Source organism: Notolabrus celidotus, chromosome 11, assembly GCF_009762535.1.
Source record: "Notolabrus celidotus isolate fNotCel1 chromosome 11, fNotCel1.pri, whole genome shotgun sequence".
Taxonomy (NCBI): Eukaryota; Metazoa; Chordata; class Actinopteri; order Labriformes; family Labridae; genus Notolabrus; species Notolabrus celidotus.
In genome coordinates this window covers 11277053-11565410 of record NC_048282.1, presented here as the reverse complement: position 1 = coordinate 11565410, position 288358 = coordinate 11277053, and the positions used below count along the sequence as shown (strand labels likewise).

The window sequence follows — 288358 nt, the reverse complement described above, 5'->3', positions numbered from 1 at the left end:
TGTCTTCCTCTCTAGTCCTTTCTCTCTCCTCCCTCTCTCTCTCTCTCTCTCTCTCTCTCTCTCTCTCTCTCTCTCTCTCACTCACTCACTCACTCACTCACTCACTCACTCACTCACTCACTCACTCAATCACTCACTCACTCACTCACTCCACTCACTCACTCACCTCACTCACTCCACTCACTCACTCATCACTCACTCACTATCTCTCCCTCTAAATATCCAAGGAACTGTGTGCAGGAGAAGAAAACGATGTGTCAGCTTGTCTCTCATTGTTTCTGCCATTCTCTCTCACAGGGGGAGCAGATACCAGCCTGTAAAACACGCAGCCGTGAGGTTGTGTGATTCGTCCCGCTGACTCAGATTATGCCTCAGAGTGAACTTTATGAAAATAATAGTTTCTGTTTATCCGTCAGATCAGTCTGAGCTGACTCACTGCCTGTAGGATTTATTTTAGTCAACCTTTGTGTTGATTTTTCTCTTATGGGGTTGTTTGTTTATAGCTGCGCGTGATGGGTCTGAATGGCGATGTGATGGGACCATCAGGAGTAGCTACAGGCTGCTGGGGGCCGTTATCCCTCCTCCAGCTGCTCATCACGTTGTGTCTGCAGCTCAACAACTTCTAAGACAGAGGCAAGAGCCAGCCAGGAGTGGAAGCTCTACAGGAACCTCGGTACAGAACCAGGATCAGACGGAGGAACTCCAAATGAGATCACTCATCTGCGTCTTCTGTATTTTCTTAAAGGGAAGTTGTACCTGTGCCCTTTTGTACTTGTTTCTGATTCTAAGAGGTTGACAGGGACAAAAACATTACTGTTACTACTGTGAAATATTGTAAGTCTTTTAGTTACATGACTATGTTCTGATAAAACCAACCTCTGCAAGAGCTACTGTAGGTTTCGTAATAAAGCTTTGCAGTCTGAAGGCTGCAGGATGAAGAGGCTAATTAAAACTGACTCTTTGAACGTCTGCTTCAGTCCTCAGAAGACTCAGAGCCCGGGCTCCAGAGCTGCTCGCTGTATCCTCTGTCTGGAGGAGAGGAGACACTCCACCTCCACCCCCTGTGGACACCTCTTCTGCTGGGAGTGCATCACAGAGTGGTGCAACACCAAGGTGAGGCTCGTGTTTCTGCTGCCACAGACTATCATTAATTCAATCTCAATCTCAGGATCATCTGAGGTTTTAGTTTTGGTGTTCTTCAGGTGCATCCTCTTGATATTCCTCCAAACTTGTTTTCTTAAAAGCAGAGGAATACTCTTAGATATTTCATCTTGTTGTGAGTTATTAAGAATTAAAAAGCTCTTTGTGTCAGATGATTTTAGTCACACAGTTATTTCTTAATAGTGTTTTAATGGAGGAGGTGACGGTGCATTTTAGACAAACATTGCCAGTGAAACAAAAAATACAACCGTCATGAAATCAGATGATAGATTTTCAGATTTCATACAGACGTGTGAATGTGTTGAAAGGAAAATACCTATTTATTGTCCTATCAGTGAAGCTGTGATCCATCAGGACCTCCAGACTTCTCACTGGAAACAGTTTGGGAACCCCTGCTCTGATGTGACCTCATCATACGTGTTTGTGTTTGCTCCTCACAGGCAGAGTGTCCTCTGTGCCGGGAGAAGTTCCTGCCTCACAGACTGGTTTACCTCAGGAACTACAGATAGACCTACAGTCTGAGACCACACACACACGCTGATGTTGATTGTGATGTTCCTGCCACTCAGGAAGACGTGGAGACGTAAACATTGTTCTCCATCAGTCGTCTTCCTCTTCTTCTTCTTCTTATCTTGTCACGGTTAATTAACTTGCCGCTGATGAGGAGGAGAAGTTGTTGATTCAGGAGTTTGATTGTATCAGTCAGATCATGTAAATATTGTTTCATTTAATTAAACACATCCAAATAAAACATGTGAATCCTTCAAACATTTCTCTGTGGGGTGTTTCAGAAACGTGACAGATTTTAGAAAGAGTGTTGTTTATTTAAAGCATTCACATGACTGTTCGCTCATGAGATCAAGGTGTTTAAAAAAAGAGAGAGCGGTTTCATCGCTCTGCTGAACCACGAAGAAGGAGCTGCTGAACAGTTTATCACTTGTTCTTAAACCACCTCAGCTTCAAACTAACTGGAGATCTTTGTAAACCTCCTTAAAATCCACCTTCACAGCAGAATGTGCAAAGATCGAGACAGTCATGCACCAAGCATCCTGCGGAAAGCTGGTGTTGGTTTAAACTTTGCTGTCTGACAAAATGTAAAAACAGTGCCTCCTTCTTCTCTTTATTTTGTCTATACACCGACCTCTCAGTTCCTGAATCAAAAGCTCTTTCTCTTAAACGTCCTCAGGCCTCTCAGTAAACACAGAGCGGGAGTTGGCACCTCGCTCACATTTCTATCCGATGTTTGCTGCTGCTCTCTCTGGTGATGAACGACAATGTCAAGATTAAAGTCTGAGTCTATAATTAAAGGCTTTTAAACTTCCTAAAACACAGCGGCTCTATAAAAGGCTGCTGTTTGGACATCTCTGTCTCTGTCTGTAAATAACCTCAGACACTCCCAGTGTTTGTTATCAGGAATGTGAAGAATTATAATAGCGTACATGTTTTCACCTCTTCCTGTTCAGTGAAGTTCTATCTGGATGTAAAGTTCCAGTGAGATTACCTCAGAGATAATCTGCCCTCACATTTAGCCCGAGGATCAGATCTAGAAATCTGTTTTCACCTCCATCACTGAGGCCGCATGTCGAGCCTGAGAGAATACTTAAGCTTCAATTATACGCATTAAGCCTTTATTTCAGAAACAGCTGCAGACTTCTGACTTAGGGCTGATATAACATTAAACCTGAAAGTCGGCAGAGCCTCGATCACGTGCTTTCACAAAGTTCAGATTGTGACTTCAAGGACGTGATCTGTGTTTGGCTTCTTAAGGATGTGTTTAACCTTGAATACACCTTCACCTTACTTTAACCTTCTTTTAATGTGCTTGATTCCTCCTCAGGGTGGTTAGTGGACAAAAGCTGCACAACGAAAATGTTCTCTTCATTTAGATTTTAAAAAGTCTACATCAAGATCCAGATGAATCGTGCGTTGATGTTTGTCTGTCACAGCGTTGGTTTTCATTATCCAAATACTTCATATATTAAGATTTAGATTTAATACTTTATCAAAATATCAAAGAGAAACTATTAACACTCAGGTCAGAAGTTGTTTGCAGATTTTAGTGTTTACTCAAACAAGCAAAATCAGCAGACAAAACTCAGAATCAACTCTGAGTCCTTCATGAGAAACACTAAAAACTGAACCACAAAACAGACTAAATACTTTGTGAATGTAAATATTAGCCTTGTTTTTATTATTTTAAAGTGTAGTAACACACCCTGCAGTCTGCTGAAGCTGTGAGGGTGCTCTTTAAGAAACTTTAGATCCAAGAATCACAAAACGTAACAACTCTCTGGAGCTTCCTCTCCGCCAGAGTTTATAGATTCAGTCCCTACACACTCCGGTGACCGACTCTCTCTCTCTCTCTCTCTCCTCTCTCTCTCTCTCTCTCCTCTCTCTCTCTCTCTCTCTCTCTCTCTCTCTCTCTCTCTCTCTCTCTCTCTCTCTCTCTCTCTCTCTCTCTCTCTCTCACACACACACACACACACACACACACACACACACACACACACACACACACACACTGCTGTCTCTTTGTATTATCAGGTTTTTTTCCCTCGTGGAGGAATCGTCTGACAGTGAAGCAGATGCTGCTGGCCGAGCACCGATCCCTCCTCCATCTCGTCTGTTAGAAACTCTGATGATGGATGTCCTCTCCTTCTCTCCTTCTCTCCTTCTCTCTCTTCTCTCCTTCTCTCCTTCTCTCCTTCTCTCCTTCTCTCCTTCTCTCCTTCTCTCCTTCTCTCCTTCTCTCCTTCTCTCCTCTCTCCTTCTCTCCTTCTCTCCTTCTCTCCTTCTCTCCTTCTGTCCTTCTCTCCTCCTCTCCTTCTCTCCTTCTCTCTTCTCTCTCATCAGGAACAGGGAGGCAGCATGTTATGAAAAATGTTCAGTTACACTCTTAATTCACATTAATCAAAAATTTGAAGAGACCCTTTCTTGTTTCTACCACTATTTCAGTGGAAGTATTTCTAGAGGAGAGGTATGGATGTTTATATCTGAAGAAAGAGCTACACCTAGTGGACAGAGAGAGAATGCAGCCTTCAAAACCACACCAAATATCACTGAGTGAGCTTTGTAATGCTGCAAACACATCAGTCATGGTTAGCTTTTATTCATCAGTGAATAAAGATATACATTTTCATTTGACTGATATAAAACTAATATCAGGTGTGAATGAAAGCTGCAGTGTGCAATAGTGAATATAAAGTTGATGAAAGTTGTAAATAATCGAACCAAGCAATAAAACCTGTGGAATTTACAGTTTATGTAACATAAGAGAATGAAAAAATAACTTGAACTTGGTTGCACCAAAATCAATCAGCTTCACCTTGCGGGGCAGTGGTCTGGTTTGATGTCAGTGTGCAGGACATGCCGACCCCTCAAAGCATCCAACAGTTGCAGGATGTAAAAAAAAAAAAAGGACAAAGTCTGGGTTCAGTTTTTCATTGGCTGACACCAGAGAACATCAGCTGTATCTCTAAAAACTCAAACAAACTGCGCTGTCTGACGGCTGTTAACACCAACAGCATGCTCAAACACTCAGTGTAAACAGGTATTTGAGGTCTGTTTTTCATCAGACACCAGAAATAGATCTGGACGCTCTGCAGAAAAGCTGACACCTGAGAGCGTGACATCATGTTAAACAATCCATTAAGAGTTACTTCATTAAGTTGGTCATGAAAAACAACATATATAAATAGTATACCCTGTCAGTGATGGCGTATGTGTACTTTACAGCTCATACAGAGGTAACAGTATTCATTTCAGACCATTTCAAAGCCAGCTAAAAATTCATTGCAGGGCCTTTAAGATGTGTTGCTGCAGGACTCGGTCAGGACCATAGCCTGTATGATAAATGGACGGTAGTATCCGTGGTGTCACCCGATGTTTCTGAATCCCTGTTTTGAAGCCGATTGTATTATATATTATATATATATATATATAGTAATATTGAGCCCTATTGGAAGCTAGTGTGAGATAAAGAGGCGGGCTTTGAGCCTCCTTGCTAACAGCTACAATGTTCCGGCCTGAGAATTAAAGGTAACATATCACGCTTTTTTCATCAATATATATTGGTCTAAGAGGTCCCCAAAACATGTCTTAAAGCTTATGCTCAAAAAACACTTTGAAATCAGATTTTGGCATGCCTGAAAAAGCCTCTTCTTCGCCCTCCTCAGAACACTCTATTTTCTCTCTGACCACGCCCCCTAAGGAAGTGATGTGGCCTCGGCTCTCCAGCACGTTGATCTAATGTTTACATGTTGGCTGAATATACACGGCTGCTCACAGACCCGCGTTACTCAACCCTCTGAATCTGATCCAGAAATCTGATCCTGATGGAGAGGCCGCCTGCAGCAAGACCTTTCTGAACGATTGGTCACAGATTTAGTGTTTCTTGTTGTTTTATTTGTTAGTATGTCAACGTGTGTCTTGGTACACAGCTACGAACATGAAGCTATGTAGCTATGCTAACTAGCGCTAGCACTTTCCATGGATAAATAAAAATCATCCACTAGATCTTCAAATCTGCAGACGTGGGGAATAAACCGACCTTTGTGTTATTAAGACAGCCTACAACTAGCATGCCTCCCTCCTAAGCTCCTTGTTGCACACGTGTGCAGGTAATGAAAAACAGAGGAGGGATTGAGTTGTATTTTATACTCGTCTATGGGCTGAACAAGCTCCGAGCTCTGACTCCGTGACAGACCGGATATTTGTTGTGACATAACAAAAACACGGAAGACTGAAACGGCTCGTTTCACACACATTTACCGAAAGGTGGAGAAATCAGAACAGGGGCATAATGGATGTTTTTTTTCATTCTCGGGTGGTTTGTAGACATGCCAGGGAAACATATTCAGGTAGAGAACCATTAAAAAGTCGATTTTGCATGATATGTCACCTTTAAAGCCAATGCTCAGTTCTCGATGGAACACACAGTAATGGGGATTCATTTTTTCATTACGCAGGCAATGTCAAAGATATTAAGATTACTTGTTTCCTATTATGAGAGGCCAGCTGACTTGATTGACAGGCGGGAACACTGTAGCTGTTGGTGAGGAGGTTCAAAGGCCCGCCTCTTTACCTCACACTAGCTCGACAGAAGTTAGGTTGTGTTCAGCATTTCCAATATGGCCTCCACGCTGACTATCGGCTTCAAAACAGCGCTTCAGAAACAGCAGGTGACATCACGGATACAATGTCCATTATTTATACAGTCTGTGGGCAAAACTTTTTTGTTTAATACCTTCAAAAACAACAAGTTATGAAAAGATTCACCCCCCGTACAGTGTGTGCCGATAGAGAAATTAGATATTCAGACTAAAAGTGTTTTTTGAATCAGGCTGTAAACATGTTTATTTCTGCTGTAAAGGTCGTCTTTTTTGGATGGGTGTGTATGTGGTTTCCAGTGCTTCTGCAGCCAGCCTCAAGTGGACGCTCGATGAACTGCTGTTTTAAGCACTTCTGCATGGGCTTCATGCGGGGGTGTCGCTTGGTCAGGACACTGGTGAAAGAGATATGTTATTCTTCAATGAGGAACTTCCTGGTTAAACTAATTTAATAAAATAACAAATAGAAAAAATAGGTATCTGTTTGATTTCCTGTAGATGTGATATTTACCCAACCAAATAATCCAGACAAGCAGATATCAAAGAAGCAGCTTTATTTCATGTTTAAAAAGCCATAAAATCAGAGCAGGGTGTTTAACATGACAGAAAACTATTTACTTCTCTCTAAGACATCAACAACAAAATAAAAGGAGACCTGTATTTATTTTAGCCTCTCTAATACCAGGCCTAAATAATTAGCAATGTGTTCTTAATACCCTTTAAGCTATTTCTTTATATTTGTTGTTAGTTTTATCCTTCATTACTGTATGTGGGTTTTTTTGATTCACATAGCTTTGCATAAAGTTAATAAATATCTGATTCATCTGTGACTAAAATATTCACAGTGTTACATTAATCAGTTGGTACAGTTATTTTTGAGACAGAGCTGTAGCTCACTCAATCAAATTTTCTTTCACTAGTTTCAGATTTTCATCCCTAAAGAGATAAAAGATAAAACTCCTCGTGTCATTCAATCACAGGGTTTCAATTTAAAGCTGAAATCACTTTTAATCAACGTGTGCTTAAGAAAGATCCACTTCTGTTTCATCCGGTATGAGTGAGAACTGAAGAGAAGTTTGATGGTTTTTAGTTCTCTTTTTCTCAAACTGATTGAAGTAACAGATAAATGTGTTGTAAGCAGGTCTGAACATTGCAATACATGGAAACATTATTAAATCAGCTTCAGTCGGAAAAAAAAAAAGGAACAGCTGATCATTTGAAGGGTTTTGATTTGGTGTTAAATGTCTCTGAGATGGATTCGTTTGTGTCTCAATTCAGGTTTTGAGTGTACCTGAGGTGTATCACCATGCTCTACTCGCAGATGTAGATGAGCAGGTGATTCCCCACAGACACATAAATCAGTGTGGTGGTCCAGAAAACAAACAGATACAGAGTCCTGTCACAGTATGGAGCAAAAGCCACAGCCTCCACAGCACCTGTTTGTGGTGCATTCAGGTACTCTCTGTACGTCTGAGTGCTGTTGCTGCTGCCGAGAGCCAAAGTTGTATCAGATTCATCAACGGTCTGGTTGGTGTTGGGGATCATCATGGTCTGGTTGAAAGCTCGGAGGCTCTGGTTCTGGGTCTGGTCTGATGAGAAGTTAGACTTGTTTATCAGGGGTCGTTGGAGTAAAGATGCTGCTGTTGGAGCTGGTGTTCTTGGTGTATCAGGGGTCATAGTAGTAAAGTGGCTGTTGTTGGGAGCTGCCTTGGATCAATGGTGTTCTTGGTGTAGTCAGGAGCAGTGGAGTAAGTGGCTGCTTTTTGAGCTGTCTGGGGTTGATGACTCTCTTGATGTAGTTGGGTGGATACACGGAATAAACCAGGTAAGTCCCTGTGGAGGGAAAGAGATTAATATTTGTGTAAGACTACTTATGAACAATATATTACATTTCTACAAAGTCTGTTCTGATTAAATGCAACTAATACTACACAATGTTCATTTAAATACACTTAAAATTCAAATACTAGACACTGCACCTTTAAATACTACATACTGTAACTTTAAATACTACACACTGTACCTTTGAATACAACACACCGTACCTTTATATACTACACACTGTACCTTCAAATACTAAACAAAGCATCTTTAAAAACTACACACTGTACCTTTGCATAATACACAATACCTTTAAATACTACACACTGTACCTTTAGATATTACCCACTGTATCTTAAATACTACACACTGTAACTTTAAAGACTGTACACTGCACCTGTAGATACTACCACTGTACCTTAAAATACTACACACTGTACCTTTAAATACTACCATTTCATATTTAAATACTATACACTGAACTTTTGAATACTGCACACTGCACCTTTAAATATACATATTGCATATTATACCAGAGGATGAAACTGACTCTAGACTTCAGAGAGGACTGTGGTCTTACCGTAGATGAACCATATGAAAATAACAGAACCAGGCTGAGGGATGCACACACTCCAGATCATGCTCTCGGCAACAGCAGGACAGAGCTTTAGAACGGCAATCATTCCCATCATGAGCAGGACCGATACCCCTATAACTATTATGTACACCGGGAGAAGTGGAGCTACTGGACAGGTCGTGCAGGTACGCCACACCTGTTCACACAGAGCACAGAAGACAGAATGAGAAATAGTGTTTTACACTGAGTGGCACCTGGCGTGTTCCTGGACATGCAGGGGAATGGGACTTATTGAGGAGCACTTACCTAACGCGATTTCAGCAATCGGGAAAGCCATGACGACAAGAGAGATGCATCCTGAGGGAGCATGCCAGACAAAGTTCAGATTATATTTGCATTATTTAGCGGCTGTAAATAATAATAATCATGGACTTACCTATGATTAACACAGTTATAGCTGCAGAGCCACACAAACAACTTGTAGCGTAAGTCGTCTGACATTCTGTCTGAGGTAACAGGCTGAACAAGAAATAGGGAGGGATGCTCTAAACAGAAAATCACACACTGTCATTTAATCTGTGTATGGTTAAATAAAGAGCTGTCTGATCTCACTGCCTGTCGTCTTCTGGATCTGTGGAAGTATTCTGAGTGTCAGGTTGGGTTGTTGACCAAGTTTATGTGTCAACCATTCCGAGTGTCGGTAAAAAAACACCTCAGAAGGAAATGTGTAAGATAAGACTTTCCCCTGTTGAGTCACTATTCCAATATATCTGCAATACCTCTATCACAAACAACGGATACGTCCATGATGTGTTATTAAAACCTGCCTTGATTCTTTTCATTAACCAACAGAACATCTGACATATCTGATCATAATAAGATTATACTTTCAGCCAATTGCTCCACTAGATGCTGAGACCTCTTTATTTTTATCTTATCTTTTTAAAAGAGGTTTTTTGTCTGCTTTAAAGATTCATTTGACTTCATCAGAGATTTTTTTTAAGTTACAGCCCTCTCCTTTGGACAGGTGATGAATCCAGTGTCTTTTTGATACAGAGTAGAGGCTTCATATGTCCTCCATACACATTTGTACGATGGCTCTGAAGAGCAAACACAATAACATTACAGTATACACAATGACCTTACAGAAAACACAACACCCTTACAGACAACGGAAAGGGTAGGGTCACACTTCTTGTTTTCCAATTTGACACCCCCGAACATGACAGCTTGGCGTCATTCCCTGTTTCTATAAACTACTACTCAGCCGAGTCCCTTCACAAATTTTATATTTGAGTGGAAGGGATAGAAGAGGAGATTGGAAATAATAAAGGAATCTGTCGACAGAAGATACACATGTTATGTAGCCTAAACTCCCAGAGGTGTAGCCATCATATTAGGACATCCTCAGGTCTCAGAGTTAGGTGTCAGACCTCAGATGAAATAGCATCAGTCTTTTTACTTCAGACAGCAACATTTTTCCCTTTTTTTTATATACTGATATACAGTGGTGGCCAAATGATTAGAATTGGCATAATACGTGGTTTTCAGTTGTTGGTTGACTAGGCATTAAAATACCACTAAAACTGAATTGAATATCTACAAAGTCATTATCATGCTCTGTTAACCACAGAATAGAGCCATCATAAGGATAGTTTAGGCCATTTTCCTTCATGCTCTGTGTGATTCTTTTGAATGTAGGAGGCCTATCCTGCTCATTTAGTGATTGATAACCTCAGGGTTTTGTCACTGAGGCCCACACCACTCAATTGGTACAAATCAAAGCCCCTTATAAGTATCTTGACACATGTTGCTTTATGAACCTGGCTAAGGTGAAGAAGAAGCAACATATAATGTTGTTTGTTTCCTGTAATGTTGACATGTTGTTGTGAATACAGTATATGTTTCATTTAATGTTGTGTTTTCTTAAAATGTGTTTTGCCCTTCAGGGCCATCATACATTTGTCCTGTATCTTCCTCATGAATCAGCCACTCTGTGTTCATTAATTCATTAATTAAATCCTAATACATATCTACTTAAGTGCAGCTTTTTGATTGGCTGCTGTTATATGATGTAATACAGGCTATTTCCCCAGAGTTAAATGAGGAAGGGTGAAAGCTGTGCCAAAACTGTTGTGTTATAGGGCTACATACATGAGTGTGTGCGTTGTATGTGTGCGTCAGTGTGTTCAGTTAGGAATTGAGTAAAAACATGATTGTCTGGTAACAAACTGAAGCAGGCACCTTTGTTTTTTAAAGTTAAGGACCATTATCGGAAATTTCTGCAAAGTTCAGCCCTCATTTTTGGGGGGGTTAGGTTAATAAATTTTAAATATATTTGCAATATATTCTTATATATTTTTGATATTGACATATTTTGTATAATTTTTTGTATCAATCACATTAACTAAATTAAATGACTAATTCAATCAATTATTAATTGAATAATTATTTAGTATTTCTATTTAATAGTTTATCTATTTTGAATGTTTGAATTTTTATAATATATGTGTATATGTTTTTATATTTTGCTTTAATGTTTGATTTGACTGTTCTTTGTTTTGAGACCCCTCTGGTTATCATTCACATCATCTGTTGTGTATTGTCCTGTATGATAAGTAATGACATAGGCATATAAAGAGTAGACGCAGCATGGCTGCTGGGGCGCAAGAAATACGGCTGCCATCTTGGTCTGGTCATTCTACTCATGATCCTACCTGGAACCTAAACAGAAGCAGCAGATACTACAAGATGCCAGAGCACTGTGCGGCAAAATACCTATCATACATCACATATATCAATATCAGAATATTCTATCACTGTTAAGTCCACTATGAATATGGAAATATGCCAACCCATGTGTCGTGTATGGTACCTAGATGTATGACGGTTTGCAGAGAAAAAAATCCTGCATGAAAATCAGTTTAGTGTTCAACGAGTTATAATTGATTAAATGCGCTGACACTGAATTCCGCCTGCAAACAGATTACACTGAGTGGAGCAGGTGACCGGACCAAGATAGCGGCCCCACGGCTCGTCAGCGCCAATAGGTAGTAGCGGTCGATGCGGCGCTTACTCTTTATTATGGGTGCATCTGGTGCATCTCAAAGCTCTAAACTGCAGTCTCCTCTCCTCGCTCCTCGGTCGGTCGAACCGGAAGTACTTACAGTCGCGCCATTTTAACTTGCGTCCCAAAGCTCTAAACGCTGCTAGAGGAGAGAGGAGCGAGGAGCGAGGAGACTGATCCGAGGAGGGATAATCGAGGAAACACGAGAGCAGACTTTGCGGAAGTCTTTTCCTGGGTGCGTCTCAAAGCTCTAAACGTCCATCCTCGCGTCTCTTCCTCGCATCTCTTCCTCGCGTCTTAGTCCCGCCCACCAGAGATGCGAGGAAATGAAACCAGAGGAGAGAGGAGATTTGTATTTAGAGAAATGAGACGTCCTCTCCTCCGGAGCGTCACGTGAAGCGACGTCGGTTTGTGATGACGGCTTTAACAGCTGTTTGTGTCTGCACACATGTTCACTGTGATAACTCTGATCAATATAAACAGTAACAGAGCTCTGTCTCTGTGTTTACATGTTTAACACACACTTGCACATGAAGAGAATCAGCTCTCTGTTTATTGATAGAATATATATCAATGATCAGTTATTCCTCCTGTTATTTTCCCCATTTCTTCTCGTTTTCTTCATGAAGGGAAGTCTGACAGTAAAGTTTGTCTGTTAGTAAAAACACTTGTTATATTTCCAGTCAGGTTAATAAAGTTTCATACGAGGCTGATCATTAATGAGCACAGGGTTTGAAAAGAGTTGCATGGTTTCTATTTTCCCTTAAAGTAATAAATAATTTAAGAATGAGGCATTTTACCGGTGAATCGATCCGTGATGCTTTAGGACAGAATAAACAGAGAGCTGATTCTCATCATGTGCAAGTGTGTGTTAAACATGTAAACACAGAGACAGAGCTCTGTTACTGTTTATATTTATCAGAGTTATACAGTGAATATGTGTGCAGACACAAACAGCTGTTAAAGCCGTCATCACAAACCGACGTCGCTTCACGTGACGCTCCGGAGGAGAGGACGTCTCATTTCTCTAAATACAAATCTCCTCTCTCCTCTGGTTTCATTTCCTCGCATCTCTGGTGGGCGGGACTAAGACGCGAGGAAGAGACGCGAGGATGGACGTTTAGAGCTTTGAGATGCACCCCCAGTCTATGATTATTGAGAGGTCGTAAAGGAAGCTGATGCTGTTATGTTGTCATGTTACAGAGGACTTGTCCACGCTGCCATCTGCTGGTTTGTGAGAGACACTGCAGGAACTCTTCAAAACTATGGACATATTAAGAGTGCAGCTTGAAAATATATAAATAGGAAAAATACTTCACTTCTGCTTTACCACCATTCACTACTCCTGTTTAACCTTGGCCCCAGGATCCTTAGCTATTCTGCAAAAGATTAAAGAGAAAAAAAACAACAGAACAACAAGACACAATACAATACACATTGATCACTGGGCCCAATTGTGTCAAGATGGGACATCCTGGAATGTAGAGGCTTCTCATAACCTGTATCTAAAAAACTAGAGAAAAAAAGACACAAACAAACAGTATACAGAAAAGATACTTTAAAATTGTGAAAATATAAAAAAAGCAAAAATATTAACTTCTACTTTACCACCATTTCCTTACTCCTGTTCAACCTTGGCCCCAGGATCCTGTAATGTAACTGCTCTGAAGAAGATCAAAGAGAAAAAAACAACAACGCAAAACAACAAGACAAAATACAATACACATTGATCCCTGGGCCAAATTGTGTCAAAATGGGAACTCCTGGAATGCAGAGGCTTCTCATAAACTGTATCTAAAAAACTAGAGAAAGAAGACACAAACAAACAGCATATACAGGAAAGATACATTAAAATCATTAAGCAAAAAAAAATAGCAAAAATACTTCACTTCTATTTGACCACCATTCCTTACTCCTGGCCCCAGGATCCTGTAATGTAACTGCTCAGCAAAAAGATCAAGGAGCAGAAAAACAACACAATAACAAGACACAATACATCAATACAATAGAAATTGATCACTGGGCCCAATACATGGGCTCTTAAAAGCAAGCTGCTGCAAATCACAAACCTTCCACGAGAGGGCGCCTCATGCACCTCAAAGTGGAGAAGGTTGCAGAAGCAGAAATCCTAGTGCTTTTTAAAAGTTCCTAGTATTGCACTGTCTGTCTGTCTGTCTGTCTGTCTGTGTGTCTGTGTATGTGTCTGTGTCTCTCTCTGTGTGTGTGTGTGTGTGTGTGTGTGTGTGTGTGTGTGGTGTGTGTGTGTGTGTGTGTGTGTGTGTGTGTGTGTGTGTGTGTCGGTGTGAGTGTGTGTTGTCGGTGTGTGTGTTTGTGTGTGTGCGCTATTTATTCAAGTCTGTGTTTATTCATAATTACTGGCCTCCTTGTTGCGGAGGGTTACAGGCTGCCACTGTCAGTATTGATCAACCTTGGCCTTTCAGAGCTCTACCTGCAAGACAACATTATGCTTTGAAGTACCTTGTATGAAAGGTGTGTTAGGACTGAATGTGTGTGAAAAAGAGTTGTGTAAGTGAGAAGAAATGATTCTATGTTTTCTCTCAATAGATGCAGAGATTCAGAGGACACAGATGGGTTCTTCCCTTACAACCTTGTCCTCTACAATGTGTATTTTCAACGTTTCAAAATGGCTATAACCCTGCTGTTAAGGTAAGCCCTGTCTATGTCATATATACATTTGTTATATTTAGATTATTTTTGGGGGTGTTTCTATTTACTTCATCGATGAGAAGACATGCACCAAATCATGTGGGGACCAGGAATTAATTCTGCGAGCAGTGCATAGAGGACTCTTGCGTCTGTACAAGCTCTACCTTCTGAGCTAAACCAGTGCCCTCTCATCAAGTTCATTAATTCAATGAAAATTACAACATACAATTTTTATGCAATCGTAACATTATCCTGCACAGTGTTAGGTAGAAAGATAGCTGCATGCTATATTAACGATATGATACGCTTTATTGTCCCCTGAGGAAAAATTTGACTCGTAATAAAATGTTGCATAGCTACCTCCACCTTTGTAATACAGTAGTTAGATTTTAAAACTGGACATTAAATGATTACATTTTCCTCCTTTATCTGAAATAATATGCTGTTTTTTTTTCCATTCCACTGCATCAATATCGTAACCTAGCCACAAAAATAAATCCTGTAAAGAAACTTGTCAATGAGGCTGGCAGGGTTATTAGGTACTACTGCAAAGTATCTTTCTGCCACTGGTAGAGATCTGTTTAAAATATCTGACTTATCGTTTTCATGTATCAATTTGCTGATCTTTTTTGGTTATTGTTACTCCTCACAGGTGTCTACAGCAGCTGGCCATTGTTGCAGCTTCAACAAGTACTAGTAATCATCCCAATTGCACTCAGAAGATTTGTGCTGTCCCTCAACTAGAGGTTGCTGTGAAAACTGTAAAAGCTTTGTCCAGATAATGTGCCTTACATTGAGCTTTAATATTAATCTCCCTGTTATGACAACTTTAGCAGCAAAGATTGCCTCAAAATATCCTCACTAGTGAGCATTTCAGTCTCCTTTATTAATATCAATGTGAAGAACACATGACTGTACTGTGCTGGTTTGAGTTTGTCTTCTGTAACCGGAACTTTTTTTTCGTTTCATAAATGATTGTGGATGTTAAAGCTACTGTAAGAATTTTTTCAGCCCAATATGAAACAAAGTGAATTATTACTCGCGGCGCCTTTTTAAGACAAAGAAGGAAATATGATTATCAGCATGAGGGTTAATCAATCTTTATATCAGAATTTCTAATGTTTTAAACTATGTAATGGGGTAGGTGTCAGATAAAGTGATTAAAAGCAAAAACAGCTCTTTATTTTTTACATTTCCCCATGGTTAGGATTCACATAAGCAATACATTTGATTGATAAACTAAAGCAGAGTGAGAATAATAAATGAACACGACAAAATCTTAAAGAGCAAGGAGATACCACTTTGACAACAGGAGTAAAAAATAGGGAAAACGAGGAAGACTCCAGATCAACTTTCAGTGATTTTATAGATGTAGGACACTGTGTGTGTCTTATAATGTGTTTTTATGAGGCAAACCACTGGTTGCAAATAATCCAGGCTGAGTTACCCGGTCCATCCTGACCTCTGTCCTGCAGGATCTCTGAAACATTCAAGTAATCTTCTTTTTCTGCTTCGTGTGCACAATCCTAAGTTTCGATAGACAGGGACGTTTACTTCAGCAAAAGTCCACACTGATCCCATGACTGATTCGCTTCCCACTTCCTCCCCACACACAAACAAGCTGAGCAGCGGGTCACATGACGGCTGCTCGACCCAAACAGAACCCGCAGAGTGAACGCAGTCACCGGGACACTCTCGCTCTCTCTGCTGCTGCACGGTCGAACCAGGGAGCTGACGGTAAACACCGTTTCTCTCTATCATCTGTCTGCTTCTGTTTGAGTTCTGCTGTTAAAACTGCAGGTAACAGAGACACATTTAAGCTACTGCTCTCTTTAACTGAGACTAAACCTGCACCGACCGCACGAGGGCTTTATATTACAGTTTAACGACGCAATGATCAGGATATCTGACATGCACTGACAAGTAAGGTTGAAAACATGTAAGCTCGGCTCTGGATTATTTGATTTTACGATGCACCAAGATAGTAGCTAACTGATAATCCGGTTTATGTGTGCAGCCTTCAACATTGAAAGGTTTCACGGTGCTCTTCATCAATCAAACAAACAGCTCAAAATAACTTGTACTACTGGATGGCAGATTAAGCCTTCATCGCTCCTGTATGCATTTGGATTGGTTATGAAACCAACCGATGCCTCTTTATGAGTTGCTAAAGCATAAGAATGTATACATATGTATATTAAAATGCCTCCGAAACTGCTGCAAAGGACAGTGTCAAACAGTGTGGTTTCTACAGTACACTACTTACATGAATAGGTCACAATCTGCACACACCATTTAAGTCCACTTAACACCATGTATAAGTGTCAACTTAAACATGTTTAAAGCTTGGTACTGGAAATGTAGTTGCTCTGATTTGCCTATTTGAAATATTAAGGTTACAAGTTTTGCATATTAGGCAAGTGCAACAAGCAATTCACTGTGCTTCATATGAGACACCAAAACATTCATGTGGAAAGAGCAGTCACACTGAAGCAAAACTTTTGAAAAGTCGTTAAAACAAGCCATAAATATCAGAGAACACAAACATACTAGAAGGTTGATGAAATAAAACAGGTATTACAATGATCTATCATTACATATAGTAAAAGGCAGCTGTGAATCGGGAGTTTGTTCAGATAATTCAGATAAATGGAGCATGAAAACTAATAGCTGCATAGCTCAGACTCTGAGTCATCCAGTCAACTGTAGATACATGCATGAAGTTTTCCAGTTCCTGCTGAGAGATGCATCCTGTCACCCTTCATGTATGCTTCAGGTGAAGTAGGCCGACTTTGTAACTGTCTTAATGTAGTTTTAAAAACTCAGGTTCTGAGTCCATGACTACTTCCAGACTTCTGGCCTGGTCAGTGGTTTTCATCTGTGCCAACTGAAGCTGACTATATATATATTATATGGCTCATCTGATTGACAAGCGGGCCCACTGTAACCATTAGCCCAGAGGCTAAAGTCTGCCCCAGCCCCACCTCTTTGTGTCCAGGTGAGGTTTGAGTTGGAAAACGTCACTGAGACGACATCCTTGTTTATAAAGTCAATGGCACAGATAGGATGGACACAAAGCTACATCTGGCCATAGCGATACATGTCACAATGATAGATTGTTTAAAAAAAAATGGATGTAGCATCCTTGACATCATTCATCTGTTCCTGAAGTGCTGTTTTGAAGCCGATCATCAGTGGATGCTATTTTGGAAATGCTAAACACAACCTAACTTTCGTCCGAGCTAGTGTGATGTAAAGAGGCGGGCCATTAGCCTTTTCATAGCTACAGTGTTCCCGCCTGTCAATCAAGTCAGCTGCACCCTTATTTAGGCAAAACACTTAAGTTTAATATCTTAAAAAAGTAACGAGTTATAAAAAATCCCCCGTACAGTGTTCTGATAGAGAAATTAGCTATTCAAATTCAAAGGTTTTTTTGAACCAGGCTGTGTTTATTCCTGCTGTAAAGATTGTCTTTTTTCAAATAAGTGTGTATGTGGTTTCTGGGGGTTTCTGCAGCCAGCTTCTAGTGGATGCTTGAGGAACTGCAGTTTTTAACTTCCCCAAGGGCTTGATATTTAAGACTGGAGGTTGCCTCTTGGTCACAATGTAGGGGTAATAGTTTCATACATATATTTCAAAGCTGTAAGAAGGTAATGAAATGAAGACACTTCTATTCAATTAGTTTGTTAACATCCCTTTAACGTCAGCACTACTTTAAATTTCTGCTTTTTTAAAGAGATCAAATCTCTGCATGCAAACTAAATTTCAAGTCGATACAGTTTGCCGTAAGGTGACAACGCCACAAAACTAGCATGGTATTTCCTCACACTTCTAGAATTTACATGCAGACTTGATTCAAAGTTACAGTTCATGTCCTGTGATGTGTTTTTCTGAGAGAATGTGCATCAAAACTTTTAATATTTGCAATTAATTATCATGTTTTCCATCAGAGGAAAAATGTCTGTGGAGAAGTTGCAGGAATGGAGACAGCGGATGCAACAGAGCTCACAGTGTGGTCGACTTCTGGCTGAAATACTCTCATGACACCGTCCATGGTACTTACGTCGCAAAATTAAATCAGTTGCATGTAAACTGTGAACACAGAGTTGAGTTTGTGTCCTCGGTGATGAACCTGTGTTTCTGCATTCTTTCTCAGAGGCTTCTTCACGTGCCTCGGGAAGGACGGGAAGGTATACGATGACCTGAAGTACGTCTGGCTGCAGGGGAGACAGGTCCGCCTCTACAGTGACACAGCTGCACTGTGTAAAATGTGCTCTTTAGGTGTCAAGTGAATACTGTGTCTTGTTTCTCTCACAGGTGTGGATGTATTGTCGCCCTCTACAGAACCTGGAACGTTCCGCAGGCCTGAAATTCTGGAAGCAGCAAAAGCGGGGTGAGTGTGAGCGAGAGACAGGAGGATGTTTTACTGAATGAGCTGCAGACTCATAACTGAACTCCTGCTGCATGAGAGAAAACAGAGAGCTCAGTGTCAGGGGGAGAATCTATGCTGGAAAGGAAGAAGAGTGTGCTCTGTTTAGACCACAGGCTGCATCATTCATTAAGAGCAAAACCAATGTGCTGACTAATCTTAAACCTGCGACCGCTTAGAGTACAGATAAACTCCAGCAGTGAAACTAGAGATGGAACATTTACAATAATAATCCATAGAAGCTATATACATCATAACATGGGAAGTACACATAATAAAGAGACATCAAAACATACGTAACACATGAATATACAACATCGACTCTAAAGAAGTTGGGCCGATGTTTAAAATGCTGATCTAAAACTAATTTTGATGGATTGCAAATAATTTAAACCTTATATTTAATTAGGCTAACATTTCACACAGCGTCCAGACTTTTTGACATTGGGTTTGTAACTGCATGACTTTTCATGGATGCACTCCTGGTTGGCAGGAGTCTGAACTCTGCAGGAAGAGAGCACTGATCGCTTACAGGATGATCTTTGTCCTCTGAGTGGTGCCTGCTTGGTAACATGACCGAGATCGTACCAAGTCAAACAGTCTCTCTTCAAAGTTTGCCTGCTTTTATTAACAGCACAGAGTCTGTCAAATGTACAGATGATCATAACATTGAAAAATGAACTCAAAGAAGAATAAAGGAAGCAAGTGACCTCTCAGCGTCAAACTCCTCAGCTTTCTCAATAAGAACGTTCTCTAATCGGCCTTTCTGCAGACAACTTCAGTGTTAGCATCAAAACATCGTAGACCCTCCAGCACAGACACATGCACATTTTACACAAATTAAATAAATGCATTTTATTTTATAGAATAATCTGCTGCTTGTTTTAAAACATCAGCTCAATAAAGACTTCAGTTTAGACTTAGATCATACTGCTCCACACGGTCTTGTATCCGGATGCGATGAGAGCAGGGCTTCTTCTTTTGTCTAATGTCTTAAACATCATATTTTTACAACATGTACCCCACATAGTCTTCAGAATTCACCCCTGAAAATGTCTGCAAATGAACATTAATGTAGTTATATTCTGCAAATCAGGCACAAAAGCAGTTCTTCAAATTATTTAAAATATCTTGACTTGTTTGGTATATTTTCCCTTGAAAGTCTGTTGCCTGGAGTTTGGGCTTTGCGGATAATATGCAAGTGAAGTGTACAGAGGTTACGTTCCACCCTTTGCCACATGTCACTCTCATCTCTCTCCTCCCAGGTTCCTGCCTCTATCGACTGTCCTCTCGTTAAATGCATAAAAAAAACGAAAAAAATAAAAAGTCTGGATGCTTACGTGTCTTCTAGCTGAGGCTTCATGTTTGTCCGTGCATTAGTGCAACAGATGGTGCAGTGCCATCTTTGTTTGTAGACTGAAGTGAATAATGACAGAGAGGAGAGTGTTTGCTCTGCTTCCTGCTCATCACCACAGAGTGAACAACAAATCGGGGCACCCGCTCAGGGGTGAATAAAAACAGGCATGCTTTTAGCTTAACCTGTGATTAATTTGAATATTTGTGGAAGGTTTCTGAGAATAAGGATGACAAAAGTCGAACCACCCCACAGAGAAGCATAGGTACTTTTTAATAAGGTCAAAACATGAACTTAAAGCTCCGGTGAGGAGTTTTTGCGTGGTCATGAAATGGACTGAAATAAACAGTGATGCCTCTTTATGACCTAGAAACGCAAACAAGGTGTTAGAAAAAGTATTGATCTTTTCTGTTTTGTTATTTTAAAGCCTGAAATCGCTGTGAGAGGATAGATGTCAGGTGAAGTGTTTGACAGCAAGTCAAGTAAACCCTTTTTCTGCAGTAAATATTCCTAATGAGGGAAATAGTTGGACTGTTAGTTGAAAGCAGGAGGAGATAACATAATTTACACATGTACGGGACGAAATAAGCAAGATCACTTAGTCCACATGGGGGCGCCAAAGTCAACACAAACAGAAAGTTCCTCACAGGAGCTTTAACTCAAGTTTAGGGTGCAACATCTTTGATTTTCAGCACACTTGACATGGCTATTTGTCAAATTAACCCTGCATACACAAAGAAAAAAAAAATATAGTAATGTATTAGCTCTGCCAATATTTAAGAAAATCTTCGATATGTTGCATAAAAAGTACTAAACTGTAGATTGGATTTCAGTCTTGTGACCCAGATTTTGGTCCCAGTTGTGTTTTTTTTCTGACTCTTTTCTATCATGTCAGCACAAAGCTGTAAAAAGTGCATACATGTTCCCAACCTGTCTGAATAAGAGTCATTCTAATAAGCAACTTGTGTTTTTTATTTATGTTTTGAAGGGGTTTTATCCTCACAGCGTACATAAATGTTTATAACCATAAGCTAACGTGGTTGTGTTTATGTATTTCAGGAGGATCCTTCCTCAGAAAGTTTGCTCGTGTGTCCGGCAGCAGCAGCAGCAGCGGTCAGTGGAAATGTGCCTTCTGTTTAACCAGAGATGGTAAAGCGGTGAAAGTTCAGAGAACGATATTCAGTGAGTGTTTCTACATCCTGGCCATGGACGAGCTGAGCAGAGTCACTGGTGACAAGGACATGCAGGTACAAACACACCTTTAAATCCATTTTTTATCTGGACTTAACTCTGGTTTTTTACTCTGCTAGTTAGGAAGCCTTTTGATGACAGCTCTGGGGTGATAAGAAAGTTCCCACAACTTGAAACTTGAAAAACGTCCTTAACGATCATTAAACTCCAGTTGTGTAAGCTAAAACAGCTATTACATTGGATTCATGCTGATGGTGCATGAACAGAAATCAATGTTGAAATAGAGTTCCCTGTTTTTGGAAACATGGATTTTTGATTTAGTGTGACACATCACAGAAGATTTGATCCACAAATAACAGGAACATGTTAACTGTTGAACTACGATGAATTCATCTTAAGATTACAATTACCTGCTTTTGCTCTCCATACAACCAAAGCCTGCTAATATGTGATTGGTCAACACTACTCAGACTACTAAGGCATCACAAATAGGCTGTATCATACTGGGAGTTTGGTTTGGTTTGGTTTTTGGTAGTAAACAAGTCTGAACACACTGTCTCACACGTTTGACACACACAAACAGACACACACACACACACACACACACACACACACACAGACTCCGACAGACATCTCTCCTCCCGTTGTGTTATCCAGCGCGAGGCCGAACAGATGATGGAGCAGCTGATCTTCTGGGTTCGGGAGGACTCGTCAGGTCTGGGCCGGCCGCAGCTCCCTGGAGACGTTCCCACCAACAGCATGGCGGTTCCCATGATGCTGTTGTGTCTGGTGCAGCAGCTGACTGAAGGCCAGGTGGAGGAGGTGGTGCAGAAGTACAGAGAGCTGGGAAGCTGGTGTGTGGAACAGATTCTACAACACGTCCAGGTGTGTACACGAGAGACACGACTCATGCTTTGTCTCAAACATGACCTGTCAGAGCTCCACAGGATGCCTGAAAGCTTGTGTCCTGTCTCAGCTGCGGTAGGGTTGGCTTCACAGCAGACAGGGTGTAGACACAGCAGAGAGAAGCAGCAGATCTTAAGACATAAGCCCTTTTTACACATGCACTGCACTCCTAAAAATGTCCTGAAAATGTTCAGGTGAGCTGCATGTGGGAATGCAAACAGCTGGATTTATTACTCAGACTTTTTCCTGCAGGTAAGTCAGGAAAACTCACTCGCGAGTTGACAATACATAATGTGATGGTGTGATCTTTGTGCATGTAATGAAGCTACTCCCTCCTGCAGTGTGTTCTTTCTCTCTCGTAAACTGATACTGTGAATACGTCTGATCAAGCAAAGCTTTGATTTGGAAGCAAAAGCTCTCGTCATAGTGTCAACCCCAGCCTTAGAGCCATGTAGGATTTATTGGAAACACTGCATCCTTTTTACATCAGGAGCTTCCCTGAAACTTTCTAGACACTGTCAGGAATGCATGTGAGAAAGGGTCTAAGATTGCTATTTGCGGGGTTACCTTTGAGAACTACTGCAGCTGGAAAGCTAACTGCTAACAGTGTGAAAAATCATGGATACTTTACCAAAGATGGCACCTGGATGGAACAAGAAGTAAGGCTCACCTGGCATGAACAGCAAACATCCGTATTACTTTACCTTAGTGTTGTTGCAGCTGTCCTCATCTGTTGATTGCTGATATTAGAGGCTTTTAATATTCAGGTGGAGCCAAGGTTTTTTTTCAAATAGCTGTTAATTTTACAAAGAGCTGCACCTCTTTTGTACTTTCTGTAAGATAGTTTTACAGAAGAGTCTTTTGTGTTGAGCCCAGGGGATGAATCAATCACTTCATCTTTATTTATATAACACCAAATCAAGACTCTTTCCAAACAGAGCAGGTCTAGACCGTAGTCTATGTTATATTATTAACAAATACCCAACATCAAGACAGGATAAGATCCAGTCCCATCTTACAGACATGACTCAATCTGATCTCATCTTAATCCCCCATGAGCAGAGCACTTTGCAGCATTTAGCAAGTTACAGTGGCAAGGACAAACTTCCTTTAACAGGCAGAAACCTCCAGCAGGACCAGACTCATGTTAGGCCGTCTACGGCAGAGATCCAGTGGAACCTACGAGACAAGGGAGCTCAGGGACTCCATAAAGGTCTATGGTTAGTAACTTTAATGGGACAGGAAGATTTAAAGTAAGTGACAGGCAGACAGAAGAGAGAGAGGGAAAGACAGGATCCCCGTGTGTCAGTTCTCCCAGCAGTCTAAGCTTATAGCAGCATAACTAAGTGCTGGTCCAAGCCTGAGCCAGCTCTAACTATAAGCTTTATCAAAAGAAAAAAAGAAAAGTTTGAAGCCTACTCTTAAAAGTAGAGATGGTGTCTGCCTCCTGGACCCTGACTGGTAGATAATTCCAAATAAATTTGGTGGAACATTTATGATGAAGGAACATGTATCCACAGCTCAGTTACACATGCATGAGCCAGATTAAAGCACAGGTAGGTCTACCTGCTCGGCAGCCTTAAGCATTCAGCAGTGTCATTGTGCTAGCTGTAGGGTCCTCAGACATGAGCCAAGCGTCATTCTTGTTTTGCGTCTTTAATGCTGCATGTAAAAAACATTTCAAGCCCTTTTCAAGATAGGCAGATATGTTGAAATTCCTTAAGGAAAATAACACGATTCTGGCCATCAGTTTTATTGATGCAACAACACTTTATGCACCAGTTATTTCTGAACTTTAAATAGGTTGCAAGAAAGCAGCAAAGATAATCAAACACAACTCTTACTCATGTTTTTGTTTGGATGGAACATGTGTTGTAAACAAGTTGTCCTTCCTTGAGATCAGATGACAGACGTTACAGATTCACTCCAACTCCATAAGAAACATTTCCATTCAGTGATTTAAGAAGATTAAAATCACAGTTTCTGTTTCTCTTTCTGTAACTCCACTCAGAGAGACGGCACGGCTATTTTAGAGAACGTATCAGTGGAGGGAAAAGAGCTGCCAGGCTGCCAGGGCCGGCAGCAGAACCCAGGTAAACACACACACACACACACACACACACACACACACACACACACACACACACACACACACACACACACACACACACACACACACACACACAGTGAGAGCATGGTGAATCTTGTACTCTTTCTTTTTTAGTTTTTTTTGCTTACCTCAGCATTCTCCATATTTCCTCTGGTGCTGACTCAGGACACGCTCTGGAGGCAGGCTGGTTCCTGCTGCAGTTCAGTGCAGAGCGAGGGGACATGAAGCTCCAGCAGACCGCCATTAACAAGTTTGTGGAGCTTCCTTATCAGGCCGGCTGGGATAAAGAGCACGGAGGCCTCTTCTACTTCCTCGACGTGGATGGTCACTGCCCCACACAGGTGAGACAGAGTACAAAATGATGCTTAGCTTAGCTTGTGATGATATATTGTTTATGAATGTTGTCTCATGTGTTTGGATGCTTGTGTGTTTGTGATCAGCTGGAGTGGAGCATGAAGCTGTGGTGGCCTCACTGTGAAGCTCTCATTGCCTTCCTGATGGCCTACAGTCAAACCAAGAGACCAGAGCTGCTCCAGAGATTCTCTCAAGTTTATGAATACACATTTAGCCATGTGAGTTTTCTTTTCTTTTGTAGGGATAGTTCGTTTTTGTTGAAGTACGGATATATGAGGTAAGAAAGTTCAACCTGGTGGAAACGGTTCTGCTCATTTTTTAGAGCATGTGCAGTGGCTTCAGTCCTTGTTGCATGGTGGATTCTCATTCCCAGCATGATTTGGTGCATCCCCTCTCTCTCCCCACACTTCCTGTCTGTCTTTAACTGTGGTATCTGAGAAAGGGAGAAATATCTATAAATAAAAGAGCTCTGACCCGAACATTACTGGAAGTGTACGTAATAATAAGAAAACTGTGAGTGCTTCAATGTTGCACGATTTTCAGATGCAACACATCCATGCTCCTCCGCCTGCAGCGCACTAAAAAAGTGCAGAAAATAAATACATTTTTAAAAATGGCAGATACCTACCTCTGTGTTCTTTAGTGCACTGTAAAGCTGGTTAACTCTGCATGTGTCTGACTCTCTGCAGTTTCCTGATGCTGAAGGAGGCGAGTGGTTCGGCTATTTGACACAAGAGGGGAAGGTAGCTCTGGATATGAAAGGAGGGCCGTTCAAAGGTATGAACGTTTATTATCAAAGTGAAATCTTTCAAAATCAGCCTGTTTTGAAGCTTTTCAGTTGACGTGATGACTCTTATCAGGATTAGGACTGAATATATCAATTAGTCTTGGTCCTTAGCTGATGAGGAGGGTTAGCTTCAGCATTTGTAGTCTTTAGCTGCTCCTCCTTTCGTTCTCCTTGAATTCTCACTGAATTTGAGTTTTCCTGTGTTTGTAAAACATGTGAACCTCTTCTTCTCCTCAGGGCTCTTCCACGTTCCTCGCTGCCTGTACATGTGTGAGCGTCTCTTGGATGATCTGCTGGTTAAGCCCTGAGAACATCACGGATGTTATAAAACAGGGATTAAAACTGCTCCAGGTTACAGAGTCAGGTCAGAAAGCAGAATTGCACTAATGACCAAACATACAGGAGCCCTCAGTGGACAGGCATCCCTTCAATTTCCTGTGATTAACAAGTAATTTCCGGTTATTTTTCTCAAGGGCTCCACTTATTTTCTGATTATCTGGGAATAACGAAGCTTACTTTTTTGTGCTAAAGAAATAAAGAGAAAAAACAACGGGTTGGTCATGACAAGCGTTTACTGACTGTAAGGCAAAATTTTCAGAGCTCCCCCTGCTGACTGGCTGCAGTGTATATATAAAGCCAACCTCTACCATTTTAACATATGAGACATTAGTCAAATTATGAAATTGTTTGTCAAAGATCGTTTCTGTCATTGTAGGGAGATAGTTTCTTATCATGCTGATTTATGTCACAGTGTTCATGTTTCTGACTAGTTTACTTTGAATTAGTTATTTGATGCTATATAAAGGGGGTATAAAGTAGAAAGAGGGCAGAGGCGAATTAACTTCAATCCAACTTTTCTTCAGAATTTTTACTTTTCTCCTGGAATGCTGAGATCAAAGGCAGAATTCTAGAACTCTGCCTTGATCTCATATGCAGAATTCTAGAACTCTGCCTTCATCTCACATGCAGAATTCTAGAACTCTGCCTTGATCTCACATGCAGAATTCTAGAACTCTGCATTTGATCTCAGGCAGAATTCTAGAACTCTGGCTTTGATCTCACATGCAGAATTCTAGAACTCTGCCTTCAATCTCACATGCAGAATTCTAGAACTCTGGCTTTGATCTCACAGGCAGAATTCTTAGAACAAGGGTAACCAATGAGGCTCCTGCAACAGTGCTGTGTGCACCAGATTATCAGAGTAGAGGAGGAACGGTGAGAGGGAACGTAACAAACACTAACACAAGAGTCATTGAACATTCCAGAACCCTGAGTGTCTGCTTCACACAAGAATCTGTAACGCTGTGGACTGGACCCACCTGAGGACTGGACCCACTTGAGATAACTCTGATCTGTCTGTCCAATTAATATACAGTCAATGGTTGAGCCTATTTTTAAGTTTATTTTGTGATTTAAAACTTGTGAGTTATTTTCTGATGTGCAAGTGTATCAAAAACTACTCATGCAAGAATCCAACCAGTTATCACGGGACACTGGAGTAAATAAATGTATGGATGGATGTCCGCTGAGAGCCTCTGTAGAAGAGTTATTGATTCCTTCATAAAAACACGTCGTCAGCATGAGGCTGGTTGAAAGAAACATTACAACATTGATACATAATTAGTTTTTTTTTTATCTTGTGGTCATCAGCGGCTGTTTGTATTCAACATAATGTAAGAATATCTAATGTCTGTTTTTCTAACTGTGCTATATCACATATTATCTGTAATTTCTTTTTCTTTGCACTTGTCTATCCAATCTGTTTGTTGATATCCTCCCTGTAAGCTGCTTTGTAGCCAAAACTGTACCGTTGACAAGAGAGAGCAGCATAAAATACCCATATAAGGGTCCTTTATCATGTGCATAAGGGGTGATCGCTATGATGAGTTAAATCAAACCAATATTTTTATATAAAAACGTGCCTTTTGCACAAACACAGTGAGCCTTTTAGAAAGAGTGTATCTCTATGTCTCATTCATTCCATTTTATACCGTTTATTTAGCAGCTCTGCTAGATGTCTGTTTTATTCACAAACTCTCCAGGAGTGACTGTCACGTGCTGATGAACTAAAAGGGAAAAATAATGCTGCAGTGTTTTAGTGTTAGTGACATGCTTGGCCAGTACCTTTTCTACTTGTAAACATACTTTACAGCTGATTTTATGTGATTTATGCAAATATCATGAAATATGTCAGGTAATTGAAGAGCTTTTGTGAAGCATTGTTTCTGTGATGAGTGATGTTCGGATTAAACTCTTTCTATACAGCTTCTGTTTTGTTTTTTGGGGGGGTTTTTTTGTTTATTAGAAATAACGTCAATGCATCTCCATTGCTGGTAAAGCAAATAACTAAGCCCCAACTAGCCACACAGATTAAGATAAATGGTGATTGAATTCATTGAATTGATCTTGAACATATTTATATTTATAAAGGAGATATTCTTAAGTCTTTAGGGCTGGGGCGTCAAACTCATTTCAGTTCAGGGGCCACATACAGCCCAAGTTGATCAGAAGTGAGCTGGAGTAAAATCATAACCATAACCTATAAATAATGAAAACTCTAAATGTTTCCCTTTATTTTGTAGCAAAGTACATTATGAAAATGCTAACATTTAATGTACTGTCTTTCTACAAAAACAGCTGTTGTATTTTTCGCCATGATGAGTTTCATAGTGGGGCCAAATATTACATTCTGTAAGCCCTGAAACCTGCTGTGAACACACCAAACACACAGGTTTCCTAATCACCTGACACGGAGCGTAATGTTTACTGCAAAAGAACAGATAGATTATAATAATGAAGTAGGTAAAGTTGACTATTATAGACCCCCCTGCTCCAGCATGAACAGTTTGCTAGCTGGACAGTTGCATGAAGGGGTGTAGTGCTAGTGCTAGTAGTGACGGAGCGCACCTGTAACGCATGCACATGTATAGTAAGCATGCACACGATATGTGGCCCCTTTCGAAGATTGTGGATCCATCGTTCCTGCTGTGACAAGTTTACATATACCTCAACTTTAGTGCTAATTGGACCATCTTATAGTGCTCTAAAAAGTCTTTATGAATCTCAACCGGATTATGCAAACTGCAAGTAATCTATTTTCGCTGTTCAGGTGAGCTAGTCAGCACTATGATTTTATGCGACTCCCAGAGGACAAATTTGAAATAGTTACTTTTATTGAAAAATTGCAGTTAATGTCTTCTCTGTAATTTTTTCACTTTGCAAAGTCGTTCTGCAGGCCGGATTGGAACCTCTTGCGGGCCGGTTTTGGCCCGCGGACCGCATGTTTCACACCCCTGCTTTATTGTAAGCGTTCCGCAGCCACTAGGTGTCGCTGTTTGAAGTTGAGTTTGAAGCCTCGCAGCTTGAATCCATATCAGCACTAAAATAAATAAAAACGTCACATTTTTAAATCGACCTACCTGCCCATCACTACACCCATCACTAAACTTTTTCGTTCTCATCTGTAAATTGAGTGTTTTTCGGGACAAAAGAACAACAAACAAAAACTCTCCGAAGCGGATCCGGAACTGGTGTTTTGACGGCAGCCATCAAAATGGTAAGGAGCGTTCAAGAGCTGCCAGGGTTCAAACAGGGTTCAACATCGACACTAATGTTTCAAAGTGAGCAGAGAAATAGAAACTGACAGAGACGATTAGTAACCATAGTATGTTAGTAAAACGTTATTTAGCTTGGGAGAGAGTTTTTGGTAGGCTACGTGGTTAACAAAAACAATACTGCAACAAAGCTGTTTTATTATGGTGTGTTTAAAACTGTATTTAGAACATGTAAAAAGAAATGTACAGAGGAACAAGTAGGCAAAAAAACTATTTACTAACAATGGCATAATGTAAAAATAATTTGGAAATATGTATTTAGTCCCCAAGAAGGAGTGTGAAGAAGTACAAGCTCATTAAATATCCCTCTAGTGGATATCAGATTATTGTCTTTACACTGAAAAGCATACAGTCAGCTTCCTTATCTTTGTTAAACCTCAACATGAAACTGTTTCTAGTCTAAATATCTAGTATTTATTACAAATTATATTTGTCTTACAGAAGATATAACTTTTTAGAAATCTAAATAAAATATTAATTCTAATTAATGTAAAGTAAAACCTTCTAATTTTATTCATCTTACAGACTATACACCTGTACATATAACATTTAACATAACTTTCAAATATATATGTAATATTTAACATTTATCTTAATGAACCTTAATCTGAATTGTTGGTGTTATCATTTATACGTATGTGTCACTTATGTCTAAGTACCCAAATTAACCATATATGATTACACTTTATTCTTTTTTTATGCATGTATACTTATTATGGCTTCCAGTATCTATTAGATTATTTTATTGGTTTTTAAATCTCTTAATGATCTTGGCCCTTCTTATTTATCAGATTTGCTTTTATCGTATGAGCCAGTGAGAGCCATCAGGTCTTTAGTGGACTTTTAATTGTACCAAAAATAAGAACAAAGACTCACGGTAAGGAAGCCTTTTATCATCACGGCCCACGCCCGTGGAACACCCGACCTGAAGATCTGAGGGCTGCACAGAGTATCAACATTTTTAAGAGCAAACTCAAGACCTACCTTTTTAGTCTTGCTTCAAACTGAATTTCATTCTTATAACAGTTTTATTTATTTATTATCTAGTTCATTTTAGTCACTTTTATTCTATATTTATGTACCTATTTATTTTATCTATTTTAAGTATAGCATCTTATTTTCTTTTAATGGTTTAATATTTTAGTGTTTTATTATCTTAGAAATGTATTTTGTTTTGGTGATTTTAATTTCCTGTGTTTTAACATCTTATTTTATCTCCAGTGTTTCCTCATTAAGATATCATGAGAGCGTTTACTCAGTTCGTTCAGCAACTTCTTTTTTATTCTATTATTATTGTTTTTATTACTATTGTTGCATATATTGTGTTCTTAACCTTAGGATTGTGGGGTGGGATCTTTTTCTTAATTTATTCTATATTAAGTTGTTTTTATGTACAGCACTTTGTGTTACTATGTCATTGTATGAAAAGCGCTTTATAAATAAAGTCTGATTTATTTATTATGCTTTATTATTTACACAAAATTGAAGACAATTTGAGAAAAATGCACAGTATAAGTTAAATAAACACCTGGTTGTTGTGAGACACTTGATAATGAAAATCGTGTCTTTAGAACTTCTATAAGGGTTCAGTTTTTTTGTTTTTCTTCATAGTTCATCTGATTTTTTTTGTAATTGTCACTGTTTTCTTTTTTCATATTTTATTTCAATCTTACCCATTGATCTGAATATTTTCTGGTTTATTTTTCTTAATTCTCAAATAAAATCATATTTGTTTGGTTCATATTCATTATATATTATATAGGCATATCCTGAAGGGATCTCTTGTAGTTCTTGTAAACTGTTGATGTTTTGTTGTGTTGAACGCAGCTTGAATCATAGACCGGAAGTTCGTGATAACTGAGGCGGAAGCTGGGAGTTCAACCGCGAGAAGAAAATCTAGGAATAGTTGAATCGAAGAGCGGATAAAAAACATTATTTAACCCGACAGAGGACGAAATGATGCAGCTTACAGATTCACCGAAGGACACTTTTCAGACGGAAATAACGATGGTATTTTTGTCGTTATCAGAAACTCTTCATGATCCTCTCTGTTGTGTTCACGGTCAGCATGTGTTGACATGTTAAGGTCCTTTTTTTATTGACGCTGCTCTTTTCATCTGGAGGAAAACTTTAAAGTTTAAGGCGTTTCCATGAAGGATGTATCCAGCAACAAAAAACATGGACACCATTTCCAGGTAATACCGTAATGACTGTATTACATGTATCACACTGTATTACAATGCGCAATGTAACGTTATATACCTTGTAATAAGCAAATAAGAAACCTGTACCCTGATAGACAGAGTAGGTGTAGGTTTGTTTTTGTGTTCAAACCTAACTAATGATTTAATACGTTTATAGAGGACCTACTGCCAGGGCCGGTGTGTTTCTGGAGACTTCAATGGGCACAAACGCCCCCCACCCCTCCCCTGTTGTAACATAATTTATTGCCTTTATTCCACTTAATTTCTGTTATTTAGTATAAGCTTTGAATATCATTAATATTTAGGAACAATTTTGGATTATCTGGTTATACATGTAGGAACCAACCAGGTAATACAGCAGGTCTCAGGTAAGGAATAAATTGCAGGCTTCTCTCACCCATTAGCACAGAAAGGGTCAGCAGTACTCACCCTCTAGCTAATTTAATATAAGCTAACGTAGGTGTTATTACCAAGCAGCAACCTCCGGTCTCAAAATATGAAGCCCATGCACAAGTGTGAAAAAACTACAATTCATCGAGCGACCGCAGAAACACCAGAAACCACATACACACTAGTTAAAAAAAGAGGATCTTTACAGCAGAAATAAACGTGTTTACAGACTGATTCAAAAAACAGCTTGGGTCTGAATAGTTATTTTCTCTATTGGCACACACTGTATAGGGTTTACTTCACTTATAATTTATTTATTCTGAAGTTATAAAGATTAGAGACTGCATAAACTGACTTGATGGACTTGACATCAGTGATGTCACTCGATAAGGCGGATTTAAACTTCTGCCTCTCTCCTACGCAGCAGGGGCTGACGCGGACATGAGCTCCACATACTTGTGTGTTGATGTGTCTGTGTCGCGCAGCAATTCTCCGCCGAAACGCTTGAGGGCAGTGTGGTCTCTCTAATAGCCGGTCGCCTGATTCCGGCCCTGCTACAATTTCTGTTTACTTTTCCACAGCGATTCAGAGCGTGTTATGTTAATCTACAGCTGATACATGTTGCTGTTTAGCTTACAGACATGATTACATGAAGAAGAATAGAGAGGAGGAGATGAAATACACGGCCGATGTGCGGCCAATGAGCGGGGATCCCGGAAGTGCTGTAAATGCAGGAAACACAATGCCGCCGAGTCGAACAATCACAGGGCTTGCGGTCCGTGTCGATGCTACTTGTAGTTACATTTTGGAGGAGGTGCACGTCAGCTATGTGCGTAGGCCTCTGCGTAGGTACGGGAGCTACGCAGACCCCCAGCGTAGGGTACGCCGTCGATTTGACGCAGAAGTATAAATAAGCCTTTAGTTTTTGAAACAGCTTTGAAGCCTTTCGTCGGTGTCGCCATATTGGAAATGCTGACTCATGCTAATTTAGTTGGCCTAGCTAGTTGCTAAAAGGCAGAGCTGAGGCGGGCCTTAAAGGCTGGTTTACACTTCTCAGTCAACCCTACACAGCAGTGGTTGACGCGGACGTGAGCTCTACAAACTTGTGCGTTGATGTGTCCGTGTTGAGAGGAATACTCCCCTGAAACGCTTGAGGGCAGTGTGGTTTCTTTGTTAGTCGTGCCGCCTGTTTCTGCCCCGCTACGTTTTCTGTTTACTTTTTCACAACGATTAAGAACGTATTGTGTTCATTAAGAGCTGATACATGTTGCTGTTTGTCATACAGACATGATTACAGGGAAGAATGGAGAGGACACGTTGGAGGAGATGAAATACACAGCCCATGTGCATGGTTCCCGGAAGTGCGGTAAATGCCGAGCTGACCAGTCACAGGGCTTGTGGTCCGCAGCGATTCGACGCGTAGTTACATTTTGGAGTTACATTATGTCTGACTGTCAGTTGAGTCGGCCATGCTGCTAATTATGCAAAACTCTTACGTTTAATATCTTCAAAATAAAAGTTGCTGCTCCTTTTTCAGTTTACTAGATTTTTCGGTTGTAGCTTCCAGTCTTTGTGTCTTTAACCTCTCGTGTCTTTTCAGCGCTGTTGTTGTTTTATCATGGTTTTCTCTCCATAAACAAACAGCTGACAGCTTTTTTTGCACTGATGTGTGTCTGTGTGTTTTTCCCCAGTGGGACTGGGATCACATACCAAGCCACACCTGCTGTCGGAGCCAATGGACAGATCATCATGCAGCTGATTCCTGTTCGAACTGTGAAAGAAAACGGTGACCTGGCTCTGATGATGGAGTCCGAATGTAACCCGACGCTAAAGAGGACGGCGACCGTGAGTTTTACCCCAAAACCGGTTGAGGTGGTCACCCCGGATCCTTGTGTCACACAGTTTGTCAGGACGCAGGTTTCACTCGGGAGTGTCTTACCTAATAAAGCAAATTTTAATCTTCATAACTCAAAAGACAAACCTTCACCTCAGAAACAGTCTCTGCTTGAAGAAGTGACTCTGATTGAAACACCTGCAGAGCTCTGTGACATGTCAGAAATGGACAAATCTTCACCCACCCTGACAGATCACAGCGTTGAGATCTCTCCTAATAAACAACTCCAGAGAGTCCCAGCCTCTGAGCTCCCTCCAACCATCAGGAAACATGTTCTCACTTCATCAGACGATCTGGTCTACGTTTCAACCACCCAGCCTGTGGATGATGATGTTATTCCAGTAGAATCTTCTGTTCAATCTTCACTGAAACAGCTCCCCAATAAAACTCCTTTACTTCCATCTGTTAGACCCAAACCAAGTCTGAAGTTCATCCCACACGCTCCACAAAGACCTAACAGCCCCATCAGGTGGATGATAGAGGAAGAGGAGGTCCTGGCGCCTCCTGTCCTGCCGTCTTCTGGTGTCGCTGACAAGATTCTCCAGAATTTGGCTGAGAGGGAAAGAGCTCATTGGTCACAAGATATCTTAAATAATACCGTGTCTGGAGACAGAGAGGAGGACGCCTTGGTCCTCTGCAACGGGGAAGTGTTCCAAAAGTGTAGTCCAACACTTCAAACCGGAACAAGTGACTCATCCACAAGGAGCTATGTATTCACCAAAACTACTTTACCCCCTCAAAAAACGCCTGCAGGGTTGTCTCAAAGTAGGAGGATCTACAGGTTCATCCTTCCACAAAGGTCAAATGACGTGATCGATCTTTGTGACGATGGCCATGCTCTGAGGAAGTATCGGCAAGCAACATCAGCAGTCACCGTCCCTGAGGAGGACAATGTGGTATTCATGTCCTACACTCCACCCGACTCAGGGTCTGGAGCAGCAGAGGACCTGATTCAAGAAGGGGTGAACATGAACCGTGTGAACTCGAGGGACACCCGAGAGGAGAAGTGCACGGGGATGGATTTAATAACAGGCAGCGTAGACGATGCCAGCACCTCTGACAGCAGCAGCATGTGCTCTGCTGTCGACATCAACACCTGGATCATTGAGGTGAGACACGTCTGTCCCTGTGAGACAGATTATATATGACTCTGCACATCCACTGACTTCTCTGTGCTCTGGTTCTTGAACATCAGCATTTGGATATTATTTAAAACCTGTTCTCACGCTCAGATTAAGAATGAGCTCACAGCATTAGGGCTCGTCTTCTTTACAGCGTTCATATTTTAATATATGATCTTTTCTGTTTGCAGAACTTTTATCATCCTGCACCAGTTTCTTTGCTGAAACCAGCATCCCAACATATCTCCGACCACCTCCTCCGACGGATGTTTGGGATCACAGCTGATGTTAAAATTATCCTGCAGAGGATTGATGAAGCTTCAACTGGGGCTCCTCCTGTAGTGCTTCATCACAGTAAGTCCACACTCACAGAGGTTCACTATCAGAAACCAACGAGCAAACCGCATGAAGAAGAAGAACCCAGTCGCCAAGAGAGTGAGGGCTGCTGTGAACTGTCTGTAGCCTCTGTGACTCCTTACAGACTCCTCAGACCTCCCACATGTTCACACTTTGAAACAGAAACTAAACCTCTCCCTTATTCTGAGACTAAGAATCCTTCAGATCAAAGTGACGCTGAAGAGGACATGTTGATGGGCTACATGGAGCCAATAGATGAGGATTTGTTCAGCATGGATGAGAGGCACAGCCCGCACAAACATGGTCTCAGAAAGAGGATCAGACGAACAAGGAAGCGCACCACTTGTCCATGTTGTGTCTCTGGCCCTCAACTTTTGGCTACGAAGCCGAGTTTAAAAACAAACTTACCAGAGAAGCTGGCGCCGCCGAAAAAAAAAGTTGATGCAAATAAAACCGCAAGAAAACGTGGGAGGCCGCCTGGAAAGATCAGCTCTTTGACAGCGAAGGGGAAAAAATCAGAGTCTGCAGAGAAGGGCGGAGCGTGGTCCACCTCTGTGGACGAGATCAGACGACTCAGAGAGCTCCTAAAAGAAAAGGAGAAAGCGTTAAAGCGTCTGAAGAAAAACTCCAGCTGAGATGAAATGTCACTAACATGAACATTTGAACACTAACATTTTAAAGCAAGCGTTTACTAGTGTAGTAGATTTATTTTAAGTATGACATTAGCTCTATCAATGTTTCAATGTGAAGAACTTGTTTCATGGCAACCTCTGACGACATTCGTCTTACCTCATTGCTGCTTTTTTTTCTGTTTGGTTTAATTTCTGACTGAAGCATCTCTTTATTATTCATAAACACCTGTGAATATTTTCTGTGGAAAATGTAAACAAAGCCCCTCAGGGTTGTGGTCTGTGAATCTTGAATGGCTCGGACGCGTTTTAGGGCTTTCATAATAACTACACAGAACAAATCAGTCCTCCTGATGATGGTTTCTTTTGTTTTTGTGTTTCATAAATAAGCACCAGCTTTACAAACAACAGTATTAATTGTCTTTATAAAGCACATTAGAGCAACTGATCCCAGCAGTCATGTCTGATTACATGATGTCATAAATCTGCATCTCAACTCAAAGACAACTGGGATTTTCATACTTAGGTCCTGGCATAACAAAAAAATCCCTCTCTCTGTCGCCCCCTGCTGGAACACATTTAACCTGCAGCACAGAATCCAGGAGTTTGGTTTCATAGCAATTTTAACTTACTCAACTACCCTGGTGCAGCTCTATGAAACACTGATCTGTTATTTAAAGACATAGAGGCCTTATAGTTCGAGGATAAGGGGCATGACATGCAACATGTGCATCATGTATGTGCACTTTAACATTTTTAGAAGACACGAGTGATAGAACATAAGACATGTACAGTATAACACTTAAATGACAGAGATATATACAGTATAAAACTGAAAATGAATTGTACATTTCATGTTCTCCTGAATCCAAAAGCAACTTCATAGGAATATTTTTACAGCTTTTACTCTGCAGGTGCAGTTACTGTAAAAAGTGACCTAATGTTGGTGTTGAGTCAGGTCCCCTGGAATTTACCCAATGTCATTATCACTAAAATATTGCCTTGTAAATATATAAAAATGTCCTTTTCTCAAAAATGTACCATTTGTTCTGTTTTTCTTCTTATGTAATGTTGAACATCAACCCCAAATATTTTAGTATATGTACACGGATTGTTATTTTTCAGGTGCACTGAAGTCATAAGAATATTCATTGTTAGTGAGTTAATGTTTTTAATATTTCAAGCCGAGTATATTTTCTGCAAAATGTTCCAGGAAACCTCTTTCACTTTATTAACAATACACAATTTATTATTTTACCAACGGCAGACATTATGCAAGTTATTATCTTCATAATGTAAAGCCCAAAATCGTCCTTTTAGCAGACTTACAGTTTGTAAACAACTTTTACTACATTTATTGTTAGCATCTCTGCCTGGTAAAAACTACTTTTCCTGCAAAAATACCAACTTTGAATGGTTAAAGCAGTAAAACATTACAATCTGAGCTTCTAAGAACCTCCAGAAAATCTCTCAGCAAGCATTAAACAACTCCTTACTTGTACGCATCTGTTTATAATAATAATAATAAAAAGTTTACCTTGCCAGAACAGAGGCCACAAAGTGCTTTACAGCAACATAAAAGTAGTTGAAATATATTATACATCTTAAATTTAGAGGATAAATCTTTATAGTTTAGTTAGTGGTTAAGCCATCATGATACCGCAATAAACCCTAGGTAAAAAATGTAATAAGAAATAATCTTAATGAAATACTATTCCCAGGTAGACAGAACAGGAATTATATTTTACACAAATTTGATGAAAAATCAACAAAAAAATTAAGAACGATGTATCTCATATTATACCACCAAAGCAAAAGATACACACTTTAAAATTATGAACAAAATGTATCCTTCTAAAGAATTACTCTGTGCACGCTCAAGTCGACGAACCATGTTTTCTTCTCATGCCAAACTGTAAAAACCCTCTGGACTGATACCCATGAATGGTTAAAAGTTCAAATTAAATCCATTCCAATTTCCTAAAATCATTGAAAATAATGAAAGGACCAAGAGCACTAAAGATATATGTTTACCTAAAATAGTTCCTCACTGAATTGTAAAATGATTCCCTCTCCTTACTCAACTTTTTTTTTATTTTATTATGTATTTTCTATAATTTTCTCATTTACCGGAACCCTGTAACCACTGTTGCAAAATTACAACATCAGTTTAAGATATTCTTTAAAAAAAAATCAACAAAGTTTTTTTTTTTAAAGACCGCATTTACATGGTCAATGGGTCCTATTGTTTCACCCTGCATTGCCATTGGGTGGTCAATGTGTTCATAGGTCCGGCAAGTGGGCCATGAACTCACACAACCTGCAGACTTTTCTTCAGACTCATCTCTTTATTTTATTGGACTGGATTTTCCATGATTCAAGTGAGTAAAATGTCTCAAATTTTTTTTTTTGATGATGATTACAATGTCTATAACATGATTATATTAAGTTATTGTGGAATTCATTCATCAAATGTGATTTTAAGCATGTTATGTCAATGTTGTAATTCTACAACCCTGGGTCAACGTGGTAGTCAAAATAGCAGTTGCACCTGACACATTCCATGGGGACACTGCACTTCTCACATGTTCACATATGGACAGATATGCTTTAAAAATAAAATTTATATGATGATTACTATTAATACAATCTATTAATGTGATTTCTGTTAAAATGTTGAGTTTAGACAATAATTGATTAAATTATTTTTGGTTGCCATATATGAAATTTTAGATGTGGCAGTATTTGAAACTGCATCCGTGTCTCATCAGTTACAAATAATTAACAGATTTTAAAAATGACATAATTTAACTGATCCTGGGCTTTGTTTTTTAGCCCAAATAGCTTCTTGTTGCATTACAGTAGGCAGAAACAGGTTCTGAATGTTTTGGGGGTTCCTTGTTGCATTGTTCAGGGAGAGGTGAGAATGTTCTGAGAATGTGGGGATGCAAAGTTTTTCCCTTTAAATATGATAAGTAGAGAGCCTAATAGGCCATCCACACACTTTTGTGTAAATTTGGTGGAATGTGAAAGTCAGATTAGGCTAGATGCCATCACAAATGGACACAGTGGTTTTGAGATGGATTCAGACACTGATACCAGTGCAAGAGGCAGATGAACATGCAAAGGGGACAAAGAAAATCTACAGCCCACTGACTGCCCAGCTGATGATTAAATGAACATTCAGCCCCAAACTACCAAACACAAATGCCCCGCGACCAGTATTATTGGCTGAAAAAGGATTTCATTAGTCCCAATACTGATTTCTCTGGTCCAGACATCACCAATAATGTAATTTCTCTCAATAAACCACTAGAGTATTTCAAGAAGTTTGTGTCCGATTATATAGAATAGATATACCAACACCCTACGCAGCAAGTGTGATGTTCGTCTTTGCTTTCAGAGGAAAAGAACTGTTTCTGGGACTTACGCTGCAAATGAACGAAGCTGAACACTGGGACACTCGGACTTTGAATGCTCAGAAGGGATTTAGTAAATTTTGTAAATACAGTATTATCTTGTTCTTTTTTTTAATTATTAAATGACTTCATAAAAAAATATGATTGTTTTATGATTATTATCCATGACATAAGCTGTTATGAAGCAACATTAGCACTCAACACTGCAAAGGAAACCTAAGTGGTTTAGTATATTTGTCCAAACAAGGTGAGTTTAAATACAGAAATTCTGCTCCCAACTAGGCCCAACGTTGCAATATTACAACATGTCCCTAAAAACTTACTAAAACATCAAAATTTTAAAAACCCTTTAATTTCTGTATCAGAATCCCCCTTCAAAAACATATGAGCGGTGAAACATTTTTTTTCTCATGTATTTCTATATCTGGGTCTTACAGGGTTAAATTACCAACTGAAGCTGTATTGTTTCTGTGTCCTTAATGATTGTTTGTGCATGATGCTCCTTCTGAATGTAACCATTGTTTGTTATTTACATCTCAAATAAAGATGAAAAAAAACCAAATAATAATAATCCTTTTTTTTTTATGTGTAGGCTACTCGTATTTTCGACATTGCTCAGGCAAGGCTTTTATTCTGAAGAGGACAGCCCGGAAGTCCGCTATAGGAAGTGAAACTGTAAGTAAGAAGTAAACACAAGCCGGGTGAGTGTGAGGAATAGACCGTAGGTGTGAGGTGTGTTAAGAGCTGAAGAGGAGTGTTTCCTTGAGGTATGAGCAATACAAAAACAAGCAAAAATAACTATCTCGGTTTTGATGTTGTAGTAGGTAGGTAGCATGTGGCTGATTTCTAGAGCTTTCAGGTCGAAAATCTGAGTCTTCATGTTTTAACCTATTTTATACAGTATATGGTTTTAACACGTTTCAGGGAATGGTTAAGTCTCTACCTGTACTATTTATTCAGTCTATGGTCTCTACACGTCAGGAGACTTTTTAAACGTTTTCTTTACAGGACCTGTGGATTAAGCTTTTTGTCGTGTTTCATAAATATGATACACTTCCTGGTAGTGCATTGTTAATCACGAGTTTAAATAAAGTTAACCAAAAAAAAAGGGTTGAAAAACTGGGCTAAAGGGAAATGTTAGTTACCGAGGCGACATCACGCTCTACTTAAATTTGTGTTTGATTAAAAGTTAAAAATATCGATCACAAAGAGTAAAACTTAATTTAGTGTTTGTTTTTTAAACACAAACTGTTGTCTACGGAGCATAGACTGTAAAAAACGGAGGAGCTAGCTCAACCTGCTCTGCGTTATTTTTTTTCCATTAACTTTATTGACCTCACCTTATGTACAATGACAAAACCAAGGATTACTTGACTTTAATGGGGTTTTTTTTGCAATTTACAATAATATTACCACATAGTATATAGAACATTTTACAAATATGAATGAGACAAAAAATAAAAAGTTTCATACTAAGATTAATTAAATAGCGAGTGGCCAAAGGGTTAGACTAATTAATAATCATATATTTGTGTAAATATTGATTTTTCCATCACATTTAAGTGTTTTCAAGCATGTGGGGTTCCAATGTTTCATTTTACATATTGTGTAGTATCATGAGTTAATTCTTAGTGCAGTCAACGATGGGTTGGATCAATCAATCAATCAATCAAGCTTTATTTACATAGCAACTTTCATACTATCAAATGCATTTCAAAGTGTTTTACAGCATACAGCGATTGAAAACAAGAAAGAAGCAGGAATAAAATAAAAGCAAGACATATTATAAAAGAAAAAATGATTTTAAAATAGAGGCTAATACACACCAACAGTAAAATATGTGTAATTAAAATCATTTATAGCATCATTAACATTAAGAATATAAATGGGTTTTTTTTTAAAAAGGGTAAGGATAAGAGTTGAAGATAAAATAAAGGCTAGAAATCACAATACAATTGAGTAGAGAAATATAAATCAGCTAGTTAAAATTTATAAAATAATAAAAACACATTGAAATCAATATAAACATTAAAGTAATAACATTGTTAAGCCCTACATAGAAGCCAGGCTGAATAAATAGGTTTTTAGTGTACGTCTAAACAAGTCTCAATATCTCCAGCAGCTCCTCGCAGCTCCTCTGGCAGGCTCTTCTATAGTTTGGGAGCGTAGTAGCTGAAAGGAGCCGGAGGATCAGAGAGGCCTCCCTGGTTTATACGCTAAAAGCATCTCTGAGATGTAGTCTGGTGCGAGGCCATGCAGTGACTTCAAATCTAGTAAAATAATTTAAAAATCAATACGAAAAGAAACAGGCAGCCAGTGTTAAGACTTAAAAAAATAAGGCTTAATGTGTGCTCTCCTTCTGGTCCTCATTACAGCTGATGTTTATGTATAAAATGTTTAGCTGCAATGATGATATAATTAACAAGGAACTTCATGTTTGTTTTGCTAGGAGAATTCAGCTTCTGAAAATAGTGTGGGAAAAGAAAAATTAATTCAGTTTGAAAAAATACAGAAGTATGTTGTGTTCATTAGAGAATACAATCTGCTCTGTTTTCTGAAATAACAAGTTCATTTATGTGTCCATGTGAAAAAAAGTTAATCTAATGTGCTCCTGAGAAAACAGTGATGAGAACAATCGTTATTCTCTTGAGTACAGAAGGAACCATCAGAGGTCAGTACCTGTTCTGACCATGAGGTGATGGCACAGGACGAATAACAACAAACCAGCTCTGCAGTTTCATCACTGATTCGATTAAAGCTCTCCATAGAAGTTTTGTTCTGACTATGAATTCTAAAGGTAGTACGTTTGTAATGGTGGAGAAAATAATCCTCATAACAGAAATCTGTGTGAAAAACTGCAATACAAAAGATTGTCTTAACTTACAAAGTAATTGTAGCAACAGCTGTTAAATTTAGCAGACTAAAAATAAGACATATTGAGACTCAAATGTTAGTTCAGAATATCAAACTCCTGCTGAGAGAAAACACTGAAAAAGACAGCAGACAGCAGGTTCTTCAGCTCGCTCTATAAGTACATACTGAAATCGGATGTGTAGCCTGTCTTCTCACTGATAAACTCTGACTCGGTTCACAGGAATATAAACACAACATGGATTTCCTTGGCAGACATGAAATCTACATCCCAGTGGATGCTGAAGTTAAAAGCATCTCTCTTCGGAGTTTACCAAAATCAGTCCTGACACGAATGGGCCTCCCTCTGTCTGACTCTGACGCCTCCAAGAAGCTCACAGACTCTCCTAATGGGATATGGATCAGCCCTGCAGTCCTTCGAGCTAAAGGCCAGAAGCCGGCCTCCAGCACAGGAAGCACATTGTTAGAAAATACGTCCTCAACGATAGCCAGAGAGTTTCGGGAATCACCAGGACCTTTCAAAATGTCTTTTGTCTCCTCCAACCGAGCGGCTCACAAGGTGTTGTACGACACCTTAAATCGAGGAGAACGTCTCTGCAGACACTTCCTCTACCTCCCCCTTACCCCTGGGCTCAGTGCCGCAGAACTACCAAGTAGCTGTCGTCATCTACCAGGGACGCATTTACCTGTCAATCAGGAAACCTAGGCGAAGCCAGCAGCAAAGAGAGGCATTTGATGCACCGCCAGCCTCCAAGTCTGCCACTCCTTCAGCATCAGGCACATCAGCAAAGAGCCTGAAGAAGGTAACATGGCATTTCAGCTCTGAAGTCACTCCCACAGGTGTTATAAAACTTGAAGTAGGTGTTTGATTTATATATTTCTAAATTTGTGTTCCTCTCGCAGCGCGCAGCCCCCCAGGCTCCACCCAAACCTGCGGGCAAACAACCTAAGAGGAAGAGACTGCGCATCCCTTTGCCCCCAGGATCCTTGAAACTGAGCCTCACCAAGAAAAACTCCACCCCGAATCAGGTCAGTATAATAACAATAAGACATTAAATAATATGGGATTGTTCCTGATGTAGAGATAACAATGGTGGAGATGAAGTGAGTTAATTGACTAAACAAAGTTGTTTACATCTACTACCTGGATGTAAACAAGTACAAGCACTTACAAACTTAAGGCTTTGATAGGTTAAATGAACTTTAGATGAAGAAACTGTTTTTTTCTTTCAGAAGCCGCTAATCGGCAACAGGCCGGAGAGGACTCCAACCCAAAGTAAAGAAACACAAAGTGAAAAGAAGAAGGATGTAACGCACAACAGAAGGGAAGGATCTTCCTCTCAGGCTGCACCTTTTGTCCCCACATCAGCTGACGGAGCTCACAAAGTGGACGACCAGAGTCAAAGTCATGTTACTGCTGAACAGACTGCAGAGGAGGCAGCAGGCTGGGTGCAGGAGGAGACAAACACAAGCAGTGAGAGACAGAGCACAGGAGAAGGAGAGGCTGCAGCTACCAGTAACATTCACACCAATGTACAGACAGACAGCAGAGACCATGGCAGCGCCGGTCAGAGCTGGACCAGGAGAGAGTCTCAGAGTGGGTCCTCCTCCCTACAGCAGGAGTGTGACTTTAAGGAGCTGGAACAGGAGGAGAAGATTGCTCAGATCAAAGCCAAACTCCGAACGCAGGAAGCAGCTCTGAAAAACATGCCCAACTGACCCCAGAGACTTTACAGTCTGACAGTTTTTGCTCCAGGTCCTCTCCTTTTTGTCTTCCTTCAGAACAGCATTTTGTTGTTTCCATGAGAATGCATTTTATTCTATTTCTTGTCTCTTCTATCAACCCCAACCCAAACAGCTGATCTGTGCACTGCTTGTGCAGGAGTAAAGGCAGGTAAGACTTGATACGGAGGGATGGAGCTGTCTGGTTTCAGGTTGAAAGGTGAAAAAATGACAAAACCAAAGCGTGCAGTCACACTTCTTTGGTACAGGACTATTCTTTTATCTCTTAAAGTTTGTGTTTTTTGTGACTGTCTGCAGCAGCTTCCTTGCTTGTCTTCGTCTCTGACTGTTACCTCGATGAGCGAATCATTGAACCACACATAGGAAAGAAAACTCAAACTGTTCCTTTAGTTTAGGAAGAACTAGAAAGATGCAAATAATTGGACAAGGAACTATTTTTAAATGAAATCCTTTATTTGTACCGACTGCCTGATGTGGTGACCTGGTTCCAAAAAAAAGTACGCCCCCAAACTGACTGTTGCTTTAAAACCAACAGGAGACTGTTTATGTCTGAACTAATTTGGCTTGCGCGACATATCCAGGCTGAAGTTCTTAATATTCATGTAGCATCTCCTCTCTGTGTCGCTGCAGAAAAATAAAATCCAGTCTGTTGTCGTCTTTGTAGACGCTCCCTGGACTCTCGAGTCACGGCAGTCTGTGCTGAGCAGCATGTGTAAGTTTTAAAGTGCAGAGGACGGCTCACACTGATGATATCTAACTAAAGTTGAAAGTTACGATGAGTTACTGATACCAGAAGGCTGGACCCGGTATCTGTGAGCTGCAACAGGAATTCACCTGAATCAAAAACGTTCAACATGAAACATTTTCCTCCAGGTCCCTTCAGCTGCTCTGCTCATTTGCCCAAGTGCCATGTCATTTATTATTTACATATGCAATATGAACTCTTTAGGCCACGTGTTTGATGGCTTATGATTTGAAAAGTGACTCAATTTGATACGTTTCTCTTTCTGCAAATATGTCTGGAATAAAGAAACAAGAGCGTCACTTTTACTTTGATGTGGTTTGTTTGAAAAGTCTACTTTTTGAGGAGGGGAGGGATAAAAGGTGGATAGCTAAGAGACAAACTGCTGCAGTAACTCTACATTTGAAAGAGTTTTTTTGCATGTTGGGATCAAATTAGAGAAATAAATTCACTATCTCACATCCTGTTAATGAACTAACTGACATGAATGAAATCATTGCAGTGCTATCAGAAGAGAAGAAGAGTAACCTGCTGCCTGCACGAAAATGTGAAGTTTCGGGCATCTTGTTAAAAGTTACACTTTAGAACAGATATCATAATTAACTGAACACATCAGCACCACACCATCAGAAGAAACAGGATTCTAAAACAGTCGGTTCTGAAGAGGAGCAGGCGAATGGGCCCCCTTCAGCTGTTGAGTGTTACTGGCTGTTCTACTTAAATCACCCCCTACGTCATATCAGATTAACCACAGCCTGTAATTAAGACCCCTCCCTCGTGAGATACTAGCTTTGTGTAAGTTTACAAGTTCAACGTGTAGTTTATTCTTGTACATTATCACTTTTTTCTCTAAGGACTTTGTTTCCTTAAAAAGTATGATTGTTTTCTTAATCAAATCTTTTTCATCCCTAATCCTCCATCGTTCAAGACAGACCCACAATTTCACCAAAATATGAGTTAAAGCTCCTGTGAGGATCTTTGTGTGGATTCTGTGATTCCGCCCCCCTGTGGACAAAGTGTAACCTCCTTTCTCTTTGCAGATTTTGTCCTGTACATGTAGAAGTAGGACTGGGCAATAATTCGATAACAATAATTATGGTGATGTAACTTTTCTCAATTTAAATATAAGGAATGTTTGCTTAAAACTTGATACCCCAACCACTGGAAAGTGAGTGGGCACTAAAGTGCCTTAAATGCTCGTTGCCACCCCTCATTAGACAGAAGAAGACAACATTGAACAGCCAATCATGTCGCAGGGTGAGAGATAGGCGAGCTTTAAGACATTTGGAGCAGAATGAAAACACAGCTTAAACAAGCGATACGACACTGAAGATAATGTAAAACCTACCAGCTCAAAGCAGAGTCGTTAGTCTGACACTGCTGACTCTGCCGTAACTATTAACTTAATACACTTCATTAAAGGTGACATATCATGCAAAATTGACTTTTTAATGGTTCTTTACCTGAAATATGTTTCCCTGACATGTCTACAAACCCCCCGAGAATGAAAAAAATCCATTCTGCCCCTGTTTTGATTTCTACACCTTTCTGTAAATGTGTGTGAAACGAGCCGTTTCAGACTTCCGTGTTTTTGTTACGTAACAACAATATCCGGTCTGTCACGGAGTCAGAGCTCGGTGCTTGTTCAGCCCATAGACTGTATAAAATAATACTGAATCCCTCCTCCGTTTTTCATTACCTGCACAAATGTGTGCTAACAAGGAGCTTAGGAGGGAGGCATGCTAGTTGTAGGCTGTCTTAATAAACACAAAGGTCGGTTTTACTCCCCACGTCTGCAGATTTGAAGATCAAGTGGATGATTTTTATTTATCATGGATAAGTGCTAGCGCTAATTGGCATAGCCACATAGCTACATGTTCATAGCTGTAGCAGTAGCTGTAGCTGTGTACCAAGACACACGTCGACATACTGACAAATAAAACAACAAGAAACACTAAATCTGTGACCAATCCTTCATAAAAGGTCCTGCTGCCTTTCTGTCAGAGGTCGGTTTTACTCCCCACGTCTGCAGATTTGAAGATCTAGTGGATGATTTTTATTTATCATGGATAAGTGCTAGCGCTAGTTAGCATAGCCACATAGCTACATGTTCGTAGCTGTGTACCAAGACACACGTCTACATACTGATAAATAAAACAACAAGAAACACTAAATCTATGACCAATAGTTCAGAAAGGTCCTGCTACAGGCGCCTCTCCATCAGGATCAGATTCAGAGGGTTGAAGTAACGCGATCTCTGAGCAGCCGTGTATATTCAGCCAACATGTAAACATTAGATCACTGACCACTTCCGGAGGGGGCGTGGTCAGAGGGAAAACAGAGTGTTCTGATGAGGAATGAATAAGAGGACTTTTCAGGCATGCCAAAATCTGATTTCAAAGTGGTTTTTTGAGCATAAACTTTAAAGACATGTTTTGGGGACCTCTTAGACCAATATATATTGATGAAAAAAGTGTGATATGTCCCCTTTAAATTAACTTTCAGGATGTGGGTAAATAAATTTGATTATGTAAATGATCTCAACCTGAGAAAAATAAGAATCTACAAACTGAAACTTCACAAAAATCTCATCTTACACAAAAGACCTGCTTCTGTTAGCAGCGTCAGAAACGATGGATTCAAGAAGCTTATTAGAAAACTGAATCCAGATTCAAGCTAACAAACAGTCTTCAACTTTTACTCAGGAGCAAAAATCTGCCTTTAGATTTAAATGAAATAATTATTTGATTTATATCTTGATCATTATCGATATCGACTTATATGATATTATCGTGATAACATCATTTTGAATATCGCCCAGCTCTATGTAGAAGCATTTTTTCTGACAAAAAGTCTCATTGTGCGTTTTTTTAACAGCCAAAAGTATCACTCACATTTTCATATCGCTGTTTTCGTATGTCTGATTCTCTTCATCAGACACTTACCCCACCAGCTGTGGTTTCAGGCATTAAGGCGTTCTTTATAGATGTAATCAATTTTGATGCTTATAGTCTTGTGTGCTTTTTAGGGTCATAGGGAGGCATCATTATTCATTTCAGGCTTTTTTCCTAACCAGTCAAAACTCCTCACAGGAGCTTTCACTTGATTTGAGTCAAAGGAGGGACATTTAAAAATAGAGAGAAAAGATGAGAACTAAGACGGTTTAGTTTACATAATGAAACGTGAATATGATTTGTAAAAATACAAACTGAAATAAAGTAAATAAAATGTGTGGAGACAAAGTCAGCCAGGGCAGGAAGACTCGCCCAGGTCGATTTAATTGACAGCTCTAAAGAATATCACAACCAACGGGGAAAAGAGTAGCTGAGATGTGAATATGAGAGATGGATCAAATTCAAAATGCAAACACATTTGTATTTTGTCATTGTATTTAAAGAAATATGTAAAGAAATAAAAATAAACAAAAGATGGAAAGGTTTGGTTTTATCTTGTATAATCAATCATCATCTGATTTCACTTCAAATTATCTGTTTCTACATAAACGAAGGTTGGTGTACAGATACCACAGTGTTAAAGAAGTCATGCAGTCCAAATCTGGAGACTCTTTTCATAAACGGTAAACCCTTTTATTCACCGCGGGAGTTCTCCTCCTTCATTCTGGTCGGCATCTACATCCCACCTCAGGCCTGCGTAACAGAGGCGTTACAGCACCTGGCTGACCAGATTACAGAAGTGGAGAAAGACATCCTGACTCTCTGCTCATCATTCTCTGGGATTTTAACAGAGCAAATTTAACCCACGAACGTCCTAAATATAGACAACATATTAAGTGTCCCACCAGGGAGTCTAACACTTTGGACCACTGCTACACAGTAATAAAGGACTCATATCGCACTGTCCCCCGTGCAGCTTTAGGACTATCTGATCACTGTCTGATTCATCCCATCCCAACCTACAGGCAGAAGTTAAAAACGGTTAAGCCTGTAGTTAGGACTGTGAAGAAGTGGACGGAGGAGTCAAAACAGGATTTACAAGCCTGCTTTGATTGCACTGATTGGATTGTTTTTGAAGCTGCATCAGAAAACCTCAATGAACTCACTGACAATGTGACTTCATACATCAGCTTCTGTGAGGACCAGGACCTTCTGCACATACAACAACAACAAGCCCTGGAGAGGCCTGCGTGAAATTACAAGCTACAGGAGACCCTCCCCGCACCCTGAAGGTAACAAAAGACTGGCTGACGACCTGAACAGCTTCTACTGCAGGTTTTCACACCCCACACCCGAACACTTTGATTATTTAACTACTATTTTATGAATTTAAAACTACCTCTGCAACTCACCACTGCACTTTATCATATTATTTTAGCCTGTACATATTAGTCATGCCTATTTGTTGTTCTTTGTATTTATAGCTGATGTTATTGTTATTATTTCTATTTTTTTTTTATTTATTTGTAGGTCTTATTCTTATGCCTTGTACAAAGAGAGCACAGTTTACCTAAGTCAAATTCCTTGTGTGTTCAAGCATACCTGGCCAATAAAGCTGACTCTGATTCTGATTCTGATTCCGATTCCAGCTCAGGATGTCTGAGAAGAGGAGGGAGGACACCTCCAGCTGTGGTCCTCCTGCTCCTCCTACTACTCCTCCTCCTCCTCCATCCTGCCCTGACAGAATAAAACCCTGCAGGTCTCCTCGAGAGCGTCCACTCAGACAGGATGCACTCCTCATCAGCCCGACCTCAGACTCTGAAGGTAAGAAAACGACTAACTCTGTTTGTTTCACCAAGCTGGACGGACTAAAAGTTTCTGATTCGACTAAAATCGTCTTCCAAAGACAGATCTGATTTCTGACTGTTCATGCTCAGAGAATTCATGTCCGTCATTTGGTTCTGATAAAAGAGAAAGAAATGTACTGATAGTTGTAACATCTCGAAGCACTTCTCGTCAGCTGAACACTCAAAGATGTGACCTTTTGTTTATTGATATTTACCTGGGTTTAAAATGAACATGTCTTTAGCGGATATTCATAAAATGCACTTCAGCTTTGTCACGTTATGACTTCAAGTTTTGACCCGTTTTCAAATAATCTCAGCCGGAGGGTTTAAGAAACCTCTGTGACCTCTGAGAGGAACGCTTCACTTTCACTTCGAGTTTAGATTTGAACCCTTTAACAGTCAAAATAAACAGTTTAAGGATGTGATGTTTACTTTGGGAAACCCAGAGCTGAAGGACTTTTTGCCAGGTGTGACTAAAGTTCAGATCCACCTGTGGTCTCTGTTGCTCCTGTTAGTTCTTTATTTATGCAAAACAGATTAGAATGAAACAGAAACTAACTTTATTTACAGTAATTCACAGTCAGAGTAAAAATAAAGCTTTAAAAAAACATTTACATAGTCTGCTCTGAAATATACGAGCAGGTTCAGGTTCTTCTTTCGTTCTGATGGAGGAGTGGAGTTTTTTCCTGACATAAGAATGACGTCTCTCCGTCATCAATGAATAAAATGTATTTTCATCAACAAAATATCTGTTTTCAATCCATCCAGAGCTGAACTGAAACAGTTTATGGTTTATTCATATACATGAAAGAATACAACCTGAGTTTCACGAAGGTACAACAACCGTTGCTTTTAAAGTTGGTCATAAAATCCTGCTGGACCCACTGATAAAAACTGCAGCACAGTTTCAAGTGCCAGAAATTTATACACTGAACACCTACTCCAAGATTTAAAAACAGTAGATCTACTGCAGGGACTCTCTGCAAGCCACTAACTGCAATTCATGCTGTCCTCTGATCACAAAAAGACTCTAAAGTCCCCTGAATGTTACACAGCATGGGACTGACATGTCTGCTCACACAATAAAATCACTTAAACTTAAACCACAACAAAGTTAGTGAGGGTTAAAAACTGATGAAAGAGTCAATCAATCTTTATTTGTATAGCACCAAATAACAACAAACGTTATCTCAAGACACTTTTACAAAGATAGCAGGTCTAGACCGTACTCTATGTTGAATTATTAACAGAGACCCAACACCAAGACAGGGTAAGACTCAGTCTTATCCCACCTTAATTCACCATGAGCATTGCACCTCATAGTATTCAGCAAGTTACAAGGAAAAATTTCCTTTTAACAGGCAGAAACCTCAAGTGGAACCAGACTCATGTTAGACAGCCATCTGCCTCGACTGAATGAGTAAAACGTGTGTATCTATTCACAGTTTTTCCTCCTCTCCTCAGGTGTGGTGTGTTCGGGTGTGTGTGTTCTACTCTACCATGTGTCTGTCCGGCTGGCCGCTCTCCTCAGAGGCCGCCAGACTCCGCTGTGGATCTGACCTCCTCAGTGACCTCATGTTTGTGTGCGGAGATCGAGGAATCTATCTCGGTACGTTTTTTACTCTCGTTATTTTGCATAAATAAAAGAGATGGTGTGGCTTTAAAGCTCCTGTGAGGACGTTTTAAAGGTTATTAATCAGACTGAAATGAGCCATTAGCTATAAAACTGATAACTTCTATACAGTTATATTTCATGCCTTCAGCTGCTGAAGGGTGCGTGTCTGATTGAGTGAGTGACAGCATGCTGCAGAAATATTTCCATGACACAGATTCTCAGTTTGTAAAACATAAGTCTTAAAAGAAAGCAGGATGAGATCATTAAAGACACCAGGTGTACGTTTATCCACAGGGGGCGCAGAAATCAACCCCAACCAAAAGTTACTCACTGGAGCTTTAATGTGGCAGTTATGGAAACCTAAAAATGAAAAGCGAGTAAATACAAGTTAACTTTTTTAATTTGAACACAGAGACTGTGCTCTAAAAAACATTAAGATGTGATTTAATAGTAAAGCTTGCACAAGCTGCAGACAGGGACTGTTCTTCTATTCAAGATTTAAGATTTAGGATGCGTTTTATTTGTCTTTTTTTTATTTATCAGCATGCAAGAGAAAGACAGATAGCTGTTCTCCCAGCTTATGGCAATGTAGGGGATTTTGAAACATGCAAATTGAAAAATATCTAAGAAAGCATCACTTAAAAAAAATAAAACTAGTAAAATCACTCTGAATGACTCTTACCAGTACTCTCTGAACCTGCAAACCACTGTGTGGTTCTTATGCAGACTCTAGCTGTGTCTCATTTCAGGGGCTGCAGCATTTAGAGGCGAGTATACAATGTAAGCATCCTTCATGACCAAACATATCCCATAATTATTTGCTCACCAATGCAACCAAAAGGAGTAGTACACTGTTAAAAGAAAGAATTTGGCTTTCAGGTCATTAGCAAGCTGCCACAAATGTTTCTAAAAGAAAAAGCATTGAAACTTTAAATTATCTTCTAAATTTGGTTGATGGTTGTATAGTTACGTGATGCTACCTTGTGCTACTAAATAGCCCACATTAGCCAGCTACCATCCAGTGCTATGCGACAGTGACGGCAGGAGTACGGCTAGGAACAGTGTTGATGTAACAAGATCAGACCGTCTCAAATCAGTTCGGCCTGACCGGTCTACGCAGGCTATGAAGGCTGCAGCCCCTGGATTGGAACATAGCTCATATTGTGTACATCTACAGAAATCAAAACACAGCATGCATATAACTCAGCTGTGAAGCTGGCAGTAAAACAGTCAATACTCAGTCCAGAAAGGGAAATACAATAACACACGATTTCTGAAAAATTGTATTGCAGTGGACATGAAACGTTGAGTAAGACTGTAAAATTACTACAAAATAAAAGCCCTCTTCGTAGAGAGCTTTCTGTCTGACAGTGAGGTCCAAAGTTTCGGTGCACAATCTTGTTTTGACAGAAATGCAGATTGTTAATATTCTCTCTCTCATGTAGATGTTATTAAATATTACACTAAGTTGATAGGACCGCATGCTATCAAGGTTATTCTACCCTGAGTGTTTAAAGCTTACACTAGCAGAGGTCCATAACACAGATACAGTCATGGTCAACGTGTCCACATATAAACACAGCAGCCACTGTGAGAGTTATCAGCCCTGCAACAACACACACACCCTGATCAGCCACAACAATCTGAGCTGCAGGTCCGAGCAGCGACTCTTAATGTGCGCAGACTTTACTGCAGCTGTGGTTCAGCAGTGAGGTGTGCTTCATGTGTAAAAAAGCGATACTGCATGAGAAGAACTGAATATCTTACTCTTTATCTACTTCCTTCAAAAACTTACCCACAAGCCCTTTTTCTCAGTCACCTTTCCCCCGCTCTGACCAAGGCCACCTCCTCCGTCTGCTATCAGAGCGATGGCAACCCTCTGAAATGGCAGTACTCTCACAGGACACTGTGCCTCAGTGTATGATAGCTTTATTGTTAAAGAGTTGTTATCTGAACGCAGCACAGATTCACGGTAACAAGAAGAGAGAGCAGAGAGGGAGAAGCAGAAATCCCTTAGAAGATGCTGTGAGTTTAAAACTGCACATGATGCTGATCTGAGTTTCAAGTTTTCTAAGAGGACACACTTTATAATCAATCAATCTTTATTTATAAAGCACACATCAGAACAAATGTTTCCTGAAGACTCTTTACAAACAGATCAGGTCTAGACCGTACTAGATGTTCTATTATTAACAAAGACCCAACACCAAGACAGAATAAGATCCAGTCCCATCTTACAGACAGGACTCAGTCTGATCTCATCTTAATCCACCATGAGCAGAACACTTTGAAACATTTAGCAAGTTACAGTGGCAAGGACAAACTTCCTTTAACAGGCAGAAACCTCCAGCAGGACCAGACTCATGTTAGACAGACATCTGCTGAGACCGTATTGGAGAGAGGGATAGAGGGAGATGAAGAGAGAGAGAGATGATAGTGGTGAGACGGATAGTAGTAGTTGTAGCAGCTGGCATGTCCAAAGCTGCAGGCCGTCTACGACAGAGATCCAGAGGTACCTACGAGACAAGGGAGCTCAGGGACTCCAGAAAGGGTCTATGGGTAGTAACTTTAATGGAACAGGAATAGTTAAAGTAAGAGACAGGCAGAGAAAGGAGAGAGAGGGAGACAGAATCCCAGTGTGTCAGTTCCCTGGTCCAAGTCTGAGCCAGCTCTAACTACTGAACTACTGTATAAGCTTTAGCAAATAGGAAAGTTTGAAGCCTACTCTAAGAGTAGAGAGGGTGTCTTCCTCCCTAACTCTGACTGGTAATTATTCCAAAGGAGAGGTGCCTGATAACTGAAGGCTTCACCTCCCATACTAGCCTTTATACTAACCTCTCTCTCTCTCCTCTCTTGGTTCTCTCTCCTTCTCTCCTCTCTCTCTCTCTCTCTCTCTCTCTCTCTCTCTGCAGGTAAAGGTACGTGGTCTGGTTATGGTGCTCGGCCCAGAGGAAAGGGGATAGTGGACAAGTGCTGTCGACCATCCGGCTGTGAACTTCAGCATCTTGAGTTGTATTGTGCCAAACCAAAAAACCAACCTCAAACCACAGCGTACCCGTCCACGACCACAGCTTCTCAAACGACCACACAGCCGGAGACGGTGAGACACTAACTGTTTGAGCAACGCAGAACATCACTCCTTGTAGTTTGACTTTAACATGCAGAAAGAAAGGAGTGATGAGATGATGTCTTAAACCCTCTAAAGTTGGAGCCTGCAGGTGGAGAATTTGAGTGAAGCACTTGTGCATGGCAGCACCTGCAACTGCAGAGCAGAGGCAATGACTGGAAATCTTGCAGCTTAAATAAACCGCAGAAGATCAAATTGAGAGATGCATATCCTTCAGTGAGTGCTGGATCAAAAGCAATAATGCATATTGTACAAAATTAAGATCTGCACACCTGGAAGCTCCTGATGAAGGGTTTATTTTGCACATAGTGACGTTTTGTCTTCCTCAGACTTGTAAAAATATTTGTGAGGTGCCTTCCTCAATGCAAACATGCAGATGACAAAAACAGCCGAAATCCATGAGTTAAATGTCAGCTAAAGAAATAAATACCTTAAAATATATCGCACACAAAATATACAAAGAAAAAAAGACAAACACAACATGCACAAGAAAAACGTGCAAATCATAGCTTTACATAGAAAATATTGAACATCAATATGCTTATAAACACCAGAGTACAAAGATACTGTATGTGTGCATCTTTATCAGGATTCCCTGTCCTCTATCCAATCCTAGATCTTTTATTTCTGCTAAATTAAGACCACTTATCATTAAATGAGTAAAGCTTAACTTCAGAGTGAAGAAACTTCTGTCAAACTACTTCTGTCTGATGTTAATTCAGACTTAAATTCAAACAAAAATCTCTTGCAATGGTTTTAATTTATACATCTGTGGACTTCAAACCTTAAACATTTTCTTACACGCAATATTATGAGTCAAAGTGGGAGAATTGTTGCTTCAAACCTGAAGCAAAACCATAATAAAGTTGATATGCATGATATATCCTTGTTGATCGTTGCAGCCCTCATACTGGGCCAAGGTTAATTGCAGCAGCCAAACTTCCTGTCCTTGAATCCTCCTCTCATTCTCTCTTTGTCTTGCAGGCACAGCAGCTGTTTCAGACCGTATTTCAGAAGAGGCTCCTTCAGCACCTGGGGGCTCCCAACAGTCCGAAAAGAGAGGCATACAGAAAGAAGACAAAGACTTCACTTCGAGGGAAGGGCAAATTGTCTTCATCACGCAGGAGGATGAACACCACGAGCACGCCTCCTGCAGCCTCCAGGAGTACGCTGCAAACAGTGATGAGCTCTGGATCGTGACTTTAATCTCCATGGAAAAACTGAATATTTATCTCAGCTGGACCGAATGAGTCTAAAGACTGATGCTTACTGCTGAAATATAGAGAGCAGATCTGAAGACAACAAAGGGCAGCCAAATGACATCACAAGTTGACCGGCTGCGATATCTGAAGTCCTCAGCTCCATGACTGAGCATCTCCTCTGGATTAGCTGCTGTTGTGCTCAGCTTTCATGCGGCTCTCTGGTACACAGTGTGTGTAGTACAGCTGCTCTCAAAAGGTGTTTATGACAGGCTTTTGAAAGTTAAACTACAGCACCCACATCCCTGTCAGGTCAAGTCGTAACCCAAAGGACCATATTTGTTATTTTTTCCTCAGTGTGTGTTTGCATAAAAGGTTTCCTTATGTCTGGAGCAGCACCTGGTCACGCTGCTTCATGCCTTTGTGTCTGTTTTGTTACTTTTATTTTGTAGAAAATATCGACCAAATCACTGTGATGTTGTCAGATAGACTTCTAGAGAAGACACTACATGATAACCATACATTTTGAAGATGTGCAGTAAAACACAAGGGTCTGACTTGTCTATATTTCTGCTGTGATTATCATATGGTCTGTGTTGCTTTGATAAGCTCAATCTACCAAGTAGCATCTTCTTAATCCAGGCAAATGAAATCAAACACATGTTCAGCCCTAAAGCTTCACCATAATCATCTCAACAAGCTTACCTCAGCTGCTATCGTACGTTAGAGCAACAGGCACTCATTAAAACATGAGTGTAACTACTTTGTCTACACTGGGTTAGTGTAACCCGGTGACTTCTGATGATTTGTAATAATTCCTGAGGACGTCTGTGTTTTTAATCGAGTAAAGTAAAAATTCAAGGACAGATCACCTTCCATATTTCAGGCTGTTGATAATGTTGGTCCAGTCTGAATCCGCAGATCAGTCATTTTGAGAGGCAGTTTTTTTTCTTAAGAATGTCTCTGCAGCTTTTTCTGACCCTTTACCGACCAACCATGATGAAAGCTGCAAAGGTTTGACATCATTGTGGTTGCAAACTCAGCTGAATTATTTTACTTCACAGTATGGAGATCCCGTTTGCATAAAGACTAAACTAAAATCAAAGATCCAGATAAAGGGAGATTAGGTGACATGCTCTGCAGCATCCAGTAACTAACGCAAGGTGCACCATGTTCCCTTTTTGTTAAAAGTCTGAAAAGAGTGCAGCACTTTATTATCGCTCTGTAACCTCTAAATCAACCACACAAATACTTTCTAAAGTCAATAGCTGTGACTTTTTTTGCTTCTGCACAGTTTTTGGGGGCATTGTTTTCTTTTGATGAACTTCCAGCAGGCTGCACGCTGTAGAGTCTGATGCTGCCCCCAGAGGCAAGGTGGATGTTGTGCAGTGCAAACGCGCTACACTGAACACTGACATTAAGGGGTAATTCACAGATTATCAGAGGTCCCAAGGTAAAACTAATCTCAAGTGAATCATATTGAAGGCTTATGTAGGGTCTTCTTCCTCCCTAACTTTTATGGTAGGTAAGCACTGTTGTTTTTTCTTTTAACCCAAAGCTTCAACTATCAGAACTTTTTCATAGCTTGTGAGGTTTCGATGCTGATATTTTGAAGTAATTTAACATGCAATTTGTTTACACATAAAAAAATAGCTCCTTCTTTCATTCTATTTTTAGTTCTGTTTTTGGTCTCCACCAGATCCATAAAAGTACCTGGCTCTTTAGCTGCTATTTTTTTTTCAACTAGCTACTTACTGCTGCTGCTGCTTGGTGACAAGCAGGTCATTTGTATTTTACATGTTGTGTTTTGTTCCTGCTGTGGAAATGAGATTGAAAACTGGCTGATGGCAGAGATTCTACATCTGCATCCTGACGAGTCTTTTTAACAAACAATAACTGTTTATGGTTTACTCACATGCATGGTCTGTAAAGTTTGGAGTATCTCATTCTGCATCTGTTGTCGTACTTTTGATACTTTTTTTGAGCACTTTTCAGTTTCATAACATCCTGTATCTGCACAGTGTGTTTGTGAGAAGAATGTACCTGAAGAAGTTTGTGCACTTTTTGTACTTATAGAAAGAGTCTGATTGTTGTTATGTAAGTTTTATCTGACGTATATTATTTCTAATTTTGTGTATGACATTTTTTATATTGAATACTTTAGATGCATTCACTATTTATTTCACTCTGAAAATAAATGACTATAATGAGTAATGAAACTGAATCATTCTTTGTGATTTGCATTATTTTTTATTTTGAAGAGCAGCTTCAGTGTCATCTTTAACAGATGACTCATTTTACTTTGACATAACTTCAGATATCCTCCTTTCTTGGAATTTTGAAGGCCGGCTGAGATCTCTGCGTTGAGCCTGATAATACTAAAGACTCCTCTCAGCTCATAATGCTTAATAAGCTTTATATATGATGACGTGCTTTCAAATGTAACCAGAGTTCAGCGGACCTTTTGAAGTTGTCTGATGTGAGTTTAAGCTCGACTCTCAGCTGGAATGTAGCAGTGCTGCCAACTGGCCTGCCTACAGCTGTGTATGAGCAGAGCAGATTTGGGACAGGATATTGGTTGATATGAGAAGACAGTTTGGACTTTAGGGCAGCAGTGGCACAGCTGATTCACAATAAAAATCTACAGATGCTTTCAGAAACCTTCACAATTCTCTATCTGCATAAATCTAATTGTGATATTACTGACTACACTTTCTAGAAGTAGGTGTGGTGGGTGTCACAGTGAGCATTCTGTGTGATCATGCATAATGTAAAACACAATGAAATACAAAAATAAATCCTGAGGAAATATAAACATGTTTACCCCCTGCCCTTACCCAAACATTTGAGATTTATGATACAATACAACCTGATACGGAACGATACGAAGTGATACGATACAATACTATATGATACAATTCGATACGATAAAATATGATACGATACTGTAGAATGCAAACAATACAATGCTTTCGGATAGAACGCAAAACGATACGATAGAATTCTAACGATACAATGTGTTACGAAGGAATATAATACCATCAATACGTTACAATCTGATACGTTACGATACGATGCGATACACTACATTACAATACAATACGTTAGGATACGTTATGATATGATACGTGACAATGTGATACATTGCGATATGATACTTTGCGATACATTAGGATAAAATATGATATGATACACGTTACGAAACAATATGATAAGTTACAATTTGGTACAATACGCCATGACGCGATATGATACAATACAATATGTTACATTAAGTTACAATATAATACGATACAATACGATGCGATATGATTCATTACGGTACAATACAATATAATATATTACGATACCTTCAGACACAATTCAATGCGATGCAGCATGATAAGATACATTAGGATATGATAATATTACATTGTATTATATAATTATCTTTGTTATATTATATTATATTATATTATATTATTTTATATAATATAATATAATATAATATAATATAATATAATATTAAATTATATGTTATATTTTTATTATTTACTACAAATTAGGGTCATATTATATGTCCATATTTATTATATTGCTTAATCTGTTACCAATCACAATCGTCTCTGGAGCGTTCCGCCGCGCCGCTCTGCCAGAGATACGCGGGGAGTCTATTTTCGCCGCTCCCCGCGCCCAGCACGCGTCAATCCACACAGAAATGATCGAACTATCCCGGAAGTCAGGCACGAGGATCGTATGCAACATCCGCTCACTTTCAAAATAAACACCATGTGCAAACACAAGATCGTAAATTTCACCACTTCTTCAACATTACGTCATAACCTGTGGCATCGGGCCAGACGTCAGTCTCAAAAGATATCCGACACCATGGACGAGGAAAAGTTTATACTGTGTTGTTCTCGCGCGTTTTGGAGTTCTCGAGGGATCTTGAGTTTCCTGCTCCGGAGTGCGCGCCGCTCCAAACACGCATCCTATGGACCAGGGCGAAAGCCCCGGGACGGAGCAGAGCCGTGTCGCAGCCGTAACGCGGCGCACACGCATCCTGTGGATTCCCCGAGTAAGGGTTATGATTAGGATTGGGGTAAGGATTAGGGTTAGGGTTAGGGTTGGGGGTTAGGGTTAGGGTTGTGGTTAGGGTTAGGATTATGATTAGGGTTAGGGTTATGATTAGGATTGGGGTAAGGATTAGGGTTAGGGTTAGGGTTGTGGGTTAGGGTTAGGAAAGGGGTTGTGATTAGGGTTAGGATTAGGGTTATGATAAGGGTTAGGATTAGGGTTAGGGTTAGGGTTAGGATTAGGATTATGGTTTGGATTAGGGTTAAGGTTAGGATTAGGGTTAAGGTTAGGGTTAGGGTTATGATTAGGGTTAGGGTTATGATTAGGATTAGGGTTAAGGTCAGGGTTAGGGTTAAGGTTAGGGTTAGGATTATGATTAGGGTTAGGGTTATGATTAGGATTGAGGTAAGGATTAGGGTTAGGGTTAGGGTTGGGGGTTAGGGTTAGGGTTGTGGTTAGGGTTAGGAAAGGGGTTGTGATTAGGGTTAGGATTAGGATTATGGTTTGGATTAGGGTTAGGGTTAGGATTCGGATTATGGTTTGGATTAGGATTAAGGTTAGGGTAGGATTACGGTTAGGGTTAGGATTAGGGTTATAATTAGGGTTAGGATTAGGGTTAAGGTTAATGTTATGATTAGGGTTAGGATTAGGATTATGGTTAGGGTTGTGATTAGGGTTATGGTTAGGGAAAGGGTTGTGATTAGGGTTAGGATTAGGGTTATGATCAGGGTTAGGGTTAGGATTAGGGTTAGGGTTAGGATTAGGGTTAAGGTCAGGGTTAGGGTTAAGGTTAGGGTTAGGATTATGATTAGGGTTAGGGTTAAGATTAGGATTGGGGTAAGGATTAGGGTTAGGGTTGGGGGTTAGGGTTGTGGTTAGGGTTAGGGTTAGGGTTAGGGTTAGGAAAGGGGTTGTGATTAGGGTTAGGATTAGGGTTATGATAAGGGTTAGGATTAGGGTTAGGGTTAGGGTTAGGATTAGGATTATGGTTTGGATTAGGGTTAAGGTTAGGATTAGGGTTAAGGTTAGGGTTAGGTTTATGATTAGGGTTAGGGTTATGATTAGGATTGGGGTAAGGATTAGGGTTAGGGCTATGATTAGGGTTAGGATTAGGGTTTGGGTTAGGATTAGGGTTAGGGTCAGGGTTAGGGTTAAGGTTAGGGTTATGATTAGGGTTAGGGTTATGATTAGGGTAAGGGTTATGATTAGGATTGGGGTAAGGATTAGGGTTAGGGTTGGGGGTTAGGGTTAGGGTTAGGAAAGGGGTTGTGATTAGGGTTAGGATTAGGGTTATGATAAGGGTTAGGATTAGGGTTAGGGTTAGGGTGAGGATTAGGATTATGGTTTAGATTAGGGTTAAGGTTAGGATTAGGGTTAAGGTTAGGGTTATGATTAGGATTGGGGTAAGGATTAGGGTTAGGGTTATGATTAGGGTTAGGATTAGGGTTTGGGTTAGGATTAGGGTTAGGGTTAGGTTTTGGGTTGGGATTAGGGTTATGATTAGGGTTAGGGTTAGGATTAGGGTTAGTGAAGCAAACTCAAGCAAACCGGACCAGAACCAAACTCAAGCAAACCGAACCAGAACCGAACTCAAGCAAACAGAACCAGAACCAAACAAAAGCAGAACCAGAACCGAACCAGAACCAATCCAGAACCAATCCAGAACCAATCCAGAACCAATCCAGAACCGAACCAGAACCGAACCAGAACTCAACCAGAACCAAACTCAAGCAAACAGAACCAGAACCAAACTCAAGCAAAAAGAACCAGAACCAACTCAAGCAAAGAGAACCAGAACCAAACTCAAGCAAACAGAACCAGAACCAAACAGAAGCAGAAGCAGAACCGAACCAGAACCGAAATCAAGCAAACATAACCAGAATCAAACTCAAGCAAACAGAACCAGAACCAGAACTAAACTCAAGCAAACAGAACCAGAACCAGAACCAAACTCGAGAACCAGAACCGAACCAGAACCAAACCAGAATCGAACTCAAGCAAACAGAACCAGAACCAGAACGAACCTCAACCGAACCAGAACCGAACCAGAACTAAACCAGAACCAAAACTGAACTCAAGCAAACAGAACCGGGACCAAACTCAAGCAAACAGAACCAGAACCAACTCAAGCAAACAGAACCAGAACATGAACCAAACTTGAGCAAACAGAACTAGAACAAACTCAAGCAAACAGAAGCAGAACCAACTCAAGTAAACAGAACAAGAACCAGAACTAAACTCAAGCAAACAGAACCAGAACCAAACTCAAGCAAACAGAACCAGAACCAAACTCAAGCAAACAGAACCAGAACCAAACAAAAGCAGAACCAGAACCGAACCAGAACCGAAATCAAGCAAACAGAACCAGAACCAGAAAAAACTCAACCGAACCAGAACCGAACCAGAAACGAACTAGAACAGAAACTGAACTCAAGGTAACAAAACCAGAAAAGGAACTAAACTCAAGCAAACAGAACCAGAACCAACTCAAGCAAACAGAACCAGAACCAGAACCAAACTCCAGAACCGAACCAGAACCAAACCAGAACCGAACCCAAGGAAACAGAACCAGAACCAGAACGAACCCCAACCAAACAAGAACTGAACCAGAACCAAAACTGAACTCAAGCAAACAGAACCAGAACCAACTCAAGCAAACAGAGCCAGAACCAGAACCAAACTCAAGCAAACAGAACCAGAACCAACTCAAGCAAACAGAGCCAGAACCAGAACCAAACTCAAGCAAACAGAAGTAGAACCAACTCAAGCAAACAGAAATAGAAAGAACTCAAGCAAACAGAACCAGAACCAGAACCAAACTCAAGCAAACAGAACCAGAACCAACTCAGGCAAACAGAACCAGAACCAGTACCAACTCAAGCAAACAGAAATAGAACGAACTCAAGCAAACAGAACCAGAACCAACCTCGAGCAAACAGAACCAGAGGCAACTTAAGAAAACAGAACCAGAACCAAACTCAAGTGAAGAGAACCAGAACCAAACTCAAGCAAACAGAACCAGAATCAAACTCAAGCAAACAGAACCAGAATCAAACTCAAGCAAACAGAACCAGAACCAAACTGGAGCAAATATCATTAATGTCATCAGGTTGGCATTAAGAAAAATCAGATGTCTCAGCTGAATGGGCTGATCCGATTTCTCCTCTCAGTGAGAATTTGCCCGATCTTCAAGAAGAACCCTAACCCTCTCAGAAGGAACAGATGAAGCCATGATACACAGCCTCCCCTCCATCGCTTATATCCTCACATGTGATCGGCCGCATGATTCCTGATTCCTTTGCAGGCTGTTTAGTTTTTTACTTAGCTAATTATATATTTTTTGAGAGAAGAGAAAGCTGAGATGTTGCCCATCATTGTTACTTGGTTGCACTAATAAAGTGAAGTGCTGTACATCTGTGGTTGCATTATTCTATTATCAATTTGCCATAATTTTTAAGTATGTTAGAGATTGATAGCCATAGACTACACGTCTTTCAATGTAGACTTCCACTGAGAGGAACATATTAGACTATTTAGGAACTAAATTAGGAACTAAATTTAGACTGTCACACCAGCTTGATCATCAGTGAAAATGTCCTGGAAAAGAGTGGGAACCCTGAATCAAATGAGGAATCACCAGATAAGTCTGAATTTCAAATTATAATCTTAGGAAGGGGCTCACATGACTACATTTTCTGATGCTTTATTTAACGGCTGTCTCTGATTAAAGAAAAGTTGCTGTTTGGTGAAATAAGTGCATTATTTGAAAAGAGAAGGGCATTCCTCTTTTTTAAAGATGATTAAAAAAACAAAATAGTTGAATAAAATGAAGAAATGCAACATAGAAAGCAGGAGTTATTTTGCTGACAGCGATCAAACATCTCGGTATGATCTGGTTCAAACCGGACTTTCTTTTCCAAAGCTCTCTTCTCAGGCAGGAAGGTGTTCCTGGCCTTTTGACTCCACAACATAGTAACAGCTGTTTACAGAGGGCTCGATAACGGGAGGAGGGAGCGCTGTTCCTAGTGGCTGCTGCCGTCACAGTCTGATAGTGTTTTCACTCCCATCCACCCCTGTGCAGAACTGCTCTATGCCCCCCCCCCCTCCCCCCTCCCATCTGATTCTCAGGGCCGTGAGCGAGCTGTTGTTGTCAGCCTGAAAGGTTAAACGTAACACTGGAAACATTTTGAGCACAATACACCTTTGACAGCATTGACAAAGTGAGATGAAGAAATACAGTAACTTTCCTCTGCAGCGTCACAAACTGTCTCTTCCATGATGTGCCTTCTGCAGCCCTTTCCCCTCTGTTCTCTGTTTCTAATCTGAGCAGCAGCTTTTATATAAAATGTATAAACACACCTTTCATGCAGAGTTCAAGGTTTGAAGTTTTTGTTTCACTCACAAAGACGTAGCTGCATATACGTCTGTTGCTGCACACAGGCAAAGATTGAACAGCAATGAAATCTGTTATTACAATGCTGCTAAGCTACAAAGCCTCACCTGGGATTTTGGTGTGATAATTCTCTGGACTGAATGTCACAAAAACTCAGCTGTTGGAATTATTTCAAGACTGAAGGTTGCATAATAAGGGACCTGGCCTATTTGAGTGGGAGGTGGGAGCTGCTAGCTGTCTGCTAGGTATCTGAACTTTAACCTCTGTGTTTGTGGTGTTGGAGCCTTTTGGAGATGAATCGTCTGTCTATTTGTCTGTCTGTCTGTCTGTCTGTCTGTCTGTCTGTCTGTCTGTCTGTCTGTCTGTCTGTCTGCTTTATTTGCCTACTCTTGCATATCTGAACCAGCTGACTAACAGTTAAACTACATGTATTGAACACCTTCAGAAGCATTTTTTGCTGAGCTTGCACTAAATGCTCTCCTGCTTTTGTTTTGATCTGAAAAGACTCTCCACAAGTGGACCCTCCTGGGCCTCTCGAGGCTTACTGAGGCTGTGTCGTATCTCTCTGTCAAGGCTGCTGGAGGCTCCTTTTTTCCTGTTGCATTATCAGCAGGTGTACCTGCAGCGCAACAGCTGTTTGCACCATAACAAGCCGCCTTGTTTACTGCTTTGCTGTCTTTGGTGTCCAAGCTCAAAAAAAAGCAAACAGACTTCCTGCTTGACTTTTTCATGACTTTTACTTATTTTAATGTTTCCCTTTCTATGTTAAACCTTTAATATTCCATGTTTTATCATTTCAGTTTTAAGAAAATGTTAAAATAGTTCTCAGAGTAGAAAATTACATAAGAACAAATGTAAAAATCAGCTGATGTGTCCGTTATGCTTGGAGATAAGTTTGACAAAAAAGTCAGTCTGATCTAATGTCACACTTTGTTCCTCATGCTGAGACTACAGTGTTCTCAGTGTGTCGTGTCTGTAGTGTTGGAGTCCTTATCTGCTGTGTTCATGTTTGAGTGGGAAAAACTGGCCTCCATGTAACCACCGGACACCTGCTCAGCTCTGTTTCCTCCCAGTGAAGCTGCAGCAGAGGAATCACAGGCTGGTGTGGGTGTGCAGGCGAGTGTTAAACACTCAGTGCATGCTCACACACACACATACAGCACAGTGTATGTGACAGGTTCTATAGTTCAGGGTGTGTGTCTGTGCAAAGGATAGATATTTTTAAGCATGTCCCTAATATCAATGCTGTCATAGTGCTGCATAAGTTCAGCGCTGTAGAGCTGAGCCTCCTCGCTCACAGACTTCCTCCATCCTAAACTTCCTGAAGTGTGCTCAGAACGAAACCTATTTTTGTTGCTTTATGATTACATATAAAAGTTTACTCAAGGTTAGTCCTTGATTTGTTAGTTTGTCGAAAATGCTTAGCTTTAATATGGGAAACTTTTCAGGGGGGAGAACATTTCTGAGGAAGACAAGTATGATTTAAATGAACATTCTAGGTATATTTTGGAAGAGGTTTCATACAAAGAGAATGTTTCTTTTTCAACAGGCAATGTTATATAGCCTAACCCAGCTCCTGTTTTACACGATTGTAGCACACATGCAGAACTTACACGCCATGTGTGTTCATAATCTCTAATTGAAAATATCCAGAATTATTGCTATTTTTTCAATTTTTCGAATTTCTTTTGGCTTTCATTTTGAAAGGACACATCAGAAGGACTTGTGATCATAGACATGTACATGTAGATGCTGCATTGACTAATGGGGTTGTACGTCAACATCCCCGCCATGTTGCATGTGGCAATCTGTAAAGACGTGCACACGCATGTATATAGAAACATGCCCCCCGACTGTTGTCATACGACCTTACCGGTGTAAATTTGACTTGTTACCAATAGCAGAGTTTTTGTAGAAGTCTCCACAGCGTTAACGTCACCTTTTAAAAACTCATTCACGGCTATGCTAAAACAGTGCAAAATGCTCAGACCCTGTTATACGTACTATAACTTATCCTTCTAAAAGTCATGCCTACATTTGATTTTATTTCACATACAGCAGCTGTCTGTTAAAAAAGATCAGTATAAATAAAGTCATCTCAGATTTAGAATTACTTTGATGTGTTTAACATTAATTATAACACTCCTTTCATCCTGTATTTGAAAGAGTAAATCCCGTCACTTCTTCAAAATGTCTCAAGCACTTCATCCTCCCATGATGTAAAACATAATATATGGACAACTGACCTTAATACAATGCAATTAAAATAACATTAAGTGTCCATGGGGCATTCAAGGCAGCACAGAGCAGTGGTATGAAAAAGCGGAAACGAAAAGCACAAATAAAATATGAACAGGAAGTCTGAATATATCAAATTAAAATGATGAAATGTTTGGAGCAGGCTATGGATACAGGTGATCAAACCAAGGGTCAACAGAGCTGTATGGAGGAAGACTATAACTGGGTGTGTCAGGTGATCAAAATGAGTGAAGTGATCATAATGCAACAGTCAGACTTGTATGTTGGGCATGCTTTTTTATACAATAAAAAATGTCTATAATTTGTAATGGAGTATATCTATTATTTCACTGCTAAAAAAACAGACTCACTGCCAGTTGCAGCCAATTATAATTTGATTAACAAACAAATTAACATTCTTTTCTCTAAATAATCATCATTTTTAGTACTTAAATTTATTTTAATCATTTAATATAAAAATGGTTAATCAAATGAGATAAATGCAACTGAACAGGGATTTTTTCAATAAACCCACAGTTTCAACATCTACTTGTATTACTTTACACGGCGGACCCACCACATTCAATATGACGGACGCGCTGACATATTGCAGCAGCTTTCAAAACCGCCTACTTTATTCACAGTAAGCATTGATTTGTCTGTAGTATGTGAACAAGAGCAAAATCTGCAGTATGCCAAAACTTCATGGATGTTGGACTGATTCAGGAAAATTTCTCAGTATGTATCACACCAGTCTACCTCGCTTACTGTGTCCAACAATGCACAGTGCTAACGTTCCGCTAATTATTTTTTCCTATATGATGAGGGCTCTCAGATTTTAGGTGCTGTGAGAATTATTAAACTCTGCATGAACCACTTCTTAACTTTTTTAAATATAAGTGGATGCTAAAGAAGCAGTTTCACTATCAGCTTGGCCGTTGTATACTTCCACTTTCCGAAACCGGAAATTCAGCGACGCCTGACCAAGCAGAACAGATCCAACAGGACAGTCATACTACATACTTCCCTTGAAACGCAGTACGTACTGCATACTGCATACTAGATTTGTAGGTAGCATGCAGCAGACGGTTTTGAAAACAGCCACAGTCAATGCAGCATCTACTATGGGCGGGGCAGTCTGTTTCTCTCCGCCAAAACAAACTGGCCACTCGGTCCTTTCCGGCGTTTAGTACATTCCTTTCCTGTAGATTCTACTGATTGTAATTTTGTCTTTGGACTGGTAAAAATGTCCCGTTGCTTGTAAGATTGTCTCACCACCATAGACTGTATAATTAAGCTCACTGTTTGTAAAAGTGTTTCTGTTTTTGTAATTTTTTTTGTAAATGTGTGTTGACCTTAGTAAAAGTGTTTTGCTAATGTCAATTTGTTTCAGAAAATGTAAAAAATGTTTTAAAAAATGTAAATGTGTCTCCAACTTTGTAGAAGTGTTTCATCCTTTGTAAATTTGCATTGCATTTCCCCGCCACCGTACATGTCTGGCTGCAGCAGAGAGATACCAGACTAAAGGAGTTCAGTCAGTTAGACTATATTTGATAATGAAACAGTAGATTGTGATAAGAGTCTGAGTACACTGTTAAGATTAGTAAACATGTAAACACACAGATGATAGCTGCAGGAGAGAGTGTATCGTCTCTCCTAACGTTCTGTCACTCAGTCTGTTTGACCTCTCTTTTATCTGCTGCTTCCATAACTTCTGACAGATATCTCTTTACAGTAACGAGGGGATCAAATCTTCACGCTCCTGCAGGAGTAACTTTTCGTAAATCGTTAAGATTCTTGTCCTGAGTATTTATGTTGCTTTTGTAAGGCTTGTCCAGAATTTATCATCACTATTCAATCTCCCATGTGAGCTATATAAATTCTCATCCATCATTATTTTCATCTTTTATCCCATGGTTTGTTTGGTTCTATCTTATCTCTTTTTGTTTGTTTGTCCGTCTTCATCAGTATTTTGTTGCTGTTATTTCTGCTGTTGATGTAACCCTTGTACTCAGACTTCAATCCATCAGACATTATTTATAAATACAATGATTTTATAAGAAATTAATAAGATAATAAAAAACCAAAAAGAGAAACCAGTAAAATAAACTAAGATGCTACACTTAAAGTAAATATAGCAAAGCAAAACAGAATCAAATATAAAAATGCTGAGAGCTAATCTGTAAATACATAAAATGATATGATCAACTTAATAACTAAATAAAAAATTTAATAATCCACAATACATTAATAATAAATACAAATGAAATTTTTTTTAACTGAATTAATAATATATGTCTCTATAATAATTTAAAACAAGACAGTATATGACTAAAATTTACTAAGATTTGAACTAGATAAAAAATAAGTAAAGTACAATAGAAATAAGACTAAGTTAAAAGCAAGACTAAAAAGGTAGGTCTTGAGTTTGCTTTTAAAAATGTTTATATTCTGTGCAGCCCTCAGATCTTCAGGTATAGGCTGCTCCACAGGCGTGGGCCGTGATGATAAAAAGCTGCCTCACAGTGAGTCTCCATTCTAACTTTTGGTACAATTAAAAGCCTACTACCCAAAGACCTGACGTCTTTTACAGGCTCATATGATAAATCTGATAAATAAGAAGGAAGAAGACCATTAAGAGATTTAAAAACCATTAAAAATAATCCTCTGGTGGTAGCACTGGACCTTTGAGCCCCCTGACCAGGTAAACCTACCAACATCTCATTCACCTGCAACAGAACAACAGGAGAAGGGGGAGACACACATAAGACAAAATGATAAAGATGCATCTCATAAAGTATCAGACTCAGTCTGCAGAGATGTGCAGCAGTAGAATCTGATGTTTTGAAGTGATATCTGTCTGTAATGTACTCTATGTTGTGATTTTGGACTGGGTGGAACTCTAACATGTGGGACAAGGACTCTGTGATTATTTCTTTGACACGTCCAGACTGTGTGTCTCTGAGTGACATCACATTAAAACAGCACAGGACGATTGACTTTCAGCCTGAAAGATATAACACAACATCACTACACTGCTGAATGTTTTCCTAAATAAAGTAAAAATACAAAATAAGCTGATGTTTTACATGATGACACTATATCTTGTCATTGTTCAGAGTTGTGACACAAATCCCAGCTGTTATCTTTTTCCTCAGATCAGCGCTGTTAAAGAAATGCGTAAAAATAAACAAACAGATAAGTAAATATTGATCCATGCGAGGTGGGTCATGCTGCATGTGCACCAATCATGTCGCATCTTTAATCAAAAGACTTCTGCAGAGGATATACCAGCATGCCCGACACCCTCCTCTCTCCTCTTCTCCTCCAGATGCATTTGATAAATTGGAAGATCCTGCATCATAGTGGAGGAGAGGAGAGGACCTGAGTTTGTGCAAATTAATGAACTGAGACGCAGCCCTTGTCTAACATTACCTTCGTTCGAAATATTCAGTTGAATGTGAATTAGAACAAATAAGCAGGATAATGTTTGAGCTGTATAAATAAATCATTTTGCCAACTTGTTTGTGTCTTTAGTTGGTAGTTGAATAATAAAAAACAAGACCCCATTGCAAAATTGTCTGGATTCTAATCTGCATTATCACCCATTCCCCATGCATTATCTCTTACCTATAGGCCCCTTAACTGTTTGTAAATAGTTTCGGCTGCACACGCATCCTGGCAGAAGTACTGCAGAGTACAACAGTTTGCTAAGCTACACAAGGGAGTTAACCATCAAAACCACAATTGTTACCTAAACAAAGTCACTTTGACGAACATTAAACGACTTTCAGTGCCGTGTGAAATCAGCAAGTGGATGGATATTTAGTTGACGGACGTCTTTAGTAGAGTAACTAGGATGTACAACAGAAAGAGATTAAACACACAAGTCAGTCCACCCCTAAGATTGCATTGTCTGTCTGTACATGTACGGACCGTCAAATATCAAGACATAAACTTGTGTCTAGAAATAAGAAATCCTCCCACACCAAAGACGAGCAAACAAGACCGCTAAGTCTGATCATAACAAACGAGCCCAGACAGCAAAATGCAGTGGTACACATCATAGTAATAATGATCCTTTGTTTTTAAATTGCTTCATCAGAATTCTTTGTCTGATAATGTACTGTAGTATTAATGTTAACATGAAATCTGTTTCTACTCGTAATTAAAATGTTTTAAAATGTATTATTTACCTCTCCAAATTGAGTCTTAATTGTCTTATTTGGCCATAACCTCGGCACAAAAAACAACTTTTTCACAGTGTTATCTGGGTTCAGATGTTCTGCAGTTAATATTATTTGATTACAGTCAAACCTGATGAACTAAGGTCAGATAAAGAAGAGATTAAATAGCTTGCAGCTAAAGACGCCGCTGGTGTTCCAGTGTAAAGTGTGACCCTGTTACACGGTGGCTTTCAGCGGAATGCTTTTTGTTTTTCATGAAACACATATCTGATGAGTTTATATTTATATTACATCACAAAATTAACTAGGATGAATTCGCGAGGACTCTTTTAATGTTTCAACAGCTGTTGTAATCAGTATTTAAAGCTTGCTAACTCGTCTGAATTAATGGAGCTAAACGCTGCTTCCACTGCCAAAATGCGCACGCACCTCTTCGATGACGTAGGTGTAAAGCGGTCTATACACCCTTAAATTACTTATGCACACTTTATTTTTGTTTATTAGAGGACACTTATATTTTCATCTGAGCTGTGAACCATGTAATTACACATCATAGATTTTATTCATGTCACGGAGGTAGAAGAGCTGACAGCTGTCAGTGTCTGTTACTTCCACAAAAAGTGACCCACATTTGGTAAACTTTGATCGATGTGATATTTATTTCATTAACATTAAAGTTGGATTGTTTTTAACTTTGGTAGTCTAATTGCCACACAGCCTCAGCTGGAGCTTTTTTCTATCCTTGTTGCAGGTCATCCTCTTGTCGTCGTGTTTTCTGTCTGTATCTTCACTGTCATTCATTCCATGTTTTTTCAAATAAAGACAAAAAGGAAAAAACTGTAACTTCAGAGTAGAACACTTTCAACCTCCTTTAATACAAATTCAGGTTTACTCCAATGAGACTGTTTGAGTTTTGTTATTGTTTCTTTCTTTGCTCCCATAGATTCACCTTTCAGCTCAGCCTCATTATTAAGAGGCTGAATAATACTTCACTGCAGAAACTCTTCATGCTTTTAAATTATAACCCTCCAGACAGCCGCAGTAACAGTTTAATCATGTTAAACTTATCATGTCAGAGCTCTGTCTGTTTCCTTGAGCCAGAAAAATAGAGAATATCAAACAGGAAGTTGATAACAGGCTTGTTGTTACGTAACACACTGTGGTCAAAGATTATTTGACTGATGTGACCTACTCCAGTTTGTAATCAGGAGCTCCGAGATGAGTCTGTATCTCTGAACTGATGGAGGAATGACAGATGTATTGTTTAGTAAATGTAGATTAAGATATAAAAAGAGTCCACAGTTAAGTCAAGTTTAAGTCAACTTTTAAAAATATCACATTTTCTTTGTAGTGAATCTTTTTGTTAAACAGATGATGGGAACATCAATGTGGATCATTGTTTGCTCTGTGTGTAATGATAGAAAAAGTTGCAGCAGCTCAGGATGCCATTTGGCACCCCCTGTGGACAGAAGCGGTAACACAGATCTGTTTAACATGAGAATTTGCAGAGGCAGCATCACAGATTTTGGGCCCCATGAAAAGGTATCACGCTGGACTCCACCACTTCACAACCATGGTCTAATATTTTGAATGTATGGGCTCCTAAAATCATCCTTACTCTTCTCCCTCCTATAGCACCTTTGTACATTTGTTTTTGGAAGAAAGATGTGCATTATTATAATCATATTTTTAGCTTAACATCTCTTCTCTTCTCTTGTCTGCTCTAAGACAAACATTAACTACTACACTTAATGTGAGTGAACAATGAGGCCAAATAATACCTAACTCAACAGGTCATAAACAACAGAGATGACACTGTATCTCCAGTCAGAATCATGGGATGGCTGTACCACAATGATCCACAAGGGGGCTCCAGTGTTCACCACTGAAGCACAAAGCCTCGCTCTGATGTTGGAGTATTTCTTAGTCTTGAACCTGTTCATCAGATTGTAAGGTTGCATTGATTTAACTCAAAATATTTTCAGGCTGAAGTTGTTGGATTTATTCCGGGTTTTTTTTGTTACCTAAAAAATCCACAGACACAGATCTATAGTGTTTAATTTTTTATGACGTAAATAATAATTTATGTTTCAAATATCTTTATTGAGTTTTCATCAGATAAATATATAAAAATAAACAATATAAAATAAAAAACATCAGGGTTGAGCAGTAATATTCCACATTGCCACAAATGGTACAGTAATGTGCAGGACAAGGACAAGTAAGACAAAGAAGTCTCTGTGGCTGTGACAGTAATACCTGATATAGTGAAATAGCCCTTCCCACCCTCCCACCCCCCCCCCCCCCCCCCCCCATGAAATAATAATTTGAATATGGAATTTTTGAGAGTATTTGAAAAATCTATATTTTACCAAATGTTCATATTCTCAGAAAATAAATATATGTTCCTTTATTTGATCTGTTTAATCTGTGCACAGACCAAGCTGCAAGCAGAGGTGTTGCAAAATGAAAGACAATACGGAATTGCAAAAAGTGCAGATCCCCAAACGTCCACTAGAGGCTTTCTCCAAAGCCCACAGAATTCACATTGAGTCTGTTGTTAAAATGTCAAACTTCACAGCAGAAGTAAATATGTTTACAGTCAGGTTTAAATGCATCCTTAAAGATAATATAGACGCTAGGAGTTATCCAAGTTTTATACTGTGATCTATCTAGCATGACAATTGTTAGGTTTAAGAAGTAAATAGATATCTACAGAGCATAAACAAATAATAGGAAGTAAAAAATATTTTAAAAGAATAACAAAGGCTAAATTTAAAAACATAACACCAACAAAATAAGACACATCAACATTCAAAGCATCTACAGCCAGATGTATCTGGGTCCAAACATTTGGATTGAAAACTCTGGGCTCTTCAGAGGTATGTGGTCTTTTGATGGTGGTTAGAAAGCAGACAGTCTTTTCTCCACCTTTGGAAACAAACAGCATTCCTCCTCTCCAGAGGAAATCTCTCTCAAAGATTCCCTGCAGGCCTGCAGCACCGGCCCTCTCAAACCCATTTCCTTGTCTCTCTCCAGATCCAACAGTGCTCCAGCACCTTAATGCACACACCTGTGTGGCTTGTCTGTTATTCCTCAGTATAAAAGATCTTTTTAACAACACTTCTTGGTACTGTGATGCACCTCCGGCTCTGTGGTTCTCTGATGCCCTCCAGCGACACGGCTGAGCCAGCAGAGGAGGAGCAACAGACTGCAGCTGTGTCAGCACTCGAGCCAGGACAGTGTTTACATATTTTAGATGTTACCCAATAACATTAAGACCTCCTGCTGAATAAAGTGTCAGGCTCCACTCATCGGGTCAGAGCCTGCAGAGACCTGGACTCTGTCTGAGACGTTAGCAGCAGATCCTGTAAGTCCTGAAGTTTTGAGGTGAAGCCTCCATGGATCAGACTTGGTGGTCCAGCTCATCCAACAGATGCAGGACTGTACTGAGATCTGGGGAATAGAGAGACCAAATCAACACCTTGAACTCCCGGCATGTTTCGCCAGACCTCCTTCTTCGATCAATCTGTGGTCCAGGTCTGATGCTTATGTGTCCATCAGAGGAGCTTTCAGTGGAGGACCGGTCTCCAGCTCCACTGCCCCATACTGGGGATGGGACATGATTTTTTAATGCTTGAATATATATTCATTCACTTATTGAAAATCGAAGAGTTAATGTGAATATTATCTCATTTTAAAAGTTCAATTTTTTATCGTTTTCTCCCAGACATTGGCTATAGAGCGTCTTAAAGCTGTTTGCTAACCGCATCAAGTAATAGAAGAAGAAGAATACTAACTGCACACAACAAATTGCGATGCTCAACCGGGAACACCCCACAGGAGCTGCAGAGACACTCTGACCCCGTCATTCAACCATTGGTTCTTGTCAAAGTCACTCTCATCCTCACTCACATTTTCCTGCTTCAAGAAAAACATGTTCACCTGCTGCCTGACAGATCCACACACTGACACGTGACTCTGTAAAAAGACATCAGTGATATTCACCTCACCTGTCAGAGGTTTTAATGTTGTGATGATCAGACTCAAAAACTCTCCATTGTTGCAAAACAGGCGCCCATTTGCAGAAGTTCCCATGTGCTGCCAACAGATAAGTTGAATCTTGCACAAGAGATGAACAAATTAAACCCCAGACTTTATCTCTGCACTCATCCTTGTTTCAGACTTAAACATACATTAGTCATTCGTCATTTGTCATTCGTCATTTCTAAAGTCTCTAAAAAATAGTATGGGAGGTCGAGCTTACAGTTATCAGGCACCTCTCCTTTGGAATCATCTACCAGTCAGGGTCAGGGAGGCAGACACCCTCTCTACTTTTCAGAGTAGGCCTCAAACTTTCCTTTTTGATAAAGTGTATAGTTAGAGCTGGCTCAGGCTTGGACAAGCTCTTAGTTAGGCTGCTATAGGCTTCGACTGCTAAAGACTCAGACTGCTATAGGCTCAGACTGCTATAGGCTCAGACTGTCAGGGGAACTGACACACTGGGATCCTGTCCCTCGTTCTCCTCTGCCTGTCACTTACTTTCTGGAGTCCCTTAGCTCCCTTGTCTCATAGGTTCTCGTAGGTTCCTCTGGATCTCTGCCGTAGATGGCCTGCTGCTGTGGACGTGCCAGACTCCAGCTGCTACAACTACTACTATCTGTCTCATCACTATCATCTCTCTCTCTCCATCTCCCTCTATCCCTCTCTCCAACTCAGGTCTCAGCAGATGTGTATCTAACATGAGTCTGGTTCTGCTCGAGGTATGCTGCTATAGGTTTAGACTATCGGGGGAACTGACACACTAGGAGACAGCAAACATATTTGGCCACTCCTATATTGCTCTTTTAGAAACTTTGAAAATATCCCTTTGAAAGTTACTTTTACAACAGATTAAAAAAAGTGTGATTAATTGTGATTTAAAAAATGAATTGCTTGACAGCCCTCCTTAAAACACATCTGCTGAAGACAAGAGGAAGAAAAACAATTACCTTTTGTTCACTGACAGAGAAACAATAACATAATGCAGATAAACATCATCTATTGTGGCAGAGTTAAAGAGCTTTCTCACGTTACTTCTTCTATGGTTTAATGTTTGTTTGCATGTTCAGTCTGCGTCACTTGTTTTCCATTCTGTCTTTGAAAAGAGAGAAAATGTTTTAACTTAGATTGACAGTGCACTCTCCCCGCACACAACACCTTAACTCTGAGCTTTTTTTTCTCACAGAAGAAGCTCCTGATACATGCAGCCAGAGCTTCCTAGTGGCCAACAGGGAGCGACTTCACCAATTGATCACAACACAGGTAACTTTGTTGTTTTCTTATATGAATTTTAACCTGGTCTGAAACAAGCGGAAACCTCTGGTCTTAAAATATGAAGCCCATGTGGAAGTGTTGAAAACTGCAGTTCATTGAGTGTCCACTTGAGGCTGGCTTCGGAAGCACCGAAAACCACATCTATACCAATTCAAAAGCTGATCTTCACAGCAGAAATAAACATGTTTACAGCCTGGTTAAAAAAAAAGGGTTCAGGTATGAAGAGGTAATTTCTCTATCGACACACTGTACGGGGGGTGAATCTTTTTATAACGCGGCAGCTCAGAAGATATTAAGATTACGAGTTTTGCCCAAATAAGGGCATGGCTATGGCATTAGATTTATGTCAAAACGAGGGAGCTCGTAAAACATATACATGAGCAGGTAATAATATTTCACACGCGCAGATATGAACTCCCCGCGAGGAAATTCAACAACCGAGAGGTATTTAGGCAGCTGCGAGCACGCATAAAAGCACAGGGACAGAGGTGGGGAATGACACTTGCTTGTGAACAACAATTCGCTCGAGCACGAATCAGCTCTGCGCGGAAAGTTTCTGTCCGCAAGAGCACAGCGAGGCATATGCTCTGCTCTTTGAGGCACTGCTCTGCTCTCAAAGCTGAATTCTGCTTGCGCGAGTCAAACTCGTCAAACTACTTTTGAAATATTGGAGGCGGAGACCAAGTGACACACTGACCCTCTGATGATTGGTCAGCTTTCAACTTGACCACACACACATGACCTCTGAACCTGAACCGTGATTGGCAGCTGTCACACAAGCCAGCCAGGTAGCATCTTTGCTGGGAGTACGGCCCACAGAACTCATGTTGTAAGCACATTAGTCGGCTAAAAACTTAAAATATATTGTTTCGATCAAAATTTTGTATTAATGGCTGTTAAGGTTGAAGTGAGATATTACATTTTAAACTAAGATCAGATATTATTTAGCTCCAAGTAGCTTTTAACTACTTACTTATAAGTAGAGTTACCTTCAGGGTGAGACAAGACCCCTCGTCTTACCCTGTCGGGATTCTTTTTCCCATAACAACCTGCCAACAATACATGATCCCTTACATAGTATATGGTGATATGAAAAATGTGATGTCCATCATGTCTGTATATCACAGGATGTTTAAGAGACAACACTTATTGTATTTGTCTAGCTCTGGGGCTTCCTTTCATCTCCTCCAGATCGCCTCAAAACAGGGAGGCAAATCTTGAAGTCAGACCCCTTTTTATTTTATTTTTTTTAGCTTTCTAATCTGAGTTTTTGGCATCAATGGTCCTTACAAAGGGTTAGAGAGTTTTAGCGTACTTGGAGCTACATTATATCTGTGCGTGTGAAATATTATTAAATGCTCGTTTATATGGTTTTTACAAACTCTGCGGTTTTGACACAAATCTAACGCCATACATGGCTGACTCGATTGACAGGAGGGAACCCTGTAGCTGTTAGAGAAAAGGCTAAAGCCCACCTCTTTACCTCACACTAGCTCAACTGAAGTTAAGTTGAGTTCAGTATTTCCAATATGGCACCTGCCGACGATCGGCTTTAAAAGAGGGCTTCAAAATCAGATGTGACGTCATGGAGACTATGTCCATTTATTATACAGGATATGGTTTAAACAGCTGCTGTGATCAGCCTGTAAAAGCCTTTGAGACGCCATGTGTCATATCAACTGATTAACAAACAAACCAGATATGGATTTTGACCTTCAAGAGCTTATGAATGAAGTCAACATTAGACAGAAGTTAAGACATGAATCTGGTTTGACGGCTAACGTACCGTTGGATGGATGTGTCTGATTCAGAGCAGCATTTGGATTTACTTGTTCCTAAAGCTGATGAACAGGTTTCACTTTGCAACAGACACACACACATGCACAACTCACACTTACACACAACCTTGTGCCATCTGCGTCACTGTACTTTGGTTGAGCAGTGAAAGAGGAAATCCCAGCCTGAGACTGAAGTCCGTCAACCGCACACTTCAACAAGTGCACTTCCTTGTACATGTGCACTTGCTGCTACACTGTTTCTATAAACAGAGCAAAGAGACGAGCTGCACACAGAGGAGGAAGAAGAAACATCCAGCCAGTGTTTATTTAGAAGTTGTAATTAGGAAAACATTAGTGTTTGTTTATGATAACTTATAACTTTCACCTGCACAGACAAGAAACATGGACAGGACTCCTCAACAGGCTCAGGTGAGTGTTTCCTTCTTTAACCTGATCTTTGTGTTGTTTAAAGCAGCTTCATCTGTTTCATACGAAAGCTGTGATTAACCTGCTGCTTTCTTCTCACTCTACATACGATCCTTTCAATTCAGTATCTCTAATATGTCATGAATAAAGACTCAGATTAAAAGAAATCTTTATAATAAAATTAAAGAAGCATTTGAGAGAGTGGCACTTCCTATGAATGTCACATGGCCCCTGAGGAAAAGAGAACTTTGATCTTAACTTCACTTTTACTTCCTGTAGTAGAAGTTACATATTCACACCACTTTCACTGACTTCATGAGGAGGAGTGTCACCTCTTGACTCGAGAGTAAAGTTGTGAAAGTATTGTTTACTGAATCTATTAGTATTGAAGCTCTCTGCACACCTGACAGCCAATAGAGTCTAACAGATAACAGATCAAACCTGCTGCAGCTAGATTTCAACATGTCTCTCTTTACCTCCACTCAAAAGAAAGGTTAATCACTAATGAAGTTTGGAAAAGACACAGTGTGATAAAACTCTTCATACTACCATCATCATCACACTTTCACCTGTATCTATACACAAACACTAGCAGCATGCATTACCTTATTCCATCAGGGTGGTTCTGTTACCACAGCTGTGCTCTCAAAGCAGGTACAGGCTGACATGATGGTCATCCTCACCTGCTTCATTTACTGTAACTGTAACAATGACATTCAATACATTGATCATAATAATAATAATAATAATAATAATAATAATAATAATAATAATAATAATAATAATAATAATAATAATAAACTTTAGTTATATAGCACTTTCCAAAGCAGGGTTACCAAGTGCTTTACAAATAAGAAATATACTAAAAGGCAATAAAAGAAAAATGTGGGGAAGACGAGGAATAAAAGTTTTAAAAAACTGCAGCAAAATGATCCACAAAGTGACAGAAAACTAAAGAAAGATGAAAAGGTTATGACCACCAAAGAAAATAGAAATAAAGTAATGTTGGAAGAATAAAAACAAAAGATTTATTTTTAAAAGAGATCAGAAATGCAAAATATTAAATATAAAAATATTAAGTATAAAAATATAACAAATATAGTAACAAATACATATTTATAAATATAAAAAATATAAATATATACAAATATCCATCCAACCATCCATTATCTTGACCGCTTATCCCGTTTAGGGGTCACGGGGGGCTGGAGCCTATCCTAGCTGGCTTCGGGCGGAAGGCAGGGTACACCCTGGACAGGTCGCCAACCCATCACAGGGCTAACACAGAGAGACAGACAACCATTCATGCACACACTCACACCTATGGGCAATTTAGAGTGATCAATCAACCTGAGCATGTTTTGGGATTGTGGGAGGAAGCCGGAGTACCCGGAGAGAACCCACGCATGCACGGGGAGAACATGAAAACTCCTATATATATACAAATATAAAACATAAAATTATAGAAATATAAAATCCTGCCAGTGGTACTGTCTGAAAAAGATCTGATCGAGCTTGGATGAAGGACAGAGCTAAGTGGTGTACTCAGAGGGGGGTCAGGGGGGCAATCGCGCTTTTGGATGTCTTTTAGGAAGAATAAACATTATATATATGCCCACTGGACGCCCTTTCCTTTTTTTAACACTTAAATTTGATTTCATTTTTTTCCCTTTTACACAACAAAAGAAAGAAAGAACAAACAAACATTACCATCATTGCCATTCTTTGTAATATTCACAGTTCTAGATAACTTCCTCAGTCATAGGATTTGTACAGCACGTTTGTAAACTTTAAGTTTTGCCTCATTATCATAGAATACAATAAGATGGAGGTCAACAATGTTTTCAGCAGTAAGGAGGAGAAGGGCAGCCACCATTCACACCTTCTATTCCGAAAAATATAGTTTCAATTTTTCTCACCTTGTAATGTACAAATCTTCTCTTTTTAATCTTAGCAGGGAAGTCATTTTTTCCATCTCGTTAATTTCTCTGATCTCGAGCCAATTCTGTACTATCTGTGGATCTGCCTGTAACCATTGCTTTTTTAGCAGTGATAATAAATATTTTCAAGAGATATTTAGTGTATCCTGTTACATCATCTGGCAGGTCACCCAAATAAAGAGAAACAAAAGTTAATCCCAGAATCTGCTTCATGATACCACTTTTTTTTTTTACCAAAACTGCAGTAATTTTGGACAGTTCCAAAAAATATGGTGGTGATCCACCCCTCTGAATGCTGTAATAGAACATATATGAAAAATATCCTTATAGGTGCACCTGTAGTGGATAAAATGTAAACAATGTCCCTCTAGATGCCTTTCAAGTGAAATAAATGTAATCACGTGCCGCCTCACATGCAAGTTGATGCAATAGGTGTATTTTCATGACCATACATAGTCAGATTATACCAATAAAACTGATCTTACTGGAGTTTCATTTACAATACAGGCTTGTGAATTCTTTGTTTTCCATGTATACACTCATTCTGACTGTATTCTGTAGGCAGACATTCTGCACATGTTCATTTCTTGTCTCTCGTGACTTGAGATCGTGCCTAAGAACTCTTTGAAGCAATAAGGCAGTGCGAAACTGGTCAGAGAATCCACATCGCCCCCTAATGGTAACAATGTGTCACTTTCACTCTGCTTCGTTAAAAATAAGAAGATGACGAAAGCGACTCATCCATACAAGAGAAGCTCAACCTCCTTTTCCTGCATTGTGTCGTGCTGCTTTGACGTCACACTACTAAAGCTAGATTGGCGCCTTGGAGCATGGAAACCCCCGATAAGGATAGACACAGAGTTTATAATTGGACAGACTGAGACTAATTGAACAGCAAAAAGGGGTCAGGTAAATCCAACTAGTGTGATTAAGTGCCCAAAAAAATATTGAAATGTCAAAGTTAAGTCAGGAAAGTCAAGAGGGCATCATATCAACATAACCAAACTATAAGCCCAAAATAAAAAAGACACCATCAAGGTACAGATTAGAATTCAAAAGGTGCAAATTTACAGCAGACCGTCTGTGTTTAGTTTCACCTTTGCTTGAGAGTACAGGGGTGAAGAGGCCGACAAAAAAGAAGAAACAGACAGCAGCAACAGGGTATATCTCAGACGTGAATGAAGGTCATTGAATGAGTTGCTGTGGTTATGTGGTACGCAACCACTTGGCTACAAAGACGCTTCATCGCTGCCATCGTTCTGAGTTCACTTCACTAACATGAGGAGCATGAAGAGATGTCTGTCCCGTAACTTGGGCGTAGTCACTGGAAATAAATTAAACAACCTTTTATCACTGAGGGTGAGGAGATAAGATGAAGAAACTCTGTAATTGTGTTGTAAAAGTGTGTGTTCATGATGGACTCGGTGTGTGTTGTGTGTTTTGGAAAGGCGTGGTCACTCCGGCCGCCTGCAGCCATCTGTTGTTTGAAGTGAATGATCACCAGAGGAGGACGGGTGAGGGCAAGTAGAGGAACAAAAAGCTTGTAGCCTGAGGCCTCAGGGAACATTTGCATGGTTTTGCATGCATTAATATGTCACAGTGGCTGCTCAGTGAAATCTTGTACCTGGGAGGTCTAAAGTTGGCTCATTTCCACCACTACACAACTCTCCAACTTTATATTAACCCCAGAATTATTTTAGCATACAATCAGGTCCATTAATCCAGTACTTTCCAAACTGTAAGAACGGAATAATTTATGATTATTATTAATCCACATGACTGCTTCACATTCACATTTTCACATTTCTACAAACTGCACCTTTAAGTGTAAACAACGGTTACATTCCTGTTTTAATTCCAAGTGAAGGCACTGATAAAATAAAATGTGCAAAGAAAACTGCCAGCCTGTTAACCAATCTCTAAAAGCTATTTTATTATACGCCCCACCTCTGAAAAGGCAAATAGCCACGCATAGTTTAGGATTTTAGCCCCCCCTTGAAATTGGCCACCCCTGGACACACACAGCTCTTCAACACAGCTGGTGTCATCTGCAGGGATTGAGACCATGATGCTATTTCAGTTAGCATAAGAGCTAGCAGACTGTTACTAAGGCATTTTTTAATGAGTGCATACATATTTCTGGGAGGCTAATTACTGCCATGCTAACACTTTGTGCTTACAGCAAGAGAGTGTGCATCCATGACGTCACGTCCAGTTCAGACAGATGTCCTCTAAGAGTCCCCTCCAACCAGGTCTTCTATCTCTTGTCTGCTGTCTAAACCTGCTGCTTGATGCTGGATCCTGTTAGCTTGAGCCAGTGTTCACTGAACTCTGCTTTGGCATTCCAGAGTCAGGACTAAAATGTTCCAATGATATTTAACTTTTTCAAATTTGATTTGAACATTAAGACCTGACAAGCTTAGATTCAGTTGTTTGACCACCAAGTAGATCAACCACACCTCCATCACTCTCGGTTTTATTCTACCTTTAGAACTGGGTGCAAACTCTTCAGGTATTGGTATAATCTGAAGTTGAAGTACAGAGTAAATCTCCTCTCTGTGTTTTGAATTACTTAGAATAGACACTGGAGGGAGGGGTAATAGCATGCCTGGCTCTGTCTACAGCTCTCTTTACAAACACCTCTTAAGCATATGTGTCACATCTGTTGATTACTTACAGAAGCAAATGTTTAACCAACAGTTTGTGGTTTCAGCTCAGCGCAGGAACTTCTTCATGACAACAGTCAGCTGTAAAGGCTGAGAGCGGCTTCCGTTGAAACAAAACCTGAACTCACAGAGCGAAGTCGACAATAAGTTTGCTGGTTTCTGTGGTTTAAGTTTACAAATTCCTCTAAGTTTAAAGTACTGTAATCAAACTAAAGGACAGGGGTTGTTTAGTCAGACGTCATTCAAGAAGGTCTGCACAATAAATCACTATTTTCATGTGTCTCAGTTTGAGCATCCATGATGAACCACCTACGATCATTTGATGTTAACAATCAGTGCTTTGTACCTCGGCAGGTGTTCAGTTTACCTGTTAGATGCAGGCCTTGGTGTAAAGCTCGTACTACTACATGCAAAATGTTTATGAACAGGATTTAATGTGAATGCTGCTGTTTGAGGACTAAAAAGTTAAACCGTGTGCATATTTACGTCATTCAGACATTCATTGGGACATCGGAGCACATATCATGACACCAGTAACTAGAGCTGGGTGATATTAAAAAGTATGTTTCAGCTGTGTTTATATTCCACTCAAAAGGTGTTTAAGCCCTGCCTACCTCTAATGTTTGGTGGCAACTAGCGTTTAAGGCTCATTAGCGCCCCCTCCCCTTCCATTGATTGGGGGGACGTAATTACAGGTTTATTAATATCTAATTTGTATTGAACTTTTTTTATATTTATATTGGGGGGAAAATTATATCAATAATTACCGTTATCATATTATCGCCTAGCCCTAATCATGACACCAGTAACGTTAAACCGGTATGTCTGCTCAGCTTCTGTAAACTAACTAACGGTCACAAAGTTTAGTGGTTGTTACATTACAGTTCATAATCTGACATAGCTACAAATGAATAAACGACCACACCACTCTGCATCCTGATAAAGAAAGAAGAAAGATACTTTATTAATCCCCAGGGGGGAAATTCATTTTTTTCACTTGTGCTATTTTTGGACATTCTACACATACAGTTTTTTTGGTATATACATACAATGCACACACATGCAGTGAACATCCTTAGGGAGATAAAAGTAATCTGAGCAAATTAAAGTTGGATTAAGAAGACCTGTATTCATTCATTTGCTTCAACTACAAATTAGACACATTTTTACTGTAGAGGGTGACGGCGCTCATGGGAAATGTCTTCATATCCCAGAAAAAAAACAGACTTCATCCAGAGGTCGCACCATAATCAAGACAACATAAAAGTTTACTTTACCTTTAATATCTTATTATCAATGCACCTCATACCTCGTATTGATCGCTGTAATCACACATTGAACAAGTCTCTTGTTGTGCAGGCCCAAGCAGAGGTTGTGGTTTTGCTTCGTCCTGCACTCCGATGGTTTGATAACCATTCTGTGGTTTCTTATCTCTCTATAACTTCATAAATAAATTTGATATCATGTAGGTGCTGTTATTTACTTGTTTATGCTTCCTCTGGCCGCTCATGTTCACTTTTAATTGATTCAAAACAAACAAGAAACATAAAACTCATCACTTCCTGCTGTGAGGAGGAATAACGGGAGATTTCCCAGGAAATTAAAGAAAAATAAGTTGAGGAACTGAAGGAATATTTTCCGTTTCACAAGAAAACAGAAATGTCTCTCCACTTGCTCTGACATATATGACTTAATGTTTCGCTCCACTCACCCTGACTCGATGCATTCCTATGTGCCTCTGGTGGTTTATATAGCTGGGGAGTTTTCCCAAAGGGAATCCTTGTGTCCTCTCATTTGGTCGGCTATAAATAGCAATTGTGTCTTCCCATGCAGAACCAGTAATGTTCATATACTGGACCTTCAGTATGAGCTCCCAGATGAGCGTTCACACAGGGGTCAGTAGCACAACTATACCCATTCAATCTGCAGCAGAGGAATAGTGTCTGTGAACCGGTGTTAGCTTGTGTTAGTTACTCCAGTTTTAAAGGTCACACTGAAGGAAATAAACAGAGACCAGCACATTCGGGACAATGAGCAATGAGAGCGATTGAATTCCTCACTCTTGACAATGACTCATTCCAACATTGAAGAGGCCAATGGGTTATGTGGGTTAGGTCTTAGTCATGATCCTTGTCTTACATAATCCAGATATTTCATCAAGGCTTCTGAAAGATTTTAAAGAGAGAGTGCAGTACAAAAAAAGTTAATGAATGAATGGAGGGAGACGAAGGGCGATCACGCTGCAAAGGTCCAAACAATGTCCTTTAGGAGAAATGGGCTGCAAAGTCAAAAACTTCTACTAAAGTTGCATGCAACAATGGCAACATGCTGCAGAGACCAGAAACAATGTCTAATCAATCACACTCAGAAAACACTGTAAAATAAAAACGCAAATCCAGCTTATGTTTGCACACACTCTTGAGTTTTTTAAGTTTCTTTATTTAAAGCATCTTCATCCTAATCTGAACTGTTTACACAGATGCAGCAGGATTGTCCTTTCTCAGCCACCCTACCAACTTTATTCAACCCCTTCCAGTGGTTTGGGGGTGTAATTAAATGTTTATTTATATCGAATATTTGTTATATTTATATTGAGACAAATTACATCACGATAATTATTGCCCTAGCTGATCTCAGCCAGGACTCTCTGCACGGCCAATCGCTGTTGAAATACTGACAGAATAACTGACGGCTAAGATCAGCACTCCTTTTAAGAGTGAGGCAGAGTTTGACTAATCTTTTTTTTCAAGCTCATTATGTAAATATGTAATTGTCTTCTTTAAAAGTATCTGTATTCTCTTTCACCCCAGAATTCAGAGCAGCACCTGTCTCCAACCTCCAGGAGGAGTTTCAGCTTTTCATCTTTAAGAATCAAAAGTAAGACAGAAAGTTACTCAACACAAGTGATTTAAACTTAATCTAAGAAAACACCTGCAGTTACCTTTTAATTCACCAACAACTCTTTTATTCCATTTTGTGCAGAAAGAAGCAACAGCACTGAGGAGAAGGGATTCACACCGCGGAGAGGGCTGAAGTCTTTTTCATCCGTACGAGAGGGGTCAAGAAAAGGTGAAAGAAACACTCCTGTATAAACGTGTTATACAGATGTTGAAACATCTTAAATCTACCATGACGGTGAAAATAATCATTCTCTTACATCATGAGAAACCTGTTTCTCCTTTATGAGGAAGAGAAACTGCTCACAGCTTGTAATTGCATGCTTTGTTGACTTCTGGTTCATTTTTATTTTCAGCCCAAGATGAAGACAGGGCCTCACTGCCTTTCCCTTCTCAGGACCAGTTGAAGAAGACAGGTATGTGTGTCTTTTAATGAAGCATAAAACATTAAAGTCATGTTTGCATTGTCTGATCTTAATCAGCCGTTTCATGCATGCTCCTCAATCATTCGCTCATTCATCAGCTGCTTGGAGACACGTTGACAGGTGACAGCCAAGCATATTTATACAGGTATAGTGATGCCATAATGACCTGCAATTTCTCAGTATTAAATAAGGTGTGTTCAAACAGTAAGGGAACAGTTTGGCGAGTGCGTGGCAGAAAATAAAATTTACTTTGTGTCGTGCATAAAGACACCTTTACTCTGCAGGAAGACTCATTTCAGTGCTGTTAGCATCCTGAAAAGTTACACAGCGCCTTAAACTGCCTTAAATAGTAAAACATACTCCCTTATTGAGCAATCAGCCCCTTTCTTTTTGGCATAAAAACAGTGTTTATTAAAGGGGAACATCACTCACTTTACATGTTGAGTACGATTACTTAGTCATGAGCAGAAATACTTGGCCTGAGAAATCAGTTGCATAATATCTTATGTGTCCCTTGAGGACCTTAGGTTACAAAGCAAGTGGTACATATATGATTCTCAGCACAACGGGAAGTGCTAGATGCAGTCCCCCTCATTCCCCAATGTTTGGAAACAAGCAGCCAAAAGAGTTTCTTGAACGCCACTAAAGATTAAACTGAATATGTCCTTCAGGGTGTATTTCTATTGGAGAAAAACACAAGTGTCTAAACCTTTTCCAGTGGGGTACATTTGTTAAAGTGCCTTTCAAAGAGAGAAAATGGGATTCACGATCCTTCATTGAGGCCTTCTAAAGAAAAAAGTGATAAACAAGGGCCATCCTGAATGCCTTTCTAGTAGAGAAGGCATTCAGTGTGACCTCTCACAAGAGGAAATACACATAAGAGGGTTTTCTCAGAGCAGGAACTTGACAGTGGAATGGTCTTACTAAAGCTTTCCAGACTGCTATTCAAGTGGTGAAAACATGCCCTCCTGTAAAGCTTTCTGGTAGAGATATAGTCCTCCAGGGTGCATGTCCAGGAGAGAAAATTTGATAAAGTGTCCTTTTGTCATGGCAACACAACCCCAGGGATTCACATCATGTCTAGGGCTACTGAGGCTTGGATGCCCATGCATACGTTTGGCTGCCGGCTAGAGGGAAATGGTGAAACATGGGCTTACTCATAAGGCAGCTCTCCTCCGGCTTCGACCCAGTTCGCTTCGACCAGCCTTGACTTTGGTCCGTCAACGTCACTCCATGACTCTGTGACCCTGACACCAGTTTGTTTATAAGTACGCGGACAAAACTCACCTGTTCAGAGTCTTTCATCTTTATCTTCATCTTCTCCTTCTTCTTCTTCGAATTGTATTCAGGCAGGCTGTACACTGGATAGTTTAATACTGCCCTCCACAGGCTAGGTTTTATTACCTATATTATAATTTGGCATACAGACCAGTTGATTTTATAAAACGTATAATCGCTCTTCAAATTGAAAGTCTCTAATCAACTCTTCACTTCCTAATTTATACCGGTGTTGACCCATAGACTGTAAATAAAAATGGACAGCGTTGCTCCGCCTCTTCCCGTTGTACGGTTCTGAAGCCAAAAAATCCCGCTCCTGGGCGCAGCCATTGTGCAGCCAGAGCCTGTGAAGCCACTGTAACGAGCTCCACCCTACAGCATAACGTCATAAGACACTGTGTGTCCTTTGAAGTTTTCCTCTACGGCGGCTGTGAATCAAAGGAAACCAGGAAGTAAAACCCCGTTTTTTAAACTCTAATAACTAACGAATAAGAAACTTTTCAGGAAAAAGAGACCTATACTGCAGCCAGCCACTAGGGGGCAGACACACTGCTGAAAGCTTCACCAACAGCCGAGGGAACTTATCCCTTGTGTTGACCAGGTAAGCCCACCCCCTAGCCTGACAGTCATGGTGATCAGCCAATAGGGAGAAAGTGACACTTTAGGGTCCCCTTCGAGAAGGAAAAGCAAGACAGTTAGCCTACCAGTGGAAAAAAAAGCTCTTAGGATGTTTTTTTTTCAGAGAAGAAATGATACAAGCCATCCTTTCAGTGGAAAAGCCTTTTAAAAAAGTTTACAGACGGCTATTCCAGTGGGGAAAACATGCCTTCCGGTTAAGCAGCAACCTCTGGTCTTAAAATATGAAGCCCATGCTGAAGTGTTAAACTGCAGTTCATTGAGCGTCTACTTGAGGCTGGCTGCAGAAACACCGGAAACCACATCCACACCCATTAAAAAAAGATGATCTTTACAGCAATAATACACGTGTTTACAGCCTGGTTAAAAAAACAAGTTTTTATACAGTCTATGCTTCCGGTAAGGCCTTCCAGTAAAGATTTAGAGCATGTCCAGTGGAGAAAACGCAATAATGTGCCCTCTAGAGTCTTTTCTCTTGTTGAGAGAATATGATAAAGTGCCCCTTTGGATGCCTTTCGAGGACAGCCTTTCAAGTGGAATCATTTTTTGAACTAGGGCCCTTCAAGAAGAGAAAACACGATCATATGCTTGAAAGTGTTGCCCTACAGTGGAGAAAATCCACATATAAGGGTTTTTTCAGGGCGAGCCTTCTTTCTAGTGGAAAAGCCTTATGAAAGGCTTTCCAAACTGCTATTCCAGTGGAGAAAATATGCCCTGTCTGGCCTTTCAGTAAAGATATATTCACTTCAGGTTGCACGTCCAGTGGAGAAACTTTCCTTTATGTAAAGTAACCTCCATTGTGCCCTTATACGAGAAGAAAACATTATAACCAGTGGAGAAAACACGATCAAGTGCCCCTCAGAGTGCTGTTGAGACATGCAGTTGAGAGTGGCATTTGGTGAAAACATTACAGGCTTTCCTCTGGTGCACCTTCCAGTGGAGAAAATGTAAAGATTGGCCCCACAGGGTGCACTTCTCATGGAAAAGGTGTGCTTAAGTGGTGCAGGACACTCTTCTAGCTGTACTCTTCCAGTGGAGAAAATATAATCACTTGCCTCCAGGGTTCCTTTAGAGTAATATTCAAAGTAATTGAGGTAGAGAAAACACAATTAAGGGCCTTCACAGAGAAAATATGGTGAAAAACCCTTTTGGATGTCTTTCAAGAGGAGAACACCCTCCCTTACCTGCTAGTGCCTGTCTCAGCACATGCTGCAGGGGCCTTCATACATTTTTGCCCTTGACCCTCAGACAGCCTGGGAGCACTACTGCTAGTGCCTCTTATACAGTATTCCAGAGCTTGTTGTTTCCTATCAGTCCTAGAAAGCTTAAAGTCAATTGGAAAGTGTCCTAGCTGACGTGAGCAGGGGTTTGAAGACTATGTGACAGTAGTGAACTTCATTTTGTAGACCCGAGAGCTCTGGTGGGTGAAAAGTGTTTGTCTGTTTATGAGCAGAAAGTACTCGTAAACAACGTTTTTCAGGAATTGCAACCTGTGTCAACATTCTTTTCAAGGTGGAAAAAGTAATTAGACTGAGTCTGACTCAGCTCTCTGATGTGAACAGGTTCCTGAGAATGTTAAAGGCTCCTCCAGCCTGCACTCATTGCAGAAATCTGAGTCATAGCCTGCAGGCTGTTGTTTGAAAGTTGACGCTGGGCGGGAGTAAAGATCTACTTTATGTTTCGTTTTGTTGACGTTGACCTTTTACACTCCTGTCTTTAGTTAAACTCAGGAGTGGAAAAAATACACAGATCTTTTGCTAAAATAAAAGCAACGTGATGCTGCAACTACTTATTGGTTTTTTTATCACCTAGTATATTCTTGATGTATCCATTTTTATTTTAGTCTGTAAAATATCTGAATGTTTATAGAACTTTCTAGAGGCAGAAGAAAGGGGGAGATATCTTCAATTGCTTCTCTGGTCAAACAAAAAGTTAAAAAACCAAACTTTACATGAACCAAATAAAAAGCAGCAAATCTTATATTCAACGAGCTTTGACCCGGTAATGTTTGAAATTTTAGCTCCAAAAATAACCAAATCAAACCCTAATTATTAAATAATTTAGCTTAGTTAATGGATTTATGGTCATAGCTCTACATGCATGTGTTAAATGTCAGAGCTGAGATGTGTAGCTTTATTTCCAGTCTTAAATATATATTTTTTTTATCACTCTACAGACAAGCTTTTGATAATTCATGGGAGAGAAATATATCTCAACAGATACACAGTTATTCACAGTGGTGTACTCGGAATGTGATAGTGTACGAAAGAAAACACGCTGAAGTGCCCTCTTGGATTCCACTGTAGTGGATAACACATTAAAAATGGCCTTCTATCGTGTTCTTTCAGCAGAAAATGCATAAAAAAGTGCCCTCTGGCTGCCCCACCTATGAAAAAAACGTGAAAAAGTGCCCTCAACATGCCCACAAATTGTATAACACACAAAAAAGTGCTCTCTGGATGCCCCTCAAATGTATAACTGCCCACATAGTTCATTATGTTATGTAAATTATGTACTATAATCAATAATATAGCAATAAATAAATAGTTTTGTTTTCCATTTACATAATTCAATTTTAACATAAATGGTCTCATAAATATTCACCAGAATGCAAGGAATTCAGTGTTAGATGCTCAAAATTTCGTGGGGGAAGACTCTCAGACCCCCTTCCTGTAATGCTGCCTTAATACATTTAAATTCAGAGGTTAAATTAATTAGAAATAGCCTTTAGCCTAGAGTAGCCGAAAATACGTTAAGTTAAGTAAACGTGCCTTAAACATCATACCTCAGAATAATATGCTGCTTAAACGTATTTACTTTCCGCCACTTGTTGAACTTATTTTAACTATTTTAGTGAGTCTTCAGTTCATTTTTTCTCTGCTGCGTTCATTGGGAGCAGGAAAAACACCGCGGACCGTTTTTTAGTACGTGCCTTGAACGCACCACAGGAGAGTACCGCTTTGGCACGCTCCAAAAAACAGACCAGATTGAGCATGTGAAGCACGAGGACCTGTGGAGGTGAAAGTAGGATGCAATGTGTTTACGGGAATGGAGTGGATGAGGTGCGGATCTAAGGACTCTTTATACCACCGTGTTTGTGGATTTTAGCAGAGATGAGTGAAGCGGTAACGAGAAGGAGAAAGGGACACCGACTGGCGGACTTGAAGAACCGATGGAGTGAGTACTGGACCGCTGACACAGCCGAATATCTTCACTGTTATTTATCTGTGTTTAAACATCGGATTACACACCTGATGATCGGTGTGTGATGACCTGATGCGACTGAACAGATTTGAAACTTTAAAACTTACCTTTCTGTCCGGCGGTCTATTTTTATCGACCGTAGCACACCTGTCGGAACGTCTGATGTTCCCTCGAGCAGGTTGTGTGTTTCATATCCGGGTATCCAGCTGTCAACCAGCTCACGTTCGGAAAAACACGAATTAAACTTCACTTCGCTGCTCCTGTGAGCTCCCAGACCTCCTCTGTGTTACTGTTGGTGCATTCAGTAGATTCAGCTCAGGAGAGTGCAGCAAGGTGAAATATAAACACGCCGAATTGGTTTATGGACTCCTGGGATTTGTTGCCAAGTCGGCACATCAGACTAGCAGGGGCGGTGACGTCACATTCACAATTAACGTCGTGAACTTTGGCGGAATTTAAATGGAATTGATTGAACTTTACTGAAACAAAACAGTTGTTTAAAAAGTTCCTCCTGACTTTTTCTCCACTGCACTCTCTATACAAGTAAATATCCGTCCTATCTTGATCTGTGAACTGCAGGCTGTATTTCATAAATTTAAATAAGGATTTTGAATTATTTTAAAGAATCTGGAGTTTGGTTTCTCGCTATTTTTGCTGTTAAATGCATCCCGAATTTAATTTAAGGCTGTAGTTATTTGCTGAGTAGCATCAAGGGGCAACTTCGGGTGTCAAAATATGAAGCCCATGCGGAAGTGTTATAAACTGTAGTTCATTGAGAATCCGCTTGAGGCTGGCTGCAGAAACACTGGAAACCACAAACACACCCATTCAAAAAAGACGATATTTGTAGCATTAATAATCATGTTTGCAGCCTGGTTCAAAAAATGTCTGGGCTCTCTGTAGCTAATTTCTCTATCGGCACACACTGTATGGGGGGGTGAATTATTTTCTAACGCGGAGAATTCGAAAACAGAAGATATTAAGATTACGAGTTTTTGCCCAAATGAGGACATGACTGATTTGACTCCTGGACGGGAACACATAGCTGTTGGCTAGGAGGCTCAAATTCCACCTCTTTACGTCACACTATGCCTGGTTGAGTTGCGCATTTCCAATATGGCCGACGATTGGCTACAAAACAGCGCTCAGGAACAGATGGGTGACGTCACTGATACTACATCCATTATTTCTACAGTCTATGAGTAGCATTGATATGTCTGTACAACAAACATGGAGGACAGGAACATTAAATTCACTTAAACTATGTGACGTTTAGTGGAGGTGAACATCCCAAACAGCATTTTAAACTGTGCCCCTATTCCCCTTTGTGCCTGAGTGCACTCACTGTACAATTACCTGTGTAGCCTGCCTGTCTCCATTCTTAGTCTATTAACTCTGAGCTATGTATTTGACTTCATTCTAGATTTTCCCTGACTTTGAATCATCCTAAACTGAATATTTTGCTAGTTTTTGAAGCCCTAAACATGCCAAATTAGCATAGACTCTGGTGTTTTGTTTAGAAGCATTGCAAGGTTGCTGTATATGACAACTTAGGTGGCAACAAAAAAAGGATGAATTACATAATGAACTTTGGTGGATAAAAAAGTTAGCCTGAACAATGTGGCTGCAGTGTAGTGCTTACACAAGTTTATTCGTCTTCAGATCTCAGTCCATTAACTCTGAGCTATTTGATGTATTGAGTTGTAGAATTTGGATGACCTTGCAGCCTCTAATGTCAATATCTCTGCAGTCACAGACATGCTGAATACAAATGTGGATCCATGCAAATGATTTTTCTAGGTGTTGAAAGGTCGCTACCTCAATTTACTTACATTTGCAAATGATATAAGGAACTTTGGCTGTTACTGGAGTTTAAATTGGTGCCTTACCTTGCAGAAAATACTTCAACAATCTGATTTTGCTGGCAGATTGCTCGCATTTAATCTGAAAAGCCTGATTTTAAATCTTAATCCCTGAAATCTGAGGTATGGATTGGATTAAGAGGATGTTTTTTAAGGCCCCTGGATGTTAGCATGATCCTGTTCTTGCAGTCTTATACATGGCAGATTCAATTGAGGGCTCCAGTTATATGTTCCGGAAGCCTTCTGAGGTCAATAACAAGAAATTCATGAAGACCTGAATGAAGTTTGGTTGGTATTGGATTTCAAAAATTGATGTTGTAATGCCTCACCCTTAATAATGGAATGCTTTAACAATGTGTTCCAAGTCTTTTGGCTGCAGTGCACTCAATGTACCTATCACGTTGAGGCTCCTACAGGTGAATATCTGACAGCTGCTGCAGTCACACACACATGCTGTTTTAAATGATGGACTCCTGTAGTTAGTTGTGAGGTCAGTACCCTAAATGAAAAGAGAGTCAGAAATGTCGTGTTTGTGTTGTGCTCTGCTTGAAATACAGGTTTTGTTAGAAATACTAGTCAACCTTTCATATCGGAACACACAACAAACCCCAGGTGAGACTCCACGGGGCATATTTGTCCAAGAATGTGTCTGTTTACACTAATGAAGTGTATAGTTTAGGCGCTAAAACTGCTGTAGTTTTTGTTTTATTGGACAAATAGATAAAAAGAGGTCCTTTTAATCTGTAGATTGCAGGTTTTCTAAGTAATCCTGAAGTTTTAGTTAGGCCTCAGCGACTGCTCCATTCCTTTCTTATAGATTCGACAGCATGTTGTTCTAACATGTTCTGCAGCCTCTGGGCACGAGGAGGCTGTTAAACAGGACTGTTATTTACACCATGAGCATAGCTGAACTGCAAAAGCACGACTCCACTGCAGCATACAGGCTTCAGAGAGGAGAAACAAATGGCACTAAAAGCTGAGATGTTGTAAATTATTGTGAGTGTTTCTGCAGCGACTTTAGTTTAAAAGTTGTGCAACTGCAAAGCACATGGTGGAGAGACTCTGCTGCTGCTTCTGACAGTGCAAACACCTCATCCTGGCAACAGAGTGTGTGTTGTGAGCTTCATTTAAGGTTGTTGTTAGGAACCAGGCAGCAGAGCCAGAATGAAACCTGAACAATGTCCAGCGGGACTCCTTCTTTGTCTGCTGCAGACTGCTGGATACACACAGCTGAACTCACTGTGTTTCCTCAGATACTTTAGAAAGGATAAATAATGTAACATGACAGCAAACTAATCATTGCGTTAACCAACAAGTATGAAGGTTGTAGTATCTTCTTTTGTCTCAGAATGATTCACATTAGAGTAGAGATCTAGTCTCTGTGTGGCTGCTGTCTCTTTACGAACACAGGAGAAACCTTAGACACGTTACATCCTGCTTACTGAATCATGTTCACCTCGTTTCTTGGCTAATGTGTGTCTTCCTTTTATTGCAAACTGGTTTGACCACACTCTCTTTTGTACATATAATTATTTAACAATAGTTGCTGTTTTGCATGGTTGCAGAAATGAAGGTTAAGTTCCTTTTATTTACAAAGTTGTATTGTTTCTGTTTGCTTTGTCGGGTTACCTCACCTTGGACAAAGCAAACCCTAATTCCAAAAGAATTTGGACTCCTAAAACGTGAATAATACAGATTTCTCTGGACCCGAGCCCCTTTAAGTTGAACTGAGGGGGAGTGGAAAACTGTCCTGTGATATGACGAGTCAAAATCTGACACTCTTTTTGGAAACCAAGGAAACACAGAGAGGGACCACCCAGATTGTTATCAGCTCACAGTTTAAAGCCAGCATCCCTGATGGTATGGGGATCATAACCCGGGACTTCCACCAGATCTGTGTCCGGCCTGTCTCCAATCCGCTGTGGTATGGCTCCGTGCTCTCTCATTGGTCAACACTCAACAGTTGCATTTTCGGAACGCAGCACGGAGCGGCTCCAGTGGAAGTTAACACATTGACTAGAATAGTAACCTACCAGATCCGGTGCCTTGACGGATCAGAGACAGACTGGACATGGATCCGGTGGAGTTTGGCCGTAAGTGTCCATGGCATGGGAAGCTTACAAATCTGTGAAGGCTTCATTAATGCTGAACAATATGCAAGTTTAGGAGCAACATATGCTGCCATCCAGACTTTTTCATGAAGACCTTACATATTTCAGCAAGACAATGCCAAACCACATTCTGCACGCCTTACAACAGCATGGTTCTGTAGTGGAAGAGTCCAGGTGCTAAACTGGCCTGCCTGCAGTCCTGACTTGTCACCCATTAAAAACATTTGGAGCGTCATGAAACAAAAAAATATTTCACTTTAAAGTCCAGAAACTGGTCTCCTGGGTTCACCAACGTTTACAGAGTGTTGTTCAAAGAAGAGCTGATGAACACAACGGGAAACATGCTCCTGCACCAGCTGATTTGAAACATGTAAATAAGCAGATATCAGGTATGAAACAACATTTTATCAACATTTGACACACCAGCCAAACTTCTTTGTTTTTCAGATTTCTAACAGCAGGACTGAAAGGAAAAGTTCTGCATTGTAGGAATTTGACTTGTTGGCATGTTTGAAGGGAATTTGATAAGAAGACAGAGAACAGTCTCTTCCTGTCGTCGTAAGGTTCTCAGCCAAGAAATAGGTCAGCACATGTCATGACCCCCTTTAAAACCGCAGTGTGTTGCTTCGCATGCTGGTTGTTTTGTTGTTTTCGCCCACAGGTGGATTTTGTTTCCTCCTGTCTCTCGTCTTTATATCAAGCTAAGCTAAGCGAACGCCTGTTTTGACACAAGAGGGATGTCAATCTTTTTATATACATGTCCTGGCAAGACAGAGAACTTCCAAAAAAGGATGCACAAAGTCCAACTACTTTGGATTATCCACAGATTAAAACATCTGAGAGGGCCCAGTTATTCAAAGGTAATTCCATTGGCTTAAAGCTTGGTTGTGTTGTTTTGTTAATCAAAAGAAATACTGTAATAATAATACTCTTTATTTACAAAGCACCTTTCAAAACAGGTTTACAGTGCTTTACAAATGAGAAAGAAACTAAAAGACAATAAAAGAGAAATGTGATGTAGACAAAGAAAAGGAAATAAAACAATGTTTTAAAAAAGAATAAACGCTCAGGTGACATCTCCTGTAAAAGCACATTGATAAAAATGGGTTTTTAAACAGCATAAAGAAGTTAAGGGACTATGAATAAGATAAAATCTGGAAATCTCATTTCAATCTTTATCCCGATTAAACCTCCAGTTAGTGTTTTAAAATTTTGAGCAGGATTGTGATACTTTAATCAAAACGCTCAGGATTACGGGAACTAAATATAATAAAACTTAGGTCAGAAAGCGGGGAAAGAAAAACAACAAAAATATTTCTACAATAATTATGTTACATTTTTAGTCAGTAAAGTAGACGTCAGGGTTGTGAGAAAAGTGATCCATCAGTTCGCTTCGATTTCAAACGGAAAACCTGTAACTAAAGCTTCACAGTGGATTGTTTAGCTGATGTGGATTTTGGCGCCCCCTGTGGACAAAGTTTGTACCACACGCCACAGTCCCATTTGCAGCATTGGTAATCTGGATTCAGGATTCTCCTAAAGTCTGTATCTGGATCAGGTTGGTCCAGTCCAGTTTATCTATGAAGAGCTGGATTAACCTAATCTTGGATTAAAAATGTGGCTTTCCGAAATCAGGATCTTTCTTATCCAGATTCAACCCTTAAAACAACACCAAAAGAGACTGTTCCTTTGGTTGAAACAGGCTTGGGAAAGTCAAACTGACTTTTCAACACTAATATGACTGCTGATTTTACAAAATGAGCCCTGAAGTAGAGACCTGTAGATGTTTCTAAGTCGCTATAATTATCTTCATTCCAACAGTTGAAATTCAGTTTAACCTTTGAGTATTCTTCTTGCCAAGATTCACTGAGATTACTCAGACCCCTTTACTGAGAATCAAATGTGTTAGGGCTTTTGTCTGAGCAGCTGTGACTCACCTTCACTTCATATCACACTAAAGTTCCCCAAGTTCCCAGCCAACCCTGGATTCTCTCTCACTTTCAGTTTTGTTTTAGAGAATCATCCACCACCAAACTTTCCCTTTAAGTAGTTAGAGGCAAAAGTCTGAGGTGAATTATTGGTGGCCCCTGTAATGTTTAGCTTTCAGTCTTAAAGAAGAGGTTGACAGATTTTCCTGTTGAATGCTGTTTTTTCCCACTTTACCTGAATGCAGCACCAGTGTAAAATCCTCCCCTCAGAGTCTGATGTAAAGGGATGATTCAGCAGACCTCCAGGATTATCAGGGAAGATCGGAGTTGCAAAACATTTTGTTGTTGTTGCAAAACATTCAGACATCAGTGTTTGTGTCTTTACAAAGATGAGAATGCACTTTTTAAATGTATTTTTTCTGTGTTTGAATTAGTAGTTGAAAGGTCTATGTCCCCTGATTGAAGTTGTTCACTGTCAGCTAAAAGTCTTTAGTTGACTCTTGCACGAGGAGCAAACTCTTTGGAAAGCCTTTGCATGCTGTTCTTCTAACGGCTAACTCAGGATGCATCTTTGGCGCAGAGCCACAAGTCGAGCATAGCTGTGTTTCCAGTTTGTCCATAAGGGGTTAAATCTATGACGAGAGTGGTTCTGGGTGAAATTCCTTAGAAATACAAATCGACTTTGAAACAGTCCTTTCAGTCCAGTGTTGCATCTGTTGCACTGCACATCCATTCATTCATGACGCACATTTGAAGAAAACTCACAAATCCAACTTCACTTGCTCGCCTTTTGATTCCTCTGAGGTAAAAAAAATGGATTAATGAAAACAGTAAATTAAATGAATGTTGTCTAAAATAACTTCAAGCAGGGACTCCCAAGCTTTCCAGCCCATGACCCCAAAAATAAGTAAATGGTAAATGGACTTGTACTTATATAGCGCTTTTCTAGGCTTTCTGACAACTCGCATTCACACTACTCGCCACATTCATCCATTCACACCACATTCACTCACTAATGGTCAAGGTTGCTATATAGTAAGGGACCACCTAAAGCCAGTTGACCCCCACTGTGTCTCAAGGTGGTCAAACATTGCTCAGGCAGCAGGCTTATCCAAAAACAGACGGAGACACGCACAAAAGAACTATAAAAAAACAAAGGATAAAATATTAAAACGATCAAAAATCAGATACATAAAATATATTAAAATAATACAATAATTGCAATAACATGCAATTATAAAATGGTTCCAGTGATACTGCCAGAATAAAAATCTCTTGATTAATTAGTACAACACAAAAAAGATAAAAGATAAAAACAATTTAAAAAATCCTACATCTAAAATATATACAAATGAAAAAAAAAAATTATAAAACACAAAAAAACAAAAGTTAAAAGATTGAACCATGAAAACATCATTTATTTAAAATATAATAATATATATAAAAAATAAGAAAAAAGAAAAGAAAACTAAAGATTATAAAATGATTCCAGTGATACTGCCTGAAAAGTAATACAAATATTTTGATTAATTAGTATAACACAAAAAAAAACGAAAATAAACAATTTAACAATCCAAAAATCTGATATAATATATATATATAAAAAGATATTAAAATAAAATAAAATAAAAAGATTCTTCCACAGATACTGCTGGACAAAGAACAAAATCTCTTTAAAAATAAGCTCAAAACAAAAGAGCAAAAGGTAAAAACAATAAAAAAAAACATATATATATAAATATATTTTAAAAAGAGATACAATTATAAAATTCCTCCAGTGATACCCCCTGAAAAACAATAATACACTCTTGATTACTTAATACAGCACAAAAAACACAAAGCTTTTAGTAAAGAGACAAAAATAGACATCCTTGTATATCTTACAATAATGGATGAAATACGCAGTTTTAATAATTTACTTATTTGGAAGTCATTTTGCGACCCCTCTATCAGTGTCACGCAACCCCCAAAGGGCTCCCAGCCCCCACTTTAGGAACCACTGACGTAAAGTGAAGAAAGGGTTAATGTCTCTCAGAGAAGGAAGAAGTGTTGGCACCGTTTAACCACCAAATGTTTCTGTGTGTCTTCCAGGTGAGCAGCCCAAAGGTCACCTCATCTCTGATGTCACTGGAAAACACAGTAAGTAACGCAGCCTGAGTGATGGTCGCTGGTTTCACCTTGAAACACTAAAATGCTGACTGTAGCTATCAAGACGGAAAGCTCTTGTTTTTTAAGGATATGAAAACCTCAATTTTGAAATCTTTTTTTTTTGCTTTGGAGTAAGTCTTTTGTTATCAATTTCTGTTTCAGGTTCCTCTCGGTTTGTTCCTCTGTGAAGCTTTTAATTTTGTATTTTCTTCTTCAGCATGGAGAGATGTTGTTCAAATAAATGAAACCTCATAAAAATATTTTAAAAAATTCACACAGTCACATATTTCTGAGTGTACAGGTGCCATCAGAGGTCAAATCATCCCAGATACTCCTCAGTTCTTCAGTGTCAAGGAGAATTTGTTGTTTTTTATGATTGTTTCAGTGTTGATCAGGTGCTTGTTTTTGCAGACCCCCCCTCAGGTGAAGATGAAGATGAAGAACCGGGGGCGCTCAAGAGGTTAGGCGCCATGTGGTCGTCGTTCCGCAGAGGAAAAAGAGATAGTGAGTGTTGCATCATGAAACCACATCAAAAACAAAAACGATTCACTGTGTCTGTAACGACAGCCCTTCCTCTTTCTGTTTCCCTGTTCCTGTCCGACCAGAAAGTCCCACACAGAAAACAATCAGTGGGAAAGATAACGCCTGTTGTTTGGAGTCGTTGTGATTATGGGTTACGTAGCTACTGATGTCATCTGATTATAATGATTGGAGGCTTAAAACAGCTTCTGTGCACAGGTACTGAACAGTCCTTACGCACAGTGTGGGCCAACATGGCTTCTGGTGGCCATGCCACAAGTAGCACTGGATGAATGACTGTTTGTGACATCTCAAGCTAGTTAAAGTGTAGGGCACGTTTACATGGGGCACAGCTGAAGGAGGACAGAGAGATACTCGAGACATAGGCACTGAATGAAGTGGAGCGACCGTGTGAATGAAATGAAAGAGAAGTGAAATCGGCCTCCAGATATGTCTGTGGTACATTTTTGGGGCATTTCATACCCTGGAGTAGTGCTTGTTCATCAGTTTGTGGAGAGTCTCAGTTTCACTTTGAACAATAACTTCCACCGAGGCTTCACTCTGGCTTCCTTCAGCGGTATGAACCTGAAACAGAAACTGATGTTCTTGTGATTTTCTTGTATTTAACGGGTCTTAAAATTGCTGAAATAACAATATCATGATGCAAAATAGTCAAAAGTCAAAAAGAGGTGGGATCTATCATTCCTGGTGCATTCAAGAAAGTCAGGAAATCTTAATACTGATTGGCTAAGCAATGCTCCATCAAGACAACTTGTTGCTTTAAATAATATGATCGATATAGATTGTTAGCTGCTCTTGACCTATGTGAGCTGGTTCAGGCAGGCAACTCGAGCTGCACTACTTTCACATTCACCATGCATCATGAGCACCTGACAAAATATCCTCCCGATCAGGCGGTCTATTTAAGCTGCAGGATTTCCGGCCTCTGCTGTCCTGCACCAGTGCTGCGCTCAAGCTTTCAGCCCCGACACCTCCCAGCATCAACCTGCAGGCTTCGACTCTAGAGTGTTTTAAAATATGATGTCATCATTCATTGATTTCTGCATGTAATGTAAATCTGTGAGGAGTCAGCCAGTATCTAACCATTTGTATCCATCTGCCGCCGATGGGAGCTGGGATGTCATTATGTTGGATGGAGTTCCTCCTGCTTTTGCTCTCCATATAGTCTGTTTGTCCTGCAGCCAGTTTTTGCCAGTTACACTAGTGGTTGTCCAGCAAATAAAGATAAAATCGGCTGAAATGTTCAGAGGAAAAATGGTCAATTAAAGAAAATGATCATTTTGGTCCAAATATAAGACGTTTTAGTTTTTTTCCCCTTGATATACTTCTAAAAAAGAGAGATCGTCTACACTTTTACATTCCAGTATATGTTCCCAATAGTGCATTGAACTGCCGGATTTTCACTTTTACCTAAACACCACACATCACATTTAATGATCAACATAGTGGCACAGAGAAACCAGTGACCTGAATGCTGTCAGGCTGTCAAGTTTGCTCAAATAATGCTGCAAGAAAACACCTCGCACTTCGCTCTACCGTAAACTCTGCCACCAATGGTGTGTCCCTCCTGCTTTTGCTCTCCATACAGACTGTTTTCCCTGTGGACACCAAAGCCTGCTGACACTACGACTACTTGAACTACAAATGTTCCCAAACAGAAACAAGATCACCTCTCGAACCAAAGTCCAGTCCCAGATTCTGTTTTTTTATACGGAATCTGTAAATAGAGATCGGACTTTAAGTCAACAAACACCTGCAGTGGAAATTTTCCCAGAATGATGACCCAAAAATATCTTCCTGAACTTTATTTAATCAACTGAACAACTCTGTGCAGTGCTAACTGTTCTTGTTTGACATCCACAGACATCTTCTGTAAAACACAAAGACGCATTGTAAATGTGTTCCCAGCTCACACACGCACGCACACACACACACACACACACACACACACACACACACACACACACACACACACACACACACACACACACACACACACACACACCGCTGTCAGCATGTAAAATCTAAAGAACTGTGTTTAACATCTTTGAGTAAAAACAGTCATTCCAGCGAGCATTTAACCGTCGTGTTTTTACTCAGACTGTCACTCAGCTGCCAGAAAGATTCAACTCAGAGAAACCGGTTCTTCAGGTTCAGCTTATAATCTCTGCATACCTTCACTCTTTGTGAAGCAAGCTCAACCTAATGATTATCAAGCTGAACATGTGCCAACTTTAAATATTTATTCATGACTGTGAGGAAGAAGATGCACCAGGAAACTTAAACACACAGAGACCGGAGGCAGCCAAGCTGAGGACTGAGAGCTCCTCTCTGCCGCTCTTTTATCTGAGACAAAGAGGAGGAATTCAGCAGAGACACATGAGCAGGCCGGTATTCAGGGAAGGAGATGGGCTGGAGAATGGACTCTGGACGGAGAAGGAGAGCCAATAGGACAGACTGTAGAAGGAGGTCACGACTGAAGGCAAACATTTGTCAGAGACGCTGCCAAAAAATAACTAAGTAAAGAGACAAAAAGAGACGACAAATTGCCACATTTTTAGTCCTAAACATCAGAAATATGGGCCTTTTTCACATCTTTATAGAGAAGCCTGAACTTTCTGGATGAGAATGCATTGATTTCATGCTTTTATATTTAATATTCCAACCAAATCCCTGCCCTTGTAATTATAGCACCTGCAGATACACTCAAACTTAAAGGCTGCTGTGCAAGTTCAGTTAAAAGATTGAAAAAACATCTTTTCCTTCAAGACACCTTTAAAAAGTTCTGTTTGTTTCCTGTTAGGGATGGGCGTTTCAAGCCAAAATACTATTCCATAATCACTGGTATCTTTTCGGCGATTATTCGTAATCGAGCGGGAGGAGGTGCTACGAAGAGTGAGCACTATCAGCGTCTGTCTCAATCTCTATGTCGGCGTTTCTGTGACGCAGCAGCGTGGCATGTATGTTTACATTTTACAGCCGAGCTCAGTCTCTGCAGTGTTCTCCATTTCTGAGGCTGTTTTCAAAACCGCCTGCTACATACTACCTACAAATGCAGAATGCAGTATGTACTGCATACTGTGTTTGAAGGTAGTATGTAGAATAACTGCTCTGTTGGATCTGTTCTGCAGTATGCTGGGTCAGGCGTTGTGGAAGTAAACAACGGCCAAGCTGATAGCAAAACACCTTCTTTAGCATCACTTGTGATTTAAAAAGCTAAGAAGTGGATAATACGGATTTTCAAAATTTTCACAGCACCTTAAAACTGAGAGCCCCCGTCAAAAAAAAGAAAAAGCGTAACGTTAGCGCTGTGCATTGTGGGAAACAATATGCAAGGGAGACTGGTCCGATGCATGCAGAGAAATTTCCCCCAATCAGTACGACATAGTTTTGGCATACTGCAGATTTTGCTCTTGTTCACATACTACATTCTACATAATGAATTTTGGCCAAATCAGTACGTACTGCTAGTATAGTAGTTGTTTTCGAATACAGCCTTAATCTCACACCACTACACATGTATTTCCAGAGACTGTTGATCATGTTTTCTTTTGCTTTTAAATGCAGTTAGCATTCTTCTTCTTCTTCTGGTATTTAATGCGGTCAGCAAACAGCTTTCAGACGCTCTATAGCCACCGTCTGGCGGGAATACTGTATTACAACCAGGCACTGATGAAAATAGTACTTTCATCCATCCATCCATTATCTTGACCGCTTATCCTGTTTGGGGTCACGGGGGGCTGGAGCCAATCCCAGCTGACTTTGGGCGGAAGGCATGGGTACACCCTGGACAGGTTGCCAACCCATCACAGGGCAAACACTGAAAGACAGACAACCATTCACGAATACACTCGCACCTACGGGCAATTTAGTGTAAAATTCAAAAATCATGTCCCATCCATGTTTAAAGCCTTGTCTCTGTCAGACACCTGTAAACGTCTCCATGTCATGCAGAGTGCTAACCCTGTTCTTGTTCCCGTGCAGAGGTCAAAGACTCTGAGCCTGCTGAGCCTCCAGGCCCCGCAGTGGAGGACAATGCCTCACGACAGCACAAGTACGCCAGCGGTCAGTACTTCTTCGAGTACCTGGTGGTTGTCAGCCTCAAGAAGACCAAGGGTGGCAGCAACTACGAACCTCAGATCACCTACCAGTTTCCAAAGGTCAGTCTAAGCAGGAAGACAAAGTAACGCTGCATTCTCTGACGGGTACAGAGGTGAGCACAGTTAAGTGTAAATCCGTTGACTTCAATGGGTTGGCACTTGGTAGAGTATCAAACACACGGCACTCCTGATATGTAATGCTGTGCTGCATCACACGCTGAGCTGTTAGCATAGCTTTCGCCCGCTTTCCTGTCCACCACAATGACCTCCTCAACTCTTCGGTTGTTGTTCACGCTGACTGCCTCTCGTGATGCGTGGTGTCATTGTTTTGCAAGGAGGTACTTAGTGGAAGGCATCGATAAGAGAACCAACAAGCGTAAAGGAAAATGATGTCCACAACTGGAAGTAGCTGGAACCAGTTCTCCATTCTTTTCCTTTCGAGTTTTCATCACAGTGAAATTGTCACCTGCAGCGATTTCACTCTCTATCAAATTTCTATGGCAGAGAAGAAGCATACTGGTACTCAGTGAGCTTTACCTGTCTAAAATAAGTGTATGTTTGTTTCCTTTCAGAAAGACGGGATGGCGAGATATCAGAAGGAGGAAGAGGAGAAGACGCTGAAGGCAATCACGCTCTTTTGTTTCCCCGAGGGCATCAACTGGGCTCCTCTGACAGAATACCACAGGTACGCCTGCTCCTGTTACATATCTTTAATCACCTTCAGTCCTGTGTCTCAGTATTATGTTCACTGTTTTCTTCTGCTTTGTGTTTCCAGTGAGACGTTCTCTTTTGTTCTGACTGAGATCGACGGCAGCAGGAGAAACGGATACTGCAGGAGGTTACTGGTCAGTGTGCAGACTGAACGTGTCTTAATATGTCGTCAGTGAGGAGGTAGTTTTCTAAAGTCTTCTTCTCTCCTCTTATCATCTCTTACGTGCAGCCTGGAGGGAAAGGAGCTCGACCTCCCGAGGCTTACTGCATCATCAGCTCGCTCGCTTGTTTCGGCCTCTTCTCTAAGGTGAGTCTCTCCGCTTCTTCATTTTACTAAAGCTAGCTTTGCTTCTTTTCAAAAAGGAATTGTTTACGGTTTACGGCTCCAACAAATGCAGTCATTCAGTCATCAGTCATTCAGTGCTTACCTGGTTGAGCATGTTTCCACATATAGAGTCATACCTGTGATTTACGCCTGTCAGCCTCTTTACTGGACCGACGAGACTCACCAAATAAAGAGTGCATTTATAGACGTATGTGTGCATGAGAAAGCTCCGAGGTAGCATAAGGAGAACAATAAGTGTCACAGCGCCCCGCCTCTTATTGTTTGGTGACTAGGGGACACACCTGTATCAGGTGCCTCTGAGTGTTTAGTGATGTGTCACTGACTCTGAACACAGCCTGAAGGTCAGAGAGAGGAAGACGTGGCAGTGAATGAGTTATTATCTGGATTAAACATGTGACAAAACACAGTGAAGGTTCACACATGCAGGAAAGATTATTTTCATGTGCTGGATCAGAAGTCAAACTGAAGACAGGATTTTTTTTAAAAGAGCTGCAAATTGTGCCGAAGGTGGACACATCTTTAACTGAACGAGCAATTTTTCACACTCAGATCTTCTTCAGGCATCGTCAAGCTGTTTGCAGAACGTGAAGATCTTTCTTTTGATTCCTGCCCTGAATTAGACCCGTCCAACTGAGGACAGAGCTCACTTTCTCTGGAGTTATTAAACATATCAGAGGTTTTACATTCTGCATTTCTTCTGGCTGTATCCCACTCAATTTACTTTTTGTATATATATTATTTTTTCTCCTAACTATTAATGTAACATCCTAGCGTCAACTTCTGGTCTTAAAATATGAAGCTCATGCAGAGGTCTATGGTACTGTCCCGTCTTTTATTGTGTGTGTGTAGTCTTTGTTTGTTTTCTGTTTGCAATCTTTTTGTTTTTTAAGTAACTAATCTCTGTTAGACCCAGGAATCTTTTGGAAGGAGGGGCGGCCTTCCTTTTTGTAGGTTGTTGGCAACTGAGGACTATCTGCCTTTGTTATTTTTTGTGTATATTGTGTATGTGTGTGTATAAGTTAAGAAAACAAAAAAAGTTAGAAATAAAATATATATATAAAATAGAAATAAAAAGACATCACCTAACATAACTTCAGGGGCTCCATCGTGTTTACGGCACTACGTTAAACGCAAAAAAATAACCACTTCTGCACAAAACTTCAGGAAGGATTTTATTATGGTGCATTTTTTAAAGAACATTTAGCATATTTTTAATAAGCTTTGTCCTGTTTCTTTATAAAGTTTGATGATTCCTACAGAATGAGTGTTGTAATGATTTCGTATCCTGACTGTGTTCTCCTTTGTGCTCTCCTGTGTGTTCTCCTGCCCCTGCATTTCCTCCTGCGTGCATGTGTTTGCAGATATTCGACGAGGTGGAGAAGCGGCGGCAGATCTCCACGGCCATGGTCTACCCATTCATGCAGAAGCTGAGGGAGGCTCCATTCCCAGCTCCAGGGAACACAGTGGAGATTAAGAGCTTCATTCCTGAGTCGGGCACTGAGGTCAGAGCAGGCTTTTATTTTCACATCCTGAACCTCTGTGATAGCATCGTTCTTACAACGTCATTCACTAAAATCTCAGAATGTAACTTCATCACTGAAAGATGACTGGTACAAATAAACAAACAGATGTTCTCCATGAGCTAAGATTTAAAAGTCCTCTAAAGTTTTCCTTTCTAATCTGTAAAGAGGATCTAAGTATGTCAAAGATTCAGCCTGTCTGAAACAATGAGCTCAGGAGGAATCATCAGTCAGCTGGACTCCAGCCAGGCCACATCAAGGAAGCATGAGCAGGTTTAGTGACATGGGAGGAAAACATTAAGTAGATATACTGGAAGTCTTTACTGTGGACAGGAAAACTTATTATCACAAGTGAAAAGTCCCCACTCAGAAGAGCTGATAATTATTTATTCAGAGGAAGTCTTATCACTGAAAACTAAGATATAAAGCTGAGTCAGAACCTGCTGCTTCACCGTGTTCATTTATACTAAAGATCAGATTCACAAGCTGTGATTTCACTGTGTCAGGCTGATTTGAAGGGATCTGTGCATGAAGTCTGTTAATGTAATCAGGGGTTCCACCAATCAGGAGGTAGCTGTCAGAGACTCAGCCTCAGCTGCTTGTCACTTTTTAGATATAAAGTATATAAAGATATAAAACAAAGAGGGCTGGAGATGAAGAGATCATTCAACAGCACATATCCTGATCAGCCATAACATTATGACCACCTGCAACTAGAGACCACTGCTGAGACCTGGGCCCCTCTAGACCTCTGAAGGTGTGCTGTGGTATCTGAGACATTAGTAGTCCTGAAGTTGTGAAGTGAAGCCTCCATGGATCACACTTGGTGGTCCAGCTCATCTGTGGACCTGTGGTCCAGGTCTGATGCTCATATGTGGATTGTAGGAGCTTTCAGTGGTGGACAGGGGTCAGCATGGACACCCTGACTGGTCTTATTAATAATAATAATAATAATAATAATAATAATAATAATAATAATAATAATAATAATAATAATATTTATGCAGTCCAGGGCTTAGAATAAATTACTCCAAATTAAAAGCCAGATTGAATAGATAAGTCTTAAGTTTACTTTAAAAACCCAGAGAGACCATGTAGTTTAAATGTCCTGAGGCAGAGTTTTCCCAGTTTTGATGCATAAACACAGAAAGCCCTCTCTATGGAACTCACCACAGGGGCTGCAGAGACGCTCTGACCCAGTCATCTATAGCCATCACAGTTTAGTTCTTGTCGGAGTCACTCTCATCCTCACACTGGCACATTTTTCCTGCTAAAACATCCACTTTTAAGAACATCATGTCGATGCTGATCGGTGCCACATTTGATCTACACATGGAAGAAATCTGCTCAGGATTTTGAAAGTTTTCATTAAAGCACTTTCACATTTATTGAAGGAGTAGAGGATTGAGATAGGAGCATGCTCAGATTAGCAGTTAAACTTAAGAAAGGAGCCCAAAAACTGCAGCAGACTTCTTCATTTGTGACTTTACAGAAAACAAGTGCATATTGCTTTTAGAGAAGTCGCCCTGTGGAAGATCCAGGCCCTGACACAGTGAGATCCTGCAGGTGGGTGTGTTTGTGTGGGGTTGTGTCTGAGCATGTCCTGCATTACTTCACCTTTACCTGAGAGCAGAAACACGACACTTCTCCCATCAGGCTGCCCGCTGTGTTTCAACAGCTCACAGTTACTCAACTCTTCACGCTTACAGTGAACAAAAGTACAAAAGTTAAGTTCTCTGGAGACTGCAGCAAAGTCAGAGTTTGAAATGAGGTCACAAATCATGTAAAGAGAAATAAATAAACCATAAAGCTCTGAAACTTTCCTTTATCTCCTCCCTCCTTCAGTAAACACCACTCAGATGCTCTTGTTGTTGGAGCTGTGGGATGATTGATGATGCTGGATTTGTTGTTGACGCGTTTGTTCATCTCTCCATCAGATCATCAGTCTAACTCGGCCGTTGGACTCCTGGCTCGAGCACGTGAACTTTGGCACGCTGTTCAGCTGCCTGACAGATGAGGAGGTGCTGCTGGTGTTCGCCGCCGCCGTCCTGGAGAGACGGATCGTCTTTATCGCGGATGAACTTGGGTATGACGGCTCACATGTGCACTCTTTTCAATTAATTGACAGCAGTGAAAACAAACCAGTTCTTCAGTTCTGTTCAACTCCGCTGGAAGAAAAATAAACTCAAACTTGATAATTGTGTGTCAGCTCCACCTGATGGAGGCAGGGGAACCTCACTGGAAGGAGACGGAAGATTTAAGGAACTAAAACTTCCTTAAAAGCTTCCTTAAAGCCAAGTCTCCTTTGTTTTCTTCCTTAAATCAAATCAGATGTTTATTAAAAAGTCTGATAAATCAGTTGAATTGTTATTTTCTTATTGCTGTTACAAATCAAAGCAGAAATCCTGACGTGTAAGGAGCTAGACTGAAAAATGTTTAGGGGATGATGTATGTACGCATTGATACATCTAATTAAAGTGGACTGTCTCTGTCCATCTCTCTCTTCATCTCCCTCTATCCCTCTCTCCAACTCGGTCTCAGCAGATGTCTGTCTAACAACTAAACTTGATCGTCTCTGATGTGAGCTTTGTTTGTGTCCCCGCAGCACGTTATCTCAGATCATCCACGCTGTGGCAGCGCTGCTGTACCCATTCACCTGGCAGCACACGCTCATCTCCATCGTACCTGAGATCCTGATTGACGTGGTGATGGCGCCCACGCCCTACCTGCTTGGAGTCCAGAAACGGCTGCTGGACCAGGTCACTGATCAGGAGGACGTGAGTCATCATGAAACACAACAACATGTCTTTGAAAGCACTTTTCTTTATGAGTACCATTCATGGTTTATCTTTTCTCTTTGAACAGCTGCTGGTGGTCGACCTGTCTGAGGAGAAGGAGACGACCTTCATCAAGTCTGTAAGTGTTCAGTCCACACATTGTTTATGGAAGAGTCCCACTTGAACAAATGTAACCTTTGTGTTGATTTGTTCTTCTTTAGGTTGGTGATGAGAGCTCGATCCTGCCTCCGAAGCTGCAAGCTGAGATTCTGGAGGCGCTCAGTCTCAGACAAAAAGCATCAAGTGAGTGACCCGACTGAAACACAGGCACTATGGAAGCATATCCAACACGAAGAGAAATACAGTTTTATCTTCACTGTTGTTTGGTCTCAAACCTTCAGCTGTGTTTTTAAATGAGTACAGAGTCAAGTTAAATCAGCTGGAGCCAAACTGCTGTGGAAAGATGTCACCAAATTAAGAGAGAGAGACACTGAGCCTGAGTGCATCCTTGGGACTTCTTATTGAGGGTTAAAACAGCATCCTACTTTTAAAGAAGTCATCTCAGTCCATGCAAACACACGTGTTAATGCACATTGAATGATCATTTGTGTCATTTGTGCAAAAAGGTACACACTCTCTCTGATTCAGGGAAGCTTCACTGCTGCAAGTCAAGGCTGGTGTCTCGTTTTAATCCAGATTGAAGGTGATATTAAAGGAGTGTGATTAATAAAAATAAAAATTGAAGCTTTTCCTTTGGAGTATTCCTTCATTTTTTGGGCTGACTGACCAAAGGTTTGTGTAGTCGGCTAGTGGTGACTTATTTAACTTATTGAGTGATATATTTCAGAGTACTTGCAAAATAACCCAAGTTGCAGGGCTGTGAGGAAAATATTTTATCAGCAACAATTTTATGCTACATTAAAGAGAGAAATTAAAGCTCCAGTGAGGAGTTTTTGGTGGTTTCATGATCTATAAAAGAAGATCAACTTCTTTTTTTAACTGGAGGTAGACATTTTGTTTATCAGGTGACAGTTCCGTGCTTCCAGCCTCTTGCTTACAGGTTTTACTTTAGTGTCTCCAGCAATTGTTGCATCGTGCACAGGCAACCTGAGTAGAAAGAGCAGAAATGATGAGCAAGAATTGCAGGCAACATCTGCAGAAGTTTTTCAATGCAAAACAAAGAGCTTGCTCCCAGATCTTGGGATAAATATAAAGCTTTGCCCTAGTTACGGACTGACAGGCACTGGGTTTTTGGTCCAGGTTTAAGGGGGGTCTGGTTAGTTGACACTGGTGCTATCACAAAAAGAGTTAACACATCATCTGCGACCTGATTCTCTGAAAGGTGATTTGATGTTTCTGTCCTCCCTCTCAGCGGTGGAGGAACTGAACCGGGTGGTGTCAGAAGCCTTCCTGCATTTCTTCGTGAGAACAGTCGGCCACTACGCCTCGTACGTGAAATACAGTCACAAAGGGCAGCCGGGCGTGTTTCAGAAGCGGAGTTTCTACAAGGCCATCGAGTCCAAGACCACCCGACACTTTGTGAAGAAGTTCATCCAGACGCAGATGTTCGATCTGTTCATCCAGGATGTGGAGCAGCAGCAGCCTGGACCGCAGCAAGGTGAGCACTGTGAAAACATTAACTAAACACACTGATCCGAGTCAGAGGTGTGACTCTCGTGTTCTCTGTCCTGCAGGAATATTTCATACAAAGATCCTTGAGTACCAGGAGAAGAAGAAGAAGGAGAAGATGAGGAAACACTAGCTGCGAGCGTGGGAGCCTGAGTGTGTGTAAATAGAGGAGTACATAGGAGAAGATGTGAATGTTGCACTGTGTGTTTTTATGTTGGTTTTAAATAATTAATGTGTGAATTACTGTACGGCTATGTCGCTGCTACTCTGTGAAACACTGGCAGAACGAGAGACTTCAGCTCCACGTGTCGGCCACGGTCTGTCGCTGACGAGCAGGAAATCATTTCAAATAAAGACTAGTTTTTTAAAGTCAACGTGCCTGCAGTCTCTGGTTTTTATTTTCCTGGTTTCCTTCCTTTCCCCAAAATCTGGTAGAGCATTGAAGGTCTCTAATGTTTGTATTACTTCCATGCATCCATTATCTTGACTTTAGGGGTCACGGGGGGGCTGGAGCCTATCCCAGCTGGCTTCAGGCGGAAGGCAGGGTACACTCTGGGCAGGTGGCCAACCCATCACAGGGCTAACACAGAGAGACAGACAACCATTCTCGCACACACTCACACCTACAGGAAATTTAGAGTGATCAATCAACCTGGTGAGCATGTTTTTTTCCGGAGTACCCGGAGAGAACCCACGCAAAGAACATGCAAAGTCCACATAGAAAGGCACCTGCCCGGCCGGGGATTCGAACCAGGAACCTTGTAGCTGTGAGGCACCAGTGCTACCCACTGCACCACCGTGCAGCTGTTTGTATTAATTACCAAACTATAAAGAATAAGAGAATCTGTTCACCTGCAGCGTCAAAATGAACTTAGGCAACTTCAAATTCTTCAGGTCCCAACACTCGACAGATGCCACTGAGTTGCACATTTACTCTGTATTCACCACACCTGTCATGCATATCCACTAAAATCCCATGCAGTTTTAACATTTTGAGACTCATGCACAACTATTCTTAAATGTACAAAATTACGCAAATCTTGTTTCTCTCCCACTGACAGGGATCTGTTCGGTCAGATAACATAAAGCAGAGAAGAGCTTAGAGACAACTGAGATGTTGATGTAGTCTTGGGTGAAGTTTTTTCTGCGTACCTCTGAAATGTGACCTTTCATGCTCTTATTCTTCTATGGATTCGCAGATGCTGGATTTCATTTCTATAGTTCATTTCTTTGAGAATCTTTTCACGTCTGGTTTAAAGTTCATGTTAGGGAAAGCAAGTTTATTCATAAAGCACCATTCATTCACAGCAATTCAAAGTGCTTTACAGAGGCAATAATAAAATAATGACAATAATAATATAAAATGAAATATTTTATGGAAATACTGAAATATAAAACATCTGAAAATATAAGATAAAAAATAAATGAAAGACAGAAAAAATAGGCAAGATAAACAAAACAACTGAAAATATCTGAATACATATGGTGATTACCAATCTATAATTTACTCTCTGCGCTTACTATTTAAGCAAAACAGATGTGGCATCATGCACATCCAAATCCTAAAATCCTTGGTGCAACAAACATATAAAGGTGAGATACGGTTTGCACATCAGAAGCTGCTACATTGCAAACTCATCAAAAACATCTCCTTAATTAACTTTTCAGACCATTTCCCTTCATCAGACATGAACCAGTTAGGAGACACACCTACATATACTCAACTACCTGATCACCTGATAGTTAAAGTGAAGGATATAAAATACATGATACAACCCAAGTTAATGCAGCCAGAGTGGGCTCGATGGTAATGCAATAACTATATATACATTTAAAGACCACCTCCCAGCAGTCATGAGACTAAAGGAGGTTTTTATGACTGATTAATTTGGGTCCATGACATGCTGGATTCAATGTGAGGCTGAGCATTATTATTTAAAGTATTCACAACCTATCTACCTCTGAGACTTGTGATCATTTAATACTGAGAGTCCTTCTTAATGGGTGTGAAAATGATGGTAATGCTCACTTGACACTGTCCAGAGAAATATTATATATTTAAGTCCAACTACAAACTGCTGTTTTATGTGTTATAAGTTAAGAATGAACTTATAACTCACCGACCTCCTGCAAGGCGACACACCTGCAAGGTCTTTGAGGTCTACAGGACAGCAGCTTCTTGTGGTCCCTAAGACCAGGCTGAAAACCAAGGGTGGCCGTGCCTTCTCGGCAGTTGTCCCTAAACTGTGGAACGAGCTACCCACCCATGTTAGATTGTCCTCAACATTAACAACCTTTACAGTATATCCTGTCTTAGAACATATTTTTACTCTTTGGCTTTTAACCCAGCATGAGAGTTGTGTGGTCTCTGTCTCTGTCTGTTCTTTTATTGGATTTGTATTTGCTCCTACAGTGTTTTTATTCTAGTTATTTTTAATTATCAAAGTGTTTTATTTGTTTTATCATGATTCTTTTATTTTATTCTATTTTATTTTCTGACAGTGTTTTCTGTTCTGTGTTTTAACTTATTTTACATCACTGTGCAGCACTTTGCTAAACTTGATTGTTTTTTTAAATGTGCTATGTAAATAAAGTGGATTGGATTGGAAGAATTGTCAATAAATAGATAATAACTGTCTTACTCCTATCTGGAACATAGATATTTGCATAACCATGATAACAACAGTAACACTCCTTCACATCTGTTGCTACAAATGATATGAGCGGGTTTGTAGTGTGTACAGTATTTATGTATGTGTCAGGAGGTCCCAAACACTTATGTCTGTCCACTGCAGCAGTCACACAACAAATAATATTCCTCCTCTAGACATACATTTTTAATATTGCAACATTAAATAACGAAGGTTCATCCCAAATTCACTGGATTTAATTGCAATCTCTGAGGTATCTGGGGGAAAAAGGAGCCAACAAAAATAAATAAAGAAACAAACCCAGTGTGTGCCATAGACTGGTGTATAAACGGTGAATCATAGACTGGTGTATACACGGTGTGAGCCATAGACTGCTGTATAAACGGTGTGAACCATTGACTGGTGTAAACATGGTGTGAACCATAGACTGGTGTATACATGGTGTGAGCCATGGTGTGAGCCATAGACTGGTGTATACACAGTGTGAGCCATATACTGGTGTATACAAAGTGTGACTCATAGACTGGTGTATAAACGCTGTGAGCCATAGACGGGTACACGGTGTGAGCCATAGACTGGAGTATACAAAGTGTGACTCATAGACTGGTGTATAAACGCTGTGAGCCATAGACGGGTACACGGTGTGAGCCATATACTGGTGTATACAAAGTGTGACTCATAGACTGGTGTATAAACGCTGTGAGCCATAGACGGGTACACGGTGTGAGCCATATACTGGTGTATACAAAGTGTGACTCATAGACTGGTGTATAAACGCTGTGAGCCATAGACGGGTACACGGTGTGAGCCATAGACTGGAGTATACAAAGTGTGACTCATAGACTGGTGTATAAACGCTGTGAGCCATAGACGGGTACACGGTGTGAGCCATAGACTGGTGTATACGCGGTGGGAGCCACAGACTGTTATACGCAGTGTGAGCCATAGACTGGTGTATAAATGGTGTGAGCCATAGACTGGTGTATAAATGGTGTGAGCCATAGACTGGTGTATAAATGGTGTGAGCCATAGACTGGTGTATAAATGGTGTGAGCCATGGATTGGTGTATAAAAGTGTGAGCCATAGACTGGTGTAGAAACAGTGTGAGCCATAGACTGGTGTAGAAACGGTTTGGCCCATGGACTGGTGTATAAACGGTGTTACCCATAGACTTGTGTATAAACGGTGTGACCCATAGACTAGTGTATAAACGGTGTGAACCATAGACTGGTGTATAAACGGTGTGACCCATAGACTGGTGTATAAACGGTGTGACCCATAGACTGGTGTAGAAATGGTGTGACCCATAGACTAGTGTATAAACGGTGTGATCCATAGACTAGTGTATAAACGGTGTGACCCATAGACTAGTGTATAAACGGTGTGACCCATAAACTGGTGTATAAACGGCGTGACCCATAGACTGGTTTATACACAGTGTGAGCCATAGACTGGTGTATAAACAGTGTGAGACATAGACTGTAATACACAGTGTGAGCCATAGACTGGTGTATAAACAGTGTGAGCCATAGACTGTAATACACAGTGTGAGCCTAGACTGGTATATAAACAGTGTGAGCCACAGACTGGTGTATAAACGGTGTGAGCCATAGACTGTAATACACACTGTGAGCCATAGACTGGTATATAAACAGTGTGAGCCATAGACTGTAATACACGGTGTGGCCGCTGGGTGTCGTGTTGAGTTAAGATTTATGGTGACGCAACATTCTGCAAAGCAGAGGAAGAGACAGAAGACACCGCACCTTCGACCAAGGTAAGCGAACAAAGACCAACTCTTTCAAAATACGGGATCAAAGCTGAAGAATAAAGCACATTGGGTGTTTTCGTAGTTAGTTTTCCTCTCAGGGAGACTTTGAAGCTTCTCTGTCTGATATTTTTTGAATTTAAGACAAACGGCTGAAGCTGGTTTAGCATTTAAGGGGCTAACGGCTACCAGCTAACTTTCCCTTAGCTGTTCGCTTCGGTTAACTTCGGGCTGTTAAGCTCGGGAAAATGGAGAGGGGACATTTCCGGTTATCACCTTCAAAATAAAACGGAAAACGGAAAGCTGTTGTTTTTCTATTTACTTAACGCGTCTTGGTTTTATTTTGAAGGACAAACCGGATGTTGTGTATGCACAGTGTTTCGGACCTGATGCACCTCGGAACTTTAATTGCTAACTAGCCAGCTAACTAATGTTAGCAGGTAAAAGCATTTCTTGATTAGATTTCAGGTCAATCACAGAACAACGACTTAAAAATCTTCACTACAGTTGAGTTTAAGTTGGTTTAAGTACGCTGAGCGTTGAGTTAAATCACTTCATGGACTCTTTCTGGCTGAATTGCCACCGAAACTACCAACTTTGGTGTCTACGTGTTGTTGACACTGTCTGGGACAGCTGGACAGAAATAGCTCGACTGTCGCGCTAACGCTTTATTAAATATCTACCATCAGCTTTTATTGTTTAACAAGAAGGAAGTCACGATAAACACTTCTCTAACTTAACTATATATGTGTTAAAGTACATTTATGTCAGAGACAAGTTACACGTAGATGAGTGCTATAAATACAGAATGTGATATCCTCTGCGTCTGGTCCTTGTGCTACGTTTTCACCAACATCCCACAGTCACAGATGAGTTTAGTTTACTATATGTTTTTATGGCCCATAAAGTCTGTCGTTGTGGGAAAAGTTCAAAGGAATACTTGTTTAGACGAAAGTTTTATTTGTGTCAAGATTATGTCTTGTTATTGCTCTTAAATCTGCCTTCAAATAAGACCTGCACTATACTTTTTTTAAAGTAGGGTTGTCAAAATGAATGATTGTCCATAGTTAACATTCATATATATTGATGGTACATTTCCTACCTCTACTACATGCACATTAAAAGGGTTATTTTAGTTTTTCATGCTCTGATAAACATGGTAGTGTACAAATATGCTTGCTTTATGCAAATGTACATCTCAGGGATGAAAACTGTGAGTATTCTCCATCATTGATCTTTGGAAATGTTAACCAAATTTTTGTTGTTGTTTTTTTTTATTATCATAAATCATATATTCTCTTCAGTAACATGGTGACAGATCATATAGAGGCATATAAATTGTTTAAATACTGAGTATCAACATGCAGAGCAGGCTCATAAATATAATATACACACACATTTAGTCTAATAAAGCGATGTCAAACTACTAAATGTTAAATTTCTGAAACAGGAGAACTGAACAGAAAAATATTTGAGACTCTGCGTCTAGTTTCCTAACTACTCGAAAAATAAGCGTGTCTACATTGTAACAAATGTGAATATTTGCAAAAGAATATTTTTGTAAACTGTAGTATTAAAGTGGTTCTTTCTGTGTTTGTGATTTTTGGGTGTTTGGGTAAATAAACTAGCCTTGTTTCATGCAGCTAATTTTCCTTACCTTGCTTTTTCATGCACAAGTATCATAGGCTTTAAAGCCTGATTTATACTTCTGCCTCAAATTGGTCTGCATAGCTCCCGTTCCTACGCTAAGGCCTACGCACATAGCTTATTTGCACCTCCTCCAAAATGTAACAATGCATTGAATCGACGCCGACCGCAAGGCCTTTGATTGGTCCGTTTGGGGGCATTGTATGTCCCGCTTTTACAGCACTTCCGGGATCCGTGCACATGGACAGTGTATTTCATCTCCTCTGACATGTCCTCTCTATTCTTCCCCATAATCATTGATGCTCAGATTTTCTGTGGAAAAGTAAACAGAAAATGTAGTGGGGTCGGAAACAGACGACAAAACAAAAACTGTCCTGAAAAGTTCCTTTACCTCAAGGTTACTGTATGATCATTAAGTATACTAGAATCGTGACTTGGCAAACTGAAGCCTAGCAAGCAACAGACGGTTGTGCATATTGACATGAATGTAGCATCACTTAGTAATGCTAACAATGTAGAGTCCAACTTTAAACATGTAAAGGTTAACTAAACATCCTCTGTTTGTTTAAGCAGCTCAACACAAAACGACAGACCTCATGCGTCACATCAGACACACTGTAGACCAGTAACATGGGCCAGTTAAATTCACCATCACTCAAAGATGATTCCCTGGATGATAATCTCTCGCAGTGTCACTGTTTCTAACCTCACATGAGGGAAATAAAGACACGCTGGATAGATAGGAGGAGGAGGGAGGCTTGGCATCAGCTGTGAGCTTCGCTTCAAGTGTTATTTGAGACTTGTGGTACCCCGATGGTAACTCAGATCATATCAACATTAAATGTAAATAGCTTTGGTTTTGATCTGATAGGTTTCTATTCTAGTCAATGTGTTAACTTCCACTGGATCGACAGGAAAACCTCCACGGGGAAGTCCTGTGTTAGCCATTCAAAACACCTGGTCATGTATCTGTATCTGCTTAAGGAGGTTGGTTTCAGCTTGCCGTTGACAATGTGGCTGCTGCACCGCTTCTTGATTTCCCACAAGGCAAGGTCATAATCACGTGTGTTTAAAAAATGTGTGGCATTACAGGGGAGTGCTTTGACTGAGAACAGGACAGAGTTGTGATGAACAGGATCAGTATTTTTTCATCATGACTCTTATTTTTGCACACAGGATAACCAAACTTAGTGATGTGACATTTATTCAGCCCCAAACGTGTTTCCTTTAAACTGGAGGTTTCTGCTCTCCAGTACTCCACCGTACTTCTGTCATGTCTCATATGTCACCTTTAAAGACTAGAGCTTCTACATTTTGGCCCTTTATTCTGTGCAGCTTTGCTCAAACCCCCGTCTTACCCACACACGGACTCCTCCGTCAGTGCTTGCACAAACCAGATTTCTTCACCACTTCTTCATAACCGCCTGTCACAATGTTATCAAATAGTTCTGTTCAGAAGGGAGCTTTCCTTCCTCTTTCTCAACACCAACAGCCGTCTCATTTCATACTTCCAATTTTAAACACAGCTCAGTGTTGTAATCTGACCGAGGCGTTACACTAAGTGTCTTTCATACTCTTCTCCTTCCTTCAGCTCTCCATCATGAGTCTCCCTCCTCAGAGAAGCAGCATTTGTTTCTGAGTGGTGTGCCGGCAGCACAATGACTGGATGTGTGTTTCTAGCAGCCTGGAGTGACAGGCGATGTTTTAGACTCTGAAGAAGCTGTCCACTCACTTTATTATCTTTCTGTTTTTTCAGGCAAAGCATGGCAATGACGGGCCAAAGCTCCTGCTCCTCCATGAGTAACCACACCAAGGAGCGGGTCACCATGGCCAAAGTGACCCTGGAGAACTTCTACAGCAACCTCATCGCCCAGCATGAGGAGAGAGAAATGAGGTGAAACCCCGAGCTTTCAGATCTGCACAGTCATTGTTGTTCAGTGGCTGCACACTGTCATTTTGACTTTAACACAGTTTCAATCACAGCAGGACTCAACAAAGGTTGTGCTTCTGCTCAAAACTCACTACATCTGCTTAGAAAGAAAATTTATAAACATTACAGTTTATTTCCATCCATGTTCCATCAGCATAAATGTTCAGTAAAAACACCTTTTTGTGACAAAAATAAGAGCAAAATCTTTACATCAAATGTTGGTTTACTGGTTTTGCTGAGAATTTTGATGAGTTACATCCCTCAAACTTAAACCCCTTCAAACTTGTAACCCAAAACTTCTGATACAAGTATGTTTTTCTGGAATAAAGATCAATCAATCAATCAATCAATCTGTATCTCTATAGCGGCGAATAACAACAAATATTATCTGAAGACTCTTTACAAACAGAGCAGGTCTACACTGTACTCTGTTCTATTATTAACAAAGACCCAACATCAAGACAGGACAATATCCAGTCCCATCTTACAGACAGGACTCAGTCTGATCTCATCTTAATCCACCACGAGCAGAGCACTTTGCAGCATTTAGCAAGTTACAGTGGCAAGGACAAACTTCCTTTAACAGGCAGAAACCTCCAGCAGGACCAGACTCATGTTAGACAGACATCTGCTGAGACCGTGTTGGAGAGAGGGAGAGAGACAGTCCACTTAAATTAGATTTGACAATGCGTACAAGTATCGTCCCCTTAACATTTGTTGTCTAGCTCCTTACACGTCAGGATGTCTGCTTTGATTTATAACAGCAATAAGAAAATAATAATTTATCAGACTTTTTAATAAACATCTGATTTGATTTAAGGAAGAAAACAAACAATACTCGTCTTAAAGAAAGCCTCATTGGTTCTAAGTCCATAGATCTTCCTTTCCTGGAGCAAGACTAGACTCATGTTAGACAGACATCTGCTGAGACTGAAAGATGTCATGAGGAGGGATTTTTCCCAAAGGTTATAAACTCCTGATTGTTGAATACACTGATCACAGGATTTGCAAGATGATGTTCAAAATCTCCCCTGGTTGTGCATTCAATTGGATTCAGGCAGAAGATTCACGGCAGCTTTTATATCGCTCTTAGAGACAAGAGAAGGATGCTATCAAATACTTTTTGCGATCCTGTGTCTCCAGTTCCCTGTGACCGGAGCAGGGAGCTTTCTGCAGTTTGGCAGCATGACTCTGATCCTCTCGATGTTAGAACCTCTGACACCGTCTCAGCAGTCAGCAGCACATTTACATGATCCGGGTCAACTCCTCTTTCTCCCCACGTGATGAGTGACATCTGACTCCTGCTGCTCTGTGCTTTGACTCTGCTTCAAGGAGCACACACTATCTGCTGTCCAACTATCTAACAATTGATAACAGACTTTAAAAAGAGAAACACAACAGTGGGTGACGGTGGGCGAGTAATTTAATCGGTGTTAACACGGGTGTCATCAACTCCTGTGACGAGCCGTGTGAGGGTAGAAGTGTTTGATTTCATCCTCTGATTGAGACGATGCTGTGTGGTGTCGTGCTGTCAGTAACATTGTAAATAATTGAATGGAAACATGTGGATGAGGGTGAAGCTGACCCTGGGTTTGACATCTTATACGTTGACCTTTTTGTTTACATCTTGAGGACACCTACCAAAACAAACGTTTGGGTTTCGTCGGCATCATTTAGCATGAAAACCTCTTTTCTTTATATTATTATTTTTGTCTTCTTGCAAACATTTAAATGATTGTTGTATCTGGTACTGCTACATTTTCCTACATATTTTTACAGGCAAACACTGATTGCTGATATTTTACATGCATTGACTAACATCACACTCTCTACTCACACCACACTCTTCCTGTCCGTTATCGTCACATGATCATTTACCTCTTTGTTATTTGATGCTGAGTAGTTATGATGTTGGATTTGTGCATTGACTTGCATAGTTGATAACTGATTCCCCATTTCAGACAGCTTTGAAGGTCGATACTTGTGTCTGTATCTAGGGCTGGGCAATAATTCAATAACAATAATTACCGTGATATAACTTTTCTCAATAAAAATAAAGCAAATGTTTGATAAAGATTATATTTAAACCTGTAATTACACCCCCCCCCCCAGCCACTGGAAAGTTAGGGGGCGCTAATGTGCCTTAAACGCTAGTTGCCACCCAACATTAGACAGAAGGAGAAGCCGACATCTTCTATTTTAATATCGCCCAGCTCTATCTGCATCGATGGTGTTCACATGTTAAATTGATGCTAACCCCGACATGTTGTCTCCAGGCAGCAGAAGCTTGAGAAGGTGATGGATCAGGAGGGCCTGGCCGATGAAGAGGTGAGTGACAGCATACGTTGTTTCAGTATGAGTTGTTTCAGTATGGCGCCATCTTGGATCTATTTTCATGTTACATGTTGAGTGGAAGTCAGTCCTATAAAAGTGCACGAATATGATTGATGTTCAGTAACACGTTTGTGCGTCCCATACAGTGATGTTTTTAACAGTGCGATCTGTGTTCTGCAGAAACGTATCCGCCGTTCTCAGCATGCAAGGAAAGAGACAGAGTTCCTGCGTCTGAAACGCACTCGCCTGGGTCTGGAGGACTTTGAATCCCTCAAGGTGATCGGGCGAGGAGCTTTTGGAGAGGTAAGAACCTAAGGCTGTGAAAGAGCATGTTACACTTATGACAGATGGCAGATGTCTTAATTCACCCTGAATCAATCAATCGAACAATCTGTATCTTTATAGCGCTGAATAACAACAAATGTTATCTGAAGACTCTTTACAAACAGAGCAGGTCTACGCCGTACTCTATGTTCTATTATTAAAAAAGACCCAACATCAAGACAGGATAAGATCCAGTCCCATCTTACAGACAGGACTCAGTCTGATCTCATCTTAATCCACCATGAGCAGAGCACTTTGCAGCATTTAGCAAGTTACAGTGACAAGGACAAATTTCCTTTTAACAGACAGAAACCTTGAGCAGGACCAGACTCATGTTAGACACTGATATGCTGAGACCATGTTGGAGAGAGGGATGATAGTGGTGAGACGGATAGTAGTAGTCATAGTAGCTGGAGTCGCGATCTCTGCCGTAGACAGCCTGCAGCTGTGGAAGTGCCAGAGGAAACTACGAGACAAGGGAGCTGAGGGACTCTAGAAAGGTCTTAATGAAAGGTTTAATGGGACAGGCAGAGTTAAAGTAAGAGACAGAGAAGAGAGAGTTAAGTGGTACTCTATTCTCTACTTTTTTTAGTGTTATGAACTTCTTCTGTCTGCTCACCTTGCTTCAGTTCTCTTTAACACAGACCTAACTTTTTGTTTCTTAGGGTTTGGGTTTCTCTCTCTCTCTCCCTCTCCCTCTCCCTCTCCCTCTCTCTGTGTCCTCTTTACATCTTTGTGTCTGCTCTGTCGACTTTTTTCATTGTAGTTATGTTGCATGAAATGTCGTCTTGAATTAATACAATTTAAGCCCAGTAGTCAAGCGAAGAGCTGAATGGTTTAGTGTTCCTGTAGTTATTCTGCAGACATAATGATCAGAGGTTTTCCTCAGACAAGCAGCCTCACAGGGAGAGAGGGGACGCATCACAATTTTAATCGGTGACTAATCACTAAGTCTCTGTCTGCTGCTCAAAACATCCTCAGGCTGAAGTCCACCAAGTATCAGCTGAACAACCCATGCACTTTTCCCCCTAACAGATTTCATATTAATATTCATCAGGATAGCTTCCATGAGGTTTACTTCTCCTACTGATCGAGGCGTCTTTGTTTTGTCTGCTCAGGTTCGTCTGGTGCAGAAGAAAGACACGGGTCATGTCTACGCCATGAAGATCCTCCGCAAAGCCGACATGCTGGAGAAGGAACAGGTGAGGCAGCAAAACACACACACTCACACTCAAAGTGTCTCTGTTGTTTCAAGTGTCAGACTTCTAAACCTGTGTGAATCTGTTTTTCTGTCTCAGGTTGGACATATCCGTGCTGAGCGGGACATCCTGGTGGAGGCAGACAGTCTGTGGGTGGTCAAAATGTTCTACAGCTTCCAGGACAAGATGAACCTCTACCTCATCATGGAGTTTCTGCCCGGAGGTAAGACCTTGTGCACCTGAAACATGACACCCTGCAGATAGATGACGTTTGACGTTCTGGCTCAGAACGGATCTTCATGGAAAAATCCCCGAGTCCCTTAACAAGGTCTAACCTCTGCTGCGTTGTGCTGCAGGAGACATGATGACCCTGCTGATGAAGAAGGACACTCTGACAGAAGAAGCCACTCAGTTCTACATTGCAGAGACGGTGCTGGCCATCGACTCCATCCACCAGCTGGGCTTCATCCACAGAGACATCAAACCTGACAACCTGCTGTTGGACTCCAGGGTCAGTCACAGCCAACATATAGCTATTTTTGCACCTGATTTTAAATGAAGGACATGATTTAATGTAAATAAGATCCCCTTTGTCTGCATTTGTGACATATATTTGTCTAAGGTCTTAATGTTGTCCATAATGTGTCCTGAACATGACCATGGACAGCAGACTTCACTAGTTCTAACACTGATCATTGTGTCTGCAGGGTCACGTAAAGCTGTCAGATTTTGGTCTGTGCACAGGCCTGAAGAGGGCTCACCGGACCGAGTTCTACAAGAACTTGAACCACAGCCTGCCCAGTGACCTCAGCAAGCAAAGTAAGGCAACCACGCTCATTGATTTCAGCCAATCACATCTGGTCATTTTTTACAACTAGGGGTGGGCAATATGGCCTCAAAATTATATCAAGATATTTTGCATTAAAGCATTAACATCTTTGTCCTCCTGTCACTGTGGCTGGGGATTCCTAAACCTACCGGCTACTCGTGATTTTTACAGATAACCAATAACATTGTGTGATGGCGTGTATATTTTAATAAACAAGGCTTAGAATATTTAAGTAATGTGTTGAATTTTAAAGATAAATATTTCAACTTAACAAAATTCTGATGTGCTCTTTGCTCCTTTAAAACAGAGAAAAATATTTTATTTATTTTGGTTTTAATATTTATTATTATTTTATAATTAGTGCCTTTTTATTGCAGCATGTTCTCCAAGGCTGATTTATCTGATAGTAAACCTTTACTGAGAGGAGAGAAAATCATTGTATAGTTGTAAAAAGTTGAGTATGTACAAGGAGAGTCATCAAACACACAGATGGAAACCTTTATTTCATTTTGTGATCGCATCATGAATGAATATTCACATGTAGCTCGCACATCGCCTTTATTTTGAAAGTTTTAGGAGTCGTGTCAAGTTTCTGCTGCTAAAAACATCACATTACCTGCTGGGGATGTTTCAAAATGAATGCAATCCAGGAACACGATAAGTGAGGTCTTTTATTGTGAAGAATAGTCAGAAATAGCGTGTTCACCATCCCGAAGCTACATTCAGCTGTTATCTATAACTCCATGAGGAGTTTATGGTAGCTCCTTCCACTATGAGTCACAGCCACAGCTTGATTCTGCTTCTTTTAACCATCAACGGCTTAAGACAAGCGAGTCTTTAGTCAAAACACACCTTCAATCAGGTAGAAATGTTATAATGGGGATATTAGACCCTGCTGAGTTGTTCAGCACATAGCAGATGTTACAGCCCCGGACAGACCCAAAGAGCGTCAGTACACCCACTTAATGCTGCTGTTATTAGCTGACTTCAAACTTGAAGAGGAGAGAAAGGAAGTTTACCTGATGACTGAGTCACTATGCTGTTTCACAAACATCGGCTTTGACACAAGGAGGAGTGGGCGATGATCTTTGATCCATGAGCGTGCATGTTCGTCATACTTCATCTAGTTATTAAATAAATTATACCACAATATGACACTTTTATATCACATGAAAATGTATACCGTTATTACTGTAGACTGTATGATATGGCACAGCCCTATTTACAACACACTTTATTTTCACATGTATGAGCATACGTAATCCCTAAAACAAGTTCAGGTTTCTAAGTGATGCCTGTGTCAATGTCAGCTCTTGAATGCATCAGCCACAGTGACTTATAAACCAAGCCGTCCTCATCTCCACAGCCTTTCAGAACATGAACTCCAAGAGGAAAGCAGAGACCTGGAAGAGGAACAGGAGGCAGCTGGTAGGACTGAACAGAACATTTCTGCATGAATCACAAACATGTTCCTCTCAGACTTAACCCTGAAAGAAGAGCATCACTAGTTTATGTCTAACCTCAGATTATCAAATCTGTCTCCTCTTCTTCTCCGTCAGGCGTTCTCCACAGTGGGAACCCCGGACTACATCGCACCAGAGGTCTTCATGCAAAACGGATACAACAAGCTCTGTGATTGGTGGAGCCTGGGTGTCATCATGTATGAGATGCTGATAGGTAACAGAGCAGACTCTGCCTTCTTTACCTTCAGACAGTTTAAACTAAGCTGCAGTCTGAATGATGATCACTGTTTGTTTGCAGGTTACCCTCCGTTCTGCTCGGAGACGCCTCAAGAGACGTACAGGAAGGTGATGAACTGGAGAGAGACGCTCACCTTCCCTCCAGAAGTGCCTATTTCAGAGAAGGCCAAAGACCTCATCCTCAGGTACGAGCACACTCTTGAGCATGTCAAAGCCAGCTTATGACCTCTAACTCCTAGAAATGTATTTAGTGTTTAGAAGAGTGGGACGTTAAGTCGCTCTTGTCTTTTGCAGGTTCTGCTGTGAGGAGGAGCACAGGGTCGGTGCTACAAGTGTGGAGGAGATAAAGTCCAATCAGTTTTTTGAGGGAGTGGACTACGACCATATCAGGTGAGCTGGTTTTAGAGACGTTTGTTCTCTCAGCAATCAAGTAAAGAAACCAGATGACAGGAGCTGCTGATGACGGATTAAAACACCTAAATGTGAAAGCAACAAGTGGTTCAAGGTATCTCTCAGTGCAGAGATACGTGCACCTGTGCACCTGTCCAAAAAAACGTCCTGCTCTCTGCAGCTTGAGAAGGTGGACCCTCAAGTGGCCAATTAATACTTTAAACGCTAGAATGTGCTTTGAACTCAGTCGAATAGCTGATTATACCAATAAGAGAAATACATATGACCTGCGGGTGGTTCTCAGGAGTCAGACTCACACACACACAGGCGATCTGTTAAGTGTTTGAATGTGAGGTTCCTCTCTGCAGACTCTTTCCTTTAACCTCTCTCTGACGTGTTTTGCAGAGAGAGACCTGCTGCCATCCCCATCGAGATCAAAAGCATCGACGACACCTCAAACTTTGATGAATTCCCCGACTCAGACATCCTCACACCAACAGGTACGCCGCATGTTTCTGTTGAACTTGTTTATATTGACCTCCTCTATTGTGATGACTTAACGCCTTTTTCTTCTTCTCCTTCTCTTTTAGTTGCACCGGTTTCCAACCAGACCGAGGCCGACCTGAAGAACAAGGACTGGGTCTTCATCAACTACACCTACAAACGCTTCGAGGGCCTGACTGCTCGGGGAGCGATTCCGTCCTACATGAAGGTGGCGAAGAGATGAAAACTGTCAGACAGGATTTTTAAAGCAACAGCACCATGACACCTGAACGAGTCGTCCAAACCCCGCCAGGAGAACTCTGCTCTCTGACACCTGAGTGTTACCTCAGGGTTAATAATAACGGGGCTCACTTTCATCTGCTGCTTTCCACCGTATGAACTGTTGCCTTCTTTCTGCAGTCTTCACTTCTCTGATGCTTCCGAGGGTACCTTTCTTCTTCCTGCTCACGTGTGAGGACTGATCTGGGATTAAAGGATTCAGTGGAACGTCTTCATTCCTGATACCAGCATCATTTACATTCCCTCTCTGCAAACCAGCACCAGTCTGTCGGATCTAAGGGCTCCTCTCTGTTCTCACTCCAGTTCTCGGTGACTTGTCGACTCAAACATTTTGAAGTCACCACTTAAAGGTTATCAGGTGCTCTTCAGGGATTCTGTCCAAATCTTCCTTGTGGTTTCTGACGGCTCACCTTAAGGCTGCTGGCTCCTTCAGACGGCCGAACCAAAGACTGTGAGCTGCACCGTGTTTCTGCTTCCTCTCTCTGTCACGTTGCTTCTTAAGACTTTTTTAGATTGATATTTGCAAGATCTGCTTGTTGAATTGAGTATATGAGAATGATGCATTTTATCGAGTCATGTTACATTTTGGCAGTGACCCCCCCCCCCCCCCCCCCCCCCCCCCCGTTCTGTTTGGATACCTTTAGCACCTTAAAAAACGTCTGATGCAACTTCAACACGATCAGGCCTGCAGCTCCTTAACGGTGTGCTTGTGATGGGTGTTTTTATTGAAATGGAAAAGTACAAGTGTGGCTGTATTAATCTGACACTAGAGTAAAGACATGAGCTCAAAACTGAAGTCAATATTTCCCCACAAATGTCTGCAGATTTATTTTGAATACAGATGCACCGATCTGATATTTGATAGACCTGGATTTATTATTAGTAAAAAGTCAGACTGATCCTCCACGTATCTGTTCTTTTCACGTGCCAAGTGTCGGCTGTATCTCACTGCTGCACAGCAAAACAATATCTTATCCTACATGCAAGACCTCAGTAAGCAAAGTAAGGCAACGTTGTTCATTGATTTCAGCCAATCACATCTGGTCATGTTTTACAAATAGGGGTGGGCGATATGGCCTCAAAGGTTTTCTGAGCAGGCTGCACATGTGAACCCAAACAGACTACGTTTTGTCAAAATTTCTAATCCTTCGGGAAATTTCCACCAGAAAATAGTGTGAGCTAATGTGAGAGTGCAGCGGGTGGATGTGGAGCAATGACGTTTATAACATGCGACACGTCAAAACCAGGTAGGGCGACACGTAACAGGATGAATAACAGGTTCACAGAAGATTTCTGTCCGTCTGTTGCTACGTAGCTTTGCTATGAATGTAAAAACTGTCATCTTAGCGTAAGTCTCTGTTGCTTCATCGCCCTGATTTACTTCCATCACTATCACCCTCCGCATCTGACGGGGGAAATTTCCAGCAGTGAGTGACACACACATAAACCAGCAACTCTGCAAAATTTTAAACGCAGAACTCCTGAAAATGTAAATATTTGCATGTTTGGAAAATTCAGAATATTTAGAGTTTATTTAAATCACGTGTTGCTGAACACAGTGTTGGGACTGTAGTTTCACAGATCTCTTTTTAACATCCCTTGGAAGGAATGACTCTAAATCCCAGACCAATAGAGAAAATGTCGCTTAAAGCCTGCTGAATGTCAGTTTGACAGAATATGATGTTTGTAAATGTTGAACAATATTAAGATTACCGCATCTCTAAATTTGATGTCCATGTTTCAGATGTCATCAGCGTAGACAAGTCTGAATCCTCAAGCAGCTCAAACTGGTGTTTCTTATGGAGTTACCTGCTGAAGCGAGACGTCCCACTCCATCTGTGTGATCATTAACAGAGGGTAAATATCCTGCAGCGTAGATTTAATGCAACCTGAACCTCAAGAGCCTTTTTGATTTGTTCATCCATCATTGTCGGCCTGATTCAGTCCCACCACACAGATTAGATCTCCAGCACACAGTTTTTCTATTTTTGTAAAAACAATTACTCCGAAAAAAGTTGCATGAGGTAATTTTAAAAAGTGTCATCTCACTGATTTAGAAATGTCTTTTTTCATCTCAGCTCAAAAATTCTTTACAATGTTGACCATATTTCTAATTTACTCAACCTTCCTAAATTTTTATTGGAATAAAGGAGAATCTCGTCGAGGACAGGATGCAGAAGAAAAGCTTGTGTAGAAAATATTCCTAATTTAAAAGAAGGGATTCTCCTCGGTCACACAGACGTGTCGCAGTGAAGTCGTTTCAAAGCTGGGCAGCGTTGTGGGGAATAATACTGGTTTCATAACTCTCTGTTCATACTCTGCTCTGTCCTCAGGCCTTTTGTTCAGATCTGCTGCAGGTTTTTGTTTTCTCACCTCCTCTGCTTCCACTTTTCTACTCACTAAACCTTCCACCAGCTTGTTTCCTTAGCTCCGAGGAGGTTTCCTTTGTGTATATATATTTGAATATACAACAGCGTGGTGGTCAGGAGGTTTGATATCAGGAGGAGCTCATCACATTACTCACATCACCCTGAATGTTTTTAAGACACTCAGCATCTTAAAGAATAACTCACGTTTCATAAGTCGTGTTCGTCCACTGAGGAGTTTGTTTTGTTTAGAAGCACAGGGCTAACCAAACGTTTTCCAGTGAACACAATATCCAAATGCTGTCATTGAGAAATGAATGTAAATTAAGTTTAAAGGAGTCATGGAGAGGGTTTTCTTTTTTTGCCACAATAATTCCAAAATGCTGATTGTGTGAATGTAGCCAGGTTTAATGGTTTTCCCGGCACATGAGCTGGGATGTGTGGAAGCCCATTTTACCCAGAAAGAAGTCCGAAAGGGACGAGAAGAGCAATCAAATACTGAGCTTTGATAAAATAACTTCATTTAATATTGAAAATGCATTTCATGATTCAGATAATTAATAATTTGCCTTTATAAGAGATTTAAGAGGTCACAATTTAACTACCTGATTTTGATTCAATTTACAAAGACTTACTTCGACCCTGGTTGATAAGTTTGAACTTAGAATTTATTTTGTTATTTTTTTTGTTCTGAATTGTTTGGTCTATAAAACATCCATAAACAGCAAAAATATTGAGCAAGGTTTCCAAATCCTGAGGTGGCGTCCTTAGATTTTAAGTTTAGTCCAGAATCTCAAAGAAATAAAAGAAAATACCAGTGCAGATTTTTTTTTTTTTCTTAAAATGAACAAACTAAAATCTACAGAGCCCCTGAAGTCTCAAATGGTATCATTGTTAGATTTTTAACTTTATAGAATCATCTCGTGGAAACAACTTGTCTTGTGCAATTTTTTATCTTTTGTGCTTAAGAAAATTATCTTGTGCACATACGTTTTTATCTTTTGGGAACAATTTATTATTGTGTGTGCAAAAAAGATGAAATGATTCACTTTTGGAGTGTGCCTCCGTACAAATGGCACACTGGTTTCCAAATAGTTGGTGTTTAATTTAACCCTGTCTGACCTGAACGCAGGAGATTATTGTGCTTACAGTGATAATTAAATTAATTGAAATCAAACCCAAATTAGTTTCTGAAGCAAATTAAAATACAAGAGAATTTGACCTCAAAACAAAACAAAATCAACACAATAAGAACGACCAAACTTCTACCAGAAGTCTGATATAAAAAGTATTCAACCAGCTAACGCTTCTGTCGTCACCATGTTTAACATGCTATGACGTCTTCATGTTTCATTTGGTGTGGGATAAATTAGGTAAAACGCTAACTGACGCCAGTAAAAAGTAAAAATACTTCAAGTGATAATTTCATGCCAAGCAAATGTCTCGATAATGCACTGTCCAACCATTTCCAAAGGTTAAAACATTATCAAAATAGATTATTGATTTAATAGTTATAAATTGTGAGGTATCTGCAGCTTCCCCACACAGAAGTTGTCGGATCGTTCAAATCTTAAGTAAGACCATAATTTAAGGTTAAGATGATTTGATGCATGCTCAGATTTTCAAACTTCGATCTTTTCTCTTCATGTTTCTAAAACATTTCTCACATTTCATCTGTTTCCATTATTTTTGTCCGGAATGGGCTTCCATACATACCAGCTCAGTCTGAAGGTTTTCTTCTGGTCTGTAATATAAAGCTTGGTATATTCAGGTAGTGTGTAGATGGCGCTCAGCACATTGTAACACATTGTAGTGAAGCACGCTGTGGAGCTTATTTCCATGGGATGGGAGGGGGGGGGCTCACTATTTTAAACATACTGTGTGACAGAGGGAAGTTTCTGCTCCGCATGTTTTTACCAAACTGCAGAAGAGTCGCTTAAAGCAATAGAGCACACGGAACGACTTGTTTTATTGATGATGCCACTTTGTGTGTGTGTGTGAGTGTGTGTGAGGTGTCAGACTGCAGGTGAAGATGTGAGCGTGCTCAGTAGAGACATGAAATGATATGTATGTTGTTTTCTACGCGTGAGGCTCAGATGTGTGTCCGCTCGGCTCGTGTGTGAGTCGACGTGTGGGGGTCGGTGTTTGGGAAGGTGGGTGTACATTATTTAAACCACTGTTCTCTGTGTAGCGTGTGGCTGATGTTTGTTTTCTGCTATTTGACAATGAATTACTCTGCACTTAACCGTGTCCTGTCCTTCTTTTACAACATCTGAGTGTTAGCCACAAGTCTTCAAGGAAGTAGGTTTAGTGTCCATTTAGAGAAGCTCACAGCTGTGACTTCAGAGGGCAACCACAAGGTGAGGCGTCACCAAGCGTCAACCTCCCATCTAAAAAATAGTCAAATGCGGAAGTGCTAAAAACTGCAGTTTGAGGATCTGCTTGAGGCTGGCTCCAGAAGTACCGGAAACCACATACACACCAATTCAAAAAAGCCGATCTTTACAGCAGAAATAAACATGTTTACAGCCTGGTACAAAAGATGAGTGTAGTCTGGATAGCTCATTTCTCTATCGGCACACACTGTACGTAATCTGAATATCTAATTTGAAAGATATTCAGATTACGAGTCTTCCAATGAGAGGCACAGCTGACTTGATTGACAGGCGGGAACACTGTAGCCATTGGCTAGGAGGCTCAAAGCCCGCCTCTTTTTTGTCACAAACGCTCGACAGCAGCAATATGGCTGCCACCGCCAATTGGCCTCAAAACAATGCTTCAGAAACAGATGGGTGATGTCAAGGATACTACGTCCATATTTTATAGTCTATGCTTTAAACCCAGGGCCAAATTGTTAAAAGTAATCTGATCAGATTAAAGTCAAATCAGAAAATCAGAATGGATCAAATATTGTAATTTGATTGTCAAAAGAATAACAGGATTGTTTAGTCCAATCTTGGTTTATATCCGGATAAAACCTTTATAGAATCTTCACTTTTTTTCAATTCTGAGATCAAAGACAACATTCTAGAATTCTGTCTTTGATCTCAGAATTCTAGAACACCTGCCTTTGCTCTCCATACAGACTGTTTTTCCTGCAGACACCACCAAAGCCTGCTGATACCTGATTGGTCGATACCACTCAGACCACAGACAGAGACCAGAACACTACTCAGACTACAGACAGAGACCAGAACTCTTCTCAGACTAAAATCCAGACCCTGGGATACAGATTCAACAGATCTATACAGAATCTGTAATTACAGGTTAGTTGTAGCTGAAAGTAAAATGCTTTGTCAGGTCGGTCCTCAAGAGGAGAAGAAAACCACTTTTAAAATGTTTGTTTGTTGAATGGAGGTTGGATCCATCATTTCGGATGCATTACAGGAAGTCAGGAGGCACCAAAGCCTGCTAACACCTGATTGGTCAATACAAACCAGACTACAAACTGAAACCAGGTTAATTCACCCTTAAGGCGGTTTCTTTTAGCATGTGTATCTTACAGCGTGGTGGTCAGGTTGTTTGATGTCCCCCTGAGTATTTGTGTTATGTTTTTTTAATCAATCTGCATTTTATTAAGTCTGTTAATCCAATGATGGTCATGAGACTAAAATAATAGAATGCCCAAAACATTAGCCTTTTTAAAAGCCTTTCAAAAATGAACACTGTCGAGTAGCAAAGATTTTTATTGCCATCCAAACCCAGAGAGAGAGAGAAACCAACACAGCACAGTTTCATGAATAAAAAAACAAAAGACAGCCGGACAGTTTGGACCTCAACGGAGTCAAAACATGAACATCATAACATAATGTATCAATTAAAAGGCCTTTAAAACAGGCAACGGACACATCATCCAGCAACATGTGCACATGTATGGCTTTTAACCCCTCATGAGGAGACATTTAAACGCAACACAGACCGCTTATGAAGGAATAAAAAACATATTTTAAAAACGTGGAAAATTAATACAAAGTGTGGGGTAAAAAATTAAACTTCAGGACTAACACTACTGTGTACACTCACTTATTGAAGATCTTGTTACATATTTCAGAAAGACTAAACGTATCCATGGGATTCTCCATGCATTTCTTTTATATATTATATATATTACATATTCGCCTATTTTATTTTCATCAGTTTCTTTCAACTTCAAAATATGTTCTGTTAGTCTCAGTAAAAGCTCACACACAGTTTCCATGAGGAGGAACACAGATATGGTTCTTAAGACGCAGTGAGTGTTAGACGTCACAGATCCTGACAGCAGAGGCGTCGTATCAACGATATAACCGGAGGAGAGTGGGTTGTGTGGGTGACAGGGTCTGAGAGGAGGCTCAGGTAGCCGGCGTTAGCTCAAGTGTTTTTCCACAGCAGAATATTTGACATTGAAATGAGTTATCTTCAAGAATTAATCAGAGTTTATTGCCAGTTTTGAGACAGACTAAAAATAATACAGACGCTTCTTATGACCTAAAAGAACCCGCACCCATCAGGATACAGATTTATTGTTGATATAAATTTCTGTTCAATTCTATTTCTCATGCCGTGATGTCAGACAAGTTGATTTACAGTAAGCTAGTTAAACTGCCTTTCTTTAACATTTCCTGAAATCTAAACACCTCAGAGTCACAGGTTTGACTCTTTGAAGAAAGCAGGATGAGGCTTTGTTTGTTTGTGCAGGACAAAACTCAGCAGCAACAATAAGACATACAGCTTGTCCACAGGGGGGCGCCAACTTCAACACCTAGTAAAAGTTCCTTACAGGAACTTTAACTATAGTGTTTGATTATTTATTTGGTTTAAGTTTTTAACTCTTTAAAAAGCAGATCCCATCCAATAACATCTGTCTTGAAATCAAAGTCAGGTGACAAACTTCACAATAAAGCTCAAGTCTTGTTTTCCTTTGTATTTATTATTTTTTACTACAAATCGCAGCAAAGGTGAGTTATCTTCCTGCATTGAACTGAGCAGACTTCAGCTTTGTTTATACTGCATTGACTCTGGGCAACAGTGGCAACGTCACTGTTCAATACTCCTCCTAAGCATTTGTAGACAGCGTGATTTCTATGTTTGTCAAATCACCTATTCCTGTTCCTGTTATGATTTCTTGCTTTTCCTCAGGGAACCATGGCGACTCCAAGCATTATGTTAATTAGCTGATAAATGCTGTCATTGATCAAACAGCAATTATTACAAAGAAGAAAAGAGAGGAGAGATCGGAGGAGATGGAAAATACAGTCGATGTACTGTGTCTGACTAAATGTTGTAAGCACAGGAAATACGATGCCGTCCAGCAAACCAATCACAGGGCTTGTGATCCATGTTTTGACGTGTCGTAGTATTTTGGAGGAGGTGCATGTCAGACTGCATGTGTAGGCTTCTGTGTTAAGCCTGGTTAATACTTATGCACTGAATTGATGCCGTAGCCTAAGTCATAGCCTACGCTGTAGACTACGCCGTAGGTCTGTGTAGCTTTTCCGAAGCAGAAGCCTACCCCCGTAGCCTGACATGCACCTCCTTTAAAATGTAACTATGAGTCAAAATAATGCAGACCGTAAGCTCTGTGATTGGTCTGCTGGACGGCATTGTATTTCCTTCATTTGAATCATTTACAGAATCCCCGTATATCGGCCGTATATTTCATCACCTCCAACATGTCTTCTCTATTCTTCATGTAATCATGTCTGTATGATAAACAGAAACATGTATCAGCTGTAAATTAACATAACACGCTCTGAATTGCTGTGAAAAAGCAGAAAACATAGCGGGACAGGAAAGAGGCAACGTGGCTATCAAAGAAACCACACTGCCCTCTAGTGTTCCAGCAGATTAGTGCAGCGCGACATGGACACATCGATGCACAAGTATGTAGAGCTCACGTCCGCGTCGACCACTGCTGCGTAGGGTCAACAGGCTTCAGATCAGGGCTACACGGACCTCTGACGTAGGCTACAGCTTCTAGAAAAGGATTTACAACTTACACTGACCTTAAAGCTTAACTCAGTTAAAGGGAAAGATCTTTAAAATGAAACATGTTGATTAATTAAGTAACTGCTTTGCCAAACCAAAGACATCCACTGTGTATAAAAACCAGGTGAGCAGACGTTCAGTTCAGGTGATTTGAATATATCGTGATTAAACCAGACGTGTTCCCGTAGAGAAACGGGATATGTAAACTCTGACTCCTTCACTTCTCCGTTTGTCTGTTTTGTGTGTTTTTAAACACTTCAGGCAGTCACACTCATTTATACCTTTCTTCATTATTTAAGAAATGAAAATCAAGCGACAAACTTTATAATCAAGTGTGCGCTGACTTTTCTTTAGGTAAAGAATTACCTTTAAGCTCAAGTCTACATCTCATTTAAAAGAGGTTAGCGTGAGGGGTCTCTTGAGATGTTTCAAATAAAAGCACATTAAAACATTTCTATGGCGACCTGGTTTGCCAATAAGCATCAACATGTTTTTAAAACAAGTGAATTGGCGTTGCTTAGAATCAGAGATTTATAATAATTATATTTATCGTTATATAATTTAACATGTTTCACACAAAGACAGACAAATAAATAAGACTTCAGGAAGAGTTATGGCCATCAGTGAGAGACCTTCCAGCTTGGAGATCAGATTTCTCCTCACACCGTATTTTAAACTGCATTACCCATAATCCTCAGCAGCCTCACAGCATTTGGTCGACACTTTGATGCGGACTGTTGAATAAATCCAGCGTGCAGAGAAGAGACACGTCTCTGTCACTGAACTCAAATAAAGCTCAAGGAACTGAAAAGATTTGTTGGCACCTCACGAGCTGCGTCTGCAGGCCGAGTCTTTGGAAGAAGTTTGTGAGCAGGAGGAGGAGGATCAACATCCCGGCAGGTGATGATGAGGATGAAGATGTCAGTCCTCGATGGGTGGCAGGGCGCTCACAGGAACCCTGCGGAAAAAGAAGCTGGATCCTCTGAAGAGGTGACCCTGAAGAGAGACGACAGGAACAGATTTTAAGGAGTGCACAAAGACAGAATGTTTCGTCCCTCTCTGCTTCATTCAAACTCCACGCAGCGTGCAGACTGTCACAGGTTTCAGAGACTTTACCTTCTGGCTCAGGTGATTCCAGCAGTGAAGCCAGGACTTGAAGATGGGGGAGTGAGGAGGGAGACCGGCAGCCACACTGAAGCAGAAATCACAGACATTATTTTCTGTCAACTTCATTTTCCTTGAGCAGTGATGAGTTTGTAGTTCTGGATTTATCGTCTGACTCACCCACAGTTGTTGACCGCCATGAGATCAGCCACCAGCATGAACGGATACGTGAGAACGCTCACTGCGATCTGAGGAGGAAGACGCCATGAATAAAAAGACGCATCAGGTGAGACTTACTCAAAGGAATAATGTGAATGCTGAACTTACTCCCATCACAAACTTGGTGTAGCTCCTTACTGCAGAGGCCTGACTGAACTGAAACACACACAGAGGTCAAAGAGTCACTTCTGTTGGCGGGGTGGAGTCAGCAGTAACAGCAAACTGAAACTTGTAAACAGCTGCATCAGAGGAAATGGTTTCTGTTTCTGTACTTACACTTTCGTCCACAGCGTAGGTGTTAATGAAGTGAGCGAGGAGGTTGCAGCACCACAGGAAGAGGACTTCCCCCAACACGTGAGGGACTATACCGCTACACACACCAACAGAACAACGCTCTGATTCAGGTTACAGGTCAAAGGCAAACTGCTGTATGAACTTAACCAATAAATCAAACTTACACGTAGAATCCAGCGACTCCTTCTTCTTTAAAAATCTTCACCATACAGCTGAACATGCCGCTGTAGAGAGACAGACGTGTTAGAGCAGGAAGTCCACACTGTCTGCAAAACTTCAAAGAACGACAGATTTCTGTCCCCGGGTTTAGGCTGCACAATAAATGCAGTGTCTTTGGTTTTAGGACATTAAGGTTCACATTAAACTCCTAAAGCCTTTCGTCGGTGGGAGCCATATTGGAAATGCTGAACTCAACCTAACTGCTGTCGAGCTTGTGTGAGGTAAAGAGATGGGCCTTGAGCCTCCTCGCCAACACCTACAGTGTTCTCGCCTGTCAATCAAGTCAGCTGTGCCTCTCATAATGGATAATTCGAAATCATAATATCTTCTGAACTGTCGCATTATGAAAAAATCACTCCCGTCCGGGGTTCTGATAGAGAAATGAGCTATTTAGACGTAAACCATGTTTTTGAACCAGGCTGTAAAAATGTTTATTTCTGCTGTAAAGCTGGTCGTCTTTGAATGGGTGTGTATGTGGTCCCCACGGGGTTCTGCATCCAGTCTCAAGTGAACACTTGAGGAACTGCAGTTTTTAACACCTCAGCATTGGCTAATTTCTCACGGCTGGGGGTTGCCATTTGATATCAATAAGCAACACCCCCTCACTCAGTATGTGCATGTTTTACCTGATGGGTGGGGGTCAGAGTGTAGCAGTCATGCTTTCACATAATTATGATGCAGTCAGATGAAGCTAAGCCAACTATCAACTACCCTAAGAGGGTATTTAGAGGAGATAAAAAAGCTTTCTGGATTTCTTTAAATATTCTCCTGTTGGTATTTACTTTTAGCTTCAGGGGATACCAAGTGTGTGCAGGTCACAGGTGGATGACTGGCACCTGATTGGGATCAGTACTTGCTAGAGTGACCAACATAACCACACTTGTTGACCTTCAACATCTCCTGGTTGAAGAATGGGATACCATCCCACAACAAAATGTGACCAGTCTGGTGCCCAGCATGAGTAGGAGGAGCCAGGCTGTTGTGGCTGTGTATGGATCTTCCACACGCTACCGAGGTCCCTGACAGAGTAACATGAATAAAATGTAAAAATGCTCAATATGTGTTGTTTTGTCCTTATTACTGTGGGAGAGTGAAATCATCCAATCCACCAAGTAACTCAAAACAAGAGTGAATACCAACAGGAGAAGATTGCAGGAGATTTTGGCACATTTTTATGGGCTCTACTCACACATTTAGCTGTGATGCTCATCCACAGACAGATGACCCTTACAGGTTATACCTCGTTGTAAAGGTGACTAATCAGGCTTTCCAACAATATGTAAAACAACACCAATTGGTACTATTAAAGGGGAGAAATAATAAACTGAAATAATGTTTCTAAACTTTTTTTGAGAAGTTTAAATAAATAAATAAAATGCACAAAAACGTTTCCCTACAGGATCCCTTTGAACTTTAAAATAGAGAGGGGTTACTGTTGTGTGTGACAAAGTGAGTCTCACATTTTACCTTTTCATGCAGTCAACGAATAAGAAAATTAAAAGGAATATGAATTAAATAAATCATCAATCAAAGATATTTTTAAATATCCTGAATAGCTGGGGTTTGGTTCAGTTCTCTTACCCATATTTGACTTCCCTGCCAACAAATTGGGCCATGCATCGCACCGACATGACTGCAAAACAGAGGCAAACAGAACACAGGTGAAGAGGTGAACTAAGAGACAGCACAGACTGTGAGCTGGAGTAAACGTGAGTGTAGTTAAATTGTTAAAGTTAAGTAAAGTTTTGTTTAATGAGACTTTAATCTGCTTTTCTTTGCTTCCATGTCTTTTTTGAAAACAACATCTTAAGTCGACACCTAGGGGAATCTGAGATCATACTTCACAAAATGTTTTAATTGAATAGACTTATGGATATGTTGGAAGGATAAGTTGCTACAGTTTCTTTTTTATTCGGGACATTAGATGTTTCTAAAACTCTTCATAGAACAGCTGATGACTCGGTTTTAACTCGGGTTTGTGCTGCAGGGACTTCTTTAAGCCTCTACTTCAGAGCTGCAACTCTCTGATCACAAGGGGAACCTTAAGTGAGACGACAATGAGCAGCAACGTAATAAAGACAGAGCACTCTAAAAACAGATGTTTCTGTGTCTGCGTTCTCCCCTCACTACAGATAAAAAAGTCTAAATCAGGACCCACCATGAAAAGGATGAGTCGCTATTCTGGACAGGCACTGGATGATCATCTCCTGTGAGGTCTGGAGAGAAAAACAAAGACAAGACAAAAGAAATGTAATACAAGAGAAACAACGTCTCTCATGGTGGATTAATGTCCATGAAGTACGGCTGAGTGTATTTGAAATCTTTTAATTCCAGCACTGAAACAAGAGCTGAGTTTGAGTCCTCGGTTCCTCTAAAGAAATGTGCACACATGCCTGTTTCTCAACAACTTTTCTATAGCAAACTTCTAAAAGAAATAGAAAATGCAGCATATGTTACAGCAGATGTTAAAGAAGTGTGGGCATGTCCACAGATTTTCCAGCAGTTGACCTCTCACCTCTTGAAACACCTTCCTGAGTGAACTCTGCATGTCATCTTTCTTTGACAGACGCTCCACCTGCTGCAGAAAAACAACTTTAATGATTTTGACACCTACCACGACGTCTTCATCACATCTGTCAGTGTTTCAAACAAACACCTGTTGCTCTTATACATATAATGAGCTGTACAAAACAACATATGAGTTATTTTAAGAACATCCCACAACTCTCATCTTCTCAAATCTTTAAAAACAAATGTTTCCTTTTGATCAGGTGCAAACTGACTGAGGGAAACATTTCCTCTGAGGAGAAGTCAAGAAATAAATCTAAATGATCCCGTTGTATCAATTAAATGTGGCGCTGACTGTTAATGACATGAAGTGAAGTGATAGGGTAACGTACAGTACTCTCGCTCTCAGTCTCACCTGTTTAACTTTGCTCCTGACCACGGTGGAGATCGTGCTGGACACGATACGAGGAGAGAGGCCGCGAAAGAGTCCTCTCTTTCCGTCCACCTTCACTATGTGCTGTGCTGGAAACACATGAATCTCTCATCACCTGATCACGTCCAGTGAAACGACAGCACACCACAGAGTAACCTCTCTTACCATAGGAGAAGAAGCCGGGCAGGTACAGGACTCTCCGTCCAAACATGGTCGTGCCCACTGTCGGAGGTAGAGGCTCATGACCCACCTGAGACAACAGAGACCAACAGGGCTTTAACAGTGGGTTTATTCAGAATCAGAATCAGTTTATTGTCACTTCCTAGTACACACATTAGCATACATGGAGGCGAAATATTGTGCCCCACACCTCAGACAGAAGGTGTGGGTATATCGACTGATATGAAAATTTGTATCATGATAACATCTTTTTCAATATTGCCCAGCTCCAGTTTGACACCCCTGATCTCGAGTATAAAGACTTTTTGAGACACAGTTTCACAGTAGCGAAGATAACTCCAGCATCCTTGTCTCTATAGGGAGAGTAAATAAGCCTTTTAACAAGCAGATACTGTTGCATTGATTTGACCGGACTGAATAAACTCTTAACTTTTCTTTGTGTTTCTTTTATTTAACTTTACTTTACTGCATGTTTTACTGTTCTTACTGTTGTTTCACATCATGAAAAGTATGATATTTATATAATACATGCTTTTCCTTAGCCTTAAATCAGCCTCTTCATAACCGGAACAACAACAAGCGCTCTGTAGGGGGGGGGGGCGTTCGGTCTGGGTAACTAACTGAGCCGTTACACCCATCCAGCCGGTGACGGTTGATCCGTACACTACCGAGTACTGAGGACGTTGCATGACGTTTTAAAAGCTCAGGTCAATAAAACAAGAGGAGCAGAAGCTTCTGATGGCCTCGACTTTACTGCTGTGAGCTAGTTAGCCACATTAGCCGGTTACCTGTATGAGCAGCTTGACGTAGAGCAGCGGGTGTGTGATGGCCGTCACCCCGGCTCCCAGCACAAACACAGCCGTGTCCACATCCACAGAGGGCGGCGTCGATTCCTGCTCCACACAGGCTACTTGACCAGACCGGTCTTCTGATTGCTCCATCTTCAATCACCGAGAAGGAGGCACACGGTTCATTACCGGGCAGTGTCCGTTAACCGGGCTGCTACACAAACAATTTCCGGTCTGAACTTTCAAAATAAGACTCTCAACGTCACTGAAGAGAAGAGCTGTATCAGTTTCTTGTACTGGTTTTTGAGACACTTAAGGAACTGGTGCGTTAAAGCTGCTGTTGGTAGGAATGGTGTAAAATGTTTTACTTTTTTCTGCTGGGTTTGGAGAAAAGGTCATAATGCCCATCAGGACTCGTCGGTAAGTGAAGTAATTTGAGACTATTGCCAAATTCCAATTCCTTTGTATCAAGCAATGTTATTATTCCCCTTGTTCCCGTTATGACGACCAATCACAGCTAATCTCCAATTGCTGTCCTGATTGGTTAAGGGGCGGCCCCCACTACGTCCTCCGATTGATTATGAGTCCGGCACTATCATGACTGCACACACTGATCTGTGTTGGGGGGCTAAGAGGAAATCTAGTTGGGAGGGATAGTATTGACATTCGAAGTCCCTCTCTCTGAACAGATGTTTACTCTATGACTACCAACAGCAGCTTTAAATATACTTTCCAAATATTCCTGTATAAAAATAGCAGCAATAATGGCGGAGTCCAGCTCGGGTCATCACATTGACCCACGTGCGTGTACCGGTACCACACAATCTCATGTAACCAGACCGAGCTAGACTTTCTCTTTTAAATTTGGACATATATTTAACCTAAATTATTAAAATTATAAACATAATATACACAAATTCAATTGGAAAAAATCTTTGATACCTATGTTTGAAACTTTAGTGTCGTAAAATTATGGGTAAAATTACTGTCAAAATTAGTTGACTGATAAAAACACATGATTCTAAAAAGACTCTGGACCCTGGAGCAATAGTTATTTTACCCCAACGACAATTCATTATTGAAGTTAGTTTTAACGTATATATTTAAAACTATTATTTATTTTCAATAAAATAAGTTGATAGTTTTCTTTGTTTTAATCGCCCTTTCTTAAATGTTATCAAACATTTTTTTTTGCATTATCAAAATGATTTTGAGGCTGCAATATACAGTAGGTGAATACAATTTTTTAAAATATGCTAAAGTTATATACTGTAAAAAGCAACAAACATGAAATATAGTACTTTTCAAAATACATTTAAAAAGTTTCAAATAAATCTTAAATTTAAATTACTATAAATTCAAAACTATGTAAAAGCACTAAAAACGTTTAGTTCAAAAACATACGAAAATGTCACAAACAGAAAAGCAACCTGTTTAAAAGCATGCATTAAGTACATATAAGGGTTTTTAAAGATGGCACAGAATGTATAAATATAGTTTTGAATTTGCTTCTCTTTTCTAGTGGAAAGAAAAGACAAAACATTTCAACCACATTATGCTTATATGAAACGTATTGCATGTCCTTAAAGTCTTTTAGTGTAAAGACAACAAGTTGGCAAATAATCTCACATAAATACCGATAATTATACATCAAAAATACAGCTAATAATTAATTGTGCCACTCTCTGCTTGAAACAATTAAGGGATGTATTCTTTTTTTTTTTTTTTTAAAGTTATATTTTTGGCCTTTTTGCCTTTATTTTATAGGGCAGGTGGAGTGAGACAGGAAATGTGGGGAGCAGAGAGTGGGGGAAGACATGCAGGAAATGGTCGACCGGCCGGGAATCGAACCGGCGACCCCTGCGACGAGGACTGTAGCCTCTATATGTGGGGCGCTTAGACCGCTAGGCCACCAGCGCCCCGGGATGTATTCTTTTAAAGGAAATCGTCCATTATAGAAGGATGATAAATTCAATTTTAATTTCTTATATCACTTTTATCTTAAAATGCTTTATCTATATTGATGATTTAATCTCTGTGTTGCTTTTATTTCACATTATTGCTTTTACCCCTCTTTTACTGCTTGTAGCCCCTTTTTATTGTTTCTTTCATTTTACATTTTTAAGTGTCTCACTATCTTGGTCCCTCTGGTCTCAGTACATATTGTCGGGTTGTTTGGTTGCCTTTGACATCAGGTTAAATCATTATTTGGATCTTTTGTGTTTGTTTTCTTGATGCCTGATTTCAATTTTGGTTTAAAGCCATCTCTGCTGTTGATTTTTCTTTTAAAGCTGCTGTGAGGAACTTTTGGTTTGTGGACAAAGTGAGACCTCTTATCTCTTGTTCTGTATGTGCAAAAGTAGTGTTTTCAACAAAAACCTCACCTACTGTCTTTTAACAGCCAGATTTATCACTCAGTGTGATTATTTGCCATGAAAACAGCCGAAAAAGGATGTTTCTAAAGCCAAATGTCACACATGTGGTCTGACACCTACCCCCTCAGAGTGGTTTAAGGCATTAAAGATGACAACAGAGAAGGTATCAGCATTGTTGTTTATGGTTTTGTTTGCTTTCGAAGGTCATAAAGAGGCATCAATGTTGATTTCGGTCTGTTTCTCAGCTGGTGAAAAACTCCTCATAGTGCCTTTAAGTTTGTTTTTATGTGCCCTGTTGCTTGCCAAGCACTTTGTAAACCGTGTTTTTTTAAAAGGTGCTATATAAATAAAGGTATTGAATTGAATAAATGGCAAGACTGTAAGATTTAACTTATTTCTTTTCTAATTCCTGGTCAGATGATTCAATCGCAAGAAAGAACTTTAGTCTTTTCCTCCAGCAGGTGGTGCTGTTAGACTGTCAATAGGCGTAGGGTCTCCTCTGCAATTCTAACATGTCAGAATCTGACTGGAGTCCAACATCTTTGGATTTCAACTGTAGATAAATATTCATGGTTTAGTGATTTTGTTTGTTTGTTTGTTTGTTTGTTTGTTTGTTTGTTTGTTTGTTTGCTTGTATAATTTTGCATCATTATTCTTGTTGCTGCTGTTGTTCTGTATTCATATGTTCATTATTGTTATCTTTATTAGAACTATTCTTCATAACCATGGACAGGTCGCCAGCCTATCACAGAGCTGATCCACAGACAAATAACCGGACACACTAACAGACTCATCATTATAGAATACATTCAAAAAGCAGCTCTGATTCAGACATGAAATAGGCATTTGATTTCCTGATGGAACAAAAGAAGAAAGCTTGAATGGATGAAATGTCAAGGACTCTTCCATCAACACATCATCTGGTGTCATTGTTTGTTCATCAATAAGTCATTCAAGGCAGACCGGTAAAAATATCAGGACGTATATGAACTTACATCACAGAAACGTCAGCGCTGATGATGTGTGTGTGGAATATATCCTCTGATTGGAACACACACTCCCTTTCACGCAGGAGCAGGCGTGATTTGTCTGCAGACGCTGTGGTTGATTTACTGTCACCATGCTGATGCTGGTTTCAGCTCACTGACCGTCTGTGTTCACACTGACAGACTGAAGCCCTCAGACTGCAGGTGGATTCATCTTTCTGCTGCTGTCCTAACAGAGATGAAGTGGTTGTAAAAATGAGGCTTTAAGAAGAACTCCTTTCTTCCATCACGAAGCACCCTGTCCTCATGTCTCTGTACCCAGTCTGACGAGTTTATGATCCTCTAATATGATGTCTTCATGTCAGAGAGCCATGCAACAAAGTAAACAACCTCAACGTTGTGCAAATAGGACGTGTCATGTAGAAGATTTTTCTCAAATATGTGACTCAGAGTGAACCATCATCAACTCATAATTACTTACAATCAATAAAACAGCTTTAGCTTCTGTTACCTCACTGGTTAAGTTGTAGGACAGAAAGTTATATTGATGGAACGCAAGGTTCTGTTGACAAAAAAGAGGTTCTGTTTATATAGAGAGGATTCTGATGGTTGGACAGTGGGTTCAGTTTGTCTGACAAGAGTTCTGTTGATCAGGGAGCCAATTTTTAAAATCCTGGAGGGGGTTCTGTTATTAGGAATTACGTTCAAAGTATTGACAAGAGGGCTATACTGATGGCACAGAGGGTTCTCATGATGGAAGAGAGGGTTTTGTTAAAGAAACTGAGGGTTCTGTTAATTAGACATAGGGTTCTAACAATGAGATAAAGGGTTCTATTGATGAGACAGGGTTCTAATGATGAGATATAGGGTTCTATCTATGACACAGTGTACTGTTAATGGGACAGAGGGTTCTAACAATAAGTAAAGTGTTCTATTGATGATACAGAGGATACTGTTAATGGGATAGAGGGCTCTGTTAAAGAGACAGAGGGTTCTAACAATGAGATAAAGGGTTCTATTGATGAGACAGGGTTCTAATGATGAGATAAAGGGTTCTATAGATGAAACAGAGGGTTCTGTTTATGGGACAGAGGGTTCTGTTGATTAGAAAGAGGGTTCTATCGATGAGATAAAGAGTTCTATTGATGTGACAGAGGTTTTGTTAATGGGACAGATGGTTCTAATGATGAGGGGGAATCTGTTGTGAAGACAGAGGGTACTGATTATCAGACAAAGGGTTCTGTAGATGAGATTGACTGTTCTAAGGATGAGACACAGGGTTCTACCGATAAGACAAAGGGTTCTGTTGATGAGACAAATAGTTCTCATGATGAGACAAATGGTTTTAATGATGAGACAGAGGGTTCTTATTATGAGACAAATTATTTTAATGATGAGACACAGGGTTCTAATTATGAGACAAAGGGTTCTGTTGATGATACAGAGAATCTAGGTTGTAACAAAGGGCTCTAATGATGAGACAGAGGATTCTGTGATGACAAAGAGGGTTCTAATTATGAGACAAAGGGTTCTGTTGATGATACAGAGGGTTCTAGGATGTAACAAAGGGTTCTAATGATGAGACAGATGATTATGTGATGACACAGAGGGTTCTGTTGATTAGACAGAGGGTTCTAATGATGAGACAAAGGGATCTTTTGATGAGATAGAGAATTCTGTTAATAGGACAAAGGGTTTTATTAATGAGACAGAGGGTTCTGTTGATCAGACAGAGAGTCCCTTATGATGAGACAGAGGGTTCTTTTGGTGAGACAGAGGGTTCTCATGATGAGACAAATGGTTGTGTTTATCAGACAAAGGGTTCTTATGAGTTTAAGGGTTCTAAGATTGAGATAAGGGGTTCTAATAATAACACAGTGGGTTCTAATAATGAGACAAATGATTCTAGTGGTGAGACAGGGAGTTATTATGATGAGATAAAGGGTTCTTATGAGACAAAGGGTTATGTTGATGTGACATACGGTTCTTATGATTAGACAAAGAGCTCTGTTGATGAGACATAGGGATATAATGATGGTACAGAGGGTTCAATTAAAGTGACAAGGTTCTGTTAATGGGAAAAATAGTCTGTGTGTTGAACAGAAGATTCTGTTGACGGGACAGGGATTTCTGCTTGTGGGATTAAGGTTCTGTTAAGGCTTCAGGCACTGACCCTGCAGCCTCTTTTATATCTGCATTGAATGTGGACTCAGTGTTTATCATTGGTGAATGTCTTTGGCCGTCATTGAAGCATGACACCTTCAGACCAACTGTAAGTCACATTTTAATGGATCTCAATACATGAGTGAGTAAACAAAGGTGTGGACTTGTTGGATAATAATTGAAATCAGGACTCTGTTCAGCTCATCATAAATTTTAAAGATGGAGTCTCCTGTGCTTCAGAACTGAGAAGTTAAAATCTCCCTGAGTCAGTTTGATTAAAAGCTTCATCTCTTTTCTTCTTTTATTGATTGTGTGATGTTTTATTAGCTGTTGGTCAGAGACAGGCTGTGGATGGATTTGTGCTGCGTGAATTTGATCAGAGGGTCAATGTGGCTGTCCTCTGGTTTAGATTGGGTCACACTCTGACATCAGGTCAACAAACTGTATATTAGGTTATTAGAGTGTTCTCCATCTTCTGTTCATGTCAAATTGTTGATTTACAGTCAGCCAATCATGAGGAGAAACATGCTGCACATTCAGAAACGATGCACATATCAAACACATGCAAAATCCATGCCCTCTCCAGTCCATGCATCATCTTTTAGCGTATTTGATTAAAACCGCAGCTTTAAGGTGAAATCTTCTTGAAGATTAATAGAATATAAAGACTCTCAATCTTACCAGAAGAGTGGTGCAGGCTGTTTCATGGTGTCTGTGCAGTAAATGTGTTGGACGTCACTCCTCTGGTCTGATGAAGTATATGTTTTAGTCTGTCTCAGATAAATCTGATATATTACCGCTCCTCTACATCATCGGTTGTGTCTTGGCTGTACACCGTGAAATGAAAGATTCTGAGGTATAAATTGGATAAAGCAGCTTGAACGTTCCCCTAGCTTGTGATCAAGGGACATTTTTCAAGAGATGACACAACATTTAGAAAGAAAGAAGAACAGAAGGACTCTATTTCATGTTAGATAACTTAGATGTGTGGGATGCATAAGCTTTCTGGTTACTTTGTTACTTTATGTTTGTTTTTTAAAATGTGTAGTTTCTGCACACCTGATGCTTAGAAAGGCTGAGATTCAGTGAGCAAAGATGCAAATATATTAATATTCTACTGAAGTATCTGATAGTTAATAAGTAACTGACGTAAAACAAGTCAAAGAGAAACCTATGTTGCCCCAGACATTCAAGGAATTTTGGTTGAGACCCCCTTCCAATTTAGTGACATGCATGGACAAGTTTTGTAACCATTAGGCTGACAGAGCCCAGGAGGGTATAGTAGATAACTAGAGATCAAGATAAGTTTGGGCTTTGCAGTAGGCTATGTCATTGGCTCAAAGACCTATAAAAAGTGCTGGTCAACAGCATTCTGGGAGTCAGCAGATTTGCAGAGCTGTTCTCCCAAGCATTCCGGGTGCTTGTTCGATACTGGTATTGTTTTCTTGTAATAAACGTATTACTATGCAAGCAAGCCAGTGTTGCGAAGATTCCTTCTGCATCTACACATCACGGGCGGTCAAGATACAACACTACTCTGAGGGAAGTCACTGTCGTTAACACACATAAGCAAAGATCAGCTCAGACTCTTGAACTCTTGAACCGGAGCTCTCCTGTGTGGTGTCTTCTTCATCTTAAAGTCTTCATCAAACTCAGCATCCTCTCTGGACTAACATCATGCGCCCGTCTGCCTGTAGTCAAACTTGTGTCCCTGACGTTGTTGTGGATCAGACTGTGAGTGTGTGAAGAGATCACATCATACAGGGCAGGTAGGGATGTGTCTGCAGAGTAGACTCAGGATACTGTTCCAAATATAAGCTGCTGAAATCCTCAGTCTCTACCTGGAGAAAGGTGATCATCAGGTGCTGAACATTCATGTGTTATTTGTGCTAATACTAGCTTTCAGTTTTATTTCCTGCACTTAATGTATTCATCAAACATGAGAGTATATCAAACACACCGCATAGAAAACAACAGAGAGGAGGAGAAACATGATCCAGCACACCATAACATTAATAAAGTATTTTAAATTAAACCCTGAAATAAAATCCACATTCCTTGTCTCTGCTTTAATGAAAATAAAGCCCTTTTAATGCAAACATTCACATTTTCTTTTCTCACGTAACAACATAATAATTCATCAGGGTCTCGTGGTGATTCAACAGATGTTCACTAATGAGTGTTTCTCTGTCCGGCTGATTTATTTAAATCTCTGGAAACAAAGATTCCCTGCAGAGCTGCAGGAGAAAATGCCACCCAGACTTCCTTTCTCCTAATGAAGTGATAATAATACTGTCTGGAGAAGGTTAACGACTCATTGGGATGAGGGTGAGGCACCAAGACTGGTTTAATCAAAATCAGGAGTGATATTAAATCACCTGAAAAACTTTATTATGATGAAAACTAACAGGAGTCAAGAGTAATCCAGCATCTGGTTCTTCACCTTCGAATCAACAGCCATGTCTCAACATCAAGACAGGATAAGATCCAGTCCCATCTCACAGACAGGACTCAGTCAGATCTCATTTTAATCCACCATGAGCAGAGCGCTATGCAGCATTTAGCAAGTTACAGTGGAAAGAACAGACTTCTTTTAACAGGCAGAAACCTCGAGCAGGACCAGACTCATGTTAGACAGACATCTGCTGAGACCGTGTTGGAGAGAGGGATAGAGCGAGATGAAGAGAGAGAGAGATGATAGTGGTGAGATAGATAGTAGTAGTTGTTGCAGATAGAGTCTGGAATGTCTACAGCAGCAGGCCGTCTATGGCAGAATTCCAGAGGAACCTACGAGACAAGGGAGCTCAGGGACTCCAGAAAGTAAGTGACAGGCAGACAGAGGAGAGAGAGGGACAGGATCCAAGTGTGTCAGTTCCTCCGACATTCTGAGCATAGCAGTCTGAGCCTATAGCAGTCTGAGTCTATAGCAGTCAGAGTCTATAGCAGTCTGAGTCTATAGCAGTCAAATCCTACAGCAGCATAACTAAGAGCTGATCCAAGCCTGATCCAGCTCTAACTATAAGCTTTATCAAAAAGGAAAGTTTGAAGCCTACTCTTAAAAGTAGAGAGGGTGTCGGCCTCCCCGGACCCTGACTGGTAGATGATTCCAAAGAAGATGTGCATCATAACTGAAGGCTCTACCTCCCATACTACTTTTAGAGACTTTAGGTACGATGAGCAGGCCTGCATGCTGTGAGCGTAGTGTTCTAGAGGGGTTGTATGGCACTATGAGCTCTTTAAGATACAAAGGTGTCTGAACATTAAGAGCTTTATAGGTCAGAAGAAGGATTTTAAATTCTAAAGTTGGACAGTTGAACACGGGGCTCTATGGAGATTTTGCAGGTTGTTGTTCTGTTCTTCACTCAAGGACATGTTGCAAGTTTTCTTTGAGCAGTTTGCAGATCAATCAAAGTCTCCACTTATTTCTCAGTAGACAGCTACAAAACACCAAACACCATTTTTATATGACAGCCTCTATAACACATTAATCCTGACATTTCACCTCCTATATGCACACTATCCTTGTATTTAAAATGACGTTTGTCCACTTCATCAGTGAACACATCACTCTTAATCAACAGCAATCAGCCGCGACATCACCCATCAGCCTTTTTGTCCTCTGGGCTGCAATATCCTCTCCCAGCATGCCTTTGTTCTGCAGGTCTGTTATCAGACTCTTCAGATGTTCCTCTTACGAGCAGAGTGGAGGGGATGATGAGAGCGTGATCCTGCAGATGGCGAGGACTGTGACGCACTGACGAGAACGTTAAGTTAATGAGTAAAAGATGCCCTCATGATTGAGATGTGACGGACGTATTAAGAGCAAACGCTCGTGTGGGTTTGTTTTTCTGACTGAGAGCTGCAGACACTGATGGGGAATGTTGTGAAGAGTGTTTGGTGTTGATTGTTTTTCCTGTCGAGTTCATCATATTAGGATCGGATAAACAACGTAACAACATCACAAACGTCAGGGGGTCTTTTTCTCTGAATGCATCCTGCTAGAACAAAGCTCTGTTGTTCTTGTAAGTAAAGAGTGTAATGAGAGTTATTGAGCTGCACAAACATGGTCAAAGTAAATGTTCCTAGGTAGACCTAGAGCGAAGGTGTTTGTGTTTCAATAAGCTCTTTCATGAATGTACTACACTCTGAAACTGTCAAGGTGGGCTGCATGAATAAACCTTGACTTCTCCTGAGATTTTCAGCAGCTTCCTGCTCGTACAATGTGTGCAAGAAGTCAGGGTGAGCTGATGTGTGAACGCAAGAAAATTCAGTGTGAGCAAGTGGGCGGTGACGTGGAAGTTCATATGCAACTGAAACAAAACCGCTTTGATCTTTGTGCACGTAGTGAGACTGCTTCTTGCCTGCAACTATATCCTTTTCCAGACAAATGTCAATTAATTACATGCAGCACTGACATTAAGTCAGGAACTGTCATTATAGTGTCAGACTCTCTCATGTAAATATTACACCGTGACTTCTGCAACATGCTTGTCCATCCACGTCCGGAAGTAACTAATATTAGCAACTCATGAGAAATGCTGAAAAAGTGCAGTTTATTGTCATTTGCTGGAATTGTGAGATGCAGCACTCTCTTTGTTTTGTGTCGTCGCTGCATCGATTTGTTTGGACTTGATCCTGCCACACACAGTCTTCAGGCTTTCACATGTGAAGCAGACTGTGTCAGAATGGATGCTGACAGAATAACAGCATGAAAAATCCCAGGAGGGAGGTTAAGTTACTGGTGTTGTTGTCCTTGAGTGTTTGAGTCAAGCAACACCAAACCAAACAAATACAGGTTGTTACACTCTGAGTCGACATACCGAAATCATACCATGGTTCGAAAACATCTAATGGTTTGTCTCATCCTCTCTGTCCCTCGGCTCAGTGTTAAAGCAGGAGCAGCAGTGGGAGCAGTTACAGTGCTGCAGAGATTAGCCACGTGCTAAATCACTCCGGCTCTGCGTCTCTCGGGGTGAATGGGAAGCATCGTTTTTATGAGCTGAGCTGATAAAGACCTGCATGCAGGATTAGAGCAGGAAGACAAAGCTCTGTCTGGTTTATACCCGTTCGTAAATTTTGCTTTCCAATCCAACCTCCTGATCGGCTCTCAATAAATAATGAACATAAAGGTGTAACGCTCCAAAGCTGGGTTCATTTCCTGTTTGGGTTTGAAAGAAGTAAGGTTATATAAATGAATGCCTTCATTAACTGTAATATGATCATGCTCGGACCATCAGTTGTATTAGATAAAATCTTGATCACACCCTAGAGTAGATACTGGATGAGGTGGTTATATGTGGTGCAGGAGGTGACCCTCATTATTTTATTTGAAGTGAACAAAGTTAAAGTTCTGGTTCAGTCTCAACACTTTCAGAGTTTCCAGCAGAGAAAGAAGTTTCTGCATTCCAGAGAGCACCAAGGGGGATACCAATGTTGGTTAAAATCAGGAATTAAATCTATTAGTAAGAGGATAAATGACATTTGCTCTTGCCAACCCAAGCACGGTCTCAGCAGATGACTGTCTAACATGAGTGTGGTTCTGCTCGAGGTTTCTGTCTGTTAAAGGAAGTTCTTCCTTGTTGCTGTAACTGTAAGAGATGTTTTTGGTCTTCTATTCATCCCCTTTTCTGTCTCTTTCTATTTGTCTAATTTCTCTTAAAAGTTGGGGAGCAGGGGGAGGTAGAGTTTACAGCCTAACCTTAACCCTGTCCCATTAAAGTTACTAACCAGAGACCTTTCTGGAGTCCCTGACCTCCCTCTGGATCTCTGCCGTAGACGTCCTCCTGCTGTGGACGTGCCAGACTCCAGCTGTTACAACTACTATCCATCTCACCACTATCATCTCTCTCTCTTCATCTCCCTCTATCCCTCTCTCCAACCTGTCTAACATGAGTCTTGTTCTGGTGGAGGTTTCTGCCTGTTAAAGGAAGTTTGTCCTTGCCACTGTAACTTGCTAAATTCTACAAAGTGCTCTGCTCATGGTGGATTAAGATGAGATCAGACGGAGTCCTGTCTGTAAGATGGGACTGGATCTTATCCTGTCTTGATGTTGGGTCTTTGTTAATAACAGAACAGAGTACGGTCTAGACCTGCTCTGTTTGGAAAGAGTCAGATAACATTTGTTGGGATTTGGAGCTACACAAATAAAGATTGATTGATTGATTTACGACACCAACATATCCGGAAACACAACTTTAAATATTTTTATTTCATATTTGTTCATGTTGGCATTAAAACGGTGATGCATCTTCAAAGCATTTTGTGTTTATAGAAAAATTATAATTAAGGCCATTTTTGGGCTGTCCCTTCACAAACTTTTACCTGTTCACCAGCTCTTTTAATGATCGCACCACCTCCTCTTGAAACTGAGATTCTGAGAACACTATACACATGTTTTTGACACATTCTTGTTCAGATAAAGAATATTGCATAAATTGCATCCGTCTTCATCTCCTCCCTCCTCTCATCTATCAAACTGAAGACTTGAATTCTAACTGATGATTGAAGCCTCTGCGGTTATGATCTCTAAATAACTGACGGCTGAAGATAAACTGATCAGAGGTCAAGAAGGTTTTTATAATCAAATGTTGGTGAATGTAAGCTGAGATGTTGTTCAGTTATGTCTGGTGATCCACCACCAGGGGGCAGTACCGACCTGTGTTTCCTCAGTGGTACCTCGCTCTCTGCTGCTTCAGCGACCTGGAACACTGAACCTCCACTTCAGACTAATCTAAACTTGTACGTACCTCTATGATCACTTTATCAGACAAGGTTTATTTGCATTAAACCCTCTTACACTTTTCTTTTGCTTACATTCACTGCTCCACTGTTAGTTTTGTGCAGAAGCTTCAGAGTTATCTGTCACTTCAATTTCTGTCCTTCAAGATGAATAACTTCTGTCTCATTTTAAGTTATCTTATTTTCCGTCTGAAGCTATGACTCATTTTCTGATTGAAAATCCGACACATGCTTTGGACCAGAGAAGAAGAAGAGTGCTGTACATCAGAAGGTGTGTCTTTCACACACAGCTGAGGTATCACAGGTGTAACTTTTGCAACATCAAAACCACTGTTCTGTTTGAAACAAGAGACGGGATGTTTTAATGAAAGAGGAGGCAGCATCTCTTCACAGACATGAGTTGTTCCTTCACAATCCTCCAGGAAAACTTTGGTGCAGTCTGTCATAGGTTCTTCAGGTGTGTGAGACTTCCCTGGAGGATGAAGAGCAACACATTCCCTTGTGTAGTGTTTTGGTAAAATTGCAGAGAGAGAGAATGAGAGAGTCTGACACATTACAAAAGTCGAACAAAAGTGTTGAAGTACGATGATGTCCAAGAAAGACTGGTAAGGCTTCACTTTTTATTCAGTTTGAAGTTAAATCCTCATGGCATGGACTCTATGTGTGCACTCTGACGGTTTCAAAGTATGACTGAAGATTCACTGTTGTTTTAATTATTTTGTCTTCATCTCTATCATATATGTGAGTCACTTTGTTTGCAGCAGAGTCGCTGCTTCTCCTTCATCAGATCTAGAATCTGGTTTATCACCAACAAGTTTACAACATAAAAAGTAGAAAACATGGACGACACGACAGCTCTTCCAAAGTGAAGCCAAACTTTTAGAACTCCCACTAGTGAAAAAAATTGGAAAGATTTTTTAGAAATGTATATAGACCTACTTGTGGAAGAAAGTGTTGTACAGCAAGAACACTGGTGTTTATTTTTGTAATCATCATTGGGATGGAGCATGGGTGGTACTGGTGTGCCAGTCTGAAACTGGTCTTTCCCTGTCAAGACATCTAGACGACTCCCAGGCCACTGAGGACCCCAATAAGCCAACAGCCCCCTTGGTGGCAGGCCACCAGTCCCGATTTACACAGCGACACAGGCGCAGCAGGCATGCTATAGGGCACTTATGTATCTCGCTGTCATGATGGACGGATGAACTAGCATGGAGGTGGTGACTCCGAAACCCCAGAGCTATCTGTTAAGCTGCTCTGAGGTATTGTTGGCCTAACTTGAGGACACATCACTGAAGGGAGGAGCCCACTTGATAACCCAAGTGATGTTCTGGCTCTCTCTGTCCATCTGTCGTATCTATCTCAGGCTGTGGAGGACATGAGGAGCCATGTGGTAGACATCTAAACTTATCAGTAGAGGGCACAGTGGGGTGGGTTTCTTCACTGAGCGCTCACCCTTATTATCAAAGCACAAGTACCCTTTGTTTGTCTCAGATCCCTCTCCTAAACAGCTCCCATTTAACTTATCAAGTTATACAGTATTTTCATTTTGGAGTAATATCTTTGTTCTTCACATTTTTTACTTTAATTTTGTAAATATATCCCTTGTCCCTGCTTCCGTTACATTTTTATTCTCAGAGAAAAGACATGAAGACTGTAAACTGCATCCTCACAGAGGTCTCAGACAGTGAGGGAGTGGTTCAGTTTTTTCTCTTTGGGTTGTCTTGGTAAAAGTTTATTAAGAACAAATCAAAAGTGCAAAAGTAATCAAGAAAACAAGACTAAAAGTTTAAACCTTTTCAAGACACTGATTTCTTTAACAAAAAGCTTCTGAAACCTGCATGAGTTTTTACACACTGATAAGTCTAAATATTGAGTGTTATTTTCAGATGCTACCTCGAAATACGAGGACTGAATTGTTTATTATGAGAACAAATATCTGCCTCAAAGATATTGAGGTGTAAAAAAGATGAACAAATATCTTATTTCATAAAACTTAACAAGTAAATGTTACCGTCTGTGCTGACAGATATGTTAAGGTCTCAGGGAGAAGAATGTGAAGAATCTATTGTAGTTCCCGCGCTCACCTTCAGGGGGCAGCACTGTCCACGTGCTGCTGCCTGTGCTTCATGTGAGAGCTGAGCCTCATCGAGCGAGCAGCCGTCAGTTCACAGGCTGAGGACAGAGAGCTGCAAATGTGCTGGGACATCGTGTACAGAACAATGTGTGCTACTGCTGCTGATGCTACTGCTCCACACACACACACACACACACACACACACACACACACACACACACACACACACACACACAAACACATACAAATGATAATTCTCCTCAAATTTCAAATATAACATTTTAAATCCTTATAATTTAATTTTGTGATATATTAATAATTATTTCATTGATGATGTTGTTTTCTGTTTATATATGTTTTCATATTTTGAATTTTAAGTTTAATCTGATCTTCAGAGCTCGAATTGTTTTCTGTTTACTGGGAATATTTGCTGCTTTGTACTCATGAATAAAAAACACGAGTTATCAAACAGTTTACATTTAGTCACACTTTTGAAAACAATCAAATACTGAGATATAAGGGTATTTATTCGTTTTGGGGGGGCATAAAAGGTGATTATATATATTTATAAGCATTAAAAAGGACTGCATCACTTTCATGTAAAACAAACAACTGGGACTCATTCTAACATCATTATAGTTTCATGTGGAGCTCTTATATTCAATTTTTATTTTAGAATTCCCTGTTTCAGCTTTTATTTCGCATTGTAGTCCTCACATTTCAAAAGTTAAATTCTTTATTTCATATTTAATCTCTTTTATATCATATTTAAAGTCTTATTAAAGTCTTTATTTTACTTTTTTATTTTACATTAAAAGCCCTTTTCCTTTTAATTTCAGCACTTCAATTCATATCCAAACTGTTTTCTTTCACATTAAAACTCTTTCAGTATACATTTTAACTTTTCTTTTTCACATAATAACTGTTTTATTCTAAAGTTTGCCTTTCATTAACTATTTCACAATTTCAATGTTACATTTAGTGCTTTTATTTAATTTTAAAGCTCTTTAATTCTATACTTTAGTTATTTATATGATATTCTAGCACTTTTATATCATGATTAACCTTTTTATATCAAATTTGAGTATTTCCCATTGTATTTTAGCTGTTATCTTGTATACTTTATCTCCATTATTTCTTAATTTAGCCAATTTCTTCCTTATTTTAGCTCTTTTATTTCATTATTCAACTCCTAATATCATATTTTGAGCCTTAAGTTATATATTTAAACTCTTCTATGTCACACATTTTTTTTATGTACTTTTTAGCTTTTATTTCATATTTGAGGGTTTTTATGATATACTTTGTCTATTTTATTAGTTCTTATGAATGATTTATTGTTTCAATTTTTTCCTTGTCTTTATTTAAGTAATTTATTTTGAGCTGTTTAAACAAATGAACCCTTGAGGGATCATTTAAATTGTTTGAATGACATCAAATCTGTTCATGAAACCTTAACATCAGATCAGTTTTTATTTCTTATTCAAGCAGCTCTGTTAATGCTTTAAATTGATTTATTTTAAGATTAAATATTTTATAACTCAGTTTGTGTCTTCTTTAATCTGATACTTACGTCTATTGTTTGTATTAATGTGACACTAAACAAACACTCACAGCTTACATTGACCTCACATTAACCCCTTAATCCTCTAGATCAGAGTATTGTGTGCCATGTTAACACAGATCCATAGATTATAATCCCGTCCATCTCATGCTCTCTTTATGAAAGTCAGCCTGTGAACTCTTGAACTCTATGAGCAGCATGTTGAACACAGACTGTCCAGCTCTTTGATTAAACTTCACAAAGATATACCTCTTTATATATTTAATTATATATTCATGTATTATTTTTTTATTTATATATTTATTTGTTAATTTTTATTTATGTATTAATTGTGTATTTATTTATTTATATTTTCATATGTTTATTTATATATGTATATATATATATATATATATATTTATTTATTTATATATTTATATGTTTATTATTTACGTATTTATATATTTATTGATATGTTTATATATTTATTGATATATTTATATGTCTCCGCCCTGCAGAGCGCTCTGGTCGATTATCTCTGTCCTGAATGTAAAGAATGTTTACGCCCTCTCAGTCATCCTCGCTCTCATATTCACTCACCCTCAGAAGACCTTTGACCACCTTTAGCATTTTTCCAACTCAAGCAGTGGGCGGAGTTTAACTTAAAGAGGAGTGTGTGTGGACCTGCTGTATGAGTGGATTCGTCTGACATCATAAAAAACTTCCCCCTGTTCTTTTAACTCCTTTATTAGGGAAAATTTACATTTTGCAATGACACTTTTTAACACCATGACTTATGTTTTATTGATGCCACATGCCGGATACCTCTGCCCCTCCCTTTTCCTCTCACCAGTGACCTGACTGAACCTTGACTCAGGACCGTGCTGGCAGACCGGGTTTGATTGACAGCTCCTTCACTCTCCTGTCTTGTTGCACCTGTCAGGGCCAGACAAATATAACCAGACAGGATCATTCAGAGGGAAAAGAGAAGACCTCAGGGCTTTAAGATGAGAATAAATAAACATATCAATTTATCTTTCTGCATTAAAGCATGCTCAGGTGGCGGAGTGATGTGTTCCCTTACATGCAGAGGACAAGTTAAACAACAGAAGTTAATCTCAGGGTTTGCAGGGGTGTATCCAAGATTTCAAGTGGGCCACCCCTCTCCAAAACACCCATGCAGGCATGAACTGAGTTCCAGTCAATGCAAGAGTCTGAAAAATACTAAAAAGTGTTCAAATGCCTGAGTGAATCAGTGCTTTGGGTTTAAAACTGCATTCACATAAAAAAAACATACTTATTGAAAGAGATCATCATCCTCCAGATGTGTATCTGCCTGAACTGTACTTTGTGCATGCAAAAACAAAGATAATCGATCAATATTTGACAACAATCATGGTTATCTTTAAATGCATAAAAGTAAAACATTCACTGAAGAATATTTACAACACATGATGCTCTGAAAATCCTTCTGCACTTTGCATCAGACACATCTGGAAGCCGAAATGAGAAACACAAAAACATTGATTTGTTTAAAACATGGACTCAAAGCAGCCATGTTTACATGCAGAAATGATCAACTGAATTTAAGAGTGTTTTTAAAAGTTACTGGAGGATATGGGCAGAAAAAAAAGCTGTAAAAACGTCACACGTTGAGCAGACTGTGTTTTTCTGCTGTGTAATCCTCAGGGGGAAACGTGGGATTGAGAATCATTGGACAGACCGAGCCAAGTCAGGCCAGACACTCAACGCAGAGAGAGTCACAGTTTGTTCCCACAGCAGATTAAAGACAGGTGGATTAGGATTAGATCACCTTAACACTTCCAGCCTTAATATGGGTGAGAATAGGAGAGGTCAGCAAGTGGGGAGGGTGTAGGAAATAAAAGAGTGACCCAGGTCAGAGGAGCGACTGGCCGAAGGATTTAAGGTCCGTTTTTAACACTCAGACACAACAGGTAGAGATAACAGCCGCATTAAAACAAAGCTGAACTCGTGTGTGTTTTCTTCCTGATCTTTAAAGCCCGAACAAGCAATCAAAGTCCCAACAGGCTGCATTAGAGTCTGGACTTCAGGTTACAGTCAGGTGGCTCCAACAGAGAGCGGGAACATAAGGTAGCTGGAGTCTTGCTTTCAGTTTGAGTGAATGAGCTGCTCCCAGTCTGCAGTTTTTCTCCTGGTTATGAAACAGGCTGAGATTAATACTGATGTCTCTGGATGTATATGAACCACAGAAGACCGGACCAAGATTCAATATCTCTATGAAATTATCCTTAGTATCTTAAATGCCAAAGGATATAGGTGTCAGATGAAGCGAGTCACCGAAAGCTGCATAAACAACCTTATTTTTACATTCTCCACGCCACAGATTTACAGTGAGCGATACATTTATTAAAAGAAACCAAGATGAGATTTTATGTTTAAAAAAATCTTTAAAAGATGCAGCGTTGTCCACAGGGGGCGCCAAATTCAACTCAAGCCAGAAACTCCTCAAAGAAGCTTTAACACGAGAGCCATGGATTGGTTAAAGAAAGATGACACTTATATATTCATCTATTCATGTGTTTGTTTTTTGTTTCACACAAAAAATACAAAACATTCAACATAGAAAATATGAAATGTGTGTGTGGCTGTGGTAGACAGAAGTAATGGCTCATAAGGAAACTAGATCTGGAGGACTTATTTAAGGTTAAGGGATTACATAACCACCAAAATAAAAAAGAATTAGATCGATTATTATATGTGTATATTTTGTGTTACACAACATCATCGTTTATTTTACACAACATTTTTCAGCACTATTATGGCAAATTTAGCACCTTTTGTTTAATTTTAAAGCTCTTTATGTCATACTTTAGTTATTTTATTTTCAAATAAAAAACTGTTTATATTTCAATTATTTGAATTAATTTACTGTTGTATTGTATATTTTAGATGTATAAAATGTTTAATATTTTCTTCCATATTTCAATTATTTTATCTCATAATTCACCTTTTTGTCATATTTTAGTTATTATATATGAATTAAATATGTTCTTATTTCATATTTTAGTTATTTGATTATAATTCACCTTTTGGTGTTATATTTTAGTATTTTATATGAATGAAAAATGTTTCTTTTAAATATTTTAGTTATTTTATTTCATAGTTCACCTTTAAATGTCAATTTTTTGTCTTTCTCATATTTTACCTATTTCTTTTATAGTTGAGCTGTGTTATGTCACATTTAATAGCTATTTTCTTTCAAATTTAAGCTCTTTTCTTTCTGAGGTCACACAAAACCACAAAAATGAAAAAAATAAGATAAAAATCAGCATCACAGATCATGTGGAAATGCAGAAACTGAGTTAAGCATGATTTAAATTCCAACCTGCGACCCTTTGCTGCATGTCATTGCATGTCCCCTGCTCTATCCACAGTCCTGTCCTCACAATGAACACACAAACATTCAAAACATGAACTTAAAAAGGTGAGAACCTCATTAACTTCTAATGAGTATCTGTGGCTCCTCTGTCCGTTTTAGCAAACACTGACAAAGATGTTTCTATGCGCCTGACAAAAGATCACATTTCAGGCACAAATGAACCGTGACTCAATCCAAACTCAAAAAGCTTGAATGGACTCGGCCTCAGTCTCTGTTCATAACACTCCCACAAGGACAAGCTTTTGACTGGACGCCGTCGTAAAGGACACAAAACAGATCAATACGCCCTTTATGAGCAGATGTAGCCTCAGCAGAGAGAGAGCAGCCATTAGTCTATTCATTATCATGTAAAATCTATCAACAGCTCATTATGTCGCTCGGGGTCTTTAACTCACCACATTAAAACACGCAGATTAAAGGACAGGAGCTAACGGGATCATCGATCGGTTTGAGACAATCAGCAGAACTTTTCTTAAAACTATTCAACCTTGATTATAAAAACCTGGAGGATCAATATGCATCACACAGGAGCACACATCTGAAAATGAGGAATAAAGAGGGTAAACAAACAACAACAGACCCTGACCGTTACATCATCACCGCATTTTTGACAGTGCTCAATATTGCTTACTGCTTTTGTAACAAATATTCAGGAGAGGCTCAAATATTTATCATGATTGTTGCTCATTTAGACAAAGAGTTCAACATTTCCGTTTGCATCATTTTAATTATAATTTGCAGGAAGTGATCATAAGGTCAAAACCATTGACTGTATGTTAAAAAAGACAACATAAGAGTTCATCAAGTAGAGCTCCCTCTACTGTCTGGCAGCAGTATAGGTCATAAACCCCACCTCCTCCATATTAACAGATGAGACATGAGTCAACTATAAAATCCATATACAGGTCAAATAAATGTTTGTCAAACATGGTTTCTGTCATTATAGTTAGCCCTTATAATGCTGATTGATGTCACAGTGTTCATGTTTCTGACTTGTTTACTTTCAATTATTTATTTGAGGACATAAAAAGAGGTATAAAGTAGAGAAGAGGGGAGGGGAGAATTCAATTTATTTTTCGATCCAACCTTTCTTTAGAATTTTGACTTTTCTCTCGGCATGCTGAGATCAAAGCCTAATTAAGGGCGTGGCTGACTTGACTGACAGGTGGGCACACTAGCTTTTAGCAAAGAGGCTAAAGGCCCGACTCAACACCACGTCTTTACCTCACAATAGATCGACCAAAGTTAGTTTGAGTCTGCATTTCCAATACAGTGACCGCCAACAAGAGACTTGAAAACTCTTAGCTTTTATTTGTTACACCACATTGGCTTAACTTCAAGACAGTTTGTTGTAAATGATAATTGGTGATTTTCTTGTTAGACAGTAATTCCCAGAACATATCTGAAGTCAAAGTTACATAATTTAAAAAGTTTCGGAGACAAAGTCCACATTGAAACCTAAATGTCGACCCCTTGGCTTCTTTGAGTAGCTATGTTTGTTGGAAACCAGTGAAACCAGTGAGGGCCGAGGTGAACCCAGTACAAACAGGTTTACAAAGTCTCCCTTCTTTCTCAAACTATATTTACTTTTCCCTCTCTGCAAACATCAGCGCTACTGCACACACAGCTTCGGGTCTGAGCATGTTTCTGACAGACTCTGTTACTCACACTCAAACACACAAACTGTGAGATGTTTGTTGAGTGCGTTTACGTAATACAAGAAAAAACAACAACATCTAAACCAATATGATTTTGTTTAAAGTGCAAGAGCAGAATAAACTTTCATTTCCTCAATAACTAAAGCAGGAGGTTAAATGTTAGTGACATTATGTAATAGTCTGATAAGTCCTTGTTCACATTCTTAATTGAAGCGTTCACACGAGTACGTCGGTTTTGAAACATTTTCTTTTTAAGTATCCTGTTTTTTGTTGCGTGCACGTAAACATCATAACCAGATTTCAGAAGCCAGGATCAAGCCTAACACCTCTTTGTAAACCTGGTTTTAGCTACCTGGAGAACTCTGAAAGAAAACAAGATACCGTAGCAAGTTTACGCCTTACCTCGGTTCCTGACAGCTGCCTACTACCTGTTTAGTTGCAGCCTCAGCGAGTGATGCATCTGCAAAACAAACATGGCGGCAGCAATTATAGGGCATCTTCATTTCCAGAGCAATGCAAGAATTAAATATGGATGAAAGTATCCCAATGTGACTGATCCAAGTCTGTGGTTAACAGGCTACGGGATGCTGATGACTAAACATGCCCTGTGGAGTGGGTCACGTTGGAGAGTACTGAAGAAACATCGCGCCAAATATTAGAACAAGAGAAGACGCTCTGATCCAGCAACTTTCAAGTTTTGAGACATCAATCCTTTGGTTCAACTAGCCAGGTCGCTTCTAGCTCCTAAACACGTCATATGTACAAAACGTCCTGGGTGTATTTTAGCTTCACTTTCTACGAAGGGAGGAGATGTAGGTGCTCCATCCATGTTTACATACGGTTATTGGAACAGAGCTGTTTGGTTTGTGCAGAAGGTGTTACAGAAGGTGTTGCAGAAGGTGTTGCAGAAACTGTGTGCAAAAGCTGTCTATGAAAGGCCTTACGGAGTGTTATTGAGCATCACATTAGGAGCATAAATAGATCAACAAGTTCCCTGAAACAGTGCGTGTGCAGTCAAGTGACAGCGCCCTCTAGTGGTCTGTCATTCTAATGGACTACATGTTGAGTTTTTGGTTATTTTAGCTGACATCAGCACATTCTCGCTGAGTCACACGAACAAACTGAGCACACTGCGTCCTCAGCAGAGTTTGAAACATGAAGTCAACAAGTTAAACTCTCAGAACACAACAACCTGTAGTCTTTCCTTCACTGCAGAGAGATAAGACTATAAAATAAAATTAGGGTCTTTGATTTTAGGGAGATGACAGATGACGCCTGTATTTTGTTGTTATGTAACCTCATGAATATGTGTTTCAGTCTGTGCAGCATGTTAACACATGTGAGGGAGGGTTTCCTGCCCTGTACACTGACACCATGATAATATATGGTCCCTGTGTGTTGTATGTGTGTGCGGCCCCTCCCCCTCCTGTTCTATACGTTCAGGGACATGTTGTTCTCTGGCAGCGAGCCTGAACACACACCACCATGTTGACCGCCTGCTCACATATGTGCAAACATGTTACAGTCATGAATGTGAGGAATCTGCTGTGTGTGTGTGTGTGTGTGTGTGTGTGTGTGTGTGTGTGTGTGTGTGTGTGTGTGTGTGTGTGCGTATGTGAGTGCATATGTGTGTGCGTGTGTTTGTGTCATATATAGGAGACATTGGTTCACTTCTGTTTTTACAATAAAGGAAATATCACTGACTCATGTTTTGGTTCAGCTGTTAAGGTCTAAACATTGTGGGTTAATGTTTATTATTTGTGTGTGGTTCAGTCAGCTGTTTTCTGTCTGCTCAGACTTTGTTTCAGTGTTTTGTGGACGAGTGAGAACTTCTGTTTCACTTTAAAAACATGAAGGTTTCATTTGGGGTTAAATGTAAATGAGGCGGATCAGACGTACATGATTATAAAATGCTTGAAGTATTAACAATGAACAGGAATAGTTTAGTTTAGTTTAGTTTAGTTTAGTTTAGTTTATTCACACACATCATCACAAATGGAAGCTATTTAAAGCTTTCAATAGGGGGATAAGACTCTTTTGCCACTTTGGTTTGCAATCCTGGTTATATTACACTTTTTGTTGATATAATACTGTATACAAAATAATAATAATAATCATCATGTGTTGTTTTGTCCCTTTTGGCACTATAGCATCTTCTTCTTCCTGCTGCCACCATGATGAAAATCTGCACTTTGTGTCAAACAGAATTAAAATATCGCTGAAGCACTTCAAGTTTGAGCAACCACCTACAGGTGCAGGTGATTGGACTGAAGTTAGCAGGCTACTTCATCACATGTTGTGACATGTTGTGACTTCAAATATGTCATACAGGACCTGCATGAAACAGAGAAAGCAACCAAACTGGAACTCCTGAAAAGAGCAAAAGCAGTCGCATTAACCAGGGATCCCTGGACATCTGTGAGTAATCAGAATTATTAACTGCACAGCATACTGATGCTGATTGGACATTCTGTGCATGCACTCCTGCAGATTTCTTAATGTGTTACACTGTTATCCTTGTGAACAGGAACCCTGTATTCAGTGGTGGACAGTAACAAAGTAAATTTACTTCAGTACTGTACTTAAGTACATTTTTTGAGTATCTGTACTTTACTTGAGTATTATTTTTGGGGGGATCTTATTACTTTTTATTCCACTACATTTGAAAGACAAATATCATATGACTCCACTACATTTCTATCAACACTCTAGTTACTCACTACTTTTGCTTTAAAGTCAGATGATGAATTTTCTTTCCTTAAATCAGATCCCAAAGACCGTAAACTGTTTGTGTACTTGTGTTTGGTTGGTCTAAATGGTGTAGCCGTACCTCGGTTGATCGTAGATTAAACACAGATCAAACGTTATTCAGATCAGTCCGTTCATTTAGTCATGGTGATTATTAATATGACTGAGAAGGATGCTTATTCTCTACCTGAGCACCACAGCTGTATTTTAAACCCATGTTTGAGGTTTTAGAAATAAAGAATGAGTCGTATTGTTGTAAATCTCTGATCTGTTTACCACACAAACTTCCTCACAGCCTACAAAAGTTTATCATCTAACCTGAGAAAGCATGTGGAGGTCTGTAGCTAACACACCGGTTTTATTCCAGATGAACATTTTAAACTTGTCTGTGCTTGTAGTAACTTAGTTTACATTTCATGGTATAATTTTTAGATATGAAATAATGTTTTCTCGATAAACATTACGTAGCAGAATGTACACCCATGTATACTTGACTGCACTCATGCTTTGTGAAAATAGGTTTTGAGATATTTTAAAAAGTACTTTGAATACTTCAGTATTTTTAAAAGCAATTTCTCCAGGACTTTAACTCAAGTAATAATTTGACTGTACTACTTTCAATAGTTTTGGAGTAATGTTCACCAGTACTTTATCCACCACTGTCTGTATTTGACAGGATAAACTCTCTCTCCCTCTAACTCATGGTTTCAGACCTTACTGGTGCAGCAGTGCAGCTTTTATTCAATAACAAATCTAAAAGTTGAAATCATAAAGTACCTTTCATTACATTAATTTAGTTCCTGAAACAAGGATTTAATGTGGACTCCTTCTGCTTGATAACTTTCTTCCAAACTTTACCAGCAGAGCTCTAAACAGACACACTTCAATATGAGGGATGAATATCCACTCTGCTTTTTTCAAACACAGGTACTAAAATTTAGCATAAAGAAATAACCAATCCTGTGGCTGATTATCTTATTTTACAATGTAGGTCATGAAGAGACATCAGTGAAAAACTCCTTACTGTACCTTTAATGATCCCATTAAGCCCTGACAGATTCATTAAGGATGAAAGCTCCCCTCATCCATGCAGGGGGAGCAGAAACCCTCCTTTGTTACTTCCTCCTGCTGAAGAAGCTGCACAGCTGATCGTATAATCTCTCTGGTTTAATTACAGAAGAAGCTATAGAGAGATCAATGCTGGCATGCATGTGCTGTAACACTAATTTAATGGTTTCTTCTTCTTCTTCTTGAGCTGCACTGCTGGATCCTTTGCAAAATATCACTCAAGATGCACCTAGTCTTCATCACAAATAGAGTTTACTCAGTCTGCATGAAGAAGAAGTGAAAGAAGGAGCTGTTGTTTGCACGAGGAACAAAAGGAGCAGAAGTGATTTTATGTCACACATGAGCACAATTATAGGAGAATATTACAGATATGTATAAAAAGTGAGATGACATCATATTAATCTGCAAATTCTTGTTGCACCTTAATGGTTTTAATTGACAAAACTGTAAATAATGAATATGACACCTCCCTCCATCATGAATAAATCACAAACACTCCTGGTTCTTCCCGTCTGATGCTCGACTGTCTTGTCTGGAATTATGAATCTTTGCCGTCTCATTGGCTGCTCTGTGTTCATGTCACAGCTGTTTCCCTCTTTCTTGATACACTGGCGTCTCCCATGAACTCCCCTTACCCCTCACCCTTACCTCCCCCCTTTTTAGCTCCATTTCACTGCCTATAGCTGCACCTCCCCCTCCCTGCTCCTCCTCAGTACACCGTGTACCCGCTGAACATAAAGAGCGCTGAACACTGACATATTGTTGTCTGCTGTGTGCGGCATTGTGTGAGTGCTACTGTAGGAAGTATCACTGGGGGTCCCCCCCCCTCCCATCTTTAAACTACACATTTCAGATAAACCAGCCGGCTAATCAGACAGGAGGCGCAGAGAGCAGGGCTTTGTTTCTGAGCAGGACTGTGACATGCAGCGCTGCTCTCCTGCAGAGATGTTTACAGTTTCATCCTTACTTATTGTAGCGGGGGGTCTCCCACTTTCTCTCAGCCAATAGGATCAGCCCCCACTGTTATTCTGTCTGCATTATCCCCATTAACTGCAGCTGCTCCTGAAGGCTGCAGGAAATAAACTCCAGAGTGGATATGCTTCACTTTTACCAGCAGCTGGGAACCTTTGGAGGCATTTTCACTGAAAGGAGCTGAGTCTGAATGAATTCCCTGGGACATTTTTAACTCCTCTAAAAAATCTGCTCTGAACTTTTGTGAACTTTTTAACATCCATTGTTAGAGTGCAGCATTTTTTAAATCTCAGGTGTCATTTTTCTGGTCCCACAGGACTCATTAGCCTGTGAGGTTACTATAATCCTTTATTCCCCGGCTTTCTTACTGATCTTCCAGCTGTGTAAGACACTTGATTCTGATTGGTCAAAAACATTTGACAACAGTTATTAACTTTCACTAACATGATCAATGCCAGAGGCAAAATGATCACATGTCATGTGTGCTGTTGGCCTAGCGGTCTAAGTGCGCCCCCCATATACAGAGGCTATAGTCCTCGTCGCAGCAGTCGCAGGTTCAACTTCCAACCTCTACCATTTGCTGTATGTTATTCTCTACTCTGTGCTCCACACATTTCCTGTCTCTCTCTAGCTGTCCTATCCAATAAAGACAAGAAATGCCCAAAAATATAACTTAAAAAAAAAAAATGGGCGCAGTTCTTAAAACACCATTCGATGCATAATAATTCACTTGTGTACAGGCCATTCTCTGCCATTTAATGCTAACATCTCTGTAAACCAGCGCACAACAATGACTGTAGGTCGATGTCTGGGTGATGGTTATAGCTGGGAGCCTGTCTGCTGTTTCTGCACTGATAAAACAAACTCTGAGGTGATAATCCAGTGAAAATCCAGGGATTAGTGACAGCTGTGGGAAACACAGTTTGGAGCTTAACTAAGCAATGACGAGCCTCAGACTCCGCTAAACAAACTAATATATGTTTGTGAAGCTTGATAGGAGCAGAGTGACAGTCTGTCTCCACCACTGGAGGTATTTACTCTGACTTTTAAAGCGAACTGTGCATGGTGAGAGATGAGTCCACTTTAGCAGAAAATAGTGAGTGACTGAGAAAATACTTTCAGCGGGTGATGGTTCTCATGGAAAATGTGGTTTTCATCCCATGAAACAAAGAGGCCACCAGAATCAGCACCACATGAAAACTTACAGTGCCTTTAATGAAACCTCAGTCACCTGTGTTTCTGATAAATCAGAGCTCATAAAGAAAGAACTAAAAGGTCTGTTAAAAAACTAAACTGTCCCAGTTCACATCTGGCTTGAGACCTTTGTTGCATGTTTCCTTCCTTCCTGTTGTTATCCATCTACTCTTATTTAAGTGTTGCGTAACACGAATAACATGCAGAAAAAAATTACTTACAAAAATACTGAAAAATAAAACAGATGAAGGGATTTAATGTTCTCCACCACACCTGATGAAAACATTTATGACATAATGAAATTTACATTTCATACCATGGAAGAGCTGAATTTATAAAAAAAAACTGCTGGCTGCAGTTCCCAGAGTGTCCACTTGGGGCTGCCTCCAAAAGTGAGTCTGTCCCCATAGACCCCCATGTTAAAATTTCAAACTTTACTGCAGAAATAAACATGTTTACAGCCTGGTTCAAAGAAGGAAAACTATTTTTTTTATGTTCAACGCGCTGAGTAATTATTTGTTTTCTGTCTTCTTGGTGCTTCTTTAAAAAAAATTAAGACGAATTAGACAGATAATATTTCATTTTAGTATAAAAAGTGTCTGATGATTTTTTTTTACACTTACTTGAAATTTTGTAGTTAATATTTTTTAACATTAGAACTAATTTCTAAGTATGTACTCTGTTCTTACCATGTGTAGCTTGTTAGCTTAGCCAGTTAACTATCCAATATGTAATCTAATGAAGTAGCCTTTAGCATCAACTGAATAGCTTCAATAACTGATTGTTTACTCTCGCATCTCTCACGTCCAAATATGGTCCTTCCTGGTTTCAAAGTTTAAGTGTCAAACGTGAGACCTTTACTCAACTGTTACATTTTAGTGCAGGTTTTGGGCTCATTATTTACACACACACACATAAATAATAATAATTGAAATACACACTGTCATATTTTTTATCATTTATTCCAAGAAAAATTGTCAAACATATTTACAGCAAAAAAGACGATGCTTTGTCAAACATCTAATGGCTCCTGTCAGCTTCATTATTTTACACAACATCTTGAACATTATTTATGAACACACTGGAAATATGCACTAAAAAGAACAAAGATATTATACACAGTTTGTTTGAGAACGGTGTGGCTCTGTACGGTGTTTACAGTGAGGCAGTGACACATTTTGCATAGTGTAAAGTGATTTCAAGTGGATTTATAACTAGTCTGAAGAGGAGAGAGAAATGAAACAGACGGATACAGTGACAGCAGGTTAGTGGAGAACAAGGTTTAGTATAAAGATCCTCAGTTAGCATATGCACTATCAACCACAGCAATGCCATTTACAGTCTTTAACCATGCTAAGTTTAACACTTCATGAAACAGGAGTATTACTGGACGCTGCTGTGCAGGTTCCGTACTCTACATCCCAAAGAGTAAATCACAGATTTACACTAATCCTTACTGAAAAATTAAAACTTTCATCCCAAAGCTGAAAACCTTCATGTTTGAGCAACAGCTGTGTGAGCGTTCAACAACTACAGCTCCCACAAGTGTCAGAAATCGATGCAAAAACACATTTTAATCGTACGGTTATCGTTATTCATAAACCTCACTTTCAGGATATGCTGCATAATTTTATCAAAGATCTGAAACGGGTTTTTTTTTTCTGATTCTGATGTCGATTTTAAAGGTGGGGAAAGTCAGGGATTACTGATGCGCAATATTTTTTAACTTGTGCTGCAGACAGTGTTAACATTAACAAAGGTGTCTGCCTTGGATGCAGATTTTAGAGCTTGCAGTAAAATGTAGATTTGTAACAGTATGATTCAATAAAAACGTTACGTAGATTAATAAATAATAATAAACAGTGTCAATAAATTCAAGCACAGACTCTCAGTTCAGTTGCGATGCAGAAAGATGACGAGTAATGGTCCAATTCGAAATCTACTCAGGGCATTTTGTCCAGCATTCAATACTCTGGAAATAAAGGTTAATTTCGCCACTTTTGGGAAAAGTAATATGCAAATAAAATATGCAAATATCTGCCCTATTATAGTGGTGAACCATGTATATCTGTCTGGCGCTAATTCAAAAGGAAATCCTTTAAAATAAAAGTCACAGCCAAATCCAAATCTAGTTTCCTCCACATTTATTTTGGATGCCTTAGGAGCTTCTTGCGTCGACGCAGTTGGTTTTGTGATCCTGATAAGCTTTAAGTTTACACGCAAGACACTCCTAAAACATTTTCTAAATATTAAGGGTGAGCTGCGTGTCTATATGTAAACAGCCCAATTTTTCCGCTTAACTTTACTCCAACATTTTCCTGCAAGTTTCCAAAGAAAGTCAGGTTGAGCTGATGTGAAAATGCAGCACGAAATATTTGGTAATTTAGCAACAAGCATGCATAACGTAACAGGATGAAGAAAAACAAACGTGGAGATTTTGTGAACGCATTATTATATCTCGTAGTAATGCAGACTCATCGAATAGCATCTAAAACCGTCTTCCTACGGAGTCAGGACAAACAAACTGCATCAAGACACAAAAGAAACGCAAAACACATTTTTCCAGGACACTTTGGGGAGCTGTAAATGTTGAATGCAACCAACACGAGCTTAGCAAAGAAAAATACCACACAAAGAAATTAGTCAGAGGTTATTTCAAGATCAAGAGTCTGAGGTAAAACAAATCAGAAAGTAAAACTCGGCTAAATGAGACTGTTTAGGTAGATATTTCAGAGTGCTGAGAATGAGGTAGGACCACACGACAAAATGCCTCAAAGTCTACGAATACTACTGTGGAGTCACTGAACCAGAAAACCACGCAGTGTTAAGAAGATCTGTGTTAGAGAGTCTGAAAAATACATACTATTCCACTGAATCCCTTTTATAAGCTTTCCCCTGTACGCTGAAGTTACTCTCTGTTTAATCTAAGTTTAAGCATTCTGTAGATTTGAACGTTAGCATTTTGTTCTCTCTATTTTCCTGGAGATAAGAGTTTTTTCAAGTACTGTCTCACCTGTAGATCAGCCAACACGTAGTGATCAGTTTTCATGAACAGAACACAGACTGTATAAGAAGTGGACGTATCATATTGGCTTGAAGGGTGAAGAAAAGTCTGTATGATGATGTTTAAAACTATGGTCCCTTTTTGTAGGAAATGAAAAATAAGTCTGATAATTCAGCATTTGCTAACAATGCTCTTGTCCAGACTAACTGTCGTCTTAATAAAGTCTCATGTGGCTCCAAAAACCAAGATGGAGTCAGCTCAGCTGCAAACTGGAAGCTTAAACACCCTAAAAACGTACATCCACGTCTCACATAGTCTGTGATCAGAGCATGAACTAGAGCAGACAGTCAGTGTAAGGCTACAACCTTGCCCTGCCTGAGTCTGTTGTACACAGCATTACGTGCCACTGCAAAGTGCTCGAAGCACTTCAATAAAGAACTGAAGGAATGAAGGAAGGAAGGGGCCGTCATGATGGATTTGGGGGATTGTTTCCAGATGACAAACCTTCAAATCTACTGAGAGAGTCCCAAAAAAAAAATCATGAAAGATTCAGCCGCAGAGGGCTCAATACTGCTGAGGTGTTAAAAACCACTGCTCAATATCTCTTTATGACACATTTGCATGTTAACCACTGACCCGATATCTTGTTTTCAAACATTACATGAGTCTGTAAGAATTCCTTAAACGCCACTCAACATCCTCGATATATATAAAAAACATTCAGTACAAAGTTACCAAAAACCCACCAACTGATGCAGTGATGATAAAAAACAGATAAGATAATAAGTCCAGCAGGTGCTCTTTGGATTGAGATCGGGGCCAATGAAACCGGTTTGAATTCCCTGCTGGACGACGTTTGGTTACAAAAAACACAGTATTGCATGGAGTTGAAACAGGCCTGCTACTTCTTAAAGGTGTTCCATCCTTTTTCACCTTTAAATGTTCACATTTGTTTTGTTTCTGCCTCCAGAGGGTGGCACAATTTCATGAAACATCTTAACCACCCTTACATGAGCGACCAGTCTTCTATTTAAGCTCAATTTTCAAGGAGGAAAGAAGTTTCTACATTCTTACTTTACATCCACGCAGGTTTTCTGTAATCTTGAAAGCAAGAGCTCTCATTGGTGGGATGAAAAATTTGCTGGCAGGAATGAACGAGTCAAACACGGTTTTAGTCTCATGGATGAAGTTTCTTTCCCGCTTTTTTGTATTTTCAAAGATCCAATCGCACTTCTGTGAGTCATCTCTAAGGCACATGGTTGAACGGGGAGCATGTGGGGAAAGAACCTGTGGATTCTCTAACAATCAGTGAGAAATGTAACATATCCACGTTACAGTCAGATTATCTGTGCCACTGAGGCGTTAATTTCAAATATTGGAGAAGAGCAGGCCTGTGCTGGGGATGTCTGGAACAAAAAATCATCAAATATAAAAACAACATCCGTCTTTAACCTGGTTTCACATCCAGTCAGCTCTCGGGGACACCTGACACATGTGGGTGACAGTGATTGTAACTGGAAGGTGCTGGAAGTACACTGTAGTTTGACTTTGCATACAGTTTTTGTCTCAGAGTTTTGGAATCATCGTGGCATCCCGCTCAGATTATGATTGTGGATTCTTCACAGTTCAATTTGTCCGTGTCCCTTTTTTTGTCCATCGTCGAGACCATGTCCCAACGTAAACAAAGCTGTGGAGACACAAAGAAGAGACGGGTCAGAATGGAGAGACAGCTGATAATATCTAATATTTCATTCTTTTTAAGCCTTTAGTATTTCCATAGATGTACCAAATCTCACAAGGCAGAATCAACCCAGAGAGTGACGTACAAAGATATACGAAACTTGCGTGTGATCACGAGGTATTACTGCATGCTCACAAGAGAGTTGAGCATGCTTAAAAGAAAGTATTTGCCTACACATGTAATACTTTCTTGTACTAATAATAAATTATTGATGTAAGAAATGAATAAACAAATTAAAAACAGTCACATGAGCATTCACAGGGTTTCACCATTACAAGGAACTCCTTCGTGAGTGAAGATTCGTGTCTGCTGCACACAAGAAACCCTTGTTTACATTTTTGTTTGCAGAGTACCTCAGAATTTGAAGTATTTTTGCCAACATATTTTAAAGTTTTGATGCATATATGATGAAAGACGTGTTGGATATTTTCAGAATATGGACACATGATATTGTTCTGCTCTGAACAATGCCATGTTTTGAATGCAACACGTTATATTTCAGATGTTAGCTCAGTATTTTTTATGCTTTAGTGAAAAGAAGAGTGATGGTATGCCCGGATTTGGTCACACTCCAGCCACAAACTGAGTCCATTTATGTCAAGATGTGACAGGGGTGCATATTTTGACATCTTACTTAATGTCAAACACACTGTATTATACGAGGGAAATTCTGATGAGTATTTGTCTGGTTATAAAACATTATTTTGAGCAGTGTCTAGAATTTTAAAGGGTTATAAAAATATTTGTGAGACTGTTCATATTTATCACACTCCATCCTGTTATTGAAAACCACCTGTGCCTCTTATATAATGCATAATGCATTATTCTTCTATATATTCATGCCACAGGCATCATAGGAGGTGTCTGCTGCAGGTACTGATGACTCAGCAGTTCGACTTGCTGTCTAAAAGAGCTGTGTCACACTGACTGCCTCTCATCTACCTGCAGCAGAATGACAACGCCAGCCGACACCTGGGAGTATTCCTGCCTGTGGATGAGTCCAGGTTTAGTCCAGCGCTGTGCTCTAATTATAGCCCAGCGGCTGGCACGCAGCAGCAGCAGCAGCAGCTCAGAGTGGCAGCGGTTTGTTCCTCTTTTTAGGTTGCATAACCTCAGCACATGGTATGAACACAAGTGGGTCAGCTTAGCGGGACGCACGCAGGCTGGAGATGGTGAATAAGGGATGATGATGATGTGCAGGATGGGGACAGAGAAAGTGCTTATGTCACCACCGAGGATGAGCACTTCAAATCTGTTTAAATGTACAGTAGTAAGTTACGGTGTGTTTTTTATAATCAACTTTGATCATCAACAAGAAAACTGAACTGATGTTTTGTTTGGGTTCACAGGGTTCATCGTCTGTCAGCGTCCTCTCAGATAACGTTACTGCCAAGCTGCAACCTCCTATGTTAAAATGTGAAGCCATTGAGGAAGAAGAAAACAACTGCAGTTCCTCGAGTGTCCACTTGGGACTATCTCCAAAACAACAAGTTATCTCCTTTAGAGCCAATATTAAAATGTCAACTTTCACAGCATAAGTTAAAGTGTTTACAGCCTGGTATGAGACATGGTTTAGGTCTCTGGAGCCCATTTATTATTCCAAACAACTGTGTGAGAGGCTTAACATTTTTACAGCCCATCTTTTATGATTGAGGAAAAAACTCACTAATAATTAGCCAAAAATAGGGGCGTGGCTTATTTGATGGATAGTTAAGCTGCTGTAGCTCTTTTATAGGCAGCAAGGCTATTCCCTTAACTCTGCGTCTTTTGGTGCGTCCCATTTGATCTTGGAAGTCAGGAATTCCAACTTGGAAACTCGGATAACTTTGGTAAGCCTGAGCTTGAAATCCAAGCTGGCTTTCTTCCTGTATCAATAGTAGAAAGTTGCACTTTCATGTTGTTATCGCCTAGTATTCGCTAACAATGCTAAAAACAACAGAAGCTAAAGACTCAGCAGCTTTTTCGCGATTCTAGATCAGCTGGAAGTAAGGGGGAACTAGCATTTCCAATATGGCTACCACCATCTTTAGGCTTCACAATGCCTTTCCAGAAACCAACTGCTGATGTTACTGTGAGGCTATGTCCATGCTTTGCATGGTTTATGGTGTTTTGTTCATCTTTAAAACAGTAAAAAGATTCTATCAGAGCTTTACTCAAAGCTTGGCAAGTTTTATTTGATTCAGTGCTGTGATAAGTCGCTTTTTGACTATTCTTTCCATTGATTTGGTAAAGCCTGCAAGTTTAACTTACAAGATGCATGAACAGACATTAACATTTTTCCATCTGACGACTATCGTGTTTCAAATCATGTTAAAGTTTTTAAAGAAGTAACTGGCAATCCCTGGGGAAGTATCTGACTAACTCTTCAGCATTCAGTCTCTTTTCTTATTGTGTTTTTTCTTGTTCTTCCAGCAGCAGCTATAAGAGTCCTCTCTGAACTCACTGACTTCAGACTCCCTTTACGAGTATGTTTTTTCACACCTGAAGAAACGCCCCTCCATGTTTATGTTACACAACTCTACATACTGATGACAGTGAAAGCAGCACGCCTCCCTCAGCACAGACTTGCAGTTCATAGTTAAATTGACGGTTCTCTGTTGTGCTTTCTATGAAAGTAAAAGCTGTTTTTAAACTGGAGCTAATATGATGATGTGGAGTCTTTGAGGGACAGTGAAGGTCTTGTAGTCGAGCGTGCAGACAAACAGTTAAAGAATTCTGAAGAAGATTGTGCATGTCAGACTTTAATCTGTTCGACGGACTGTGACGGGTTCTTTGCAGATGCTTTAGGACATTATGTCATTGTGTGAAGGGAAATCCTGGTACTTAGAGGGCATTTAATGTAAAAATCAAGGGTGATGTGTTTAAAATAAGGATTGACGTATTTTATTGCTGCATGTCTTACAAACTACACGCCTCTGATCTTCATCAGAAACGCTGCTGACTCTTTCTTTCACGTTTCCCCATAAAAACAAATCAGAGTTTATCAAACAGGTGACTTCTTCTGCCCAACGAAAACCCTGTTGTCTGAATCAGCCGTAAGGAACACAAATGCCGGCTGCTCACATCAATGCATAGAACAGTGCAGACGGGCTGATATCTATCAACAGAGCAAATATCGTCCAATACTGATGCTAAACCGGTGCAATAAACAACTTTTAGATCTCTCAATTTGAAGCCACCAACCTCCCCTGATAAATCACTTCATCTCTCTGGACAATGGACTTATGGACTTTACTGGTTCGCCTGCCCTTTTCCTGAAGGATCAGATTGCATGGTCGCCTTTCTTACCAATCTACCGGAGCAATTTCCAAACAGTCTGAACCACTATTTGTGCACACTATCAGGGAGTATATCCTGCAAACCATGATGATTATTTTCATTTAACCAGCCATTGGTTAAAGCAAACTTCTGTACCTATGAAGCCCCCTGTATACTTTTTTATCGGGGAGCAAACATTCAGAAAGGGAGGATGGTTCTGCTGTTAGTAAAATGATCAGAGGAGTAGTTTGTCAGGAGCAAGGTAAAGGTATTGGTCTTGTGTAGTCTCAGGTAAACCACTGAGCAGCACAGAGACAAAGTGGGAGGAGGTAATTCAACCTAAGGGAAGGCTCAAAGTAACCCAACTGTTCATGTGTCCCAAGACAAGACACTAAATCTCTGTGAGGTCTGCAGAGGACCCTGACCTCTGACCTTCCTGCAGAGGAGAGGGTCATGTCTGCTTCCCTTACACAGCAGTCAAGAAGTAGATCACAGAGCAAGCTTAAAGTTACGACTCGAGGCAAAAGGAAGATTTAGGATTCTTGTTTTCGGAGCTTGAATTCCAATTTCTCATAAACTGAGGAGGAAAATGTGACGTAGATTTTATCCAGAAGTGACTTAATGCAGCTGAAGAAGTCTGAACTCATTTTCCTGTGCAGATAAACCCTGATAAACTAACATACAGCAACATATAAACAGTTTAACCTCTCCTCTGGTCGAACGCAGGCTAAAGTCAGTGAATCAGCCTTCTGCTTGTTGCTCTGCTGGATTTACGACGGCTGCATAAATAAGCAAAACACGGGAAACAAGGCGAGGCTTGAGCCCAGCAGATCTTGGACAAACTGAGGCCTGCTGCCTCCTCAGCCTCAGCCAGCCATTTCTTGTTGCATAACCCAGACTGTCTCGTTAAAAACCAGCAGAGACCGGTATCTTTGGGGAAGTGGTGGGGGCCGGGACACTGTGGCAGCTTTCTCTATGATAACCAGTTGGAGAGGGTGTGTTGGCGTTTTATGAGCTCCGGGTGGTTTTGTGGCACAGTGGCATGCCATGTAACACATTCCGCTCTGTGAGCATTCACGAAAACTCTTCATTATGTAAGCTGAGGTGTGTGCTGCCTTCAAGTTCCTCCACATGTTGATCTGACAGAGCGTTTCCGAAAGTTAACCAAAAACAACCGACAAACCAAAACAGAACCAGCCAACTGTAATAAACCATCACAACGAAGGAGCTTCAACTTGACAATTAAGGATTTTTATTAATAATGACTGAAAAACTTAAAGGACAGATGAATTCTAATAAAACCTGATTCTTATTTTTACATCTTATGAAGTCTACACGACTCATAAATACAAACGTTTCTGTGCTACTCCAGCAAACTCTTTCAAACAGGCAGTAAAGGCACCAAAGTACGCCTTTAGAGTAAAGGGCTGTGATGAAAGAGCGTCTGGTACAAGCAATGGTTTCTACCAGTGACGGGCTTAGGCTGTTATTCAAAGGTTCCCTTGGAAAAAAATTCAACTCTTTTGTAAGCAGAAACACCCTCAACAACCTGAGTCTCCACTGACAAAGCCATTTTGTTATTTTAATCTTGCAATCTTGCAAATCGGAAATCATCTCTGGTCGCTTGATAAAATTAGAATGTTCTGAAGCAACTCATTTCCTCGACGTTCTCAAGGAAGTTTAAATTCGGACCAAGTGACTAATCTAAAGAGAAGAAAATAATCAGAAAACAATCAAAGCGGAGCACAGTTTATCCAACACGGCTAAACACAGGATCACAGAGTCTGCAGCTACTCCTGAGGTGTAAATGATGGTTTAAGTCAATGACTTGTAGCGACTTCGTAGAAAGTGATGTAACCAGTTTCTAGTTTCAAAAAGCCATTCAGCTTTCTAACAAAGTCCTTGTTGTGGGACAGTCTGAGCCTGTTAGTGCTGGAAATAAGATGTTTTAGCAGACTTTCTATGATCTACTCTCAGTTCCCCAAAGGATTACAGTATATCGCAGCCGTTCCAGCTCTGTGACAAAACTATTACCTGGACAAGTTTCAAAACCTGCTGATCACTTCCAGACAGAAAGTTGCACAATTTCGGATGTGGTTAAATAATCAAACAAACACTGACTTAAAGTTTGTTTCTCAGCTGCATCACTCAGATAATCCTGCCATCTTGAAGTTCTTATATTCTTATCAGTCAGTCGATAACAGTGGTGACACAGCAAATCCGAAAAATCCCCAATAATATTATGAAGCAGGGACCAAACCCAGCTTTCTACAACAGATGCCTACCACGCCTGTTACCATCTATTATTTACAGTCCAAAATCAACGCAGTCTGCTGTGTCAGAGCCATTTAAACAATACAGGGAGCCACTAAGGCCAAAATATGACCATGTCCAGCACCTGCAGCCGGCTCTGTGGCTCTAATAGATGGTGCTCACTCTGCAGGGAGATTAACGCGGCGTTAAGGGCTTAAAACCCATTAGCTTCCACACAGTCACTGTGAATGGGCACAGCGAAGTGGAAAAGATGTGGTTACGTGGTATTACCGAGCGCTGTGGGACTTTCTAGACTTTCCCCGGACTGAACTGGGATCAAATCTGTTTATTATTAATGGAGAAACGACTTGAAAGCAGAAGCAAGCTGGAGCTTTCCTGTCCGACTGTTGAATAAACACGAGAAAACAAAGCCGTAGTTCCCCGGGATCATTTGTGTAGAAACTCGTTTTTGCAGTTCTTGCTCTGAAGCCTGAGGGCCCAGAGGAAATATTTACAAGCTTCTCAGCTACTGAAAGCTCACTTTTACGAGCATGTTGCATAAGAACGCCAATGCGCTCATCACACCCACTCCCAAAAATCTCATAAAGGTGGCCTCCCTCTGGCGAGTCCCTCCGAAATACCCCCTGCTGTTTGAGTGGATTCAGAACATACCAAACTCTGGAGGAAATTAAGGTTTGGAGACAGCGGTTTGAAGGAAGAGGAGCAGCAACCACATTCACTGAAAATTATTTACATAAGATGGAAGAACCATGCAGAGATAAATGCCCACAGGAGGGAAATGTATTGATATTAAAGTATGTGGAGGAATTCAAGCGTGCACAGCAAAGACAACACCCTGAAAATGCCTCAACTTGTAAAATGCCAGCTCGTACTGTCAACAAAAAAAACAAGACTCCAAAAGTAAAGACTGTAGATGAGGGGAGAGCAGAGGCTCACAGCACTCTGTCCTGGTTTAGACAGAGGCGGCACATGGCAGGCCCATAGGCAGGCAGTGAGAGGACAAAATGTTCCAGACGTGATCTGTAAGCTGTGAACCAGGAGCAGCGCGCTCATTGTCCACCAGAGGAAGAGAGAGGGAGAGAGAGAGTGAGAGGGAGGAGTGAGGCAGAGGATGAGCAGGAGGATGTCATAGAAAACACAGATGCACATGGTTCTGTTTTGATGCTGAGGATATCAGTTTTTGAAGGGATTTCCTGCTCCTGATCCACGCCGTTAGAGATTCAGCCATTAGAAATCAGCAACGTTTATTCCCTTACATAACTCAGCATCACTCTGTGCACTGTGGATGGAAGTGCTTCTTCTTTTTAGTAGATTTCTCTTCTCTTCAAAGATAGCAGACTTTTTTAAAAGAGTAACTTAAAGGTGTTGAGCAAAGGGCTCACATGCTGATTGGTTAAAAGATTTCAGCATGTAGACTAAATCTGGAGGTAAAATCACGTTTATGCCAAAGGAGTCTGGTGACTTAGAGGAAAACAATGTTGCACTGTTTCTGATTTTGAGCAATAAGCTTCTTACTCCGGCACAAAAACTTCTACCTCTGATAAAGTTTTCAGCCGCTGAAGCTGTTTTCACACTTGCACGAAACTTTGGGCATGGGCTGCATGTGTGAACATAAACAGATGTATCTTTCACCCCGACTCTTCCTTGATTTTTCCCGCCAGCCTCCAAAATCTTGCACAAGTCAGGGTGATCTGATGTCAGAAGCCAGAAGGTCATAATCTGAGAAATTCGACGCCGCTGGGGAAAGTGATGCCGCTTGCATCATGCTGACAGTGCGAGCCCAGAACAGCGACACATAACAGGGTGATTAAAATAACCACGGTTGGAGAAGAAGGATCATCTTCAAGGCGAGAAGCTGTAGCATTGATACAAATGTAAAAGGTGTCATCAAAGTATCTCATCCTCGCCTACCAACACCGCTGCCCTTTGTGCAACAGGGCTGGACTTCACACTGTCAGGTACATGTGCGTTCCTTCAAAACCTCAAGTATGCACATGTGAATAGGCATTGGGTTTACATCCCGTCCTGTCAGGAACAAAAACTGAACTTGTACAGGATCTGGTACATTATTTGTACCAATGATTACACTGCACCTCTCATAGCTCATTTATAACTGCTGAATGATGCAATGTTTTTACATAAAAGTGAATTAAAAACTAAAATATTTAAGCGACAAAGCAAGGCCAGGTGTAAAAATCTGTGAATCCCTGCTTCACATTAAGTGTCTGCTGCTTTTTATGTGAGATATTGGATGTTTAAACAACTTTTAGGAAGTCCGTTTTTTGAATAATTTAACATTTCATATACAACGTGAGTAACCAAACGATTAATTGTGAACACAACTGAGAGGTTTGTTGATAGTGTCAATAACTGTTTCAGCTAGTTACTGCATCTTGAGCTTTTTCTCTTCATCTCCCTCTATCCCTCTCTCCAACTCAGTCTCAGCAGATGTGTGTCTAACATGAGTCTGGTTCTGCTCGAGGTTTCTGCCTGTTAAAGGAAGTTTGTCCTTGCCACTGTAACTTGCTAAATGCTGCAAAGTGCACTGCTCATGGTGAATTTAGATGAGATCAGACTGAGTCCTGTCTGTATGATGGGACTGGATCTTATCCTGTCTTGATGTTGGGTCTTTGTTAATAATATAGCATAGAGTACAGTCTAGACCTGCTAAAGAGTCTTCAGATAATATTTGTTGTGATTTGGTGTTATACAAATAAAGATTGATTCATTGAAGAAATGAATCCAAACAAACCGATTCAGATTCTATTTGATGGTGGTCTTTGTTTATAGGGATGGGTACCGAATCCGGTACTTTTATAGGTACCAACTGAATTCCGTCGGTACTACCGAGTACCGACTCACGTAAAATGAAACGGTACCTTGTTTCGGTACCTGAACGCATCCCTGTGACTGTGAGGGAGTGGATGAGTAGGTGATTTTCCATACTTTCGCCCTGTAATAAAGTCAGAGACTGACCGGGTGGACGTCTCTGCTCTCTGCATCTGCGCAGGAGCGCGCCAAACGGAGCCGGCAGCTGACGGTCGCACGCACTCACCGCGAGGCTGAACTCCATGAGGATTAAGTTTATTTTATACAGTCTATGGTTGAGACTGACTCTCTCGCTCCGACTACTTGCCCTGTTTATAACCGTTCCTGTGTGCGTGAATGCCCAACAAGTAAGTTGTGTGTCCTGTTATTATAAAGAGACCGAGAACTGACTTTTTCACGTCCGCAGACATTCACGTGTGTTCATCGATAAACTCCTGAAAGAGCAATTAGACGCCACGAGCACGTGTCAGCTAATATATCTAATCACCTATATAATCCTGTTTCTGTTCATTTCATGTTAAATTAAATAAATATGTTAAATTAAACTAATTCGAGATTTCATTTTTTTTTTTTTAATTAACATTTATTACCATATAAACACACAAAAGTACCAAACATTGGTACCGTTGAGTACCGGTACCGATTCCCAGGTACCGGGTATCGGAACCGTATCGGTTCAAATGTGAAAGGTACCCATCACTATTTGTTTATATCGAGATTTTGCACCTTCACCATCAATAACTCTTTGCACTTGATCACTAAACCCCACAGCGGTGTAATATGGATGTCCCATAGAATGATTTTATGTTGCATTTGGACCCTGCAGAAGCAAAAGCTGCAAGATGTAAAAACAAACAAACACGTTGCTGTTCTCTACACCTTTTACAGTCACGCTGTTTTTATTTCTGATGATGACTGAGCAGCTGAACATTTCACCACAGCATTCCTCCTCCATGCTTTTTTACATTTCTGAAAGGCGTAACAGTCCGGCCTTGAACTGGGAATGTAAAAAGGACTAGAAGAATGAGTTCAAAGAAGAATAATGATGCAGTTTAATAGACTCCAGTAATGAGCTTAGGATGCTGATGTTACTTTTGGAACCTACTGTAGAGCTTTATCATGATCCTAAAGTGATCAATGTAAACAAATCCGTCCAATCACAGAGGCTCTCATAGACTCTTCTAGAAGCTGTGAGCTGGATATGTTGTGTCATCACTCTCAGTGTTCTGTCTGTGTCATGTCTCCTCGCTGTGCTGTCGTCAGCTGTCCCTCCGGTTGACCAGCTCCTGACATAAATACACACGGCCCCCTCCCCTCCGTGTTTACAGCCTCTAATCCCCCCTCCAACAGATGACAGGTTTTCCCATTGAACCGGTGCAGAGAGAGGCGCATTGCGTAACATGCTATCCCATCATCCCGCGAGAGAATGAGGCCAGTCTCCAGCACGCAACCGCGCCTTCGGAGCCAGCTGGGAGCTGAGAGAGGTTACGTCACACGGCGAGGGGAGGGGCGGGACATCTCTGGGACAGGCGGGGCTCGCAGTAAAGATTTAACGGGGAGTGGTCGGCGCTAATTGTCACACAAAACAAGGGGCTTAGTCCTGGTCAATGGAGAGTTCAAGTTCAGACAACAGGCGGACGATACGGGTCAGCGGACATCAACGCGACCGCAGATTGATGTGCCGCAAGATGTTTCCGCTCTAAATAACAAACTGAGACAATTAAAATGGAACTGGGACACTTTGACGATGTCACTGCGGCAGAAGAAGTTACTTCCTGCAGAGCGGGGATGTTTGTTTTCGGGGGAGTCAACAATAACCAAAATATTATCCCAGGAGGCAGTGGGGTGGACGGAGTTATGTCATGAATGCTGAAGTTAAAGCCCTGGCAGTCTGACATTGTCTCCATTATTACTTTTTAAAGGGGGTTAATATGAAGACGTCTTGTTTACTGCATTTAGTTAACTCTTATTTTGGACTCAGGTGTTTTAATTTTCCTGATGTTTAATCTTTACTTTCCTCAAGTTGGTTCTGCTTTTTTGTGCATGAATATCTTGACACTATCTTCTTCTTTTTTGCATTCATCTTGTTTTCATTCGGGTCACTTCTTGCATTTCTGTTATTTATTGTAAAATGCTCTTAGCTGCATTTTGGTGTGTTTCAAAAATTAAATTTGAAAGCTACTTACTCCTTATTGCTTGTATAATCCCAACTGTTTATACCATGTGTTATATTTGTATATATCTTTAAATTTGTATTCCTAATTTATTTATTTATTTATTGGGTTTTTTTTAAATCGTATTTAAATGTTTTCTCTATTTGTGCTCAATTATTCTTGTACTACTCTTGCTACCATGTCTGTGTTGCTGCAACTTTTTTTCAGTGTGACATTTCACAGTCAAAAGCATCCAATAAAGGTAAACAAAGGTGTTGCATCCAGATAAAACGTTCAGAGGAGATCCTTTCCTGTGTTTTTATGATGCTAACTAAAAGTGATCTGCTTCAGCTTCCGAAAGACGTTCACCTACTTTCATCAAAGCTGCTCTGATGATCGGGTGTTACTAGCAAAGATGAGATGAGTCACCTCATATAAAGATTTATATTTCCTTTCACCTGAGGGTAACCAAAGAGCAGAGCTGTCTGCTCCTTCAATCAAAGAACATGAAATATTTGTGTTTACATTTCATCTGAGTTTTTAATCACTTTGACTTCAATGAAAAAGAATAAACTATTTTCACTCAGGTAAAGTAACATTAGGCTATTACTAGCTGATTAATACACAGTAATTTTCCAATCATAACGCGATGAAGTCAGTAATGAAAGCTCAAGAGGGGAGGCATTAAATCTGAGTCCAATCCGTGCATGCATATGTGTCTGTTTACTTTCTGTCCAATACATAGCTCTGCTCTAGTTTCAATATTCTCAAACAGGACATCAGCCAAACTTTAAGAGTTTTAATTGTCAGTGAAAACATCCAAATACCACAGAGAGGAGTGACCTTGCAGCCAGCACTTTGAAGCAGACAGAAGTCAGATTTCTGAGAGTTCACTGCAGATGTAATTAACTGAGAGGTGTTATTACGAACTGAAATAACCTCATGTACAGTACACAACAAGTTAAGGCACCTGTGCCAAATACCTGTGTGTTCTGCTTCACCCTCACACACCCACGCTGGCCCTCGGGCTGGGGTTGCACCCTGCAACCTGCTCAGTTCCCAGTGTTGATCCTTCCCTCCTCTCCTCTTACCTAACATCAACTTTACCTCCACTTTTATATTTGCTCATTCACAATCTCAGCCGTGCTGTGACGTTGTTAATCACATGATGCACGCTATAAGCACCGTGATAACCAAATCAGTGGCTCTGAGTTTGGCGTCCTGACGTCAGCACTCAGCAGATACTTTCTCTCCTGTTAATCCTGTTTCCTTGATGATGACGTGAGAGGCTCTGGCAGAAATCAGGAGCAGCTAGGCTTAAGGACTATTTGGAGAGAAGGGACGAGGTCAACGTGTTGTCTGACATCTTGTCAGAGACTGGAAGTTCCCACAGCCTCTCAAACTAATTCAATCATTATTTTCCTTTGTGGTTTTCTTTAATGAATGTTTTGTTTATAGTTTTGACATAGAGTGGTCTAGACCTCCTATGTTTGTAAAAGCGTCTTGAGATAACATTTGTTGTGATTTGGCGCTATACAAATAAAAATTGATTGATTGATTTATCACAACTTGGTTCTTTTGTGCAGAAGCAATAATAGCTTTAAGCTTCACATATTATTTCCTGCTCCAATCTTATTCTAACAAAGTCCCTGTCTGCTGTGAGGATTATAAACAGACGCCTGTCTAATAAAGTGATTTAGATAAGCGGAAAGGTTAGTATTTTATAACTAGGCCCTCTTTTTGCATATTTTAGGGTTTGCATGACAAATATGTGGAAAACAGTTTTGGAAATACTCATGTAGATTGATTTACCATGCAGCAGTGAGACAGGCTGTAATGTAATCGTTGGGGGAAACACTACCAATCAAAGTGTGCCCACTAAAAGTTCTACGACCGGCAAAGATTATTAATCGGAATTACTTCGTTTTTGTAGCCATAAACAGCTGCTTCCACCTATTCTCTAAAGCTACCGGACTCCAGATCTAACTCTCTCTTAATGAAGAAGTCTAACTCTCGTAGGGGTGTGCGTGTTTAGTCGAATATCAAGACAAAGGCTCCACGTGCCTGAAGTGCTGTTTTGAAGCCGATCGTCGGCGGGAACCATATTGGAAATGCTGAACTCAACCTAACTTCTGTTGAGGTAAAGAGGTGGGCTCATTTTTTTGTACCAGGCTGTAAACGTGTTTATTTCTGCTGTAAAGATCGGCTTTTTTGAAATTGTGTGTATGTGGTTTCCGGTACTTCCGGAGCCAGCCTCAAGCGGACACTCGAACTGCAGTTTCAAAATAGAGTCTTTTTCTTAAAGAGACTCCTCCTAAACTTTAGGAAACCTCAACTAGCACTGGAATAGATGCATGTTTGTCTGATGAAGTTCCAGTTTTGACCTCATGCTAAATGTAAAGTGTGTCGACGTTATGATGAATGTCACTCCTGAAATCAAACACTGAACAGTTTAAAGTCAGCTCTGGATACTGGGAGTAATTAGGAAAAGGGGGTGAGTGAAAGGTCGTCTCCTGAACAAAGGTACTAAACCATTTAAACCAGTGACTTAACCCAACTTGGGGCTATTAAACCAGTGACGCTGCAGTCAGTGACCAGGGCAGTGAGGGCTAATAGCGTCAGCTGAAAGGAAGATTACCTGTTTTCAGCCCGGGTTTACCACCGGACACTGTTCTCTTTAAGCCAGAGGTGCTGAATCCTGTGTCACTGGTTTTAATTCCTTCTAATCACGACAGCAGCTCACGACACTGAAAGCTCCTCCTCTCTGTTTGAGGTGCATGATTCCCGGAAATAAGATACTGCGGTTTCTTTTTAGACACAGCAGCTTCTTCTGCTCTCCAAGACCAACTTCATGGGGGATTCTGGTAATTCATGTCCACTAAAATATCTTATTTAGCCCCCAGCAGGCTTAAGTTGTTATTCCAAGTGTCTGAAAACATTACAGGAAAAATCCCTGCAGAGAAAGGCTATTTTTGTTAGAGTAAAGATTATTTTCTGAGCAGAAAACAACCCTGACATTGCTTTCTTGAGGTTCTCTGGTCTACTGCTGCATTAACCCTTCAATAAGTTTGTAATATAGGCTTGTATTAGATCCAAAGACGCTTTAGTTGCTGAAGAGTGCAAACAAACTATCTGATAGCATGCATCAGTTGATGAGGAACTTATATTTCCATAAATGTTACATATCTGTTTTTATCAGTGGAGTTTTGTGACTTTAAAGAAAGAAATGCTAAGGCTTTGCCTTGCTAAAAGAAACCTGCTATCTCAGCAGGGATCCTTCCTCAGAGACTCATAGTAACAATCTGAGCCTGTCACAGACATAAACAAGAACTTTTACGGTCACACTTTGCATGTTATTGCCCCAAACGATCATGTTCCGTTATTACAGCCTGCTGTTGCAAACAGCTGAACCAATTTGAAAAGTTTTGTACCTGCAGTCTCCAAACAACGGGGCGCATGTTTGAAATACCACACATTTACCCTTTAAACACACTTGATTTTATGTTAAGTGACACTTGTGTATATTAAATAAAGGAGGTGTGCTTACCTGGGGAGAGAGGGATCCCTTCTTTGACTGGTTGGGTTAAAAGGGGTGACGTTTGGGGGAAGGTTGTCACGCTGCACACGTGACTTGGTCCATCCGCACCTCCAGCTGGAAGGCGTCTGGCCGGTCCTGAGGGTTGACTGCGAGCATGTCCTGGAGGAGCTTCTTCACCCCCTCCGACATGGAGCTCCTGGCCTTCTGCGGGATGTGCAGAACCATCTTTGGGTTCTCCAGCAGAGCCTCCCCGACAGGTACAATCTCTGTGCCCTGACGGATGTAGGTGCCCAGCAGTTCACGCTTGGACTCTGCGTCGATGAAAGTGATGCGCTCAACCATCGCCCAGATGATGATGCCCAGGGCGAAGATGTCTGCTTTGGCTGTGTAGTGGCCCTCCCACACCTCGGGGGCCATGTAAAAGTCCGAGCCACAAGCCGACGACAACCAGAACTTGTTTATGTTGACGATGTTGTTCTGATTGCTGCATTTACCGCCTGCTGCTGCTGCTGGCACGTCTTCCATGTTCTTTGAGTTCATGCCAGCACAAACTTTACTGAGGCCGAAGTCGGCCACTTTGAGGACCGGTGTGCCAGATTTCTGTGAGATGAGGATGTTGTCTGGTTTCAGATCGCGGTGCACAATGTTATTTTTGTGGAGGAAAGCTACAGCGCTCGTTAGCTGGCGCATAAAGCTCCTGTTGGTGTGGGGGTCGGGCCGGCGGGACAAGATGTACTGGTTGAGGTCCCCACCCTCACAGAACTCCATGACGAACCAGAGATAGCATGGCTCCTCGGGGTGACCCAGGATGCGCTCCCCTGCAGCGTGCAGATTGAGGATGGACAGATTAGAGAGATAACAGAAGACAAACTGGAACAGACGTCAAACTAGGACATTTATTCAGTTACAACCAGAGCCAGAACACACCCAGGGCTATGAATCCCACATAAGAAACCAGCTACTTCCCTGCCTGTTCAGAGATGTGTTTGACTGCTATGACTGAGCAGTGAGACACATTTGTTATGAGAAGACTTCAGCTCTTCCTCTGGTGACATAACAACATAAACATGGTTTGCAATCGCGTGCAAAAGATGATATGACACAATCTGTTGATATGTTCAGATGTGCTGCTTCAGAGAGTGTCGCGTGTGATGTTTGAAACCGCAAACCATCGCAAATGTGGCTGCAGATTTCACACGCTGAGGATGTACCCTGTCGCTCTCAACTACTACAACTAGGAAGTGTTGTTAGCCGGGGCGGTAAGCCAGCTGCATCCTGACTCATCTCAGTATCACTTTAAGTCATGGATGATGCTGTAAACAAATCCAACAAGTTACATGTACGGCTTGTGGTGTGACATATGGCATTTCTATTCGTTATGCTTAAGGCAAAAACAGGACATGTTTGACATTGTTTCATGTGGATCTCTCAGGTTTGACTATTTCTTGAACAGTTCCAGGCGTAAAACAGATCCTGACAGCGCTCCGAGTGACGAACCGTGCAGGAACCATCTCAAACATATTGATGACGTTACTCATCTGACTATCCCTGTTGTTTATCAGCAAATATTAATGTGTACATAATGTTCTGTCACTTGCTTACAAGTCTCTATAAGGTTTTAAACAAGCCTGCATTACTAATTCTTTGTTATTTTACATAATCTTTGTGAACTTTTCACTGAATCTCTTTATTATTCCTTATTCATTCAACATTGCAGTCACTTCTTTAATGTCCTCTTTGCTTTAACAAGTTTTTGTCACAGTTTTTTTTTGCATGATCATGATTTGAAGCATTCAGCTGTTGTGTTTGGTTTCCATTTGATTTCTTGGTTTCATCCAGCATTATTTAAACTTGTTTTAGTATCCCTGGTATGCTTAAAACTCCTGTTTCTTCCCCTCATTGTTATGCACTCTGAGTCCCCTCCCCCTCTGTCAAAGATGCTTTACAAATCGAGTTTCAGCCCTTGTGTTTAGCAGCATTGTTGTCTCTTTCGTAAGCTTACATCAGCAGGTTTTCCTCCATTAGAATCTGGGGTTTCTGCATGTTTATCACTCCATAAAGTCACCAGATTTGTCTGATTTTAGCAGAAGCCCTCAGAGCACCTCAATGTATGTTATTTAACATGTCAGCACTCCTATTCCCGCAGCCCACAGAGGAATGCACCTTCTAGAAACTGGCTTTCAAAGTGTGCAAACAGCTCTCCTCCCCCACACTGACCTGCCCCAATCATCGACACTCTAAGGGCTGCGTTACTTAACTTGATTTAGAGAGCCAAGACAAAGGCTAGGAGGGCGTTTAAATCATAAACAAACCTTGAAAAAGACTACAAACATACTGACTTCATCGCCTGTAAGAGGAGTCAGCTGGAGGTGAATATATGAATATTTAAACAGCAGTCGGATAAAAGAAAAGCAGCTAAATCTGTGCACAATCGCTGTTAAAATGCTGTTTAATCAGCATTCAATAGCATTGTTACTCCAATCAGAGGAAGATACACTAAACAGCTTCTACCCTCATCTATAGGGTCTGCTGTTCAATAACAAAGAAGCTGATAAGTAGGTCAAACTGAACTGATGACAACAATGATAGAAAGTGATCAAAAACCTACATTTGATCAATTAAATCTCCAGATTTTCATCACAACATCCACCAAGACACTGCGACATGATTGTATAGTGCCCAAATATTCAGTCAATAAGCAATGGGTTAACAAGCTGCCAAGTAGTACACTGTGTCCTCTTGTGAGCTGGGGGAAACACAGTGTACTCAGTATGCTACTATAGACAACATATAGCAGCTGCATACGTCACTGACACATACAAGGCTGCACGATCATTTAATTCATAAAAGATCACTTTTAACTGAATGAGCCTTATTAAAACATAAACACAGGTTATTAATGCAACAGATTTCACATATTATTCAACTTCAATAAATTACACAAACAATGCATTTAATGTAAACAATCTATACATTGAAAAGTGACAAAATATCAAACAACTATGCATCTTTTTTCATTATTTTTCTAAATCAGTGTGTGCATGTGCTTTACTAAACTTATGCCAGAATTTCAGAAACACTGATCCATGAACAGCCCTACAGTGTTTACATAAGAGTCCACATTCAACCTACTTCTGAGTGCATTTAGTCAGATTTATAAACATTAAATGGCTTCTTAAGTTTGCATTTCGATCTTAAGCTTGCAAATGATCTATTGTCATGCACACCGCTTATTAAAAATGATTGTAACCTCATGTTTTCTGGACTTAAGCCCGTTTTCTTGGGATCTCTTGGAGTTCCCTGCATTGTTCGTTAGCATCCTATAGCTGTTACCAAACCAGCAAACATGTTATGCATACCTTTCAGTGAGGTCTCCACCAGTCTCAGGTACTGTTTGGACCTCATGTTCCCGTGGCTCATCTTCTGGGCCATCCCTTTCCTCTGCAGGACGCACTCCTCCAGTTGAACCACATTCTGGTGTCGGTTCTCCAGGCTCGTCAGGGCCCAGAACTCGGCCAGAGCCAGCTCTACATTTTCAGGGGCGTCGCACTGGAGCCTCTTCACCGCCACCCGGGCCCCTGTTTTGCGGGCTATGGCCTCGTACACTACCCCGTAGCTACCCCGACCGACCTCCCGGAGCAGGCTGTACCGAGGAGCGACCACTGCGGCGGGCTCCAGGCGCTCGCTCCCCCGGTGGAAGCTGATGGAGAAGCAGTCGTCGTCCTCCTCTTCCTCTGCCTCCATGGGCTCCGTGTGGTTGTTGTCCTCCAGCGTGCGGGAGCGGAGCACTTTGCCGACATCCCGCTTCATCTTCGCGGCCACACTCCGCCTGCAGCCCCGCAGACCGACACCGAAACCACCGCCTCCTACTCCGCAGTCTCCGCTTACCTTTCTCCTCTTCTTCCCGTCGCGAATATCCATAACTTCTTCTTTGTTGAAAGTAAGCATGAAGGCAGGAGGTGTTTATCTTTCATTACTTAAACTCAAACTACTTTCTGTCCTGACGTCTCCCTGCGTGCTGACTTGGAGCTGTAACGCCAGTCTGTCCTCGGGTTGAATGTTTTTAAAGCGAATAATCAGAAAGAAGTGATGAAGAGGAGCTACAGGCTACACAGCTGTAGGAACTAGTTCACCTTCATAACACAATGTTCCAGCAGCACCTCGGTACAGAGAACAGAGGGCGGGGCTTAGTGCCGCTCTACTGTCCGCTGATTGGCTGAGAGGAAAAACAGCTCGAGGAGATCCTGTTTGGAGAGCAGCGCGAGCGTGCTACGTTTGTTTTTATTTCAGAACAGGCCTTTATAAAAAAAGATTTTATTAAATTATTCGATTTAAAAAACATTTTAGAGATTGTAAAAAACAAAAATAGGAGCGAGCATGTTAGCATGTTTGAATAAAACGAGCCAGAGCAGCGTCAGGGGGCGGGGCCTCGTTCATTTAAACGAGGTGAGGCATGAACCAGGCGGGGGCACGTGTACTCGGGCATGGTCACAAACACAGAGAACACATTGATCATTTACAAACTGGGAACAAAGGCTGATATGGAGACAGAAAAAATGAGATTACACTGAGGGTTTCCCAACTGCATCTTAGGAAAAACAAGATTCGATTTCTAAATCATATTTTCATTCATATTTAATTAGTTTGGTTGAGAATATGGTCTTTTAAATGGTTATATTTCAGAGTTTCTGTTTTTCTTATTAAATTTACTTGTATTTCAGATCAAATCACATCAGAAATACTTAATGTATCCCAGGGGGAAATTCAGTCATTAAAGTTGCTCCTATACACAATAATTAAGAATATCAAATAATATTAATAGAAGAAGTATTAATAAGATATAAATACAAATACAATGAAAATAATAATTATAATAAAAGTATTTACAGAGGACAGAATAAGCTATGTAGAAAAAAAGTGGTTGAAGTCCCCGGAGATCAGGAAGAGGGCACTCTGGCCATGGCGCCTCATTTATGTCATTAAGAAAATAATAATGTGAAATACGAATAAAATATACATTTTTATTATAACTTCCAGCGAGTAAACTCTTTGAATATTGCAAAAACGAATTTAAATGAAACTCTAAGGAGTTGAAAAATTAATTTAAAAAACACAAGAAAATTTGTATTATTTTGCATTTTTAGAATACAGTCAAAACTTTGACAATAAAGTCAAAATTCAGGAAATAAATCCGTGTTTCCTGCACCATGAACAGGGGAAAAATGAACTTGTTTTTTTTGCATTTGGAGAATCAGTACTTATATTGACGATAAAGTCAAAATGTGGAGACTGAACTTTCTGCATAACTTAAACGCATGATTAAAATGAGAGGAAGAAGAAATTCTACCATTTAACTCTTTCCTTCTCTAATCTTTTCATTTTAACTTTATTCTTTGAATTTTTCCTCATCATCATTTCATTAAAATGTAAAAATCTAAAAGTTATTTCCTTTGTTTTCAGTTGTATTTGCCTTAAAACTCTTCTGAAAAACTGAAAACACACATGGAATACTCTTCTCCTGAAACCCCTCAACAGATTTTCATCCCCCCAAACTGCCTCTGGTCAGTCTTCCTCACCAAAGACATTTGCAAAAGCTTCAATCCACTTCTGACTCCAGTGTTTCTTTATTATCTCCTCCCCAGACTTTCAGCTATAGCTCCCAGCCTGCATGAAGAGTGATGTTGATGATTTTTCTTGTTTGATTCCTTAGAGTTCTGCACAGTTAGCAGGTGGACTTTGCACCAGATAAACCTTTGACTTCCACTCTAAACCAGTATCTTAGTTTTTGTTTTCACAAACACACACTGGTCATCGTTTGCAGAGGGATGACACCATTACTTAATGTCAAGATTTCTCTGCTATTTCCCTTTAAATCAATAACCTGATCCGGCATCTGATCCTAGACGTCTACGGGACAAACATTTACATAAAACAGTGAGGAACAGCGTGTTCTTTGTGGCTTGTGTTTGGTTGGTTTTCTGTGCCTCATATTTTTATGTCTCCGTTTGTTTCTGTGAGAGCTGCTCAGTGGTGCATGCAGAGTCACGTGTGCTCAGACATTGGGCTGAACCCCTCCCAGAAAACATCAACACAGACCATTGAGAATAAGTGAGACCATCCTGGACGTCTACTGAAAACTAAGAGAATATGGTAAAGATAATTAAATTTATTTCATTTTCGACTCTTACCACTCACTTAGTAAGAGTTGAAAATGTTAGGATTTAAATGTGATCACATTTTAAGTGTAAATGCAGAGTTTACACCCCACATGCTAAAACCCTACAAACTGTGGATTCAGTCCCTGCAAAGCATGCAGGGCGTATTTAGATAAGTACTTTTTACGCATGCACAACCTCTACTTTACCTTAAAAGACCATTTACTCTCTTTTACAGTTGATACAAGATACACATTTACAGACTAAAAACAGTATTTCGGCAATAATAGGTTAACGGTGATAAAAGAGCCTCCAAAGAGATTTATGACACAGTTATAAGTCTGAAAGCTGGACTGTGACAGCCTGCTTATTAACCTCTCATGTTCATCTGGTTAGCTGACCCTACGAGTCCACTACCCGCTGCAAGTCACACGCCTTTGCATTACTTTTCTCCCTCTTTTGGCGCTCTTGACTGGACCCTTCATATTTATCAAGATGTGCAGTCTGCAAGCAAATTGATTGTTCAAACTTTTATGTAAATGTATGATTTAATGCATGTCCATCAAGCAGCAACCTCCAGCCGCAAGAATTGAAGCCAATGCGGAAGTGTTAAAAACTGCAGTTTCTCTGTTGTCTGCTAGAGGCTGGCTCCAGAAGGACCGGACTCCACAAACACACCAATTCAAAAAAGCTGATCTTTACAGCAGAAATAAACATGTTTACAGCCTGGTACAAAAAATGAGTGTAGTCCTGATAGCTGATTTCTCGATCGGCACACACTGTACAGGGGGTGAATTTTTTCATAAAGTGGCAATTTGAAGATAATAGGGTTACAAATTTTTCATTATGAGAGGCACAGCTGACTTGATTGACAGGCGGGAACACTGCAGCTGTTGGCTAGGAGGCTCAAAGCCCTCCTCTTTACCTCACACTAGCTTGACAGAAGTTCTGTTGAGTTCAGCATTTCCAATATGGCTCCAGTGGTTCACTCTTCACTTTGCTACAGGAAACTTCAGGTAATGTCGAAGACCCTGTGGCATCACATACTGTGCAGGTGCATCACTATAGGTAATGCTGCTGCGGGAACAATATCAACAGGACAATTAAAGGTTGATTCTTATTGCAAGTTTGAAGTTTTTAATTAATTATTGTGTCATACATATATTAACATTCCCAGCCTGCATGAGCTTACAAGGCACTATGAATTCATGCAGTGCAGGGTCTGAGCTCACAGCCCAGTCATTCATTGTCAAGAAATAGAGGAAGAAAATTCAAACAAAATAAAATAAAAATGCACACTACTTAAAGGGACTATCTCGTCTTCTTTTCCAGCTTTTGAGACAAAGTTAGCAAGCTTCAACATTTCAAAATTAAACAATCAGTCCAGTTTTTGCTCATCTCTCCACCACAATATTTCAGTCTTTTTAAGAACGATTTCCTGAAACAATAACTCTCTGAGGTCGTCAAAGTTTGCACAGAACAAAAGAAACCAATTTTCTACTTCATCCAAATCACACAACTCATCAAGCCTGTTTTCTTCTGGGATATTTAGACAATCCATCACTCAAGGTTATTTTTGATGTTTAGTTTCCTCATATATGGATGTTAGAGATGGTGAAATCCTGAATGAGATGATTTTTTAATGTAAAATCTAACAATGGAGTACAAAAAGGAAAGGGAATAAAGTCAGATTATTTGGATTTGTTCTTATTCTTACGAACTTTTACAAACCGTTTCAGTTTTAAAAAGAAGAGGAAAATCATAAGAGATGCTGCTTGTTTGTTATGTTGATGTGAACAAATGCAGCAAATCAGCTCATCAGGTCTCGTCCAGACTAACTTTTAGGTTTACGTCTTAGCCAGAAGTTTGCATTATTAAACTTTGCATGTTTGGAAATCATATTTTATCCAGGGAGTTTCTAAAGAAGTCCTGGAGCTTTGCACAAACAGGAAGAGTTTGTGGATGTGATGCAAGACCTTACTTTTATAAACTAAATGTGTTTGTTTTTATGGTTATTGGCTGCTTATAAACAAAACTCTTCCACGATTTGCAAAATTGACCTCTGAAGACTGCAGACTGCTTTGTGCTGCATGTGAATCTCTGGACTCATTGCTCTTCTTCACACCTCACAGAACCAAAAGTCATCATAACTGACCATCAGAGTGATCAGCCATTCTGAGAGGCTTTTGCGCCAGACGCTGCGAGATAAAAACAAGTCCAGCGTTTTGTGTTATGCCATCCCATTGTGCATTAATCGCCCCACATACCAGTCTGACTGGACTCACAGAGGACACAGCTCAGCGTCCGTAATAATAATCAAAAGGGGAATTTAGTGAGGCTTAGAGCACAGTAGCACCATCAGCAGGAATCTGAGGACACAGGGCCTTATGATGTTCACTGTGCAGAGAGCTGCAAAAAGTACCTCAGTTGAAAAGACTCACATCAACGCTTTTCACATGAGCTGCTGAAAATGTCAAGAAATTTCAGGACAGGGTGCCACTGAAAGTTTCAAAGTTGTTTCTCACATGTCCCTCAGTAGACCAAGGGGGAGGAGGGCGGTCTCAGCAGGACATGATGAAGAAGGGATGCTGCTATTCTTTTGATGTTTACCTGCTCATTCTCACATTGACTCACCCCAAAATGTTACCAGAAGGCAGCAGAAAAGGTCTGGAAAGTTTGCATCACACATGCAGCTCACCCTGAAAATCTCTGTTAACTTCATGAGTATTTTGCAATGTGCAGAAACAGGAAGGGATAGCTTCTTTTTATTACTTATTCACCCTGCTTCTGCAAAATTAGGACTTAAATTACCAACCAAAGCAAATTGTTTTAATAGCCTCCTTCACTCTCTGCTTTTAATCTGTGATCCTGTGGAAGCAGAGCCACATAAGAGGTGCAGAGGTTGAGACTAAGCTGGTCCTCTTGTCCTCCTTTGTTCATCCTTCAGAGGACCCTGACCTCAGAGGTGTGTGTTCCTCCTGACATGTTGTTTGTGAACAGAAGCGGCTTACAAGAACAAAAGGAAGCAGAAACCATGAGCAAATGCTCTTATTACCCTAGTCAATGTCAAATAATCTTCAGCTCTCAGTGTGACACCTTACAGCCTCTAACATTGATGTAAGAAACACTTACTGTCCTGTAAAAAACAAAAGCAGCTCTGGGAAAAAAATAAGAGACACTACAAATGATGTTTCCCTTTGCTTTACAATCTTGGGTTGAATTCAGAGGTGGACAGAGAGGAAGTAAATTAATCTAAGTACTGTCCTTAAGTCCATTTTTTAAGTATTTGTATTCTACTTGAGTATTATTTCTTGGAGATACTTCTAACTTTTACTCCACGAAATTTCAAAGACAAATGTTTTGACTCGTCTACATTTCTCCAAATGTTCTCGTCACTCTCTACTTTTAATCTGAAGTCAGCTGATCAACTTTATTTTCTAAGACCTGATCCCAAAGACAATAAACTGTGTTCCTATAGGTCTGTATGTGGTTTGTCTAAGCAGTGTTGTCGTCCCTCAGATCAGACAGTTAATTTAGTGGAGGTAATCACAGCTATGATTCTCCACCTGAGCACCTTGGCCATATCGAAATAAAGAATGATTTGTGTCATTTTAAATGTTCGCTCTGTTTAGCACAAACTACGAAACTCACCGTCCAACATGAGAGAGCTTTTTTAAAATGTGGTCTGATTTGATGTCGTTATTTTGATCATGTAAGAAAATAACAGGAAAAACATGTAAATATAAAAGAAGAAATAACATAAATCAATCAGTCAATTACATCAGTAAGCACTGAAATATTTTAACATACATGTGCCAAAAGCAAAAAATGTATTCCTACCTTTTACGTTATTTTTTGCCGTTACATAAATGCTTTCCTCAAAACAAATCTTCATTTCTGATCTTCATATTTCCACATTGGATCAAAACAAACCCCTCATGAATTATCAACTCTTCTGTCTCCCTGTACTTCATGAAAATCACGCCTTTATTCGCAACCAGTGATGGACAAAGTACGCAGCTTCATTTCTTAAGTCAAATTATAGATCCACTTGGTCAAATATTACTCCAATACAAGTGAAAGTGGCTCTGTCAGATTTTTTCTTGAGTTAAAGTACTGAAGTACTTGCTTTTAAAAATACTTAAGTATTCAAAGTAGTTTTTAAAACATCTCAAAACTTTGTATTTTCACAAAGCATGATGGCAGTCAAGAATACATAGGAGTACATTCGGTTACATTATGTTTATTTAGAAACCATTACTTGATATCTCTAAAAACTACAACATGGAATAAAAACAGACACTAAGTTACGCCAAACATGGACAACTTAGTTTGAAATGTTCACCTGGAATGAAACAAATGTTACGTAGCTCAACACGCTTTCTCAGGTTGGACAGTGAATGTTTGTATGTTTGGGCAGAGTGGGAAACAGGGAGAACATTTCAAACGATACATATAATTCTTCATTTCAAAAACCTCTAACACGGGCTGAAGATATGTCCATGGGTGCTCAGGTGGAGAATTATAGCCATCATTACCACCTCTAAATGAACTGCCTGATCTGAGTGATGCTCTGTGTTTGCTCCACGTTCAACCGTGGAGACGCTCGATATACAGGTATGACTAAACCACTGAGATAAACAGAACTACAAAAACACATTTTACTGTCTTAGGGATCAGATTTCAGAAAAGAGAAGGAAATTCATGAGCTGACGTCAAAGCAAAAGCAGTGAGTAACTAGAGCACTGATAGAAATGTAGAGGAGTAAAAAATACAATAATTGTCTTCTGAATGTATTGGAGTAAACGTAATAAGTTTCCCCAAAAAATAATACTCAAATAAAGTACAGATACTCAAAAAAATTAATTAAGTACTGTACTCAAGTAAATTTATGTTTTGACATTGCTATAGTTCCATACTGAGTCTGAAAACGTGCCTTTTAGTCCAAACACTCATAATCTTTTAATTTAACCCTGCCTCTCTTTCAAAGAACATTAGGTATGTCCTGGCAGCAGATTGTTCATGCTTTATACATCATTTCTGTAGTTTTAAAATCCACAAGATCAAATAATTTCAAGGTTTTGGAGTTGAGGAACGATGAATTTGTGTTCACAGAAATCCACATTATGTTTATTCTGATGGCTCTTTTCTGTAGTACTGAAAGCAGAGAGCTACTACACGCATATCCCTAAACCTCAGTAAAAAGATTGTGACATGGTGGAATAAGTGAACTAGATGTAGAGGTTTGAACATTTGAAACTAAGCTGTTTGAGTTTGGAGTTAGCTGATGTTTTAATTCTCTGGTTGGTCGTTCCTGTGATTGCTCTGATTCTTTTGGAGCTGCAAATCTGTAAATCTGTAGGATGCGAGTTTAAAAGTGTAAATAATGTAACACCAAACAATGTTAAGTCAGCAATCATTAGATAAAGGGGGTTGAGAAAATCTCTTTATTATGACTTAATATTATTGTTCCATCAGTCCATCTAACACTGTGTGACAGTAATCGTATTTAATCCTCTGTCTGCTCATTACACAATGTAAAGCATCCCTCTGTAATGAGCTTACAGTCACTGAGACCATGAGACTGGTAAAGAATCCGCTGCTGACCTCTAGTGGCTAAAGTGGAATTACACCTTGTACTCTGCACTTCTTGTTAATGTTTATAAGATGTATATTGACCTGTTGGTTTACCTGTGAACGGAGATCTAATGATTCAAAAGGCGAAAGGAATTGTTCCAGATTTTTTTGAGTTTTTTTGTCTGATTTTTAAGCTGTTTAAAGACTTATTATTAAACTTTCTCTCACAAAAACATATATATTTATGAGCTTTTTTTGATTTAACATTTTACATTCAGGGATTAAACATTGTACAAAATATAAAATGTGTGACTGAAATGTTCTTTAAAGTCACTGAAACACTTCACAGGAGGACATGTGTGTTGTTTTGTTCTGAGGAAGACATCGTGACGAAGTGGAGGTGGGTGTTCATGCTCCATTCACGCACATGATACAGCTGTGTGTGTGTGTGTGTGTGTGTGTTTGTGTGTGTGTGTGTGTGTGTGTGTGTGTGTGTGTGTGTGTGTGTGTGTGTGTGTGTGTGTGTGTGTGTGTGTGTGTGTGTGTGTGTGTGTGTGTGTGTGTGACCTTGCCGTCTCTCTGCTCCTCTGTTTGCCTGCAGAGGTTTTGTGTTGGAGACGAGAGTCCTGGCTCTATTATTTTGCTCGTTCTGCTCCCGGATAAATATCTTTCACAAGTTTCAGGGACACTTACTTCTGACTCACACACACACACACACACACACACACACACACACACACACACACACACACACACACACATACACACACACACACACACACACACACACACACACTCACACAACCTCAGCTCAATGCCTGGCGTTACCAAGGCAACCTGAAGGCCAGTACCGTTGAGGTAGAAGAGCACGGATGGAGATAAGGAGATGGGGGTCTTTTGTCTTGAGTTTCCTCTGTAGTGGATTAATCAAAAGCAGCTGATGCAGGACCCTGAACGCAGCGCTGAAGAGCACTGAAGTAATTTTCATTGATTCATGAAGGATCTATTCAGTTTAAAAGTCAGACTTTATATTCTTGGCCACATGAAGTTTTCTCCACTTCATACAGAATATTTTACTAACAGGCGACACAAAACAGAACTGATGGTACAAACAGTACAGCTACATAACGGAAGAAGACTCTTAGCGCTAAACAGACGTCCACCAGCGAACAGTGCCCAGGGGTCCAAAACATGCAAAACACAACATACAAGGATTAAAGCTGCTCTACGCAATATTTTTATATCGAAAAGAGCTCATAGTCAAGTCAAGTCAAGTCAAGTCAAGCTTTATTTATAGAGCACATTTAAAAACAACCTCAGTTGGCCAAAGTGCTGTACAGTTATTAAGATATAATATAATCATTCACAAATATAATAATAAATAAAAACAATAAAAGAATAGTAAGAGCTCAATTAAGGAAATAAAAAGAGTAAAAAAGTGAAAAAGCCAAGGATTCTTGTTTAGCTGGGACTGAATGCCAAGGAGAAAAGATGGGTTTTCAGTAGTGTTTTAAAGTGCTTAACAGACTGTGCAGCTCTAACCTGGAAAGGTAGGCTGTTCCACAGCTTTGGGGCTGCCACTGAGTAGGCTCTGTCCCCACAATTAGAGAGTCTGGACCAAGGTACTGCCAGGAGCAGCTGGTTTGATGACCTAAGTGCTCTGGAAGTACTGTGAGGCTGTACAAGAGTGCTATATTATCCCTCTGCACTCCCAGCATGCAGGCCTGCTCATCATACTTTAAGTCTCTAACAATAGTATGGGAGGTCGAGACTTCAGCCATCAGGCCCCCTCTCCTTTGGACTCATCTACCAGTCAAGGCTGATTTATACTTCTGCGTTGAATCAACGGCGTACCCTACGCCGGGGGTCCGCATAGCTCCTGTACCTACGCCGAGGCCTACGCATGTAGCTGACGTGCACCTCCTCCAAAATGTAACTACCCGTAGAGCCGACGCGAACCGCAAGCCCTGTGATTGGTCCGCTCGACGGCTTTGTCTTTCCCGCATTCACAGCACTTCCGGGATCCCGGACATCGGCCGCACATTGGCCGTGTATTTCATCTCCTCCTCTCTATTCCTCATGTAATCGTGTCTGTATGATAAACAGCAACATGTATCAGCTGTAGATTAACATAACACGCTCTGAATCGCTGTGGTAAACAGAGATCGTAGCGGAACAGGAAGCAGGCAACCAGCTATCAGAGAGACCACACTGCCCTCAGGTGTTTGGGAGAAGAATTGCTGCATGACATGGACACATCGACGCACAAGTATGTAGGGCTCATGTCCACGTCAGCCCCTGCTGCGTAGGGGCGATGCAGAAGTATAAACCAGCCTTCAGGGTCCTGGAGGCAGACACCCTCTCTGTTTTTAAGAGCAGGCTTCAAACTTTCCTTTTTGATGAAGCTTATAGTAAGAGCTGGCTCAGGCTTGGACCAGCTCTTAGTTATACTGCTATAGGCTTAGACTGCCAGGAAACTGACTCACCAGGATCCTGTCTTTCCCTCTCTCTCCTCTGTCTGCCTGTCCCTTACTTTAACTCTTCGTGTCCCATTAAAGTTACTAACCATAGACCTTTCTGGAGTCCCTGAGCTCCCTTGTCTCGTAGGTTCCTCTGGATCTCTGCCATAGACGACCTGCTGCTGTGCCAGACTACAGTTGCTATAACTGTATAAGGCCTGCAGCCTACCATTCTCAGGTAGGGTCCTCCTGGTCGTCCTAAAGTCCAGGCTCAAATCTAAAGGTGACAGACTTTTGTCATCAGCGACCTTTTCCACGCTTTCATTCTTCTTCTGTTTTTCGTTTGTTTGTTTTCACCAAGCTGCATCACAGACAGAAACCGAAAGAGTTATTTTCCGTCTGTCTCTGACTTCCTCTTCTCAGATCAGGATTACAGGTGAGGTTATTTTCCGTCTGTCTCTGACTTCCTCTTCTCAGATCAGGATTACAGGTGAGGTGACGTGCTTTGCATGTTTAAACTTAAGCTGACATTAATGTTTGTCTCGGATTTACTTAAAAAGATCTAGTTCTCCTGGTAGAGCTGACCTTGTCTGTAGACGTTGACAGTCTAGCTCTCAACTTTTTGAATGCATGCATGATGTCAGTGTGAAGAGATACAGTTTTGAGAAGAAAAAGAGAGGCAGCTTAAATGTTTCTTCTGCTCTATATCAGTTTGCATTTTTACAGATTTACAGGTGTGAGCCTCTGAAGATGATTCTTTGAGTTTGTCTCTGGAGGAGAAAAAGTAAGCGGATACGTCATTGTTCTTCCCTCGCCTCATGCTCTCCCTCCGTCCTCCTCTGCAGTAAAGATATATGTCGAGTATAATATCCATGTCATGGGATCTTCTGGCTCTAATTGTTGTTTATATTACATGTTTGTGACGCCGCCCTCGGGTGCTGTAGGTGGGTGGAGGCAGTGAAGTGAGAGCTGCTCCCACCTCCACGGAGTCATTCTCACGACTTCAGTACAACACTTAAGTTCTCCTTGGGGAGTGTGCTGAAACGCTCTCAACACCTCTGATTTACAACCCTCATAATTTATTTTATTCAGGCAACAAATCACTTTGTGTCGGAGGATCTTCTTGTTTTTCTTTGTAAGAGATAAACTCTTAAATTTCAGACTGATTTACTCTGCTCTCTCTGTTTGAGTGTAAAAGGATGAGGCAGCCACCAACTCTTCACCTTTGCAGAGCTTCTTAGCAGAGCAGGGGGAATCCGTTTATATGATACTGGAGCAACATGAGGAACTGAGGCCGTTACAGACAGCTGTCCTGTTCTTGTATGACAGAACGGAGAGCTGTGTCTGCACCCTCAGCACCAAGTCAAACGAGATGCGTGCTGGCCTCTTCCAGGGTTGCTCCTTGTCACTGAGTTGGGATTTTAGGGACAGGATCTGAAGGTGCAGCCGGGGGGTGCAAATGATTTGTCTGCTGGCTTCAGGCTTGGACCTTCAGCAGGCATTGTGCAGACGGTTTAAAGCCAAGTGTGAAGTGGTTGGAATCAGGGTCAGCATCTTTAAGTTTGAGGCCGTGGGTCCTTGCCTCAAAGGGAATTGCTCCCTGCGTGTGGGGAGTCTTTGCTTCAAGTGACAGAGAGACTGTCCATTAAACGCCCTTGATCGTACAAACACATTTGGCCTGCGCGTTCCTGTGCTTAGTGTCAGTGCTTAGTGTGTCCCGTTTCTCCAACAATCAAAAGTGCAGCGCACTAGATCTGTACCTTTGGTAAGGCCGCAGCTGAGCTGTGTTAGCCCAAGTATAAATCCCACAATGCATGATGTTGGTGATCTTTATTCCCACCAAGTTATTATCAAGAGCCACAAGATCGCTACTGGATGCTACTGAAGAAATTTCAATGTAAGAGAGATGTATATGAGCTTAGACCGCCGGGGGAAATGACACAGTGGGATTCTTTCTTTCCCTCTCTCTCTTCTGTCTGCCCATCACTTACTTTAACTCTTCCTGTCCCATTAAAATTACTAGCCATAGACCTTTCTGGAGTCCCTGAGCTCCCTTGTCTCGTATAGATGCCTCTGGATCTCTGTCGTAGACGGCCTGCTGCTGTGGACATGCCGGACTCCAGCTACTACAACGACTACTATCCGTCTCACCAATATCATCTCTCTCTTCATCTCCCTCTATCCCTCTCTCCAACACAGTCTCAGCAGATGTGTGTCTAACATGAGTCTGGTTCTGCTGGAGGTTTCTGCCTGTTAAAGGAAGTTTGTCCATGCCACTGTAACTTGCTAATTGCTGCTAAGTGCTCTGCTCATGGTCGATTAAGATTGTGATCGATTTGCAGGGCCAATGGGTCGGGACATCTTATGTCTGCTGGATCGGGCTTTAATCAAGCCACGACGTGCTTGGATTTCTTCAGTATTCATCAGCTTATTCAGTTTCCAAATGTACACATAAGATTATTCATTTTTCATGCTTCTCTTTGGGTTTGTTGTTCAGTTCACAGAGAGGAGTTTCTGCTTGTCAATACTTTGCGATTCTTTTGTTAATGTCAGATGATTTCTTTTACAAGCCTCCAGGATTCTTTATTCCACCGGTGGATTTTTATTTCTGTTTTGTTTTAATCTTGTACGTGCACAAATAAAAAACTATAGAACAGACTAAACTAAAAACATATTTTTCATGAACGTCTTTAAAAATATCTCGGTGACATCTGAAGTCTAACAGTGAAAGTTTGTTTTGGTGTGAAGACAAAGTTGTCTTGTTAGCGTCTCCTTTGTTTGGACTGAACCTCTCCTCCTTCCTCCGTCACTCAGGAGGAGATCAGACAGGTGTGAATCACATGCTGAGTCAGGACAGCTCACAGGTTTATGTCAAAAACAACATCACCTGGTGTGGATCAGAGGTCTTCATCACAAAGAGAGCTGCAGGCTGATAACAGAGGAGAGGGAAGGTGAGTGACAGCAGGTCAGTAAAGGGAGAGAGCAGCTAACGAGGCCGCTGCCCCCTGCTGTCTGTGAGGGGGACTCACACACACACACACAACACAACACACAGACACATAACCATCATATACACTGTTCAGAATGTACTTGTAAAACTAAAAATAAGGACAGGGTTTATTTGAAAGAAAAAAAAAGATAAATCAAAATGTAATATTTGTGGTTTTTCTGCTCTTGTGTATCAGAGGAAAAGACTCCTTTGAAATGGAGAGATAAACATGAAGCAAAGAGAAATTGAATCTAAATAATATAAAAGAATAAAGTAAATAAAAACAAATGAAAACATGTAAGGTTTATGGAATGTTTGCACAACTATCTCAAGGAAACCTGTACAAGAGAAATTCTAAGAAACTGCATGAGAGAAATCGTACAATTTAAAATAAAAAAAGTAAGATGCTAAAAAAAGATGTGCATTTGGTGCCTTTAAGGGTAAAATGTGTAATTTGGGTGAAGTTTAGAGACTTTCACCTAAACATTTGATATCTAAGTCCTAAAAGAATTCAGGTTTTTGAAATTTAAAGTCATGAATGGATTTTAAAAAGTCTTATTTTGTTGTACTTCCTGAAACTTTATCAAATCTAGGCTCTAGTACATGACTTAAATTTTTTTAATTGAATCTTTTGGTGGATTATCTTGTTAACGTGACTTGACAGCATGACAGCATTTACAGCAGGGTATTACTTACACATTTACAAACCTCGAACAGAAGAGAGAAGGAGAGGAGAAGACTCAAGACTTCAAGAAAATGTAGCTTTGAGATGAAAAATACTAAGCATGGTTGGCAGGAGAGAACAAGGATGATTATTCTTATACGAAAAAGATTTTAATCTTAGAGTTTTTATTTGCTTGTTTATTTATTGTAGTATTTATCAAGTTGTTTTTAATTTATTTTAATTGTAATGATTATGTTTTGTTTCAGATGTGTCTAGTTTTTTTAAATTTAACTATCACTGTTATTTTCTGTCTCTGTTCTTTTGTGAATCATTTTGTGCTGCATTCATGAATGTCTGAAAGGTGCTGTAAAATAAAGTTCAGTTGAAAAAATATACAGTTAAATTTGGTAAACCTCTGTTTATTTCTGTTTGTTCTGATGTGCAAAAAAATAGACTAAATCTTTCTTTGTTTGGTTCATAAAAAGTCTGAAATATGATGTTACAAAAGTGTGCAAGAACCCTGGAGATGTATTAATACTTTAAAACCATTTTTTACACAAGCTGCAAAACACACTGATGTACAAGTTTGCTCATGGCAAAGATGTTTAAACATTAGAGCTCCTTGGAGGAACTTTTGAGCAGAGCCCATTTAGACTTTTTCTTCATGATGCAATTTAAGAAAAGAAGTTGAAATCTCTTTTTAAAAGATAGTGGGGAAAAAACATGCAAATGAACATCTTGAGGACTCTGATCTGTAAAAATCTAAAAAGCATTATTGAACACAGCACTACAGTTCAGTAAAGATGCACATGGCGGCTTGGACCCGAAAACAGTTTTATGCGTCAGCAGCCGTTGACAAAACTGAATATTGACTTTTTTGTCACTTTAGACTTGATTCTTAAAGGGCAGAATTAAAAGTCTTCCTCCTCTCATTATTAAGTTTCCTCCCAGATCTTAATACTTTTCTGTAGATACCTACCCTGTTTTGTGATGTTTACAGGCCTTTTAAATTATAATACAGAAAAAGTCAATCTTTATGCTGATGATCTTATATTCTCATTTGCTGTTGTAGCTCATATAAAGGCACGATTTCAGCTTCAGTCTATTTTATGAACAATAAGGAGAAAGAGTGCAAGGCTTATATTAATTACATCTTAAGAATAGGTTCAAAGATAGTTAATTGAAATAAAATCATTAAGTCAGTTGATTCTTTACATTCTTTGTCTGGCTGGTCTGCATCAAGACAAACAAAGCTTCTGTGAAAATGCTCGTTTCTGGAAGAAGTTTGGATTAAACATTTTGCTCGGGACACGAGGAGAATCTCTATACTAGCTTTCATCACAGCATCACATGAATATTTTACAGGTTTTGAAAAAGTTCAACACATGAAAAAGCATGAATGATGGGAATTCACGTCTTCATGTCTCTGCATCAACTCTTCTTATATGTGATCACGCTGCAGGAAACACACCTTACACAGTCACTGTGACCAACTCCACTGCAGAGGACAATCCCAGAGACTCCAGCAGCTTATCTCACTTAAACAGGAGAGTTTATGTTCGACGCTGACCTTTGTCATGCAGGGTCACACTGCACATAGCATGCAGCAGAAGTGAAGCCCTGCTGCTCTGCATCCGGCTTGGATTTCTCTGTGATCTTGTCGGTATCGAGTGTTGCAGGGAAAACAAGTCCATGTCGCCGGAGAGGAAATGGAAAAATGCTTTTAGAAGCCTAGCAGGAAGTCTCGCATCACGCTGCGTCAGAGCTTCACAGAGGAAACGTGGGAAGTCATGCAGGTGACTGTCTGATGCATCATTTATAAGCAGGTCTCACAACAGGGGGAAGTCACAGTGATCGTCCTCAAACATACAGAGGGGTAAACATGTCCGACAAAAAACAAGGGTTTCCTCCATGAGTCAGCCATCGTGCTGGAAGAGGCTCAGAAACCAAAGCATCAGTTTAGGAGGTTATCTTATTAAATCTGCTCTTTTATGTTCCTTTTTTTTTATTTAGGCTTCTGCTTTCATTTGAAATTCTTTTATTTTGTGGATTTTAAGACAATCCTCAGCCTTTAAAAGAAGGAATTTATCTCTGAGTATCCCCTCGAGATATTAGGATTTTAGGGGTTGATGTTTTACAAGAGGGTTAATAAAACTTTAGTGGATTTTTTCAGTAATGTGAGTTTTTTTTGCAAATAAAGCAAACACAACCCTTTTGAATTGCATCATGGCATGGTGTTTAAATGTTCCTGCAGGCGCTTAAAAGCTTCAAATGGTCTGACTAACACCCATAAGGGAATATTGCATCTAAAGTTTAATGTCAGACAAGACTGAATAGCTGCTGAACATCTGGAAAGGACCGTTCCTCCTCAAATGGTGATCATTTTACTGGCCCTCCTAAATACTAACACATAATCCTCCACTGTTACAATCACATGAATCTGCAAACCTGAAGCATTATGTTCTCTGACTGTTTCCTGCTCTGTTTGGTTATTGGTTCCAGGATGTTTGTAATGTTTGCTCAGTCACACTGAAAGGGACATTTGTGTCATTGTGCAGAGTTCGATGGTAATGGTATGGCTGTTATTCTGTTGATGGGAGATCAGGTTGAAAAAAAGACAGGCTCTCTTCTAAAGAGGAACCTGATCACACGTCATTTCACATTGATCGACAGAAATTAGCCCGTCCCATTCCCCTCTGCCTGTTGACACTGTGGTAAAAACGTTACAATAGAATTGAATGGAATCGAATCAATTAAAGCAGAATGGAATGGAACGGAATAGATCATAGCAGAATAGAATAGAATGGAACAGAATAGATCAAAGCAGAATAGAATGGGACAGAATAGATCAAAGAAGAATAGAATAGAATGAAGCAGAATAGATCAAAGAAGAATAGAATGGAACAGAATAGATCAAAGCAGAATAGAATGGAACATAATAGATCAAAGCAGAATAGAATGGAACACAATAGATCAAAGGAGAATAGAATTGAATGCCGCTGACTGATCAAAGCCCCAATTCTTAACTAAATCGATGCTTGAGACAACCGGATCACACACGTCATATTAAATCAATCCACAGAAAGAAGAATAGAATAGAATGGAACACATCAAAACAGAATAGAATGTTCCGATGGATCAAAGCCAAATAACAGCTGTGATTAATTCTAGACTGCAATAGAGACACCAGGGACGACCTGATCACACATCATATCAAATTAATCTACAGAAATGAGTCCGTCAAATTCCCTCTCTGCCTGTTGACACATCGGGTAAAAACATTAGCTTACTAAGGCTAGTCCTGTATTTTGTTTCCTTGCATAAATGCTGTCCTGTAATACAGGCAACGCCAGCAGAGCTGGTGAGAGCATCTCTAAGCTGCTGGTCTCTACAAAGTCACTTAAACCAGAAGAGGTAGTGATGACAGCAACAACGTTCAAAGCTGAGACATTTGCCTCAATTACGTTTGAAGGTGAGTCAACGTCAAAGAGAAGAAGGAGAGCTGAATGAGGACAAAAATGTTAACATCAGTATTCCTGCTGATCTCCAGTTCACTTCGTCTAACATTACCTTTAATGGAAATGTTCACTTCAATGATAAGGAGTCAAACAAGGAGGCTGATAAGAATCTGTTTGTGTGAAGCATTATCGACCGTGGAGCGGTATAAATAAACCATTCTTAAGTGTCTTCAGTTGTTAGCCAAGTCATAAATGTGCAAGTATATTGAGTGGGTGGTTCTGCAAGTCAGAATGCCTTCACTTTACATTATCCTGTACTTACAACAGGCAGGACGATGTCAAAACGACACTGTCACCTTGTAATGTTTACAAGGTGTCCAAGATGGTGGGTGAAACAGAGTCTAAAGCTATAAGACAGGTCCCATCCACTCAGGGTGAATCCTCCTGACTTTTACCTGCTGCGTTCTCGTACTCACTCACTTTGACTTCTTGAAGACATTTTTCCAGCAGGAAAAGGTGTGGGTAAAGTATAGACGAAAAATTTGTCGCTCTGTTTTCATACAAGGCCATCTGCCTCCTTATGTCACAAAGAGTCTCTCATGTAATATTATGTCTTTGTGTCCACTGTTTTTAGGTCAGTGTTTCTTCTGGTGCCGGCGTGGTACATTTAATAAAATATATGTAAAGCTTTCAGGCCAGTGAGCCTTCAATAACGTGTGTTTTTGAGTGTGCATATTGTTTATTACATTAAATTGCTGAAAGCAGTGCATCAGTAATATCACACAAGCTGTCTGTGCCCATCCGCCGCCAACACCAACGTCATTAAATCAGTGTCAAGGCTGCCTTTTCACACACCTTGGTTTTGTTCTTTAGAGAGAGGGAGTCCATTCAGATCCATTCAAGGCTGCTGTGCAGTGTCCTTTGATTCAAACCTGCTTTTCAGCTCAGCTCCTAATGCCTCAACGACTTTGTCTCTGCAGCTTCAACTCTTAAAAACTCTGCTTTCATGTTGTCATTAGCTTCTGCACAAGTGACGTCAATGAGAGGTTTTTTTTATGAAAATATTTGGAGGTTTCTGCTGCCCGTCAGCACCAGCACCACCTCCTCGTGATTCTCTCCCTCCTCTCAACAAGGTGAAAATGTAGAAAGTGATCCTCCGCCCATCAAGAAGGTTTATTTATGGTGGTGATGGCAGCTTTTCTTAACGGCTGCTATGGTTACCTTCACACCAGATATGGTGTACGTAGCTCAGGTTGGCGTTGGTGTTGTTGGCGCTCGTGCGATCACCTCACTTTTGTCTCACAACAGATTCTTTTTCATGGGTGGTGGTGTGAGGCATCACAAAGCAGCCTACTGTGTTAGCAAATGTGTGTGTATGTGTGTATGTGTGTGTGTGTGTGTGTGTGTGTGTGTGTGTGTGTGTGTGTGTGTGTGTGTGTGTGTGTGTGATGCTGAGGATAATGCATGGAAAAGCCTCTGTGTGTGTTTGTGTGTGTGTGTGTGTGTGTGTGTGTGTATGTATGTGTGTGTGTGTGTGTGTGTGTGTGTGTGTGTGTGTGTGTGTGTGTGTGTGTGTGTGTGTGTGTGTGTGTGTGTGTCTGTGTGTGTGTGTGTCTGTGTGTGTGTGTGTGTTTAGACGAACAGGAGCTGAGTGCGAGCAAAGAAATGGAAAAACAATGACACGGCCATTGAGCACAAGACAAACAATACAAGCACACGATCAGTGAGTTGGTGTCATCGTGCTGTAAATCATGACACAGGCGATAACACTGGCTTTTTTAGAGTAAAGTCTGTGTGTGTGTGTGTGTGTGTGTCTGTGTGTTTGTGTGTGCATGCGTGCGTGCGTGCGTGCATGTGTTAGTGTTAGTGTGTGTGTGTGTGTGTGTGTGTGTGTGTGTGTGTGTGTGTGTGTGTTACAGCATGTGGGAGTAGCTCTGTACAGATTCAGGTGTATCCAGGTTACTGAGGAATGTAAATGCAAACATGGCTGCTCAAACAGAGGAAGGGGGAACGTTTATGAAACACAGGGACACAAACATCACTGAGTAGTGTGTCTGTGTGAGTGTTTGAGGGTTTGATATCTTAGAGGCCTCAAGTTTGGGAAGCATGTTTTTACCTCAGTTGGGTATGGGATGTTTTCTGAGAACTTGTTGAATGAACTTCAAGCTATTACAGATTTATGTAAAAGCACTGGTGGCAGTTTCCTGGGTCTGACCTGGGTTCAGTGTATATAACGATGGACACTGTGTCCCCACCTCCTCCAGTTGTACAAAAGTGAAGCTAAAATACCCCCTCAGTGACCCCTCATGACTAGTGAACCAATCTAAAGTTTTGTTCTCTCTAAATACAGTGACAGTATGATAAACATTGCTAACAGACAGTAACGTTTTTGTCACACGGTCAACAGGAAGAGGTGAAATCATCAACAGTACTCCACAAAGTGATTTGTGTGACGTCCTTAGTGTTTGTTACGTTCCCTCTCCCCGTTCCTCCTCTACTCTGATGATCCGGTGCACACAGCGCTGCAGGAGCCCCATTGGTCAACAGAGCTGTCAATCATGGTGTTGATAATGGAAGATCCAGGCCACAAATATTTTCTAAAGGTCCAACCCTTTTTCTCTGAATTCTGTCTTTCAGATCAAAGGCAGAGTTCTAGAATTCTATCCTTGATCTCAGTATTCCATGAGACAAGTCAACATTCTAAAGAAAAGTTGGATCTAAAAAAGAAATGTAATTTCCCCCTACTCTCTTTCCTACTTCATACCTCTTTTCATATCATCAAATAACTAATTCAAAGTAAACTGCTCCACTCTGCTGGCCAGCCACACCCCCTCATCAGGCAACCCGGTTCACCTGCACACTCACCTGCTCCTCATCTGCAATCAAGCCGGTTTATAAGCAGCAGCCACTCCCCACTCCTTGCCAGATTGTTCTTTGACCTCATGCAAGACTTTCCAGCGTTCTTCTCCGGACTGATCTCCTGTTGCCGACCCTGCCTGCCCGTGACCATCCCTCCTTGCCGCTTCCTAGGAAAACACCTACACCTTCTGTCCCTGACTACAAGTTCTGCCTACGCCCTTACGGGGTTCTGCCTGTCCGTCCTCGTGGTCGTTTGGCGTCCGGTCCTCCTGCGGAGTACGAGTGAGTCTGTTCTTCAACTCCCTCCGGGATCTGTCTGTCACCAGCACTTGATTCGTCAGGCTGTCATCGAGCCCCGAGAGACTCGATTCTCTACATGTGTTCAAGGTAGAGAGGCTATTCACCTGTTGCCCGTGTCTATTGATGAACTGTTCAATAAAGGTCATTACCAACTGATCTCTTGGCTTCTGGTACTGCTTGTGGGTCCTGACTCTCCCCGTTACATGGGGAGGGCTATAAATATTTTGGCTTCTATTTAGGGGAGCTGACATGATGTCCTTGCATGTAGTTATCAATAGGTAGAGTCTTGTTTCGGTCTGCTTCAAACCGACACAAGAATCTGGACTGTACCCATCTGAGAGGTCTTTGCTGTCTCACATGTAAGTTCAAAGTGTTTTGGTGAGAGGAAGGGACTGTGTGTCTATACCACAACTTAAAGCCATCCCTGTCAGTGCAGACTGACTCTAAATGACATCAAGGTGTCAGCACCTGTCACAATGCTGTTTAGGCTTCACTTTTGTACAAGGGGAGATATTTTTTTTTTAAACTCAAGAGTACGCCTCGTTTATACATGACCGTACAGCACCAGACTAGGTTTTTAATAGTATCTTATTCATACATCACTGGCTATTTAAAGCCAGCCAGGATCATCAGGTTGTCTTTAATATGCCCTGTGGGAACCAGTGACAGAAGAAGACCAAAAAGACATCTGGTTGCCAGAAAGAGAGCCTAATTTCTCACCCCCATGGAGTCATCACTGTGTCCTCCTGTGTTGTTTGAAATAATGAGAGGAGAAATGTGTGACTAGTTTTGAAACCGTTCCTCCTGCAGCCCGGCTGGTCTCAAACTGCAGACTCTCTTTTATATAGAGACCTAACCCTCTCATCTGTGCCTCTTAGATCTGTGCATTATTAATGCTGACAACCTGGAGCAGAAACCTTTTTATATACAAAATAATTCAGACATTAATTTTTATGGTCTTGCCATTTCTGTAATCAACCAGCCGCTTTAAACTGTGACAGGTCGGCAGTGTTGAGGAGAGAAAGCAAACTGTAAGCAAAACAAAGTAACCCAACTTCTTTCACTGGGCTGATATGATTACAGGTAGTCCGCCAAAGTCTGCAACAACAGCGGTGAAGAAGGAATGTCCCGGTCCTGATCGCAGTTATCAGATCGGAGCTGATTTGGACATTTTTTACTTGATCAGAGATTGTGCATTAAAGCTGTTCATCTTTTGAACTTGTGATTGCATACCTCAGCTGTCACTAAGCACAGCAGAACCAAGTGCAACCTCCGGTTGTGAGAATTGAAGCCAATGCGGAAGTGTAGAAAACTGCAGTCTCTGGAGTTTCCACTTGAGGCTGGCTCCGGAAGTACCAGAAACCACATACACAGAAATTCAAAAAAGATAATCTTTACGGAAGAAATTAACCCGTTTACAGCTTGGTACAAAAAAAAGAGTATAGTTTGGATAGCTCATTTCTCAATCGGTACACACTGTATGGGGGGGGATTTTATTCATAACATGTATTAAGATGGGTGAAGTCACAGATACTTATTACTTATAAAGTCTATGGTTTAAGCACACATTTTCTGAAAGGTAGGGGAGGTAAAACAGGGGCAGGATGGATTTTTTTCATTTTGGGGGGGTTTGTAGACATGCCAGGGACACATATTTCTGTGAGAAAACCATGAAAAAGTATATTTTGCATAACATGGGACCTTTAAGTTCAGGCTACTGGACCAGATCTAGGTTCTGATTGAGTGGGATAACAGTATAATGTATGCCAGAGACCATATACTTTAAATTCAAAAGTCTGCACAGAAATCAGACAGAACTATGTAAAACTGAGACGGTTTCAGCTGATAACACTCTTGCAAGTGAAAACAAAACTATTTGTACGGGTAAGATTTAAATTTTTACCTTTTGTTAGTTTTTCCAAGCTCTTTAAGTTAAATCAGACCCGTCTGTATACCTATTTGGTTTACATTCTAGATTAATGCTTTGAGTTATTCACTTTTAAAAGTTAAGAAAGTAAATTTACAGTCAAAATTAAGCTTAACACACTTATGCTTGGTTCACAATAATGAAAATTATGAACAAATCACAGTACAACATTAAAAATCTCAAATTCAAATCATAGTCAGGTCCAAGTTACTCTCTCGACTTCACTTCAGTTCAGAGATATCTTCTCAAATTCACCCCAAAACCATGTAAACTTCTCAAACTTGTTTCAGTTCAAAAACGTCCTCTTAAACTCAGATAAGTTGAAATAATAAAGAATCCAACACACCTACCGGCCTGGCAGCAAGTTCATCAAAAGTCCAAGTAGCAGCAGATTCCCTCACTGGTAGGATGGAGTTGAGTTTGGCATCACACACCGCGAAAAAAACAAAAACAAAAAGGGTCTCTTCTCTTAGATTTCAAGGTTCAAAAACTCTTACAGGTTACTCAAATATAGCCTTCTTTAAAAACAGCATATATCGTTTCAAGTCCTAAATCAATGCTTATCAAAACAACTTTCTCTGTTTGTCTGCTCCGTTCACTCCCGCTCTGCACGTTAAAGGCAGGGAGCAGCAGGTCTCTTAAAGGGAAGTGTCCAAAAATGAGTACAGCCACATTTTTATTCACTTTCATTAAAATGTATGTCTTATAGCTATTAACTGACCTTTAATGGATTAAAGGGAAACTTTTTAACATTTTAGCTTATTTATGAATTGTATTGGGATTATAACTTCAGTGACTTAGATGTAACTTTTTAACCTTTTAACTTGTTTATGCATTTTTAGAAGGTATTTATTTATTTATTTATTTATTTATTTATTTATTTATTTATTTATACATATCTTATTTTTTAAGCAGGTTACAATACACTTGAAAAGAAAATAATAAATGTGGTATTTCAGCTGTGGCTTAAACTTTATTGCACAAACACACACGTGCACAGCCCGACAGATTACAGCCACTACAACCGCTTCATGGCAGGCTTTGGTAAACCACCTGCTACATACTACTTACGAATGCAGTATGCAATAAGTGCTGCATACTACATACTGTGTTTCATGGTAGTCTGTAGTATGACTGCTCTGTTCTGCAGTATGCTGGGCCAGGCGTCGCTGGAATTACGGTTTCAGAAAGCGGGAGTAAACAACGGCCAAGCTGATAGATAAACTGCTTCTTTACCATCACTTATGATTTAAAAAGTTAAGAAGTGGTTTATAAGGAATTTCAAAAAAGAAGAAAAAAGAAAAAGCTTAATGTTAGCACTGTGCATTGTGGGAAACAGTCAGCAGTGTGTTGTTGAGGAGTGACAGACTGTCACTGTGTTGGGGAGTAACCGCCAATCAGAATCAGTATTTAACACAGCTGTGTAATACTCATTTTTTATCATATTTTAATCAACTTGTTCAAAATAAATCTGTCAGATCTTGCACTAATTAGCTCTAATGTGTCATCATGCTCTAATTTGCTCCAACTAATGTGTCCAGAAACGTATGACAGTGCTGTCTTCTTGTTAGGATCACGTCAGATTTTATGTTTAATGTAGAAATGTTAAAATTAGATATGTAAATGCAAAAATATCAGCGTATCAAAATCAGTCAAACCCCAGAGAGTGACTGTGTGTGTGTGTGTGTGTGTGTGTGTGTGTGTGTGTGTGTGTGTGTGTGTGTGTGTGTGTGTGTGTGTGTGCGTGCGTGCGTGAGTGCGTGTGAAAGAGAGAGAGAGAGAGAGAGAGAGATTGAGTGTGAGTGTTCATGAAGAGCCTGAGGAGGAGATTAATCATTTATTGAAAAAACAGCAGAAACAAACAGAAGCTGGTCCTTCAGGAGGCGAGCAGGAACAACACCGTCTTATTTGGTTTGGTCGGACCGGAAGCTGCTGTTTGCCTCTTCACTGTGTCATCAGGCTGCAAGAAAACACTGCAGACTCAGGTTCAAGTATAGTCCACAGGCACAGAGGTAAGACTAAAATAAACTACAGCCCCTGGTACATGATTTACAATCTGCACTGAGGACACGAACTACTAACGTCAGTGTCAGTGTGTCAATGTGTGAGATCAGTGTCCTTCCTGTCGATCTTGTTCAGGTTTCAGGCTACTGATGAAGTTTCTAACGGTCTGATATCCAAACCACAAGAAGCCTGTCTGAAGACTCATCTTCAGCTCCTCACAGCCTCTCCAGAGTAAAGTATAAAGACAGGATAAAAGTTTGAAACAACAGTGTTAATAAGCTCAACACCCTCTGACCGGATACTGATATGTTTTGTGTTGAAGTAGCGGTTGTTACCTTTATTACCCAGCTGCTTTAAATACTTGATTCTGATTGGTCAAAACCTATAACAAAGATATTTTTCAAGGGCAAAGTGCAACTTGATCCCGCAAGGCTCATTTCACATCTGCCTCTTGACATTGTAGCAAAAACGTTAGCTTTGGTAGCATTCTAAACAACATGGAGAAAAATTTAAAATAACTTTTATTTGTAGAGCATGAAACTTAAGGTTGTTTTCACTCTTGGACTGTTTAGAGAAGGGAGTGTTTCCCTCCTTGGTTTTGATCATTTGGATATCTGAGCACATCAATCAATGCAGAACGAAACAGGCGAACAAGATAGCCAAGAATAGGCAGTCTAAACTCGCTTCTAATCAATGCAGCAACTGGAACACATAACAGCTTGGTTCATCACACACGCAACAGTAGGGCTGTAGCAATAGATGCAGTAATACTTTTAATAGGCACAAATGATAGTTAGCATCAGTACAAGAAGCTAGGTGTAGCAACATCAAAGGAGTCGACAACATCCCCTGGTTCAACAGCTGGTTTAGTTCTTTGAATGTAGTCCAGCTCGTCCAATCAGGGGTGTTTGTCCGTCTCATCACTGAACCTCCACTTTCACCACGCTGCTCTCGTACCTTGACCTACAGCTATCAGAGTTTCTTGGCCGAACAGACATAAAGTAACAGCACTGTATGAGCTTTGACAGAGTTACAGGACTGGTTTAGTGAAAAGAAAATGCCAACAGACCTTAATAGTTATCAGGCAGAAGACCTTAGTCAGGTCTTCTTATGCACCAGATGTGAAAACCAACAGAAAACACTGATCAGGTTATTCAGGTTGATTATGTTTGTGTCAGAGGGAGCATCAGACCTCATCATGGGATCTTGTGTGAACTTACAGAGAAGCAGATCTTACAAAACAGACACAACCCTGCTGTGGTGCCACTGCAGATCAGGATGAGTAAATGTTTAAGATTCATTGAAGAGACCATCTTAGATAAAATGTGTGGGAGGAAGAGGTCAACTCAATTCTTCAGGGATTAAGAGACTGAGATATCCATCCATCTATCCATCTTTCTTTATCTATACCACTTACCCCCCCCCAGGGTCACTGGGGCTGGGGGTGTTCCCAGCTGTAGATCGAGATAAGAGCTTTGCAATTGGTCACCAGCAGCTTGAAGCTAACGTTACACCTCAGGGGCTACAAACTGTTGCTTGGTGACGCCATCAGTTCCCTCTCGTTTTACATTGCTCTCTTACTGATTGGTTTTTTTACTGCCTGGAAATTTCTGACTAAATCATTGAGATTTTTTAACAAAACATGGCTTCACCGGTGTGGATGTTTTTCACTGTTTCAGAGGAGCATAAGAGTGTTTTGTTTTTTAAAGTGCTACACAAATAAAGCTGCTGTTCTTGTTATTATCATAAAGTATCGCATGAACATATGAACATTCATATAATTTTAGTAAATACAAAAAAACATAAACAAGAAAAACATATTCTGTACAATAATACCGTACTGTTGTCATGATGTATGTGAGGGTCAATGATCCCTGTGTGCACAATTACAGTGTGGTGTCATTAACTATGACACATGTTTCCAATATATTCCCTGTGGAGAGGAGAAGTCTGCTTTCTTTATGATTTGAATGAGATTTATTCCAGACCAATCGACCTCTGTTCATGCAGCATGTATTCTCCATTTGTGCAGATTTATCAGATCTATTAAAGTAAATGTATGTCTCTCTGCTGAATGTTCTCTGTAAAGCTAATGAGGAGGCAGTACTTTGTATGTGATGAAGATGTTTGTTTATTTCTGTTTCTCTGAGTAAGCTGTGCCTCATATCATAAAGTTTATTAGCTTTTCAATCAACTTCAACAGAGTAAATAACAGGAAGACGCAGCAATGTAAGATAAATTCTGTGCTGTATCTGTGGTGTGAACCAGAGGTAACTTACTTCTCACCTGAAGGCTTAATGTTTTATCCAGCTGGCTCAAACATAAAAAGGTGGCTCAATTTTTTTCAACTAAAGACACTTTCTAAAGCAACCAAAAAACGTATGTAATAACAAAAATTTCAACTACACATTTTCACATGATATCGTAAGGGGGGAAAGGTGACCACCTTAGAATAAAGTGAAAGATAAAATAAAGTTTTATTGATAAAATCTTCACAAAAATTAATCTTACAGAGTTCTGCAACTTTTTTTTGCAACTTTTACATGTGTTCATATTCATAAGGGCTGTCAGTGTTAACACATAAATCCCTACGGGCTAAATGTTCACAAGTTCATCACTTTCTTAAAGTCGCGTACTCTCTCATTAATCGCATTAACTACTTTTGTCACTTTCTGTTTATACAGGTCCACACTTCAAAACAGTAGAGGGAGTGAGGATAATACTGCTGCAGGGAACGACTGCTTCTCGCACACAGGACCTGAATGAAACAGAGAAAGGAACCAAACTGGAACTCCTGAAGAGTGCAGATGCTTTTACATTAACCAGGAATCACTGGACGTCAGTGATTCATCAAAATTTCTGGTGCAAAAAAACCAGGAGGTTAATCTTATAAGTTTCTTGTAAGTAACTGGTAAGAATTGCTTTACGTTGTTCATAAGGAGTTAAAACAGATGTGAAATGTAAAATAATTAAATTTTCAACATGCGTTTTAAAATGCAATTCATATCAATGAACTCTTGAAATTGTGTGATTATTTGTGATTAAAAAATAATCATTTGCCAGCACTGTATAATTTGTCTATTTAATTTTCCTTAGTGTTTTGAAACTAAAAGACCAATTTTAAATAAATTGCTTCTTTAAACTAATGATTGACATTTATTTTTAGACACTGACTTTTTTTACTTCACTGTTGTTGCCACTAGCTATTGTCTGAGAAAACAGACACTCACAGTGAAGTTATGACCAGCAGCTGATTTAATTAATTATCAGTTAATGATTGACAAAGATATGATCTTCTTGATGTGGCTCATCATGATTTAATAAGGGACAGTAGTGATTTTTTTAATAATAAGCCATATATCACTCAGATTGCTAATCATATTCTGTACTCTTCATGAGTTGATGATGTGATAATCACAATTGCATGAATGAGTCATACATAAACTCATAATCATCTGAGCATTGACTTCACATAAATAAAAGCTTATAAAAATAACAGTAAAGTGTATCCAGTCAATGTGAGTGATATCAAACAGCTTGATGATTGTTTCTAGGCTGTAAAGTCATAACTGATGACAACAAGATATCAAGTTATTACTCCTGCTCGGACTGATTAAAAGTAAACAAGCAATTGCACAAAAACACTGTATCAGTACATCTCTCTTAAAGAGACTCTCAGAAAGAAAAAGCCAATTTACATTTATATATAAATGTTTATATACTGTATAAATTACTAGATGTTCCATTTTTTTAAGACTGTTTTATGTTTGTTTCTGTCTTTTATTGTTGTTTCAAAGCATTTTGTGGTTGCTCTGCATCTCTTTCTATATGTTTCGTGTCTTTTAAAGAGAAACTTTGGGATGGTTTTTGTCCCCGTGTTGTTGTTTTTCTCTGACTCTGGGTGGTTATTTTATAACTCTTAGTGGTTGTTCTGTGACTTTTGTGGGGGGGGGGGGGGGTTGTCTCTTGGTGGTTATTTTGTAACTTGTTGAGGTTATCTTTGTCTCTCTATGGTTGTTTTTGACTTTTTGTGATTGTTTTTGACCGTTATGTGATGTTTTTTTCTGACTCTTTGTGCTCTATTTGAATCTCTTGGTAGTTATTTTGTAACTCTTTTGGGTTATTTTATTCTCTTGGTTGCTGATGTTTTATGACTGATATTATTTTTCACTCTTGGTGGTTATTTTGTTACTCTGTGGTTGTTTTTTGACTCTGTTATTTTTTGTGACTGTTGTTTTTCTCTCTTGGTGTTTATTTTTTGCCTCTTTGTGGTTGTTTAGTGATTCTTGTTTATTTTTTTCTCTAGGTTGTTGTTATTTTTATCTGTTTGCGGTTATTCTTTGTCTCTTGGTAGTTGATATGTGACGATACTGTAGCATCACAGTAGATTAAACCCAGCAGTGAGTAAATAAAGTTAATTTAACAGTCTCAGAGGAGGGGCCAATAAATCCTTGCAGCACCAATGTGACTCAGTTTATCAGATATGGTTACGCAGAGAATCAGATGAAGACACGAATCAGAGAAAAGAGGAGGGACTCAAAGAGAATCCCTTTCCAGGTTGCTTAGGAACCTTCTGGCAAAGCGACAAATGCTCATTAATAATGAGATAACGCGATGCTCAACCACTTTACACTAAAGCTGAAGACGAGATGAGAAACACACAACAGAGCTGCTTTAAAATATTTCAAAATAAAATAAACACTCTGGGTTTGAGTATCAGAAACACAAACGCTACCTCACCATAAAGAATCAAACATCAAATCATCAACATCTGAGGAACCGACTCTGAGGTAGCTAGTTAAAGCATCAGCTGTGTAATTAATTCATCATCATTACTGACTCATTCATCAGCAGAGCAGAAACCAGATGACTTCTTAACAACCAATTATATCCTCGCAGGTTTTCAGAGCAGCCACCTGACCCCGTGACAGTCGTTCTGCAGATACCTGACAAATGCATACAGCTCGAGAGACAGAAGGAGTAAGGCGCTCAGAGTGGTACGGACAGACTAAGCTTATAGCAGCATTACCATGGGCTGGTCTAAGCCTGGGACAGCTAAGGGTGTCTGCCTCCATAACACTGACTAGTGGATTATTCCAAAGGAGAGGGGCCAGGTAGCCAAGGCTCTATCACTCCATACTAATTTTGGAGACTTACAGTAAAAAAAAAATAAGTGCAGCCTCCAGGAGCAACTTTACACCACCCTCCCTGTGTAAAAATGTGAACGCAGAATTTTCCTTTGCAGGAGCTACATCATGGCGTCAGAGTCACGTTTAATGTCAACCAGGTTTACCCATGAGTCTCAGTGAAAGACACATGTGAATACAGAATACTCTGCAAGATTACTGGGCTGATTTGGGGTCTTGGGTTCTAAAGGGAACTATGAGGACAGTGGAGGGAACTCTGTGGAAGGAAGAAGTACAGTCATAAAACAGTTCAGAGGAATCATGAAGAGAGCAGTTTAAGTCTTTCCGCTCAGAAGAGGAGAAGAAGAAAGCGGAGCACATGCAGACTCTTTGGCTGTGCAGCTCTAGCTGTGAAGGTTGAGAGAGCCCTGGATGCTGATGAGTTCAGGGTCACCTGACAGGAGGGCACTTCAGAAGGACTCACGGGAAGAGAAGAGGGCCAGCATGACTGGCCCTTAAGATTTTCTATCAACAACTTTGTAGTAATGATAACTTTTATTTCTATAGCATGTTTAAAACCAGTGTTTTGGTAGGATTCAGGAGGATGACAGAATAAACTTTTAACAGACAGAGAGGAGTGTAGACAATTATAACAATGCAACAAAGAAAATACAATGCAAATTAAACAGACTAGTGTTGGAAAAGTAGACCAATATATCACTGTCATAGAGGTTAAAAATAAATATATAAATACATGTAATGAAATAAAGTAAAACTAAATAAATAAATAAACGTAATGAAATAAATGAAAACTAAATGAAGAAATATTAAATATAGATTCATATAGCCTAACAATAATAATAATAATAATAATAATAATAATAATAACAATAACAATAATAATTTTAAAAAGCATTAAAGGACAATAAAAAGGTTTTAAGAAGATGATGACATCAAATCAGAGTAAATAGAAAAAGAAAGATTAAGAACATTAGAAAGAATATTAGAATGATAAATGAAAAATGAAACAATAAAAAAATAGTCAAATAAATAAGCAGTCAAATTAATTAATTAAATAAAATAAAATATATAAATAAAAAAAGCAGTTAAAAAAGTGTAGTCACATAAAAGCTAGTCTATAAAAGTTAATCTTAAGAAGAGATTTAAAAGATTTCACTGATAGTGTCAGCATTTCCACAATGTAGCTCAGGGTGAGACCAAGACGAGCTTTAAAAGTGATCAGTAAAATCTTAAAATCTATTCTAAAACGCAGAGGAAGCTAGCAGAGAGAAGCGAGGACAGGAGTGATGAGATGTCGTCTGTTAAAACCACCTTCTCAACTCAACTCAGTAAAACCACCTTCTGGGTAGGGCTGAATGATATGGACAAAATTTCATATCTCAATATTCATGCCAGATATCTCGATATCGATACGATATGACTATGGGTTCAGTGAAAACTAAGCCTTTTTCAGAATTCTCTCTCACACACACACACACACACACACACACTGTCTCTCTCATGCCCTCTTCTAAACAAAGTTATTAAAATAAACATAGTTAAACATACCTATCGCAGCCTGTGTCCAAAGCACTGAAGCCGCGTCCAGCCATTCACCTCCAAAGCCTTTATCATGTTGGATGCATTATCGGTGGTCACGCAAACCGGTTGGTCCTCCTTCAAATCACAGTCCGCTAATGCACCTCTCATCTCATGTGCTATATTATCCCCAGTATGCCAATGCAGAAGTTTTAAAAACTGCAGTTCCCGAATGTCCACATGAGGCTTGCTCCAGAAGTACTGGGAACCACATACTCACAAATTCAAAAAAGACAATCTTTACAGCAGAAATACACGTGGGGGGTGATTTTTTTCATAACGCAGCAATTCCCAAGATATTTAGATTACCAGTTTTCCATTATGAGAGGCACAGCTGACTTGACTTGGCGGGAACACTGTAGCTGTTGGCGAGGAGGCTCAAAGCCCGCGTCTTTACCTCACACTAGCTCGACAGAAGTTAGGTTGAGTTCAGCATTTCCACTATGGCTCCTGCCGACGATTGGCTTCAAAACAGTGCTTCAGAAACAGATGGGTGACGTCACGGATACTACGTCCATTATTTATAAATCCTATGGTTCTAACATAATTAATCTATTATGTCAATGTTTGGTAACCACAGCTAGCACAAGCAAGTACTGTAATGCAGATTCAACAGACATTTGAAGACTGCAGAAAGTTTCTGATGATCACCTTTCTACAGATTTAGACTGAAGATTTCAGCAGCTATATGGAACCCATATGGAACAGTATCCTGAGTCTACTCTCCGGTTCACAGGGACTAAATACAAGTCAGCCATCAGGAGCAGGCTGTTTTCATTATAAGTATCAAATCAATACAATTTCATCTTGCATCCCTTGTCTTTAAGATTCGTACAGAAATGTGCAGATGACTCATTTTCAAAAAGTGTCATTCGGATGAGCGTGTAATCCTCCACCTTCATCAACAATGACTGTACAGGTAAGTCATATTCCAGTTATTGTGATAGAAACAGCTGCAGGTCTTGGGGTCTAACTAATCTGTGCAGCTAATTAACAAATAAGCAAAGACAGAAAATCAGAGAAACAGGGTTTCCTGGAGAATAATGGTAACTTAGCAACTAATTTGTTCTACATGACACGTGCCGTATGGATTTATCTGCAAACAGCATTCACTTCTGGTCTTTTCAAAGCAGAGGATAAATCAAATCCATAATAAACTGTGAGGCTCTGGTTCTCCAACCTGTGTGTGTTGTGGTGCAGGAATCTGCAGGCATCTAGGTGCAGGAAGTGATTCGTCACATCGCTCACTGATCGGCGTCCTCCAAACAGAACTTCCTGGCTTTCATCCTTGAAAAGCAAAGAGTGTCAAACAAAGACAGAAAAGAACAGAACAGAACTATTCTGTGACAACTCTAGCCTGGCTGCCCACAGATACTCATAAATCATCCTGTGATGATGCTCCCAGAGATCTCATTCAAAGCTTCTGAAAAACAGAGTTTTGATCACTGAGAGGCACCGAAGCTCACGTCTGATCACAGTCAGACTCTCTGTGAATCAGCAGCTCTTTGAGTTTGATGCTTTTTAAGGATGGAGGACTTTTTTGACTGTTGTCCTTCAGGAACAAAAAGAAGATGTCAGATCTTACAAAAAGCAAAAATCAAAACCAATTTTAATTATTCATTAGAAGGATTTTTGGGAAATTCAGAGATAATTGTGTTGTTACTTTAGAAAAACAGAAAGTTTTTATCTTTTGGATACACTTCTGAATTTATCTTCTGAAAAACAGACGTCAGGCCTGGGTGAGAAATAAAATGATCTGATGCCATCTGAAGGCAGGATGTTTTCTCCCCTGTTGCAAAAATGTGTAATGCATGGAGGTATGATCATTGGGCGGACTCATCCCACCTCTGACCTGCAGCCGGAGGGAGTAACAGAGGCATAATGGGGAGAAGATGGTGGCAATGTGTGTGTGTGTGTGAAGGCCCTCTTGCTGTGTGCTCCTGTAACTCAACATTACAAGTTCATTGTGTAAGCGAAACGCTGGGATGATGGCGGGATCTTGTTACAGTGGTGTCGCAGAATTTCTTTGTGTAAAAAGCTTGTTGAGGGGCAGAGAGAAAATGTTTACAAGGGTACATGTGTGAAAGAGGCTCCAGACAATGCACTCCATCTTTAACCCCTGAGCAGCGGCAGCACTGCGACACCGACCAATCAATCAATCAATCAATCAATCAATCAATCAATCAATCAATCAATCAATCAATCAATCAATCAATCAATCAATCAATCAATCAATCTTTATTTATATAGCACCAAATCACAGCAAATGAGCTAGGTGAGTAAGGTCTAGACCATAATCTATATTCTATTGTTAACAAAGACCCAACATCAAGACAGGATAAGATCCAGTCCCATCTTACAGACAGGACTCAGTCTGATCTCATCTTAATCCACTATGAGCAGAGCACTTTGCAGCATTAAGCAAGTTACAGTGGCAAGAACAAACTTTTTTTAACAGGCAGAAACCTCGAGCAGAACCAGACTCATGTTAGACAGACATCTGCTGAGACCGTGTTAGAGAGAGGGATAGAGGGAGATGAAGAGAGAGAGATGATAGTGGTGAGACAGATAGTAGTGGTGGTAGCAGCTGGAGTCTGACACGTCCACAGCAGCAGGCTGTCTACAGCAGAGAACCAGAGGTACTTACGAGACAAGGGAGCTCAGGGACTCCAGAAAGGTCTACGGTTAGTAACTTTAATGGGACAGGGAGAGTTAAAGTAAGTGACAGGCGGACAGAAGAGAGAGAGGGAAAGACAGGATTCCAGTGTGTCAGTTCCCCCGGCTGTCTAAGAATACAGCAGCAAAACTAAGAGCTGCTTCCAAGCCTGAGCCAGCTCTAACTATAAGATTTATCAAAAAGGAAAGTTTGAAGCCTACTCTTAAAAGTAGAGAGGGTGTCTGCCTCCCAGACCCTGACTGGCAGATGATTCCAAAGAAGAGGTGCCTGATAACTGAAGGCCTGACCTCCCATATTACTTTTAGAGACTTAAGGTACGATGAGCAGGCCTGCATGTTGGGAGCGTAGTGTTCTAGAGGGATAATATGGCACTATGAGCGCTTTAAGATACAAATGTGTCTGACCATTAAAAGTTTGTAGGAATAAACACCCAAATTTAGTCTCTTACGAGAACATTTCACCTTCAGATCAGTGCGTCTAAAAACTTGAGCGCATTAAATCCCATGGTCCTTTTTGACTTTTTCCTTGAATTATTTTATTTCATTCAGCAGATACTCCTACAATTCAACCTTGAGAGCTCCATGTTTGTCCACATGTTGCTGTAACATCTTACATCTTATATTTCTTTAAGAATAATGCACATGACCCGCTCAGCCAAACCTTTTCCACAAGGTCAATACAAATGCACTTTTCCACCAAACAGCAATAATGGCAGCATATATAAGTCCTTTATACTCAGTTGAATATATGCACATCTCCCCACTCTCTGCATATATACTCCCACAGTCCGTTATTCATGTGGTCATAAACACCTTCAGGTTGCTTTGTGTTGAGATGAACAGCAGTAAGGGCGCAGAGTGCTCTGTTATTGTTCGACCTGTTGAAATTATTCAAACACCACAATTCATACTCATTCTGTCAAGGCTGAAGTCTTTAGAAGCTCACTGACAGACCAAGTTTTACCCGGAGGTCGACTGATCTGTGTGGTTATAGTCAAGTGTCCGACACAGCTGGTGCAGTCAACAGCCCCGGACTTGTCTTGTATAAATGATAAAGGTGTTCAAAGCTTTATCCTTTGTTGGGTTTAGACTTTTCAGTGTATCTGCTGTCTGTAGAAAGTGATCCATAATTTACATCTTCTATTAAAAATACATCTTTACACTCTCAGAAAAATCACAAAGACAAAGCGCATGAAAGGAAATATGTTATTGTAGTAAAGATGAAGTGCTGTTCACGGAAGATACAAGAGGAAAAAGAGGGGACTGGCTGACAGGGAGTCAGGGGAACTTCACTCATTCATTTATTTAGTGTTAGCTCTCCTGATGGTCAGATGCTGAAGTGCATTTCAGCCAGAACCTAGTTGCATTATTTGCCGTTGGTTTTGGTTTTATCTTCTTCAGAAAAATGATCTGTGCAGTTTGAAGCTCAATCTTTTCTGTCTGAGGCCAATGTCACTGAATGAAGCTCATTGTAATCCCTATTGAGTCCAGGACACGCTGTTCGAATCACGATGTAACCTTGGGCGACGAGAAATAAAGCGCTAAAAAAATGCAGTCCTGCAAGTGTCCAGAAGCCTCATTAACGCCCATTTTAAAATGTTCTTACAGCAGAATTAAATGTTTACAGCATAGAACAAAAAGGAGGTTAGTCTTTAGCTCAGGTTTTTATTGAAACACAATGAAAGCCTTGAATATTTAGACTTAAAGTCTGAGTCAAGCTCCATCAAACTGACTGTATGAACCTGAACTGGCTGTGTGAACCTGGACTGACTGTGCAAACCTGGACTGACTGCGTGGACCTGGACTGACTGACTGAACCATGACTGACTATGTGAACCTGGACTGACTGTGAGAACCGGGACTGACTGACTGACTGAACCTGAACTGACTGTGTGGACCTGGACTTACTGACTGAACCTGGACTGACTGTGAGAGTCTGGACTGACTGTGTGAACCTAGAATGAATGTATGAACCTGAACTGACTGTGTGGACCTGGACAAACTGCGTGAACCTGGACTGACTGTGAACCTTGCATGTGGGACCTGTTGGATGTGTAGAAAACACATTTCATTGATTTACTTTAGACTCTGACTGATCTCGTCAGCGTGTCTGGAGATTTAAATCCTCAATGAGGTTATGGCGCTGTGCGTCACATCTCTCTTAATGAGGAGACGCACACTTTCTTTCTGCTGCTTCTTTGAGATCTCTGCAGGTGTCCAATAAACTTAAAAATATGACTAACTAAGTGTCTTGGAACCAGAGGGTGAGTCACTCTACAGGCTCACAGTAATGTGACCAGTCTGAGTAAGCTAACTTCAGCATCTCTCTTATTCTCTGGGTTCATTCTGGAAAGATTCATGTTGGAGGTTGTCCCGTCTTCTCCTGCAGGTTCTCTGTCATATCGAACATGTTGCTCTGCTCATGCTGTATTTACTGTAAAATGCACAATTTGGGGCACCTCTTTAGGTATGCTGGAAGGAAGTGTAGCTGAGCAAGGCGGCACATGAAAGTGCTGCAGGAGAGCTCAGCTGCATAAAAACAAGCAAAAAATGAACAAAAACAATAAAAGAGTCTCTAAAAATATTTAACGTCCTTCTCTCCATCTACGAGTCTTGATCAATGTCAATGCTTGAGTCAAGAGTCCTCAAAATCAGGGTTCCAGTAAGTGTCCTGTTGTTATTACTTGGATAAGATTGTTAAGATTACCCATCTCTGTCCAACACGAAATTAAATCAATGAAATGTATCTCATAAATTAAAGTGGAAGAAAAAGGTTTTATCAAGGTATTAAAATACAAAATAACTAAATATGTGGACAATGATAAAAGATTAATGATAAAATAAACCTAATGCAGCACTTTCAGATCTGTATTATCTGTTGTTTTTCCGCTCTGTCTCTGCACCAGATGTCTGTTCAACATGAGTCTGGTTCTGCTCAAGGTTTCTGCTTGTTATACGAAGTTTCTCTCTAAACTGCTACCAAAAGTGTCCAGGTGTTTACTGGTGGTGGATCAACCTCTGAGGGTCTATAGACCTGCTCTTTAAGTGTCCTGAGATAACATCAGTCCTGACCTGGCGCTTTAAATTAAAACGGATTGACTGATATATGGATCGTTTTTCTGCTCAGTTGGACTCAGACTGATCTCTCCTTTCCTGGAGGTTTCACTTTGTGCGTGTCTTACTGGAAAAGATGAAAACAGTTGTTTGATGTCAGTGTGATGAACGGCCCGGGGTTTGATCCGGGCCTCAGAGACGTAATGATGATGATGGTGATGATGTGTTGATGGGACGAACTGCTGCGCTGCTGCTTCTATACCTTCTTCTTATTCTCCTCTGTGTGGGCGTTGGTAAAAGCTCCTGAAGCGGGGGGGCGGTGTTGGTTGGGTTATTTACGCAGAATATTTCCCTCCCATTGGTCCCTCCTAGGAGCCGCTCAGTGACACGGCACAGTCTGTGACGATAAAAAGAGGGACGAGCAGGAGGAACACAAGTGTTTAAGGTCGGACAGCGGTTGAACATTAGATGGTGGATGCGCCTCTGAGATACTTAACACGGCTGGAACTATCTATCCAACTCCTGAGGTACAGAAACAACTCTTTTTACTTTAATCCTGTTTCTTAAAACTTAAATTTTAACATATTTTATGTTTCTCTTCTTGGTTTTTAATATCAAACTGTTGAGGGAAAAAAAGAGGTGGTGCCAGCGCACAATTACGCACAACTCACAGCTCCAAGCGGTCTGTAAAACTCAGATATTTATGGGGTTGCTGGTTAGAAAAACTACATTTCTAAAATTTTAAAACATCATTTATTTTTGGCAGTATATTTATTCTTGTTTTTGTTTATTCTGGAGTCTAAAAACTGAAAAAACAGTCTCACTGACCGGTTTTCACCGGTATTCCCGTGCTGTTTTTGTTTTCGCACTTTCTTCGACTGTGTGTGTTAATGTTCTTCTCTGTGTGTTTTTCTGTTGCAGGGATCTGGTGAAGAATGGAGTGGTATTTCCTGGTGCTGATGCTGAGCTTGCCGCCCTCCATCCACGCAGATTGCTCTTCCCAGTGTCAGAAATGCGCGCAGGAGATCCTCAGCTCCGACGCCGCCTTCAGCAGCCTGGTGAGTCCTCAGACAAACGGAGCTGGATGGACTTTAGTGTCTCATTTTATGTTAGTCTCGTGTTAAAACTACCGAGTAGATTTGGGTTTTTCGTGTTATTTTAAAAAATTATAATCCCAAAATTGTTCAAAAAGAAAAGCGTAAAGCCCAAAGGAGACACAATAAACTGATCTGTTGCGTAAAAACACGACTCACTCTGTTAGAACCTTTAACTCATCAAAGCTTTGGAGAAGATAGTGTGATTTAAGACTGTAATTCTATTTAAAATGGCAAAATGGGATACATTTGGGTGCAGAGGTTGTCTGATCTGTTCAAATTGCACTAAAAAGTTTTTAAAATGTGTAGAAATTGAAATCTAGTCGAGCTCACCTCATTTGAATGACTCTGTGGATGCTGGTTGGTCTCACCCTCTTCTTCTCTCTGTGCGTCCTCCTGCAGTCGTGCAGCGCGGAGTGTGAGGGGCAGCTGGAGAGCTGCAGCCGGGATCCGGCGCTGGCGGACTTTAGCCAGGACGAGGCTGCGACGGAGGAGGAGAGCCAGCAGGCGGACTTGGTCAAACGCTACGGAGGCTTCATCAAGAGGATCGACAAGAACAAGAACAAAATCTTCACCAATCCGTGGCGCGAAAACTACATCACGAAAGTAGGGGGTCTGCCCAAAAAGTACGAGGACTTGTTGAAGAGGCTGGAAGAGAGAGAGGCGCTGGAGGACGCGGATGACGCTCCGGAGGATCAGATGCTTCACAATTACGTGAAACGTTACGGCGGCTTTTTACGCAAATTCGGCCAAAAGTCAAAGAGGAGTAGCTCCGCGGAGCAGGAGAGCCAGGAGCCCGAGGAGCTGCAGAAGCGCTACGGAGGCTTCATGCGGAGAGTCCGGCCAAAGTTGAACAACCTGAAGTGGGACAAGAGGTACGGAGGCTTTCTGCGCCGACACTTCAAAATCTCAGTGCGCTCAGCGGAGGAGCCGTATTACTCCTACGATGACATGAGCCTATAGACGAACCTGCAGGACGAGAAAAACTCAACATGAACTGATGCAGGTTCACTTCCAATGCCAACATTTATCCAAAAAGTCTCATATGCCTGCCTCCTGCTTCTATCGGCTGCCTTCTGTGTAAAAAAAACTCCATCTCTGTGTTTCTGACACCCCGTCTGTCACTCAATAAAGGATGCTTGTTTAATAAAACCATGAAGTACAATATCTCTTATTCATTCAGAGAAAAGCGAGTTCAAGTAGCTTGGTCAACAGCCACACTAACATGTGAATAATGTTACATTTTCTTTCTTATCGGAGCTTCATGTAAATCTTAAACTGTAATCCTCAATACGAGTGAAAACTTTGAGCAACAAAAGGCTCTTAAGAGGAGTTAATGTTAAGTTGAATGCATGTTTGGATGCTTTGGTGCCACATTTCTCTTAATATCAGGCTCATCAGTCAAAGGAACATTTCGTATAACTGAAAGCTGCATGTATCTGTTGACAGTTTGAGCTTATAAAATAGATCAAATGTAAAACATATTAAAAGTTGAAGTTCCATAAGTTTAGTTTCATAACCCTACCGTATAATCTAGGGTTTAAAACGACAGATTGTAACTATCATGGCGCACTGACGAATATGCGCTCTTAAATGAAGGATGCGTCATTATGTTTCCGTGTTTTCAGCGACATATCGGCCCAAATTATTATTTAGACCAGTCATCACGTGGAGCCCAAATTAATCAAACTACAGTGCAAAGACTTGAACAGAGAGAGAATAAAATCCGACCAATTAAAGAGCAGGTAAAGTCAGGATGTTGCGCCATCTTGTGGTCAAAAAACGGAAGTCCGAGTAGAGACACTTTGCCCTTATTTGGTCAAAACAGACAAAACGGTTACTGGGTCTCTGAGGGTTAAAACTTGAGGTGATGTTTTTGTTGTTTATTAGATATTAATGAAAGGCGAATTTAAATAATAGAAGTATTCTAATCTGCATCTCCAGATTTAAGGCTCAAAATTATATCTACATGCACAACACAAACCTGAGACACTTCAAAGACCTGACTATGACCAGGAAACAAGGGTTCATGTTACTGTGTTCATCGGAATGGTTCACTTCAGGTGAAGGTCAGATCCAGCAGGAGGAATGTGTGGCTTAGTTGAAGATGTTTTTAGGAGTTCAAAGGTCACAGTAGACCTTGTTATGGTCCTGTTTCTGTTTTACTAAGTTAGAGTATCTTTGGCCAAAATAGACCACTGGACAAACTCCACCCTACACTGATCCGCAATAAGATCATGACTACCTACCTGATATTGTGTAGGCCCCACTCTCATCAGGTCAGAGCCTAAACAGTCCTAACCTAATGAGACCTTGGCTGTTTCCGAAATCGCCTACTATACTAGCAGTACATACTGATATGTCCAAAATTCAGTATGTAGTAAGTAGTATGTCAACAAGAGCAAAATCTGCAGTAAGCCAAAACTCCCCAGATGTCTACTGATACAGGAAAATATCTCAGTATGCATCGGACCGGTCTGCCTCGCGTACTGTTTCCCATAATGCACAGCGCTCGTTCTGCTTTTTCTTTTTCCTCATTTTTTGACGGGAGGAAATCCGTTTTTGGGTGCTGTGAAAGTTATCAAATTACATATAAACCACTTCCTAACTTTTTAAATCATAAATGGATGCTAAATAAGCATTTTATTTATCGTCTTCGCCGTTGTTTACTTCCGCTTTCCGAAACCGGAAATCCAGCGAAGTCTGGCTCAGCATGCTGCATGACAGATCGGACAGAACAGTCATACTACATACTAAATTCAAACGCAGTGTGTAGTAGGCAATACCTACTGCCTACTACATTAGTAAGTAGTATGTAGCAGGCCGTTTTCGGAAATAGCCCTGGACTCCTCTAGACCTCTGAAGGCATGCTGTGGTATTAGACGTTAGCAGAAGTTCCTGTAGTTGTGAGGTGTAGGCGCCGTGGATCAGACTTTGTGGACCAGCTCATCCCGACACCTTGAACTCGTAGGAGCTTTCAGTGGAGGACAGAGGTCAGCATGGACACCCTGAGCAGTCAGCAGCTCCACTGCTCCACACACACATCACTGTACCTCTCCTGGTAGGTCCTGACCCCTGCAGACCGGGAACACCCCACAGGAGCTGCAGAGACACTCAGACCCCGTCATTTAACTATCACAGTTTAGTCCCCATCAAAGTCACTCTCATCCTCACACTCGAACATTTTCCTGCTTCAACATCAACTTCAAGAACATGTTCACCTGCTGACACGATCAGTGATATTCTCCTCACCTGTCAGAGGTTTTATTGTTGTGATGATCCGTGTATAAAGACAGACAGTAAGTGTACCGTGGGTGACAAATTTCTCTGCATATACAAGGCGGAGTCGAAAATGAATGGTTATTTTTGTCCTCATTTGAGTCTCCTCCACAATGATTACATTTTACACACATCTGTAGACAGTTGTCAGACTGATGCAGCCCTCACAGATCTTTTGTAACTCAGCGCGCAAACATATTTTAAAGAACATGTACTGCAGAAATCAAAGTGCAGGGAGATATAGAAATGGTGTTTTTTGTAAGTTTGTCCAGCAGAGGGCGCTCTTACTCAGACTTTTACAATCCTGAGTGCTGTCTGCAGCATATATAGCTGAGTGGTTTGCATGAAAACTTCCTGCAAATGCGTTCATTAAAAATTATCCTTCAGTTATTTTGTTATGAAGGTACGGAAGCGCATTGCATTCACATGAGAAAAAAAAATTCTGCTCGTTTTTTCTGAATAAACAAGTCATTTGTCTCGGTATTACGGGAAACGTTTTTGTTAATTAAAAAAAAATCTGCTCTGTTTTTCTGAATTAAGGACATACTGCTATAATAAAATCCCATTAGCACCTCAAGGTCACACAAGGAAGTAAACATGCCCCTGTTGTTCAGTTTAATCCAGTTTTATTAGGCTTTGGGTTTAAAACATTGGGAGATACTAGTGACTCTAAGTAACATGGATGGTTTTGTTATTAGCTTGTCAACACTGCACAGGCACCTGAGGACTTCGCAGCTGTTTATTTTCAGGTAGGCCTCTGATAACTCCTTCATTCAGAAAAACAGAGCAGAATTTTTTTTTCTCACATGAATGCAATACGCTTCCGTATGAAGGAGCCTTTAGAGAATCTTAGCATCCTGTTTGTGCAAAAAGCCACCCTAAAAGAAATCTCGAGGAATTCACACGAGTCCAGCTTTAGTTTAAAAGATGAGCTGATTGTAACGTTTTGTTGAAAACGGAGTATTTAATACCAAACAGGAGCACTTACACACACTGGATCCCTCCTCACACTGTGATACAGCTGTATCGAGTATATTAGTTACAAATACATATTTACAGTCAGAGTTGAGCTGAAGCACGCTCCTGATAGCAGACATGTCTCTCTTATAAATCTGGGAGTCTAGAAAAGTGAAAGACATCTACAAAGGAAGGAGCGTGAGTTAAATTAAAATGAGCATGAAATGTAAAAGTCAGAATGAGCTCGAGGCGTCAGAGGAAACCTTCAGTTCAGAGTCAAACGCGATGAATGAAGTGGATCAGCTGCTGGCAAACGAGAGAGCAGCTGTGTTAGTCTCACTGCTGCTCAGCTGGCTGCTCCTCTTCTTCACCTTTCTCCTGCTCCATCTGACCCTCCTCCTCCTCACACTCCGCCTGGGTTTCCTCCTGCAGACCGTCGACAGCAGCGGCCACCGTGGCGTCCACCACGCTGATGGTGCCGCCCAGCTGCTGAATGGTCGAGCCCTGCGCAGTGGCCAAATTCTGCAGCCCGGCGGGAAGCGCCACCAGCTGGAACTGCGGCCCGACCACCTTAACGAAGCTGCCAGCCGTGCCCTCCTGACCCGCCGCCGTGGAGAGCACCGTCAGGCTTGTGGCGTCACCTGTCAGCTCTGTCCCAGAGAGCGACGAGGTCAGGAGGGTGTATCCGCCCAGGTTAGCCCCCCCCTGGCCTCCAGCCACAGTCAGAACCTTCCCCAGCGGCAGACCAGTCAGTTGGTTCAGCTGGTTAAGAGGCAGGGTGATCTGGGTGGGGGTGGCGTTGACAGATGCGGGGCCAGAGACAGCACGGGTCAGACGGGGACGCTTTGGTGCGGGTGGAGTGGGGACCGGGGTGAGGGTCATCAGGACGTTGTTCAGGTGCTGAGATTTACTCTTCAGCTCTTTGGCTCGCTTCCTGTGCTCGTCACACTGCTGCTCCAGAGCTGCAGGACGAGAAGACTCCATTTAGTTTATATGTTCATCTTCTTCATCTACGTTTGATGCTGAGGTGTGTGTGGCATCCATTCACGTCTCATAGTCGTCTCATTATAAACATCAAATAAAAAACGTGTGGCTTTAAATAGTTTTAAATGAGTATCACTATGAGAAGTAGCCCAATGGAGGTACGTCTTAAATGTAAATTAAGCCTGATTTATACTTCTGCGTCGAATTGGAGGTGGAGGTCTGCGTAGCTCCTGTACCTATGCAGAGGCCTACGCATGTAGCTGATGCACACCTCCGCCAAAATGTAACTGTGCGACGAATTGACGCAGACCGCAAGCCCTGTGATTGGTTCGCTTGGTGGCATTGTATTTCCCGCTTTTACAACACTTCCAGGATCCCCGCTCATCGGCCGCATATTTCATCCCCTCCATTCTATTCTCCCCTGTAATCATGTCTGTATGATAAACAGCAACATGCATCAGCTGTAGATTAACATTATACGTTCTGAATTGCTGAGGAAAAGTAAACAGAAAACGTAGCGGGACAGGAAACAGGGGACTTGGATATCAGAGTGACCACACTGTCCTCAAGCATTTCGGCTGAGAATTGCTGCACGTCAGTAGTATGTGGTGTATGTGGTGCTCATGTCCACGTCAGCCCCTGCTACGTAGGAGTGATGCAGAAGTATAAACCAGTCTTTACGTGCTGCATCAAAACATACCAAAAAACAAACAGACTTTAGTTAATCCTCCATAGTTAACACTCAGGTGCGAGTGTTTCGACTGTTCAGGGTTCTTTCACTGACCTGCGAGGCTGCGAGTGTACTGCTCTCTGTAGCGGTCCATCTGGCTCTTATGACTTGCAAGAACCTTCTTCACCAGGTCCAGCATCCCAAAGTTCTGCACGATGTTGTTGAGCAAAACAGCATCTGAACACAAACAAAGAAAAAGTTCAGTGATGCAAAGAAACGTTAAAAAAATGCAAAGAGAACTTTCTCATTCAGATCTCTCATCTTAATCGTCCTGGAAGAGGAAACTTGTTTTTCAGCAGCTGCACAGAATGACTTGACACACGAGCTCATCAACAGTAAATCCAGACTCTGTTAGATTCAGTCTCTGGTGTCTCTAACCTTTGACCTGCAGAGGAGGGTCACACACTCTCTCCTGCAGCCCCTTCAGCACCTCCTGCAGCTCCTTCTGGAAGTCGTCCACCACCTCGTCCAGAAGCCCCGCCTCCTTCATCGAACGCCAGAACATCACAGAGTCCTCTGGAAACATAAATACACACATACATAAAGAGTGTAACGCACCACTCACACAGTGTGTTCCTCATGGAGCTGAAAGTGTGTGTGCATGTTTGGGATCACCTCCGATGGCTGTGACCCACTCTGACGTCTCCTCTGAGCTGTCTGAAAAAGAGGCCGAGGCTCCGTTCACTGAAACAAACAACAGTAAACAACATCTCTTAGAAGAGTAAACAACTGCTACACAGTGAAGACAACATAAACAGCCCCAAACAGATGATTGAGTCATACTTTGACAACTTAACATTGAAGATTTCACTCTTCAGCTGTGTCATTGATCCTAATTGTTCACACCCTGAAACAGAAGCAGCTCTGACGTGAGATGAAATCGACTCAGTAGCTCAGGTGAGGAGGACTTACGGTCACCTGATGAAGGCGTGGCAGGAACCAGCTCAGCCTGGTCGCTGCTCAGAGACACTTTGGTTCCCACCAGGTCAATCTTGGTGCTGCGGCAGGTGTTGGAGCAAACCTTAATGTGCTGGTAGAAGTCCAGCTCACCGGAGTCCATGATCTTCCTGAGGAGAGAAAGGCAGATGAAGGGTTTGAAGACATGACACTCAACATCAGGATTGAAGAAATGTGTTTACTGATGGAGCAGCACCATCCTGTGGTGTAATTCAAGACTGCACTTAAAGGAAGAAACAGATGGAATCACGTTTGTTTTTTTAATCAACACCTTCTCTGGGACTGATCATCCTTCTTACTTACCTGAATTTAAATCATCATTAATAACACAGTAGGCTGTCTAAAGATACGATTATTGTTATTATTTATGAGTCCAGACCTGAGCATGGTGCCGTTCAGACGGATGGCTCTCTTCCAGTCCTTCAGAGTGGATTTCCCCGCTAAACACACGAACTCCTTCGGACTGATGAGCTGCTCGTTGAACTGATCAGAGAGGAAGAGAGGAAGGAGAGGCCGTCATCATAACGCTTTCTTCTTCAGCTTTAATGTGCTCAGAGATCTGCTCTCTGTTGTTTCAAGGTGACGGTGTGTACCTGAACACATTTCACGTTGATCCCAGGACACACAAACTTCTTCCAGACCAGCGTGGCTTTGGCGTCTCCACATGTGATCGGGTAGAAAACGTCTGCTTCAACGTCCACTTCCTCGGTTAACTTCACTGCAGAGACGGAGACAAACATGGAACAGATGATTTCATCTGATCAGACCGGCTAAACCTTGCATTACAATCATTCACATGAGTTCTATAACCTGCACAGAAAAAGACACCAGAGCTGCTCAATCATGATGCGATCCTCTGCTTCACTTGACTCATTGTGCCAAGTTTCTGGGCGTCACATTACCTATAACAGCTTCCTCCTTTGACAGCGAATCGGCTCCGCTGCCCTCTGATTCTGCTTCAGGTGCAGCTGTGAGTTCCTCCTCCCTGCAAAAAAAATTTGACATTTAAATTCATTAAAGTATGGCTACATGTTGATGACTCATTATGGCCCAAATCACCTGCAAGTTTGCACAAAACTGAGACTTAAATTAGGGTTCAGACTCAAATTTGGCATATCTACTAAAAGCAAAGGTGGATTTGTCTCTTCAAAGCTTGATCTGAAAAGGTGACTGGACTTATTAGATCAAGCTTCAAAGTACCACCTATGACCTGGATGACTGAGGACCTCCACAGATATTGGCTGTGTTTCTTTGCTTCATGCACTCTTTGATCCTAAACCTCAAACACCTCTAAACAACCGATGACAAGCAGTTTTAAGGGACCAGCTCTTCGTTTCATCTCACTTTTGTTTCTTCACTCTAACGGCCAATTTCCACCAGATCCATGTGCGGTCCGTCTCCGATCCATCACAGCACCGGATCTGATAGGTTTCTATTCTAGCCAATGTGTTAACTTCCACTGGGTCCGCTCCATTGCGTTCCAGCTGTGTTTCTGATCAGGCAGACCGGAGCCCTCCAGATCAGATGCACAAGACTTCTAGTTTTGCTGGATGCCGGAGCACGACGCATTAATCTCAATGGAGCAGATGGAGCAGGACAGGAAGTCAGGTACCATGAGCTGAGCCAGGCCTGGAGTCAACAGGTCAGAGGTTTTCAGAGGACGATAGAGACAATATGGATGAGGAGAGGAGGAGGATAATTGTTGATTCAGTGATTCATTACTGGCGGTCCTGCTCCGTGCTGCGTTCCAAAACACAGCCGGTGGGTGGGGACAGACGAGAGACCACAGAGCTGGACCGCAGTGGATTGGAGACTCACCGGACATAGATCTGGTGGAAGTCCTGTGTAAGCTGCCGCTGTGCAGCAGGGATTCATGACATGCCAACTTCCCCAAAAGTGAAGCCAAAACCCCTAAAGTGCCCCCTGAAAGAGTGACTGTTAATCTAGGGATATGATTGGATATGTAGCAGAGGTTTTAACGAGTGGAGCATGGATTTTAAATAATGATTCAATCGTGTTTGTTTATTTGAAGGCCAAAATCATGATCCTGATTAATATCTAATTCATTGTGCCTCCACACTTTCCCCTCAAAGTGTGAGTAGTTACCCTGTCTGAGCGTTCAGCTCTGCAGTCACCAGCACCGCTTTATCCTCCTCCACCACGGAGGGGACGTCCTCCTCCGTCGTGTTTGGGATGGTGACGATCACCACCTCGCTCATGTCGGGCAAACTGCTGACCTCAACTTCAGACATTGAGGAAGAGTGGAGCTTTAAAACAAAGAGAGGAGAGAAAGTTAGTGTTTATGTGAAGCTGAATCAAAAGTAGATCCATTGTGACTTTTAATTCAGCACGGCGTGAATGTGAGGGAGGCTCTATTTTCGATGTGCAGACTCAGGTACAAAACACAGCTGAGCTCACGTTCACATTTATAGAGATAAACGAATCATGTCTACAAACGTGAAATATATTTTTACAAGACACGAGTTCAGAGAGCTCCCCTCCACGCCTGGTTCCTACGAGGAGTCCCTGTAGTGCAGAAACTCTGATCCCTTTAGAGAAGAAGGTGAGATGAACAAGGAGAAGTGGAGGAAAGTCTCTATGCAGGGGCAAGACTAGTGATGAGTCACCTGCGTTTAGGTATGCAAAATGCTTTATATGATTTATACTGTTTCATAGCCTAATGTGTTTTTGCTATATATTTATATTATTAATACATTATATCCTAATAAGGAGGAGTAGCTAATGTTTAATGAAGAAAAGTCCATGTCACAGTTCAGTTCTAAGAGCCTAATGTCCCAACTAAAGGTAGGCGTACTTATATCTTTGTAATACTCCAGAAATAAAGGAATCAGAATCAGGAATCGATAAGAACCTGAATCGTTAAGCAGAACCGGAATCGGAACCCCTGAAACCATAAAATTGAAACACTATATAATGACAACGAGCAAACACATTAAATCTAGAAAGTGAGGTGCTGTTGTTAAGACCACGCAGTTTAAACTCAGTGTGTTTATAACACAATGAGAATATTTTGTCTTAAATCCTTAAAATCAGAGTTTTCTGACTCTGTTGGTGACTGAACGAGCATAATGTAAAGAGGTGGGAGTTTTGATTCCAGTTTGCTTTACGAAAAGGGGCGTGAGCAGGCTGAAACATGCATGAATCATACAGATAAGGCTTTAAAATATAATCCATATAACTTACCTGTTTGTGTTTAATAGAAAGATGAGGTTTGTTGATGAAGGTGTCTTCGTTTACGGTGAAAACATCAGAGGAACCGTTAACTGTTAGCTAGCAGCTCAGCTAGCTTTAAAGCTTCTTTTCCACAAAGCTACAGAAGAGGAGACATCAGATCATATGTGCCGAATTCACATTTCAGATATAATAAAAAGGGCTGGGTTTGAAACATGTTAGAGAAACACTCAGGGAGAACATCTCAGCGGATCGTAAGAAGAAAACAGAAAGACACCATGGATGTGTTGCTCCTTCTTCCTCTTCGGGTTTAATTATGGAGCGCAAACACAAATACTGAACACACAGCGCCCCCTGCTGTTCAATCAGGGCACAGCTGGATTACAGTATTTCTCAATTGCTAAAACACATCTCTTGACATCCACCACGCTTTTCTCAAAACTAAAAGCACAAAACCCAATTTTCAAACTACGTTCCCCAAACCTCTGACTCTTCTTGCAAAACCAAACAATGTTGTCAGATCATACCCCAAACCTAAAACAATACTGAGCAGTCAGTACACACTACATAAAATAACTGAAAACACAATGCTCAGGACATGAAGCTGTTCACAGTAGGCTAAAAAATCCTCTTTGAATTTAGAACCTGTATACAATAAGAATAAAGTCGAAACAAATATAAATGAGAAGATCATGGTCTATCACAGTAGCTCAGATTTCATCTGAAGTTACTGTTCTTTGACTCTCTTGATTTCGCTCCCCTCCTCTTCCTTCTCTACCACCTCTTACACACACTCTTCCTCTGCCTCTCAGATTATTTCTGTCCATTGTATAACCTTCAACAGCCAGTGCTCTCTGAACCAGCTCATATTGGTTTCCTCACATCATTAGCCACAAGTGTGATCAGTTCTGAGTGGTTGTGTTTATGTTGTGACACCTGTGCTTCAAATGTGTTTCACTTTTGCTACCTGTGCTTACCATTATGCAACACAAGTGCATCACAGTGCAACATGTGTTTTAGTGAGTGAGAATGTGTTTGAAGTTGTGTCTAACAGGTGAAAAGTGCTTATGGTTTTGCCAAAAGAGTGACTGATTCAATACATGGGATCAGGCCGCTAAGAATTTGGTTCAGACAATAGGGTTTAGTGTTTTAGCGATTGAAAATTATTGTAACACGGGGGATTTTATCACTTTTTGCGGCTAAAATTATCATCTCTACAATAAATTATTGAGAACAGACCTGAATAATTTTCTGTGAAAATAGATTAAAACAAATGTATGTACTAAAAGTGCTTTTTGTCAATGTTGGATCAGTTTTTAATCTTTATCTAACTAAATCAGATTAATTTAACGCTTCGTATTTTTGCCCCCCTGCTATTTCTTGAATGATAACTCATACAAAAGTACAGCTAAAAAAAATCCATGAAGACATAATTTATATTATTTTTGCCAAAAATAAATCATGTATGCGCATGCGCATGAGAGCCGGTCAACCACTGAGAGAAACCGGAACACTCCTTATCAAAGAAGAGTTTGCCACTCTACTAAAGAGACCCAAAAGAGGATTAATAACATTTATGATGAACGGATGATGCATATTTATGCTTTTGGACTTTGTTTATGTTTGTGCTAGATTCAGAGCCTCAGTGTGATCCGCCATCTTTGATATCCATGTGCAGAGTTAATGTTATTATATTGGAGTCCTGAGTCTTGAGTCATCTTTGCTTCAGAGAAGTGGTTTGTTTACATCCTGTAGTGCATCATGGCGAACTCTGCCTGGTCTGAAAGAATGCTCCAGCTCCTCCGTCGCATGAATAACTTCAGTTTACCAGGTAAAGGTGTGTTTAAAGTGCAGCATGAATGTCCTGAGAAGTGTGAACAGTCACTGAACCCTCTGCTGTTTCTGTAGGATCCTGTCGGGCTACCTGCTTCAGGTTTGAGATAGAAGGAGCTCAGGTGGGTTGGATTCCTCCTCATGTAGCTCCACTGTTAGCACGGTATCCTCGGGTGTTCAGTCCACCACAGGGGGGCGCTGTGTCTCTGTGCAGCAGTCTGGATTCATATGAGAAGAGATCTGAAGCTGTGGATGGAGTCCTGCAGACTCTGAGGAAAGAGGAGAACCTTGTCTTCCTTAAAGGATGGAGGAATGAGGTGAGGTGCATTTTTCAAGGTGTTTCCCCTCTTCTTCCTCTGTAGTTTCAATTGAGACGATGCGTTTGACACATTCACTTTATTTATCACAGCACACAAACAACATGCATCCCATAAGCCCAAACACACCTGTTGTAGCTCAGGATAATGCAGGTGTTATGACATTTTGAATTTTTCTGGTAAGGTAACATCTTTTAGAATAAAGTACTCTGACATCTTATTTAAGATGTTACAAGTAAGAAATAAGGACTTAATTGATTGTAAAGAGTAAGAACAGATGCCATTCCAGCTGCTACAACTTTATTTTTCTCTGTCCATCTTTCTCTCTTCATCTCCTTCTATCCCTCTCTCCAACTCGGTCTCAGCAGATGTCTGTCTAACATGTCTGGTTCAGACAATACTTCAGCAGGCTGCGAAGATAACTTTTTGGCAAGCCTTTCTTGTGTTTTTATTTCCATCTGTGACTGATAAACTAAAAGACCATCTCCCTTCCTGTGCAAGAAGCGCCTGACAAATGCTCTGCAAAACGACTGAACAAACGTTCCTCCTGTAAACGTTCCGATTGAGGTGTTTTCAGCAGCTGGTTGCAGCCAACACTGTTCTGCATGCTCAGTTTTGGTCTCTCACAACAAGACACAATAACATGTTGTGAGCAGATGTCTGTCTAACATGAGTCTGGTTCTGCTCGAGGTATCTGCCTCTTAAAGGACGTTTGTCCTTGCCGCTGTAACTTAATTACAGGATTACGATGAGATCAGACTGAGTCCTGTCTGTAAGGTGGGACTGGATCTTATCCTGTCGTGATGTTGGGTCTTTGTTAATAACATAACATAGAGTATGGTCCAGACATGCTCAGTTTGGAAAGAGTCTTCCGATAGCATTTGTTGTCATTTGGCGCTATATAAATAAAGATTGATTTGAAAGTTTCTTGAAGCAAGATGTTACTTATTCAAAGGAATTGACTGACGTTTTTACTCCTTACAATCATTTCAGTCTTTTTTGACCTACAACATTTAATAAATGTAACTTATTTTGACTTGACTTAAGATTTGAATCTGGACTTGTCAGGTGATTGAGGCTTACATCCAGTGTAAGACGAACATGCTCGATAAGATTTGACTGATTGCAGGGAAGCTTTCTTCTTTTTAACTTTAGTTTTGTGATCAATTAAACTTAACATTAAAGAGGCGCTGGAGGCCTAGCAGTCTAAGCGTCCCACGTACAGAGGCCACAGTCCCTGTTGCAGGGGTTGTGGGGTCGATTCCCGACCGGCCGACAATTTCCTGCATGTCGTCCCCCGCTCTCTACTCCCCACATTTCCTGTCTCTCTTCAGCTGTCCTATAAAATAAAGGCAAAAAGCCCCCAAAAATATAACTTTAAAACTTAACACTAAGACAGATTCATTCATTGTATGTAAATCTGTTTGGTACTTAAATAAGATTCTTACTCTAAATCTTCTGATAAAAATGCATCAATCAGTATCCAAAATCAAAGGTCGTCCTGACTGATTCACTTTTGTCAAAAGACTGAGAGGAAACGTCTATTATCAGAGGAGTTTAGAATCTATACTGTTCAAGACTTTTTAAATTCTTTGTTATTGTGTCTGTCTGATATGATCTGAGCATGTTCTCCACACACACTCGCTGTGAGCTACTTTTGTCTTTCAGAGGTACAGCGTGATGCCAAAGTTCTGCGACCCTCCTCTGATGTCGATGGAGAGATCTGCTACAAGTGAGTCTGTGTGCTCAGAACAGAGGATTTATCATCTTTGATGTATTGTTTTATGAGGTGACTGTGACGCTGCACACAGGTCTGTTTGGGGTGACGCGGTATGGAGTCCATGTTAATGGTTACACCATGAGCGACAGCGGGGAGATGAGTATGTGGCTCGCACGACGCTCCGCTACGAAGCAGACGTACCCGGGGAAGCTGGACCATGTGGTGAGCAGAGACTTTAAACATGCTGCAGTGGATGATACTGCAGATGAATGACAGGAAGAGCTCAACATTTATGCACTGATGTGTTTTATCTCTGAAGGCAGCAGGAGGTCTGGCTGCTGGAGTCGGGATCAAACACTCTGTGGTTAAAGAGTGTGAGGAGGAGGCGTGTATCCCAGCAGCCATTGCTGAGCAGGCCAAACCTGTGGCTACAATAAGGTGAGAGACCAACTGCAAGCTCTAGGGAACTGGGTTAGCTCAGCTGTTAGGTCATGCACACAGAGGCTGTAGTCCTCAGAGTGGGTGGCCAGGGTTCAAATCTGACCTGTGGCCTTTTGCTGTATGACCTTCCCCAGTCTCCCATTCCAGATTCTTACTCAATCCACAATAAAGTTGTTCCAAAATCCTGAAAATATCTTAAAAACATCAATACACTCACAATCACACACTAACATCCACACACACACAGACACACACACACGCACACGCACACACATTATAGTTTGACTAAAATGCATCTAAAGCTGGAGAATTAGGAGTTACATTAGATTCGGACCTGGAGGTTAGCAGCCTCTGTTACCAGTTATCACCAGGCTGTATTAAATACTTGATTCTGATTGGTCAAAACCAAGCGGCAACCTCCGGTCCGCTTGAGGCTGGCTCCAGAAGTACCAGAAACCACATACCCACCAATTCAAAAAAGCTGTTCTTTACAGCAGAAATAGCACGTGAATTTCAAAGCTATTAAGATTACGAGTTTTCCATTATGAGAGTCAGGGCTGACTTGATTGACAGGCGGGAACACTGTAGCTGTTGGCAAGGAGACCCAAGGCCCGCCTCTTTACCTCAAACTAGCTCGACAGCAGTTAGGTTGAGTTCAGCATTTCCAATATAGCTGGGTGACGTCACGGATGCTACGTCCATTATTTATACAGTCTATGGTCATAACCCCATAACAACAGGGATTCATCCTTAATATCCAAAGCAACTTCCGGGACAACCTGATCACACACATGTTACTAAATCAATCAATGGAAAGAAGTCCAGCATGTTTCACCTCAGCCTGTTGACACTGTGGCAAAAACGTTAATGTCTGAACACATTCTGAATGTGTGGGCAAAACAACGTGGAGGATATTTCTTTTCTTTTCTTTTTTTTCTTTTGTCATTGCAAGACAAGGACACACAAAGACACAAACACACATCTCAAGCATGTGCAATGCAGCTTCACATCGCTATCATCTCCCAGGACTTTGAAAATTCCGACTTAGAGGTCATGACTCAAAGAAGCAAGGATTGATGTTTCCTGGAGGTTTTGCCTGCAATCTCTAGAACCTTAAAGCTCAATGTTTCTCCTTTTAGGGAACAAGGGATAAAAATCATGACACTAGAGTCGTCCAGAAGTGACTGAGACTAACAGTTCGGTTTGTTTTGCAGCTACACGTACGTAGACGAGGGGGAGGTATTTCCAGAGAGTCAGTTTGTGTATGATTTGGAGCTTCCTCTGGAGTTCAAGCCCAGAGTCGGGGATGGAGAGGTGCAGGACTTCTACCTGCTGCCAATAGAGAAGGTTTGTCTGGCTCACATGCTCGGAGTGGGTGGCTTTAAAGGTACGCTGGTTCTCAGAAACAGGTGATTTGATCTCTCTGTGTTTGGTCTCAGGTGAAGGAGCTGGTGGCCTCTGAGGATTTCAAACCAAACTGTGCCATGGTGGTCCTGGACTTCCTCATCCGACACTCTTTCATTGAGCCAGACTCAGGTGTGTCTGATGAATCCTGATCTTCATCGTGTGTCTTTGAGTCGAGTACTCATTGTGTGTTTTTCCTTTCAGAGCCTTTCTATCAGGAGTTTGTAGCCGGACTCCATCAGACTTTATAAAGTGAAGCGGAGGACCTGAATGAAGACACTTCCTGCTGTGAATGATTTGTTTAAGACAAATGTGACGCCAATCTCGGAATGTGTGCTTGGCTTTTATTGAACCGTACAACAACAAAGAGTTGACTCCTGGCAGCTGGAGGCTTGTCAGATCTCAAACTGAGTTTAAGAGGAGCACGACACTCCTTTACAGACACACAAAGTTCTCTTACACCATGACTTCCCCAAAAACTGTTGGTTTAGAAAACATGTTGCTGAAGCTTTACACTTAGAAATCAAAACGCAGGAAAGGATCTAAAAGGTACAAATGCTTATCAGGGTATGAGCTCTGTACCTTTAATATTTTGTACCTTCTTCTTAGTATCTCTAAAAGAACATTTCTGCACCGAGTGAGAGAAATGTACCTTTACATCTGAGTAAAGTGAAAACATCCTCATGGAAGGGAGCAGAGTTGGTACCTATTGAGGTGCAACTAGCCAATTAGTGTCTTTATGAGGCTAAAATGTGTCCTGACATTCAGTCACTTAGATTTTAAACGTCTTCTAAACTGCATGATCTATTTTTACTCAAAGGCAAATCCTGAGTTCTGTCTTATCTCATCGGTGGCCTCTAGGGTTTCAAGTTTTGTTGCCCCAGCGTTTCATATCTGCTCTATGCAGATGATGTTGGTTTCTTTGGGCTCGGAACTCCAGCAGGCATTTAGGCGGTTTGCAGCCGAGTGTGAACTTGTTGGGATGAGTATCAGCATCTTTAAGTCAGAGGCTGTTTTTCTTTGGTGGAAAAGGTGGATCGCTCTCTCAAGGTGAATGAGTGGCTCACACACTACCTGGTTAGAGAAGTCAAGTTTGTCTTCACATAACTGCTTGTTCATCCTTTACCTGTTGATCAGATCCTATGCTCTGCTTCCTCACTGCTCTTTTTGTTTTGTAGTTTTGTCTTAACTCCTCTTAAACTATGTGACATCATTTTGTTTGTTTACAGTTCGGTCCATCCATCGCTCTGCTTGTTCTAGCTCGCCTTGATAAATCTCACACTGTACCACTTCAGAGTCATTATTGTGTGCTGCTTGTGTTTCCCTGAGCGTGCCAAATACAATGTCCCTCTCTTTGTTGTTTATCCAGTGGTGTTGTTTTTAAAGTTACTCATTCAAAAAGTAGTGTTTGTTTATCCATCCATCCATCTTTCTCCACTTATCCAAGTCCGGGGGGGCAGCAGTCTCAGCAGAGAAGCGCGGACAGTCTTCTTCCCAGCCTCTTCCACCAGCTCTTCTGGGAGGATACCGAAGCGTTCCCAGGCCAGTTGAGCAATCTAATCTCACCAGCGTGTCCTCGGTCTGCCCGTGGCCTCCTCCCAGACGGACATGCCCGAAACACCTCCCCAGGGAGACGTCCGGGAGGCATCCTGACCAGATGCCCTCACCACCTCATCTGGCTCCTCCCTCGATGTGGAGGAGCAGCGGCTCAACTTTGAGCTCCTGACCCTATCTTTAAGGCTAAGCCCAGATACCCTGAGGAGAAAGCTCATTTTGGCCGCTTGTATTCACGATCTTGTTTTTTCGGTCACTACCCACAGCTCATGACCATAGGTGAGATGTGGAACTTAGATTGACCGGTAAATTGAGAGCTTCGCCTTCTTTGCTGAGCTCTCTTCACCACAACAGACCGGTACAGTGTCTGCATCACTGCCGACGCTGCCCCGATCCGTATTTCTTTATTTATAAGTCAAATGAAAAACACTCAAAACACCTGAAGAGAGCAGAGTTTGGTCATTAGCAGTTACAGTTTATTTCCTTTAGGATACATAAAAAAGACAACAGGAGAAATGTGAGGATACACTCGAATACAAAAGACTAATTCTCTTACAAACCGATCTGTATTTCAGAGTTGTAATTTCATAATTTGACATTCCTCTCCGAAGAGTAAATACCACACTGACCTCTATGTTTAAAGTTGTGTGCAAATAATACAATGTAAGCCAGTAGAATATCACATAAGGTTAAAATACAATACAACAGAAGACAGAAGAGAAACAGTCGGTAGAGTGGGAAATAAAAACGAGCCAGACTGAGACAGAGAGGAGCAGAACAGACAGAATATTATGATTCTGTTTAACGTTCATTTCCACAGCACTTATTCCATCTGTGTAACAACACACTCACATAAGAAGCTTGTCTGTTTTAATACACTAATTACCTCCAGGTATTGAAATTTAACAGATCTTAAATGACAATTTCATCATCTTAAAGCCTACAGCAAGCAAAATGCTAACTTTCTGAAGCACCACTTGTTTACACACGACTTCTAAAATTAAAGGTCTAAGTGTGTTATTCTGCAGCCTAACTTTAAAATCATGACTGAAAAGAGAAAGGCTCATTTAAAGGACAATAAAAAGAGAGATGTAAGACGCTGGACAGGAGCAAAACTAAAAGTCCAGAGGTGCCAACTTGAAGATATTTAACAGTTAACAGCTTAATTGGCCAGCAGCTGCGATTTACAACAACATCATTCAGAAATGTAGATTTTCAAACGAGGTACACAGATAAAAACACATTTGGCATTTTGATTTCTGCTGGAAAAAGAAGAAATGAATGATAAAGAAGAGGATTTATATCTCAAAATGCTTTGGAAAGGCGCCTTCAGAAAGATGTGTTTTGAATATTTGCAGACTGGTTTTGCAGAGGTGACTGACTAAAGACCCTGTGATTCTGTTTCATCTTTGCAAACCTTAAATTTCTGCTGTATTCTATCAAGTCCCTCCCTGACAGGCTCTTAATTTTACTCAAGTATACACATAAAACTCTCCAAAGTTCATATAAGTTTTCATAATGTTGAAAAAACTGAGGGCTGGGTCAAAAAAAAAGTACAGAATTAAAAAACAGGAGCGTAGTTGGCCTAGCAGTCTAAGGTTGCGCCCCACATACAGAGACTGTAGTCCTTGTCACAGCAGTTGCAGGTTTGATTACCAACCTCTACCATTTGCCGCATGTCTTCCCTCACTCTGTACTCTCCAAATCCCCTGTCTCTCTCCAGCTGTCCTATCAAATAAAGGCAAAAAATGCCCCCCCCAAAAAACTTCAAAAATAATTAAAAAACTGACACTTTACAGCTCCTGTAAGAGACTTTGGGTTGTGTTGATTTCAGCGCCCCCTGTGGACAAAGTGATACATTGTTTCCCTTCACTTCCCTACAGCTCAGCAGCAGTTAGGTTGAGTTCAGCATTTCCAATATGGCTCCCGCTGACGATAGGCATCAAAACAGCGTTTCAGAAACAAACGGGTGACGACGGATACTACGTCCATTATTTATAGTCTATGGTCATGAATCAGGCTGAGAGTAACACTGGTGACTATTTATGGCCTACAATGGTTGCTGGATTAATTGTTTCTATAATTGTTTATGTAATCAGTGGTTCCTGAAACTGCTGCCGATTTAAGAAAGCAGGATGACATGTATGATGAACATACCACTTACATATCTGCACAAAATAAGCAAATATATTAGAGGTACTGCTTTGTCCACAGGGGGTGCCAAATTGAATGCAAACCAAACGTTCCCTACAGGAGCTTTAATTTTAGCATCTGTAAGTTATCAGTGGGTGAAAACAGTATGTGTGTATTAAAGAGAAGCTCTGACTCTGTTGTGATGGAAACAGTGCTGTAGAAATACACTGAGTGTTAAAACGAGGCATCAGGTAAAAACGGAGGAGGAGAAGAGAAATAGAACAAAGGTATGGAGGCTTATTTTACTAAAATATAATGAAATAAAGGGTTGTCTCTAATGAGAACACTTCTTACATAATGTCTGGTCCTTCTGTGTTTCAGGTGGATTAAGGCCATGCTGCTATTTTAGTTTTTAGAGGACTCTTTAACCTTTTATCAGCGTTTGACAGTCTGCTTTAATCCAATCTTTTTCAGACTGCTGTGTTCAACAACACGCTAATATTAACACTCAAATAAGTTGGTCACATCACCATCATGGAATCAAGCTCAGACCTTTAATTATATAAACTCTGAGTGTTTTAAAGGTCTGTCTGAAGTCGTTTTGGTCTGTGTCTTCTTCAGGGGAATAAAGGAGAAAGAAGAGCATACAGAACGACAGCACTAAACTGAAAGAAGAGTTACACAGCAAGCCTTTGTAGGTTTCAGACAGTTATTCAGGCACTGATACCCTGATCTCTACGACTCTTAAAAACAAAGTGAGAAACCTTCTTACAGTACTCACCCTCCTGCACTTCTTTAAAGTACGCCCTCTCTCTTCACATTCTTTAAATTTGATTAAAAGATTACAGTATGTTTGAAAAACTAAAAGCTATAGCCTTGGACTTGAATGTCCCTTTTAAATTTAACCCTCCTCCTTTTGTCCCTTTGGCCTGGTTAGATTATTCTCCCACTTCCCCTGAATGCCCCACTCAGCTGTGCCCACAGAGCGGACACAGGAGGGATGTTTACCTCCCCCCTCTCCCCTCCCCTCCCCTGGTTAAGCCTGAGTGACCTGAAGCTCTAAAGCAGAAGGCAGCCGCCCTTCTTGCCTCGTTTCTTGGCCTGCAGCGCCGCCCTGGTGGCCATCTCAAACACCTCCCTCACGCCATCCTTCGTCTTGGCTGAGCACTCCAAGTAACCGAAGGCGTTGATGCGGTTTGCCATTTCCCTCGCCTCCTCTGATTTCACCGGTTCCTGTCAGAAAGAAAGTCAAAATATAAACAAATGATCAGTTCAAGAAGAAACAAAAGAGACTCTGAAGTTATTTATACCAAGATAGTTTCTCCTGGGGAGCTTCACAGTAAAGATAGTTGAGGATTCACGTTAAAATCAGCTGCCTCCCCCCCATATAGGATATGAAACAACCTAAAATACAAGTAATTTTGGCACATCTAGAAAAACCCACAGCTTTGATAATTTTCTGTGCCTGACACAGTTTTTGCTGGGAGTAAATGTCCCTCAGGATGGCGTGCAAAAACGAGACTCCTCCTCCTCATCTGATTGAGCTCACTGACCTGTTTCATCTTGGCTAACTCTCGGCGTGTGTGCTCATCGTTTCTCAGATCTTTCTTGTTCCCCACGAGGATTATGGGCACGTTAGGGCAGAAGTGTTTGACCTCGGGAGTCCACTTCTCTGGAATATTCTCTGCAGAGGGAACGAGACCAGCACATTAAACACGGACCAGGTGAAAACACAACCCTGATCAAAAACTGAGGGACACCTTACCCAAACTGTCGGGGCTGTCGATGGAGAAACACATCAGGATGACGTCTGTGTCGGGGTAGGAGAGAGGCCTCAGTCTGTCGTAGTCCTCCTGACCTGCAGTGTCCCAAAGAGCCAGCTCCACCTACGACAGACCAGGACATCAGTTAGCTTCACAGAGCCTCAGAACATACAGCAGCATATCTTTAATAGGATTAAGTGATATGGGGTCAATGGAGCACCAATAAGCTGCAAACTCTGTATGTGTGTATTGCAGTAAATTAAGGTTATAGACGACCTGATGATCTCAAACGGATCTTTCTGTGTTTTTATCATATTCTTTTGTTGCTACTTTTAAATAACTCTGTCCTGGGCTGCTTGCTGGACCCTGTGGAGGTGGTGGCTGACAGGAGAATAACATGTCACACCCCCTGCAGGAGACCATAACAACACTGGGTAGCTCGTTCAGTGACAGACTTCTTTACCCGCGGTGTCTCACGGAGAGATACCGCAGGTCTTTTCTTCCTGCAGTTGTCAGGCTTTACAGCAAACGTTAATAATATAGTCTCACCAGTATATCTAACAAAATTTAATATAATATCTTATCCAAACAAAAAAAAAATTCTGTTTGCTTTCTAGCTGAGCTATTGTGTAGCTGTGTTATTTGCCTGATTGCTCATTGTGTCCTTTAAATAAACACCTTACCTGTTTACCATCCACCTCAATATCTGCCACATAGTTTTCAAACACAGTAGGCACATAGACCTCAGGGAACTGGTCTTTGCTGAACACTATGAGGAGGCAGGTTTTTCCACAGGCTCCATCACCCACGATCACCAGTTTCTTTCTGATTGCAGCCATCTGAAAGACAATAACACAACAAAGTCAACGACTGTTCAATAACACAGAGAGGGGGTTTCATTCTAACCGGAGTGAGGAGGTTTGGTTTTTGTAGAAACTTAAAGTGATATGAACAGATTTTTAATCAGACACACGGACACTCAACTAAACATAAAAACCTTGAAATCAAAGTTTGGAGGATAATAAGACACATAAACGCAGCATTATGTAAGATTAAGAAAATAGTTATCAATGATTTATCTTTATGATTTGTCTCTTTGGGTCATTTTTAAAATTCAACCCATACACCTACATATAGAGCTGATAGATAATAATACGGGCCTTTTGAGTCAAGGTAATTGCTGAAAGTATATCCAGATAAAGTTATTGATAAAAGCATTATAGCACTTCACATTGTTTCCATGTTGTGCAGGCCCAGTCTGGTAAACTAGGGACGGGCATTTCAAGCACAGTTACAGTTTGACAGTCTCTGCTAACTATTCACCGATTATTTGAATAGTTCCCCACCCTGCAGACATCAGGAGAGAGCAACCCATTTAATGATACGTATGGATATGATCTAGATATTCTACTTCTAAGTTTGCACTTAACCTCAGTTGTTTCTTTTTTCGTAGAAGTTCCTCCCAGAACTCTTCAATTTTGCAGAAATTACAGCATTTTTCTCCAGTTCTGAATCTCTCAGAGCCATAACTGGCACTTATGCTTCCTCATGTTATTCTGGGTGTTATAATGTTATTTTGGAGGTTTTTTTTATTTATTGGAGAAAAAAACGGAAAATACAATTCAAACATGAAATAATAGCCACATGAACTGTTTGTTTTTAGTATTAAAGGATTATATGAATATTTGAAAATCACGACTCATCTTATATCTTCAGTCCACCTTTTATGTTTCATAAGTGTATAACTTTAATTCTCTATTTATTCTGATTTTTATGTTGTTTTATTTATTTTTAACTACTTGTCTTTTTTATTTACTACTCAGTTGTATTGCTATTTTCAGTGCCTTTATTAATCTTCAACTTTAACAATACCTTTTTATGTATTTATCTTAACTATTTATATTCTTGTTACTTTCATGCCATAGAGGCTATTTGACTCAAATCAAAAACCGGCCACGGGGCGCAAGGAGAGCGGATTGTACACAGTATCCAAAAATTGCCAATGTCCAGCCAAGTATTCAGTTTCTTTGGTGGTTTATTGAACAACAAAAAAAGGCTTCTCTCAAACAATAGGTAGCGTTTTTGTGCTTTCAAATCTCCCGGTAAAAAAACATTCACCTTCCCTGCTGTTCGCCTCTCCTATCTTACCTACCCATCTACATCACTTCACCCGATGTAAAACTATCAACCAATGAAAGTGAGTAACAAAATATATTAATAACACCTAAGGCATCAAAGTTAATCCTAGAATTACCTTCAATGAAATAACAATAAATTAATAGATTAAAAAGAATCAAATATATGAAACAAAGTAAATAGCACAAACACATGCTTTAACTTATCTTTAATATTTACCTTTAATTGTTTTAATGACATATATGTCATGGTTGCTGGTGTGCATTAACCTCGTCTTCAAAATCCCTTTTTATTTTTTAAAATTTAGTATTACATTTTTCCTTTTTTCTTGTCACTGGAAAAAAACTTTGAATTGCATTTGATTTGTATGAAAGGGGCTCTAGAAATAAAGCCTGATTGATTGATTGATTGATTGATTGATTGATTGATTGATCCCAAGATATTTTTTTTTTTTTTTTGTAGGAGGAAATCAGATTTAACATCATAAATGAAATAAGAGATGAATGTTTATTTTGTATGTGATGTATGAATATGAAAAACAGTACATATATATGATTTGATTTCCTGTTTTTGTTGTTATATCGCAATACATTTTGCAGGGAAATTTTTTTTTTATTAAATGTCACTTTTTCTACTATTGTGAAATCCTTGTTCTTTGTTAATTTTAAGGTTGTTATTGTGCTTATTTTTATTTTATTTAACTGTTTGAGAAACACTTGTTCTGTGAGAAGGGCTGCAACTGAACTCACTTCCCTTTTCTTAATTTCTTGGTTAAAAGTTGCAGCATGATTGTAAAGCTACATGTTCACAACAGAAAATCATACAAAATGTATGTACATCTTACATTAGGGGTTATATTTGACAACTTTTAATCAAAGGAGTTAAATATAACATAATATATTCATACTTTCAGCATTTTGTGAAGCTTCCTTTAGTGTCAAGACATAAGTCAGTCACAGTCTGCTCCTGATTCGCCTTCAGATTATCTGACCAGTCAATCTGTGAGTAAAACTCCTTGTATGTAGAATAAAAAGTGCTTCAGAGGATGAGCTGACTTTGGTATGTTTACGTTGCACTTAAACTTTACTTCCTGACTGCTGATTTTCCTCTAACGTTGTCACTGTATGCTGGATTTACTCTCTGTTACGGATAATCTACCAACCCTATGCTATCTTATTAATCATATTCATCTTTACATGACCTTAATGTGTCACAGAATATAACGAGCTAAGTTGAATCTAGCAGTAGTTTCCATTACATCTAAAGCAGCTAACTATTAGCTTGCTAACTTTGCTAACTTTCTCGGGGCAGCTGGCCTCTTGTCAAGCCGGACACAACACATCCCCACACCGTAAAACATCTTTCCTGTTCCATCAGCTACACAGATATACTTCAAACGACCTCAACTGAACTGACTTTAACTCGTATTTTCATCGTTTAAAGGGAGATACTCGCCTTTCTTTAGTTTTTCCTGTTGGACCTCACAGTCCCGCCCCCCGACAGTGCCACGAAGAAGGATCCCGCCTACTTCACACTTTCCACCAATAGGAGGCCGCGAAATTATGATTGACTGATGCTCCAGCTAATCACTATTCAAACATATACATCAGTTGAGTCACAGTTTTGTTTCACCACTGGAAGAGGAATAAGCGATGTTGAACCCTGCGTCAATGTGAACAAGGGTCTCACTCGTCGTAGTTATACCAGTTATGGTGGTATTATTATTATATTTAGTGGCTAAACATACAATTATGAATTTATATTTAGCATTCGTTTCTTTGCCTCTACTGAGCAAATTGCAGAAAGGTAAACAATAGTTTGACAATAAGGAATATTTAACTAACACTGTGCACTTCACTAGTTTTTATTTGTTTTTATTTATTTAATATTTCTTGTTTGTTTTAATGATGTCTTAATGATGAATGTTTTTATTCTCTGTAAGGTGACCTTGGGTGGTTTGAAGCTTGAAAGGCAATGTATTATTATTTTTTTTATTATTATTATTATTATTGTTATTATTATTATTATTGCACCAGATAATGTTTTTTGATCCCTCCAAAGTCACTGATTTATGGTTTTTGGGTGGCTGAACAAAAATGGATAGTCCAGAACGGAGGGAATCCGTCTAAGAGGCTCACTTCAGGACAAATAATATCCATATATGCAAGTATTTTACTTCCCTTTTGGGACATTTGCATCGTTCAGTGTACTTCCACTCATACATAAGTTTTATTTCAGTGTGTTCACAATGTTAGCAGTGATTGCACCACGATTTGTTTCCTGATTGGTCAAGTGGACTATTTTTGGCCAAGACTAAGTCATCTCAGCAATTGTTGCGCATTCACAAAGAAGATATTCTTAAGGCGAAGAGAATGATTCTTACTAAACTTGTGAGGATTGTCTCGGATTTTTTGAAGCCGAGATTTTCCTCATATTATAAGAAAATAAATATCAATATCTACTGTTTGTACAATCGTATGTTTGTTTGTACTATTGGATTTGAGCTCCTGCATCCTGTGCATTTTACTTTACACTCCCTCTATTTTGCTGGGACCATCATGAGGGCAAAGCATGTCCATATAGTTTTATTGTGTTATTTTGAGCATAAAAGCAAGCCGATGTAGGCACGACACTCATATTTCTGTCTGTCAGTGCTGGGAATAGGTTCTAGAAAAACTTGTAAAGTAATGTGGTACAGTATTCAAGATTTTTGCAGATTCAGCTATCTTGCATTTGGTTAGACTGGAATTAATTAAGAAAATGACACAGTTCTATCTTTAATTAAGCTGCATGAGTTATTTTTAAGTGAATAAGTGAGCCCTATCTGGCAGAGTTTATCCCAAGCAAATTGTCCGGTCTGAGAGGTCATTGTGTATCCACTATTATTGTTTCTTTTTCACAATTGCTGGGAAATTTAAGTTATCAGAGAAGTGTGGACACCATAATGGATGAACCAAATCTGATCCATGGTCTATGGCCTTACCTTCTTTGGACTCTTATTCCAGGATGGCTGATGTTGTGTTTTTTCTGGACTCAAAACAAACAAAACTGGATTTATTTTACTAATGTTGCTATACTGTTAAATATATACCTGTCCATTCCAAAAAAAGATAAAAAAAAAAAAAAAAAAGAATTTAGAAAATTCAACACAACATTTATTGCATTTGCTTTCTTTTGTGTGGACTGTAGTATTTACCCTGTATTATAGAGTCTGTGCATTTGGCTAAATGTTGTGTAGGACTAGGATCAAAAACATATTACTGGTGTCCCAAAAACTGTGGAGGGTGGGCAAGCAAAAAAAAAGTTGGGGTGAGGTGTATTTATTATTTATTATTCTGAGATTAAAGTCAGAATTCAGATTATATAAACAGAATTCTAGAATTCTGAGATCAAAGACAGAATTCAAGAATTCTGAGATCTCTAATTTTCTAAGAATTTTGAGAATTTTTTGGCGGCGGGTGAGAACAACTGACAGTGACGTAAGAATTCCGACTCTTTTCTCCGAATTTTTACTTTAATCTCCAAATAAAATAAAAATAATTACACCTCTGAGCTGTTTGATACCTAATATTATACATACAGTATATCATACATAATATGAACTGTATTTCATGTGAACGCACAACAAATATATGTCAGAGAACGTTGTACTCGCGTTATTTATGAATTAGAATGAGTGTCTATTCACAGTAATACAGGTAGCTCTAACATTACTCATAAATCATTGTGAATGTTGTTGTTTGTTGTTTGTTGATAAATCTACGCGGATTTCCGAATCGATCACGTGATCCGGTGTTGACTGGAAGTTGACTCGTACAAACCAATCAGCGACGAGCTGGGGAACAGCCGATTGCTATTGGCTGTTTTAAAAAGGAAGCAAATTTAAACGTTAACGGTCTGACTGCAGTTTCTGCTGCTTCTCTCCGTGAACAGACATCTACGGTAAGCTTTTCAGTAAACAACACTTGTTTCCGGACGAAAGTCAGTCATTATTTCACCACTATAAAGCTGAAACTTACCGTAAAGATATAAACTTACAGAGAGTGTGTTTCTAAATGTGTTAACTGGTTTAGATAGTATAACGTTCGCTCCATGTAAAGTAGCATTAGCGAGTTAGCTTGGTTGTTTTTTTCCTCTGTTACTTTACTTTAATGTTTTGATCTAGGAAGGATACACGAGCATGAATTAATCGTTATTTGACCACAACAATGAACATGTTTGTCAAGTATTTTACATTAGAATCCACCATGTTAAAGTCGCCCATATTTAGCGCTAATAAGTTTATTAATAGCTCAGTCTGTAGCTCGTTGCAAACCTCACGAAAGGGTCTCCCTCACTAAAGGGTCTCTTTAGAGATTAATTTGTAATCCCTGTTAGGTGAATCGACGCTAACACAGTTGGGGATTATGGCGGAAAGTGACTCCGGTGATAACGGTGAACGTTATGAGTTTGACGCCCCGTCTCATGTGGTCGACCTGAAGGAGCTGGAGAATGCAGAAAATGAAGATATATGGTTTGGTAAGTCTCCTCTCACTATGTTAATGTGCTCCAAAAACAACTGTGGAATAAAATGTGTTTGTATACAAACATTAAGTAATTTACTCCTACAGTAAACACACCATCACGCGCATTTTGTTTCTCTGTAAATACCTTTTATTATTTTGTCTTTTCTCAGATGATTGCGACAAAAACAACATTAGAAACGAGCACCATGTATATTACAACGTTACTATCCTCTGGGCCTGTTTTATCAACCATCCACACCGAAAACAGCCCTGATACTCACACCCGTAACATGTTCTACAGATACTAAAACAACTCTTTGTAACTGGTCAGGAAATTGAAAACAAATCAGAGCATGCGCTTTCATTTGTGTCAATGTTTTTATTTGCAATTTATGATTTTTGTATGTTTGCTGCTCTGTGCACCTTCTTTGTCATCTGTCCTCTGCATAAGCTTTTGTACAGTAAAGGAAACTATCCTGTTTTCCCCTCAAATACCAAGCTAGTGAACTCTGGTACAACTCTTTGCCCGCACCCTGCTTCATCCTCTTTATATTTTATCCTTTGACCAACGTTTTGGCTTGTGGCCTTCATCTGGGTCATAATAAAATAACATTTAAATGGGATAGGTTCAGGAGAGGAAAAAGGCAGAAACATCCAATCAGATGCATCCACATACATTTCAGCTGATGGGGCTTATACAAAGGTGACCCTGGACTACTTTTTCCCCTCCATGCACCGTGGAAGTAGTTGACGATCCAGAATCCTCCACTCTGCTCAAAAAAAATAACTTATAAATTGCGGCAAATGATGTGTCTTCAAGTCGATAACCAAGTTCAACACATTTACAGTTTTTGTTGTTGTTGTTGTTTTGGATGTTTGTTTCTATTCTTTTTAAAAATATATATATATTCTTAAGGTATATAATTTTTGGGCGCTTTCGGCTTTTAATGGACAGGACAGCTGAAGAGAGACCGAAAATGTGGGGGGCAGAGAGTGAGGGAGGCCATGCAGTAAATGAGACCGCTAGGCCAATGGCGCCATAGTTTGTCTCTTTATTCTGTCACTCAATGGTTTATATTCTATCGTGTTCAGATCGCTTTATTTGACCAGCTTCAGCATTAAGGTGATATTGCTGAATGGCTTTATTATGATCTAAATTACAGCAGCAGAATCAGAGTTGGGGGTTATTTTTTAAGGCGCCTGCTTTGTACCAACAAAACACGAGAACTGAAATTAAAATGCAGCCACAAATTATTTCCAAAATTGAATTCAAAGTGATGGAGATAATCTAAAGCCCACTGCAGCGTCACAGAGAGTGTAAATAACTAAAAGAAACCATCATCCTGATCTCTGATGGTCTCTCACCTGCAGAACAACAGGCCGGTGTGCCAAACAGTAACCTTCAAACACCGGGAGTCGACCGACATTTCATGAGGAGGGAGTCTCTCAACCTGCCCAGAGCCATAGTCGCTCCTCAGGTCAAGGCGGATGTGGAGTCAGGTCAGTTTTCTTTAAAATCATCCTCAGTAATAAGCAATGATGGACAAAGCAGAGGTACTTTCTGTTCAGGGATATAAGAGAGAACCTGTTAAGTCTTAAAGATGGTCCCAAAAGGAGCACGCTCTTTTTGGGACCATGGTTTGAGGGTTTTATTTGTGTGCAGAGTTTTTGCTGAGTAAGAGTTCATAAAAACAAGAAGCATCCAGGCATATGTTTCTCTCCTGTATATCAATGAACAGTCCTTAACTTTGTTTACATGAGCACTCACAGAATGATCCATGTTGCAGAGCCCAGTACGTCCACAGCTCAACCTTCAAACGTGGTGACCTCCTGGGGCGGTGCAGCTTCTGCTCAGAATGGAGCCCGGCCTAAAACCAGGGCCTCTAATCAACCCCCTGCCCAGCCATGCAGGTACCGTCGGCATGTTTTCTGCCCATTCACAGCTGTGTAGAACCTAGATTACAACGTTTCTAGATTTCTGTGGAACGATCAAAGCTTATTTGTTTAGTAAATCAAAGCTTATTTGTTTGTAGCTGAATTACAGCTTGCAATTGCACGTTAAAGTTGGCTAGTTAGTTCTTAGTTTAAAAGATGAGGCCAAAGATAGGGAAGGAGTTGCATCTTGAGAATTGCAGAAGCAACATTTTTGTCACTTTTGCATCTCACTGTTTTAAGTAAAACATTTATTTTGTTGTTTTCAGGGTTTCAAAACGTAAATCCAACGCTGTGGCTGCACCGCCTTTAAAGAAACAGAAGAAGTAAGTCACATGAACATGCTGTCGTTTCCATCTGTTCTTTGTGATGGCTGACGTCTCTTTACTGTATTACATTTGTAGCCTTTCGAGTCTTTAACTGTAGCCGTTAATTCTAGGAGTCCTGTTGCTCGACCAGCCCGAAAAAGCACAAGCATGCGCCGCAGGACCGTCCAGATGAATAACAGGACGGCTTCAGCTACCCGCACAGCAGCTCCACCACCTGCAAACAATGAGTGAGTTTCAGGCTATCAGTAGAACTTCAAAGCATCATGTTTATGGACTTTTGTTAGATGTAAAGCTTTCCACTTTCCTCCCATGAGAGACTGTGGAGTCATTTAAAAATGTGTTTCTGCTCCTCACTGTGAAAACAGGCCAAGCACTTCTGAGGAACAGGAGCTGGAACGTATCAAGACCCTGCAGAGGGAGGTCGCTCTGCATCGCAAGAAGAACGAGGCCAGCTACAAAGCTGCTCTGGCCGGTGGTGAGTATCTGTGGCTGATGACGACGTATTTCTCTTTGTGCTGAGTAAAAATTTATTATGGTCTTCATGTTTGTGATTGGTTGACTTTACTGCCTTACTCTCTTAGATCAACTACCAAAGAAGATGGTCCTCTCAGCGACAGTGCCTCAAGAATTCCACTTCAACACAAACACTCGCTCCAAGGCGGCCGCTTCAGCCAACGCAGCTCACAGGGAGGTGGATTTCATCTCCCAGCTTCGCAAACCCTCCTCCCCTGTGAGTATTTCAGCTCCTGAGTTAAGACTCTAGTCTGTGTTAAAACCTGAGTGCCAAAGAGTCATCTAGGAAAAAAAAGGTCAATCTTTATTTATATAGCACCAAATCACAACAAATGTTATCTGAAGACTCAGTCTGATCTCATCTTAATCCACCATAAGCAGAGCACTTTGCAGCATTTAGCAAGTTACAGTGGCAAGGACAAACTTCCTTTAACAGTCAGAAACCTCCAGCAGGACCAGACTCATGTTAGACAGACATCTGCTGAGGCCGAGTTGGAGAGGGGGATAGAGGGAGATGAAGAGAGAGAGATGATAGTGGTGAGACAGATGATAGTGGTGAGACAGATGGTAGTGGTTGTTGCAGCTGAAGTCTGGCATGTCCACAGCAGCAGGCCGTCTATGGCAGAGATCCAGAGAAACCTAAGAGGCAAGGGAGCTCAGGGACTCCAGAAAGGTCTATGGTTAGTAACTTTAATGGGACAGGAAGAGTTAAAGTAAGTGACAAGCAGAGAGAGGGGAGAGACGGACAGACAGGATCCCAGTGTGTCAGTTCCTCAGGCAATCTAAGCCAATAGTGGTCTAAGCATATAGCAGCATAACTAAGAGCTGGTCCAAGCCTGAGCCTAATGTCTAGTTTACTTCAGTATTTTTTTTCTGTTTCTGTGATGCATGCATATATTCGGTCAAAGACAAATTGATCATGTTTAGTGTTATCCCTGAAATGTCCTGAGTTTGAAGATCCAAATGTTTGTGGATTCAAACTGAGCTCAACTCCCTATTTTTCAGGCAAAGGCTCTGAGAGGTGCCACAGTGCCCAAACCCTTCAACCTGTCGACGGGCACCAATAGAAATAAGGAGGAGCCGGGTGCTTACGTGCCCATGGCTCAGCAGATTGCACAGTTCCAGAAACGAACTCCTGAACGCTACCGACTGCGCAGCCGCCAGAGTCAGGCGAGAGGTGAGCAGGAGATGGAGATTCAGCTGTGTTTAGTACAACACCACACACATTGTCCAGAAGTTTAAGATGAGAAGTGTACCTGAAACACATACATGAAATCTGTCTGTTTTTCAGGTCCATCCCCTGTGAAGGGCGTCCACCTGAAACTCACCCAGCCCCACACCCCTCACCTGATAACCAACCAGAGGACCCGGGCACCCAGCGTTAAGAGCAGTGCTGAGCTGGAGGCGGAGGAGGTGGAGAAACTTAGCAAGTGAGTCTCCTGCCTGTCATTGTATGTCAAAAGGTTTTTGTAACCTACTAGAATGTTGTAATGCTTCCTTCTGAATCTGAAAAAACTACTTTCCTGTTCAACTTCTGTTTTTTGGACAGAGCCGTAATTTTTCCGAAGTATAATCTGAACATTTGCACTAACCCTTAACGTTGTGTTTTTAACCACAGGTTCAAATTCAAGGCCTTGGAGCTGAACAGGAAGATTCTCGAGGGTGTCGAAGGCCTAAAGAAGCCAACAGTGAAAGAGCCGACGGTCCCTGAAGGCTTCGAGCTGCAGATTGAAAAGAGGCTTCAGGAGAGACAAGCCACCAAACCCCAGGAAGACGAAGAGAAGCTGCACGCATTCAAGTCCCAGCCACTTCCCAAGAAGATCCTGGAGGGAGTGGTGGTGAGCTGAAATCCTTCAGATCAGAGCTGTAGTCTGAATCTTTATATGTATGAGAGATCAGTTATGTCATGTCGTAGTAAACAGAATTCCATCTCTCATCACAGGGATTACCAGAGAAGAAGGTTCTCCCTCCAACTATCCCAGAGTCTCCAGCTTTTGCCCTGAAGAAGAGGATTCATGTAGAGCACAAAGTCGAGGAGGTGAGGACATTTCTGGTATCAGTCTTTCCACGTGGCCGTGCTCACGTTCGTATACTTACCTACTCTGTTGTTCTCTTTCCATCAGGTAAAACGGCCATCACCTATCAAGGCTCCTCCTGTGCCTCACTTTGGCCTCCCCTTCCAGCCCCGGCTCCCAGAGAACCACCATGTAGAGGTCTGTCCATTCTCCTTTGAGGAGAGGGAGCGAGAGAGGAGGGCACTGAAGGAAAGGAGACTGGAGGAGAGGAGAAATGAAGAGGTGGGGTCACACTTTCGAGCATTACATCCTTTAAAGTCTGAATAAAGTTAGGTCTGTGGAATCACTCGTGTCCTCTTACTTGGTTCAGGTCCCACAGTTTAAAGCTCAGCCTCTCCCCGACTTCGATGCTGTGATGCTCCCGGAGAAGAAGAAGCTGGAGCCCACAAAAACTGAGCCATTCAGACTGCGGCTGGACGAGCGAGGAGCGGTGAAGAACAGCCGCTGGGAGCAGATGGTACGACAGCCAACATTAGGGAGGAGTTTTCAGACGTTTAAAAGTCTTCGCCTCGAGACTCGGACTTAAACGTATGTGCTTTTGTAGGTGAAAGAGGAGCAGAAACAACGGGAGGAAGCCACAGTATTCAAAGCAAGACCAAACACCGTCACTCATAAAGAGCCTTTCCAGCCTAAGAAGGACAGCCGCAATGTAGCAGGTAAGACATGAACCTTTGAATCCTGGAGGAAATGCAAGCTCTAAAACAGGCAACATCTACGACTTGTGAAGTTCAACGAGTTGTAGATGTTTCCTCCTGATTTAAGTCGGAGCAGAAGAACAGGACTGGAGTTGTACCTCCCAAATAAATCAGACACACTTAGCAGCATTGACCTGAACTCGATGTTTGAACCTGAAGGAGAAAGCTGCTTAGGAGAGAGGCTGCAGCTCCCTGCAGTATCATGTCATTCACTGTGTTCCTGTTGCCTTCACTACACTCACTCGGTTGCGGCACTCTTTAGAAGGCATTTGCTCTTCCACAGTGACCGAGGCCTTCGAGCTGTCGACGGAGCGCAGGGCCCGGGAGCGGCAGGAGTACGAGCAGCTGGCCTGCGAGAAGGAGGCTCTGAGGGCACTGATGGAGGAGGAGCAGAGACGAGAGGAGGAGCAGAGGGAGAAGGAGGAGGTTGCCAGGATGCGGCATGAACAGGTGACTGCACAATATTTATTATCATATATCCGTCTTTAGGTATAACTCCGGCTTCAGGCCTCTTCTTACGTGCCATGCAGCTTCAGTCTGACTCTTTTTCTTTCCATCCTGCAGGTTCACAAGGCTCAGCCCATCAGACACTACAAACCTGTAGCTCTGAAGAAGAGTGAACTTCCTCTCACCATTCCGCACTCACCGAACTTCTCTGACCGTTTCCGTTTGTGATCGTGCTCTCTGTAGAAACCTGCATTTTTACTTTTTATATCTTATCTATTTTAAGCAAAAGTCCTGAACTGTTGCCTCTCTTTCCCTGTCGGTCAGATTTCTGACTGTGAACTTGTACAAAGACGTGAATTTGAATTGACTGAAGCTCTGTTTTGTCTGTTCTCTGAGCTTTAGATTTTAACCACATGCTGTATATTCTTTCCCTGTTTTCTTTATTAACACCTCTTCTAATAAAACGTTCTTAAAATGAAGCAAGTGACCATGGGCTCCTGATTACTCAGAATAACCTCAGCATGTGTGTGTGATATTGTTCTGAATCCTTCTGTTTGTTTCATTCAAACCTTCAAACATGAATACACAAAATATTTATGGTAACTTAGTTTCATGAATGAATAGTCCATAGGAATGAACTACAGTCTCTTCAGAGTATTGCAGAGCCATGCATTTTGCTTCAATTCTATATGATGATTAATTTAAAATGCAGACCCTATTTTATTTTAATTATGAACTCAGAGATATTTGCGTTTAGTTTTGTTCCACAAAAATTCTCCCCTTCAAACCCACCACATCCGGCAACCAGCATCAGTTGTAATCACTTCAGTCTTAGGTCATTATAGTTAAACACAGAAAACTGTTTTTAAAAATGTTGACAATATTCAAATTGATAGAAGAAACTATTATTTGTGTTTTAAAGTGATATGTTTTCAGTAAATATGGATCAGGTAAAGACATTTCAAATAATTGACCCATGGAGACATGCCATTACTCAAATGTGACTGATCACAAAAAGTTGCATATTAAAATAACAATATAAGCTATAAATAAAGATAGGTGTAATTACCGTATTCATCTGTTGATCTAATTTGACTCACACATTTTCAACATGATTTTAAGATGAAACAAGTGAAAAACTTTGGATGCTTTATGATGTTTTGAATAAGCTATTATTCCTGTTGAAGAATCACTAACAATATGTTTTCACAGGTTCATAATTCCTTCTGCCCCCCAGTGGATCGTTGGTGTATTGAATGTATCAGAATGTATCTATCAGATTCCCCGGAAAAGATGCTCTCAGTGAGGATGTACATACAGGTCTTCTGTATCAAGCAGTCTTCACTTGGTTTCTACATCATCATTAGCAGAAATCCAGGTCTTTAACAGGTCGGGATTTTACTGTTTTGGAGCTCACACATATGAGATAAATGGTCCTCAGAGTCTGACACCTCTGTTATGTTTTTTCAGATGAAAATGAGCAAAAAAGATGACATAACAGGTCAGACACACTTTAATTGGTTTCACTGTTTTATTTGAGTTGTGTCTAAAGCACAGTGACGGCTTGTCACTAAACAAAATAATTGTGTAATGATGAAGCTCTTTAATATCTGCTGAAAACATCAGTGAGGAGGAAAAGTGAGCTCTGGAACAAACTATCGCTGCAAGAATTCAAAAACTATCTCTGGGAGTTTTGGTTTGATCACATAAAACATACAAAAAAATAAATAACAGAGGCTTTGGAGTGTTTGAGGGAGGATTAGAGGATCACTGCTTTGGATACAGGAATACAGATGTAACGTTAGTGTAACTGCAGAGTAAAAAAGTTTTCACAAAGATTTCCCTAATAAAAAAAATCTACTCTGAACTCCTAAAGATTTCATCAGAGGAGTCCAGCTCAAGGCACAACAGGATCACACACACGTCACTCTTCAGACCGAACAGGAGCCTTCAGGTCGACTCAACAGCTGCAACCTGGTTTCTCTAAAAGGACCTGAGACATGGTGACTTCACTGAAGAGTACCTGAAGAGTTACCTAAAATTCATACATCGCCTTGCAGCTTGAACATGAGGAGAATAATCAAAAGTGTTAAAAGAAAGAGATTGTGCACAATAACCAGTCTTCTGAAAATTAAAACAACTTCACAACCTGCTTTTCTTTAAATCTCCAGCAGGGAGCGATGCTGCTGGTGGATTAAAGAGACCTGAAGGAACACACGGCTTCTTCTCTGTGATTTTTTCCCTCAGTAAACATTTTCTCAACAACTTTATGGTCCCAGTCTGAAGTTTTAAGTCTTCTCCACTAAAATATGATGTCCATTTAGCCAATTCTGGACCTATTATTAATTCATTTAAACCATAAAACAGGGTATGATTCAGGGAGTTGTTGCTCTGTGACCTGTCAGCTAGGACATAAGTAGAGTTATCCTCCCTCTCGTTTCAAATGCAAACTTAAGGCTTCAAAACATTTAACTGAAAACAAAACGGCCTGTGGTCTGCGTGGGTCCTGTTCAGTCTGAACTACTCAGTGATCATGTGTGCTGCCTTTCTCAGTTCATGGGTCCACAAAGGACACAGCGATGTAGCGCACGCCGGCGGTGGTAGGAAGGCCTTCATGGTAGTGGGTGAGGCGGCCTGGGTGCATGATGGCCCAGCCTTTCCGGGGAGCAGAGACGGAGCAGTCGTAGCGGAGGAACCTGCATCCACCTCCCTGCAGCCACAACACATCACAGGTTACCAAAACAGCCACTCGTCTTCCTCCTTGTTAACGTCAAGCTGCATTTTAACAAGTCTGACACAGGTGAGTCCTACAGACAGGTACATTTACAGTAAAGACTTTTCCACTACTGGTGCATAACAAAACCTGATGCTGCTTGTCAAAACACAAGTCATGTTTTTCATTTGTTGCAAAGATGAGACTTCTTGCTGCTATTTCAATGTCCCTGACTGACTATGGTGTTGTTTTCTAATTGCATGCATCATCTCAAAGCCTTCCCTCTCTGGATACTGTTTACTATGAAGCTCTGAGGTTCATCACAAATCTTGAGTCTCTGATTAATCTGAGCCCCCTGTATGCTTGAATCGGCTGGTCTGCATTGTCTACCTGAAGACAAAATCACTGCATCCCCTTATTCATAAGACAGTTCTTCACTTGCTTCTTATTTATTTAATTTTATTAATATGACAGATATTTGAAGCTACAGTCTTGTCTCCCGTCTGCATCTTGAAATAAGAAGAAGAGTTGTAGGTACGTTGCTGGAAAAAGATTTGCGTGTGAGGGGGCCGGTCTCTTAACATGTTTTTAAAACTCGATGGAAGGAAGATTGTTGGAAGAGGATGCATCAGACTGTAGATGCTTTGGCTCATGACTGTCTTCTGTCATGTGATCCAGGACATATTCACCTGCTGATCTCGGCCAGGACCCTCTTGTAAAAGAGGTTTTTAATCTCAATGTGGCTTTTCTGGGTTAATAAACTTAAATGACAAATAATAAATACATTTAGATAAGTTTAAAATTATTACATTTATTAGATAATTAAATTTTGATGCTTGCTTTCCTGGTTTAATAAACTTGAATAAAATAAAATAAAATAAGTGAATTAATATATTTAATTTCCAATCTCAGTGACCTTTCTTGGTTTAATATACCTAAACAATTTTTAATAAATAAAAAATACTTAAATAACTACATAAATACATACATAAATAAATTAAAAAATTTTTTTAAGTGAGGCTTCCCTGGTTTGATGAACTTTAATGAAATAACACAAAGTAAGTGTATTCATATATTTAATTTTTAATCTCAGTGAGGCTTTCTTGGTTTAATAAACTTAAAATATATATATATATATATAAAAAAAAAAATCCTTTAGTAAGTACATCAATACGTTAAAATAAAATATATATTTTTTATTTCAGTGAGGCTTTCCTGGTTAAATTAACTTTAATAAAATAAATAAATAGATGAATGCATAAATAAATACAGTGAAATAAAATACAATTAATTAATTAATTTTGATTTTAATCTCAGTGCAGCTTTCCCGTTTTTTTAAACTTAAATAAGATTTATCAAATTAAATACATACAATTGATTAATCAATTAAATGTAATTTAATTAAATGTAATTAAATTCCGCAGAGCAGATCCAGCTCCACCTGCCTTCATCCTCCTAAGGTAAAACCTCTAAGTTGTCTCACGATGACTTTCTTTGAGGAGGTAAAAATACAAACTGTGAAGACGAACAGCTGTATTATTTCCATGGTTAGGAATAATTTGTATATTTTCCAGTTTGATCTCATGATCACAACTGTTGCCCAAAATAAAAAATGTTCTCCCTCAACAGAGTCATTCATGAGGTAGTTTAGTCTTTCTGTTGTCTCACGTCTCATTTGTAAACACAGAGAAGAATTCAACGCCAAATCTTCACATGATTCTTTAAAAATGACCAACAGCTCAAAGGCTGTTAAGCTCCTGCAGTGGAAAAGGACTGATAATAACTGATAATGTAAACTAAAATAATAGTACGATGTGTTGGTTGTCGTAGCTTAAAGTACACAAACTTCTGAAACTTCATGTGTTCATGGAGCTAATGTATCAGAGACAGTCAAAATCAAAAATGTTCATACTATAAACAGTATAAATGCATTTTAGCGTTATATATATACATTATAAAATAAACCATCTCTGCTGTGTGATTAGTCCTCTTTGTTGAAGATGCAGGGAAAAACATGGATGCAACATTCAAAAATGCTCCTCGCTGCAGCTCCATGTGTCGTGCAAAGATGATAGACTCACAGACAGAGGCATGACACAAATGGAAAGTTTGAAACACCAGGGATGAATGTCAACATGCCAGAAATATGATGGCATACATTTATAATGATATGAGTCTCATGTCAGCATCATGCTCCCTCAAACCCTGAGTGCTGCTCGTCGTCTTTGTGAAAAAGCTGCTTTTGTTTGTGTTTACTGAGAAACTGCAGATCGTTTTAACACAATTTAAAGCAGATTTCACATCAATCAATTTACATGACCAGCTGCATGATTAATGGTATCATGTTTTGAGAATACTGTAAAAGGCGTTGTTCAGACTGTGAGCCCAAATGTAGTTTTGGTCACATCCAGACTGAATCAGGGAGTCTGGATGGCAAAAACGTTCAGTGGCAACCTCATCACTGTAGGTCTGTCTCAGAATCTCTCCTCTGTTCCTTGTTTTTTCTTAGAGAAATGGTCTTATTGTGCAGCAGCAAATTCTTGATATTTTTTATAACAAAATAAATGCTGGGCCTTGTTTAGCTTAGCATCAACGGACGTGCTGGACTCCAGCGGCAACTACTACTTCTACTATTACTACTACTATTCGTCTCATCACTATCATCTCTCTCTCTCTCTCCCCCTTTTCAACCCTAACTCGGTCGAGGAAGATGTCTATCTAACATGAGTCTGGTTCTGCTCAAGGTTTCTGCCTGTTAAAGAAAGTTTGTCCAAATACGATCGATTGATTGATCAACCTCTGCAGTGTGTTTGGAAATATGTCTGTCAGGGTCCTGCAGCTTTCACATTCCTCCTGCTGACACCTCATGTTTTGTCATCTTTTTAAAGATTCAGTAGGTCTGGTTGTATGTCATGCAAACTTAGTTTTTAAGTCTTTATCTTGTTGGTTGTGCATCCCAGCAAACAGCAGCCTTAGACTGAACATGAGTGATGTCTGCACAGTCGTGGCCCCTCCCATAACTTGCTCCTCACAGAGTAATCTGCTTTAGTAATCTGCTTCCAGAACAGTGAAGGAAGTAATTCCTGTGGCCATCAGACTGTACAACTCCTCCCTCTGATGACTGAACTATATCCTATACTCTGTGCAATAACCGTGCAATACACTGTGCAATACACTGTGCAATACACTGTGCAATATCCCTGCCACTTGAACATCCTTGTATATATCTCCTTCATTCCCAGCGCTTTTGTACATAGGTAATTCTAAGTATTCTGCGCTTCTGTATATACTTTATTATTATTATTATTATTATTATTTATTTTTAAATACTTTTTTATTTTATCATTATTTTAATTTATTCATATCTATATCTTATTTTATTCCTTCTTCTATTAATATTGTACTTTCCTACATACTGTTTATAAGAGCTCTGTAATGACTGAATTTCCCTCCCTGGGATAAATAAAGTATTTCTGATTCTGATTCTGGTTTAAAGAGTCTACAGTCTGGACAAAGCCTTCATGCTCTCGTAGGAGGTTGTAACCACAGGCTGCCTGTTTGAAACGTCTGATTTCTACCAACCTCTACACACACTCACCTGGTAATCACGGCCCCCTTCATTGAGTGCAAGGTTTATAGTGAATGTGGAGGCGTCGTGGTGCGGTCTCAAAAGGGGCTGCTCGTCTGGCTTATATCTAACTACAAAGGCCAACTCAAACTGAGCCTGCAAACACAGACAGAAAGGAGTCATGCAAGCATTCGCACAGACACTGTTCAACACGTGAACGCCCCTCACAGCTCCTGCTCACAAAGAAAAGCTCGATCCCGCTCCAGCATTCAGATCATCCAGAGATGGAGCAGAGAAGCAGAGAGAGAGGTGAGGACCACCTGCATCATCATCATCACCATGTCCCGCAGCTTCTATACCTCCTCCTCATTTACCTGATAGTCAACGTCTTTGCTGTTGAGAGCAATGTTAATAGTGAATGTGGAGGCGTCGTGGTGAGGCGTGAGCAGCGGCTGCTCGTCAGGTTTGTACCTCACCACGAAGTTCAGAGGAGTCGCGCACTGATGAGAGAAGACATGATGGTCAGAGGAGGAACAGGAAGCAGCAGCATGTCGGGAAACCAGGAGGAGGACTGCTGCTGCTTCCTGTCAAGTAACATCAATACATCCATTAATTTATTATCCAGGAGGTCTACAGAGAGTACGAGCTGGTTAGTGCTCCTGCTGTTAATAGAAGAATTAAAGCAACCTGCAGCCTGAAAACATCCGGTGTCTCTGCAGAAACCTGGAGAAACAAACTGTTAAACTTTGACTTCTGCAGCCTCGGCTACTCATCGTGACTCCTACGCTGCAGCATGAGCACTTTGATTAATGCAGAACAAACATTACAATGAAAACTGGAAGAAGCTGCAAACTGGAGAAACAAGGAGAGTCAGGTTAAAGCAGGAATCATCCTGAGCTGTGCATCAACTCCAGAGTGAATGGTTATTTACATTTATTACCCGGCTTTCTTACTGAGCTTCCAGCTGTGTAAGATGCTTGATTCTGATTGGTCACAACCCCATGACAACCCAGTGACAATAGTTATTAACTTTCACTAACATGAGCAACGCCAGCAAAACCAATCACACGTCATATCAAATCAATCCATGGAAAAGAGTTTCAGCACATTAGCTTTGGCTTCTTGACACCATAGACCGTAAGGTTCCGTTAGCATCAAAACAATGTGGCCAAAACGTTAATTTTGGTTATCATGCTGACATTTGCCTCATCTATTTTTAAAGGTGTGTGAACCGCAGAGCTCAGAGAAGGAGAGCTGAATGAGGACAGTTTCATGTTAAATCGACGCAGATAAGAATCCATCACCATGGAACCCTAACTGACGAGGAATCACTGGGACTATTTTTAAAAAATTGTAAACATAAATCACTTTAAATCAATAAAATAAACTTTTAATTAATATTTTTTGCCAAAATGTCTGTATCTTCAGTTGGTAGCCAGGTAATAAGCAGGATAATGTATGGTTACCTTCAGACCCCTCCACAAGAACCCCCTGCTAACCATACATTATCCCTTACTTGAACATCAATGTTTGTAGCCCTCAGAGGTCAGAAGTCTTACCTTGGTATAATATCCAGGGTACATTTTCTCAGTCACAGGCGCGATGAAATCCAGCAGGAACTTGTGCCACTCTTTCTCAAAGTTGATCTGGTTCATGTGGATGTCGATCGTCGGGACATTCTCATAGCCTCCCTGGATTCTAACGTCCTAAAGGCACGAGAAAAAGAGTCACTTCAACCTCCATCATGCACAAAAGTGACTGAAAACTCTTTGATTATTCTGTCAGCTGGTATTTTGATTGTAACGTAATAAATATGTGAGACAGTCAACATTTGCAGACCCTTAAAGGAGAGGATATCAGCTGCACAGGCAGAGCCTGCTACACATCAGGTGGTGACGGCAGGTATGCGAGGGCCCTTTCATCACCGCTTGAGACTTTAATTACAACTCTTTCTTGTTTTTAAATTTAACATTTATTTTTACATTATTTTGAATCACCTACTGTCTTTATTTATTCTGTTAAATCAACTATTTTCTTATAATACATATATATTTATTTTATCATTTTAATTTGAATGTATATTTTCTGTTTATGTGCTTAAACCTGAAAAAGCTAAATAATCTCTTTTTCTGTTAAACGTAAAGAAAAACATTTACTTCTTTTCAGTTTGGCTTTAATATGGGGTTTCATTAATCAAATTTTTTGATTAATCTTAATATTGTTCTGTTGCTTTATTGCTATTTTTAGATATTTTATTTATCTCTTTTTTATGTATTTATTTTAACTATTTATATCAACATTGGATTTTTTATGCTTCAATTTTTTTTAATTTATTTTTACTATTTTACTTTTATTATTTTAATCACATTAATTTTTATAGCTATTGCCGTGCATTCATCTCTACTTTTAAATCCATCTCTGCTTTAATACTGGCCTCGTCATTATTATTGAAGCACTTTGAATTTCACTTGATTTGTATTACAGCTCCTCTATAAATAACGCTTGACTGATTATCATAAGACACCTGCCGTGTTTAAATTAAATATGTTATTTCTGACTGCTCGTGATTGTTTACTTTGAATCTTTAGATTCCTCTGCAGATGTGAAATGTTTATGATAGCATACCGTATTTCCTCCTCCTGACCATTTCCCAAAGTGCTCCATTTCTTCCACGATGTGGTCACAGGCAACGTCCGAGAAAATGGGGAACCAGTAAACATCCGGACATGGCTGAGGACAGAGGACAGGGAACATGTCTGTTAAAACTTCTGTGTTTCAAACCTTCAAGTTTCAACAAGTGACGTCTTCCTGAGAGAGTTGTGGACTCGTGTTTGTACTCACGGTTTCTATGAGTTTGTCTTTCATTAGGTACGTGTAGTTCTCATGGATGTATCGCTCCTGCCAGTCCTGAAACAAACACACATCAAACAGCTAAGCACACCAGGATCACACTCTCTGTTGTAAAACTCAGCAGACAGTAAAACGTAAGCGGCTGATGTTCTCACCACGGGGTTCTGGAAGATCTGCCACAGGTCGTTGTGAAGGTGACTGGTCTGGTAGTTCTCTGTTGACAGGATGCGGCCAAACGTGTGCACATTGCTGACATACATGAAGATTCCCTGACACAAAGATTCACAACAACAGGTCAGATAATAAAACAGACTGTTTTAATTCATCGTATCACATGAATGTATTTTGTTGACATCGAATCAGACAGATAAATGATCAGAAGGCGTGAGTAAACCAGAATTCTATCTCCTTTATCTCACACTGACCTTGCTGCGGACATTGTGGCAGTACGCCATGTCAGGGTCTAATATCTGAGAGGTGAACAGCTCATGGTCTGTGAGCTCTGATCTCAGGAGGCTGGCTTTCATCAGGTACACACTGGACAGGTATGGGACGTTCCACACACCCCTGAAACATGATCACTCTTAAAGTGAGTATCGTTTTATAACTTTTATTTGATTGAGAAAATGGACTTACAAAAACCAAAGTTAACTTACATTCTGCGTCCTTGAACGATGTCCACGTAGTCCTCGGAGCGAGCGTAGTATCCCTCCGCACTCAGAGCTCCCCAGAAGTTACTCCACAGACGACCAGCTCGGGTTATCATTGGTGCAACAATGGGACTGAGGGACAATTTAAAGAGTCTTTATATTTCTTCTCATGTTGAGATACAGAGAGAGAGAAAGAGAGAGAGAGAGAGAGAGAGAGAGAGAGAGAGAGAGAGAGAGAGAGAGAGAGAGAGAAGCAAAAACAAGCTGACATTGTTGATTCAGCGTTGGTGAAAGTACTCACAGGTTTTGTTCGATGAGTATTTTCAGCGTGTTCTCGTTCTTTAAGACCACTTCGATGTCCAGGCTGAAGAAGAACTCACAGTCTTTGTCCTTTCGACACATGTCACTGAAAGAAAACAAGACTTTTTAACAAAAACAACACTGGTGAAATGCTGAGGGCTTACCTACATTTCTAGTCCACTCATTACTTCAGATGAAGGTTAGAAGAGACTTACACGCCCAGATTTCTGGCCTCAGCTCCGTCTATCACCTCCTGAGGCTGGATGACCTTTATGTCCTGATACAGTCTCCCATGTTCCTTAAGGAACAAGCTCACCTGAGGCACATGATGAGGTTCCTGCAGGTCAGAGAGGAAACATAAATGTTAGCTGTGACAGAAGCTCTGACAGAGATAGATTTTCATCCATAACTCATAACAGCAGCCTACGGGAAATCTGAGCTTCAAATTATAAATCCATCAATCCTGAAACTTTGATTCACTCTGCAGCACTGAGTGCAGGCCCTGAAGCTCCCAGCATGCATTAGTGGTGCAAACATAAAGTGTCATGTTGCTTTAAAATAATTCAATGTGGATCCAGATTTTTTTGACAAACTGGTGAAACTCAAGGATTTGCTGTTGTACTGTCAGTTAACATATCCTGTTTCAATTAAATAACATTTCTATTCATGAAAGTGTATAATGTACTTTTTTTTTTTATAACAACAGTTGCTTAAAGCCTCGTGGACACGACCCAAATTAAAGTCAACCATGAAAGATCATCTACTTAATGTTAAACAACTGTTTTTACAAACCTCATATTTAAGGAAATTTGCTTTTTGGGAAATTTCAACAGATTTTTTTTTATTTTGGAACAATTTATTTGTAACGTTTGAGATATATTTTTAAGTTTTTAAAGGAAATTATCAGGATTTTAAAACATAATAATAATTGGGGAAGGTTTTGTGTACTTTTTCAGGATCTTACAAGAATGTTTGAACTTTTAGATCTATATTGTTGGGAAATTTTCAGTAAACTGTTAGAAACGTTTTAAAATTTCCAACAGTACTTCTCAGGATATTGTACAAACGTTTATGTGGAAATTCTCAAAAGCTCTTTAAAATTGGAATGGGCATATTTAAGAAACTTTACAAAATTTCAATTGCAATTTTCAGGAGTTTTTAATAGTATTTGGGGGGAATTTTCTATGAAATTTAACAGAAACTTTCTGTCAAGTAAAAAAAATAAATCAGGAGTATATTATTGGAATTTTTTAAAAACTGTTTAAAATGTTACTGGAAAGTTTTTAATTTTTTAAATTACAACAAAAAATTCTCAAGAAATTGAATGTAACCTCATTGGAAATTTTCAGGCGGTCTTGGAATCTGGCGTTTGAAGTTCCAAAAACAAAAGTGATAACATTTTTAGGAGTTTTCATCAGCATAATTCCAGATTTTTTAGGAATATTTTTTAATTTTATACGGACATTTTTACAAAACTCTGATGAAACTTTGATGAAATTATCCTGAAACTTAAAGGGAAAGTTCTGAACTCTCAATCAAACTATTTAAAGATTTTCTAGGAAATATTCAGGAATTTTTGGAAGCTTTCAGATACTTCAGGGACTTTTAAATGATAAATTTATAGTACTGGAAAAGTGAGTACCTCTGATTCAACCTCTGAGACATTACCAAACTTCTCTTTTCAGGCCCTCTAAAGATTATTTTTAATCCCTGTAGTCTCTCATGTTTGAATACAACTTTAAAATCAGAACGGTTCTCTTTGCCTTCTTCCAAAGTAAAGTGTTTAAACATCGTGTTAACTCATGACCTGAGTACTTTCAGGTCAGATCAGATGGATCAGGTTTCTGTATGAAATCTTACCTGGATGTGGATGAACAGTTTGAGTTTGTCTTTTGGATACTGGAGTTTCAGCAGGCGTTCAAAAAACACAGAGACGAAGGGAGTCGGCTGCTCGATGAAGATGCCGATCACCACCATCGGGTACTCACTCTCCTACAGGGTGAAACAACAAGAAGCATTAAAAGAGGAAACAAACATCAAGACATACAGCACATGACGGGATCAGTATGTGTCCAGACCTTCAGAGCCGTGAGGGGGCGGAGATCCTCATTACACACCGTGCAGCCCGTCTCAAATGTCCAGGTGTTTGGGATGTAGTTCCCCAGGTAGTTAATCTGGAGCTGGAAAATACATGAGTGTGTTCTTACAGATTATCACATCTCAGCTCTACTTTAGCATATTCAAGCCAAGATCGGTAAAGTCATAAGGTGTATATCTTTTCCCACAGGAGGGCACCAGATCCACACAAGGTCAAAGTCCCTTACAGCAGCTTAGACTAAATAAATGCGAGTCAGTCTTTTGGAAGCGGACGCTTTGAGGACCACAATAAGATTTCTTCTGACAGTTAGCATTTTCAAGATCCTCTGTTTGGTCTCTACATCTTCAGACATCACACTCTGGTCTTTTAGTTCAGTTCACTAACAGCTGTTTAATGTCTCTGCTTAAAATCAGCATGATAACCCCGCCTCCTCTGATGAATAACTCCGCCTTCTTTAGAGTCACTTTGTTCTGGACAATCACTGCGTCTCTCCTTCTTTCATCCCCTTGCTGCTGTGGCTGTGAGTTATGATCCCACTTTTTTCAAACGTATTTCAATGGAAAAAAATGTCTATTCGAGTCAGAATGGAACTGAATTTTTTTGGAAATACTTCAAAAAATAAATATGCTTATGGACAGGCTACTAATGGCTTCAAATTTCACTCTTTTTTTTTCATTCCACGCAGAGGGAGCTGCAAATTTAAAGGTGACATATCATGCAAAATTGACTTTTTAATGGTTCTTTACCTGAAATATGTGTCCCTGGCATGTCTGCAAACCCCCCGAGAATGAAAAAAATCCATTCTGCCCCTGTTCTGATTTCTCCACCTTTCTGTAAATGTGTGTGAAACGAGCCGTTTCAGACTTCCGTGTTTTTGTTACGTAACAACAATATCCGGTCTGTCACGGAGTCAGAGCTCGGAGCTTGTTCAGCCCATAGACTGTATAAAATAATACTGAATCCCCCCTCCGTTTTTCATTACCTGCACACATGTGTGCTAACAAGGAGCTTAGGAGGGAGGCATGCTAGTTGTAGGCTGTCTTAATAAACACAAAGGTCGGTTTTACTCCCCACGTCTGCAGATTTGAAGATCTAGTGGATGATTTTTATTTATCATGGATAAGTGCTAGCGCTAATTAGCATAGCCACATAGCTATATGTTCGTAGCTGTAGCTGTAGCTGTAGCTGTAGCTATAGCTGTAGCTATAGCTGTAGCTATAGCTGTAGCTATATTTTTAGCTGATAAATAAAACAAGAAACACTAAATCTGTGACCAATCGTTCAGAAAGGTCCTGCTACAGGCGCCTCTCCGTCAGGATCAGATTCAGAGGGTCGAAGTAACGTGATCTCTGAGCAGCCGTGTATATTCAGCCAACATGTAAACATTAGATCAACGTGCTGGAGAGCCGAGGCCACATCCACTTCCGGAGGGGGCGTGGTCAGAGGGAAAACAGAGTGTTCTGATGAGGAATGAAGAAGAGGACTTTTCAGGCATGCCAAAATCTGATTTCAAAGTGTTTTTTTGAGCATAAACTTTAAAGACATGTTTTGGGGACCTCTTAGACCAATATATATTGATGAAAAAAGCGTGATATGTCCCCTTTAAAAGCCTTTTTACCCATCTCCATTCTGATCTTTGGCACAGATAGCAAGGAAAGGTCCTTCTGCTTGATGAAGGTAAAAAGGTATGAAGGAAAAAGCTTTAAATGGACTTATAAATAAGGATACGTCAGTGTTTTAGTCTACGTGCCAACAAGGAGGACCGACCAACATGTTCATAAAGCGAACAATGATGAGTGAGTGCCTTAAAGTTAGTGATAAACCTCAGTGCTCTGTGATAGACAGAGTCCAGAGCATGTAAACTCTGGGAGGAGACACGCATATACAAGACGTCACTATAATCCAGCACAGACAGAAAAGTGGAAGAGACCTGCCTCCTCTTAAAATGAAAAGTAGGACAGGGTTTGTTGGTTTCGATTTAGCATTTGAGAACAGCATTCGTTTTGTTTTGTCTGCATTTAAGACCAGTTTTAAATCACACACATTTTGTTGAAGGGGTTAAAAGTAGTCAGTAATTGAGAGAGAGCTAGGATGGGAGAGGATGCCGAGCAGCACATTACTGTGTCATCGACGTAGAAATGAAAGTTAGCATTTGGGACATTTTGGCTAATTTGATTTATGTAAATAATAAATAGCAGTGGACCCAACACAGGCATCTGACTTTTGTGCAAACTTGTTGCAATTCAGCTAAAATAATCTGCACCATGCACACTTGAGCAGTAAGTGCAACACTTGCTATTCATGCAGCATAGAACATTTGCCAGCTTGCTTATTTTTTATCTTTGTGTGATTTGTGGATAATAATATTGACATCATACCAAGAATAATACACCTTTCTATACAGCTCTGACATCTTTATTTGTAGAATATTTCATAAATATGGAAACAATTATACTTCATTAAACTGAAACTGTCTGTATCTGCTTCTGATTTCGGTTTAAACCTGATATGAAAGAAACCTGAGATGAAATAAGAGGAACTATGCGACAAGGCAAACTCACATGGAGAGAGAGCGAGCACACAGATTGTCAGGGGTGATGTCTTTAAAGTGAGTTATTGGAAATGTGTCTGCATTTTTCTCATTTTCTGACTTAGGATTAAATGTTAAAGAATATGTTAAACATGCATTCGCCAGAATTAAACTTCTGCAGCTCAGGATCGCGCTATAGCTGGCATGCAGCCTTCATCCCGGGGTTTGTTAGGTCCTTACCTTTGTTGGTCCGTTGCCATGAATGATGACAGGAAGCGTATCATATAGCACATTTCTGGCACGTACTCGTCCATCCTCAAACTTCAGCACCACCTCATCTGGAAACACACACACACGCACACACACACACACACACACACACACACACACACACACACACACACACACACACACACACACACACACACACACACACACACACACACACACACACAGTCAGGAGTGTAGCCTGAGGCGCTGTTACAGGTTAATCCCACCATGTCTGGGTGTGGAGAATAATCTCAGGCAGGAGGTGGAGGGCAGTGGAGAGGAATCTGACTTTTAACCTGTTCTTATTTTACTCTTTAAATGAAACATCTCTGCAGCATAGAGAAGAACTGATGAGTCAGAGAGAGTCCGTTCATCTCCGTCTAGACTCTCTGCCAACTTTGACACTTTGGCCTCACACACAACTCATAAATTCCTTCCTTCGCCTCAGAGGAGAAAAATTCTGCCGGCAACGAGGAGAGAGCAGCTCAAGTCTAAACGTGCCGCCCTGCTTGAATCACAGCAACTCTAAATCTGTCTGCTGTGCAGCCTGTGAGGTCTGACTTCACCGCAAGTTTACTATAACGATGAATCAGACAAATATTTATGTTAGAGACACAAAAAGTCTGGAGCTGCAGAAGAGGTTGCAGCGTGTTGTCTGACAGATTTGGACTTTGCTTAATTTTCCATTGTGACATCTTTATATGGAGGGGAAATGTAGAGTACATCAGGTCATACTGTGACTGTGCTGCTCAACATGTGTCGCTGAATTCCTCTGCTGTTCTCTAAGATGTTGCTACATGCGGGAGATGAGAGGAGACGTACAGTTTCCTAAAGGTGTTATTTATAAGAAGGGTGCACTTAACATTTCTAACATAGCTGCAGAGTAAAACAACAAACGTTCCTCTCTGAACTGAAATGCTGAATCAAAGTCTCACCGAGGGCTCCATGGAGGTTCTGGAACAATCTGCATTTGGTGTCCAGTGTGATGTTTACTGATTTCTGAAACACAGAGGAACATTGTTTCTAAAAAAAGCTGCACAAACAAATTAAAGACTGAGGGAAAATTAAAGGGGTCAAACATTTGAAAACTTGTAATTTTTTGTGCACATGGTGCCTCGTTAAAGTATTTCTAGAACATTAAGTACAGTGCACTGACGAAAATGCATGAACTCTTCAAATTATTTGAATGACCCGGTTTGTACATGCTTAAACATTTAGATCTGCTGATGAAGTCTGACTGCAAGTCACAGATTGAGATGAAGTCACGTCCCTAGTTTCTTTAAATCTCTTGTCGAACCGTGGGCGTGCTTTTGCAAAAGTTTGACATGTCTTCTTTTAGGTTTAGTTCTACTTTTTTTTTATTATTATTATTTTAAAGATAAGATAAGATAAAATAAGATACTGCTTTATTCATCCCGCAATGTGGAAATTAAAGTCATATTTTTGGGGAAATTTCTCCTTTACTGATAGGACAGCTGAAGAGAGACAGGAAATGTGAGGAGCAGAGAGTGAGGGAAGGCATGCAGCAAATGGTCGAGGCCCGGAGTCTGAACCAGCAACCTCTGCGAAGAGGACTATAGCCTCTGTATATGGGGTGCACTCAAACCGCTAGGCCAACAGCACCCCACATTTAGCTCTACTTTAATTTAATTGGTTGAGTAAATTTTTGGGTATTTTCTTCCTCTGTGTTTTGATACAGAGGCTGCAGCTCAGAGCAGACACCCTTTCATCACCTTACGTCTCTGCAGGGCTCAAGCACCAAATCTTGAATTCATAAACTCGTCTATCCTGATTGAATGGCGTCTACTGTCTCAATGGTGTTTAGACTGAGTGCAGCTGAAGGCAAAAGGCCCACATGTGCTGTGTTCAGTAACTTTATTAGTCAGGTGTGTCATACAAGCAACATAAATCAAACCAATAACGGTGTCATCTCTCATCTCCTTTAAAAGCAAGGTGCAGCTGCACCTGCTGCATTGCTGTTTAAGTAGAATTGGAGGCAGAGAGGAAAAATCATGGGTACTGTGGAGGTTGATAATGAGCGATGAAAGCTGTGCTGTACGGCAGGCGAAAGGTCAGTTTCTTTTATTTATAAAGTTAATGTCAGTCTTCTTTAAACCACTGTTTTTGTTTTCTGTAAACTGCCTGCACATGTTGAAAATTAAAAGCCTGGCAGGAAGAGGAGGATTTATACGCACTGTGCTACTAGAAGACTTTTAATGCAAAACATCTGCAGAAAGTGCTGAGTTACATTTACAGCAGTGTGAGCGAACCTGCACAACGAGAGTGAGAAGAAAGGACTTATTAAAAACCGCCTGAGTCCCCTTTAAAGCTCGAGCTTTAAAATGGTTATTATTTTGAATTCATCAAGTCAAGTTGTGAGGATGAAAATCAGGAGCAGGTGAGAAAACATGTGAGTATATTAGAATAATAAAAATAAGTGTCAGTCTGTCTCAAATAAAGGCTTGGCTCTCTATTGTGTTACATCATGGCACAATGATGTTGCTCATATTTTGGAGGCGTCGTTATCTTCTGTGAATTTTGCATGAAATAAATAAGATAAATTAGTGCAGGCCAGGGTTATAGATCTTACTCTCTTTGCAGGATCGATGTAAACCTTGGTGAAGAACAACTGGTCACTGTCGTTGTCTTTTCCTGTCCAATCAGAAACCATCTCTTTAACGTTCGGGAGGTAGCCAATGAAACCTGAGGACAGAAGAAGAAGCAAAGGACACAGAACGTTAAGGCTTCTACCTTAAACTTTTCTCAGTTGCATATTCATGAAAAATAAACTCGGTCGTTTTGTTTCTGAACCCAAACACCACAAGAGAACCTCCTCTGCTGTGACTAATGAGCACTGCTGACTCCAGACCTGCTGTTTCCAGGCTATAAAACGTAAATGCACACGCTCCTTCCAACACACATCTGGCACGTCATTAAAGCAGGACCGACAGCCACATCAGCAACTCGTGAACATGAAAGTGTTGAAAGAAGAACATGCATTGTGTGTTTGTTGTGAGGACGGTGATGTCAGCAGAAAGGTGATAATTAACTTGATTTATTACAATCGGATATTCAATAATTATCATGTGAAGGCTTTGTTTGTGAGATGTTAAGGATAAAGATGCCTGAACGTTACCTTCTGTACTGTCTAAACTTGTTTTGGACTTTCCTGTGAGGAGTTCTTAAGCGGTTACAAAACATACTGAGATTAATAGACGTCTCTTTGTGCCCTAATGTCATCAAACAAGGTCATCCACATATAGACTGACATTTTGTATGCCGTTATTCTTAATGTTTAAACCTCTGGCAGGGAGAAGGTGTCAGCTGAAGTCACAAAACATCCTTTGTATACATTTTCCACATCACTCTGAGGTCGTATCTGAAGTGACGTTTTGAAGCCAAACGATTGCAGGCGCCATATTGGAATGCTTACTCAAGCTAGTCTCTAAAAGTAGTATGAGAGGTCACTCCAGTTCTTAGATCCCTACACTGGCTTCCTGGCTGTCAGAGAATAGCCTTAAAAGTCCTGCTGATGGTTTATAAAGCACTGAATGGTTTAGGCCCAAAATACATTGCTGATCTGCTGCTACTTTATGAACCATCTGGACCTGAGGTCATCAGGTACTGGTCTGCTTTCAGTCCCTAGAGTCAGAACGAAACATGGTGAAGCAGCGTTTAGTCATTATGCACCACATATCTGGAACACACTCCCTGAAAGCTGTAGGTCTGCTCCAACTCTCACCTCTTTTAAATCAAACACTAAGACTTTTTTATTTGCCACTGCCTTTCTATCTTAGCTCATTTTAACTCACTTTAAATGCAAAATTTAATGTGATTTTTTGAGATATTCTAATTTTCCATTTCTTTTCTGTTTTATCATATTTGTCATTTTAATTATGTTCTTTTATGCTTGTCTGAATGTTACCCATGTCAATGTAAAGCACATTGAGTTGCCCTTGTGTATGAAATGCGCTATACAAATAAAGCTGCCTTGCCTTGCCTTGCCTATAAGGGTTCTGAAGTTGCAACAAATGTAAGAAAATAACTTCCTGCTCATATTCTTTTTTTATTCTTCTTTTCTCAATGAATGTTTTGTCAGAAAGAAATATTATTAATCTTCATGTTTCCGATTCTTTAACTCTTATCTCCTCCTCATGCTTCCTCAGCTCTGCTCTCCTGCTCTCTCCTGGACCGTTACATCATGAAAACATTGTCTCTGTTTGAGGGAGAGTTTTATTGTGTGGGTGGACTTCCACCTCAACCTCACTAAACCACTCTCTAACAATGAGGACAACCTTCCAGGTTATTTATAGCTACCTAAGGCAACGTATACAACAGGTTTACGTACCTCCCGACCCCAGGAACCTGTTCCCCTCCCTGACGTGGGGGTGTTTGTCCTCCAGGTGTCTGTCTGGCCAGATCAGCGTCTCGGAGGAGAACACCACCTTGTGTTTGGCCTGCTGGAACTTCTTCAGAAGCTCTTTAGGGCCCGAGGCGAAAACCACATCGAAGCTGTGTGGAGCAGGGAGGGAAAGTAGAAAAACTTTACTTTGCTTTGTGGCTCAGCGGTGTGAGAGGCCAGTGGCATGGTTAGATCAAATTAAAGGGTGGAATTCATAAGATGCCAGTGTTCTTAATTTGGAGGGTTAAGTTGCCAGTGGTTGTGTTTACTGGTACGGCGGGCAATACACACGCTGCTTTTATTTCAGTGATTGTTTCAGAGTGTTGGCAAGTTTACTGCAAAGACCAGAGGTTGTCACTTGGTTTCTATTAGTTTTGTTTATATTGCAGATCTGTAACAAAGCTCACAACCGTGCTTACTGATATTTGTATGTGATGATGTAGTGTATTAATTATGTCATTTATTGGTCTCCAGAGAGATGTTTAGAAGCCTAAAGATAGTGGTTGGTGGAGAGGTGGAGCTGAGGTGGGCTTTAAGCCTCCTGGCAAACAGCTACAACATGCCCACGCCCCTGATTATGCAAATGTAGTATAACTCCTAGCCTTAACATCATCAAAGCCCTCCTTGTTTTTTTTAGAGAGGCTGTAAACATGTTACATTTTGCTGTAAAGTCTGCATTTTAATGCCGGCTCTAAAGGATTTTGGAGCCAGCCTCCAGTGGACAGTAGAGGAACTGCATCTCTATGGACTTCCACATTGGCTTCATGTCTCAGTGCTGGAGATGCTACGTCTGTGTGATTTACAGTGCCTTGCAAAAGTATTCATACCCCTTGAACTTGCCCACATTATGTCACGATACAAGCACAAACCTAAATGTATTCTATTGGGATTGTATGTGATAGACCAACACAAAGTGGTGCATAAATGTGAAGTGGAAGGAAAATTATACATGGTGTTCATGATATTTTACAAATAAAAATTGGAAAAGTGTGGCGTGCATATGAATTCAGCCCCACTGAGTCAACACTTTGTTGAACCACCTTTCACTGCAATTACATCTGCAAGTATTTTGGGGTATGTCTCTACCAGCTTTACACATCTAGACTGCAATTTTTGCCCATTCTTCTTAGCAAAATAGCTCCAGTTCAGTCAGATTGGAGAAGGGAGCATCTGTGAACAGCAATTTTCAGGTCTTGCCAGATTCTTAATAAGATTTAAGTCTGGTCTTTGACTGGTCCATTCTAGCACATGAACACACTTTGATCTAAACTATTCAATTGTAGCACTGGTGGGGTCGTTGTCCTGCTGGAAGGTGAACCTCCTCCCCAGTCTCACATATTTTGCAGCCTCTAACAGGTTTTCTTCCAGGATAGCCCACGTTTCCTGTCTCTCTTCAGCAGTCCTATTAAATAAAGGCCAAAAAAATCCCCAAATCCTGGGACGAATTGGTCCCACTTTGAAGCCTCTGAGACATCGAAGGCACTGAAGAGGCCTGATCTGCTGCACGCCAGGTTTACAGTTCAACTAATATCTAAGCAAACCTCTGCTCGTGGTCTCTCAGGTCTTGTAGGCTCTGACAAGCCAGCTCATGAGTCAATGAGTTACACAGAACAAGATCAGTCTAATTCTCAAGACTCAAATTAAACACTAAAATGTTGAACTGCAGGAGAAGGATTTTTGTGTCCCAGCAGACAACACAAGATCTGATTCCCTTGACACAAAAAAAAGGTTTGGGATTACTGCAGAGAATGAGCTCTGATGCAAACTAGATTATGATTTCTACAAGAAGATATCCTCTTTTAAGAAACTCCTGATCACATGACAACAGTGTGTTTTTATTTCAGACATCATAAGCTTCTAAACTCTCTACCGCTGTGTTTACTGGCATCGTTTTGTGTCCCTGATCATTATGAGAAAACTGTCTGGAGCTTGTGTTCACCGCAGACACTCTCTCAGGTATCAAACCACAAACAGCTCACTAACTTTGACAGAAATGAGGGAACCAAAATTGCACAAAAATAATAACCCCAGAAGTGTTTTCTTTCTGTGATTGTTCTCCTCCTCAGGGGAAGAGAGACAGTCAGATAAACTTTAACCAGCGTTGAAGTGAAAGTGTAGCAGGGCTGGGTTTTTGTGCATATTGAGTTCAAGCTGCTTCAAACCGTTTTGACTCAGAGGAAAGTACTGTGATGTTTGAGCTGAATTTAGATCAAAATGAATTCAGGATGAGATAACACACATTCACTCCCTCTTTGTAGCTATTGTTTCCTACACTTTATAAAGAATATGCATTAGGAGATATCATAGTAATGCTGCAAACAATATCAACTGGTGAGTCCATGCACAATGTGTTAAAGTCTGCAGACTCTTCAGTGTTAATACGGTCTCCGTCAGGTGTGGTGTAAACTCTACCTGTCGATAAAGAGGATGACTTTGTCCTCAGCCTTCATCTCCTCCAGAGCTGCTTTCAGGAGTCGAACTTTCTGCCCTCCGCCTGGAGCTGACATGTAGCCGCCTCCCTCCCATTTCTCACCCCGACCGAGGACCTGGAACACAAACACGTTGATCAAAGATGTTCATCCTCCATCTTTACCCTTAAATAAAAATCTGTTATCTGACTAACTCACTTTGAATCACATGAATCGTCTGAAATGTAAAGACAACAACTGGGATTTGCTAAAATGTAACATTTCTGTCTCATAATTTAGACTTTTTTTCACAGTTTCAACTTTTTTATCATAATTTTGAAAAAGTATTTCATTAGTAATCTTACAATGTGGGGAGTTTATATATTCTGATTTACCATCTCCCAGTTGAGACTTTTTTCCAGGATTTTTACAATTCATCTTTAAAATGTGACTTTTTATGATATCCTTTTTTGACATTTCACTTCATATTTATGATTCTCATAATCTTGACTCTTATCTCAGTTTTTTGAGTTTTAATCTCATAATTTCACTTTAAATCTCACAATTTGGACTTTCTTTCAAATCATTTCATCTTTTCCCTTCATATTTAAGACTCACTTTATTATAATTTTGACATCTATCTCCATTTTAAATATTTGAACTCATAATTTTGAGCTTCTTCAAACAGTTTTATCTTTTTAATCATAATTCTGATAAGGCCTCTACTAAATATAACTTTGAATCTCTTAATCGAGGCTAAAACATTTGATGTCAAATTTGGTTTCTTATTCTCATAATTGTAATTTTTTTCTCATATTTTTGAGTTTCTTTCTTACAATTTGAATTTGATCTGATAAATGTTACTCCTTTTCACATTATTTTAAGCATTTATCTCATAATTTAGCTTTTTCTCTCACTATTTAGATTTTTCCCCTAACTTATCGATGGCTTTCTTTCTTATAATTTCACCTTTTTTCAGATATTTGTTGATTTTTTTCGCTTCACAACTTTTAACTTAGTACCAATGACTAATTTTCTCATATTTTCGACTTTTTATATCATAAATTAGAATATTTTTCATATATATTACTAACTGTCTCATCATTTTGACCTTTTTTACTTACAATTAGACTTTCTGTCTCGTATGTCTGACTCCATGTCTTGTTATTTTTATGTTTTAGACTTTTATCTCATACTTACGACTTCTTATCACATGATTCAGGGTTTTCATCTATTAGTTTTGATTCTTTATCTCATAATTCTGACTTACTATCTCAAAATGGTTATCTATTTTTTTTTAACCTCTGCTAAGTCTTCACTCATGAAATGTATCATACAGGCAGAAATGTGTTTCCTCAAAGCTTTGACTAAAATAAGTGATTTTTAAATGATAGATGAGGCTCTTGATGAATAGACAGCAGAGAGGAACCTGCTGCAGGGTTCTTACCTTCACAGTGTAGTTAAAATGTTTTGCAGACCCCAAGAACCGCCTGAAGCCATCGGTCTCTTTTGTTGCTACTGTCAGGACCAGAAGTTTGTCTGGAGGACAAGAAAATAAGGAGGAATTCAGGAGAGGTGATACTGTACTTGGAAATTTTTATTTTAGCCTTCAGCTTTAAACAACATTCAGACTGTCGGCCTGAACTGACAGCGTCTGTGATGAATGTTTGAATGTGAAAACCGGTGTGAGCTTCAGGGTCATAAAAGTCTGAACACGAGCATGAATAAATATCAGAGCTGCAGCATTAGATCAAAATAGATCAAAATCAGGCTTCATTATTAAAGATATAATGGTGCTTTTACAGGTGCACATCCAATAAGTGTCATAACAGTGGTTGCATGATGTTAGATGAGTGTTGAGCTTTGAAAAAGACGTGTTAGGGGTATTGTTTTATCAGGTAGTGGTTTGCAGTTTTACAATCATGACTAGTTTAAAGTTACGTTTTCTGTGCCACACACACTCAGAGTATCTGACATTATCTTATTTTAGGATTTGCACATATTAGAATCAAGTTTTTGCCGTGTAGGTTTTCACGCATGAGGAATCTGTTGTGTTGTTTTGGTGCAAAAAATAACACTGAGGTGGAACATGCAGAAGAACATTACTCCTACTGTCAAGGAACTTCAGTAGAATACTTAAAGAGTAGAAACTGAATGGATGCATGAAAACAAAAATGGTAAACAAGTTTTTCTAGATGTTTTAGTCATCAAAAAAAGGCATATGTCAGCTCTGTCTATTAGCTAGGAAAATCCCAGATTTTGGCAAAAATTTAGATACACTTTGTAAATATATTTCCAATAGGCTAATTTCATCAGTTTTTATTTTGCTTTGATAAAAACAAGATCAGATATAAAACACCACGTTTACACTCTGAATCCAACCTTCACTGTAAGTCTTTATTGTTCCTGGCTGCAGTTTGATGCTCTTATTGTTTCCTTTCAAAAGACGAATTATACTGAAAAATAAATAAATCACCCTTCCAGCTTTTCATCTATCTTATCTCTATAAAATAAATCTGTTTAACCTGTTTCCAATAAAGAGAAGATCTTGTTACAAGTCTTTTATAGAGTTTTTGTTCTGCTGTACTTTTGTTTCCTTATTGTTGGACTGGTTAAAGCTGCACTGACTTCCAGAACATTCCTCCTTGAGTCTGCAGTGGAAACTAAACTCTCCTATCCACCAAACCTGCACCACTTTTTTATTTCTAAAGAGAGCTCTTCTTAAGAAAGCTCACAGATAATTTATGACAGTGTGGACTGTAGGGGCAGCTACAGCAGTGTGAATGAGCATGATGCAGGGGTGGAAAGTCAGAATAACACTGTGTGGAAATATCCTGTATGTGTTTAAGTTTAAGCAACAATGCAGTTAAAGGTGCAAAAGTATAAGCATGACAGGGATTGCAGATATCAAAAATAAAATGTGCACTGTAGTTTGTTTTTGAGTTATTATTACCGCCACATACATGTGTTCATGTTTTAGTTCTGCAGCAGGTAAAAGCAGAGTTACTTTTAGTTGGTTTTTGCACATTTTCACATCTGTATGTCAAATATGTTGCTTGATTGTTAGTTAGATGTGCTAAGTAACTCAAACTTGGCATCAGATAGGGGGTTCAAAAGTGTATAGCTCTGAGAGCTGTTGAAATAAACACTCAAGTAAACTGCAAGTGCTTCAATAAACCTACTTTCTCTCAGTGTGAATATATAGGCTGACTAAACATGATGAAACATCTAATTTTTGTCTAATTCTGCTCCAACAAAATGACCCTTACTGTTCCCTTATTATCTTCACATGTGAGTTGAGCCCACATCTGAGCTGTAAGTCACTTTAATGAATACTAATATATGTGAATGTAGTGATATATGCATAAATAAAGCTCTGACAGCCGTCCACGTCAGCGGCATGGAGGTCATCCACAGCAGCCGCCCGCAGCTTCCTCTGTGCCGTGAGGAGCGGACTTACTATAAAAATCCGCTTATTTTAGTCCTAATGTCACATTTTCAGTCAGAAAACAGCACATTAACATAAAGTACGGAGTTTAACTGACTTTGCTGCATGTAAAACACTATTCGGCTTGCTTACATGGCGACCTGAGCAACGCGTGTGTTAAATCTCAGCTTTTCTGTGAGCCTGTTAAACTCATAACACCGCGCGGCTGAGAGTTTATTTACTGCAAACTGTGCTGGAATGTTCCACAGGCTCGGCCATGTCTCCCTGAGAGGGTCTCCTTCAACATAGGGACTCCCCCAATACAAACAGAATTACTGACTGAATCTAACGCCATTCTTATTTTCTTCAACATGTGGAAACATGACGGTGTCTGTGGTCAGAGGCAGGCTGCAGACACAGACTCACTCCCGGGCAGGCTTACCTTCTCGGATCCGCTGCTCTGCACAGTGAGTCAGGGAGAAAAGTTCACAGAATAAAACAAGTGAAACGGAAAGAAAAGTCCAGAGTCTCATTTTGCAAAAAGTTAAAAACCTTCCAGGAGTCCCTGTGAAGACCGAGCTGTGAGGACTTCAGGCGAGAAAGTGCAGGGAGAAAACTTTCACAGGACTTTGTTGGCTCTGCCTGCACCCCCTTCTCTCTCTCTCTCTCTCTCTCTCTCTCTCTCTCTCTCTCTGTCTCTTTCTCTACTACTCTCTTTCTCTCTCTCCCCCAAAAACAAAAACCTCCTTGTTACAGCCTAAACGTCACCGTAATAACAAGAGTTATAAGTAAAGCACGGTTCTTCAGTCTGTAGTCGTAACACTTCAGATGTTTTATTCTGGTTTGAGTTCTCATAATAAATCCGTATTCGCACCGCCCACATCCTTAAAGGAGGAAAAAACGGGTTAATAATGATCCAGCTGCTCCGTGGACATGAAAACCTGCACGTAGCCTGACCACCGCCCCCATAAACACGCATACACTTGTTTCTTTTCTCAATAAAGACAAATATATAAACTGTAACTTGTCCAGTCAACAAACACATTTTCACTTTATACCGCAGCAGTACATAAACATGCTGTTTCACTGTAACATTTTAAAACCTTTTGTTAACCTGTTTTATGTTGCTCTCTGTTTTAGAGCCCCCAAAGTTTCTAATACCTAACAATTGTATCTTGTTTGCATAAGTTAAATGTATTTTGTGTCAAAATAATAACTTGTTCCAACACGGTATTAGCCTCTGCATACGGGACAATACATTATTCACACTGGAGGATATTGTGCACACAAGATGATTATCTTTTGCATACAAGTTATTTGTCTTGTTTGCACAAGATAAGCAGTGGTGGATGTGCCAAGTGGTGTGCTGGGTGGGGGGCACCCCCTCTGTGCCCTCATGTCTGAAAGAAACCCACTAAAGTGCCTCCTTGGATGAGATCAAACATTACAAATTGCCCTCACTGGTGCCCTTTCATTAGAAAATGCATGATAAGTGGATGCCCCTCAAATGAATAAAACGTAAAAATAAAAAAATAATAAAAAGGTACTCTCTGGATGCACTTCTATTGAACTTAAAGCTGCTGTGAGTAACTTTTGTTTTGTATCGATTCTGGTGCCCCCC

General features: G+C 40.4%; 14 protein-coding genes and 3 long non-coding RNA genes across 21 annotated transcripts in view; 11 read left to right on the top strand and 6 right to left on the bottom strand.

The window, feature by feature from the left end:
* pex10 (peroxisomal biogenesis factor 10) overlaps nucleotides 1–1929 on the top strand; it is a 4561-nt gene extending 2632 nt beyond the window's left edge. Inside the window, 5 exon segments of the mRNA XM_034696593.1 lie at nucleotides 504–574; nucleotides 576–623; nucleotides 625–670; nucleotides 974–1113; nucleotides 1602–1929. Coding sequence (XP_034552484.1) covers nucleotides 504–574; nucleotides 576–623; nucleotides 625–670; nucleotides 974–1113; nucleotides 1602–1670 — 374 coding nt within the window. The 3' untranslated portion in view covers nucleotides 1671–1929.
* A 6632-nt stretch (nucleotides 1930–8561) lies between these two features.
* On the top strand, nucleotides 8562–15439 carry LOC117822066. The gene is made up of 3 exons (XR_004633123.1): nucleotides 8562–8852; nucleotides 14300–14401; nucleotides 15054–15439. It is a non-coding gene; the product is annotated as an uncharacterized LOC117822066 (long non-coding RNA).
* A 2919-nt stretch (nucleotides 15440–18358) lies between these two features.
* renbp (renin binding protein) lies at nucleotides 18359–26082 on the top strand. The gene is given in 13 exon segments (XM_034696690.1): nucleotides 18359–18399; nucleotides 18401–18456; nucleotides 18557–18633; nucleotides 18719–18752; nucleotides 18755–18794; nucleotides 19385–19386; nucleotides 21247–21431; nucleotides 22033–22260; nucleotides 24293–24374; nucleotides 24557–24732; nucleotides 24832–24963; nucleotides 25435–25522; nucleotides 25770–26082. Coding segments are annotated over 13 exon segments (1212 nt in total). The 3' UTR covers nucleotides 25841–26082.
* A 4883-nt stretch (nucleotides 26083–30965) lies between these two features.
* Nucleotides 30966–44824, top strand: lrif1 (ligand dependent nuclear receptor interacting factor 1). The gene is made up of 7 exons (XM_034696781.1): nucleotides 30966–31341; nucleotides 33432–34743; nucleotides 34947–35742; nucleotides 39753–39835; nucleotides 42619–42834; nucleotides 42935–43060; nucleotides 43265–44824. Exons 1-7 carry the CDS (start codon nucleotides 31304–31306, stop codon nucleotides 43748–43750), a joined length of 3057 nt encoding a protein of 1018 aa, XP_034552672.1. The 5' UTR covers nucleotides 30966–31303; the 3' UTR covers nucleotides 43751–44824.
* Nucleotides 44825–49130: 4306 nt separating this feature from the next.
* igf3 (insulin-like growth factor 3) lies at nucleotides 49131–57417 on the top strand. The gene is made up of 4 exons (XM_034696723.1): nucleotides 49131–49234; nucleotides 50722–50866; nucleotides 53785–53972; nucleotides 54984–57417. Exons 1-4 carry the CDS (start codon nucleotides 49199–49201, stop codon nucleotides 55197–55199), a joined length of 585 nt encoding a protein of 194 aa, XP_034552614.1. The 5' UTR covers nucleotides 49131–49198; the 3' UTR covers nucleotides 55200–57417.
* Nucleotides 57418–77446: 20029 nt separating this feature from the next.
* Nucleotides 77447–110684, top strand: LOC117821966 (DENN domain-containing protein 2D-like). 2 transcript variants are annotated; one of them, XM_034696554.1, is made up of 17 exons: nucleotides 77447–77595; nucleotides 85009–85075; nucleotides 85181–85267; nucleotides 85452–85511; nucleotides 98631–98678; nucleotides 99099–99191; nucleotides 103212–103387; nucleotides 103900–104012; nucleotides 104103–104172; nucleotides 104268–104345; nucleotides 105746–105886; nucleotides 107842–107990; nucleotides 108510–108681; nucleotides 108770–108820; nucleotides 108903–108984; nucleotides 110054–110299; nucleotides 110376–110684. In XM_034696554.1, exons 1-17 carry the CDS (start codon nucleotides 77569–77571, stop codon nucleotides 110441–110443), a joined length of 1728 nt encoding a protein of 575 aa, XP_034552445.1. In that variant the 5' UTR covers nucleotides 77447–77568; the 3' UTR covers nucleotides 110444–110684. The 2 variants fall into 2 exon arrangements, with proteins under 2 accessions (XP_034552445.1, XP_034552446.1); XM_034696555.1 differs by lacking the exons at nucleotides 77447–77595; nucleotides 85009–85075; nucleotides 85181–85267; nucleotides 85452–85511 and adding an exon at nucleotides 90356–90611.
* A 3932-nt stretch (nucleotides 110685–114616) lies between these two features.
* Nucleotides 114617–130477, top strand: LOC117821534 (serine/threonine-protein kinase 38). The gene is made up of 14 exons (XM_034695894.1): nucleotides 114617–114739; nucleotides 118134–118271; nucleotides 120584–120635; nucleotides 120822–120944; nucleotides 122084–122167; nucleotides 122264–122387; nucleotides 122521–122675; nucleotides 122872–122983; nucleotides 124360–124421; nucleotides 124553–124670; nucleotides 124755–124878; nucleotides 124988–125083; nucleotides 125489–125583; nucleotides 125674–130477. Exons 1-14 carry the CDS (start codon nucleotides 114678–114680, stop codon nucleotides 125808–125810), a joined length of 1482 nt encoding a protein of 493 aa, XP_034551785.1. The 5' UTR covers nucleotides 114617–114677; the 3' UTR covers nucleotides 125811–130477.
* Nucleotides 130478–131902: 1425 nt separating this feature from the next.
* On the bottom strand, nucleotides 131903–140207 carry LOC117821535 (mitochondrial carrier homolog 1-like). Of its 2 annotated transcripts, none has more exons than XM_034695897.1 (12): nucleotides 139945–140207; nucleotides 139142–139226; nucleotides 138959–139060; nucleotides 138551–138613; nucleotides 138194–138251; nucleotides 137617–137668; nucleotides 135981–136040; nucleotides 135799–135892; nucleotides 135631–135678; nucleotides 135484–135551; nucleotides 135316–135391; nucleotides 131903–135195 (listed from the first exon to the last, which is right to left on the bottom strand). In XM_034695897.1, the coding sequence occupies exons 2-12, from the start codon at nucleotides 139217–139219 to the stop codon at nucleotides 135121–135123; spliced, it is 774 nt and encodes a 257-aa protein (XP_034551788.1). In that variant the 5' UTR covers nucleotides 139220–139226; nucleotides 139945–140207; the 3' UTR covers nucleotides 131903–135120. The 2 variants fall into 2 exon arrangements, with proteins under 2 accessions (XP_034551788.1, XP_034551787.1); XM_034695896.1 differs by having other exon boundaries at nucleotides 138959–139065; nucleotides 139945–140183.
* A 16350-nt stretch (nucleotides 140208–156557) lies between these two features.
* Nucleotides 156558–161541, bottom strand: LOC117821752. 2 transcript variants are annotated; one of them, XR_004633041.1, is made up of 3 exons: nucleotides 157124–157174; nucleotides 156911–157050; nucleotides 156558–156762 (listed from the first exon to the last, which is right to left on the bottom strand). It is a non-coding gene; the product is annotated as an uncharacterized LOC117821752 (long non-coding RNA). The 2 variants fall into 2 exon arrangements; XR_004633042.1 differs by lacking the exons at nucleotides 156911–157050; nucleotides 157124–157174 and adding an exon at nucleotides 161308–161541.
* Nucleotides 161542–167833: 6292 nt separating this feature from the next.
* On the bottom strand, nucleotides 167834–190203 carry stk35 (serine/threonine kinase 35). Its single transcript, XM_034696239.1, has 3 exons — nucleotides 189044–190203; nucleotides 185694–186502; nucleotides 167834–171578 (listed from the first exon to the last, which is right to left on the bottom strand). The coding sequence occupies exons 1-2, from the start codon at nucleotides 189630–189632 to the stop codon at nucleotides 185760–185762; spliced, it is 1332 nt and encodes a 443-aa protein (XP_034552130.1). The 5' UTR covers nucleotides 189633–190203; the 3' UTR covers nucleotides 167834–171578; nucleotides 185694–185759.
* Nucleotides 190204–213949: 23746 nt separating this feature from the next.
* LOC117821970 lies at nucleotides 213950–217012 on the top strand. Its single transcript, XR_004633099.1, has 3 exons — nucleotides 213950–214084; nucleotides 214212–214307; nucleotides 216761–217012. It is a non-coding gene; the product is annotated as an uncharacterized LOC117821970 (long non-coding RNA).
* Nucleotides 217013–222707: 5695 nt separating this feature from the next.
* pdyn (prodynorphin) lies at nucleotides 222708–228780 on the top strand. Its single transcript, XM_034696271.1, has 4 exons — nucleotides 222708–222769; nucleotides 226904–227058; nucleotides 227453–227589; nucleotides 228028–228780. Exons 3-4 carry the CDS (start codon nucleotides 227467–227469, stop codon nucleotides 228586–228588), a joined length of 684 nt encoding a protein of 227 aa, XP_034552162.1. The 5' UTR covers nucleotides 222708–222769; nucleotides 226904–227058; nucleotides 227453–227466; the 3' UTR covers nucleotides 228589–228780.
* A 2733-nt stretch (nucleotides 228781–231513) lies between these two features.
* gmeb2 (glucocorticoid modulatory element binding protein 2) lies at nucleotides 231514–238053 on the bottom strand. The gene is made up of 10 exons (XM_034696093.1): nucleotides 237737–238053; nucleotides 236639–236799; nucleotides 235435–235517; nucleotides 235126–235250; nucleotides 234912–235015; nucleotides 234488–234642; nucleotides 234191–234259; nucleotides 233954–234091; nucleotides 233630–233752; nucleotides 231514–232823 (listed from the first exon to the last, which is right to left on the bottom strand). The coding sequence occupies exons 2-10, from the start codon at nucleotides 236782–236784 to the stop codon at nucleotides 232198–232200; spliced, it is 1569 nt and encodes a 522-aa protein (XP_034551984.1). The 5' UTR covers nucleotides 236785–236799; nucleotides 237737–238053; the 3' UTR covers nucleotides 231514–232197.
* Nucleotides 238054–239195: 1142 nt separating this feature from the next.
* Nucleotides 239196–244803, top strand: tpk2 (thiamin pyrophosphokinase 2). The gene is made up of 8 exons (XM_034695631.1): nucleotides 239196–239555; nucleotides 239633–239874; nucleotides 241543–241606; nucleotides 241686–241816; nucleotides 241914–242032; nucleotides 243250–243382; nucleotides 243475–243571; nucleotides 243644–244803. The coding sequence occupies exons 1-8, from the start codon at nucleotides 239486–239488 to the stop codon at nucleotides 243688–243690; spliced, it is 903 nt and encodes a 300-aa protein (XP_034551522.1). The 5' UTR covers nucleotides 239196–239485; the 3' UTR covers nucleotides 243691–244803.
* Nucleotides 244804–245447: 644 nt separating this feature from the next.
* On the bottom strand, nucleotides 245448–252605 carry LOC117821403 (rho-related GTP-binding protein RhoA-C). Its single transcript, XM_034695633.1, has 5 exons — nucleotides 252481–252605; nucleotides 249573–249728; nucleotides 248892–249012; nucleotides 248680–248810; nucleotides 245448–248359 (listed from the first exon to the last, which is right to left on the bottom strand). Exons 2-5 carry the CDS (start codon nucleotides 249726–249728, stop codon nucleotides 248186–248188), a joined length of 582 nt encoding a protein of 193 aa, XP_034551524.1. The 5' UTR covers nucleotides 252481–252605; the 3' UTR covers nucleotides 245448–248185.
* A 2235-nt stretch (nucleotides 252606–254840) lies between these two features.
* On the top strand, nucleotides 254841–262000 carry tpx2 (TPX2 microtubule nucleation factor). Of its 2 annotated transcripts, none has more exons than XM_034695630.1 (17): nucleotides 254841–254967; nucleotides 255403–255543; nucleotides 256902–257030; nucleotides 257318–257441; nucleotides 257732–257788; nucleotides 257902–258018; nucleotides 258157–258266; nucleotides 258373–258521; nucleotides 259310–259481; nucleotides 259596–259734; nucleotides 259923–260142; nucleotides 260247–260342; nucleotides 260428–260601; nucleotides 260690–260836; nucleotides 260924–261035; nucleotides 261358–261524; nucleotides 261639–262000. In XM_034695630.1, the coding sequence occupies exons 2-17, from the start codon at nucleotides 255432–255434 to the stop codon at nucleotides 261747–261749; spliced, it is 2136 nt and encodes a 711-aa protein (XP_034551521.1). In that variant the 5' UTR covers nucleotides 254841–254967; nucleotides 255403–255431; the 3' UTR covers nucleotides 261750–262000. The 2 variants fall into 2 exon arrangements, with proteins under 2 accessions (XP_034551521.1, XP_034551520.1); XM_034695629.1 differs by having other exon boundaries at nucleotides 261337–261524.
* Nucleotides 262001–263028: 1028 nt separating this feature from the next.
* Nucleotides 263029–287737, bottom strand: plod1a (procollagen-lysine, 2-oxoglutarate 5-dioxygenase 1a). The gene is made up of 19 exons (XM_034696476.1): nucleotides 287180–287737; nucleotides 284758–284849; nucleotides 283315–283448; nucleotides 280849–281012; nucleotides 279091–279203; nucleotides 277436–277499; nucleotides 276471–276568; nucleotides 273681–273782; nucleotides 273463–273594; nucleotides 271818–271939; nucleotides 271604–271708; nucleotides 271309–271434; nucleotides 271078–271219; nucleotides 270808–270921; nucleotides 270644–270709; nucleotides 270428–270532; nucleotides 269362–269508; nucleotides 267833–267958; nucleotides 263029–264231 (listed from the first exon to the last, which is right to left on the bottom strand). The coding sequence occupies exons 1-19, from the start codon at nucleotides 287268–287270 to the stop codon at nucleotides 264076–264078; spliced, it is 2199 nt and encodes a 732-aa protein (XP_034552367.1). The 5' UTR covers nucleotides 287271–287737; the 3' UTR covers nucleotides 263029–264075.
* Between the last annotated feature and the right edge of the window lie 621 nt (nucleotides 287738–288358).

Coding starts and splice junctions, on each gene's coding strand:
- igf3 (XM_034696723.1), top strand. CDS start 49,199: ATGCACTCCTCATCAGCCCGACCTCAGACTCTGAAG. Junction 49,235..50,721: donor CCCGACCTCAGACTCTGAAG/GTAAGAAAACGA, acceptor TCCTCTCCTCAG/GTGTGGTGTGTTCGGGTGTG. Junction 50,867..53,784: donor AGATCGAGGAATCTATCTCG/GTACGTTTTTTA, acceptor CTCTCTCTGCAG/GTAAAGGTACGTGGTCTGGT.
- plod1a (XM_034696476.1), bottom strand. CDS start 287,270: ATGAGACTCTGGACTTTTCTTTCCGTTTCACTTGTTTTATTCTGTGAA. Junction 283,449..284,757: donor ATTTTAACTACACTGTGAAG/GTAAGAACCCTG, acceptor TTTGTGTTCCAG/GTCCTCGGTCGGGGTGAGAA. Junction 271,220..271,308: donor ATCGTTCAAGGACGCAGAAT/GTAAGTTAACTT, acceptor ATCATGTTTCAG/GGGTGTGTGGAACGTCCCAT.
- stk35 (XM_034696239.1), bottom strand. CDS start 189,632: ATGCTTACTTTCAACAAAGAAGAAGTTATGGATATTCGCGACGGGAAG. Junction 186,503..189,043: donor GGTGGAGACCTCACTGAAAG/GTATGCATAACA, acceptor TGCACGCTGCAG/GGGAGCGCATCCTGGGTCAC.
- lrif1 (XM_034696781.1), top strand. CDS start 31,304: ATGTATCCAGCAACAAAAAACATGGACACCATTTCCAG. Junction 35,743..39,752: donor GCGTCTGAAGAAAAACTCCA/GCTGAGATGAAA, acceptor TTTTATGTGTAG/GCTACTCGTATTTTCGACAT. Junction 43,061..43,264: donor AAAACTCCACCCCGAATCAG/GTCAGTATAATA, acceptor TTTTTCTTTCAG/AAGCCGCTAATCGGCAACAG.
- LOC117821534 (XM_034695894.1), top strand. CDS start 114,678: ATGGTGACGCAACATTCTGCAAAGCAGAGGAAGAGACAGAAGACACCG. Junction 114,740..118,133: donor ACACCGCACCTTCGACCAAG/GTAAGCGAACAA, acceptor CTGTTTTTTCAG/GCAAAGCATGGCAATGACGG. Junction 124,422..124,552: donor AGAGGAACAGGAGGCAGCTG/GTAGGACTGAAC, acceptor CTTCTCCGTCAG/GCGTTCTCCACAGTGGGAAC.
- tpk2 (XM_034695631.1), top strand. CDS start 239,486: ATGGCGAACTCTGCCTGGTCTGAAAGAATGCTCCAGCTCCTCCGTCGC. Junction 239,556..239,632: donor GAATAACTTCAGTTTACCAG/GTAAAGGTGTGT, acceptor CTGTTTCTGTAG/GATCCTGTCGGGCTACCTGC. Junction 241,607..241,685: donor GATGGAGAGATCTGCTACAA/GTGAGTCTGTGT, acceptor CGCTGCACACAG/GTCTGTTTGGGGTGACGCGG.
- LOC117821535 (XM_034695896.1), bottom strand. CDS start 140,097: ATGGAGCAATCAGAAGACCGGTCTGGTCAAGTAGCCTGTGTGGAGCAG. Junction 138,614..138,958: donor TCAGGAGCAAAGTTAAACAG/GTGAGACTGAGA, acceptor GTTTTTCTGCAG/CAGGTGGAGCGTCTGTCAAA. Junction 138,252..138,550: donor TCAGGAAGGTGTTTCAAGAG/GTGAGAGGTCAA, acceptor TTTTCTCTCCAG/ACCTCACAGGAGATGATCAT.
- pdyn (XM_034696271.1), top strand. CDS start 227,467: ATGGAGTGGTATTTCCTGGTGCTGATGCTGAGCTTGCCGCCCTCCATC. Junction 227,590..228,027: donor ACGCCGCCTTCAGCAGCCTG/GTGAGTCCTCAG, acceptor GTCCTCCTGCAG/TCGTGCAGCGCGGAGTGTGA.
- LOC117821403 (XM_034695633.1), bottom strand. CDS start 249,728: ATGGCTGCAATCAGAAAGAAACTGGTGATCGTGGGTGATGGAGCCTGT. Junction 249,013..249,572: donor TTGAGGTGGATGGTAAACAG/GTAAGGTGTTTA, acceptor GGTCTGTCGTAG/GTGGAGCTGGCTCTTTGGGA. Junction 248,811..248,891: donor CGACAGCCCCGACAGTTTGG/GTAAGGTGTCCC, acceptor TTCCCTCTGCAG/AGAATATTCCAGAGAAGTGG.
- gmeb2 (XM_034696093.1), bottom strand. CDS start 236,784: ATGTCTGAAGTTGAGGTCAGCAGTTTGCCCGACATGAGCGAGGTGGTG. Junction 235,251..235,434: donor AAAGGAGGAAGCTGTTATAG/GTAATGTGACGC, acceptor CCGTCTCTGCAG/TGAAGTTAACCGAGGAAGTG. Junction 234,643..234,911: donor CTGAACGGCACCATGCTCAG/GTCTGGACTCAT, acceptor TTCTCTCCTCAG/GAAGATCATGGACTCCGGTG.
- LOC117821966 (XM_034696554.1), top strand. CDS start 77,569: ATGGACAGGACTCCTCAACAGGCTCAG. Junction 77,596..85,008: donor GGACTCCTCAACAGGCTCAG/GTGAGTGTTTCC, acceptor CTTTCACCCCAG/AATTCAGAGCAGCACCTGTC. Junction 108,821..108,902: donor AGACGACCTTCATCAAGTCT/GTAAGTGTTCAG, acceptor GTTCTTCTTTAG/GTTGGTGATGAGAGCTCGAT.
- tpx2 (XM_034695629.1), top strand. CDS start 255,432: ATGGCGGAAAGTGACTCCGGTGATAACGGTGAACGTTATGAGTTTGAC. Junction 257,031..257,317: donor CAAGGCGGATGTGGAGTCAG/GTCAGTTTTCTT, acceptor TCCATGTTGCAG/AGCCCAGTACGTCCACAGCT. Junction 257,442..257,731: donor CCCCCTGCCCAGCCATGCAG/GTACCGTCGGCA, acceptor TGTTGTTTTCAG/GGTTTCAAAACGTAAATCCA.